At 37.1% G+C, this 288,358-nt stretch overlaps 1 protein-coding gene across 2 annotated transcripts; it reads left to right on the top strand.

Annotated features, from left to right (window-relative positions):
* The first annotated feature begins 89,375 nt into the window (after window positions 1-89,375).
* On the top strand, window positions 89,376-254,220 carry NLGN4X (neuroligin 4 X-linked). 2 transcript variants are annotated; one of them, XM_033086727.1, is made up of 8 exons: window positions 89,376-89,772; window positions 118,366-118,448; window positions 139,746-140,580; window positions 183,938-183,997; window positions 187,500-187,652; window positions 237,498-237,683; window positions 239,574-240,363; window positions 250,339-254,220. In XM_033086727.1, the coding sequence occupies exons 3-8, from the start codon at window positions 140,109-140,111 to the stop codon at window positions 251,186-251,188; spliced, it is 2,511 nt and encodes an 836-aa protein (XP_032942618.1). In that variant the 5' UTR covers window positions 89,376-89,772; window positions 118,366-118,448; window positions 139,746-140,108; the 3' UTR covers window positions 251,189-254,220. The 2 variants fall into 2 exon arrangements, with proteins under 2 accessions (XP_032942618.1, XP_032942623.1); XM_033086732.1 differs by lacking the exon at window positions 183,938-183,997.
* The last annotated feature ends 34,138 nt before the right edge of the window (window positions 254,221-288,358 follow it).

Raw genomic sequence — 288,358 nt, 5'->3', positions numbered from 1 at the left:
TAGTGTTATTAAGTGAAGTTTGTGCTTTATTTTGCTTTATTGATGTGTGAAAAACATTTTTATTTATGCTTGTAGCACAAGCAGCACATCTTAATGTTTCTACTGGCTTTTAAAAATAGTCATCTCCCTGTAAAATCTTCTGTGAAAATCAGGTCAGCTTTATTTTTGAAGTCCAAATTAGAACTGAGTTGCTGGGAATAATATCCTTCTTGTCCTTTATACTAGTTGCTCCTTACATGCATGTACTTCTTTGTATTTCTGTGCATTTTTCTTGTCCAGCAGGTTCTTAACAGGAACTAGCATGTTAAACAAGTGTATCATATGTACAGTAATTTCATGAATACAAGCCGCACCAATTTGACCAAAATTTTGGTGGAAACCCGGAAGTGCGGCTAATATTCCGGGGCGGCTAATCTATTAACAAAATTCTAAAAGCTGCCAACACGGAAGTGAGAGCCCGCGGCAGCCCCAAGCCAAGCTGGAGCCCGGCCGGCCCCGGCTGAGGTGGGAAAGCCTGGCAGAGGCGGGGCCAGCAGTGTGGGGGGCGGGCGGCAGAGCCTGAGCCAGCAGGGCGGGGCAGGGAGGCGGCAGAGCCTGAGCCAGCAGGGCGGGGCAGGGGGGCGGCAGAGCCGGGTCAGTAGGGCGGGGGAGCCTGGGAGAACTGGGGCTAGCAGTGCAGGGGAGCATGGCAGAAGCAGGAAGGCCGGCGGGTGGGGCTGCCTGGCAGCGGGGGAAGCCCAGCAGAATCGGGGCCAGCAGCATGGGGGAGCCCGGCGGTGCGGGGGCCTGCAGTGCCGGCCAGGGCGAGGAAACGCGGCGGCGGTGCAGACGGGAGGGGGCGGCCGGCGAGCCCGGCGGCGGCAGCCCGCCGGCAGGGCTAGGGAACGTGGCGCGGCCGGCGAGCCGGGCGGCGGCAGCCCGCCGGCAGGGCTAGGGAACGCGGCGCGGCGCGGCCGGCGGCGGCGGCAGCCCGCCAGCAGGGCTAGGGAAGGCGGCGCGGCGCGGCCGGCGGCGGCGGCAGCCCGCCGGCAGGGCTAGGGAACGCGGCGCGGCCGGCGAGCCGGGCGGCGGCAGCCCGCCGGCAGGGCTAGGGAATGCGGCGCGGCGCGGCCGGCGAGCCGGGCGGCGGCGGCGGCAGCCCGCCGGCAGGGCTAGGGAACGCGGCAGCGGGGCGGTGCTGACGGGAGAGGGGGGCCAGCGAGCCCGGCGGCGGCGGCAGTGGCTGGTCCGCCGGCAGGGCGACTACGTAAACAGCGCAGCGGCGAGGCGGCCGGTATGCCTGCCAGCGCCGGCAGTGGCTGGTCCGCCGGCAGGGCGACTACGTAAACAGCGCAGCGGCGAGGCGGCCGGTATGCCTGCCAGCGCCGGCAGAGGCTGGTCCGCCGGCAGGGCGACTACGTAAACAGCGCAGCGGCGAGGCGGCCGGTATGCCTGCCAGCGCCGGCAGCGGCTGGTCCGCCGGCAGGGCGACTATGTAAACAGCGCAGCGGCGAGGCGGCCGGTATGCCTGCCAGCGCCGGCAGTGGCTGGTCCGCCGGCAGGGCGACTACGTAAACAGCGCAGCGGCGAGGCGGCCGGTATGCCTGCCAGCGCCGGCAGTGGCTGGTCCGCCGGCAGGGCGACTACGTAAACAGCGCAGCGGCGACGCGGCCGGTGTGCCTGCCAGCGCCGGCAGTGGCTGGTCCGCCGGCAGGGCGACTACGTAAACAGCGCAGCGGCGAGGCGGCCGGTATGCCTGCCAGCGCCGGCAGTGGCTGGTCCGCCGGCAGGGCGACTACGTAAACGTAGCGGCGAGGCGGTGCTGACGGGAGAGGGCGGCCAGCGAGCCCGGCGGCGGCTGCAGCACCACCCGGCCAGCCCCGCCGAGCCGTGGCGCTGAGCTGGGCCACCCGGCCCTGTCGGCAACCATGAGCGGGCCGAGCCTTCCTGGCCCCGCCCCGAGCCAGTAAAGCCCGCTATGCCGCGATCCTGTTACTAATTGGCCAATTTGTGAAAGCTGCGCACGGATTCTCGCGACGAACGAAAGTGCGGCTAATATTCCGGGTGCGGCTTATCTATTGACAAAGACAGCAACATTGTCGAGGCACCGGGGGTGCGGCTTATAATCCGTGCGGCTTGTATTCGTGAAACTACTGTAATATGTACTGGAATAAAATATAATATCAAAGTAAAAAATAGTGATGTTGAAACTGATAAAATAATCAAATTATTAATGATATTATAAGTAGGTCCTTAGATATTCTTAGCATTTTATTATATGGAAGAATTTCAGTCCAGAGAGGTAATCTAATAGTCCTGGTCAGTAAATCAACAGACATCCTTATTCAGATGAGTTGCCCTGTACATCCTGAATAATTAGATTGTATAGGGTGGCTTGAACTTCAGCACTTGGTGCAAAGTACTGACTGACATCTCTTCAGGTCATGTGAAATTAATTTGGGATCCGTAATGTAATGGAGCTTAGGCTTTGTGCACAATTCACATGCCAGACTGACAACAGGGGATTCACAGGGGTGATAGGGTTGAATGGATGAAAGCACTACTGTATTACAGACTCACACTTTAAACCTAATTTGGAGACAGAATTTCACCTTTTCAACTCTTCCCTACATTCAGTCACAAAGCACAATTGCTCAGACTTCACAGAAGCCACGACTTTGGCCCTGCAGTCATAAGCAGAGATGTCACAGTTAATTGATCTAAAATGTATATCACACTAGGCACCACTTAGGAAAATGTTTAAAAACAAGCAAAACCAAGTGCTGAGTATTCAGAAATTGGATACCGTGTTAAATTGATGAGACAAAATGTGTTACAGAGGCTCGTGGGAGGCTAATGAAGGAAACAGCTGTAGATCTAATTTTGCAGACTGTTCCTCTACCTGGAACACTACAAAAAGAAATTTTTAAAAGGAATATTTCATTTTTCATTTTACAAGTGAAAATATTTATTCACATTTTTAATTGCTCATATTAATCAAAAAAGGAAACTGATATCATAGTTACATTCTGTTTCTTTTGCTTGCTTGGTTCTACAAAAACAGATGTTTTCAGTGTTTCTTATGTCTTTCTCAATTTTTGACAGGTAAAGAATCACATGGTTTTAAAAATTAGAACATGCCAGACAAGAAAAGGTGATGAAAGAAGGAAAATAAAGTTATAATGAGGAAAAATAAGATAGCCATTGACCCAGAAATATAGCCTGGTTTTATACATTAGAGAAAAACCAGGCATAATAGATTTCCCACGAAAAACACATTCTGAGAGGGAAAGTTTAAAAAGAAAATAAGAACCAGGCATTATACTACTGTCATTCCTGCATGTAATCAACCCATTTTCTATCTTTCTGATGAAATTGCAAATAAATGCTATAATAATAATGTCTTCTGTTAATGCAAATACTATTTATTTTGTTTTGCATTAGAAAAAGCAGCGGGTGAAGAAAAGTTTTGTAGTTGGGTTCCATTTCATATCTCATCTTTATAATCAAACTGACTTATCTTGCATTGTTAGATGGAACATAAATAGATGCTAGAGGACAGGGAAAGAGGAGCAAATTGTGACATAATTTGACAGGAAAGCCTTGTGATATTAAATTAAATAGTTTGAGTGCTTTGCCTGAAAAAAAATCCAATAAATCTTCTTTGGAATTTTTGATTTCTTCTTGTCCTAATTAGATATAAATTCAACAAAGTAAATTTTTGTAGATATTTTTTTAAAATTACAAAACCATTCAATATTATAATAAAAAAGGAAGCATCTTGACCTTGAAAATATGATGCTAATTACTTCACTTAGCCTATAGCAAAACATTCTGCACCAAAGAGCTATGCTAACTGAAGCAATAGACAGTATTTAAAAAGAAATAATGAATGTAGAATATGAAGCTTGAATTTTGATTCTCACTACTTTTGGAAACTTATTTTATCAGTGGAGTTATATTCTTGTCTTTAAATCCAGATCAAACTTTAGTCTTTGATAATGACATAGTACATAAACCTCCAGTCCACAATTCTGGCAGATATGGAAAAACGAAACAGAAAAAATAATAAATTGTCATTTTAATATGTTCCAATGGATGTAGTGGGCTTACATTTGAAAAGGCACATTTTTATAAAAATTAGAATATTTCCTAAAAGAATCACAAAATCATAGAATAGTTGAAGTTGGAAGGCATTTCCAGAGGTTGTCTGGTCCAATCCCTGAGCACAAGCAGGGCCACCTAGAGCTGTTTGTCCAGGGCTGTGTCCAGATGCCTTTTGCTTTCGAATATCTCCAAGGAGGGTGATTTCACAACCTCTCAGTGCAACCTGCATCAGGGTTAGGTCACCATCACAGTAAAAAAGCATTTTCTGATGTTCAGAGGGAGCTTCCAGTGTATGACCATTGCCTCCCATCCTGTCAGGGGCACCACTGGAAGGAGCCTGGTTCTGTCCTTGCACCCTTCCCTTCAGGGGTTTGTGTATACTGATGTGATCCTCCCTGAGCTTTCTTTTTTCTTGGCTGAACTGTCTCAACTCTCCCAGCCTTTCCTCATAGAAGAGACACCGCGGTCCCTGAGTCCTATTTGTGGCCTTTTCTGGAGTGTCTGCAGCATGTCCACGTCTCTCTTGTGCTGAGGAGCCCAGAACTGGACATAGCACTTCAGGGTGGCCCCCTCCAGGGCTGAGCAGAGATGTCTAATGTAGCCCAGGATACCATTCCCCTTCTTCATAGCAAGAACACATGACTGGGGCATGTTCATCTTGTGTCCATCAGGAGCCCCAGGGTCTTTTCTGCCAAACTGCTTCCCAGATGAGTGGGCCCCCATCACTGATGCCTGGGTTGTTCTTCTGCAGCTGCAGGACTTTGCAGTTTCCCTTGTTAACTTTCCTGAGGTCCATATCAGCCCATTTCTCTTCCTGAAGAATGCAGACTTCTGCAAAAATGGCTTCCTAATTGGCTGCCATGGACGCCTGTCCTATTACAGAGATACCTCAGAGATACCTCCTGCTACAGACACAGGGTAGCAGAATTGTTGCAGCACCTTGAAGTCTGATGAGTTGTGGTTAGAGATAGGCTCTTACCTTTGCTCCATGTTCTGTCTAATATGACCATCCTGCTTTAGAGTGCACTGTGCAGACATACATGATGTCCTGGTGCTGGGTTATACTCCTGCAGAGTAATTTTATCACCATGGAATGATAGTATATGCAGATTACCTAAAAGATTATCACCTGCTTCCTATGTTCATTCAGCATTCATTCAGCTCTGAAACAATCACTTAAAAGGACCAGTTACAAACTTCAAGCAGAAGTTCAATTGTCTCTTTTTATTTTTTTTAAGAAAAGGAACAAATAAGTATTGAACTTCTCATGTGTTTGTTTTGGGGTTTTCGTTTGTTTGTTTATTGAGGTTTTAGGTTGTTGTTTTGGGTTTGGGTTTTTTAAAATATTTTTGTGTATTTTAAAAAACCAGATAATATATGCAAGGTTATGAATATAAGTAGCTTTAAGTAGATTTAAGACTTACAAAATTTTTTTTGGGGTAAGCCAACCTGATTCTTACAGGTGTGAGAAAGGCTATTGAAGGATTTGGTTCCTCATTTATATACTTATTTTTATCTAGTAAACATAGTCATCTATTTACACAAATAAACTTGAGAACTTGAGGACTTTGGTCCTTTCTAAAATGTTTCCTTCTATTACTATTTGCACAGTAACAGGGAAAACTTTTGCTTATATACCACTCCATACCATTAGATCGACCAATATTATTTCATAGTTTTGTTTACAGGACATGGTCACTTGCTCTTGCTCAAACTTCCTATTTCCATCTTTCTGTAACTGTTATCTTTACTCATTTTGTTTTATGGTCTTTATTGCAAACTTAGATAACAGTAGTGATTTTAATGGAACTTAAAATTATGGACCAATTTACGCTAAACACAAACTCTTATAGAACTCTAAAGTTGATCTCTTTTTAAAAATACATTTATTTATTTATTTCAGCCAAAATAGGAGTTTTTGCCATTTGTTCTCAATTCCAAACTTATTGCTTTATTTTAATTTTTTTTTTTAATTGTAAGGTTTGATAGACGCAGTCTTTCATAGAAACTGGCCCCACTAAGAAGAACTCCTTAATGAATGTGCTCCTAGACACTGTCAATTGGTTTGAATGAGTTTTGGTTCAGTGTTCCTCCAAAAGCCTGCAAAGACAGCCAGGAAAATAATCTCTCTCCTTCAATCCACATGAGGTGTTTAGGAGAGAGCATTCAGGTAAAAATACCTCTTGGTTTTAGAATAGTCCTATCCAAGCCTGAATGGTTTTTACATTTTTAGTGTGTGAACTCACTGCGCTTCTCTTACAGCCTTTTTCACACACTGATCTTTTTTCCATCCACTTACTGTAAGAAAGTGAAAAAAGAGAAAGAGAAAAATTCTTTAATAAAAAAAATACAAAGAAAAAATAAATCTAACAAAATTGTGGAGACAGATGTTAATGGTCTCCTAATCGCTTTTTCATACAAGAACTGTAGCATGCTTTCCCTTACATAATAATCAATGCTCCCTCACAAGTAATTTATTCTGTGCTAAAATCTTAAAAAGTCTTTTGAATGTGATATGTTTTACCTTTTTTTTTTCACTTAGAAGAGTTCATACTCCTAAACAAGTACAGAAATTTCCCGACTATAAGGCGCACCCTTTTGATTAAAATTTTCCCCTGAACGCGGAAGTGCGCCTTATAGTCCGGTGCGCCTTATATGATTGACAAAGTTCGGAAATTTGCCTACCCGGAAGTGAGAGTTGCAAGCCGCGGGGTAAGCCAGCAGGGCTACGGCTGCCAGGTGGAGGCGGGGCAGAGTGGCAGCGGGCACGCCCTGGCCCCAGGGAGGGGACACAGAGGGGCAGCAGGCATAGCCCGGCCCCGGGGAGGGGGCACGGAGAGGCGGCGGCCACAGCCTGGCCCTGGTGAGGCGGCACGGAGCAACGTCGGGCATGCCCTGGCCCTGTCGGGTCTGGGTGGGCCCGGGGGCCAACGGCTACCGGGTTGGGGCGGGGTCTCAGCCAGCAACTGTGCGGGGGAGCTGGGGGTGGAGCCTCACTGCAAAAAAAAGTGCGCCTTATAGTCCGGTGCACCTTATATGATCTACAAAGTTGCGAATTTTGTCGATTCCCCAGGGGTGCGCCTTATAGTCCGGTGCACCTTATGGTCATGAAATTACTGTAAGCTCTGGCTGTACTTTTGATAGACCTGATAATTTTTCTTTGTTCTTTGTATTACTCTATGGTTCTGTGTGCTCATGGATAATTTCACCCTTTAAAAAGTACTCTCCCTTGGAGGAAGGTAATGAGATAAATACTGTCTTCAGATAGTGTCTACAAAAACAGGGGGAATAGTAGCCATTACCTGTGATGAACTTTTATTTCTATTATCACACACAGAGATGAATCTTATGACTGTGTAATTTTAGATGCTTTTAAAGATAACTTAGAAGTCATAGACATGAAACACACAGTTCTAAATTGTTTAACTACACAGCCAATAAAAAAACTTCCAGATAAAGTATGCTATTTTTTGCCTTTATAGCAAAGAAAAGACCCATACTTTCATTCAGGTACCAGCTTTCAAACTGAAATTTTGAAACCTTTGGAAATTTTGGAACAAAACATTTCACATCCTCCAAGGTATCAGCCTGAATTTAAGATCAGCAAATCAGTAACTTTATTTATTTATTTAATTTAATTAGCATTCCTTCAGAAAAAAAAAAGTGATTTTTAAAGTCAAAGTTAATCTTCTGTTGGACCAAAGTAAATAACTACCTCTATCTTTATGAAAGTTATAGCTATCTTTAATTGTATCGATCACAATCTGTAATGATCTTTAGGGAGGCTAAGGTTAAGGTTATAAGAAAAGCTATAAAACTGGGTCAAACAGCCTTTGAAGGAAAATTTGATAACACATTCCTGTGCTGGCTTATGTGTTTTATATTAATAGCCTTTCTAAAATGTAGTCCGAGTTTGCCTATAATCTCAGGCTGATATACACTGAATGCAAAGTAATTGCAAGCCTGCATAGAAAAAAAAGAAAAAAGAAAAAAAAAAAAAAAGAAAAAAAAAAAAAAAAAAAAAAAAGGAGGTCAGAGTGAGCATTTTGACACTTTTAGCCACAGGAAATAATCACCTACTTCAAGAGTGATTTCACCTAACCCAACAGATTTCATGCCAGTAATACATGCCTATTTACTGCTGCTGTGTGTCTTGTGCAAAGTGTTTCCTAGGAAAAGGGACAGCAGATTCTATCTGCTTTGCAGAGGTGAAAACAACTGCACAAGAGAATCAAGTCCTGCAAAGACAAGTGCAAATCAAAATGTCCAAAGCAGTGACCTGCAACACGTGCTAGAGGGATTGTTTTTACTTCTGTGAATTTGGACTCATTTTTAATAAAGAATCAACAAAACCAAATGAAATATATCAAAATATACTTTGAAAACTGTTCTATTAAACATTTTGGTTTACAAGTTTCATAAATTAGTCTTGTGCATATCAGATGACACTACTGTTTGTACTCAAGAATACATTTCTATTTGTATTCTCTCTTCATTGTTTTCTATGATGAAGGCTACTGACTGGTAAATATTCCAAAATCTAGGGAAAGAAAATAACTAAAGCTGCCAGAAAACCTTGATTCGATTACTGGGCTACTTGTCAGAAGATTTTTCTCAGACTTCTCCTAGTAGGAAAACATTTAAAAATTACTGTATGCAGAACTTCTATATACTTAATGTGTAAGTTTCATGTGGCATAAATTTTTTAATACCTTTTTTGCTCTGTTTCTTACTTTATATGTTTTATTAATAATATACTGCAAGTTTTACAAAACTAAATGCATCAAAGAGAAGGAACAGAGGAGTCTGGCACAACATCTCCAGGGAATCTGGAATTAAGCTCTGATGGGGCATTTCAAGACTCCCACATTCCCCTCTAGGAAGAAGATTTCTAAAGCAGTAGATTCAAATGCACTGTATTTTAAAATATGTTACTATAGTATTCATTTTAATAGAATTTCTTTTATTTCCAGCCCTGACAAGCCTATCAAGAGACAACTGCAAACAGCTGCATTATACCAACACTCTTAAAAGGAAATCCTGTTTCTTATCCAATAAGAACAACTTTATTAACATTATTTTTCTCTTATTTAGCTTCTGCAAAGCAATTCCACAGTGATTTGGAGACAATTGCATGTCATCATTAAGAGTATTATTCATGATTCCCTCAGAAATGCTTCAGATCATTGACAAACACAAATGAATGATGTTATGGAGAAGATGTATATTATTTTAGTTCTTTATTCCAAAACAATAAAATAACTGTGATACCCTGTAAGGAGCATAGACAGGTCTTTCAGAAGTAATGTATTAAAAAAATGTATATTTAAGTCAGTGTAGTTTACTAGTGTTGACACTTCAAGGTCAAACCTTCTTTTGAGTAGGAACAGATCTTGCAAAATATAAGCATATGAATAAACATAAAAATTTGAATCGAAAACCTAAGAATAAATTTCTAAATCAGGGTGCAGAAAATACATATACACTTACAATAAATAGTGAGAAGTTTTGTGTTGGTTCCCTGAGTATTTTGGCACTACATCTAATTTTCTTACTTAATGATCCAAAAAAATTTTATTCATTCTTTTTCAAGAATATCTGTCATGTTATCATATTGAAGGACATTTTTATGAGTTTCATGAAAATTGTTGAAGCCTTAGAAGTTCCCTCAAAATGTCACACAAAGACTAGGAATGCCTAAGTGGTGTATCTCTTACCAACTAAGTTAGATATGTTATCATCAGAGATAAGTACTACCTTTCACATTACATCTTGGCATTCATTTCTCTGACCTTTTCATCAAATGTAATATAAAAAAATTACTTCTCTGGTCAATGAAGATGAACGATTGAGGTGCAAATCTGAAAGTGATGAAGCCTTAGAGAGGAGCTTCTTTCTCTCCAGTGCCTATAGAGGGAGCCTAATTGCCACATTTTTAAAATTCTGTAATTACGTCAGAGGAAGTCTCATCCTTCATATGACAGTATGAAACATGAGCAGTGATACATTTCAAACAGGTAAGAAAATAGCTTCAAATCTCTGCATCAAAAATAGCATCTGGTATTCCACATAAAACTAAGGAACTTTTGCAAGAAACACTGCTTGTTATTAGGAAAACAGTAATAAAATGTGTGTCTAGGTTTGCTATATGGCATAGTTAAATGGTTCATGAGTGTGCATTTTAGAGATGCTTAACTTTGCATTTGTCATTTTGTGTTGATTAATATAACACAATAAGGCAAGGAGAAAACTGCAGACTAACATAGTTTGGGGACACCCACCATAGCCCATTATAGTAGAAATTTTAGATAAAAAAGACATTTATCCAGAAACAAGAAAAATAATTTTAGTATATGGGAATAACAAGGGGATAATATCAACATGGTTTTTCAAGAGTAAATCATATCCTTTCATAACAAGGCAACATATTTTTTTTAGGTAGAGAAGACACAGTAATCACATATTTTGAATTTTGGACCTATTCTCTATTAAGCCCAGTAAGCAAGTGGGTGAAATAGAGGAGTTGCTAATTTCTCTCTAGAAAGGATGTATTGACTGATGCTACTCGAGGTTCTGTCTTGGGTCTCATTTTGCTGGCTTTATCTCTGATTAGCTTTCTATTGTGCTGAATTTCTAGATGAAGGCAGGAAGGACTGTAGCAATGCTGGAGGACAGGATTGCAACCAAGGAAATCTTGACAGATGTAAGAAAAAGACTGAAATGAAGATTAATAGATGATTCAGTCAAAATATATGCAAAATTCCTCCCTTTTATTTACTGTAAATGCAGATGGACATCAGCTGTAGAACGTGTCAACAAATGAGAAACACTTGATGTCACTGGTAATCATTAGCCTAAAGAAGAAAACCTTAAAATGAAATGAAGCTGGTAAAGGGTCTAGAAAACGTGTCCCATAAGGCATGGCTGATGGAATTGTCATCATTTGGTCTGGAGGAGGCTCAGAGAGGACTTCATTGCTCTCTACAACTACCTGAAAGAAGGTTTATTGAAGTGGGGGTTGGTCTCTTCTGCCATATCTCAAGTGAAAGGACAAGAGAAAATGACCTTAAATTGTGCCAAGAGAAGTTCAAATTAGGTATTAAGAAAAAAAAAAAATCACTGGAAGAGTAGTTAGGCATTGGAATAAGTTGCCCAGGAAGGTGATGGAGTCACCTTCTCTCTAAGAGTTCAAAAGGCATCTCAGTGTTCCATTTGGGGATATCATTTAGAACTGATTATGTGTTACATTTGGAGCAGATGATCTTGAAGGTGTCTTCCAACTTTGATGATTCTGTGAGTCCATGAAACATGGTAAAACTTTCTGGATATTCACAAAGTAGGGGCTGGAGATTACACAGGTCTGTGGTTATCTGCTGCCAGTTATGGCTTTCACTCGCTGCCACGCTGGTCAATCTAACACTGCAAGGGGGGCCACATTCCTGGAACTTCCAAAGGGTTCTTTGGCACAAAGTTTCAAGGGAGAAGTCTGCTGATAAAAATTATCCCCTTAGTGATTTAGTGGAAAGTATACCTACCCATGGCAGAGGTATTTGAACTAGGTGAACTTTAAGGTCCCTTTCAACCCAAAATATTCTGTGATCTTGTGATTCTGTGATTCTGTAATTCTGATTGCTGCATATATTTACTGATAATATTGCAAAAGGTATAGATCAACTATATATATGTGCGCATTTTTAAAACAAAATTAAAGAAAAGTATCTGCAGTGCTATAGCTGAGCATGAAAACATCACTCTGTACCAAGGTCAAGTCTATTTTCTGTTCAGATATTAACATATTCATTCATACTCTCTTGAAATCCCTTGTCCCTCAGGGACTGCAGAATAGGCTTAGTGACCCATAATTATGGTCATGAAGTAAAAAGTCATTAATGAGATAGTGCCCTTTGGCTAGCATAGAGAGAAAAAGCAGAAGCAAAACATCCCCAAACCCACAACAAAATGACAAAAAAAGAAACAACAACCCCAAAAACAAAACAAAAAAAAATGCCTACAAGACTCTTCAAAATGAATTACAGTAGTTTCACGAATACAAGCCGCACGGATTATAAGCCGCACTTCCGGTGCCTCGACAATGTTGCTGTCTTTGTCAATAGATAAGCCGCACCCCGAATATTAGCCGCACTTTCGTTCGTCGCGAGAATCCGGGCGCAGCTTTCACAAATTGGCCAATTAGTAACAGGATCGCGGCATAGCGGGCTTTACTGGCTCGGGGCGGGGCCAGGAAGGCTCGGCCCGCTCATGGTTGCCGACGGGGCCGGGTAGCCCAGCTCAGCGCCACGGCTCGGCGGGGCTGGCCGGGTGGTGCTGCCGCCGCCGCCGGGCTCGCTGGCCCCCCTCTCCCGTCAGCACCGCCCCGCTGCCGCGTTCCCTAGCCCTGCCGGCGGCCTGCCGCCGCCCGGCTCGCTGGCCGCCGCCGCGTTCCCTAGCCCTGTCGGCGGCCTGCCGCCGCCCGGCTCGCTGGCCGCCGCCGCGTTCCCTAGCCCTGTCGGCGGCCGGCCGCCGCCGCGTTCCCTAGCCCTGTCGGCGGCCTGCCGCCGCCCGGCTCGCTGGCCGCCGCCGCGTTCCCTAGCCCTGTCGGCGGCCGGCCGCCGCCGCGTTCCCTAGCCCTGTCGGCGGCCGGCCGCCGCCGCGTTCCCTAGCCCTGTCGGCGGCCGGCCGCCGCCCGGCTCGCTGGCCGCCGCCGCGTTCCCTAGCCCTGTCGGCGGCCGGCCGCCGCCGCGTTCCCTAGCCCTGTCGGCGGCCTGCCGCCGCCCGGCTCGCTGGCCGCCGCCGCGTTCCCTAGCCCTGTCGGCGGCCGGCCGCCGCCGCGTTCCCTAGCCCTGTCGGCGGCCGGCCGCCGCCGCGTTCCCTAGCCCTGTCGGCGGCCTGCCGCCGCCCGGCTCGCTGGCCGCCGCCGCTTTCCCTAGCCCTGCCGGCGGCCTGCCGCCGCCCGGCTCGCTGGCCGCCGCCGCGTTCCCTAGCCCTGTCGGCGGCCGGCCGCCGCCGCGTTCCCTAGCCCTGTCGGCGGCCGGCCGCCGCCGCGTTCCCTAGCCCTGTCGGCGGCCTGCCGCCGCCCGGCTCGCTGGCCGCCGCCGCGTTCCCTAGCCCTGTCGGCGGCCGGCCGCCGCCGCGTTCCCTAGCCCTGTCGGCGGCCTGCCGCCGCCGCCGCCCGGCTCGCTGGCCGCGCCGCGTTCCCTAGCCCTGCCGGCGGGCTGCCGCCGCCGCCGCTGGCAGGCATGCCGGCCGCCTCGCTGCTGCGTTCACGTACTCGCCGTGCCGGCGGGCTAGCCGCTGCCGCCCCTGCCAGGCTCGCTGGCCGCCCCCTCCCGTCTGCACCGCCGCCGCGTTTCCTCGCCCTGGCCGGCACTGCAGGCCCCCGCACCGCCGGGCTCCCCCACGCTGCTGGCCCCGATTCTGCTGGGCTTCCCCCGCTGCCAGGCAGCCCCACCCGCCGGCCTTCCTGCTTCTGCCATGCTCCCCTGCACTGCTAGCCCCAGTTCTCCCGGGCTCCCCCGCCCTGCTGGCCCGGGCTCTGCCGCCCCCCCCTGCCCCGCCCTGCTGGCTCAGGCTCTGCCGCCCGCCCCCCACACTGCTGGCCCCGCCTCTGCCAGGCTTTCCCACCTCTGCCGGGGCCGGCCGGGCTCCAGCTTGGCTTGGGGCTGCCGCGGGCTGTCACTTCCGTGTTGGCAGCTTTTAGAATTTTGTTAATAGATTAGCCGCCCCGGAATATTAGCCGCACTTCCGGGTTTCCACCAAAATTTTGGTCAAATTGGTGCGGCTTGTATTCGTGAAATTACTGTAATTTTAACTCAACAATTAAAATATAAATGAATACATATATAAGTCTAATAAAGTAGTTGTCCCTCCCAAGCTCTGTTCTGTTCTGATTTTGGTTTTTTGAAGATCAAGAAATGATGTGATTTAAGACAGCAGGGAAAAATACACATTGTGGTGACCCCAAAAAATTGCTGGGAAGTAAGACAAGTGTACTGAGGTTATAAATTTCTGCTCCATTCTAGCAGAATTTGAGAGATGATTGGATAGACTGTGAACTAACAAGGAATAGAATAATTTATAGCATTAAATATTATCCTCAGTGTAAGGGAAAAGGGGATGCAGAGCAACACACGTGGTAGTGTTGCTATGAAAACTAATTTTTTGAGTTTCTGATTTGTAAAGATTGTTCTTGTTTAAAAGTATTCCCAAGGTTTGCATTACATCAAAAGATGTCATAGTCTGTCTATGAGTGGCCATTTGTCATATTTCCAGGGTATTTTGCATTGTCAGTTGATTGTAGAATCATAGAATGGTTTTGGTTGGAAAGGACTTTAAACATTATCTGCTTCCAATACGCTGTTGTGGACAGGGACATCTTCCAGAAAACCACTTGCTAAGACCCCCATCCAGCCTGGTCTTGAACTCCCAGGAATGGGACATGCATAACTTCTCTGGGCATCCCGTTCCAGTGCATAACCACCTTCACAGTAAAGCATTTTTTCCTAATATCTAATCTAAACCTATCCTCTTTCAGCTTAAAGATATTCTCCCGTGTCCTGTCACTACATACTCTTGTAAATAGTCTCTCTCTTTCTTTTTGGTAGGATCCCTTCAGGTACTGGAAGGATGCAACTAGATCACCACAAAGCCTTCTCTTTTCCACACTCAATAAATCCAATTATCCTACATTTCCTTGAGGGATGGATGTTCCACCTCTCTAATCATCTTGATTGGCCCCGTCTAGACTTGTTCTAAATTGTTGATGTCCTTTCTGTGCTGGGGACCCCAGAGCTGAATGCAGCTCTCCAGGTGGGATCTCACAAGAGAAGAACAGAACTTCCCTCACTCTGCTGCCCATGCTGCTTTGGATACAACCCAGGTACACCCTTCAGGTGCATTTCTGAGCCTCAAGTATACATTTCTGGGTCATGTCCAGCCTCTCACCCACCAGCACCCCCAAGTCCTTCAAAGGCTGCTCTTGATCTGTCCATCCCCCAGTCTGCATTTGTATCAGCAGTTGTCCTGGCTCTGGTGCTGCACCTTGCACTTGGTCTTTGCAAACCTCATGATGTTTCTATGGACCTACTTTTCAAGTTTGTCCAGCTCTCTCTGGGTGACATCCCATCCTTCAGTTGTGTCAACCACATGAGTTGGTGCTGTCTACAAATTTACTGAGGGTGCACTTCATCCCTTTGTCTATGTCATTAATTAAGATGAAAGGACAGAATTCAGTCTGGGCCAGACCATGTATATTAACTCTATTACTGTCTAATTGCAAAGGTAGGAGTGTTTTCAAATCTACTATGTAGAAGAGGTAATGAAGATGTTAATAGAGGTGTATTTTATACCTTTTAAAATATATTTTGATAAACATGCATACAAAGTATAAGGACACAAGAACACTTGTGCAGAACTCTGTTTTATTTTAGCAGAATATTTAAAATTTTATTCATTTACAACTTTATCAAATTTGGGGGTTAGTAAATTACTACAACTGACTATAAAAAGATATTTGTTGAGTAGAAATTCCATTGATTTTTTTCCTGCATTTTTTACACTGAATTTTAATGTCCATACAAGCACGGTTTGATACATATATTATGCCTGTTATCAAAATTTAGAGTATTCTAATATAACGAAACCTGAAGACAAAAGGCAGTTTAAACAGCCAGCTGCTGTTAACCAATGGGCACAGTATGGAGAGGATAAGATATTGCAGGCAACAATACTCTTGGTTCTTTCTGAAAGCTTCAGTTCCAACTGCTGTTAAAGCTTGAGCAAGCAGTTTTAAATTCTCTTGACTGTAAGCAGCTCCTTCTCATGGGACAAGATGTTGCCGGGGGCCTTTAAGGGAGGCCATTGATTGATCAAGGAAGGCCTTCCTATGATTAGCAAAAGGGAGAACTAAAATTATCAAAAAGAAAACAGACTTGTAAAAATTTGAGTCAATGTTTTAATGAATTCATAAGAAAAAAATGGAGTTTGAGGAATAAAGCAATTCAATAATTTATCAAGATTTTCCTCATTAGTGACAATTTTACTTTTGCCAGAATACATGTTCAAGCTGTTGTGATGGTTTCCGTCATCTTGGATGAGCAATTCTCAGTTATTCAGTCTCAAGAATGGGAATTAAAGTTCTTGATCCTGCAGGATGATTCAAGTGAATTATGGTGTAAGTACCCATTGGGGTACACTTTTTTTTATGTGTATACATTTGCTGATACAAACAGGCCATAATGAAGAACTTGGCTAAATAACTATGTAAGGAAAACAGAACTGAAAAACTCCTGAAAGAAATAGTTTCATACTAGATATATTGTTTTTTTAAATTTTAAAAACACATGACTCTACAGATCATTCAAGGACTATTTCTTTTCAGTTATTACAAAATATGAAGTAAATCAATAATAAAAAGAGATACAATCAACTAGATTAAATACATTCAAATTATTTTGCATTGGAGAAAATAGTACAGGGGTAGAATTCTTTTATATGTCATGGGCATTCTTAACTTGCTGAAATGTATATTTTTGTATAATGTACCTATGCACTGGATCTGATAGAAATTGTCTTGAAGGACCGAAGAAGCTCTGGGATCTAAACTCTTTCAGAAATCTAGCCTGTCAAAAATTAACTTGGATGTGTATCTGGCATTGAAGCAACACATACTTTTGAATTACTGCTTTGTTTTTCTCTTGCTCTTGTAAAGTTTTTTAAAACTTTAATAGGCACTATGCTTATCTAACCAGCACTAGGGTTTGCTTCTACACTTAATCTTTCTATCACTTCATAAATGTTTGTATAAATCATCTCCGAGAGGAGTAAGAAAAATAGACATGTATAGCAAATGGACTATACAACCACCTTCTACTATAACCGATATTTCCATGCTCATGTTCCAAGCTTTAACACTGATGAGCAACAAATCAAAATCTTCTTGCATAGTAAAACCTGAAAAGACATTTCATAAGAAAGTAGAGAAAAGTATCAAGTATTTTGAATGTTACAGAGCAGGCTCATGAGTCTTGAATATCAATAAACTGGATTCTATGAAGTAATCCTGACTGGTTTTCTAATTTTCAGAAGTTGATAGAATAATGCTTCAGTAGTTTTTCTGTTCTTCCTAATTAAACAAGCAAAGAAAAGCACTCCCAAGATTAAAATGCGTACAGAGTTCAAGAGAAATTTAATTTAAAATAACTTTACAACAGGGACATAAAAGTAGTTTATTGTCTTAGCTTAAATAAAATTGTATACAATGAAGAATATTTCCAAGAGTAGGAGAAAATAAAATTACATCTACAAGAAATGAGCATGTACCACTCTGTGTTTCTCTCAGAAGCTAAGGGAGTGAATACAGCTGGGGAATGTGAGAAGGATGACAACAAACTCTCTTCCTAATTTTGGCCATCCTCACAATGACATCCAGAAAGTCTCTGTACAAATAGATATTCATCCTTTCTTCTCTTATGTGCAAATGTAAAATTATCTTTCCCTAAGAAATTATCACAGAAAAGTTTTTCACTTCCTAAAGTGTATACTGGGAATGCATGACATGGGGGTGTGTCAGTGCTAGTTTGGAATAAACACTAGCAGATCTATCACGTGAGCGTCAGAAAATGTCATTACATTGACTGAGAGGTAGACAGACCATTAAGGGTTAAACAAATTAATGAGTTGGGCTACCATGCAAATGTTTCTTCAGATGGTCCTATTTCTTTTCCGAAAATAATGAACATGTAATACCAAATGATTTTCCAAATGGCATTTTCCTTTTTGTTGAATACCAATTTAAAAGGTAAAAGAGGAATTTTTCCAAGTGTTTTTTTCTGGCAACACAGTGCATCACATCAGAACCTTTAACTGCACAAAATATGCTCAAATTCCAACACAATTTTTCTTTCTCTGAAACATTTCCAGTTCAAAATGAATTTTTAAATAGAAAGAGGTAGGCAACAATAGTTAGCCTAATGTGTCACTAAGCCAGGGGTGTAAAAGTGACTCATTTGGAACACTGGAGACCTTAGTTTGTCTTTCTGCTCTGTATGATTTCAAACAGTAATTTTGAACCTTCATCTTTTATATTCAGGGCAGCTGCCATAATTGATAAAGTGGAAAGTTAGTCTCTCTGACCTAATGAATATTCATCTATATAATAAGAGTAGAGAAGCCTCAGTAAGAATGAATGAAAGAGGGAGCAGCTTTGGTTATTCATATGTATTATACTCATTACAGGGGCCAGAAATTCAAAATTAAATCTGACATTCACTTGTTCTGCCAAAAGGGTATCACAAAAAGCATACCAATTGCAAATACACAAACAAGAATAGTAAACGCTGGTAAAATTACATGTTTTAAAGATTGTGAATATGTGTAAGAATGGTTTGCTTAAGTAATATATTGAGTAGACAGAATTTGTATTTTCCATCAAATGGATTCTTCTGTAGTCCTTATGCCACCTCCCATGCCTTTTCTATTAATTTAAATGCTGCTTGTGCTGCTGCTGACACTTCATTCCAGCCTCAGGATCAGCCTTTAAGAAAACCAGCACACATTTCCATGATGCATGTTACAGCCAGTCATTAGCCAGTAATTAGAAAAATTACAATCTTTGTAAGTCACACAAACAAAACTTCATGTGCCTGTCAGGGAAAAAAACCTTGATGTTTTACAAGCTTCTCTTGCATGTCTCTGTTTCTGTTTTGTATGTCTGAATCTAAATTACTTTTATTACTATTCAGATTGATGTAACCTTTCTTGAAGAGTTATCAGATCCATTTTAAGAGGAAATACTGTGATCCATACACAGCAAGTTATGATAAAAAACTGCAAAAATGAAAAACTAGTGGCATAAGTGAAAAGTTTCAATGTCTCGTTGCTAAATGTCAATTTTTTTTTTTTTTAAAGTACACCATTTGGATGTGAGTTTCTTAGTGAAATGTCTGCTAATTTTTGGAGATAATTTGAAGTAATGAAGAGGGGGAACCACTTGATTGAAGAACTTTTAGTTTATGCTTTCAAAGCATACTTATATACTGATGTCATAACATGTAAGCAAAGAAAGATTCTTAATATTTATCCCTATAAAAGATATCAAAATGCAAAAATTTAGTGTTTGAAAATCAATACTTGATTATAAAATCTCCTGTATTCTACTAGGACTCAAATTAATTTTTGCTCCTATTGTATCTTGGTTTCCAGCATTTAGAAACACAATCTTGCTACTATTGTCTTGCTACTATTTATTTTACAATAAAATCAGTGGTTTTCCACTACCATGTCATATTGATATTCACTTAGCAATACTTGCTGCCCCTAAAATTGGAATGGTTCTTGTATGTTAAATTTGCGTTTTATTATTTAATATACACATTAATGCAGCTTTTCTTTGAAAGTCAACCAGAAAAACATGCACAAGATAAAAGGACAGGATACAATCCTTTTATCAGGACTATAAACTCTTCTGTTAGTTGTCAGTTTTTAAGTCAAAAAACTCAGAAGAAGATTTGTAGTCCTTTGAATCATGGAAAATGAGTTTTAAGTAGGTCAGATGTGTTCTCAGTATTAGGGGGCTTGTGTTATGTGGTTTAACTGATTATAGAGGGGGTGTGATTCATCATAAGTTCCACAAGGCTTCCAAATAGACCTGCATTTTTTTCTGTGAGAATCACTGTAAAAATAAGTTATTTGAAGAAGATTTTATAATAGTTATATGTTATATTTTTCTGTATTGTCTTATAGCAATTTGTCCATAATAATGATACTTCTGTTTATTAATTACGTTCTTTTCATTGATTGAATTCATAATCCATCATTATAAATGCATAAAATGAACTCTCTTATTTAAGATCATATAAAATACAACAAAGGGATTTTTTTTCTCAATATCTATACCAATATTTAGAATTCATGAGTATACATATGTGCCTGTGTGTATGAAACCCTCATAAACAAAGAGCAGGACATGTGGGGAAATCAGCAATTGTGTTTACACTTGCCTGAAGAGCAACATATTTTTTAACCTAATTGGCAATTTGTTGTGCATTTCAAGAACAGGAATGAACGTTAGGAATAAGCTGGGAAGAGACATAGATACATTAATGTAAGAAAATATGTTAAGAAGACATTTGATATGAAAATTATCCACAATATGAAGGTATTAGTAATGTAATATATAATCTGGGGTTTTTTTCTGTGTAATTTTTCTTATTTCAGTGGTACTAAATATTTAACTTGATAACACATTTTAAAAATATTTTTAAACCAGATTTTTACAAGGGAAATGAGACATCTTAAAGGAATATAAATGACTCCCTGCCCAGATGGAAAGGAGAGATGGGTATTACCTCTGTGGGCAATTTCACACAGAATTAGACAGCAGAAGAAGGAAAGCAATGCCTCTGAGGATAACAACCCATGGGGAAGGACTGCATAATTATTATATTTGGGTATTGATCAATTTTTGCCTAATAACTGGATGTGTCTCAAGTGGCTGTGGGCTTCATGTTGGAAACGTTAACTCAAGAACAGAAGCCAAAGTTCCCCTGGCATAAGGCTCTATGTACAACAGTCAAGAACCATTGCCTAGGCAGAGCAAGCTCACTGTGATTCTCCTCTTATACATTTCTCCCCCCAGCAGTCGATCAAATATCTCTGCTATTCCTAAGCATCCAGACAGTTGCAGTCTTGCAGGATTTCCTGTACTCTTCAAACAATTAACAGTGTTTTATCACAAGTTGCAGTGAGTTTATAGTTTATAAATGTGTTATAAGTTTTTTGCTTAAATTCAGCTTGACAGATTGGTTCTTCTGTCCTGGAGAGAATGTTTATAACTTACTCAACAAAATCAATGTTTTCTTAATTGTAGAATTACTACATAGACCCTCTCTTACTGTAAAGAGGAGCAACTTCTTTGTAATCAGTGCTAGGAATTTAAAGAGTTTCTATATTTTTATTTATTTATAATCTCACTACTGAAACCAGTATTCATGTGAAAGTTTGAAATGTGGAACTAAACTATAGTTCTCAACAATATTATTTTTTAATCATTCACAGAGAAGTTTTGGGATATTAAACCATGCAGTAAATCAAAATAAATGCTAGAGCTGTAGGTGAATAACAAGGTGATTTCTAGGCTCTGAGCTGAGTTAAACTGGGAGAGGAGAGAGGATGCAGGACCAGTGCTGACCAGCAGTGTCAGAGCTGCACAGTTACAGGTAGTGCCATGAGGAATTTCTGCATTGCACAACTAGTGAAGGAGGGGTCTTGCAAGGAGTTAATGAAACCTGTAACTGAAAGGGACATGGGTGCCCCTTTTTCGGTTGCAGGGCCTTGGAGAACCAGTGGGGACTAGTTTAACCCTGTCAATAAAACTACATAATGACAAGATTACATAGGTAATGATGTTAGACTTAACAACTCTGGGTATGGGTGGAGCAAAACTAATATCAAAGTGGGAGGAGAAAATTGGGGCAGAGAAAGGGAAGTAGAAGAGTGGCAAAATGAAGGGTTGAGAAAAGGAGATAAGTTATGCAAATCAAACGATAAGTAAAATCCTGGGGTACCCACTGGGCAAGTCCTGCTCTTGATCCATCCTACAGAAATCATTGCCACAAACTCAACTTGTTGCTGTGACCATAATACATATTTTTCCAGTCAGGAGGACAAAAGGGAAAAGAGTGCTTTCTCTAAACAGGAAAGGAGCACCTGGTGTATGTAGGAGAATACTTTGTAAGGATAGTGTAGAAGGCAATTTTCCTCAATGAATTACAGCTGCACTGATTGCTGAGAAGTGGAGACAGCTTTGCCTGCCCAATGAGGATGGAGGTTATAAAAGAGTGGGCCAGCTAATTGAGAGAAAGATGAAGTTAGAGTCTGCTGGCTGTGAGGGGGTAAGGGACATGAGTTGTGCAAGGAACAGACAAAGTAAGAAGATGATGTGCGAGGCATAGACAGGGTCGGGTGGCTGGGTAAGGGACAGCTTGGGGTTTGCTAGTCATGCTGAAGGAAGAAAGAAACTTGCAGAGAGGAGAGAAGGAGTCAGTGCTCTGTGGAGCTGCCTATGAGGAAAGGAGTCAGAGTTGCCTGAAAAAAGGCATGAAAAGCTTTTAATAAAGGACTGGTGACTCTACCATTTGTGTCTGTCTCGGCATAATTACTGAAGGTGTAACCAGTGTTGGTTTTTGTATCTAACCTAGTGGCAGTGCCTTTGCAATATCTTTCAAACAATGACTCAATTGAGCTTTCTGCAATGAACAAGCCAATATTTGCTGGTGGGTCTCAACTTTTTATCAGTGACATTTATATAAACCAATGAATCTCCAGAAAATAAAAAAAAAGGGTAGCCGAAGCATCTCAGCAGTAATCCATCTTTGTGTTATTTAAAGCTGCATTGAGATTCCCTTCAGTGTTTTTGAAACTCCCATACTTTTGAAATCTTTTTTTTTTTTTGGTCTTTCACATTGCAGAAAAGACAAATGAAATAAGAGGAGTCTCAGTATCTTAAGTTGAATTCCAATTGTTTGCATCATCATCTACAAATGGTCACTGGACCTGAGTTGCAACTTTACTAATTCACATTATTTAAGTACATTGCACACTTCAGAAAGACAATGGATAATTCATATCATTAGATATGAAACTGAAGACAAAGTGGATGTTTTCAGATGAAGTGAGATGGGATGGTGAGGAAGAAATTTGACTTAAGTTACAAAATACAAGTCAGTGAAGATAGGAAGATGTTTTCTAGAGCTTCATGGTAGATTATGTATATTAACACTTTTAGTTTGAGTAATTTTCATTAATAGAGTCTTTCGAACTTAATTCTTGTCCTAATGTACCCTTCACCATGTCAAGTACTTTATGTAAAAGATTTTTGGTGGTTTTATTATTTCTTAAAAATACCATAACCAGCTACAGTGATAAGGTTTTCAGAATGTTTACATATCTTGTCTCAAGAAGTGTGTTGCAGAGTATAACTCATCTGTATGTAAAAAGTCACTAGCAAACTGTATACTGTTTTGATATGTCTTTCTCTTTGCATTTTATTTGGGGCTCTGTGTTTTTTTTACTTTGCCTTTTCTTTGCAATACAGGGTGTACTTGAACTATAGTGTATGCTAGCTGAGAAATAATTTAACTGCTGGTTAATTTCTTACTTAATATTGCAATGACTTAAGGAATATTTCGTTTTGGGAATTAGTGAAAAAAATAAATTTAAAAGTTATACTGAAAAGGTATTTAAAGCTGAGGGAATACCTGTTTTCTTCCAGTCTTAAACTCTGAGACAAATTGGAGAAACATCCTGAGGTTTCTTACAGGTTTATACCCAACCTGTGATTTCCCATGATCTTACCTTAAAAGCTATTACAGGCTCTCAAAATAAAGTGAGAAGTGGCAGCGTTGTTATGGCAGGTTCTAAATAAAACTGGATAGGTATTTACTGTATTTAGGTAGGCTACCTAAGACATTGTTTTTCAAGAATTATACTTACCAATCTCTTATTTTGCTGTTATTTCTTGTGGTGTTAATCATAAGAATCACAAAGTGATACAGAAATAGTGACAATAATAATGAGTGGGGATTTTGTTGTTGACAATACTAATGTAATAATAAAGTATTTCTGAAACAAATCTCCAAACCTTATATACCTTCATTCATCTGGAAACTGCCACAGAATTACAGTATTGTTTGCCCTTGCCTATAGAGAGTAGAGAAAAGGTCTGGAACTAGATATCTCCTCCAGTAAGAAAAGGAAGGGATGTGTTGCATGAAAACCATCAGTGTGGAACTGGAGGAGGTGGCTGGAGGGAGACCAGCTCATCTGAAGGGAGTCCTGTTTTAGAGCAGTACTCTCCCAAAATACAGTCATAATTTGTAATTTTCATTTCAGCTTTCACTGGATAGGAAAATCTCTTCTAATATTAAATCACTTGAACAGTAGGAAATTAAAGAAATCTATGTCCTTCACCCACAGTTTTTAAGGCATTGCTGATTTCCAGTTTGAAAGTTTAGTGATAATGCTTACCAAGATTAGGACTTTTTTTTTTTTGTTTTAGGACTGTGAAAGGTTCACATTATCACCTACTGCAGAGTGTGTGTCTTAGAATGCAGTTGCAACCAAACTTTAGAGATGCTTTGTGATTACAATTAACTTCCTGGAGGAGAGCATATTTATCATAGAAAGATTTGTACCTCTAACCCAGTGTATTCAAAACAAAATTCAGACTGAAATCAATATGTTAACTACAGCAGAATTAGAACATTATAGAAGGAAGAAATTAATCAGGTAAACACCTCTCAAAGTGATCATGAAATTACATGTTATAGCTAATAGTGGTAATAGATCAAAAATGAAAATTGATGCCTGGGTCACTTTACCACAATATTTGTAAATAGATACCTGCACATTTTACAGAAATGACTAACCAAGCTTCAGATCTGAGTGTTATTTAGCATAAAATAGGCTAAAATAAAAGGAACAGAAGCTAAATTGCAATTTCCTATTTCTAAAAATGTCTTTAAAAAGAAGAAAAACTTATCTTGGATGGCAGTCCTCAGATACTAATTAAAATAGCATTAGTTATGAAATCTGAATAACAGTTTGCAGTCATGGAGATGCCCATCTGAAGACTGTGTAAGCTTGAGTCCACAGTGGTTTTATCACCCTTAAATTTGAATAAGTTCAAAACATGAACTGGATGCGTTTTGATGGCCATTTATGTGCTTCCACTCATTAGACATCAGTTTACTTTCTGCTTTTTTTAGGCAGAAGCACAAGATTATGGAGAAAATAAGTTGCTTTTATCCTATGTGTACAACTTCATCAACTTCTACTTGTAGGATTTTCTATATTTCAAGCTTAAAATTTCTTTCTTGTCCTGTCACATAACTCCTTCAGTGCTTTCATACTGGATGATTGTCGGGATCCCTTCTGGAAGGACTTACAGTAATTTCACGAATACAAGCCGCACCAATTTGACCAAAATTTTGGTGGAAACCCGGAAGTGCGGCTAATATTCCGGGGCGGCTAATCTATTAACAAAATTCTAAAAGCTGCCAACACGGAAGTGAGAGCCCGCGGCAGCCCCAAGCCAAGCTGGAGCCCGGCTGGCCCCGGCTGAGGTGGGAAAGCCTGGCAGAGGCGGGGCCAGCAGTGTGGGGGGCGGGCGGCTGAGCCTGAGCCAGCAGGGCGGGGCAGGGAGGGCGGCAGAGCCTGAGCCAGCAGGGCGGGGGAGCCCGGGAGAACTGGGGCTAGCAGTGCAGGGGAGCATGGCAGAAGCAGGAAGGCCGGCGGGTGGGGCTGCCTGGCAGCGGGGGAAGCCCAGCAGAATCGGGGCCAGCAGCGTGGGGGAGCCCGGCGGTGCGGGGGCCTGCAGTGCCGGCCAGGGCGAGGAAACGCTGCGGCGGTGCAGACGGGAGGGGGCGGCCGGCGAGCCCGGCGGCGGGGCTAGGGAACGCGGCGCGCCGCGGCCGGCGAGCCCGGCGGCGGGGCTGGGGAACGCGGCGCGCCGCGGCTGGCGAGCCCGCCGGCGGGGCTAGGGAACGCGGCGCGCCGCGGCCGGCGGGCTCGCCGGCGGGGCTAGGGAACGCGCCGCGGCCGGCGAGCCCGCCGGCGGGGCTGGGGAACGCGGCGCGGCCGGCGAGCCCGGCGAGCCCGCCGGCGGGGCTAGGGAACGCGCCGCGGCCGGCGAGCCCGCCGGCGGGGCTGGGGAACGCGGCGCGCCGCGGCCGGCGAGCCCGCCGGCGGGGCTAGGGAACGCGGCGCGGCCGGCGAGCCCGGTGGCGGGGCTAGGGAACGCGGCGCGGCCGGCGAGCCCGGCGGTGGGGCTAGGGAACGCGGCGTGCCGCGGCCGGCGAGCCCGCCAGCGGGGCTAGGGAACGCGCCGCTGCCGGCGAGCCCGCCGGCGGGGCTGGGGAACGCGGCGCGCCGCGGCCGGCGAGCCCGCCGGCGGGGCTAGGGAACGCGGCGCGGCCGGTGAGCCCGCCGGCGGGGCTAGGGAACGCGGCAGCGGGGCGGTGCTGACGGGAGAGGGGGGCCAGCGAGCCCGGCGGCGGCGGCAGTACCACCCGGCCAGCCCCGCCGAGCCGTGGCGCTGAGCTGGGCCACCCGGCCCCGTCGGCAACCATGAGCGGGCCGAGCCTTCCTGGCCCCGCCCCGAGCCAGTAAAGCCCGCTATACCGCGATCCTGTTACTAATTGGCCAATTTGTGAAAGCTGCGCATGAACGAAAGTGCGGCTAATATTTGGGGTGCGGCTTATCTATTGACAAAGACAGCAACATTGTCGAGGCACCGGGGGTGCGGCTTATAATCCGTGCGGCTTGTATTCGTGAAACTACTGTAACTCCAACTATGAGAAGACAGAGCAATTGTTCCTGCAGGCAATAAGAACCAGATGATGTCAGATTTCAGTCTTTCTACCTACCTCAGTCTTCAGGCTCTCTGCCAGCATTTTTGTGCCCTAACATATGTATTGTGTGCTAGGAACATAGTGTCCCAAAGACCTGTAGTTGTTAACCAGCTAGAAACTGTTCCAAGTGCTTTGCAGTGTGGGCAAAAGTCAATGCCCAGGAAATTTCACAGGCCACAGGTTTTTCTCAAGAGGAGATAGAACCCTAGCCCCCTGCACTGTGAGGAAAGAAAGCTTAGCCATGAGGATTGTTTATATATTTGTATTTATTATGCAGACATAGTATGTGACAATTTAGAAAGAATGATGATAATCAAATTTTTCTGGTCATTATTATCATTACTGACATTGATATCTGTCAACAAATAAAAAATGATAAAGGATACAGTGAAAGAGTAAAACCATTTCAACTGTTGTAGATAATGCAGGAACAAATTTTGTAGACTTGGAAATACAAATTCTATAGTAAAGGGGAGGATAAATATCCTGAAGAGGTGTCATTCTCCTCTGCTACTCATCTTCACCCACCACATTTACAGAGGTATCATGAGCAAAAAGATATCTAAAGTTTTTCCACAATGGTGTTGCTTGATTTGTTAGTCAGAGGAACACATGTGAGGATAGGAACAGGTCATGCACTGCTTTCAAGTTATGCTGTTTAATGCAAGATCAGGGGGCTAATTATTTTAATATTATCTTCCATTATTCAGGCATGGCTATGGCTCTGAACTTGGTATGTAGATATTGCTAAGGGATAATACAAGGCAATTATGGCTATAGCTTTCTCTCATAAACACAGCACAAAATCATATTCAAGAGGGTGTTAATTATACAGAATTAAAGCCCATAATCACAGCAACAGGACTATCAAGAGCATGTGCTTTCAGTCTCAAAGGACCTTGTATAACCTTACATAATTCACAGACAACTTGGAAGCACTTTAAGACAGGAATCTGCAAGTAATTCACCCTCCATGAAAACCTACCTAGGCCTTCAAAATTTACAGGAAGAAAGCTGAAGGTGATGCCTCTTTTAACAACATGCTATGGCAATGCCTCTACGAAGTTATCTTCTCACCCTGGATCTTAGCAAGAGCCATGACTTTCACCTGTATTTGAAGCTGTCTTCTTGTCCTTGGAGGGGGAAAAATAAAAAAAAAAAATAGAGGAAAAGTACTTAAATGTCTTTTACACTTGAATGTAAAATGTGGTTAAATATGCTTTTTGTACATATCAAAGGTACTCTGCAAAGTTTCTCAGCCAGTATTTTCCTCACGACCTACTGGTGCCAATATCTGTATGAGCATTCTTCTATGCCAGCTCCAGTGACTATTCTCACTCAGCATTGAATCATGGTATTGTTGCTGATACTCTTCTGTGTTTTTAACATATTTTATGGTAGAACCTGTGTCTCAGCACAGCCCGTGAACTGCTAGGCAAAATGAGAGCTTGTCCTTAAGCAATCCAAAGCACCTGAAAATCACAGACCTCTAAAGTGCTGGTATTCCTGCTAAGTTAGGAATTCACAGTCACAGTGGGATGCACAGTAACAGAGAATGTGTACGTTCATTACCATTATCATATGAGCACATAGAGATAACTCTTCATGTTTGCTGAGTGACCTTAAATGGATGCCACAGAGGTGCTGAGAAGCTGAACTTATCTGTGGAGGCCAGAATTATTTTCGAGCCTGCATTGCACTGCCCAATGCTTGAGAGTCCTGACAAAAGTCTTTTGGTTACAGCTCTGCCAAAATGTTAATGCACATATTATTTTTAATGGAAGTTTCCTACTGCAAATGATGGGGTTTAGATCAACACTAAAAAAAAATCCAAACCATACCAAACCAATTCAAACCTAAGTTAAGTTTAACTAAACTAAAGAGCAACAAAACCCACCCAGAAACAAAATAACCTAAGAAACCAGAGAAATGCCTTTAGATCACAGTGGAGATGCAACACTGTAACTCAAGTTGTTGTTTAAATAATCTATTTTTTTCCACTGAGAGAATGAGAAAAAATTAACCTGGAATTGCATAACTTTTAACAAAATATATTTCTTTATGCAGAGAAGGGTTTAATTCTTGATATTTTATGGCTTTGATAGTTTTCCTTAAGTCTAAGTTTCAGAAGTCTATTTATTGCATTACCTTTGAATGAAAATAGAATGTCTAATATTTTTTTTTACTGTCTCATATTTCCTTTCCCTCTGGGCCTTTTCATTAGATTCACATATAAGTCAGGAAGTTATAATTTGGTTAATGCAATGCTTATGCTACTTGATGAATAAACTTCAGACTGTAAATTTCATTTGTCTGTAGTCATAACCTAAGGAACAATAAAAACTTAGGGTGGCCAGGTTCTGATACAGCATACAGGGGAGTGTGGTATACAGACTCCCAAGATTCACAGAAAATAGATTATTTGTACCTGTAAACAAAATTTTGAAATTCTTACTGTACAGGGCTTAATAATATGTACTTTCTACAGCAACATGGTTGAATTTCCTGCTATCCACAAGGATACTTTTATCCGCTTTTATGAAACTACATCTGTGAGAATTTTGGATCTTTAAGCTGTAATTATGTTTTCATTCCCATCACCTCCATTTTTTGATGTTATCTATTGAATTCTAGCAGGTCAGTAACAGACTGATTTCTTTTCCTAAATCTCAAATAGCACAACAGAGCAGTGCTAAAGGAAATTCTTCATCTGTATGCTGCTGCCTTGCAACTTGGAACTCTCCATAAAAGAAAAAAGTAAAGAATAGATGTCAGCTCTAGGCAGTGGCTCTAGACACTCATTTTGCTGTGCTGTTCTCATTTAAAAAAAAAAAAAAAAAAAAACAAAAACTCATAGAAAGAAGAAGCAAAAATTTAATCATATCTGATTGGTAGATAGACCTGGAAGCTTGTAGATAAAACAAGAGAACTGGAGAGATGCTGATTCTCTGGTATTACTATGATAATTAACCTTAAATGGCTTTTATTCTGACTGCCCACCTAACATTTTGGTTTTTAAAATACAAAATTATAATTTCCTTTGGTAAATTGTCTGAATTGTGAACAAGTTATTTTGCTTATTCTACTGATAAACTAAACCTTTTGACATTTTTGATGATTCAGTTTTTTAATACTAAGTAGAGATGTGAAATGAAGTTCCCTAGGAGAAATGAAACTGGGAAGTTTGTATTTTATCATGCTTGGAATATTTACAGTCAGTCATGACTGTATTTAAAAATATCCCTTTTACTTATCATTTTATTTTCAGGATACAAGGATCAATTTTTATGCAAAGTTATTTGTTGTGTGTGATTGGTGAAAGCTGGTAAAGAATATATATGCTTTGCTTTTTTAGACCCAAAAAACCCACGAACAATAAATCCTAAGTATTTGATTACCATATAATTTAAGTGCTTCTGACACAGATGTTTGTATTTATAATTGAAAATTTAATTTAGCTTCAGATTTCCCAAGAGAATGCGCACAATATTCAGACACTTGGAAAAAGACAAGTTATGTTTTACAGTGATTATAAAAGAGAAGCATAGCCATTAAAATATCCAAAACTTTGTTAAATTGTTTATGATTCTTTTAGACCTCTAATTGATTGCTAGCTCTCATTTAATGGTGCAACTTAATTATTAAGCAGAGGATTCCTTCTTTCATGTTAAATAAAGATTCTAAAATGATATAGCAAATATCATTTATAATAGATTCACTTGCTCATATTGTACTTTTATTTAATTTAGCATCCTAATCCTGTTAGAGAGTTCTAATCAATGCTGTTTCCTTTTGTATGACATAAGCTTTTTTTCACGTTATGTTGAGGCCAGTAAAATCAACATTAGGCCCTTCTGAATCGGAAGTTCTCTCTCATTGATATTCTTTCCACAAGTATCTCATCTTTTGCTCTTAATTTGGACCACAATACAGAAGCAGTGTGGCCAGTAGGTCGAGGAAGGTGATTCTGCTTTCATGGGACCCTGGCTGGAATGTTGCATCCAAGTCTGGGCTCCTCAGCACAGGAAAGACGCGGGAACAAGTTCACAAGAGAGCCATGGAAAATATCCGAGAGCTGGAGATCCCCTCCTCTGAGAAAAGGCTGAACTGGGGCTGCTCAGCTGGAGAAGAGAAGGCTCTGTTTGGACCGTGCTGCAGGCTTGCGATGTATATAGGGGACTTTAAAAAGAATGGAAGGAGATTTTTTTTTTATGGGGCAAAGGTTTTAAATGGAAAGAGGGTAGGTTTTATGAGGTATAAGGAAGAGACTTTTATATGATGAGGATGATGAGAAACTGAACTAAGTTACATAGAGAAATAGTGCACACCCCATCTCTCAAAGTGTTCAAGGTCATGCTGGATGGGTCTTTGAGCAACATGGTTTGGATATCTCTGCTCTTAAAAGTGGGGATTGGACTATATTATCTTTGAAGTCCCTTTCCAACCCAAACTAATATATGATTCGATGATACAGTTCGTTATTTGCTTGAGATTGTGCATGAAAAGGCACAGAAACTCTCTATACCTTCACCTAATTAGCGAATTATAAACTAATATAAAGATCATGTCACCTTCCACTTCTGTCTTGGTGACTTGTAGCAATCCTCAAAATGACGTGTGTTGCAATTCTTACTAAATAACTGTCTTTGTGGCATACTGCATTGTATGCCAGTACTGAACAGCTGAGAAATACCAAAGGAAAATTGCATACTTAGAATATAAAATTCACAGAAGCTGCAAGTTATAAAGCCAAACTCTTATGGAAAATTCTGTCCTAACTTTTCAGTTAAAGGCAGAGGAAGAGTTTAGTTATTTCTATAATTTTTAATAATTTTCTCCAACTGCTGGATCAGAAATGTTAATACCGTTGCCTCTATTTGACCTCCATATAGACTATTAAGGTACCTATATAATTCATAGTTCTTTTTCTAATATTTTAATAATTGCTATGCTAGCATCACAGAGAGGAAAATTAAGTCTTCTTTTGTTGATTTGTTGCTTTTGATTTTCATAAATCATAATCATTTACAACTAAACTTAGAAACTCCAGTTCTTCTTAGATATTATTCACTCAACTTTCTTCAATTTTTTCCATTTCATGTATTTCTAAAACAGCTGTTAATAAAACATGGACATAGCCCTGATGAAATGTAATCAGCATTCACTACTTAGAACTGAAGAGCCACTTAACTTACTATACAGAAAAGCATATTTTTTTATAGTCTGAAGATATTCTGTTTCAATCTTGACTTTTGAAGGTAGGATTTCATACAAGACATTTTGAATATTTTTCTGCACTCAGATTCTCCTTGAATTTTGGTTTGAACCCCATTACCACAGTGTTTCTTGGCAATATGGCCCATGGGCTGAAGAGCTAAGAAATATTCTCATGTGTAATTAGTGCTGAAGCTAGTCAAGGATTTTGAATATTAATATCAAGATCATTAAACGTCACTACAATCAAATCATCAGGAACTGAACAAAGCATTATTTTGAAATGTTTCCTTAAGCTGTTTCTGTTTAATCACAGGTTATTATGTGCAGCAATCCAAAGACTTTGCACAGTTTATACAAGTGTTAAACTAAAGATATGTGTTTCAATGCAGAGTGGCATAAGTTGTAATCATTTTGGAGAGGACTGGCAAGTGATTAACCAGTGGATCACTTCTAATCAAAATGGTAAATTGTCTAGGATAATCCTAGAGAGCTAAGGAAATCTTTGTAATTTTATTACTATTCTGTTCTTAAGAACATTGCCATCCCAGGGACTTTTATTAAACTGACAATCAGAGGAAGCTGATATTTAAAGAAAATGCTCTTTGATTACTGATACTCAGTCAATGTGTAATTATGAAGATTCCTTCAATTCTTTCAAAGATGCTTTCTTTGAAAGATTTTTCAGTTCAAACTTTCAAAGATAAGGGTTTTGGAAGTTCATAGATCATACAGTGAATGAAATAAATTGCAGAGCAGAGATTCTATTTCAGTTACTTCCAAAACATTATAATGTACAAAGTGGAAAAAAAAAACCCAAAAAACAACTATATATACACACACACATATATGGATTGAGAAGATAGAGGTACTAAGATATAAGGAGGTTCTTGCAGGTCAAAACTTTAGCCTGTTTTTCCAGGTATGTCAGGGGGTCTATTAATTGCTGCCCCCAAGTTGTAAATTGTTAATTAATATTTTTAATTTCAGGCAATAAGAGTTAACTGCCTAGATAAACTCATTAAGACTGTATAAATTGGGGTCTTCCTGAGAAAATTCAGTGAAGACATAAAGACTTTCAGGAAGATATTGAAGAATTGTGAAGTGTTTTAGCAGACAAGAGTTGAGAAAAAAATGTGGTGACATTTTTCAGCATATAGAAAATAACTGTGTCACACACTTGCTGGAGACAAGCAGGTCTTTGACATTTAAACCAGAAAATCTTTACTGCCCTCCCTTTCTGTGATAAATTTAAGATACCGTGTTTTTTCATTCATAATGCTGACAATCTTCCTCATTTTCCTGTGATGACCCCATGACTGGTTGGTATATCTGTCAAAGCAAGAAATCTTAGGTGACATGAACATTTCAGTAAATTTTTATTTAACAAACTTTAGTATTCTATTGATGGTGCTGATGAGTCAAACAGCGTTTCATTTAGTTGCCTGTGTTGTCTGCATTACAGGTTTCTGAGAGGAAAAAAATGCGATTTTTTTGTTGGGTATCAATTCTAATAAGGTTGGACTGGAAAGGGAGAACAACCCTGACCTTCTGTTTTTCAGGGAAAGAATTTTAGCAATCTAAACAGCTGCTAACAGCATGCTGCTGATTGGGGAAAAAATGACAGTCTAATCACACACTTGACTGAATGCTGGACTTTTTTTCTCACAGAAACTTTGTCTCTGAACCAGGAACAAGGTGGCAAGTGTATTACTTATGCCAGTCTCCTAAATACATTTCTATCTAATTTGTATCAAGGATACATTTCTGATTATGTCTTTAGACCATCAGCTGCAGTTGTACATTTTGGTGCTCGTGCACCTTAATTAAATTAGGATTCTTTTAAATTTGATAAAACATCCTCCAATCTAACAATATACAGTTCCAACCTGGGAGTAGTACTAGGTGCAGTTCTTGAATTTGTACATAGCAATGCATAATAGTGCATTCCCTAAAATATCTCTGTATGTATACATGGTGTATTGATAATCAAACATTTTTTTTAGGGAAGAGAAATATTTTTAGTAGAAAATTTCTCTTTGCTAGAATCCAAAAGGACATATTTAATGGTAGTATTGAACATAATAACAAATTAATTAATATCAGCATTCACAATATTAGATGCTTTTGGAGCCATAAACCCTCTGCTAAAATTCATGACCCTTCTGAGAATCTCTCGCTATTTTTTTAACCTTCAGAGTGCCCAATAACAACTGTCAAGGGTTTGATATGCCCTAAGTGAAGCAGTTCGTTTCTTAAAAAAAAATTGAAACCTGCCTTGTAATTAATTTTTTCTACTTCATGTATTTTATAAGTAGCAAATGAGAATTTCCTGTAAAGTTTTTACACATATTGCTTTAGAAATTACAACAAGCCCCCATTCCTGACAGGTCAACACCTACTCATGTCTTTTGTCCCTTTGTGAGACTATCAGTTCCACCCTACATCTTCCTGGGACTCAGAAATCCTACCTCAAAGCATGCATACAGGGTGGATGCCAACTGGTCTATCTTTTGTTCTTGTTCTCTATTCCAATATTATAGGATTTTTTTTCATCTCCATCCCTCCCTCCTTGCCTTCACCAACAACCCCCTCCATTACTGAGGATGCAGCTTTTGTAGTCAGTACTCTGTATTGGCCTCTAAACATTTTTCCCAAGGAATCAAAGCTGATTTACAGTCTGTCATGGTGCACAAATAGTCAGAGTTGTATTATTTTGTACTTAGTTAACACTAAATTTTTCCTTTTATCATCTTTAGATATGGTTGTCCTAAACCAGTGTATGGATTTGGTCTGTTGTTTCATTTGCTCTGTTCCATTTTCATTCTTCTTTTCCATATAAGGTTGGGCTTATTATGCATTATCAACTAAGTTCCAGGTTGTCATGGTTTGACACTGGCCAAATACCAGGCACCCATGGAAGTTGCTCACCCTCCCCTGCCACAGCTGGGCAGAGGAGAGAAAAATGTAATGAAGGTTTCATGAGTTAAGGACTGGGAGAAAACACTCCAAGGGCAAAACAAGCTCAGCTTAGAGGTACAAAGGGAATTATTACTAACAGAATTAGAGGAAGATAATGAAAAGCAAAACAAGCCCTTAAAACACCTTTCCTCCCCAGCCCCTCCCTCCTTCCCACCGACAGCACAGGGGCACAGGGATTGGGCATTTTGGTCAGTTAATCACCAAGATTTTCTTCCACTGCTCCAGGAGAGGAGTCCTTCCTCTGTGAGACTGTGGGGTCCTGTGGGAAGATAGTTTGTAAGGATAGTGCAGAAGGCAATTTTCCTCAATGAATTACAGCTGTACTAATTGTGGAGAAGTGGAGACAACCTTGCCTGCCCAATGAACATGGATGTTATAAAAAAGTGGGTTAGCTGGGTGAGAGTAAGTTGTAGTTGGTGTTGGAGTTCCAGAGTCTGCTGGCTGTGCTATGAGGAGGAAGGGACAGACAGGGTTAGATGTCTGGGGTTGGGGTTAGCCAGTCAGGCAGAAGAAAGAAGGAAACTTGAAGAGAGGAGAGGAGTCAGAGTTGTGTGGAGCTGCCTGTGGGGAAAGGAGTCAGAGTTGTCTGAAAGAAGTCCACTGAGAGAGAAGGCAGGAAAAGCCTTTTATACAGGACTGGTGATGATGCCAGTTGTGTCCATCTTGACATAATTACTGCAACAGGGTCCCCCCCATGGGAGACAGTTCTCATCTGGGTCCACTCTCATGAGCAGCAGCCACACTGCACCTGCTGCAACATGAATTCCTCCCATGGGCACACAGCCCTCCCAAAACTGCTGTGATGTGGGTCACTCTTCCACGGGGCACAGTGCCCCAAGGACAGGCTGCTCCAGCCTGGGACCAGGGCCCCTCTCTCCACTGGGTCTCCCACTGGATCACAGCCTCCTCCAGGCATCCACCTACTCCAATGTGGGCACCTCATCCACGGGCTGTGGGTGGATCTCTGCATCCCCCTGGATCCCCATGGGCTGTGGGTGGATCTGGAAGAGAGAGATACTGAGGGCTAGGTGCCAGATGGACTGTGGCAAAGATCAGCTCATGGAGAAATATGTGTGTGTCTTAGAGTAGACTTCTTTCCTATCCATCTGGAGAGGAAAAGCAAGACTATAGCATCTATCTTCTTTCTGTAGATGACTGTAAAGGTTCTGTTCTCAGCCTCTGGCAGCTTTGTGGTTGGCGGGCTATTGCACTGTGTGTGTCTTAGGCTGGGCTCACCATTGCTGCTTGGTGGGCTTGGGCACACAGAAATGCAACATTTGGCCAAAGACCAGTGAACCTCCCTTTGCCCTCAGCCCCAAAGAAATTTGCAACCCCTAAGATTTTCAACAGTGTAGCATTAATAATTATCGCACACAATATAAGACCATTGCCATTGGTCAAATGGCAAAAAAAGAGGTAACAGGTTACAATAACAGCCTGGTTACCTGTGGAGATAGGAAGAGTATAGGAAGGAAGACAGTAAAGTGAGAGTTAGCCAGGGAAATGCAAAACAGTAAGAGAGACAACAAAAGGAGATATATGTAAAATGTAAGCGAGTCTACAAAATTAACAATAGTGAAAAACACCATAGCATACATATTCAAGAAGCTGCAACAGAGTACAACATCAGCTAAAAAAGCCCATGGATCTTTGAGTTGCAAATGAGGAGTAACACAACAGCTAAAGCACCACAAAGAAAAGAGGGTTCCTCTCTGAACTAAGCAAAACATCCAATGTACAAAATTGGGCAGCTCCATATACATAATACTCTCAAGAAGTTGAATTTAATTCAGAGCGTAGAAACAAGAAATCTACAATATTAGCCACATACAATCTTTCTATTATCACTTATTCAGAAAGTATTTTTTCTATAACTGTTTTCAAATATCTATTACCCATATACCTTGTTATTCCCAAGACAGTATTTTCATCACGTGTGAGGAAAGAAAGTGATTATTAAAGAGTCAAATAATTTTGACTGCAAAATATATAGTCTTTTTTATAGGTCACTCTAGGCATAAAAAGGTAGCTTTTTCTGTCTCATCATATTTCTAAACTATTCAGGTAGAAATATACCACATATATTTTCTGTTATTATGATTGCTATATTCTTCTGTATGGGCAAGGATTTTATAGTAATCATAAGGGATAAAAATGCTAGGAAGTATCCCAAGAATTCACTTAGATAATGTGTAGAGGATGTGGATGATTCATCCCCGGGAGTGTTCAAGGCTTGATCGGGTTGGGCTGTGGGTACTCTGGTCTAGTGGAAGATGTCCCTGTCCATGACAGAGGGTTTGAATTACACAATCTTTAAAGCCGAGCTATTCTACAATTCTACAAGAAAGAGGAAACAATAACGTGTATCTGTGATGTTTGAACCGTGTCAGTAGGACTATGCAAAACTTAGGAGGGAGCATTATGGGAAGGGGATGGGGAGGACAACTAGGGCTGTGTGTAAGAGGGCCTGGCTGTGTGCAGGCTCTGGCCAGCCAGCAGGCTTGTCTGACCCAGCCCTGAGCCTCACTGGTTCAGCCAGACTGGTCTGTCTTCTTCAGTCCTGTGGTGCCTCTCTGTGCTCCTCCTCATTCATGCCTTCGTTTTTCTGTAAGTTACTCATTATATGATTCATTAGGTTACATAGCAAATATTTTTGACACTAATTGATTTTAAAACCTCCAATGTATTATTAATCTTAGTTTTTCATTTCCTCAGGTAATTTTAGATATTTCAAAGTCAGTAACCACCTTAATTTATTCCTAAGGTCCCATCAGCTAGAATATTTTTCTAACATTATTTTACTCAAATACTAGCCTTTTACAGTGGAATTAATTTAAATTTCTAGCAAAAAAAAAAAAAAAAATTAAAGCAGGAATCCAAAGACCATTCAAGTTTATTGTGGAATAGCTAGTAGAAATTTGCCCAATTTCCCCAATGTTGGCAGCAAATACATCCTAATCTTGCATTGAGTAAATCCTTGAATTCTCTGACTGAGCCTTTGCTTACACAAATCTTTTCAATAGCTGAGGTACTGAGAATTATAGTTCAATAGATTTTTAGAAACATCCTCATTTCAAGTACAATAAATAAAACTTTGATCTGATGAATTATTTCTTCCTGAAGTTTTCACATTTCAGTAAAGAAACATGTCCAAAGGCATATCTGGTTTCCACTTTGGACAGATTCCAAAACCAGAACTCCACAGATGCAATCCCTTTGTATATTTCCTATTCTGACATTTGTTTCTGCAAAGAACCATAGCAGGCAACTAGAATATGCATGTATTCCTGCATCAACTATTTTTGTTACTGTATGAAATAGACTTGGGTGCTTTTTGTCCAGCTCTTATTTCTCCCCAGTCTATTCTTTCTGCAAAGTTTCACAGATGTCTTGATTCCCACAACATGCACACATGTAAATAACCGAAAGTATATTGGTATAAATAAAGATCCTGTGCTTATCTAAGGTTTTCTTTAGCAATGTACTTGCTGTTTAGGGGAAAAAATGGCTTAGAATGCAGTATTTTGATCCAGAGGTGCATGAGATCTGAGATACACGCAAGATTGCTATTGAATATTTTTGACAAAAGTAGGTTTCTATCTTGTAGTTGGATTAAAAATCCAATGATTTATCTGCGCTTTGTGAATTTATCTCATAAATGAATCAAGATGAATACATAGATATCTTGAGTATGGAACAGGATAGATGAACAAACTTATTTTAACAGGCTTATGTCTGTCAATAAAATTGTTAAATGTATCTAAAATAGTTTTGTAGTCAAAACTATGAGAACTAGGTTGTTTAATTGCTGACATTAGATTTCTAAAAAAAGTCGACAGTCACCTTAGACTTACTAAACATCAATGACACAAACTAAAAAGTATTAAGGGAAAAATTTCTAGGATTGTATGTATGTATTTTATGATGCAAATAATAGGTTCCTGAAAGTGGTCTCTTCTTTCTACTAATTATTAAGGCAGCCTAGAATGATTAACATATATACAGCAGTTTTAGCCTCCCAGGTTAGGATTACATTTTCAAAGGAAGTTTAGCCATCAGTATATTGTCTTAAACTATTCATTACAATTTCTGTATTCTCTGGTGTTCACATCCTTAATTGATATGAACTGTATTTTTTAATGGTTTTCTTATTCAAAACTCCTAAATTTAGTAGTCAAAGCACTTTTTTATTGTTTAAAAAAATATAGTATAAAATATATATGAAATGTTATAATTAGCAGACTTTCCTTCAGTAGATTTCTTTAAATAACATCTGTTCAACCATCTCACAGAATAAATTGCTCCTCTCCCTTTCATTGTCAAAAATAACTTCAGTAAAACTACTTAATTTCTTGCGAACCTAGAGGTATGTAAAACTCATAATATATTTACATTTAATTCCATTCGTGTAATTAAAATGTTAATAAAATCTCACTCAGAACAATCTGTCAGAGAAAGAAACGCTGATTTAGTTTTCATGGAGCACTCTGTAAGCTTTTAGTCTTCCATTTTAAAAATAAAATAAAGAATATGCATTAAAAGGCTGAAATGTTGGTAGATTTATCCACCCACAAAAAAACTAAAGCACCTCCTGATGTGCATTTTAATAGACTTTCCTATATGGCCTTTCGTTTTCCTTGCTTTATTATAATGTCACTTTTTTTGAGGTACAACAAAATATGCCACTTAGTAACAATGCTATTGATAGCAGAAATACATAAAGAAATAAATATTGAGCTTGATGCTTAATGATTTGATTTGTTTCCTTTAACAGAAAAATAGGGTGAAGAATTTACCTGACTGCTCTTGGTTTTTCCAGTTGGTTGGTTGGTTTTGGAATGGGGTTTTTTTGGATTGGTTTTAGTTCTGGGTTTTTTTTCCCCCTCCTGGATTCAAAATTGTTCAGCTGAAGTTGTTGGTTTTCAGATGTGGGATTTTCATCTCCCAAAGGCTTTAAAGCTGACCACATGGCTAATTAAAAAGAAAAAAAAAAAAAAAAAAGAAGAAGATAGGAAGTTAAAAAAGAAACAGGGTTTGCTTTTAATAAGAAGTGTACCAGGCTCAGCAGTGGACAATCATGTGGAAAAGAAGGAAATAAAAGAGACAAGAGTCATCAGACACAGAGAGTAACTTTACAACTCTCACAGCAGATTCCAGTCTTAAAGTGAGGAAAATGTGAAGTTAACACTTTAGCTTCATAAAAATAAGCAATTCACTAAAGAAAAAAAAAAGTAAAATTCTTAAACAAAGGAAGTCTATTTTTTTCCATGAAGTTTTATACTTCATGGATTTGGACTTTATGTAGTCATATCAAGAATAAAGAATATTTAGATTTGGTTCCTAGTCTCAGGATAGTTATCTTCCAGTTTGTTCTTTGAATAAACCCTCTTACAACTGCAGGAGGAATACGGCAATCAGAAATATTTCAATATGGAAAGTTATCCTCAAGTTTGAACTGAGGCCCTCAGGATAGTTTGTGTCTAGAAGTGGCACCAAATAAAGACTGTAGATTTAGTGGCTAGTTTCTGTTCAGAATCAATACTGGGATTTTTTTTGCTTAGCTTTTTCAGTCAGCATTTAGGATGAAGAAGTTTAAACCAAGAAAAGCAACTCAAAATCCATCCAACGAAAGACTGTGACAAATAGAGAATTCTTTGTTGTTTTCAAAAAAGGAAAATTCAAGTTGCAATCCAGCTACCTTGTCTTCCAAGGAAAAGCAATATCCTTATTTACGTGTGGCATATATGACATTTTTCTTTTCTGGATGAAAATTTGTGCGGAATTATTTTGGCTTTCTAGGTTCACAGATGTGAATATCATCAGTGTTAGGGACCATACTGCAAAAAATAAGATAATTCCTTATAAGCTAAAAAAAAACCAAAAAAATTCCAGAAATCCAACATATGTTGGAGAACACTTATGATAGAAATACCACTTTTAAAAAATGCATTTTTTTAATATAATTTCTGAAAACAAATCAGATTTCTGTCTGCTAGTACTGGTGCTTGAGTAGTTAATCTCTGTAGCAATAAATAATAATTTAGACTATTTGTAATAACATAGTGATTTGACCTTGTACTGTGCTTTTTAGTTGAACTTCATTATTCACTGCCCACTCATTTTCTATTGTAAAATTTGGGTACATAGAAGAAAAAAAATACTGTCCTTGTAAGCACATATAATTCTTTCTATGTAAATGTTATGCAGTGCTCCTGCTATTCTTAGCTTATTTTTCAGGGAATTGTGGTAAGAACAAACAAAGTGTGGACTGTTCTGAGAATGTGGACCTTCACATTTCTGACTCTCTAGATATAACTGAGATGGCACTTCAGAAAAAGAAAGTAGTCAATTTTTTTTTTCTGCATTGACATTGTTTACATGCCTATATTCTTGCCTTCAACAATTTTTTTCTTCACCTCAAGAGTGGTAAAATAAAAAAAAAGAGCTTTTCCACCAATCATTATCATAAAAAATTTCCAAACAAATTCTAAGGGAGAGTTTGTTTTGTAGGCATACAAAAGAAATTTGTAAGTTAGCCTTGTGCAAGGTTTGGCTTTTCCGTAAGTTTAGAAAACAAAACAACCTTGATGTATTTTAGAGCTTCTTGCAATTTGCATGCTGGGTCCAGCATTTTTATTTTTACTTTTTCTTAAATTCTGTAAGAGTTCTTGTCACACCCAAAACAAACTATCCCTTAAGGCATGACAAAGGGTTGCTTACTTCTTTTTCTACTTTTCCCTTTAAACCTTTTCAAAAGAATTTTCTACGACCTGCCGTCCCTCATTTAGTACCTCTTCCTGTACAATAAAGTATTTAGCCCCCATCCAGTGGAAAATGGAAATCCTCATTTTCCCATGGAAGAAAATGGGGTTGGCAAACCCCTTCACATTCTGTTTTCCTTACCAGTGACTGAAGACTGAAATTCCTTGACCAAGAATGACTGAACTCCATTTCACAGAATCATGTAGGTTGGAAGTGATTGGTTACCAACCACTGTCCTTGATTGCCATGATTGCCACCCTTTAAAGATGACAGATTTCCAGTGTCATTATCCAGACCACTCAGCACCCTGAGTGGTCCACTCCAGGATCCATGAACTTTTATATGGCTTGTGTCTTGTGATGTATGATTCGTAATTGCTTAAGTACTCCTTATCTGGCAATACATTAGGCCAATTTCCCCAGGTCAAATCTGTTTTGCCAGTAGCAGTAACTGCTGAGTGATTTCCCCCTGTCCTCATCTCAACCCACCAAGCACTTGTTATATTTTCTCTCCCCTGTCCAGCTGAGGAAGGGAGTGATAGAGTGGCCTTGGTGGACACCTGGTGTCCAGCCAGGGTCAATCCATCGTAGATTGCATACCCTTCAGCTTTAGGTTCTCTATATTTGTCCCCAGGAGGCCTTCTGGAGTTATGTGTTTCTTTCCTTCACCTTTTTATATCATCTAGCAGCTACCCTTAAATTTTGTTCATTTCAGAACAAAAGCATAGGATAGGATTCCTGTATAGAAAAGTGGTGAATTCTCTGAAGAACTAGCTACACAGCTATTTCTCCATAAACACGGTGTAAAAGGTGGGAGGTTTTATTTTTTGTACTGGGGGAGGGGAGAGTTGAGTGGGACTGTTTGTTAGATTGTTTTCCCTCAGAACTAAACCCATACTGGAATTTTGTTGTTTGTAAAATAATATTAATTCACCATGTCTTCAAAACTGGTAATATCTCAATTTATTTAAAGATTTTTTAAAAAATCTAGCCTAAAAAATGAACCTAAAATATGTTAATCTTAAATGATTTAAATTTCTTTTGAATCAATTTGTGTTTATGATATGTTTTTTCCTCTTATTCTTGATTATTACTCATAGATTTATTTAATTGGGCTTTGAAATAATTTGCCCAGAAAGATGTAATTTTGCTTTTTCTTTTTGTGGTTTATCACACACATGATTTATGCTTCACTTGCTCTGATGATAGAAAGAAAGCCTTCACATAACAGAAATGATTGTACAGTGTTGCATTATTTTTCCTGGAAAGAGGAGTGCCATGATTGTTTATCAGTACACACCCAGGAAACAGACTAACTTTTATGCCTCATAAGGTTAGCAATACTGTGGATCTGCAAGGATTATTAATAAATTTACAATTGGCTTTAAATCTGTTTTCAAAGCGTTTTATATATCATAGTTTGCCATCACTGTACCCATGGGAACAAGCTGATGATCTGGAGAAAACGGCTATCCACCTCAAAAAATATTAATTGGTGAAAAAAAGGAAAACCTTACAGTCAACATTCACGAAACTATGGTGTTCTGAATCTTATTTATTTTGTCTATTTTACATTTCCAAAACCTGTTCTTATTTAAAATCTAAAAAAAATAAACAAAAACTTTGGATGACAATGATTTGCAAATAGTATTAATGTGTTTTTCTGTCTTGCAACTATCATATTGTCTTGGGTAACTTGACTGAAGCTGGGTGATATACGATATAAACTGATTGCAGGCTGGGAAATCAGTGTCTGGAAATAACCTGAATTCAAGAGACATTTTTATTTAGTAAAACACTGGGACCCATGCTTGAGAATTTATGCTGTGCTAAAGTGAAATGGTCTAAGAATTTTCCCAGTGGTTACCCTAATCTATGTTCCAGAAAATTCCGCTCTCCAAGGGCTAAGAAACTGCAGCCTCCTGGTATTACTTATTAATTTAAAGTGTCCAGGTGTCTTGGTGTGAAGGACTCTATATCAAAAGATCATTAGTCTGCTTACATTCAGATAAAGAACTACTGGTGTGCAATTCTCTTGACTAATAACTCAATATGTCTTCTGTGAAAAAGCCTACATATTCTATGCAAGAAAAAATAAACAAAACAGGCAACCCTCAAAAGAAATTCAATTGGCAAATGTTGCTGCCAACTTCTTCTATTATAAGCAAATTTTGTGGGTTTTTTTTCCTGAAATATGTATGTAAAAACAATAAAATAAAAACTATAAAATAAAATTAAAAATAAAAACTATAATTAAATAAAAACTATAACCTTCAGTATACATATCCTGAAAGACTTATTTTGTGACGATCAATATGATGCTCTTCCTTTATGTTTTCAAAACAGGACAGTTTCAGACTTGAAATACAGTGAAGATTTTAAAAAATGACAACTATTAACTGTGGCAAATATACATTGTCACTGGGGCATTATCAGATTGGGTGCTGCAACCCCTATCAATGGTGAACTTAATATCATGACTAATTTTTTTTTTTTCCTGATATATTCTGACTGAAGGAAGATTTAATTCAGAAGTCTTTTTGTCTCATATAGATCAGATAATGCAAACACAGGTAAATCACATACCAGCAGATTAGAAAATTACAGTAATTTCATGATTATAAGCCACATCATTTTGACTAAAATTTTGGTCTAAACCCAAAGTGCAGCTTATAATCAGGTGTGGATTATATACGGACAAAGAATGAAAAGTTGCTGTTTTAGTTTGGAGGACAGGTGTCTGCTGAGAAAGGCAGAAACTTCTCTTTGAAATGGAGAATGTAAATCCCCTCCCTCCAAATCATTATAATTTTGAAATCTAGGGGCTTTCAGGCAAAAATATGGGAATTAGGAGTAACAGTTCTTTTCTAGGGAAATTGAAATAGAAATACAGTACTACAAAGAAACAAACTCCAAACCCTGACAAAGTCAGAGTACAACCTGACACCCTGTCAGGCAGGGTGTTGGCAGCAGTCCCATTCAATGGTGGCTGCATCCTCCTGCAGTGACAGATGCGATTCAGTTGAAGCAGTGCTCCTGCAGAAGGTGCAGTTTCCCTCTGGAGGTCCAGCGGTGATGTGGAGAAATCCGGTTTTCCTCTGCAGTCCAATGGAGAAAGGGGCTGCCTTAGCATCCCAAAACCTCTGTTTTTATCTTGGTAAGAAATGTTGGGCTCTTCCCCCTGGCTGGAGCAACTTCCAATGGGATGCAGTAATTTTATCAGTCCCACAGTGGGACTCAATGGCCATTAGCAGAAAATGACTCCCTGGAGGAAGGATGGGTTGTGAAAAGACAAAGAACAATGCCCCAGCTGGTTTCAATGGATGGCCCACTAGCAGAGTATCTCCCACAGAGATAAGGATCACTGCCCCCACCCTCAACAGATGGTGATAGAATAGATACCTTTTATCACACTCTGTATTGTAACATGCGGCTTATAATCAGGTGCGGCTTATGTATGGACAAAGAATGAAAATTTGCTGACACCTGTAAGTGCGGGTTATACTCAGTGCGGCTTATAATCGTGAAATTACTCTACTGTAGTTGTGTCAGAACACAGTGCATATTCCATTGCTAGAATCAATGAAGGGTTTGTTTCAAAATTTTTATAGTAAATACTTTTTTAAAAAATGCTTAGCTTTTAATTATCTCACTGATTTGTGAGACAAAATATATGTGAATAAAAAAGAAAAGAAAAATCTCATTATTTGTAAAAATAAATTCCCTATCTCCAAACTATTATAAAAACAACTGTGTGTTATGTATAGTGGAGATAGCTTTAAAGAAAAGAAGAGCAATGATAAAAACGAGGTCAGTGCACCCCATCAAAGCAGTAATCTTCACATAATGAATACAGCAACACATCATTATAATTTTGGGCATCGAGCATTCAGATTTCCCCATAGTCATTAGAAATTAAAGTGTAATTGACTATTCCATATCTTTAGAAAGATATTAGTCTGACTCTTTAATAAAATCTGCATAAATTATATTGCAAGACTATCCTAAGCCACATGTTGTGATTTTAAAAATTTAATCATAATTTATGTAATAAAACACATGACCATTAATTATTCTTGTAAGAAATTGTCAGTACAGAAAAATGGTGTATTGTTCAAACTAGAAAAGAAGTAAGTCTGCCTCTTGAAAGAATTACTCTCTGTGTTATTCGGGCACTTGCTTTTCTGTTTTAAACACATGCAATCGATGGGATTTGCCCTTTTTCAGTACCCCTTAAAGAACTCATTTTATAAATGGCATTTGATAGAGGACAACATAAAAACCTATTACTTGCTACAGTTCACTTGCACATATTTGTCTGCCAAGCCATAATTTAAGAGTACAAAAAGAAATTATATGAAAGGTTTGTGTAAGACACTAGTGGTAGTAGCCAGCTCCACTTGTGCATTTGAAAAGCTTCTTTCTATCCATTTTCCACTTAAGTCATTGATGCATTCATATTTTTACTGTTTCTGATACTAAGAATAGAATTTCATGTGAGATGGACACGTCCATTAATGTCCCTAATCCCACAGCCTCACATCAGTTGCACTGTGTCTGGGGCTGATACAGAATGAGAGGGAGGTTTCAGTTCTGACTGCAGCTCAGAGCAGTCACAGTGCAGTTGTTTTTCTGAGGATTTTTTACACGATGGGTTCAACAGTTTTATGACTACTGCTTATGAATTTTGGGCCTGTACAATTATCTACAAGATCTGGCTTATGAGATAGTATAACTAAAAGGGAAATGGGACTTCGCAAATTATGAACATATATCATAAAACCTGGGTTTGTTCCAAAACCTAATGTAACTGGTGGAAGATTTTCAGTTTATTGCAATCAGCTTCTCTTGTACTAATCGTTCAACTAAAGAAAGCAGTGGAATTCAGAAACTTCAAGATCTCTTCTGAACTAAAATACTTTTTGGAAATATGGTCTGACATCTGTTGTCACAGACTAATCTCAAATTTCTTCTTTTCTGTTCCCTGAAATTTGTACCTCATTTTCATCTAAAAAATATCAGTTTGGTTCCCTAAGAATTTGGTTGTATTTCCTGCGTTTCTGTTTTCTTGCCTCACACGGTAATTTGGTGCCTCTGTCCACTACACACAGTATTAGTTAGGATTCAAAATAAAGCAGTTACATCTGTCTTGGTGAGACCATGTGTGATGGATTGACCCTGGTTGGATGTCAGACGGTCACCAAAGCCACCATGCCACCCCCCTCCTCAGTTGGACAAGGGAGAGAAAATATAATGAAAGGTTCATGGATCAAGATAAGGACAGGAAGACATCACTGACCAGTTACTGTCATAGTCCAAACAGGCTCAACTTTGGGAAATTAGTTTAATTTAGTGCCACTCATTTCAGAGTAGAGGAATTAAAATTGAAGCTGAATCTTTAAAACACCTTCCCCTGGCCTATCCGTTCTTCTTGGGCTTAACTTTACTGATGAATTCTCTAATTCCTCCCACCAGTGCAGTGCAGCAGGGCAGGAAATGGGGGTTGCAGTCAGTTCGTCCCAAGTTGTCTTTGCTGCTCCTTCCTGTTCAGGGGAAGCACTCCTCACACTCTGTCCCTGCTCTGGTGTGGCGTCCCTCCCACATGAGGGAGTCCAATAGTTTCTCCAATGTCAGTCCTTCCCAGGGGCTGTATTTTTCCACAGACTGCCCCAGCCTGCATCCCTGCCACAAGGTGCACGAGTTCTTCCAGCAAATCAGCTCCAGCTTCTCTCTCCATAGGCCCACCAGTCCTGCCAAGAGTCTGTTTCAGGGCAGAGTTGTATATGCAAATAAAATCAAATAACTATAAAGTGTGGCATGGCATGGCATGGCATATTTGTACAAAAGCTGACTGGCACCACTATCCTGAACTACTAGGAGGTTTTGACAGCTCAGCTATCCAAATAGTTGCACACAGGTACAGATACTTGTCCACTGATCTAAAATATTTTCTTCAGATTATTAAAAGCTATCTGCCTGCTTCTTGGAGAAAACTTCTAAAATTCTGAGTTAATATTTTGGGAAAGCCATTGCCAGATATCCTTCCATGAGGAATAAGTTTAAAGCTTCCCAGACAAAAGGCCTTTAAAGTAACAAGAGCAGCAGAAACCATGTGATACTCAGAAACATATTCCTTGTGGTTAGGGGAATAAATCTGTGACATATCTGGCTTTTCCAAAAGAAACTATGAAGGTATATTTTATAATAGCATGTAGAAAATTATGGTTGGTTGAAAATAAGTTAACAGACTGTCTGGAGTGTCTGCAGCTAGTTTTCTTCCAGGAAAGAAATAATACCAAATAACTGTTAAGCTGTTTTTTTTCCTTTCATCTTGTGCTATATGATTCCCAAGGAACATTCTGTTTATGTCAGAGAAAGTAGAGAGTGCTGGGGACACTGGATAATAATTTCATTTAGATGACCAACATGCGGACATCAGTGTTTCTAAGTAGTCTATGGTAGTCCGGATCATGAAAAATGCGCTTCATAGAATTGGTAAGGGCAGATTTTAATCAATGTATTGAATGAATATTTCATCTGATTGCTTCTTTTGCAATGACAGTAGGGATGAGTTGCTTCCCCTTTGAGGTAATTTCTTCTCCTTACAGTGAAGACTCTTCAGCCTCTGCTGTAACATAGTCTCTTCACAAGCAGGCAACAGGCAGTAGGTAGTTCTGTAGCCAGGGCATCACTATCACCTAGTAATCTTCACTGGAGTCTGAAATCAACAAAGAGAAGGCAAATAATGAGAACATTTATTCCCAAGAAGGAGACAGAAATGATTGATTCTAGTAGTAGGATAAACCTTAAGATCTGTGGTTAATGACTACACTACAGTACTTTTTGAGGAATACTGTTAATCAAAGAGAGCTTGTGAAGTTCTTAGCTATCAAACAGTGCAGGATAAAAAAAAAACCAACTTCTTTCACTAGTGCTATTTTGCTTTTTACTGTTTAATGCTTTCTACTTCTTAGTAATTTCCATGTGCTGAGCTATTGAAAGTATTTGTACTTTATTTATGAATACAAAATTTTTAAAATTGCTATTGATTAATGATCCTGATTTCCTCACAGACTTGCATTTTATAAAACTGAAAAAAAATAACTGCAACATATTAGTAAAAACAGTGCAAGTCCCAGATGATAAGATCACTAGAACATAATCTAAACTATACTTGCTTATTCTGTGGCTAAAGAAGCTCAAAACAGAAATACAGACTGAAGTTAAAAAAAAATAAAAAGGAAAAATGGATCTCACTAAATTTTTAGAGAGTAGGGATAAATAGAGTTCACTTGTTCAGCCATGTCTTAATGTCCCTTTTTATAAGATACTCAAATACAATAGTTATGTTCACTCAAATAGAACTCACGTAGACAGATCTGAACTTTTCTTGAAGGGGAAATGATTGATGATGTCTGCCACTACATGAAGGATGGGTAAGTCACTGTGAATGTTGTTTTATTGACAGTGCTTGAACCTTGACTGATCTCAGAGGAAAAACAATGGATATATAATGTCACTTCATCACAAAAGGAGCTTTCAAGACACTTCATAAATGATTTGTAGCAATGTTTTATCACATGAATTTTGGATATTGCTTTACTATTATTTATTTCTTGTATTCAAATTCAGATTACTTTTATTAAGCATTAATTATTCATTCATGTTTATTGGTTAAGAAAACTAAACTCTTTTGAGAACAAACATGATTTATTATTTTTTTACACTGAACTTCTGATGTGTGCTTTGTAACAGTGACCACTACCAGGACTCAATTCCTTTTTGCATTAAGGCCAATTCTCACAATATGAAAAATGGATTAAAGTGAAAATTACTTCAGCTTATTTTTAGATGAATATATCGCTTCACCAATGGTACAAATATTGCCGCAATCAAAAAAAACCCAAAAAAACCCCACCAAAAACAAACCACAATTGCTTTTTAATGTTACCATGCTGATTTTTGCAGTATTAATTTAGCTTCTAGTCTGGACCAAAAAAGAACCGATTAGAAAGTTCCTTTTTAACTAAGATCTTGGCTGTACAAAATTAATCAGCCGATCTTGGGACTTCTGACAATTTCATACCTTCAGTTTATGCCTTCTACCCATGTTAAGCTCAATTTTAATCAAATCCTAAGCTGTTTCAATTTCTCTTATAACCTTTCCAAGTCTGTTTGAGTTTTCTTTGATCCATGTAGTGGACTCTAGCTGTCAGAAGTTTATCCATGGCCAAGCCAGCTGACCATGAACCAGAAGACGGTGTAGATGACAGACTGGTAAATAAAGCAACCTTCTCAATGTTCTTGAGCTATATCATCTCACTCATCATCCAGACTGTCAACTGTACAAACACCGGATGTACAATGCCAGATAAAACTCCATATGCTAAAACAATATCTTGCACATCTGAAGGAGAAAAATGCCATTCTTAACACAGTCACCACACTTAGAAGTTCATCCAAAGAGCAAATATTTGTTTAATCATATTATTTAAAAAAATTTTAATAGGATTTGTACTCTAACCACTCAGAGTTAATTTTGAGGAGGAAATGCTTAGCATTTTGTCAAAAAGTATTTTTTATTGCTTTACTTTGTAATTCTTTGCACCAATGGACATTGATCTCCATTAATTTCAGGTACCTAGTCGACTTTTTTATTGAATAAAATTTTTGGTTTCAATTTTAAATGATGTGTTCAGAAGATTTTAATCTTTTGATGCCTCTAAAATATAGTTTGCAGACAAAAATGCTTCAACTTATTTTAATTTGCATTTGTTAAAGCTGTAGATCTAGATGCCCACATCACTCCTCTCCATCTGATCTCTGGCATAGTTTTGGCTCATGACAATGAGTTCTGTCCCAGAGGATATCCAGAATAGGTATTATTATAGACCAAATACTATTCTTAATAGGTAGCATGGATGACAGGAATATTTTTCCTCATTAGGAAGAATGGTGAGAGGGAAAATGAAGTGTATTTTATGAAAACAGGTGACTGGTAATCCAGTAATGTAAATGTAACCTATAGGAGAAATTAGGACACTTAACATTGGTGAATTTAGATAAAATGTCCTTAAATTGATTTTGACCATGAAACAAGATAGTGACAGGTTTCATTGTGTGTGAGAATGGTTTTGGGTTTTTTGGTTTGTTTTATACTTGGTTTTTCTCAGTTTTTTTCCACCTTGTCAGAGCTATGAAGTCAAACTGAGGTTAGAAAATTGGTCTATTTTGTCTCCTTTTTCCTGGACTCTCATCTGCAATAAGGATTTTTTGAGACACAGTCAAATATAATATCAACAAAAATAACACCTACATGAAATGGAGTGAAATCCAATGTCTTCTATAGCTGAATTAGTACTTTAGTGTTAGCTGTTGTAAAAGCCTACTTTAGACATAAAAGTAGTCATGATTTACCCAAAGTATAGCTGATATGTTAAATAACAAGCTCCACAATGACAGCCACTTTTCTGATATAAAACCACAGTTTTAGCAGTCCGTTCCAACACTTCTGACATAAAATTCACCTAGCAGATTGACTTTAATAAGGCAAGAACATTCATTTCTTTCTGAAAATATCACTTGCTGTGCCACCTGCATTCATATTAAAATGGTAACAGAATTCTACCTGTGATAACTTTTCATTGTATTCCATAGCACATAAAATATCTCAGAGGCAGCAAAGTTTCTGTCAGATTCTCAGATATCAGTGTTGGTCAACAAAAAATCAACATATTTATTAATACCCTTATGAAAAAGAAAGTTTTTACCTTTATACTTTCCTATCACAGCTGAAATCCCTGGATAGTGCTCATACCTGACACTAAAGGAGGTGAGCAGCTACTCTGGGTGGCCCAGAAAGCATCATGAGTAAGACATGAGGTGGCTAACAAACTTATTGAACTTTTAGCTTATGGTGCCTTTCCTGTTTATTATGTGACAGGGGACAGCACCTGACACAGACCATTTTCCCTTATATAAATGATCCTACAGTGACACAATTTTGGCATCCTTAATATACTAACCCAGATTTAGAGCAAAGAGAATGGAAGTAGTGCAGCACCATATATAATTCGAGGCAGGGTGCATGGTGGTTGTGACAGTTGGATTGTGCAACAGAAAATTCCTGTACCTGAGCAACAGCCAGCAGCACAGTTTCTCCACAGTGCCCTACATTTAGTGCAACCTATTTCTTCAGCTTGAATATGCACTGAGGGTTAGAAGAGTGCTGTTTAAAATTCATCATATACTGAGAAGTTTCCTATGCTCTCAGCTTTCTAAAACACTGCAGGTTGCAAAGAAAATAATCCAGTCTCATAAGTGGTTTTCTGCTCGTTTTATGCATCCAGAGTGTTTTTAGAATGTTCACCTGAAAAACAGGTGCTTTTTTAAAGTGGCTTGCTCTGTGAGTACTGATACATAGCATTGAAGGGCTACGTTTTTGGAATGTGAACTAAATTTGATATAAGTTTATAATGCCAATCTTAACCAAACATCATTCAAGTCATGATTCATAAATTTGTCCTTTTTTATCCCAAGTGAAAGAAAAAATTTTAAATCCAACCTTTGCATTTTGTATTTATTAACGTGATTCAAAAATGTAGCCAAAAATGCGTTTTACTGAATTATAGAGCTGGATTTTAACTAGAGATTAAATTGGAAAAAAAAAAGTCTAAATCAAATTCTTCTGTGTATTTCTGTACAAAGTTTTTTTAAAATTCTATGGGAAATATATTATTCAGAGTTTTGGAAGTGTCCATTTTGGGAACACAAAAAAACTCAGCAGGAAGACATTGCAAAAATCAATTATATCTATTTCCCCTTTATCCGGCCAATTTCTGGGAATATTTGTCTTTATATTTTCTAATATTGTACATGAGAACAACTTAGCTCTGCAAACACTGGCAAGTTCTGAATCAGGGTGTTTAAGGGCAATCTTTTAAAACCTATATTTTAAAGGCATTCAAGTTGTAACCAGTTTTCCTGCTCAGTATCCTAAGAAAGTAAAATAACCCAAAAAGGATTAAAAATTCAAAGTCTGTTTTAATATGGCATGCCTTTCTATCCTAATTAAATAATCAAGTTAACAAAGTAGTAAGAAGCTGCTATCTTAATTACAGCTTTCATTTTATCTTAATTCAGGAATACAAGGATGTTACATTTCTGTTATTCTATCTGATACCTTGACAAAGCTCTGATGAAACTATGTTTCTCTAAGCAGATTATACAGCAACTCAAATAGCACATTAGGAATTCATATTTTCTAAATGCATGTAGACAAACTCCCACATATACAGAAAAGCAGCATAAAGCCATGTCCTACTTAAATCTCTCTCTACTTTAATATATTTGCATAGAACTATATAATTATGCAGTTGTTAAATTTCAGTAATATCAAAATGAATTTATGAATATATATTTTCTTATTGTTGTAGTCAATGACTTAACTATTCCCAGATAAATCCATTGTCCTTCTCCATCCTATCTGAATATCAGTATTTTAAGATCTTTTTTCCCTTACTGTAGGACTATATCTGATATACAGTAACAGCTGGAACATTAAAAAAAGGAGGCCATTAAATGCTTCAGGATTTATTTGTTCTTATGATTTCCCATGTATCTTGTCCTTTGATTTTCTCTCTCTCAAAGTTTTCTCAATTTGTATGAGTAGAAGGTTAACATCTACGTATTTCAAATACTAATTTATAATGTCACAGAATCATAGACTGGTTTACATAAGAAGAGACCTTCAAAAATAATCTAGTACAAACTCCATGCCATGGATAAGGAACATCTTTCAATAGATTACATTGCTTAAGGCCTTGTCCAACATAATTTTGGACACTTCCAGGGATAAGGCATCCAAATCTTCTCTGAGCAACCTGTTTCAGTGTCTCCCAACAGTCATTGTAAAAAAATTTTGTCCTTCCATCTAATATAAATATTTTTCCTATTTTAACCAATGACCCTTGTTCTGTAGCTACAGGCCCTGGTAAAAATGCTCTCTCTATATTACTTATATTCAAATATTAAAAGGCTGCAGTAAGGTCTCCCTTCTCTTTTCCTGGATGAACAACCCCAGGTCTCTGAGCCTATCCATAGGAGAGGTGTTCCAGCCCTCTGGTGATTTTTGTCTCCTGCCTCTGGATTTGCTCTAACACGCTCATCTCTTTCCTATGCTGAGGATCCCAGAGCTTGACACAGTACTGCAGTCAGGGACTCATAAGACCATCATAAAGAAGGAGAATCAACTCTCTTGACCTGGTGGCTACACTTTTTGTGGTGCAGCCCAGCATATGATTCCTAGGCTGCAAGCACACATTGCTGGATCACATCCAATTATTTTATCCACAAGGATGGTGGACATCAAGTCCTTCTCCTCTGGACTGGTCTCAATCCATTCCTCCTACAGTCTGTACCGATGATAGAGATTTACATGACCCAAGTGCAGGACCTTGCACTGGTCTTGTTGATATTAATGAGATTCATACAGTCCCACTCCTCAAGTCTATTAAGACCCATCTGGATGGTATCCCTTCCCTCTAATATATTAACTGTACCATTCATCTCAGTGTTATCCAAAAATTTGATGAGAGTGTACTCAATCTCATTGGTCTGTGTCATCAATGAAGATGTAAAATAGCTTTTGTAGCCACATGGACTCTTGAGGGACACCACTGGTTGCTGGTTTCCACTTGAGCATAGAGTCACTGACTGTAACTCTTTGAATGTGACCATCCAGCCAGTTCCTTATCCATCTAACAGTATATCCATCAAACTCATAATCTCTCCAGTTTAACATCAAGAATGTGATGGGAGAACCCTGTCAAAAGCCTTGAAAAGTGACTAGGTAAATAACATCAGTTGATCTTTCCTCCTGCACTGATGCAATCACATTATCATAAGAAGGCTACCAGGTTAGCCCAGCAGCACAGCTCCAGATTTGCCTTTGGTGAAACCATGTTACTGTCTCTACTCATTTCTCTGTCTTCCATATGCTTCAATGTGACTTCCATGAGCATCTGTATCAGAAGAGGAAGTTGTTATTTGTGAGATTCTAGAATTAGAGAAGTCTTGGTAGGGAAGGAGACAGACTAAGTGATGGTAATTTGTTCTTAAGTTATATGGGGATTATAGACAACTCTGGCCATCTAAGTAGTGTGTTGGTTTAAAATCCACTAGAAAATTAAACCCACTTAAGGTACTCTCTTTTTCCTTGCCCACTGTTTCCAACGACGGAGGAACGCTAGGACACATTATAAGCTGGAATGACAATTTACTGAAAAATCCCAATAACCTAACATTGATAAAAGCATGTACAAAAGAGAGAATTTTACCCACAAAAGGATATTCACTACCAAACAAGCAAACACACTTCCTAAAAACAGTATCCAGAGTGTTTTTCCAGACAAAGGCAAAATGGCCACTGGCCCTGTGCTATGGCCACATGGTATTCAGGAAAACTAAAACAATAATCAGGGGAGCTCTTGTATCTTAACTTCCCTCTTCCCCAGCCTGAAAACGACAAAAAGCCGGGACAAAACATAACCAGGAAAGCTAGTTCATCCAAGTGAGGCACTGTGCTGTTGAAATGGTGACTCTGTGTGGCTCGGGCCCCTCTGGGGGGCTCTCTCCCCAGGGATGGTGGCAGTGTGGCAACAGCAATGGTGGTCCCAATCCCACACCCTCTCCAGAGCAAAATTTGTGGTTTCTGGCCTTGGCTTTTTAACCACAACTACCACTGGTGTAGGCAGTATTGAATAGACAGTGCTAAAAGCTCCACCCCCTTGTTTCTGTACTCAGGGCAACTATCAAAGAATAATGAATTTAATTTACTCATGTAATAGTAGCCAGAGGGACAATTAAGACAGAATTCTATTCCAATATGCACATATAGCCTCCCTGAATATTGAGAACTGACAAAGTATGGCCAGGTTTATGTCACAGAGAAAGCATGGCTGCAATAGTGAGCCAAGAAAATTTCTTTACATTCCTTTAGTTCCAACAAGAATACCGGAATGGTTACCAATTCATTCGTGTGAATAGCACTACGTCCACTGAGAAACTGCATGGATTTGTTCTCTAACAAATCTTTTGAATAAATGAAAAACAGTAAATCTAAAATTCCTCTGGCAAAGTCCGGATGATTCTAGGCTGATTACCCAGTCAATAGAGAGAACTAAGAACTCGGAGGGCAAAGGGTCCAGTTCTGTATGTCAAACTTCACAAAAGATAAAGACAGCGCCAATTAGTTGTTCATAGTACAGCAGAGAGAATAATCACAGGTTTATAATATACAGCCTACGAAAAGAAAATTAAAGAATTATGTCTCTTTAGTTTACAGATGGCCACAGAAGGAAAGAAAAAAATGAGATGACTGCATAAACATGCAAAAGCTACTGTCATAAGCAAAGATAAAGAGAACAAAGATCAAGAGGTTTTATTTAAAGTCAGGGAGATTTATTTAATTTAAGAACCTCTTTCCAGTAAGGAGAGCAGTGGATTATTAAAGTGGATTGCCTGAGGAAAGATTCTCATCACTTATGAAGAGATTGCACAAACTTCTGTCATGCATCACACAGAGTAAGTCATGTCCAGAAGCCGAAGACCAAAGTAGGTGATCTACTTTGTGAGCCCTAGTACTCCATGTTTCTGTTTCTTTATTACCTAATGATGAAGCCAACTGTTCTGATAAAATGATATATTAAATTAGATATATTCCAATCCATATTGAATTAGGCATGTATATCTATAGAATGCTTTCAGTAGTGACACCGAGAGACATTTATATTAAGCAAAATAAGCTACAGCCTGTGTCAAACTGAACTGAATCTCCCCTATCCGGCACTAATCTGATTTAGAAGTCTATTGTCCGCATTTTTGTCTCTCCTATCTCTTTTTATTCAATGAACTAAACTTACAGTGTAGGAAAACATTCCTTATTAAATTTCTATGAATGAATTTTGATTTAGACTGACGTCTACTTCCTTTCTTAAAAAATTTACATTGGTATGTTCCTAGCCATTTCTGTCTACAAGTTGATATAATCAGCTTCCGGTGTTTGAGTTTTGTTAGAATATTTTTGTTGTGCACTTTTCTGAAGAAAAAATTTCATAGAAGAGGTAAAAAAATATCCTGCTTATACCAAAAGTCTATAAAATAGTATTCATCTTTAAAGATCTCTGAATTATTTAATAAATGTGTCTCTATTCTTGAAATTATTAATGCATTTCTTAAGCCATGTACTTTATGTTCAATAAGGCTAATCACACCTGTTATGTTAAAACTGTGTAAAGTTTCATAGAACTGAGATATACCTGAACAGTTTTATGTCTAGAGGTAAAACACTGAAAGTTACTTAATAGTCTTTACCTACATGCCACTATTTCAGTGGAGAGCTTGGATTTCTTACCACTGTGCCTCCCAAAATCTTTAAGTCTATTTGGACAACAAAAGGTACCCATTCTTGAAAATGGTTGAAGGAAAAAACATAATTAAATATTCTACATGAAATAAGACATTTCCATGATCAAGGGCAATAAGTGTTAGACTTCTGCCCTGAATTACCTGTAAAGAAGATGATTTTTTATATACCTTTCACATCTGTTAGTTAAAAAGAAAAAAAAAAGTATCAAAGTCTTTAAATCTGAAAAATCTGGTTTTGAGTGTTTGATAATAACAATAATTATTTCTAATTTGTGAAAATAAACAAAATTTAGCAGTAGTTTTGATCAAAACTTATTATAATTTTATAGGCAAATGCTAGAATTTGCAGTCACCACAAAACTGCAAATTAAATGACAGCTGCAATATTATGTTACTTTAAAAACTGCTTACTTTGTCTGCTCTGATTCTTTCACTTATATTCTACCACTTCCAAATTAGGATGATTAGCTCCTCTTTCCCTGAGGCTGTCTTTAGCATATATTCAAAGTTTCCATTTACAATACGTATTTACTTGGAAAGTGATACAAACCTATTATTTTCCTCCAAACCAAATGCTTCTGCTTCAGGAGAGAAATAAACACCTTACACCTACCACTGAGTTCTTGATATTGGAATGACAAAGTGTAGAATCATAAGGGCTTGGAAAATTTCAGGTTGCCTGGAGACCTTTACCTTTTCAGCAACAACCTATGAAAAGTTCTCTGACTTTTTTAAGGCAAAAGATACTATTAAACTTTCAGAAAATAAATAGCATTACCTTCATTTTCTGTGTACAAAAAAATTTAGCCATCAGTAAGACATTCCTGAAAAGATCTTCAGAATGGTGAAATCTTTAGATTTTAACTAATATGAGTATCCCTTGAAAGAAAAAAAAGTTTTAAACAAAAGGTATTTTATTTTTGTTCCTAAGAAGGACAGATATTACTTCCTTATCTTATTTTTAGATTCTCTGAATGCCTCAACTTTTCCACTGAAGATTTTTTTTTTGTTATCTTTATGCCTGTTTTCTTGTGTATTTCATTACCTTTTATCTCATTTTACATCTAGGAAGTACATCTTTAGGTCTGCCATGACTCTAAAGGCCATTTAGTCTTTAGGAGCCAGAGGTGGTACGGTCTCATCTCTTGCTGGTGAATATTTTAACTGTGGAGGAATTTAGTTTCTTCTGTTCCAGAAGAAAAGTAGCATATCCTTACCAAGCATCCTTGAAATAATGTGAACACATTATTCAAAGCTTTGTTTTTCTACAGATACTAAATGCATCATTTTGGAAATTACCTAACTGCATAATAAAAATGCTTAATTTTAATAACTACCTATTTGTAGGTATCATAAAGTCTGTGGTAAAACACACAGAGCCCATGACAGGTCTGAAATACCAGTAATTGCTACAAATGAATATGCTCTATTTTAGGGGTTAGGAATTTTATTAAATAGGGCTCAGATAAGCCTCTGCAAATTATTTATTGGGTAATAATCCTTAAAACGAATTTACTTTTGCTGCTGGTTGACCAGTTATAGCTGTTTAACAAACCATTCATAATAAAATAACTACAAGCATAAATGCTGTATAAACATCAACCAAGCCATTTTAAATTAACATAATCATCTGTTTAGAATACTTAGTTTGATTCAGTGATTATAGCAGTCCTTTAAAAGAAAAGGAAGGCAGCCAGTGTTATTTTGTATATGTACTTGTAGGTTTGTGGGGAAAATACTGAGATAATAATAAGGTCATACAATGAACTTTCAAGGAAGAGATTTTAATGGATGCATATTTTTACCCAAAACACATATATGTTAAACCTGTTATTACAGTAATTTCACGAATACAAGCCGCACCAATTTGACCAAAATTTTGGTGGAAACCCGGAAGTGCGGCTAATATTCCAGGGCGGCTAATCTATTAACAAAATTCTAAAAGCTGCCAACACGGAAGTCAGAGCCCGCGGCAGCCCCAAGCCAAGCTGGAGCCCGGCCGGCCCATGCAGAGGTGGGAAAGCCTGGCAGAGGCGGGGCCAGCAGTGTCGGGGGCGGGCGGCAGAGCATGAGCCAGCAGGGCGGGGGAGCCTGGGAGAACTGGGGCTAGCAGTGCAGGGGAGCATGGCAGAAGCAGGAAGGCCGGCGGGTGGGGCTGCCTGGCAGCGGGGGAAGCCCAGCATAATCGGGGCCAGCAGCGTGGGGGAGCCCGGCGGTGCGGGGGCCTGCAGTGCCGGCCAGGGCGAGGAAACGCGGCGGCGGTGCAGACGGGAGGGGGCGACCGGCGAGCCTGGTGGCGGCGGCGGCAGCCCTGCCGGCGGGGCGAGCGAAAGCGGCGCTCGCGAAAGCGCCGCCCGGCGAGCGAAAGCGCCGCCGCTCGCGAAAGCGCCGCCGCGAGCCGCGAAAGCGCCGCTCGCGAAAGCGCCGCCGCGAGCCGCGAAAGCGCCGCCGCTCGCCGTGAAAGCGCCGCTCGCGAAAGCGCCGCCGCTCGGCGCGAAAGCGCCACTCGCGAAAGCGCCGCTGCGAGCCACGAAAGCGCCGCTCGCGAAAGCGCCGCCGCGAGCCGCGAAAGCGCCGCGGGGCGGGCGCGGCGCGGGGCGGGCGCGGCGCTCGCGAGGCGCGGCGCGGGGCGAGCGAAAGCGGCAGCGGGGCGAGCGAAAGCGGCAGCGGGGCGGACGGCGAGCCCGGCGGCGGCAGCCCTGCCAGCCGGGTGAGCGAACGCGGCAGCGGGGCGGTGCTGACGGGAGAATGGGGCCAGCGAGCCCGGCGGCGGCGGCAGCACCACCCGGCCAGCCCCGCCGAGCCGTGGCGCTGAGCTGGGCCACCCGGCCCCGTCGGCCACCATGAGCGGGCCGAGCCTGCCTGGCCCCGCCCCGAGCCAGTAAAGCCCGCTATGCCGCGATACTCTTACTAATTGGCCAATTTGTGAAAGCTGCGCACGGATTCTCGCGACGAACGAAAGTGCGGCTAATATTCGGGGTGCGGCTTATCTATTGACAAAGACAGCAACATTGTCGAGGCACCGGGGGTGCGGCTTATAATCCGTGCGGCTTGTATTCGTGAAACTACTGTAGTTACTTTTCTGGACAATATCTTGAAAGGATAACCTTTCCTTGGCTTCTAAGAGTTAGCTTCTCTCAACTTTCACATCATCACTGCAGACACCAGGTTCATTTACCTGATACAAGCAGAGTACTACTATACTATTTTCAGTTCCAGTCAATTAGAAGACCCACTGAATATACATTACATGACAGAAAATGTCAGATGATGAAATAATGTTTCTTAATGCTTTTTGAAATCCTGATTTTTAATAATTTTGATGGATATTTTGTACAGATAAACTTGTTTCAAGTTTAAATTTTCTTTTGGAATGTTATGCTAAAAGAATTACTTTGTGGATCTGTTGCTGTTAACAATTTTCTTTAATTTGCCCTTGAATTGTGGAAAAGGGATTTGGATTCTTTTCAGTGGATTTTTCCCTTCAGATATGTTTTGTCTCTTAGTGTCTATCACCATAAAATTCTCTAAAACTTAGTGCTTGCTCACATAATTATCTTTTGTGATAAGAAAAATGAAGCAATTGACTTCCAAAAGAGAGCAAGGTAGAAGGAACGAACATATATAAGAAAGATTGATCTTGACTAAAAAGGGAATAAATTTCAGGGTTTAACTTCCTCATTGTTTCATAGTTCTTTGATTTTTTTTTCAGTCATCACTTTGAGAAGACTAATTGGAGAAAACAGGAAGCTAGCATTCACCAATTTTTACAAACAAGACAACTAAGAAATTGCAAAAGTGCATTTGATTTTAAAAACAAGCTGTAAACAACAAGAGCCCCCAAAACAAAACGAACAAATACACAGACTTCTAATCCAAAAAATTCTGAATGAAGTTACAGCTTGAAAGATTAGCTTATGCTTTTTCAGGGACAAGGTGCTCTAAAATAAAACAAAAAACTTTTAAGAACCACACCAACTACATTAGAGAGGATCATTTGGTCTTCTACAGCTCATAGGAGATTTTAATTTTATGTTTTTAAGATGCCAAAAATATGTAAGCAGATGTTTTCACTGCTGCTTTAGTTTTTCTTCAGACATTCCACTGTATATTTAATAAAGTTATCGGTCTATAGATACTGAATAGAATTTAGTGCATAAAATTGTAGTACAGAAAGGAGACAAAAGGACAGTTTAAAGACTTATATCTTTCAAACTCAATAAAAAGAAATAGTAACAAACTCTTCTTATATTTAGGCAAAAAGCAAAATGAGCATGGCAGTGTGAAATGAGAAAGACAATCTAGGTACAATTCCAAAATAAAATTGAATGGTGTTGTCACAGGATACAGACATAATATAAGTGACAGGAACATTTTCTTGCAGAAGCAATTATTTATGTAAATGCACATAGGCAAATATTTTACCTATCCAAGTGTTTTAAAAATGGTAAATTATAATGCTGCAACATGGCATATTTCTTTAAATTCACTTATTTTTGGGATGAAATTGACACAGAGGCATTAATCATGAACCTAGAGTTAAGGATAGCTTTGGAGGTACACAATATTTACTAGTGCATCTTGAAAAGAGTAGCTGATTAAAGGTAGAAACCTTTTATTGTTTAGAGGAGAAGATTCAAACAGGTTTTGTGACTGTTATAAAGAGGTTCCTCAAGAATCACTTTAGAGTTGATCATATTTAATTCTTTTGCCTAAAAAAAATAGCTAGGAGCATGTTGGTGGAATTTGCTAATGGCACACAATTGCAAGTGATCAAAAGGTAATGTAATGTGGATAACTGTGAAGAAAGAAGAACAATTACTATTGCTTTGTAAGAGTAAACAAATTCGTCTTCTGTAGCTTCATAAATGGAGGCTGAAAGGGAATACCTGATTTTCTGTGATGATAGTGAATGTGATCACTAGTGATCCCTTATTGTGTCATTTATATTTTAGTTTTCTAGCTTATATTTCTCTGCAAGGGGATTATATATTGTGAACAGGTGTTCTCTTCCCTGTCCCCATATCACATAGCAATTTTGGTATGCATATATATGTGCATTAAAAACCCAAATAAAATGCATATGCTATGGTTTCTATATGCATATAACAAGAGTTAAGGTAGAGGGTTATGGACTTGTATGTCACTGTTATCTATAATTGCTTATTTTGGTTCTCTGCCATGGTTTAACTGGTCTTATTGGTTTAACATCCCAAGGCAGAATATTCCCCTCTGGAGCTTGATACATAATTTATGTTTGGATAATGTTTTAATTAAAGTTATTGTTGAACTATATGATCTCTGTATTTTGTAATATTAAAAAATACAACGTGACTGTTTTGAATACTTTGTATGAAAAAAGAAGGTGTATGCTCTGAGTTAATTTCCACAAGGTATATGAAGTATTAAACATACTAATATGACCTTTTTGGTTAGTTTGAGAAAGCTATTGTTTCCTTGAAAGTGCATCAACCTCAAGTACATTTCTAAACCTTAAAACCTCTCTTCAAGAATATAGGCACCAAGAAATTGCTTTTATATTGCATGTTTAAAGCTGTGTGCTACAGAGGCAATTGCAAACAGTTGTTTTGCTTCTAGATTGTAAGGGTAATTTTAGTTCCTTTTATGTATTGAAGTAACTGAAGACAATAACAAAAATAGTAGTGGCTGACATTCACAGAATTACATAGGTACAGAATAATCTGTAGAGGTAAACTCAATAGCATGAATGAAGGAAGTGCCCACTTTTGATAATTGTTTATCTAGGGAAACAAGGTTCATGAGTATGGGTTTTTGGCATGAGGCAGTTTATCAGTTTCCCCTATTAGATCAACCCTGCTAGATGCCAAGTATTGCTGATCACTGTGAACAAAGAAGCAGTCATGTGCAGAGGGTAAATTAAAATGGACAATGACAGTGGATGCCTTCTCTGTACATTGTGCCATGCTTGCAGTGACATTAAACTGTTACCTCTTACAACAGCAGTTGTGAGATTGGGAGATTTCAACTGTAAACTGCCATTAGCCAGAGACTGGTTTCCTTATCCTTCTGTGTATCCACCCTGTAGAGGAATAACATCCTTAGGAGCCCTAGTAAGTACCTCTGTGGGAAAAAAAAAAAAAAAAAAAGCTGTCAATCTGTAGCTGACTTGCATGTCTGTTTGTGAGCCTGATCCAAAGCATGTGTGTTTGATAGAGACACCAGCTTCTCCTGCACCCATGTGATTAAGGAATCCAAAGTTCTTCTGTTTTCAGTCTTTGATACGACTGTTTGACCTTCTCAAATATTGTCTTTCTCTGTTTCATGTACTATTTCAGAGAGAAATGATAGTATTCAAAATGTTATATTTTAAAATAGGTTTGTTGGCAAGCAGATTTAAAGCCTCCTGCTTGGGGGTGTGCTTGGGGGCATAGTTGGAGTATTGTGGAGTATTGTAAAGTTGGGAGCCTTTAAAACTAGGATTGCTGACATAATATAAGACATTCATTCAAAGCAAATCATCTTTTTGTTCGGTTCATCTAGAATAAAATATATGGTATTGGTAAAGTTCTGTAAAAATGGTCTTCCTGGGCCCGTGAATCTGGTTATTGTCATCAAAAATTAGGGCAAAAAAGTTTTGACTTTGTTAAAGAACAGTTTTCATCTGAGAATTAGGTAAACCATCTGATTTTTATTGAAGAAAATCTAGTAGTTTACTCTTTCTTTGATAATTTTTTATGCTTGTAGGATAAAAAAACTCTGTGCATGTCATATCAAAAAGTGCAAACTCTTTGAGCAAAACTTGATAATTAACCAAATCCTTCATAATAAATAATAAACTTCATCCCAAAATAGTTACAGAGAAAGAATTATTCACTATGTGCTTATCTCACCTTTCAGTGAAAAAGAAGAAAAAAAATTATGGGTCAATGCAGAAGGCTGAATGCATGTGGCAATATCATGTACTCTACTAGCTCCATATAATAGAAACATAAAAAGCTGTAAAATTTTCTTCTTTTGGGGAGGGGGCAGGGAGGAAATTGAAGCTGGAGAGCAAATACCTGCAAAAACCACCAAGACTGGGAATGAGATTTCAGAATAGGAATGAACTTTCAGAAGATGACTTGTGTGAAGATTTCCCTTTGGTAGGATTTACAGATGAGCACTGAATAGGAAGGCAAAATCAATCTGATTCCCAAAGAAAGCCCTACATAAAAATTATCATTTGTTCCAGAAAGAAAAGGGAGAGGTAGCAGGGGAGGGGTGAGGGGGGAAGCACTGTTCCTATCAATATCTCCAAAATAGGCTTTTATTCTTGATTGTACCTCATGTTGATGTGAATAAAGAAAGCAAAAATCATCAAGGGAAAAATTTCAAGAAACAATCTACATCATTCAGCCTTCCTGTGACTAGGAACATGGGCAGAATATTAAGAAGAAAAAAGCTGTCATTAATAAGCTACAAGCAAGTACATGCATACAGAGTACTTCTACATTCACTGTCCAAGGAGGTGGGTGTAGAGGCTTAAGTTGCAATAATAACAACCAAAGGATCTGTCCATAGATGGAAGCATGGTACTGAATGGATGAGAAAGGAGAAGGGCAAGGGAGGAGTGGTGGGGGTGACAGTGTCAGTTTTCAAAGCTGTTATAGATAAATCAGCGCTTTGAAAACATACCTGCTAATAACAGAGTGAATTCCCCGACTGGATCTGCAGTGTCCCTAAGCTAATTGTTATGAAAAATCATATGCATTTTGAGCCTGGAAGAATGCATATGATGAAAAAGCATAAATCACACCACAGCAAGCCACCAAAATCATCTGCTGTGAGCACTCTTGGAGCTATTAACTTGAACACGAGCTTCATTTGGTTCCCGTGTCCGACTCTAGGCACTAAGGAAAAATAGTCTGAAGAAGGAAAAACAAAAGAGTTTTTGGGCATAATTTGTTTGGAAGTACTTGGTTTGATAGCTGTTGGACCAGGAGCTATTTTGTAGCCACATAAATACCTCAGCAAAGCCTACAGCAGCATGCCCTGAGAGGAAGATGGAGTTGCCTTCTTTTTCTTCATGGTTATTCACATACCAAGGCAAATCATCACATTTTTAATGACATCTGGAGAAATATTTTGAAGATGTTTTTGAGATGAGTTCTCAGAAATCTGTTCTCTTTTTGCTTTCTGAAGAAGTAAAACTATTGTTAAGCAACATGGGCACTTCTGATTTTGAAATAAAAATTATGCAACCTTAAGTGTTCCCTCTCCATATTAGAAAAGGGATAGCCTTTTCCCCAGGGGAAACTCTTTTCATTTGCATGCAATTACTCTTATACTTGTTTATGTTGCATATTTTAAATGTTCACTGTGAAATCTGTATCAGCAAGAAATCATCCTGGATTCACTGAACAGACACTAGTAAACCCACACTGCTTGGAATATTGCCATTTCTGTCAAAAAATATTACAATTGGCAAGATATATATATATATATCTTAAGACTTTTTAAAGTAATAACTTGCTATTGTATCTTCTGGCAGAGAGATCAGCCCTGTTGTTAAGGGAAAATCTGGTGTATTTCTTAGGTTTCTTCAATAGAGGCATTGATCTAGATTTAAGAGTTTGTAAGACTATAGTTTGCACTGTTGTGGTATGTCACTTAATTTTCTCTGTACTCTTTTTCTTCAGTTCTCATAAGAGAAAATTCTCCTAAGAAGAGCTGCCTTGGTATGGCTCTCTGCTGCTATTGATACTTTCAATAGCCTGAAAGATGCTTTGCCTGCCTTATCACAGCTAATGACAGCTCAGGAACTTGGTTTGTTTTTTGCTGCTCTCAACAGAACCAAACTGTCTCTTCTTTTTTGCTATATTTCTTACAAGAATGTAATTTAATTAATGAGTTTATTTAAATATTTAAATATCTACTAAAACATTTAAATATCTACTATCTACATTCAGGACAAGCCTAGTATTTTGTATTTTGTACTACTGAGTGCAGAGGGAGGCAAAAGAAGCATTTGTTGAGGAAAGAAAAAAGTTTGGCCATTGAAGATCTGTCTGTTTCATACTTCTTTCATGAGCCCCGCTCAAATGAAAAGAAATAGATCCAAAAAGCCATTAATAATTATTCTGTGGGCTCTACTGCATCCCAGCAAAGATGGCAAGGAAAGACATGCAGTGTAAGTAACTCAGAGTTGCTTAGATGTATTTGTTGAGCATTCATATGTAAGAAAAATGAAAAGAAATACTGTGTTAGGGGCTTAATGTTATTTTATGTAGTTGTTGGTGAATAAAACTCTCATGGAAAATATTTTATGTCTCTTCCTAATGGAGAAAAAAAATCAGATTTTGTGCTGCTAAAAAGAAAGTTTAGACGGACATTATGTTCTGAAAGGAGGCAGAAAGCATATACATAAAACAAAGTTTTGTATAGATGTATTTTTAAGCTTCAATTTTTCAGCTTAAGGAAGAATAGGAAGGAAAACTAGTGTGATCAGTAATATTCATGTCATTTATTCAACACATTTAGGGGATAACCTTTAGTTGAGACCAAGGAATAGGCAACATATAGTAAAAATATATTGATTTCTTCTGGTCCTACTGTACCAATATCCGATATGCCTGCTTAAATGACCTCTAACATATGTACCTCTTGCACCTATTACATATGTTCTACAGAAATTCAACAATGAATTTTTTGTGATCAATATTTAGCACACCTTATGATGAAATAAAGTATGCTTTAATGCATATTAACCGTCACTTAATGTGTTTCAAACATATAAAGATATTAATATGGTAGGAGGACTTCAATGAGATTTACCAGTCAGTTAAGAGTTTTCTGAATTTTCTTTATCATGGCATGGACTGGTTCTACAAACAATATAGAAAATCCCGCCTAGATATCATTGGGTTGTTTCTGGATTTTGTTTTCTACTAACAGTCTGCAAATAGGAAACACGACTCTATAGTAAAACAAAATATTTTAAGAATGTCAGAGTGCCCACTACCACTACAGACTCTTAATTCTAGGGTCTATCAGTGGGTTGTAAGGAAACTTTGGACTTAAGCAGTATTTTAGTAAAAAAAAAATACTTCTTCTGGTCTTTTTTATCATCTCAGGACTGCGACATGAACTAGCAGAGGCTCTTTAAAGTCTCACTTCATATCCATTTAGTTGAGGAGCCTTATGGTCTCAATTGGGAGATTCAGATAGTTCATTTTACTAACTATAGGCTATGTGGAAAGACAAAGTGCTGCAAAACTAGAAGGCATTAGGAAAAAAATGCTTATCAGAGATAGTTTCTGCTATTTACATTTGGAAAATATCTTTCTGTTCGTAACTGAAGTTTACACTACAATTTGTTTCTTTGATACTAATGATAACAGAGAAGTGATATTAAAAAGAAGGGAAGATCATTTTTTTTTCCCTTCATTTTTATTTCAAAGATTCATTATACAGTCCTTGATAAGGTACAACAGAAAGGACTACCTTGCTTCCAAATGCTGCCAATATCAAATAAAAATACTTCGCGATATTTGTCATGATCCTTTTCGAACGAAAACCAAATTAAACCATTGAGCATGTAAAAGTAACATCTGAAAACTAAATATAGTTTTATCACAAATTGTTTGAAAGTAGGAAGAATGAGTGGTGAATGGCTTCATTGAGAAAGCCTGTCACTTAAACTAAAACAAAAAAGAAACCCCTGCTTCCCAAAACAACCAAACACAAATGGACACATCTTTTATTTTGCTACGCCTGAAATTGCTGTTCAGAAGGCAGTGTGGTGACTTCTGCTCTTAGCCGTGATCATGGCATCAAAAAGTGTCATTGTGAGAAATTGGAAAAGCACACAAATTCCATCAATGACTGAGTGGACACACACAATACAGAATGTACTTGTTACAGAAAAAAAGTTTGACACATTATTTGTAAGATAAATGTAACCACAAGGCTGCCACCTGGTACCCTGCGTTTTAGTTTTATCTTTTTTTTTTCCCTCCTTTGTCATGTCTTCAGATGCTGTATAGCTTCTAGTCATCTAAACCTGAACAGCTCTAAACACTGAAAGGGGTATATGTATCTATAAATGTGTATATATATATAGACATACATAACCTAACACACATGAAGAAGCGAGCTGTAAGTGTGCTGCTAAGAAAATGGCATTCAGGCTGCACTAGGCTGCCTGGAACTCTTGTTTATTTATTATTGGAGAGTGTGCTGTAACAACAACATCGTTTACAAATAATAACATATCAGGGACAGATAGTGGTGGTACTGATAGTAGTTGCCAGATATTTAATTTACAACATTCAGCCACTGTAAATTCTTCATGAATTCCAGGAAAATGGGTTTAGAATTACCTAAGAAAACCCAAGGCTTTTAAAATGACATTTTTAAGTACACATTATGCTAATATTTGTCTTTTATTTGTGCTGCACCACCAGAGTATTTTTAGGTATTACCTGATATCTTGTTCCTTTTATCATTCATGTATTGAACATTCATTCCATGTGCTTGCAGTACTGGCCTTTTATGATAATTACCTAAGTCAGATGTTAATTTCTTTATACTGGATTGTAAAATACACCTTTCTGAAGATTGAGAGTGCAACAAAATGCTTGAAGCTATTAAATCCCTATTAGAAATAGTTTTCACTGCATCTCTACATCTTATGGTCTGACACTATTTTGTTCTGTAACCTTGACGGAAGCATAAATACCTTTTTTACTAGTAGTGTATCTGTGGCATATCAGCACATTAAAAACATGTACATCTCAGAAAAGTGCTAGATGAAGGCACTTGTCACACACTGGTGAAAGCTTTTCTGTAGATTAAAGCAACGCTTAAGTAGCATTGTTGGAACCCTCTAGTCACATACAATACAGGAGAAGGAAATACTGAGCTCTGCTTCCTCTTCTGCCATTGCTCTAGTTACTAGTAAAAACAAAGCTATTATAGCATGTTCAAAGTGTTCAAAACATTTTTCCACCTTATAAAAATGCATAAAAAATATGTTTTCCAGTGTATGGGAAGTCCTTAAAGAAAGAATTAGTGTATTGTTAGCATGAATAATCTTTATCTGCCTTATTGTACAGAACTGCATTTAATGGAAATTGTAGAGGAGAATAACACAGTACATATGTTAGACAGATTTGGGCTTTCAGTCATAATTGCAGGACATCACAAGTATGACTCATGTATGGTATGGAAAATTGATTAAAATACCACTGTACTATAGTCACTGTGCTCAGCTTCTAGATGGAAGATGAATTGGACAGAGTTTGATATTATCTGATATGTTTATCTGAATGAGATGAGTAGAAACACTTACCATGGGAAACACTATCCACTGAGTGTATTGTATCATACCCTTTGCATTTTGATTCTCGATATTCTGTCTGTAATAACTTCAAGTATCATCTTCATGGTCCTATTCAACTTATTCCTGCTTTCTATTTTTCTATGCACTTGGGAGGGTTGTGAAATTCCTTTACCGGACAAGATACAGTTTAACTTGTTAGATTTCTGACAGGGCAGAAGGCTGTCCTTGGAGGGGCTTCTCCAAGGAATTTTCCTATCTTGCTAACACTGATGTTGCAGAAATATTATTCTATCTAAAGAGAAGGAAATACTCTGACTGACATGGCTGACATTTTATTTCCAAATTGATCCATTCAAGAGAATATGATTACTAAAGATTTCTTTCAGAGTCAAATACCACTCATTGTAGATTACAGCTTGGGAATTTGGCCTATGTCCTTAATATTTCTCCCTTTTGATGGGAGGGAGGGAAAGGCCATAAAAATGGCAAACCTGATCACACCAATAGTATATTTCTCAGGGGAAATACTTTCCACAGATAATAATATCAAAATGGTGAAATTAAGAATTTCACTTTTTCCTACCCAAATGATGGACATTTGACTTGGATATGATGTTGTTTTTTATATTTTGATGCATATTGTGACTTACTATTCCTTAAATACATAAATCTACCAGGAAAAACAAAACAAAGCAAAACAGAACAAAAAAACCAACAGAAACCTGATCTGTTCCTCTGTTGTTTGGGAGTTTAATTTAATTTTTTTTTTTTTTAATAATCATGCACTATTTTTTTTCTGTAGTCAGATGTATGAGAGAGCTATTTCTTCCACAGAAAAGCGGTGGAAGCTGAAACACACTGTGGGAGAAGGGAGTGTTAGCCATCACTCTTATCACTCAGTTGCTCTGTGACCTGAGGAAGCCCCGTTCTGTACCTTTAATCTGCTGAATGAAAACCCTTTAACAGCAGATGACAGCTGTTGTGCGCTTCATGCTTGCACTTAAACAGTGAGAAATGCCACACTTCCACTGCAGCTGTATGATCTGGTTATAGGCTTATTAAACAAAACACAACAAAGTGAAACAAAACAAAAACTGTTCAAAAAGCCTCTGAATGAACTGGCAAAAACTGATTTTATTATAAAACAGAAATTTTCATGGAAACTAAATTTAACTGTACTGAGAATTTCCATCAGAAGATTAAGTGATCCCTGAAAAGATAAAACTGGAATTAATCTGGGGTGAGCTAGTCAGATGGTTAGGCAGTAGCTTTTTACAATTGTCAACTGACTAGAGATGTCACCCTGAGAAACAGAGCAGAACATGCAGTTTTGGAAGTAACTGTTTATTCCTAATTTGTTATTTGCCTTTAAATGACTGTTTTTGAAATGGCATAATAGTTTCAGGACAGATGTAACTTTTAATTCCCACCCTGTTTCATGTATATAAGTACAACCCTGTATGTCAGCTCAAATGGAAGTTAATTTTTCAGTAATACTGATTTATTCAAAACACAAATTTCGGGAGACACTTACATTGAAACTCAGCAAAATTTTGGATATTCCTATTAGTAAGCAAAGAGACTTGAGTCATGAAGTTTCTGGACCTTTTTCAGGCATTAACTTTTTTGACAGGTGTGTCAGATTTCTGTCTAACAGATCTTAGTAGATCTAAACAAGAAAGCACAGGCACCTGGGACAGAATAGGTCACCATCATCCTTTTAAGTGTGCAACTGCCATTCTCAACCTTTTAATCTATGATTAGTCATCTAATTGTGCGTCCAAATTTAGTTGGTGCACTTTGCATGCATAATTAATTGATTTCCTGAAGATCTCTCCTAATTTTTAATTACTGCTGAAGCTAGCGTTAAATATGGAATGAGCCAGTCTGCGCACCAATTTCCTTAGAAACTGGATGCAGACAGCTTGTGACAGGCATGAGTATTCATGGAATACAGAAACTGGCTGCTGTCTAGGCTGGGATATGTGGACTTGTCCACAGGTTCAGGTTAATTCACTTACTGTCTGACTGAAGCAAAGTCATTCAGTCTTAATTGGTAACAGAGGTATTGCTGAAATACTGCCATAGAGGAAAACTTATTACATTTAAAGGAACTCTTCTGAAGCTCTTGCCATTTACACCTGTAATTATAAGAAAATGTAAAAGCTTAATACCAAGTGATAGAAACCCTTATCCAACCTGATTTTTGGTGCTGAAATCAGAAACTGTATGACAGTCTATCTGACTTATTGTGGTGTATATTTCCATACTTAGTTAATCAGATTAAAATCTCTGCATGTAACATTATCACAGGAGAAATACGAGTGAGACAAACAGGAGCTTTGCCCAAGTAAGGACTTAGGGATTTGACCTACATCTTTTCTCTAATCCATGCCTCTTTGTGAATATGAAGAATTTTTCCTTTAGAAGTATATTCTAAACCTTCACAGTTCAGTTACCATACACTGAAAACAGCACCAACACTAAACTAATGCTCTTGGTGAAAGAGCATTTTATTTTGCTAACAAAATGTCACAAATTTGTTTAATATGTTTGTATTAGCACCATGTTTCTTAGCACCATGTTTCATTCCCATTTCTTCATCATCTAACAAAAAATGGCTTTAGTAATAGCTGTGCTGCTGTGTTCCAGTTTTCATCTAAAGTCTCTTTTGTTTCTATATGTGTCTTTCCAAACCAAAAATGGAGGTCCCAGATTTATTTTCCTTTTGTTCTTTCTTGCCTCGTTAAGTTAAACTCTTAGTCAGTAAATTACTTTGAATACACTCCACTAGGTTTTTCCAAAGCAAAAAGGTCACGTTGATCAAACAGGAAAACACAGCAAATATATTTTACTTATATTTACTTGTATATTTACTATTTCTGTAACATCCAAAAGAACTTCAAGAAGCTGAACAGCATTAAACCTCCTGCATTGTAAAGGCTGCATGGTCAAATTCCAAGGAAGAAAAGTATGGAAAAGGAACAACTAGTCCTATCATCTACAGGAGAGCTGTAAGTAAGGTTTAATACATATGATTACCAAGTGATTTATGCATATTCTATATTCCCAAAATGGTACTGGGACTTTTTTGTTAGGCATTTTCCCACTATAATAAAACATCAATTTTATTTTCTTGCCACTGTAGTGACAGATGTTATCGATAGGGTCATAAAGGGGCTAGAAAAATTTGTGTGCAGCAGATCAATAAACGGACATGGAAAGGACCAACCTCTAGTGACCTATGTAGATTGTTAAATACAACAGATAGAAATTTTGGGTAAGTACAAAGCCAGTGAAACACAGCAAGTGACCAAGATCGTATGTTTAAATGGGGTTTCCTCTTGCTATTGTCAGACATATATATTTGGCCACAGAGGCTATTGGGATGACCCAGTAAGGCATTTCCTTTTAATATGCCCAACATCAATTCTTCTGTCTTAAGGAAGAAAATCTGATCTAGATATTACATAAGGTATTAAAGATTTTTTCTTTAATTTTCCTTTCATGAATACTACATGTGCTTGTCATTTAAACTTCTCAAATATTCATACTTTGATTTATATATTTTTAAAGAAACTGTGAAAATTGTTCAAACAAGAATTTCAGTAAAGACTACAGATTTTATTTTGTAGTAGTTTTTGGGTTTTATACTATATCAGGTCTTTCACTGAAATAAAGCTTTAAACTGAAAAATGATGGCATTTTTTAGATGAATGCTCCATCTTGATGCAAAATTATTTTCTGGTCATAGAGATGTAGCCAGTAAATATTTCCTTCCACCCACCTCGTGCTGATATACACTCACTCAGCACCTCGTTTTACACTCTTCTGTCTTTAAAGGAAGTTATATCTGTTCATATTTACAGTAATTTCACGACCATAAGGTGCACCGGACTATAAGGCGCACTTCCGGGTTCTGGGGAAAATTTTAGTCAAAAGAGTGTGCCTTATAGTCGTGAAATTACTGTAATTATACTCTTGTAATATAAGCCAAACTTTAAAAGAAATTAAAAGTTCCTTTGAGGCACTTTTGACTTCTTCAAACAACAAAATTTTATTTGTCCTCCCATGGAGCTTCAAAACTGCACCAAAAAATATTAAGACACTCTTCAGTAATTCAACCTTTGCTGAGGTTCACATTATTACACCTTCATTTTTCGATCTGTGTTTTGCGGATCATTTACTGTATTCAGCTACCATATTTAATCATTCATTTATAATTTAGGAGAAAACATTTGCAGGGTATTATGTGTCCTCATAACTCTATTGATGAAATACATACCACACTAAAAAAAAAAAGCACTATCTTGTACTGACAGTCATCAGTCTTATATTACAACCAAGAATATTTACTATGTTATTAAGACCTGCAGTGCAATTCTAACTGACGTAAGACTGTTAATTTATCTAGAGGATGTAATAGTAGTAACTTCATCTTCAAGGTGTGAAAGTGTTTCAACACGTATTATAGATACAGCTATACCATTTCATCATTTGCTTTGGATATTTGACTTCAACTGTGTAAGAATGGGGACTCATCCAGATGTTTTATGCAACAGTGGGGTTTTGTGCTACAGACAATAAAGTTTATCTTGCTTTCTTGCGTAACTTGCTCTCTTAAATTACAGAGAAATTCTAGTATTTTTTTCTCACATGAAATACATTCTACACTCAGTAGCATCTGGAATTGAAGTTGATGGGTTTATTTAGATTTCCATTTAGTACAATTATGAGATTTGAGATGTCTCTATGAGGACCAAAAAAGAGAAACTTCACCATATTTGTGCATAGCTATCATTGCTCCAATTTTCATGTACTTAGTACTTGTTTGTGCTTGCAGAGAATCCTTCTGGACTGAGACCATGTCTGACCGATGTTTCACGATGAAGTGTAAAAGCATGGAAATGTGATCTCTTTTAAGAGGCTTTTGCAGATTTAGAAATATTTTTTATCAAAAGTTTTCATTTTGTAGTGTCTTCTAATTTCTGTTTCTAGCATATAAATTCATTAGTGTAACATCATTAATTTGTTACTGAAGGAAAGTTTCAGAAATTAATTGTAAGATTTTCTTAGCAGCTGCTGCTGCTGGTTACACAATTCTGACTGCTAAATTTGGAGAAGTTTATATGTCCTGCTAATAATAAAATAATAATAAATAATAATGAAAATCTCCAACCAGCTCTTTCCACATAGATTGGACCACCAGTCACACACTCTGGTTGTGACAGGGTAAGGCATGAGGAAAAATTTAGGTGGGTACATTCCATGTCTTACAGGGTTCTAAAATTTATTTCAAAGATTTCTGAAGTCATATTCAAGAAATCCTTCTATAAGTTTCTGAAACCAGTTTACTTCTCCCTCTTCCTTAAATATATCCATAAACAGAAGTTTCAAGTCCTTAAGAAGAAATTCTATATTTTACAACTGGGATGACAAGTTTTTGAATCCCTGAAATTTCATATTAGGTATAAAATATAATTTCAGATTGAAGAATAATAGACATCATGTGCCAAATTAGTATTCAAAATAAAATTAAAAGCTAAAAGAAAAATACTTAAATTGCAATAGTTACTCTTTGTGATCAATGGCAAACAAACAATGTTTGGGGTGAAATTATTATAACTCTTAGACTCTTGCTCTTTTCAGACGATAAACATTAATTGTTTTTTTGTCTGGTTGATTTTCTGCATTCATTTCTTACCTTACTGGGTAATCAAATTAATTGACACAGACACAACACTAAGATTCAGAATATTTAGATTATCTTACATTCAAAAATTGAAACAAAAGAGGTAAAATTCTCAGTTTGTTGATATGCCCACACACAAACTTTTGCATATCTATAATACGTATATAATTGTTTTTAAATAAATTACATTATCTCAAAAAAAACTATTCAAAATATTTTCTTTTGAATTTCCTACCTTAATATAACTAAAATATTATATCTTTTTTTCATATGAGAAAAATCAATAAGAACAGCAACCATGAGTGTCCATCATATTATTGATACATAAAATATATAAACAAGGCTATGTGTGTATGTGTATATGCATGCATATTTCTGCTTATCCAACTCACTCATAGATAGAACATCTTTATGGGTGGAATTTGCTTGTTCTTAAGATAGGATCCTAAGGACTTAATTTTTGATCTGGCAGCTCCTTATCATGATGTAATATAGCTAGGTTTAGTTTTCTTTCAAATAATGTTTGCCTTTCCTTTTCACACTATTCTATTCATTTTCTTGAGGGCTGGGCAATATTAAGCCAGCCTGTGCTGAACCAGTGTGACCAAGAGAGAATCATTTGCTCTAAAGAGCTAGCTTATAATGTAATGATTCACAAACTTAGTATTTATTTCAGGGGCATGACCTTAAAGAAGTAATTTGACTTCAAAAAGATGTTCCTGTGAATTTAAACGCGTGTCATGGTGGTGGATTCACATTGTCTCAAGGCTGCTGGCAAATTTAGGTTGATATTTCTGAACTGGGAATGAGAAACATGCTTTGAATTCTCTAGTCCATTTGGCTAATTGAAAAGTCAGCATTTTATCTTCTGATACAGCTCTAAAAGAGGGAGAATGGAAACTGTCTTGTGTTTGCTTTTAATTTCTGCACATTCTAAACATTAGCAATGTCCTGTATGCTCTGTGTAATTATTGCACATTGTATTGCAGTAAATGAGATTCCTTCATCAGTGAAAAACATCTATATTTGTCAAACAACTTTTGAACACTTCTAAGTGTTATGAATAGAAATGTAAATATTTCAGAGAATTTTATTTTGTAATATAGTGTAAATATTTCTTCACACAGTTGTATATGCTGAATGATCATGCACAAAGAGTACAACATTTTAACTTTGTAAAGAAATATAGTGCATCACTCTGATAATGAGGAAGCAACAAAAACAGAATTTTTTTTTCTCAGTGTTTTAGTGACATGTACTGTGTTTTCATCTGGAATGCTGGGGTATTACAAAATTTGAAATTCTCAATATCTACTCATCTAAAAAGGTCATTAATATTTTCTTCAAGATTGAGATTCGATGATGAAATATATTTATTGCTTAAATCTGGACTCCAGGAGCATTAAGAGAAGCACATCCCAAAATTTTCCATGGGTATATCTTGGCAATGAAAGTCTGCAGTATCGCAAATGTATGTTGAATATAGTAACAGCCATGAACCTTTCTCTATAACTTCCTTAATTTTAAGTATGATGGCCATTTAGCAGGTCCCCATCACCAAAATTAAAGAAAGGAAAAAAGAAAAGAACCACCATGGTATGTTGCTACAGAAGAAGTCTGTGAAAAACAGTATAAAACTTTATAATTTTAGTTGTTCAATTTGTAACAGTAATTAGCCACAGCAGGATCTACTGAGTGGATTTGACCAATATTCTTTTTGCTTTCCTCTGTCAATTCTCTGTCTCAGCTTTTGGAAACTTTTGAGAAAGGTAGAGAGTACAGCTAAAAATTAAAAGACTAAACTTGCTCTGCCTGAGCAATAATTATTCAATTACCTTAGATTGATCAGGTGAAATGAAAGGCCTATTGATCTGGGTACATATTTCGTTTCAATATCACCAAACCCCTATCATAAACATCAGTTGATCATCATTGCTTTTAATTTTTATAAAATGAGTGATTCCCATATTGAAAGTTTTTTCAAAGGGTTTGAAATATGCTGGTGGAAAATAATTTATTATATCCAGAATGAATGATAGTGTATCACAGATACTAATTTGCATATTCTTGTCCTATTTTTTTTTTGAGTGCACAGAACTATTACATTTTTGACATTCATAACAATAGAACAAGTGACAATATTTGAAGTGTTATAATTATTAATGACTTAGGAGGGAGAAAGCCTTTTTTCTCAGTCCACATTCACAGGCCCACCAAAGCATGCACTGTTATATGATCAAACATTCCAGCCATACTTAGGGAACAATTTAATGTATACTAAAGTCAAAGGGAATCGTCCTACTGCTCTTTGCATTAGCTTGTTGGATCATAGACTTTTTAGGATAGAAATTTTCTTTTCATTAGGTATACAAACCATGCAAAGCAAATATTACCTCAATCTTGACTAGTTAGTACATAGAAAATAGTAGCAGGTTTTCAATCCAATATGTGGCCTACGCAAAGAAAAATAAAATAAATAGCAGTCCCTTAAAATATTTCCACTTTCTCTTCCTCTTTTCAGTGCTAGGTAAAACACCAATCTGTTTTTCATTATCTTTCCCTCAATACTGACTTTAACAGTGCCAATATCAGTTTAACAGCTAATCCTACATGATTTTGTCTGATACTATAATATTCTTTCTTCTTTGCTAATATGATTTCCATTGGCTATTTTCTAACAAAGGTTCCAATGAAACACAGTAAAAAGGCTGTTCAAATAAAAGCATTTTGCAATACTTCAGACTTGTAATTAATCCATAGGATTCCTATAGATTGGAATTTATTTACTGGCTAGAATCAAATGTTTATTGTAAGGTGTATTAGTTTGTTGTTTTTTTTTTTCTTTTTTTCCCCATACTCTGAAGAAGTATAACCTAACAAAAGAAAATGCGCTTTTTCTGGAAGTCTGAATATTTTTAGGTCAATTGATTCACATATATTGCTTACTGTGTGTTATTAGGTTAGTCAGCTACTGACAAATGTAGTACAGATTCTAAATAAGATTATTTTTATATCACTATTTACAAATCTGAGTTCTCAGTGGGATTAGAGAGATTAGAAAGCACTAACCATTAACAAAATCATGAAGATGTGTTAGCTTGTGGCAAACCAGCAAATCTGTTATCATCTTCAGTTATTTTGTCTGTGTTTAGAACAGAAAAGTTGCCTATGGCTGAAATTACTCAGTAGAGGCAAACAGTAGACACACATGGCACGTCCATACCGTGCACAATGTTCAATGTGCAAATTAGATTTTGAGTGCTGGGTGGATCTGGCTGGCCTCTAGCACAGCCTTCAGGTTTATGTCATCTGCACTGACAGACATAAAATGCCCAAGGAGCTGCTCTGCCAGAAAGGAATACTCAGTGCCCACTGCTCAAGCCCCTTCCACCTCTGACCTATCCTCACAATGTCTGGCATTGGCAAAAAGTCAATGACTGCTTGCATTGAGATACTCCTGTCTGAAGATATCCTTCAATTCCCTCACATTGCCAGAGTGAAGCAAGCTGTATTTGTGAGGGGCAAAGCCTGGAATGATTCAAAATGTTTTTGTGATAAGAAAGTAATGTTCCTGCAGCAAATCGATTCAAGTTCAAGGGGATCCATAAATGGGAGTTTTTTGCCTTACTCATTCACAGCCCCGATGTATACAGGTAAACCACTGTAAACTTTTGGTTAAAAAAAATTGCGCCTTATAACAAAGAATGCTAGCCTTGGTTCACAGAAAAACAGTAAACTGAAAACTAAGATGGACATGTGACCATTCTGTTGACCTTGCTATGATATGGCAGCACCTCACAGAGTGGCAGGACCTGTAATAAACTCCTCAACAATCAGATCTTGTAAGACAGAACACTTAGAAATTACCTTAATATACCTTAAGAGTTGCTAGCATTGCTCAAATGTATCAGCTCCCATCTGAAAACCTGATTCCTCCAAATCAAACTTAAAAGTGAACACACTTTTGAAAAGAAATTTATGTGACCTTATCAAGTCACATCTCAATTCATGTAACTCAGGTCTTCAACTTGATTATTTTCAAAATTATTCCAATAGATGTCTTAAACCCCAGCTATGCTGACTTCACTGTGCACGTTAGGTAGGACTAACAAAGTAGTCCACTGAGGGCTAGGTCATGTCTCTCCTTTGTAGTTCCCTCAAATTATTTGATCATAATTCCAGTTTCTAATATAGGGTATCAATACAGAATTACTTACTGTGTTCTCCCAAACTGCGAAGGTCAATCCATGTGGAGGCAACAGCATGAACATTGTTAATGCTAAATATTTTACCTTTCAAAGAATCCAAGTTTAAGAAATTATTAATGTAAGTTATCATCTCTATATATATTGCTCTCCAAAAGAGCAGGAGCAAATTTTTTTTTAAGTATGTACATTCTGATAGGATTTGCTGTGGTGCAGCATTTATTTCCCACCTTGCTAGCTTAACTGATTTAGTTTAAATAAAGAGGAAAACTTTTCTTTTCACCTTTGGTCCTGGTGAATGAACCAGGATAAAGGTGCAAAATATTTTGTGAATTATGAAAAAATGTGATGGAAATCCACCACCTTCTTTGAGGTCTCCTAATTCCACTGAGTGATCAAGAGCTGTTAAGAGACAACTGGTTTTTCCCTCCAACAGATATTGGGGAGGTCGAGAACCAGAGCTTGTGGACATGAGGCTCTCATAGCTGTCCATAAAGGGCTGCACCTACTCAGTCTTCCTGGTCAGGCAGCCTGCAGCAGACTTCCCTATAGTGTCACCTGCTCTGCCCTTCCTTCAAACCTCACCCATGGGGTCTCAGTCATCTCCTCATCCACCCCCAGGTACAGCCCCATGAGCTCCAGGTGGTCACTGACACATCCTCGTTTCCCCTTCCATTCTCTCTAAAAAGTATTCTTCCACCCCAACACTTCAGTCTTGGGAGCTATCCCACAGCATTTCCATAATGCCAATAAGATTGAAGGTGTGGGCACATCTCTACCTCCCCTTTTTTATTCTCCACGGCTGCTTATGTTTGCATAGAGGCATTTAAGGTGGGCTCTCAGTGAACCTGACTTACTGGTTGGAGTGGCTGGAATTCCTTTGTGCTGCTGTGTGAGACAAAGAAACCAGTCAACCTCCACTTTTCATTACTTGGCATGAATTTAACACAGCTTTAAGTCAAAGTAAGCCACAGAGCCATAAAACTAATGTAACATATGGTTAAATAACTGTGCCTAGTTACATTTATTACACATAGGCATATTAGTTTTGAACATGTGTATTGTGATGGCGTCCAAAGATGCCAGTAAAAGCTAAGACCTGAGTGGAAATCAGGAAGAAATTATGTCTACCAGAGAGTTTATATTCTAAATATCACACAAGTAGACGAAGGCTGAGAAGGATATGGCCTATAATTAAATGAACATGATGATGACTGACACAGTTTTATTTCTTAATTATGTTTGTTGTAGCTGCTTTTCTCTAGATAACTAATCCTAATGAATTATCTTACATAATTGCTGAAAATAATTAGCAGAAAAAATATCTACAGCAGATGAGGTTTCAAAAGTTTTGCATAGATTCTGTCCAGGTCAGTGAAATATTTTGCCAATGAGTACTGTCATAGCACTAATGGAAGTCTACCTGAGCTCCTATGGATGACAATATTACCAACACACACACTGATAAATTATAATGGGCATACTAGCAGCAGCAACCACTCCAGAAAAATCCTTAAAGTGAATTTCCTTTAATGGCTGGGAAGATAAATGGCTCACATTTTATCATTGGATTCCTCCTCTTTCAAAAAATTGCCAATAAACTTCCTGTTCTTAGTTCAGGATTTGGCAGTGTCTTGAACATAACAAATTTAACCCATTCAATAACTGATATGGTTGTTTATTTATGTCAGTTATTTGTTCAAACTTGTCTTCTTCAATCAACCAATCCTATGTCTTTTCATATCTGAAATCGAGATAGTTTTTTTTCAATGGCTCACAAATTGAAGTAGTGTTTCTGAGGAAGTCAGATGCCTTTAAAACTGTTACTCAGAAGAGTTTGCCTGTACTGGAAGTACCTAAATTCACGAGGTATTTCCCATTTAGATCTTGGAGTTTCTCTCTAGTCTTTCCAGACTGATTCTGCATGAACAGCTTGTACCTGACTCTTCCTAAATTCAGCCATAACCCCAGAGAATTAGCTGTGGGCACACAAAACAAATGTTAGCAAATTTCTGTGGCTTAATGACCCCTATCACACTGGCTGAGATTGTATGTTCTGTTAGCACTCTGATTTTCTTTTACTTAGCAAACCAACAGACACAGTTTGAGACATTATTCCCCCATACCAACTTGTTTGCTCTTTTTCTGCTGCTGAAGATCTTCCTTTTTAGTCAGTGTGGTAGAATAAATATTCCTTTTCTCCTACAGGTTAGTCTAAACTCCTTTTCACTGGTCATTTAGTCTAGTCTGTTACCTTATGATAAGTGGATAATGCATATACAAAATTCTTTTCTGCTAATTTAATTTCAGGGAAATATGACCTCTATCAGAGGTAAGGCACTAAAGCTGCAGTTAGTTTCACTAGTGCTTGTCTGTAAACGCCTTTAGCTCTTTCAATTACCAAGTAAAACACTTACAATCTGTGTAGAGGAAACTGTCCCACATTTGGGATGGGCTAACAATATGCTGATAAATAGCTGGCTCAGATGACAGGCAGAACTTGACAGCATTCTCACAGTTTGGGGGCCTCACGCTCCGGTCTGGTAAGTGGCTTGCTACTTGAAGCATTTCAAAGTACATTTATGTGTAACCATATCTTATAAAAACACTGTCAGAGACATTAATACTTCCAGAATTGCCTGGTCACTATGTAGCAGCTCTTTTTGCTAAAGCATTCAGTGAGAGAAGTTGTGAGACTTGGATTCAATGCTTTCATCAGTCTGTGGACTTTCAAAAGTATAATCTCAATAGACTGCAGTACAATAGATGCTAGTTTGGGTAGAAAGCACTCTCCACATTCCAGGTGAAACTGTACTTTGGGTAGCAAAAAAACCCAGAATAATTTTGCCTAGGAAAAGCATGAAAAATAAAATCCAGTGAGAAAAGCATTTGGAAATAGATATCACTACCTACTACTGTGATTGCATTTCATGTAATTATCTTGCAAATAGGAAAATAGTTCCAACACTTCTGATCTTCTAATTGTCTCTTGTTGTAGTCCAGAAGTCGAGATTTTCTAACAGCTTCTAAGAATGATTTTTTCAGAAAACTTACTTGCTGTTTGAAGCTTGCAGCTCGAGTGTTCTTTTGAAGTCCACAGGTCTATGAGCAATGTCTTACAGACCACAAGTTGTCAAAGGAATTACCTGCAGAGCTATTATGTTTGGTTTTGAACATCCGGATCCTTAATATTGTGGTTGTAGATTAAAGGTTGTTGAAGAGAGCTGACTTGTGAATGAATGTGAGCTGTGACATATGCCTTAGGTACCTAGACACTGCATTTCATTTCTCTCTGCTTTAATTTAATGATATTTTTGCTCTTATTTCTGTGCTATTCAAGTGCAGTTAAAGATCCACATGTATACTGGTAAACTATAAGGTGTTAGGCATATGATTTTCTGTAATGCTTAAATTATGCTATAAATAATTATTTCTAATATTAATAACTCATCAGTCTGCAGTGCATTTTAAAACTGAAAAGGTTTGCAAGCTTGTAAGAACTTACTCCAAAGTACTTTGTGCCCATTTCTAATCTAAAAATAGAAGCAGGGATGGATATTAGCTCTGATTAGCATAATCTTTCATATCAATGAAAATCACCAACCACATTTGTCAAGACCAAATCAAGATTTCCATGGGTATATAGGGCAAACTTAACTTCCTATGTTAATGTAAGTGGTACATGATATCATCCCAAAAGTATTAATCTGAATCAAAATCTGACCATACAAACCCATAAAAATGGGATGATTATATATCACAAGGAATAATTAGACCTACTATTGAATGTTTTTGTCTGTTTGTCTGAGGTATAAGCTTTTTTAATGCCATTAATCATATTAATTACCGTATCATTCAAGGAGCCTGATTACACTATACCTGTACAATGCCTAATTCGGAAGATACATGGGTTCATCCTGCAGAGGTACAGACCTAAATGGCAATAGGGATGTAGACTGAGTGCGCAGAGGGATTTTCTTGACTCACTACAGCTATAAATAACACCTCAGGCCTTGTGCTGTGTTGATTAGATGCTGTGGTTTCTGCAAAAATTGCATGGGTACAGCAAGGTTTCAACTGCACAGAAATTCACTGAATATCCTTTTTGCATGTATCTGAACACGTAAAATGAAATGGTGCTTTGAAGAATAAAGACATTACACTATAAAAATACTGGTACTGCAGTACTGTTAGATATTGATCAGAAGTTTGACTTAATTAGGTTTCAGATGAAAGCAAGAACCTTGTTTTGGGTGATCATCAGTGGAAAGAGAGGGTATGCAAAAACAGGAGGCACTTTCCGGTTCAAAAAAGGACATTGTTAACCTAGGGAGGACCTTCACAAAATAAGTATTAGCTTTTTAAATTATTATTATTTTTTTCTTTCTCCTGGAAAAAATCAGCAATGGTTAAGCATGCAAGATCTTAGTAAGGATCTCAATGAAAACATTAAATAATTGCAGAAAAAGTTTGTAAATGTTACATCAAGTGAAAAATATCAGTGACAACCAGTTTTGTATAGATGTTAGGAAACATTCTAGTGAATCAATCTCTTTATAGAGTAACTACGTTAAAACTGAGAACACAGATCACACTCTAAGATGAGAGCTGCTTTTTTGTAACTCAAGAAAAAAATAATTGAATTTGTAATTAGTAACCAGGAACATGAGTTCTCAGCTTACAATAAGGCTAAGATCCAATGTATTCCTTTTAAAAATAAAGGTGAGAGTTTGGAGTAAAATACTGTGTTAATATGACTGCATTGAAAATTCCATACCCTATTCAGAATTTACACTTTTAAAAGGATATTGATAAACAGTAAAGATTGAGAAAATCCTAACAAGGATGAATCATAGTCTGGAAAGCCTGATTTGTAGTAAGAGACTAACAAAACAGAACCGAATTATCTCAACAATAAGAAGGTTAGAAGGCTGGCTAATCATGATTTGTAAAGTATGTTAAGCTGAAGGTATGGAGCCAAAGTGAAGTTCAGTTTTTTAAAACTACAAGCCAGGAATGACACTCTGAGAGTAAGGGTGATTAAGTACTGGTTAAATTTAGTCACATATTGTGGCATCTGCACAATGAGAAATATTTACCTTTAAAAAACAAACCCAAACCACCTTGTTCACTTTAGTTCAACAGTAAGTAAAAGGCTTCATAAAAAACAAAGCAATAACAAAAACCAAAAACAAACCCAACAAAAAAACAAAAATAAATCAAACCAAACAAAAAACCAAACTGATGAAGCACTTGGGCTAAATGATACAAAATATCTCAGTAGATAATTTTAATGGCATTTTTAAGCTTTGTCTTTACACAAAGTGGACCAGTGGCCATCAAGCGCTTCCACTTTTCCAGAATTGAAATACTGTGCCTGTTAAAGTCAATGTCTATACCTGCCTCATGCAGTTTAAGGTTGCATCTCAGAAGCTTTTTAGTACAAATTTTTCCTTAAAAAAACATTAGATATATGGAGTGATCTTTATGTGCTATTTTCTATGTCTGGAATATTTCGGGTTTGGAACTTTGTCAGAAGGAGAAAGTGACACTAAAATTTTTAGTGAAAAACTGCAAGGAGAATCCAACTAGAATGTAACTAAAAGGGCATGTATCCTGACAAATACCATATCTTTGGGAAACTCTAGTGAGTATTAGTTCTCACAGTACACTACTCTGAAATTATCTCATTGGCCATGAAGGTGGGACTCTACAGTGTATTTTTGATTTATCTGGCACGTAGCAGAGCCAGCAGTGCAGTAAGTATTTAATTTTACTATAAATGAAAGATTTTGAATTTGAAAACATAGATGTGATTTTTCTGTGTTGTAATTTTGTTACTCTGTGTAATTTTCTGTGAAAATATTTATCAATCATGTTTCTCCTTTGTGACCAAACCACAAGAGGATAAGGCACATTAGGAAACAAATTTCTTTCTTGAAATTTAATAAGCACAATTTTGGGCTACTCAACTAGAAGACATTTACCATTTTTCCAAAATCTTTATTTTCTGCATGTTCATTTCAAAATAATCTCTGGATTTTTCATGTTTCTTTGGTGAACATGGTGAACTCATTCTATTTTTTTTAAAATTTGTTTTATGTCCAGCAGTTTGGCATAAATTTTTTTGCAGTTCTCATTTGCTTGGGGTCTTTTACAAAGACCTATGTCTGCGGTGTGTTTTCACCCTTGTACCAGGAAGTAAACTCACCCAGTGACCTGAGTATGGGGTTCATTCTGGTCCACTGAAGATGAGCCTTTTGCACCACAAAGCTAGTGAAACATAACATTACAACTGCATAAAGTGTATTAGGATCATACTGGCTCATCCTTGCATAAAAAGAAATCTAATTCCATTGACACTATGCAAATTGAAGAAGACCAAGCAGGAAATAGAGAAAGGAAAGGAGTTAACTTCTATTCATGCAACTGTAGAAAGCCTCTCTTGCCCTGCATTAGGTTAGTATTTTCATACACAGAATCAGGAACACTGAAAGAGACCATCAGGATAATCTTCACAGAATCACAGAACATTCTGAGCTGCAAGGAGTCCCACAAGGATCATCAATTCACACTGTTAGGTGAATGGCCTGTGCATGGATTGAGACCCTAAACTAGGCACTATTATCATCCATCTCTAACCAGCTGAGCCAATCTCAAGGCTATCCAGTCCCATCAACCCAGCACCACCACAATACTCCCTAAACCATATCCCCAAATGCCATAGACACCTCTTGAATACTTCTAGAGATGGTGACTCCACCACCTCCCTGGGCAAATTATTCCAATGCCCAACTACTGTTTTAGTGATTTTTTTTTTTCTGATACCTAATCTGAACCTCCCCTGGTACAACTTAAGGCCATTCTTCTCGTCCTTTCACTTGAGATATGGCAGAAAAGACCAACCCGCACTTCACTACAGTCTTGTTTCAGGTAGCTGTAGAGAGCCATGAGGTTTCCCCTGATCTTCATCTTCTCCAAACTAAACACCCCTACTCCCTCATGGGACACGTTTTCCAGACTCTTTACCAGTTGCTTTGCCCTTCCATGGACACACTCCACCACCTCAATGACCTCTTTGAAGTGAGCAACCCAAAACTCAACAGAGGATTCAATGTGTGGACTGACCAGTGCTCAGTACAGGGGGACAATAAATTCCCGAGTACTGCTGGCCATACTCTGAGCAGTTCTCAATACACTCTTCCCCAGGGCAGTAGCTCTGCATGGAGTGTAACTCAAGGGTAGGACCAGGAACTTTGCCTTATTGAACCTCATATAGCTGATCTTGGCCCATCAATCCATCCTGCCCAGATGTCTCTGCAGAGCTTTCCTACTCTCAAGCAGATCAATACTCCCACCTAACTTGGTGTCACCTGCAAACTTACTGAGGATGCATATGATCCCACTGTCCAATCCATTGATAAAGATATTACACAGGTCTGGCCAAAATTATGAGTCCTGGGGAACACCACTAGTGACTAGCTGCTAGCTGTATTTTGTTACATTTAGTTAATTTTGAATATTAATTGTTTGGAATTGATAAAAAAAAAGCAGAGAAACAAAATGAATTGAGATGCATCTCCCTTCCCTCTGCTTCCCATTCAGCAACTAAGCCCCACACAGCTCCACAAAGCCATTCCCTCACTCCCCATTCAGGAAATCATAAAGATGGAAGTGAAAAACTCATGGCTTGAGGTAAAGACAATTTGATAGGTAAAGCAAAAGCTGCACATGCTAGCAAAGCAAAACAAGGAATTCACTCACCACTTCCCATGGGCAGGTAAGTGCTCAGTCAGGAAAGCCAGGGTTCATCACACATAGTGGTAACTTTGGAAGACAAACACCATCAGTCTAAATGTCCTCCCCTTTCCCTTTTCTTCTCCCAGATTTAGATGCTGAGCATGATGTGATACAGTGTGGGAAATCCCTTTGGTCAGTTGGGATCAGCACGTTGCTCTGTCCTCTCTAAACTCCTTGTGTACCCGCAGCCTGCTCCCTCGGTGGGGTGGGATAAGGAGCAGAAAAGACTGGTATGCTGTGCAAGTGCTGCTGAGCAATAACTAAAACATCCTGTGTTATTAACATTGTTTCCAGCACAAAACTAAATCATAGACCCATACTAGCTACTATAAACAAATTAAATCTGTCCCAGACAAAACCAGTAAAACAAGTAAAGTTGGGTTAGTACTAGAATACAATGCGACCTTGTAAGAAGTGATGGTGTTATATAGCAAGTGGAATTCTGCTCTCAATGATTGCTTCTGGACTCCTGCTTGGAGTAAATATGCAGTGGATTGCTGCAGATAAGCCACAGATTCCAATTGTACATTTAGCTTCTTGAAAGTTGTAAGAGGAGAAGAGTACATTCTGCTCTTCTGACCAAATGCCTTTTACTTACATTTACTTATTTTTATCACAAATTTGTGTACACTCTATGGAAAGTTTAGTTTTATTGCTGTGCTTCAGAATATTTAAGTCATAGTTGCAAACATTAATTGCAAACATTACAGATGATCCTTTGGTAACCTGCAACAAATTGCCTCCTCATAGTACAACACAGGTGGAAGATCATTATTCAGATTAACTAGTACGCACTTTAATATCCTCCAAATTAATCTTATAAAATGCATGACATATTCATCAAAATAAAGACTGTCCTGCAAAATTTGGGACAGATGGCAGAGCAAGATGACATATTTTCTAAATGTGTCAAAATATTCACTCATTCAAGCAATATGATTGGTTGCACATTGTGGGTGCATTATTAAAATAACAAAAGCAGTAAAATTCACTTGCATGAACACCTGCTGCTAGAGTGACTTAGTATAAGTAAGCCAAAATAAATAATTAGGTAATATAAATATAATTACTTCACTGACAAGTTAGCAGTGGCTATTGCAATTCTTAAAACATTTTAAGTCAATGAATTGCACCTGTATTTAGATTTACAACGTTTAAAACCAAAACACACCTTCCTAAGTGATACTTAAGAAAGTATCCTTCAAACCATATAGCAAAATATAAGAACAGACACACAACAGGTCTACTAGTTGTCTCCTAGACGATTAGTTCAGATAGTATATAACCCTTTACTAATTGAAGCAGGAAAGCATAGAAGTGATTGATAAGCCAAATATCACAGACAATTCAGATTTGAGAATTCAAAGCACTATCTGCTGTCTAGGGAAGATTTGACATGGGGGCAGAAACAATGTATCTAGAAAAGAAGAGCTGCAGATTTTTTTTTCCCCTCTTCAGAATTGAAAATCTCAAAAATTCAGCTTATGAAATCTAATACAACTCTTGGGGAAGGAAATATCATAAAGGTATGAATATGATTTTTGTTTCAAATTATGGCAAGACCTTCAAGACCCCCTTATTTTGTTCTCAGCTCTGTTCTCAGAGAAGCCAGGCAATGCTCACCTGTTCTTAACGCAGGGTCTTGCACCACCCCAAATGGTGATAAGTGCTGTTATTAAACTGCTCAAGTGAACATGCTTCAGAGTGAAACAAGGTGTATCTGTGGAGGCCTAAGCACATATTTGCTACACCACCCTCAGTTTAAAACTATACACAGGAATGAACCAGAGACCCTGTGTTGTAGCGCACGGCAATAACCACAGGGTCCCCCACTTGACCATCACTTAATTTAGTGGCTAGCTCACTAAAATATGAACATCAAATAACTAGTCTCCTTACGAAAAAAACAGGGATTCTATTTAAAAAGATTGGGCACAGAACAAATATCTGTCTGCTTTGCTGGTTATTTTTTGTTTGTTTGTTTGGGTTTTTTCTGGGAGGACAGGGAACAGGAACAAAACACTTTTATTGCTTGGTGCACAATTATACTGTCAGCTCCACAAAAACACAGATGGGTGAATATGGTAACAACAGGCTGGTACTGTAGAAACTGCTACTGTAAAGGGTTAACAAAGACTGCACTTGCTGTACATGACCACGGAGCAGAGAGATCGGCAGTGTGAAGTGTGTGATCCTCCCGAGCACACACACACACACACACAGAGATAAGGACACCTTCAGTGCTCCGTGTGCGCAGTGCCCACCTGTGCAGCCCCCGGTGCCGGCCCGGCGCCGCTCGGCGCGGGGATGCGCCGCTCCTTCGCGGGGGGCTGTGGATGGAGATGCGGTTTCTGTAGCGCTGGGCTGGCTGCGGGGAGCCATTGGCTGGCGGCTTTGTGAATTTCATTCAGTTTGGTCCAATAGCGGGAGGAGAGCGCCTGGTACAGCCTGGACCTCTCCCCCCCTCCTCTCTCTCCCCCCCCCACCCCCACCCCCCCCATCTCCCTCTCTCTCCCAGCTCGCCTTGCCTTGCAGTTCAGTCTCTCCGCGGCTCGGTCTTTCTGCATAGGCAATCACAGCTCCTACTTGCCGACTCAACTCTCCCTCTCGCACTGATTGCAATGAATTTTCTGCCTGAATGTAGGTCGCTTACAACCGAGAACACGAGTTTCCTTCAAATCCAGTGTTGTTGTCTTTCTTCTTGTTATTTTTAATTTTTCCCCCCTTTCGTGGTCGTTGCATTCCTTTGGAGAAGCCAATCGCATTGGATTCCAAAAAGGAGAGCAGGAACCGTATGTGAATAATCCTGGCTGCATGATAGCCCGAGAGGATTTCCTGAAAGATTCTGGCTGTGTAAAAAAGACCCCTATGCTTCTGCAGCTATCCCAGTGTTAAGGTAGGAGTACCGGATTTGCAGTTTGAGTGTTCATTTTCATTTTTTTTTCTATTGTTTTTTTTCTGTTCCCCCCATCTTTTTTTTTTTCTTTTTTTTTTTCCTCGGCGAGGGTGGGGGAAGAGAGGGAGAGGTGTTGCAGTTGGTACTCTGGCAAAGGGCGAGCAGTTTGCTGCAGTCGTCTGTGCTTTTACTTTTCCCATCATGATAAAGCGATACTTTCTTTCTGACATTTCCACCATCATACGCGATCTTCTTGTCACATATGCATATTTATGCAAATTTATTTCTTTTTTACCCACTTCGGTCTCGTCCCTTATATCCCCCTTGCACCATAATTTGTTTGGAGGCATTTTGCTGCAATCAGCTATTTGGAAAGGCTCTGAGGTTCTGTGTGAGATGTTTACAAAGTAGCTTTGCCTTACAGGGAAATAAACAGAAGAGTGTGGAGGAGAGGAGGGAAAAATATCTGCAGTACAGGCAGAGAAAGAAAGAGCGAAGCCACAGTTTCTTGCAAGCGCGAAGAGGGGCAGGAGCGGTACCTCATGCTCTGTGTGCGCCTGTGGTTTTCAGGGAAACACAAAACCAACACGTAGGGTTTTGGTTAACCACTTTCCTTGCCATCGCCAAACCCACGAAAAAGCCAAAAGGGACAGGGACGAGGACGGGCGGGGGTGACAAGGGAGGCGGCTGCTCAGAGGAAATCTTGGATCTTGTGGGATTAAGCAGTTCACCCGCTTTCGCTTAAGCTATTCCGTGGTGGGGTTTTCTTTCTCTCCCCACCCCCCCTTTTAAATTTTTTTTTCTTTCTTTTCTCCTTCTCCTTTCTTCTTTTTCTTTCTTTATTTCCTTTCCGGGCACGGATAAAATGCCCGCTTTTGTGATGGGCATGGGCTTCCGCACGTGATGGAGCGGGGACTGGCACTGGGGAGAGCCAGCGTGCGCGGACCGGTGGTGGGGGGCGGGGGGAAAAGAAAAGGAGAGGAAAAGGGACGAGCACCACCAGCACTCACCCCGCCACGCACTCGTCCCCAGCTCGGCAGTAAATCGGCTTCTCTGCAAAGCTGGGGCTGGGGCGGGGGCGGGCGAGGCGGGGGCTGGCGGCGTGAGGCGCCTCCGCGGCCGCCGCGCTTTGCCCCTTCCCCGCGGGGGAGCCGTCGGCAGCGCAGCCCCGCACCGCCCCGGGGAGCGGGGGCGGCCCCGCCGAGCCGCCCTGGCGCACGGGGCCCCAGCAGCCGCCGCTCCCCCGCCCGCCCCCGCACACAGGGTCGGGCCGGGCAGGGCGCGTCCCGCGCCGCCGCTGCGGAAGGGTGCGGAACACGGGCGGCTGGAGTGGGTCGGGGCGGGTGTCCCGCCGCCGTGCCTGGAGCGGGGCTAAGAATAGATGGCGTCGCGGCCGGGAAACTTGGCCGGTTTGGGCGCCCGGCGTGGGGGGAGAGAAGTTTGCGGGGGACGCGGCGGCAGAGGCGGGGCGCGGCCGCCAGGTGGCGGTGCGGGCCCTTCCAGCCGCGCGCCCGCCGCCGCAGCGCCGCGCGCCCCGCCGCGGGGCCGTCCCGCGCGCGCCGCGCCCCAGCGGCCTCACCATGGCCCCAGTGCGGCCTCACCACGGCCCCAGCGCGGCCCGAGTTCGGCCTCACCATGGCCCCAGCCCTGCCCGAGTTCGGCCCCAGCGCGGCCCGGGCGGGAAGTCGGGGCGTTTGCGCGATCGGGGTGGCGGCGGGAGCGCCCAGGGCGCGGTGGAGGCGGAGAAGTGCCCCGGTGGCCGGGGCAGGTGTGAAGGAGGCGCGGCAGCCGCGGGCGGGCGGTCAGCCAGCAGGGAGGCAGCGCCGGGGCCGTGGCTCGGGGTGCCTGTGCCCGGTGCTGTCCGTCCGCAGCCTCCGCGGAGCTGCTGCCTTTCCTGGGCATGGCTGAAACGCACGGCCAAGTTCGGATGTTTGGTGTTTGGAGAGAAATCACCACCACTGCAAAAACCCAAAATACAGCCCCTCACCACCCTTCGAAACACCCCTTTAGCCTGATGTTTCATCAGTGTTGAAAGCAAGCGCTGGTAGCATTCTAGTTTGGTTTTAAATTAATAAAATATAATACATGCGTATGTCTCGGAGATTAGAATACAAAGCTTAATTAGAGGAATTTACAGTTACACCAAAATGGAAATCCCTGCTATTCTTCTCTTTCTAAAATATGAGTACAACTGCTAATGCAGATCTCATGTATTAAAGGGTAATATTTCTTCCCATGTCATGTGGGACAAAAATTAAGTTTTTATTAGATGTTTAAATCCTCAGTACTAAAAAAATGAACTATTTGTCACCTTAAGCAATTATTTCCACTAGTTTTAATTCCTAGGTAAGAACACTGCTTTGCATTGTGAAAGCATCTGATTTCATATATCAAATAAACTCTGCATTTTATTTTCATTTTACTTACAAAATACTTACTTTGTAATCTATCTATTAATATCTATGTAGGCTTCTGTATACGCAGCCTTTATATAGACATGCATTAAGGCAGGAAATTCTAAGTATTTTTTGCTTATATTGCTGAATAGGGGGTTGCATGCATTGTCTTATGAATCATATTCCAATGAATCATTAGGGTTTGAGAACCATGAAAACATGCCGTGCACTTTCTGATTATTCAAAACAGCAATGTCTGCAGTGGCATGCAATTTTCTCAGAATAATAGAAAAAGAAATTTAATTTTGACATAATATTTATAATGGTGAAATTATTAATCTTTTGTATATAAACGCAGCTATTATTACCCTTTCTTCTCTATTAATATACCAGTGTATTGTATAGATTTTTTTTTTGGTGAGTTGTGTGCAAGTGCAACCCATTAAGTTATACCAAATACTAAAAAATTGAAATTCAGTTTGACATCCAAAATATCTTGGTCTTATATTTAATGAAAAATTAAAAAGAAAAAAAAAAGTCCCAATGTTTTTTTCTTGATCAGCAAAACACAGTGAGCAGTGTCATTTCTTTTAAAGTCATCACAATGTGAGCAAACAAAAGCAAGCCTCATAGCGTGAACGGAACAGACCAACTGGATTAAATTAGGACAAGTGATAAAACTGGTAGGTTTACTGGAAATGCTGTGCTAACCTATATATTTTGTAGTCTTCCAAATACTTTAGCTAATCCCATATTCTGGGGTAGATCATTCACCTGAAAATGTTTACATTTGATAAAAATGTCAATCCTAATAGCATCCTTCAGCTGGAGACCTGTCATGAAGAGATGAAGGCAAGAGGCAGAAAGAAAACCTATTTAACTGAAGCTTTGTATTAAAAATACTATATAGAAGCTAGGATCTGTTTGGCTTGCTTTTTTTTTATTTTTTTATTTTTTAACAAAAGATTGATTCAAGCAACACTTACTGATTGCTACATAGATGTTTGCACGTTTGTTTTTGACAGGTTCTCAATACAGCCTCCTCTTGGCCTTTCAAGCATGCACACTGCTATTTGATGGCTGAATCACATAGTGTAAAGAGCAGCTCCACCTGGGTAGGACAGGAATAAGCATCATGCTGTAACCAGCATATAATTTAGTCATTCTGTTGCTTGAAGACTTGTCATCAGAATTCAAGATCTCTTCTGCATGAGTAAATTGGTTAGTTTTGTGCACAGAATTACAAGGCTGTGAGTCCTTATAGAAACAAAAATCTAATAAAACATAAACACAAGCTGCATACAAATCAATATAAGTATCTTATGTCCAGCTGCAGCTATCCTCTGGTGCAGTCCAACTCAGGTGTTCTCAAGCAATGTTTGTAAAGCATTTATGTTGTGAGCCATTTTGATCCTCACATCTGACAGGGTTATGTACTCAACTATGTCACCTTTTAGTAGTTCTCCTCTTCTCATTGTGTTTGTTTTAGTAGTCTCCAGATTGGATTTGAAAGAAAAATAAAAGAGCACCAATAAAAAAGCCCCAAACACCAGTGAGAAAAACCATTTTGCTGTCTAGTGGAGGAAGAGCAAGTAAGAAGTTTTATTGGCAATACTCTTGGAAAATTTTTAGCAATGAGATAAGACACAATGGTAATAAACTTTTCACAACTTGGATATGAGGGGAGAGAACAGAAAACTGGAAGATACGATTTACAGACAGTTGGCAGTGGTTGAATTTAAAAAGTAGGAAATTATTCTGGAAACATTTCCAGCAAGTTCATCCCTCTTGAATCCACGTAAACAAATGGGGATACCTTTTAATATTAAAAATAAGCTGTGCATGAAACAGTGTTACTTTATGGCTTGCCTTCATAGCTGACGTGAGAGTCTGAATAGAAGTAGCCCCTGTAGAACACTGACTTATCTTGACTTATCCTGTGAGTTCTGCAGTGGGGGTTTACCAGTGTCATGGCTAATTCAAACTGAATGCATTACCACATGCTGGAACGATCCCTAGCTAGGAATGCTCAGATTTGTACTGTAATAATCTAAAAATAAATTGTAGTCACTGATGTTACAATGTATGATTCTTTCAGCTGTCTTCTGTGCTGAGCCCACACACCACTCAGTGTCATAGGACGTATTTCAGTAAGTGTATACCACTGGCGAGCTTCAGTTGATGGTTAGGATTTTCCATGCTTGTCTATCTTCTGTTATTTATGTGCTAACTGAGATTTGCAACTTGATGGGGAGGCTGAGCCTTTTAAGAGAAGTAAGTTTTGAAAATGAGTGGCACTCTTACTGACTCTGCAGTTACTGTTATGATTTCCTATATTGTATGAATATAAATATAAATTTGTATTTACTTTAGTATGAATTTATTTTGAAATAGATTAAAAATATTTTTTGAGAGGTAGTTACACATCATTTAAGACTAAGCTCCTTCAATGTTTCACCATAACAGTTGATATATGAAATAATACTGGATGATTTGATGGTAGCAAACTTCCATGTAGCAGTATTTTTCAGATTTTCATCTGTTGAATGCAACAGACAAAACGAGATAGACCACTGCTTCTCTGTTTAGACAGTTCACAGGGAAGACTTTTCCTTTGTCCTCCAGCTGGACAATTAGGAGAGGTCTAGGACAGCCAGAAATTAAAGAGGACAATTATGAATAGGATTTCTGACACAAAGTGTTAATTGAAGTGGTCTAATGCCTTAAGTATTTTGAAAATTGCTGCTGCTGTAGTGTCTATGTGGGCTGTAGGCCCAGTAGAGACCTAAAAGGAACAGATTTTCAACAGATTTGTAGCTGTGTTGCTGTCAGGTGAACGGTCTTTCCAGGACTGACCAGCAATCTTAGTCAGTGCCATCATGTGGTGATCTTGTGAAATTGTTGTCAGACATAGCTGGGTTAGTGATCAAGCTTCTTGATGTGCTAACATCACTTTGGACCCTTTGTGAGAAGATAGGCAGTTTAATGCCAACAAGCCTTTCAAAAGAAGACAAATGCTATTTAGAGAAATAGTATGGAGTGGGCTCAAATAAATTAACTATCTTTTCTGTAACTGGGTTTCTTTTACAGTTTAAAACTGTAAAAGTTTGACACTCTGGTGTCAAATGGACAGGCTTCAATAAATCTCCTGCTTGGTACATTTTTTTTTCTTCGAAACAGATTTTAAAGTAATTATCTCCAAATACCTATTTGTTATATTCCAATAAACAAATACTCCATTATACATCACATTTTGACTTCTGATATATAAAAGCCTTGCTTTGTATCCATCCAAATATAATAAAAACAGGACAAAGCTGATAGCCTCTTTCAAAATAAAATAATTTTGAATCGAGTTAGATTTCTATTGTTTATTTGTATATCTTTTTTTGGTACTAATTCTTGTGGTACTTAAGTTTTGCATAAATCTTATGCTTGGAAGTAGCTGTACCAGACAGTTTTTCCCCGCTTATATACATTTTTTTTGCAGACACTACACAGAACTCTGCAATTAAAGAGAGCACGGGTTTAGTCAACATTTTAGTCAATAGTTTAAATATACACTTAAGAATTCTTTCTCTGAAAATAAATAAGCTTTTCTCCCCGCCGCCCCCATCCTTATTTCTTTACTTACTTTACTCCAACATATATATAATTTATCTCTTATATACCACTTACCCATGAAATACCTCTTTTGAGTACTTGGTCATGTATGGAACAAGTTACCTTGAAATTACATAAAAAATATGTTTATTCTTTGAGAAATTATTCTACCTTTTCTGCTCTATTGTGAATGTTTTCCAGACATATATTTTCTAATAAACAAAATTAATTTATTGTTCATGTATAAGATAATTAAGATTATGTTCATGTATAAGAGGATATATTGTTCACTGTATAAGATATAAGCCATATGTTCCCTGATGTACAATTTGACATAGCATAAACCATTAACATTAAAAAAATCTGTGCAACAGGACCAAGATAAACAGACCATTAACAGATTAGTGTTCTACAATGAGATCTGTTGGATTCAGTCTAAAAGTACCTGTTAATTTCAAGAGGTTTTCTCTCAGGTTCTGGGAGAAGGTAGTGTTTGGACAAAATGGTATGGAGTATTTTCATAGAACTGAGAATATCATATATAATGATTAAAAGTTTTCTCTCATTAACTTCCCGTTAACTTCTGCTAATGAAATTGCCTTCAAACCTTTGTTTGAAAAATAAAGAACAAAGCATAGGCTCTGAAAAATAATGCATCTCCATCCCTTCTTTGAAGAGCTTGTCATAGCATGAATGATTATAGCATGCAAGAGCATGTTAGAAGATATAGGGCCATGTACTGTGTCAACTCATGTTTTATTGGTGACTGTGTTTATAAAGACAAATGGTTATACAGATTTGGTTCCATCTGTGATTTCTTTCTGAAATTTCTTGGATTTGCTTGTCAAAGAAACTGGGCATGTGTTAGGTGGAGTATTCACATCCAGTCTGTTCAACTTTTGATTCAGTTATCTCATTAATTGTGGTGGTGCTCAAGTTTTTGCCAACTCTCCAAACAAGCATTTTAACACTGGTAAATAATTTTTCCTGGATGTTCAGTTGCAATGTTTTTGGATCATAGATTTCAGCATTGTTTTATAGGTGATTTGTGACAAAAAAGGGGCAAAAATCCTCCCCTGGATTCCAGAAGAATTATGCAAGGAGAGGTGAAGTCCGTGTAAATCTTTGGTACATCTGCCATTACCAAAACATTCTGACATTTATTAATTAGTAGGAATGTATCTGGATTTCATGGGATTTCATGGGTCTGAGGTAAAGAATGAAAAAAGATAATAGCAACAACTAGAGGAAGCAGGCTAGTGAGTTGTTGCTGTATGAAATGTACCCTTCACCCATATGTTAGTGCAGAAGGTCCAGTGCAGCACTTCAGGAAAGCATTAATTAATCACAGTGTTTCTTCTTAGTCAGATACGTAGTCACTGATTTGTTTGCTATAGTTTCCCAATCCAAATTTATTTCTATCAATAATGTAATTATTATTACGTCCGCCTAATGCATTTTATGTCATCTACATGAAAGCAAAGATAAGTTCTCAGTACACAATGGTGTGAGGGGGAGTAGAACTTTCTGCAAATTATGCACAGCTGGACAGATGAGCTGTGGTGCCTGAGGCTGTGAATTTGTATTAACACAGCCAGCAGTAGGTCTGTTTTCTGAATTAGAAATGTTCGGTGTATGTAGGTTTCAAATGTGCAGGTGGTGAATTTGGGGACAGATGATGTAGATCCAGTGGTTTTGATAGATTAAATAATAGCAGTTGGCAAAACTGTAAATTAATCGTGGAGCTGGATGAGAGAACTAGTGTATTAATTTCATGCTCATTATGATAATATTTGATTTAATTCAGGTACACAAGTTAAAGTGCAGGTGGACTTACTGCTTAAATCTAAAGAGCTATAGCACCTTAGGAATATGGAATGCAGGCCACCTGGCATTCAAATTGAAAAAAAAAGAAAAAAAAAGAAGAAAAGGAAAAAAAAAAAAGAAAACTAGAAGAACCAGTGAGCTTTTTATACTGTTGTACTGTGAAAGGCATGCTGCATTGATTTATTTGCCCTGATCTAGTACAGAGGTGTGATGTTACTGAAATGCAGGGATTAAATGGTGCAGTTAAGCATGTGCCATTACTCTTACACCAAGTTGTTACGGTCATAGAGAAGCGTGGAAGCAGAAGCAAAAGTTCCTCCCTAGAAGAGCTGGCTGACGCTCTTTTATGCTGTTGAGTAGCAAGTGTATATTTATCCTTGTAATTTTCAATCTGTATTTTCTTTTTCCTATTGGCTTTGGACATAAGATGTTCTAGTGAGTTGTCCTCTTGTCCAAATCTGTCTTGTCTATAAAAGTTTTAGCTTGAGAAAACTGAAATTAGAACATGTAGTTAGAATATTCTATTTTTTCTTTCTTCCTTTCCTGCAAGTCTTGATTTTGTTTGTTTGTTTGTTAGTTTTTCTGTTTTCTGTAACTTTTTAATTTGCCTTAGCATCCCAGAGCCTGTGAAATGTTTTCCACTCATGGTATAATAAAACTGTCAATATGGTGACCAATAAAGTAGAAACACTTGGGTGATTTGCATTATCAGTTCTCTTGTGCTGAATTTGAGTGGTTTCTTGTGAAGGATTTCTTGTTCTGGCAAAGAAAATTTTAACAGCAATGTAGAAGTTACAATACTGTAGAAAGCACAGGAGATGGGAGCACTTGTAATAGGACCAGTGTGTTGAATTCTCTTAGCTATTAAACAGATAAGATTAGAAAGCTAAATAAGCCTTGCATTTAGTATATAAGTAAATGATCACTGGATAATAACACTTCACAGAAACATCCTTCTGTGGTAGATTTCATTTTCTCTTTGCCCCTGGAGAGTGGTCATTTGGTGAGGCTTGATACTTCACTGTGTCCTGAAACCAGTTAGAGCTGGTTTATTCAAGAGGAAACAAAACGTGTACATTGGAGAAGATTCTGTGTGGAGCCTGAGACATCAGTAAATGTGATGCAGAAATGGCAGCTCCATTTTGGGAGACAATGAATGGGTTTCTTAACAGCAGTGATAGCACTTGTAACACCACTTCTAGCTCTTAAGGCCTGAAAGCTAAGCACTAAGCATATCCATGTCTAAGATGGGATTGCATATTTTAGTTCTTACCTTCTCTGCTGTGAAAAATGAGGGTGCTTCCTAAATGACCCAACCCCTCCCTTTCTTACTCACTATCTCCAGCATGGTGGAATGTTTTCCTTCTCTTGCTTATTACTGCCTCAAGAGGCCCATCCTAGTCAGAGTCTGTAAACAGGCTGAGTTGCAGGCAGTTTCAAAGGAAGGTTAACATGATTAACTTCTGTAGAAAAAGAACATCATGACACACAGGGATAGCACACACAAGAGCACAGACAGTATAGTAGTAGGAGGAGTGGCAGTTCACATACTGTGTTCTGGAGAACTTAAACCAGCAGGATATAAATCAAGTTGGATTTACAACAGGAGCTGATGGTTCTGGACGTGAGGGTTTAGTTTAGTCTGAGGGGGAATAATCTAGAAGTTACTGGTCAATGTAAAAGTACAATTTTTAATAATATCATCCCTCTGTAGAAATCTTGATAGTATGCTTTGAAATGGAGTCTGTTTTCTTCTAAAGAATATTTTAATTTTTTTTTTGTCCTAATAAAGTATTTCTTGAAATAAAGCCATTGCTTTTGAAGGAAACCATACTGAGTGGTATCATCACTGAATATATTTTTAGTAGGAATGTTTACTTGTTTGGTTTTTTTTTATGCTGTTTGTCCCAAGAATCATAAAATGTCATCTTTTTTGTTTCATTTCAAATACTTGGCTTTTTAGAATGTTGGATATCTTTGTTTTGTTGAGGTTTTTTTGGGGTGGGGGTTTTTTGGTGGTTTTTTTTGTTGTTGTTGTTGCTTTTTGTTGTTTTGGGGGGCGGTTTGCTCTTGTATTCTTTTAATTTTTTTGTCTGTGTGCTTTTGTTTGGGTTTTTTCTCCCCACATGCCAAATTTTACTACGAACTTGCAGTTTCTCAGAGAAACTAGTTTTGCAGAGAAGTGCATGAAGAATGTGAAGAAATTTGCCTAGAATTATATAAAAGCAGTCTTAACAAGTTGTGGATTTTAATAGTTCGGTCACTAGCACATGGCGGTGAGGGAAAAAAAAATAGAGTAAAATGTGCCTTCATCCTACTCATATACATCACTTAAAGATATTAATGTAATAGTTGATAAAGACCTTGCGGTTGGTGCTCAACCATTATTTCACATCTAAGTTATATTCCACAGTTACAAAACTTTTTTCTAATCACATTTTAAAACAGAATTGACATACTTTGTTTAGCTCAAAATTTGCCAAGAAATAAAGCAGACAGAAGAAAGCAATTTTTTCTCAGAGGTTGCGGAGTGCTAGCCTTTCATGTTCTTAATAAGCAACTTCCCTTATTTATATAAATGACATATTGCATACAACAGCAATTTTGAGAGCAATTTTTCTTTGCTTGCTGTGAACTGTATATTTAAAAGATTACAAGCATGACTAAGATCTCATTAACACTGTGCTTGCATTGGTTTGTAGCATTGTCTTCAGTGACACTGTGCCTAATATCTGAGTGTCTAGAAGTATTTAGTGCTTGACAAAAGATACTCAGGTTGCAGGATTTCCCCCTCCTTCTGCAGCTAATATCTCATTATTTAATGTATTGATTTGGCAGAGGTCTCTTTTCAGCTAAGAACTTGTTCTCTGTGGAGTAAATTGCTTACCAGCCAGCTATATGTGTTTGCCTTAGCGAATCTGAGTGAAATGGTCCATCACAAATTCAGGTAACTGCATTAACCTTCTTGACATTGTGACTCTGAAAAGTTAAGGTGAGGATAGAAGTGAATGACAGGAGGTGGTGAAAATGAGATTCTTGCACATGATGCATATTTTACTGTGTGTAAATAGGCTTAGAAATTAAGTGATTTTTAGAGATAAATTTATATTTTAAATTTATTTGTCCCCTTTAGATGATTCTTGTTAAACAGGAAGAGTATGTTTTATCAGAATTTTAGTTCTTAATCCACGCTTATTTCTAGTATGTACTCAGATTTTGTGTTTAGACAGGCAAAAGTTTCAGGTACAGAAGGAAGAAAATGGATTAAAAAACTTAATCACAACACTTCTTATTACTTTACACCAATTTCTTTTTCTGCTCTGACATGTATGAGAATTGATTATTTATAGTACATGGTTTCTATGAATAAGTAAGCACTGAATTTTCCATGTAAGATATCTAGACTTTGCTAGATTGTTACACGCTGTCCAGTATATATTTCATATATCTTGGGAATTGTTTGTTTTGGGAGGGAAGAAAGAAGCAAAGGAAATAATTTATGATTTGGTTATTTTTATTTTTTCTTTATTTGTTTAGTTTTTATTTGGCTAATGTACTGTATAAGACAGAATGGATTTCAGATATGTAGACTGATATATACCCCAACCCGCAACATTGCTCAATCTTACTTCAGAAATGCACAAAATGGCCACTTTAGGGAAGAAGAGGAGAAGGTGAAGATTGAAGTCTAGCCCAAATACAGAATCAGAATATAGCACCAACACTTAGACTGGGAAATGTTTGTGGGTTCTCTGATCTGGATGTAATTGAAGTCATGCCAGGAATCACTCTTGCTTATCCACTGTGATTTTGAAAGTACTATGTTCATGGACTGCCATGACATGGCATGTACAGAACAACCAGGGGATCAGGCACAGCCAGTATGGGTTTAGGAAATGTAGGTCCTGCTTGACCAATGTGATCTCCTTTGATGACCAGGTTATCTGCCTAGTGGATGGGGGAAAGGCTGTCTCCCCCAGCATTCTCCTGGAGTAACTGGCAGCCCATGTCTTGGACAGGTGTACTCTGGCTGGATGGCTGGGTCCAGAGAGTGGAGTTACACTGAGCTGTCATCTGTCCACAAGTGGTATTCCCGAGGGCACAGTATTGGGTCCAGTCCTATTTCATATCTTTATGGGTGATTCTCAGAAGTTTGCAGAGGACAACAGGTTGTGTGCGGTTTTGATCTGCTGGAGGGTAGGAAGGCTCTGCAGAGGGATCTGGACAGCATGGATCAATGGGCCAAGGCCAAGTCTGTGAGGTTCAGTAAGATGAAATGCTGGGTCCTATACTTCAATCACTACAATTCCATGTACGGTTTCAACCTAGAAACATAGGAGAGAATTTTCATTCTAGATTTACACAAAGGGTGTTGATGTCGATGGAAATATGGTAATTTTTAGGTTCAAGTCTTGCATACCTATGTACTACATAAGAGGCTCTGTACTGTAAAGTCTACAAAACAAAATATAAGGAAAGCTGAAGCAGGAAGGTGGACAAAAGAGGGACAATTCTCACTCTAGTGATGGTTTTTCCCACTAGTAGCTACCATACAACACTATTGGGATTTGCAGTTGCAAGACTGTGATAATAACAACACGAGACCTAGAGTGTGAGAACATTAAGAGAAAAAGAAAAATGACGGTTTGGAGGGCTCTGGAAAACACTGCTTCAGTGGCTTAGATAATAGCTTACAGGGCTGTGAATTGCAGCCCCTTGACATTACTGAGGTTGGGACACTAATTTACTCAAGGCAAAACATGATTTAACAACATTCATGAATGAAAAAATTGTATTGGATCACTTAAACTTAACATTAGAAATATAAAAATTAGGATAATGTAAAAATAACTTAAGAGCTTTTGCCTGGATACTTTCTGTTTGTCAAAAAGGATGAGTGTAGAGAATCTAAGGGTATTTTTGTTTGTCTTTAACTTGCTCTAGGTAAAGACATAGTGTATCAGAAAGTACCTTTGTTTTTAAACTATATAGTGATCTTTTAAAACAAAACCCTACAATTTGCTTGTGTTTTACTATATTCATCAAAATGGAACCAGAACTTTTTTGTATGCTGTTTGTAAGTACTAGGTGACTTTGCATCCCTTTATAACTTCTATTATTTCATAATGGATCTTTTGGAAGGAAGGATGTCCTCTCTTCCTAAGACTACATCATTTATCAAACAGTAATTGCCATGGTACATTTAGATGTACTATGACTTTGTAAATCATCACAAGAATTGCCTGATATCCAAATTACCCAATGCCTTAAGGTATTCCAAAATACAAAATCTAGCCACAGGCATTAACAACACATACAGTGATTGCTGTCATACTTTGGTGCTGTTCCCAGAAATGCCACATTCAGAAGGCTGCACTTTGAGGAATGATGCTGCATAATCAGGTGGCTAAATTCATTAGAAGCTGAGGTACCACAACAGGGAGTACAATGTTATCCTTGATGATCTTGGCTTTTGTGGTGGCAAACAGCAATACCCTCAGAATTTCTTGATCTGGTTACCAACTGATTCAGTCTTTCAAACTATTCCCAACACTGGCAAATTTTTTCTCATCACATCTTTTAGCTAAGCTTCAGTTTTTCCCAAGAAAAGTTCCTCAGAAGTTCCTCAGTAGTCCAGGTAACTAGTTTGGACAACGAGCTCGGTTGTTCAGTGGCTGGATGTCAGACTTATTCATCAGGTTTGGCTGATACAAACTGAAGAAGCTGAAAAATTGTGACTGTTCTGTTCTGATATAAGAAACAGGGAAAAACCCACAGCCACCACATCCCTCATCCCCCTGCCACCCCCAAAGAAAAAATCAACAAAACTTCTTCTTTTACCATATGCCTAACTCATTGGTGGCTGATGAAAGATCTTTACAGGGTTGCTACTCTGTTTCCACTGTGAACTGTATATGTTCAGTAAGGCCATGTTTAAATGTTTTTGTCAAATGTCTACTGAATATATTGCACAAACTAGGAGAATCAGAGAGGAATGGATTTCAGTTTTAGTCCCCGTATTCTAGGTAATCAATTCATGCTCACATGTGTTGAGCTTTATGACAAAATTTTCCCGCTTTTTTTTCTACAGCTAGTTCAATGAAGGCAATTTTGGTGAGGCACCAACCACCTCTGGATTTCAGTGATTTTCTTACTCTAGATGAGCATCTTTCTCTCAAAGATGTCTCTATCAGATCAGTGAGGACTCTATCTGTAGTGCTTTTTACTCCCTCCTAGTATATACTGCTAGTTTATCTCAGATGTCACTGAGTATCATAGTTCTGAATCTCTTGGAAATGCTGTGGGTTTTGGTTTTCACTATGAAAAAGTGTAGCTAAACTTATTTGCTACTCATCCTTCTATCTAGATACTTTCAGATTCTGACCAGATTAAGTGTCTAGTAGGACTATCAAAATTGATGTTTTTTAAGGTTTGCTTCAGAATGAGATTAAGAATTGGGATTAATGAATAAATGAATTTAGTCAGGTGACACTGTATCTTGATCAGTTTGCATTGTTCCAGAGACTGTAAGCTGTTGGGTTTCCTGCTCTAAGGCCTGTCTGAGACACGCATATTATTGGTGAAGCAAATGTCCCTTAAAATTTATTGCTTTATTGTTATTTCTGTTTATATAAAGTTACAGGTCTTGTTTTAAGATAAAGGACTCCTCTTTCCATGACTTAGAGTTCTTGACGTTTGAATATTGTGTCATTCTCAAATACATTCTCCTTATGAAGCTGTGGGATTGTTGCATGTCTGATATATTTGAATGCTATTGATAGTCTAGGATCTAGCCTTAATTTTACGTTATTACTGTACCTGTCAGAGGCCTGAATCATTAGACTATTCCTTTCTGAACTTCTGCATGCTCACACGTTTGTCAGGTTTTTTGTGGGTTATTGGTGTCAAGAAATTTCATTCTTCTATCCAGCATTGTCATTCAGTGGTGTTAGTAGTATGTAAAAAGTATCAACTCCTCAGTTTTGATGTATGCAAATTGTTATGTATGAAAGAAATAGAGTCTTTTATATGCTGATTACCTCCAAGTATATTCTGTGTGAGACATCCTTTTGAAGAAATGTGTGGAGGAGTTTTACAGGATTTTCAATAATTCTGAATGTAAATGGCGTGAGAAAAATACAAGGGGTATAGCATCTATTTGAAATAATTATTATCGGTATGTTTTACTGTGGCTGAGTTTAAGGACTCAGACTATCAGCTCATTATTTTCTAAGCGGAAAACAGTGGAGATGTGGCTGATTTTTTTGAGAGTGGTGAAATGCAGTGTGGAAGACATATTTAGAGGACTAAGTTCACAATATAATCACTGGAAATTTCATATGTGTTTCAGAAGGAAAATCTCTATATGTGTTGCCTACTTAAATGTATTTAACACATGATATAAAATTTAAACTTCCAAAAGCAGTGATAAAACCAGCAGCTTTCCTTTCTAGCTAATACAGAATATTTTAAACCCCCGACTCTTTTTGGAATTATGAATTGCAGTATGAAAATTTGGAAACAGAAGACTAGCTTTATCATTTATAACAATAGCTGACACATTATATAACTCTAACAACAAATAATTCTGTTTCAATTTTTTACTGAAGGGTACCAGTGAAGGGAACAGCTAATATAGTGGTTGTTGCAGCACAAGTCTCTCCATTCAGCAGAAGCTGTTAATATTTCTCACATGAAAAAGGCTAAAGTACTAGACATATATGGATTTTTTTTTTAATTGTAACTCATGTTAAAAAAAACATTTTTCAAATGAAAAATTTTCAGGTTCTAATAAAAATAAGATTTGTGCATGTATATGTACATGTATTCAATTCATTTCAATGCTTTTTATTGTCTAACAAAAGACTGCTTGTGTCCTCTTGATAATCTTGATGGCCTTAATGTAGACCTTTTTTTTAATGAGTGATTTTAAAAAAATTAAACAAATGTAAAGTCACATTCTTTTAAGAAATTAAAAAATATCATCTATAACAGTTCTTTTACAGTGAAAAACTTTCACTTGAATGCCATATAGGGGAAGGGGTTTTTTGAGGGCATACATTACAGGTGATTCTTGAGTGAAATACTAGCATTTTTTTGTGCACCACTATGAAAGTGATGGTGATAATCTCAGTTCAAGGTTGGAAGTGCTTACATGGCAAGAATCTAATTTCAAAAGTTTATGAGCTGTGTTTCCTATAAAGATATTTTTTCTTGATGTTTTAAGTTCATTTTCAACTCCTGAGAATATTATTTTAAAAAAATTAAATCATGCAAAGTGAAAACCTCTACTTAAGAACGCCTGTAAGTGTTAAGAGCTGCATTTAAAAACAACAAACATTTTCTCTGATATCTTGTTGTTTACTGAGGAAATATAATATTTTAATTATTAACTAAAACCAGATAACAACTACAACACATCAGGTTTTTGTCACTTAGCCGTCTGTGAGTCTCAATTTCATCTTAGACATGTGAATAGATAAAAGAAAAAAATGAGAAAGAACTGCAAACTGCAATTCTTTTAAATGTTTGTAGTACAAATAATATATCATTGGAAGATTTAGCTTATTTGGAGAAACTTTGAATTGTTACTTGCATGCAGTTACTTGCATACTTGTTAGCATATTTACCTGTGCTTGGTTAGGGTATATCTTTTTGAAAAATAACACACACAACATTTAGAGCATACAGTACCTGAGAAAAACAAGAATTTTATTAGGTGTCTGGTGTGAGCTTACACTTTGTCATTATCCTTCCAACGCACAACTTCTGTACACGTGTGTTTCAGGAGTCTGTGTGTACTCAGAGGAGTATTTCTATAAATATTTTAAAGCACTGTGCAACAACTCCAAGTTGGATGTGTGGATGATCGGTCCACATCCTCACAGTGATACGACAGTGCTGTTCAGCCCTCCAGAGACTAATGCTTTGCTCAGGCAGAAAGTCCTCTGGGACCTGAACTGTGGTCCTTGCATATCACTACAATGCAGTATGTGACATACCAGTTTGGTCAGAGTCAGCTTTGTTTCACTATGCCTCTCAGGGTTTATGATCTTCCTAGAGCTTTTTGAGGTAAAATTTGTTTTCTGGTTTGTGAAGTGACAGCAGTTTTGTGTTTGTACGAGAGACTTCTAAAATATGTTTTATCTTTAATGCTCTACTTGAGACCTTGTGATAGTTATTGCTGTCACAACCACACTCTTGTTGTATAACTGTGTAATTGTATAATGTATTGTATAATTTTCCAGTAGCAGCTACCAGCTATTGCCAGAATTTCCTCCCAAAATTACGTGTCCAATAGACTGCAATCAAGTGTGAGACGGCAAGTAGAGACTTGGATATGTGGACTGACTTCTGCAGTTTTTGTTGACTTCAGAGGGCTCTGGATCAATCTCTTAGCTTCTGGTCAAAGAAACTGTAGCCTTTCTTCAATTTTTAACACTGAAATAGTAAAAGGCTAACATATTTATAGATCATTCACTCATGAATATCTTTATTCTTCCAAGTAACAGCAGGGTAGAGAAAAGCAATTGACTTCTCAACCAGATAAATGGAAAGAGATAACTGTACTCATGACAATCATAAATTTGGGTTTGTTATGATGTGTAATCAACAGCATATGATATAACCTATTGCTATTGCAGGCAGGAGATCTAAAGATGACTGACAGCCTAGAGCAAGTAAGATCTAGCTGAAAACGGAATGTTCTAAATACAGAACAATGACTCTATATATAGCCCTACAGTGAGAGAAATCTTTTCATTTCTTCTTCTGATGGGAGACAAGAGAGGATTTATTTGACTTTTGGGAAGCTTTAGAATCTTCAGCAAATAATCCAAGACACTGAAAACATTTTAGGCAACTTACTCAGTTCATGTAATGGAGTTTAAATAAATTTACCAACATATTGATTTCTTGTACTGAGGAAATGTGAGGGTTCCACTTATTATTGTGTTTGTTATTTGCTTGTTCCAGTAATTATTTTGCACTTTCCATTGCTAATTTTAGACGATTCTAAATACAGTAGATTCAGTTAGTACATGGAGTGCTTGATTAGCTGAGGATTGAGATAATCCATTGTCATGCGTTAATGCTTCTCTTGTGGGTATTCCAATGACCTCTCATAACTCTTAACCTTTATCTAACATTTGGTACATGGTTCATTCAGCACAATAAAACTATATTGAGTCATTAAGTTGTAATTAATGAATTTAACTTGCATTGGACTCAGTTCTTAATAGAAGCATTAAGCAAAGTGTGTTTGTTTCATTTGTCAAAAGACAAATGTCTTTTGAATGCCTTCAACTTAATCAAAAGGATTTAGGGCCACATTGTCACCTTTTATGTATGTTTTGACTTTGGTTTTCTGTTTATTTTTTCTGTGGTCTTCACAGACTATTTGAAGTTATAGGAAAAGAAAAAAAAAAACAAAACTATTACAATGCCAAATACATTTACCATATCTTCTGCAGAACACCTCAGGTCAAAATTTCAAGACTCAGTATGACCTACTGCTGCTTCAGCTACAGGACTTTCAGCTGTCAGTAATCTGGTAGTGAAGAGGGAGGTTGTACTGCAGGTGCCACACCCTAGTTGTAGAGAGTTCAGTTTTCTGTACAGAAAAATCCATTTCAATCCATGACACTGCCTCTTTTGCTCTAGAGATGAGGAATTGGGTTGTACCTGAGGTTCCACATGACAGGATCCCTTCTCTTGTAGTCTTCTCATGCACTCCCAACACAATAGTCATGCTGGTAGTGGGTACCATCATTGCTATTCTGTCACATTTTATCCCTAAAAAAGAAAACACATTTTAAAATACTTGTTTTTTTATATACTTTGATTTTCCCTGAGAAGGGAAAACTAATAATTTTAAGTGCAGCCTGGATAAGCCAGAATGGAATTTAATTAGAGGCAGAAAGGTTTCCAGTGGAAGACTTTTCTCCTCACTGAATTTGAGGGAAGAAGAATTGGAACCTTAAAAGTAAGTTCTCTGCAATTTTCTCTTATTGCTTTTTGCTAACAGAGTTCATAAATTCTACCTGTATTTAGACTGTGAAGCTGGGGCAGGATTTGAAAAAATTGGGGCACACTCAGCTAAAGACCCAGACTGAGCCATAATCTGGAACAGCTCGGTAGATATTTTCATGCCGCTATTTATGTTTAGTCCTATTTAGAGTAGGGAAAGGGAAAGGGAAAGGGAAAGGGAAAGGGAAAGGGAAAGGGACTGGGAAAGGGAAAGGGAAAGGGAACCCCACATACACAAAAAGAAAGAGAATTGTGTTTTTACTAGGGAGCCTTGTGATGTAGAAAACTGTGGGAATCAAGATGATAGAGCAATTAAGCTGCAAGCTCAGAGGGGCTCTCATAAACATCATGCAAAAGTCTTGTGGTTCTCAGATGTGTTTATGTTTGCTCACAAGGTTATGGTTGCCAGATAGAGACTTAAGTGTTTTTTCTCTTCTTGTCAGGGAGACTAAAAGAAGTGTAAGAGTACCTATATCCCATTTCATATTACTAAGTTTTTTGTGGTGCTGGAAGAAGATGGAGTTGTTTCCGTTCTGACTCTGTGACTTTCTGTTGGAAGGCAGGTGATCCTGTATGATGATTTAAACCAAATAGGAAAGACTTAAAATTTCTTCCCTTTTCTCTTGAGGGTAGAACAACACCTGGGGATGTAGGACTGTAGCAATCCTTGTTCTACTTGACTTGAAACAGACTTTTGCTTAGTTTTCACAAAAGATATTCACCTGAGATGCCAGAGATTATAGTTCAAGCTGTTCTTTAGTTGCTAATATTAAATGACGCTGCTCCATAAGGAGAAATAATTATCTGAGTAATTGATGAAGTGATTCACTGGCATGACTTAGATATAACCAAACACTGAACATCTGCTATAACCTTTGCAACTGGAGTCTAGCTTGAGTCAGTCATGTTGATGGCATATTCCATCTTTCTTGAAAAACATAAATGTATTTACAGAACTGAATAACTAAATGAGGTTTGAAGGGATCTGTGGAGATTGTTTTCTCAAATTCTATGCTCAAACAGAGACACCTACAGCTGATTGTCCAGGACTGTGTACAGGCAATGTTTGAATATTTCCAAGGAAGGGGATCCTACAACCTCTCAGAGTAACCTGTGCCACTGTTTGATCACCCTCACAACTGAAAAGCATTTCCTGATATTCAAAGGAAAATTCCTGTGTTTGTTTCTGCCCATTGCTTTTGGTCCTTTTACTGACCATTCAACACCTGAAATTTTGAACTGAGAAAAGATGAGATTTATAGAAAAATCTATTTAATCAATATTTGAATACTTCTAATCACACTGATTGCTTTTAAAAATAATCAGACTGCTGTTGTACTTTGGGTTTGTTTCTCTCTGCTCCCCAGCTTCATCACAAGTTCCTTCTTGTGAAAATATTGTAAATTTTTTTTCACCAAACATTTTGAGACTAGTAAAGAGGCTGGAAAAACACATTTCTTGCAACTTAAATCGTGTGGGTTTTAGTCCATAGGTCAGTGTAGAACGTGGCTGTGTCTGCCCTTAGCTTCTGATGATAATCTCTACAAAGGTAAATGCTGCTTAGAATAAACAAATTCCTTCTGGAAGGAGAAGGGACAGTGGCAGGGAAGAAGATATAATATTAAGGTAAACAAAAGCATGAATGTCTAAATGATCTGAGTCTGTAATCCAGTGTTGACACTTCTATACAAGCATTTTGGTTTGGACATTTATTTTTACCCGATGATTAAATGCAAAATGCAGAATGATTGAAATCGTAACCTCATTGTTCTTTCTTTATATAATGCTTTCTACTATGAAGATAGCCATTCTTACTTTCATGGTGATTGCTAAATTGTAAGACATGTTCTTGTGTTAAAATTTCAGTTAGGTAATCTCAAAGTTTAGCAAAGTTTATAAAGTTACCATCACTCATTTTAATTAAAAATACTTAGATAAAATGTTGAACTTCTTGATGCAGAAGACCATTTCCTAAGGGGCTGAAACCAAAGTAGCGAACTTTACACTGACAGCTTGCTAGCAGCAAATGTTCTGAACATTATCTCCTAAGGAAATATAGATAGATCCCCTTTCTATCTCTAAAAACAGATTTATCTACCAATTAGATAGTTTGAGAACCAGTACCTCTATGGCAGGCATAAGTGCTGAGAAGGTGGCTCAATCATGTAAAAAAGAGTGAAGATAGATTATAATAGAAAAATGAAAACTTCTCTAGAGAAGAGGAATAGAGACTTGGGTCTCAGTGGAGTCTGTAACTTTGAGTACTCGGAGTTTAGGAATTTAGTGCTTATATATATTTAAAAGGTGGTAGTCTGGGTGGAGAAACAGAAAATAGAGGAATGTTATTAAAAAATCAGTGGTAATAGTTTCCTTTCTTGAGAGATTATGTGAGTTTATTCTGCTGCAGTGTTTGGTGTGGGTTTATCTTCATATGTTTGCTTAAATCCACATGCTGGTGACTGGGGAAAAATGTATTATGGGCTTAGAAGATGCAGATTTTGGTGATTATATTATGGATGGAATGATGACTGCTGAAAGAAGGTACATGCCTCATTTGTCTGTCATCCTGGGTCCTGTCACAGTTGGGTTTTTTTTTGCCATGTGAACATTTTGTTCACGCTGTGTCGTGGCATCACAGGGTGCAGAAATATAGGAGGCTCCGCATGGAGAGCAGCAGGGCAAGGCTGTCATCCAGGTCAGGAGCAGGACAGCCAAGGGCACCGGGGCAGCTTCAGCTGCGGGCATCAGGAACCTCTCTGGCGAGTGGAGGCCAGGCTGGGCCATCGGCCAACTATCTGCTGGCTTACTGCAGCCAAGTCCGGGCAGGGCCGTGGGGAGCTGTGCCCAGCATGGCTGGGCAGGGCTGTGGGAAGCTGTGCCCAGCATGGCTGGGCAGGGCTGTGGGGAGCTGTGCCCAGCATGGCTGGGCAGGGCCGTGGGGAGCTGTGCCCAGCATGGAAGGGCAGGACTGTGGAGAGCTGTGCCCAGCATGGCTGGGCAGGGCTGTGGGGAGCTGTGCCCAGCATGGCTGGGCAGGGCCGTGGGGAGCTGTGCCCAGCAGGGCTCGGCAGGGCCGTGGGGAGCTGTGCCCAGCATGGCTGGGCAGGGCCGTGGGGAGCTGTGCCCAGCATGGCTGGGCAGGGCTGTGGGAAGCTGTGCCCAGCATGGCTGGGCAGGGCTGTGGGGAGCTGTGCCCAGCATGGCTGGGCAGGGCCGTGGGGAGCTGTGCCCAGCTTAGCGGGGCCATGGCCATGCAGGGCTGTGGGGAGCTGTGCCCGGCTTAGCGGGACCATGACTGGGTAGGGCTGTGGGGAGCCATGCCTGGCTCAGAGGGGCCATGGTCTATCCGGGCAGGACTGTGATTTGTGGTGTCCTCAGGGACATGCTGCATTGAAAGGCTGAAATGTTCACACTGAAAATGTTCATTCTGAGCAGGCAGTATAGAGGGGTCATGCTCTGTGAAATGTTTTGCTGACATTTTATGTTCTTTCAGGAGACCTGGTAAACACTATAGAAGTGAAAATTAGTAAGAGCTCAGTTTTCAAGAGAAGAAAGTCTCAGAACCTCTCTTGCTGTCAGTTGGGCTCTCGTGCTTTGTATCCTTGGCAACTTCCAGTTACATCCACACTGAACTGGAATAGCCTCCCTGGTGCATGTTCTGTCCATTGGAAAGGTGAGTATAGAAATGGAAATTTATCCAGCTAGATAGGCAATACCCTAAGTGCAGACAAATTTTGATTCACTTATTTCACCTTGATACCTGGGATTGCAATTTCTGTTACTTTACACCGCATTTTTATGGGATGTGTGAAAACTAGCTCAGTGGGTTAACCAGCAATGATAGTATCTGGCACAACATCTGTGAAAAAATAAACACGTTTCCACTTATGAGAGAGTTGTCTCGTATGAGTTTTTATTGAAGGAATTTTTAGTTATTCCAGTCTTTCTGGCTGTGAAAATTTTAGGAGAATTTTTTTTCCTGAATCACTAGGGTCTTAAAAAAAATCATAAGGGAGAAAGGTATATTTATCAGAGTTTGCTCATATAGAGAGGCACATATAATTTCATCAAAGGTAATTGCTTTACTAGTAATAACTGCAAAGTGACAGAGATAATTAACATTACCTCGAGCATAGCAAGAGCCTTGCTGTAACAGCCATTTAAGTGCCTTTTTGTACATTTCTTTGTGTTAGTTCCAGAAACAGAAATAATATTAAAAGGCCCAAGGAGACTTAACTAGATACTTGAAGTGAGGACAAAAAGATGATCTGAACTCCACTGGGTGGATTATTCTGTCTCCTGTTCATCTTATTCCCTATGTGAAATGTCTGAATGCTGTACCTTGACAAGTTTGAAGGCTATTATGTGGAACTCTTGCTGTTCCATCTGATCTTTAATGTCTCAGCATGGTCTTGAAGCTCTCTTTGGATTTTGTTTCTTTGACTTCAGTTTTGTCCTTAGTCTTTTTTTTTTTGTTATTCAGATTGATCTTTCCCCCTCTGATTTCTGCTGTCTTTCTCCTTTAGCTGTATCTCGTCCTCCTTTTCCTCCTCCTCCTTAATCTCAGGCTTGGCCTTTCTCTTATCCATGGCTTGAGATTCAACCTTTTCTTTTGACACAGGGCTGGCATTCTCCCCTTCTGTTTGACCTTAGACTTAACATTTCTTATGTCCTCCGGTTTTTCTGCGTCTTGTTCTACATGCTTTTTTTGGCACTGTTACTTTCTGGCCTGGAGTTTCCCTAAGGGGATTTATCCTTCCATTTGCCATTCAGAATTTCTTAACATGGCAAATTACTCTCTCTTGCATCTTCAGCATTTCTCTGGTCTGTGCTGTTGTTTTGGACCTAGGCTACATGAGTTTAATTCTTTCTGACTTCTCATAGCAGTTTGCAAATTCTTCAGAAGCTTTGTTTTGATTCAAAGTGAGTCTAGCATCTTTGTTTCCAGCTTACTGTACTTTGGGTTTGTTTTGGTTTTGGTTTTTTTTGAAGTTTTTTTTTAGGTTTGGTTTGGGTTTTATTTTCTCCTAAGCATGGTTTATTTTTTTCTTGCAACTTTTCAGGTTTTGACCTATAGTATTAATTATTAGGTTTTTTTGGAACCTCATAGCACCAATATTTTCATACTTTTTTTAAATGAAAAGTGTATTATATTCTATCCAAATATTTATCCTAATTTATTCTCCTGATGAGGAAGAATTTTTAACATTTTTTAACTGCTATATCACACGATATCTTTTTTTTTGATAGGTGGTTCAGGATCTTTCTGATGTAGCCCACATGAGAAATTAATCCGTGTTTTGCCAGTTGTATTAACAAAAATTAATATACCAATAATTTTGAAGGCAAGATGATTTCTCAAGAAATGTTAGTACATTATGGAAAAAAATAAGCACTGCAAATTCACATCACTTGTTCCTAGCTGCCATCATGCCTTACACACAGCTTCGTTTCTTTCCTTCTGCATCCTGTGGAGATGTTCTCAGCCTTTCCATTTCTGTGTTACTGCTCCTTTGCTGCTGCCATTGTATCTTTGGTAGCAGCCCATTTTCTTTAAAGAGCAGTGTGTTTATTGTTTGTGTTAGGCTGTTCTGCCTGCTTCCTCTGTTCATCTTTGGTCTCTGCTAGACTTTTTCCTGCCTTTAGACCTTGCCAAGATTCATACAAACCTAATCTTTCTTTTTCTTGCAGTTTCTCTCTGAAGCCACCCACCTGATTAGTGAGATATTTTAGTTATTTGTGGCTGAGGATGCAGTCCCTCACCTCTGGCTTCAGAGGAGTACCAGTCTATTTTTCCTGCTTTCTCTGAGTATTGCTACCACAAGAGTATCCTTATGGGACAGGCAGAAATCAAGACTAGAGGTACAGAAACGTTCAGAGGTTCAATTATTAGAACAGAAATAGCAGAGAATCATGAGGAATGTATGTCAGGTTTCACATCTCGTTCTGATCTGCTTGAAGACAAGGACTGTAACTCAGAATATGTACATTGAGAGGGACTGCGTGGATGAGAGGCTTCCTGTCTTCTGGTGTGCTGCTTTTCATTAAAGTTTCAAAAGGGTCTGCAAAATGGGAAGATTTTTTTTCTGGATAAATTCCCTCCCTTTAGGCAGAGAGTTACTGCTTATTCAGCAAAGGAAAAGTTATATTTCACTGCCTTTGCATTACTTGATATTTAATTATATTTGGTTCAAGTAAAGAAATTAAGATACCACCACTCATTCCTTAGATATCTCAAAATCAACATTACCTCAGCTGGTATATGTGAAGAGTGGGTTGTTCGTTTTCTAACTTGAAGCCCACACTGTGACTCATGAAGATTAATAAGTCTTCTACGATTCAGGATGCCTTTTTTCTCCCCACTAAGATGATGCTGAGGGAATATCACAGAACTGCCTGTGTGCATTTACTCATATTCTCAGGCACATAGTGTGACTCTTGGGGTGTCCAGAAGTTGGACTTGATGGTCCTGATGCATCCCTTCCAACTCAGCAAATTCTATCACCCATTGTTTAATCACTGATTTTCTTTTTATAGTTAAAAAAATTCAAAAATGTAATTACTGTGAAATATATCACTATAGATTATTTTTTTCAATTTGACAGTGGGGAGAGCTTAGAGTAAAAATGTTCAAAAGAAAGAACTTAGTATGAAACTGAATTGAAAGGGAAAATGCATAAACACTGTAAAAGTTACATGTTTAAATATGTATTTAAGGGTTCTAAGATTGAATTCAATGAGGTACATTTTCTTAGAGAGACTTCATGAACCTATCTGCTCAAATAGAAGTTGATTACAATAGTCCAGTAATTGTGATGAATAAATTAGAGAATCAAAAAATAAATAAATGTTTCTAGCTTGCATTTAGGTATTTCCAGGAGCTGTCAGGGGTTTTGGGGATAGCTGGAAAGAGTGGGTCATTATGTTCAAAACTTAACAGATTTTTTTATAAGACATTTTGTTTCTCAAGTAGACTAAGATAACTGTATATAATGACAGAATGTCAGTATTACTAGGTTCTTGTTGCATCACCTCTAAAATCAGAGACCATTGTAATTTTGAGAAATTACTCAAATAAGCAAGCTTAAACTGGGTAACATTAAAACCAGGGCCATTATAGCCCAATCAGATTTAATTTACAAAAGCATCTGTGGAATGGTATAGATTTCACAAAAATATGCTTAGAGGGACTTCCATGTTCCCATAATATTTGGAATAAAATTTTGTAATTATGAGGAAATCAGTTATCACAGATATGAAGACAAAATAGCTCTTTAAAAAAGAAAAAAAGTGTGTAGACAATGCCTGTATTTTGCCTTAGAATTGAAGTGTTAGTCTTTTAATGTGTGCCTATGCTGATGGAAAGGAAGTGCAGTATTAGCTGTTGCTTTTTTTGAAAGCAATTGACTTTTGCAGAGATAAATTCTAAAATGATCTGTAAATGGACACTGTGGTTTACTAAGATACCTAAAGTTATAATTTAGTCATCTACAATCAAATTCAGTCTGCCAAAGACTGTAAAATAATATGAAGGTGAAAAGGATAAACACATGGGCACAGAGCTAAACTTAGAAAATCGAGTTCAAAAATATTTCCTTAATTCACTTTTATGCTTTAAAGCTGGGGTCTATTTTGGTACCATGGAGTGACAGTAAATACAATCCCTGTGTTTACCAGTAAAGTTGAGTTCTCTTTTCTTCTTGTAGCAGTAATTAAACTATAAAGGATGCTGAAATAAAGAAATGCAGGTTTAAAATAACTGAGAAGGGAAACTGTGTTAGCCTTAGTGGATTTTCTGTGCCATTGACAGCCATTCCTTAAATCCTTCCTTATTTCTTATATCCTAAGTTTAATCACATACTACTGTTGAACAATTGGAATGACTGTCAGTCTACATGAGCAGTGTAATCTCCAGTAAAAGTGTCATTGTTATATGGATAGATTCAAGACATTACTATAACTTGGAATTAAGATTATCCTAAACTTCAACATCTGATTCCTCAATGGATGTGTATAAAGTGCTGCAGTGTTGCCAGCCTTCCCCGCAGCAAGTGTCCAGATGGACACTTTGACAGTTTTCTAGGGTGTTTCACACATTCCTTATTCATAAGGAATACTGTAGTAATTATGTCAAGACAGACTGGACTGGCATCATCATCAGACCTTTATTAAAAACTTTCCATGCCTTTTTTTTAGTGGACTTCTCTCAAGCAACTCTGACTTCTTTGCTCACAGGCAGCTCCACACAGCACCGACTCATTTTCTCCTCTCTGCAAGTTCCTTCTTCCTTCTGCATGAATGGCTGACACCAAGCTGCCCTTAACCCAGCCACCTAACCCTGACTGTTCCTTACACATGTTTTTACCTTATCTATTGCTTACACAACCTCATGTCCCTTACCCCCTCACAGCACAGTCAGCAGACTCCATCCCAAACTAACACAAATGCTGGTTCTCAAGCTCCAACTGTAACTGCACCTTGTAGCTAGCTAACCCATTCTATTATAACACCCATGCTCATTGGGCAGGCAAGGCTGTTTCCACTCCTCAGTAATCAGTACAGCTGTAATTCATTGGGAAAGATTCCCTCCTGCTCTATTCTTTGAACTTATCTTCCCACAGAATACTGCTTTTCTTCATATTTCTGAATTTCTTCTTTTCAGACATGTGTTCATACAGCTATCCATTGGTACTTATTTCCAATTTACAAAGATATTCACTGTGTTTACACAGAATTGAGGCTATGTGTTTACAGCTGTTACAAAGAATTGCACTTACGGGGAGTGGTTTGGCTGTAGAGTTAGACCATTCATGAGGAAATATTCACTGTGATTAAAATTTCAGAATCTACAATCTGTGTGCTGATCAACTTAATGAAAATAAGAGTAAATGATGAGAAGTGCCTTTAAGAGTGATACAGAGAAAATAGAGTGCATGTTTCCCCTGAATAATGTGTGCAGGGGATAAGTAAATGCCGTAAAATCTTCTGGCATTGGAGGGAAGAGAAGTATTTAAGTTATTGAAGTCTTGAAAACTATTAAAATTACCTGAAATACCTTTCTTAACACTATTAAGGTTTGAGTTTTAAATCATAGTGCCTCAAGATACTCTTGACATAACAGACTGTTGGTAAACACCAGAATTGAATCAATATAAATAATAAATCTAAAATGGATAAATTATTCAGAAATATTCTATCCATTGAAATGTCATTTGAAGTATTAACTAAAAATTTCAATTTTGCATAGAAAAGAAAAAAATATTAAAATAGCTCTAAAAATTGATTATTTATATTTAAATTAAATTTAATGTATTTTAATATATTTGTCTATTGAATTTTTATATTTGGCTATGCATAATACGTGTTTAGAGAAATATTTAAACCAAAATATTTTGTCCTGATTTCTTCTGTTTCTTGGATTTCAAAGTATTAACTTGCCTTTTTTATACATAAAATGTAAACTTATGTGGTATTCAGGTTTAAAGACAATTCTGTCTTTGTAGCAGTGATCAATCTGCAAAGAAAAAATATTCCTAATATTTTTTATGACAGAAATCAATACACTATCCTTAATGTATTTATCATGTGGTTATTAATATTGCAATTTCTCTTTTTGTAATCTTGATAAACAGCATTACAGGTGATTTACTAAGTAACCTCTCTTTTTACTATTTGTGACTCATATGTGTGCATTTCTTTTCTTCATTTACTGAAGAGCAATGTGTATTCTTCCTAACAGGAAAAAATTCTACTGGAACAAAATGACATCATGCTGCCTCCTGTGGGGGAATGCTGAAGTGTTTTCAAAAATACAACATAGTGGTAAGTACTAAAAGTGTGTTCATAACACTTTCTTTTTTTGCAAAAATATGTAAAAGGAAGAAAGCAGGTCTCTGTTGCTGGTGTTCTTAAATGTGTTTGAAATATCTTTGCAATATATACATCCAGTTTAAATGTTTACCATGTGTTCATCCAATGAAACATGGAATACAGTGCATTCTAAGCATTAGTGCTTTTTATGTGCTTACTCATGATAAGCATGAATTTTTATTATTTTTCAGCTCTATTAGTATTGAATGTTACTAATTGATGTGTAGTTAAAAGACATTAAAAGAGACATAAAAGAGATTAAACTTGGCTATTGTGACACTGCTACTCAGTAAGGTTTGGGGGTTCCAGGCCATACTGTACCAGACAGAGCTGATTGTCTTCGGTTTGCAAGACAAGGTTGGGTTCCAGAGTTCTTATGGGGCTGTAATAAAACAGAGGATTGGTTGCTGTTTCCTATTGTTGCCGTAAAGATCTCTTTTTTCCTATCAGTTGTTAGCAAAATGTGAGAGAATATATTTTAATGTATAGCGTAGACACAGATAACGCATAGAGTTGTATGTATGTGTATATATATGCACACAGATATACAAACGTTCTTATATCAGTATGAAATATGTGACAAGGGTTTAATTTAGAAATCAGAGAATATATTCTATTTATAAAACACCTTAATCTAATTACCATTCTTTCATACTGTGCCTGACACATTGATTAATGAGAAGGGAATGAGATGTACAAGCGACCAGAAAAGTTTCTCTGGTGCACATTCTTCCTTTTCACTTTATACTGTCCATGAACTTCGAAGCAGATGTGACTTTTCCTGTAATCATTGTGCTAGCTGTAGTACACTGACGTTTCCATTTTGCATTGACACTGGGACCTAAATTCAAGAAGGAGTAATAATATATCTGATGTGATAATGAACTTGTGAATAAGCAATAATTCAAAGTGTGACAGGTTAGTTATGAGAATCGAGGGTGCCATTATGTGAAGTGTAAAATTCAGACAAAGAAAATAACAGCTTTGAAAATTCCTGTGATTTTTGCATCACTGAATCATGTTTATTACAATTTGTAACAATTTACATGTAATTGAATAAAAAATACTTTATGAACAGGAGCCTGTTTAATAGTTTAGCATCCACGCCTGTTGTGATAATAGCTGAACTCTTAGGAGTTACATAGTGAATAGTACAATATACATGAATGCTGTACATAGAATTCAATTACTCGAGAGAATTCATGACATTTTTTTCAGGAACAAGGCAAGCAACTGATATAAAGAATACAAGGGTCATATAAAGCTGAAGTCGAAGCTGAAATAATAATTTAATTTCTTTGGAACTAACAATTTGTGGTACATTTACCTTGTCTGGCACTAGAATAAGCCACAGCCATGTTTCAAGAAGGGAAGTTCTCATCTCTAGATCTATCACAATACACTGAGATAGACCACAAAATCTGGGGAGAGGATTTTGAAGGGGAAACTGAGGCATGAAGGGATTTTAGTTTTCTCTGTTTTCTCAACATTTTATTTGTTCTTCATAACACTCAACAGGAAAGTCAGAGAGGAGGACAAGGAAAGGAAGCAAACAACATTAGAACAGACAAGTGAGATGGAACCTATTGATATCTGGCTTTTAACTCACACTGCAAGTTAGTGAACATCAGAAACCAGCTGTGTCTTTTGAAAAATTCCTTGTTTATATGAGGTGATAATTGGAGTACACATTAAAAAAAAAAAAAAGATATTCGGAAATGAAGTTATAAATCAGTATAAAATTTATCTCTGCTTCTCTGCTTGCTAATTTCCTGAAGTAACCACAAATATTTGTGTTCAATTGACAACCCTAATTGACAAAATATACAACAGAAATATTTGTTAATTTCTTATTTTGTCTAGAAATGGTTTGTATTGAGAATGTTTTCAGGAGACAAATAGAAATGGATCTGAAGGCCTTCAGGATTATGCATAATCCAAGCCAAACTAACCCTGAATTTGTATTTTCAGCAGACAGTAGGGATCCATTTAGATGAACAAAAGAACAAAAAAATTTCAAAAAGTTAATTAGGGATGGTAACTTGGACAGATTGTAACTATGACTTTGACTATATTTTACTCTTACGTTTAAGAGAAATACAGAAAGAAACCCCTACATATTAAACACTTTAACTGCTTACAGTAATTTCACGAATACAAGCCGCACCAATTTGACCAAAATTTTGGTGGAAACCCGGAAGTGCGGCTAATATTCCGGGGCGGCTAATCTATTAACAAAATTCTAAAAGCTGCCAACACGGAAGTGAGAGCCCGCGGCAGCCCCAAGCCAAGCTGGAGACCGGCCGGCCCCGGCAGAGGTGGGAAAGCCTGGCAGAGGCGGGGCCAGCAGTGTGGGGGCGGGCGGCAGAGCCTGAGCCAGCAGGGCGGGGCAGGGAGGGCGGCAGAGCCTGAGCCAACATGGCGGGGGAGCCCGGGAGAACTGGGGCTAGCAGTGCAGGGGAGCATGGCAGAAGCAGGAAGGCCGGCGGGTGGGGCTGCCTGGCAGCGGGGGAAGCCCAGCAGAATCGGGGCCAGCAGCGTGGGGGAGCCCAGCGGTGCGGGGGCCTGCAGTGCCGGCCAGGGCGAGGAAACGCGGCGGCGGTGCAGACGGGAGGGGGCGGCCGGCGAGCCCGGCGGCGGCGGCGGCAGCCCACCGGCGGGGCGAGCGAAAGCGGCGCTCGCGAAAGCGCCGCTCGCGAAAGCGCCGCCGCGAGCCGCCGCTCGCGAAAGCGCCGCCACGAGCCGCCGCCGTGAGCCGCCGCCGCGAGCCGCCGCCGCGAGCCGCCGCCGCTCGCGAAAGCGCCGCCGCGAGCCACCGCCGCTCGCGAAAGCGCCGCCGCTCGCGAGGCGCGGCGCAGGGCGAGCGAAAGCGGCAGCGGGGCGAGCGAAAGCGGCAGCGGGGCGGGCGGCGAGCCCGGCGGCGGCAGCCCTGCCAGCCGGGCGAGCGAACGCGGCAGCGGGGCGAGCGAAAGCGGCAGCGGGGCGGGCGGCGAGCCCGGCGGCGGCAGCCCTGCCAGCCGGGCGAGCGAACGCGGCAGCGGGGCGGTGCTGACGGGAGAGGGGGGCCAGCGAGCCCGGCGGCGGCGGCGGCAGCACCACCCGGCCAGCCCCGCCGAGCCGTGGCGCTGAGCTGGGCCACCCGGCCCCGTCGGCAACCATGAGTGGGCCGAGCCTTCCTGGCCCCGCCCCGAGCCAGTAAAGCCCGCTATGCCGCGATCCTGTTACTAATTGGCCAATTTGTGAAAGCTGCGCACGGATTCTCGCGACGAACGAAAGTGCGGCTAATATTCGGGCTTATCTATTGACAAAGACAGCAACATTGTCGAGGCACCGGGGGTGCGGCTTATAATCCGTGCGGCTTGTATTCGTGAAACTACTGTACTTGTTATCTTTCTCATCCGTAATTCCAAATAAAATTCTTCAACATGATAAACCCATGATCTTTTTCAAGAACAGAGTACATAAATTTATGTTTGGAGTATGTGATATGTGTTTCCTGGCAATACACAATATCGTATAAAAAATTGAAGCAAACAAATTGTCCATGCTTTGTCCTCAGATTTTAATCTTGCATCAGAAGTGTGAGTTTAAATGGTGGGATTTCATTCTAGAATCCCAGCCTGACAGCTGAATGTGCAGATGGAGCCCTGTGGTAGTCTGTGAAGTGCTGTGTCGTTCCTTTGATGTAGCCGCGTACTGTCAGATTCTTGATCATGTTCTCAGACTCTGATCAAACCTTCTGCCTTGTATCATTTATGGTAACAAATGTGAAGGAAAAATAAAGCCTTTATATTAGAAGGCAGGAATAAATTGTTCCAGTTTTAGTCTTGGGAGTTTGAGGAAGGAAACAGATCAACTCTTTATTCTCTGAGGAAAATCAGGGCACAATGCAATTCTCAGTCTTAGAGCTGTCAGCTCTCCTCAGCTTACTTTTCAGCTCTTGGGATTCAGATAAGAATCTTGGCCTTCCTCTTGTCAGGGCTTATGGCTGTACATGAAAGTACTCTTAGCTGAGCAATCCCACCTCTGGTTAAGCAGTGTCTTCAACTCCTCCAGTTTTCTCTTTAGGCTCTCACTGATTTTATACTCTTAGGTGGAACAAAAATGCTCCCCACATTTTTTCTGTCCTGGTGAAATATCTGCACAATTTTAGCATGGAAATCCATCCATGTAGGCTCCTAAGACCTGTACTCTGATACATAGGCTCTGCTCACATTATGGTGTGCATTCTACCTACCAATTCTCTTAGTTTTGAAACACAAGAAAGGAAGGACAGAACTCAGTTTAAAATTCTTCGCTCTTATAAAGATAGAAGGTGTGTTTTCCATACTGAAACATAAGTGATAAGCAGAAACAATTAATGAAGTTACCACCTAAACCCAGACTGATGGTCTGGTCATGTCAATTAATTGAGGCTGATGCTCAACATTTCAGTAGGTTTCCAAACTGGAAGCTATATCTCTTCTTCAGGAAATTTCCGTAATTTAAATTGAATTTTACACCTACTGTTTGGAAATTTAACCAGACGTTAATGAGACTTTGTCTAGATTTTGTTGTAGGATGTTCGACAGCTCTCTATGCATCTATTAATTTTTTCCAGGGAGAGTATTCTGAAATCATAAATCCAGTGTAGTGTTTCTCAGTTGATCTAGTATGACTGACCTAAGGTATCTAAAAGTAGGTAAACTCTAATTATCTGCGCCAATATGTGAATTTCTTAAGAGCCTGAGTGAGAAATGGAAATATGAAGTATTTTTCAAGTATTACTCAAAGAAATAGCAAACACCAAAACTTGCCAGGTCATTAAATTTACTTTCAGTTGGCAATGTAATTGAGTAATTTTAAAACTTCTACCTAAATTCAATAGCTTTATTAAAAGCTTTGGGAAGATAGTTAAACAATTTTATAAAAATATGAGTGATGATTGTCTTAAATCTTTAAGAGTCATACACTGTTCTTATCTAAGTAATGCTTCTGGAAATATAATTGATTTAATAGAAAATGAATTTGAACATAACATTTACACAAAGTATTATACAACAATAACAGAGAATGGTTAAAAAAGCATAATTTCAACATTATACAGACTTCATGGATAATGGGAGCTCACTGAATCATAGCATCATGAGCAATAAGTAAATGTAAAATAAAAAATAATCCCACTGTTTTGAACAACTCCAGCTTCTATAAGAGGGGGCAATAATACCATAAAATGCTTTTTACACAGGTTGTAATCTAGGTTTTGAAACCAAAGGTTACATTGGTCACTGGTATAAACCAGTAATGAATGATGTCTCTCAAAGGCCCATACTGGGACAGTGCTATTTAGTGTCTTCATCAGTAACATAGATGATGGGATAAAATGCACCCTCAACAAGTCTGTGGATGAGTGGCGCAACTGATTCACTTGAGGGAAGAAATGCCGTCTAGGGGTACCTCAACAGGCTGGAGGGGATGGTCCAGGAAAACTTAATGAAATTCAGTGAAAAAAGTATAAGGTCCTGCACCTGTGTCATGGCAATATAGGTACTGGTAGATGAGAAATCGTTTATGAGTGAGCAATGTGTGACTGCAGCCCAGAAATCCGACTGTGTCCTGGGCTGCATCAAAAGAAGTGACCAAAATGTTGATGGAAGTGATTCTGCCTCTTTATTCTGCTCTGGTGAAACTCCACCTTGAAATGCTGCATCCAGCTCTGAAGTTCTCAACACAAGAAAGACCTGGACATGTTAGAGTGGGTGCAAAGGATGACCACAAAGATGATCAGAGGACTGGAGCACCTTGCCTGTGAAGATAGACTGAAACAGTTGGAGTTGTTCAGCCTGGAGAAGGCTCTTATGAGACCTTACTGCGGCTCGTCAATATATAATAAAGAAGAGATAAGAAATGTGGAAACTTTTTATCAGGGCCTGTTGTGACTGGGAGCAAAGGGGGAATGGCTTTAAACTAAAAGAGCATAGGTTTAGAGGGGCTATGAGGAAGAACTTCATTGTGAGGGTGGAATAGGTTGTCCAGAGAAGTTGTGGATGCCCCACCCCAGAAGTCCTCAAGGCTAGGTTGGGTGTTTTTGAGCGACCTGATCTAGTGTGTGGCGTCCTTGGTCATGGCAGGGAGGTTGGAACTAGATAGTCTTAAAAGCCCCTTGCAACCAAAACCATTTTATAATTTTATTACATTTCTGTATAATGTCATACAGTGATTGTCTATGCATGTTTAAAAAAACATGCAAGAGAATTAAGATAAATGACTGAGTGTATATATATAATGGATTGATTTTAACACTCATATAGTACTAAAGGTAGCACTGAATGCACCTAAGCATCAGAACTGGAATTTGGAGATAAAGCAGAAAACCAGTACTGATGGAATTGCATTCTGGTTTGGGTTTTTCTTTTTGGTTTTTTGTTTGTCAGGGTTTTTTTGGGGTTTTTTTTGTTTGTTTTTAAGAAATTATATGACACTGAAACCCTTCTGAGTAAGGGCCTCAACGTAGCTATTTTCAGCTGATTTCATGGTTGTGTGGCATTGTTTATCAAACAGCACATCAGAAGAATTAAGGTTTTCGGTTCTTTCAGACAGATTTGGGTTTTTAAAAATAGGCTTTTAGTACAGCTTTAGGAAAAAAAACTTTCAGCACCACTCCAGAGGGCCTGGATATCCCATACATTCTATGTTGTATCTACTAAAATACTGAATTATTTCCATTCTGTGCTAAATGCAAGTAATCCACCACAATTATGCTAATCACTGCCCTGAAAACAAATTGATACAGCTGTTGAGTGACTAGGGAAGATGATGGCATATTTCTTTCTTTTTTGAAAGAAAAAAAATAAAATGATTTTGCCAGCAGGAAACCGAACTGCTTGTAGAAATTACTTCAAATTGAAAATCACTATTTGACTCCAAAAGTAAATATGTTTGTTTGTATATATGAATATAAAATATATTTAACTTTAATTGCATGCCAATTTAGACCCAGATACACACACACATAGTGTTTTCTATTGGATCTTAAGTATGGAAACTGAAAGTGTCTAACCCACTCTTTCTATCAGGTTTATTATCAACACCCTCCATACATTTCATATATACTGCTTTGCATTCAGTTTTTCTTTTCTAAGAAAAAAGCAAGAAAATGGGAACACAACACAAGTATGGTAATATTGTTATCCACAACTTAAAAAACCCCTTCAGAATAACTGAGTGTAGGTGAAATTACTCAGGTTAAGTAAAATCATTATAGGCTTTATTTCTTATAAAGATGTATGAAGTAGTACTATTCTCTTTTTCACCTGGTTGCAGCTGTATTAATAGCAAGGGAGATTTGCCTTTCTGCGTCACAGCATGAACACGGATTTTAAACTTACACAACCATTCACAGAATGTTAGAAAAAACAGCCTGAATTTTTATGTTTCCATATGACTTCAGGAAGTAACTCACAAAATTTGGTGCCTAATTAAAATGTTAAAAAGCTGCCTTTTGTTTTTCGTTTTTTGTTTTTTTTTTTCTTTTGTGTGTGTGTATGTCTAAGAAATCAATAACCTGCAACCAAATATCTGTTCAAATTGTGGTTTGTCTCTCCATGGTAGAAACAAAGCTCTGGAACTAAATCACGCATTTAATTCTAATGTAGTTTACAGTCAATGGAATTAATTACACTGAAAATTTGTGTTGCTTCTATCATTTGAGACATTTTACTTGGCTTTAAAGGTATGTTGGTGATATTTCCCATGCTGTATCATACCATTGTGACTGCTATTACTGGTAGACATGTCATGAATTTGATTCATAAAGATGAGATGCAAATCCTTGAAAACTAGCTGTGAATAATGAGGTGCAGTCTATTCTTACTTAAACAGTGTCATCAAAACAGGCTGCAGGTATCTCTCCTCGAGCAGAGAGGTTGGACCATATGAAGTCCAGAGGTCCCTTTCAGCTTCAACCAATCTAAAAACTGCGATCTTTATTTAAAACCAAATATATTTTTCTTTCCATAGATTTAAAATAAGAGTATGCCCTTTTCACTTTCATTATATGAAATATCAAAAAGGATGGAAAAAACCCAAAACAATTATGTTAAGAGTTTAAATAATGATGCTGAATCACTTGAAAAGTTAGGCAATGAATAGAGACTTAGCATTTCTGTTTTTAATACAGTTCTGTTTAAAGGAAGAAAGTTAAAAGAAATACACTTTATTTGACCAAATGAAACAAAAGTAAATACTTTAAAGACTACTGAAATAGTTATTATTTAATATTTTTTGTAAAGTATCTGTGAAATGCAACTCACTGAGTGACATGGTGTGAGGCTACAATATAAAGTTCAAACAATGGCAGAACTAATCTGTTTTTGTTAGAAGCCATCAAAACGGAAATTTATAAGCAGTGAGGTAATGAGCTACATAAGGGCACAAGAAATTCAGATCTGGTATATTCAAGATCATATTAATTTGAGATCAGAATTCATGAAAGCATATGTATCGGAAAAACAAAGTTTTTAGGATAGTGCAGTAATTAAGCAATCTGAGTTTATTAATTAAGAAAACAGAAGTTTCAATAGATGAGCTTGACAAAGAAAATGGATATATTAGAATTTCACCAGTGAAAATTGAAGCTGGGACAGAGCAATCATAGCAATTACACTGACAAGTTATTCTCTTGTCAGCTTCATTGTCTTTTGGAATATGGATTTTCAGTACTTTAAAATATTAGTATAATATTAGTGCAACTTTCTCTGAGATTTTTGAAATTTAAATATTACCACAGTCTGCTATGAAGATAAGTTTAAAGAAGGAGATAGAGAGTTATCAAAACTTGTATTGACTTATTTAAAAACAAATTGGAACTAATTTGGTACAGAGTGTTTTTTCTGTGAAAATAATATCTTATGGGGAACTAAATTAATTCCTTAGCAGAAGAATTTTTCCCTGTAACTGTTTATGGTCATGAAAAAATTGAACAGCTCAGTTTCTTTTTTATTTGAAATATGAAATATGTAATCATTATTGCCAGAATGCAGCAACAACACTCAACAGTTTGTATTATTTGCAGTTTAGCTCCCATGTCTAGATATACAACCCAGCTTGGTGCAAGACTTTAGGAAAGATAATACTGAAATTCAGGGCCAGAGAAATAATGAACCAGGACTCCTGGATGGATATCTTCAATACCTATAGTAGACTATATTAAATTAAAAGAAAAAAAGTGGTTAGCACCTTGTCAAGGTGATAGCTGCATAATCATTTTGAAGGGTGGACTTCAAGGAGCAGCATCTGTCTAAAGGCAGAAAGGAGATTTGATTTGCTTGTTCTGAGAATCAACAAGAATACTGCTAAAAAAACATTAAAAAAAAACTTTCCCACCATTTAAAAATAATTATATACAGCTGCAAGCAAGACCTTTAGATGATGGATCTTTGTCTCTCATGCCAAAGAAGGCATTATGGAAGGAATTATTTTGAAGAATAAAGTGTAAGTCAGATCACACAGGAATTACTGACATATCTCCAATATGAGGTAGAATAATCTTCTCCTCTATCAAAGGGATTTAATTGTCTGCCCTGACCTCCATCTGTTCTATTAATTGACTGCATTAGTTTTTGGTAGATATTTTTGGTTAGCATTATGTTTTATTAGTGAGATTTCTTAAGATAATATAATAGAAGTACACAGGAAGCTGTAACTCCTGCCATGTGACAAGGTATATTTTTTCTCAATCCTGACCTAAATCAGTTGACCGAGGGCAGGAAAAAATAGATCAGTCTTTCCTAGTCAACCTGGCAACTGCACATTCTGTTTTGTTTTGTTTTGTTGTGGTTTTTTTCTGCAATACCATCCCATAAAGATCTGATGAAATGAAAAAAAAAAAAAAAGGAAAAAAACCCAACCCAAAACCAAATAAGTAAAGAAAATCAGAAATCCTTTAAAAACAAATGAAATAAGTTCCTTCTACATATTAAAAACAATTTTACATTGATTGATTTGATGGGCATATTGCTTTTCCTATACATGAAAGGAAGCTAAAAATAATTGACCAGGGAGAAAAAAAGTCACAGGAAATAATTATGATTTAGAGAAAAGAATGTGCTAACAGTGTGCACTCTGAGAAAGATTTGAGAATTAGAAAAGAACTGAGAAGGCTATGTGCAAAAGAGGAAAAGTATAGAAGGTACTTTTATAAGAGCATAGAAAGTACTTTTATAAGAGAATATTTTCAAGTAGGGAAGAACAAGAGTAAGATGGGTCTTGAAAAGCGAACAAGGCATAATGTTTTGACGTGGAATCATGTTGTTAAAAAATATTTCTCCTCATATTTTAAAATGCCCATATAGTTTTGCAGTCTTGTGAAAGCAGGTAGAGTGTGCTGAATTATATGATCACCAGTAAGATTCATTGCAATATATTTTAAAATAACTTGAAAATGGCTATGGGAATAACAATATTAATAGCAAAAATAATTAAAACAGCCCCAGAAAATGAAATTAATTGAACGGTAGGTGAGAAAATATCTGAATTTCTGTCTTAACTCTGTATATTGAATTACAGTAAATTCACGAATACAAGCCGCACTGAGTATAAGCCGCATCTCTGGGTGTTGGCAAATATTTTGGTTTTTGTCCATAGATAAGCCGCACACGAATATAAGCCGCTCTGTCGTTCGCAGCGAGGACCCGTGTGCAATTAGTAACAGAACCGCGGCAGGGCGGGGTTTACTGGCTGAGCTAAGGCTGTGCAGGCTCGGCCCGCTAGGGGCCGCTGATGGGGCCAGGTGGCCCAGCCCGGTGCTGCCGCTCGGGGCCACCCGCCACTGCCACTGGGCTTGGTCACCCCGGGTCGGGGCTGCCCCGCGGTGGCAGGCAGGGACGGAGCTTCCCCCGCTCCTACGGCAGCGGCGGCGGGCGGGGACGGAGCTTTCCCGCCCCCGTGGCGCCGGCGGCGGGCGCGGACAAAGCACCCCGCCTCCTCCCCGAGCCGCGGTAATGGCGGCGCGTGCTTCCCGCCCCCCCCCGAGCCGCGGCAATGGCCGCGCCCCTACCCCGTCAGCTCCTGGAGCCGCGGCAATGGCGGCACCCCCCCCCCACGTCGGCTCCCCGGGCTGCGGCAATGGCGGCGCCCCCCCCCCGTCGGCTCCCCGGGCCGCGGAAATGGTGGCGCGGCCCCCCCTGCGTCCTCCCGGAGCCGCGGCAATGGCGGCGCCCCCCCCCGTCGGCTCCCCGAGCCGCGGCAATGGCGGCGCCCCCCCCCCCCTCCTCCCCTGGGCTGCGGCAGAGGAGGGAAGAAGAGAGCTCTCCCGCCTCTCTCCCCACCCCCCGTGCTGCCTGCAGGGAGCCAGGGCGACACGGTAACACTGTAACAATTGCGAAATGCCGGCTTTTACTGGCCGGTGCTTGACTCGGCACTCTGGCTGGCACGTCTGGGGTTGTAAATGTCAGAAAATTATTAATATATTAGCCGCACCCGACTATTAGCCGCACTTCCGGGTTTCCACCAAAATTTTTGTCAAATTGCTGCGGCTTGTATTCGTGAAATTACTGTACCTACTTATGCATCTACATTATCCTTGATAAACTATCAGCACAATTAATGATAGATCAGACAAAAAAAAAAAAAATCTTGTCGAGAAACTCATAGTAGAATTATTTTAGTCATGAGGACTTTGTTAATGTATGGAACAAACAGGAAAGTTACAAGGTTCTTAACTGTGTCTATAAAGATAGTTCTGTATATATTGGTAAGAGGTGAAGGAAAAAATCATCTTGCTACAGCTCAGGACAGTTAACTGTCTAATCTAGGCTAATCACTTGGGCTTTTTCAACGTAATCTTCAGGATGTTTTCATAGTGGTTGACTTCAACTGATATTTAATGTCAAATACCTATATTACAGTAGGAAGAACTACTGCCTGAAGTGTATGCTTCTGGTATAGACAGAATATCTGAATTTTTCTTATACAGTTTGAGGAAAAAACATGAGCTTTAGTATTTGTTTCCAAGGTAGAGAAGGTACCTATTCATAGTGCTAGGCAAAGATGGAAGCATTCCAATAATTGGAGTGAAAGGATGAACAGGAGAAGAAATGGTAACTTCCATGGTTTTTCTTGATTTCCATTTCCTACTCGTATACAACTCTACACATTACAAAGCAAATATATTACATTAGATTTCTGAAAACGCTTTTATGCAGTGAAATATAATTAACTACATGCGTCTTTGAAGTTTTCCATGTAGTAGAATGGTAGGGATTGTCATGCAGATAATTTTGAGATTTTTTTTTCCTAAGAGAAAAGCATCACATATTATTCTGAGATTTCTCCTGGAATTGTTGAAAGACTATGAAAGATGGTTTTATTTTTATCATTTGGGAATGTGAGATTTGAAATGGAGGACCTTTTTAACTGCACAGAAATCTACCTGCAAAAGATTTGATATCTTTTCCAAGCTTAGGTAAGCTGTTTTTTTTTAGCATGTTCATCAGTGGTAAGGAAACATGTCTCTGGTTCTGTCCATGAGGTTGTATCTTAGTCATTAAAATGGTCCTGTTCTCTGTCCCTAAGGCCATATAACATAGCAGCAGAATTTGCATCTCTACAGGGAAAATCTTACTTGAAAAAACAAAAAAAAAGAGCTGTCTGTTGAGGAACACCTCTAGCCTATCCCCCTCCCCGTTTATTCCTGTGCATGGTCTGGGAGGTATGAATACTGGGGCAGGAGAGTCCTGGACACAGAGTCCATGTTCTAGTCCTATCTAGTTTGCTGCTAAGACCCTGAATTCCAGGGCTTACTGCATTGACCTGAAAACAGCTTAAGATATGGGTCCATAGTGAGACTTTTGCATAGTGATACTATGCTTAGCTTTTAGGGGTCCACAGTGCATAACATAATTCACAGCTCCCAGTACTTATGTCAGGTAGAAAGTTAAGAATTTCATCCTTCATTATTGAAATGAATAATGTTCAATTATGTCATTGACAAGACAGTAAGCAGAGTGTATGCTACGGACTCTCTTTTAGGCAAACTTTTAAACTGTATTTGCTGGGAGGAGGAGAAGGCAACACGCAGTTCAAGAATGGTTTCATTAACGTTGTTTAAAAATCATAGAATAATATACTATTTTTGGTTGGAAAAGCCTTGTAAGATTCAACTGCCACACCCACCACTAAACCGTGTCCCTAAGTGCCACATCCACACGCCTTTCAAATGTCTCTAGGGATGTTGATTCCATCACTTCTGTGGGCAGCCTGTTCCAGTGTTTAGCAACCCTCTCAGTGAAAAAAAAAAAAAAAATCCTAATATTTAATCTAAACCTCCCCCGCTCCAACTTGAGGCCATTTCCACTTGTCTTATTGCTTGTCATTGGAAAAAAAGACAGGAAGAGAAGATGGAGGACACTCTTCCTTATGCTGGTGAAGTTGTCCACTTTCAAACAAATAAAGAAAACCTAAACGGAAGATTTACTTGATGAAATTTGATGATGTAAAAGCATAGTAAAGATAATCTCCAGTCACAATTTTTATTTATGAAAAACTCTCCTGCAAACTGCATAGCGCTTTCTTGAAAGTGAGAATATCTGTTAGAAAATTTGTGCTTTATGGGAATACAATGTTAGAGTTTTCTCATAGTCCAAGGGTAAGAATCTCAGAGTGAAGTCAGAAGTCAGTCTTAGAAGTTCGGGGAAAATGCTTCACAGAGTCCTCATAGCTATCCCAGCCTTATTTGAAAGCTAATGTTTGGAACTTGAAAGAGGGAGCAGTGGGTTTAGATTTCTTCAGGTTAATAAGGGTAGCCACTCAACTTCCCCATTTCCAGAATGAATGTATAATTGTGGCATTATCATATGAATGAAGGCAGTATCACCACCTGGTAACTGAACCAGGTAATGCAATGAAAATGCCCTGCCTGCGTCTCCTGTGTAATTAAGTTCTAAGAATTTGTATAATAAAGCAGCAACTTTTTGGCCATATAATATGTCAATGGTGTGTGTGTGTGTGTGTATGTGTGTTAGCATGTGTTCACATACCCAGCTGGTTTAAATTGCTTTTCCCACCCTGTTTCTGGTTATTGTAACATTTTTAACGTCTCCTCTTCTGAGACTAGAATGCCTAGAGGGAGATATCAAATTCTAATCATTAAATAGCCTCAAGAGATCAAATTGCATATCAATCAGTCCCTTAGACAGTTTCTCAGTTGGCTCAGACAAGACTTGTAGTTTCTTTCATCTTTGACAAGGGCACACACTTCAGTTCAATGGTGAAGACAAGAAAGAGAGGACTGAGACCTGTGAGTTTCTTTTGTATAATATTTAGACAAAACCTGCTAGACCACCTTAAGAATTTTTCTTTTCAATCATTTGACCTTTCTTACTGGAGAGGAGTTAAGACTCATTCTTACAATGCTTTTTTTTTTTTTTTTTAAAGTCTTGCAGTGGTAGTGGGTAATGAACTTTGATTTTTTGAGGGTTTATTCAACTTATGAGGGCCTACTCAGTGAGACTAATGTATAAAATACTGATTTTTATGTGCATGTATTTTTTTTTTTCAAATCCATAAATTAGAGGTTGGCTTCAAGGGTAAGAGATTTTACTCTGCAGGAGCTTTTGCCTTTAAGAAACTCGGAGCTGAGCACTCAGTTTCAAATCATAATCTTTTTATTTTTGTAGTAACACATCTGAATTTAAGCAAAGAGAAGTGCATAAAAGAAATGAAGAGAGACCCAGAGTGTGTTGCATTTCTTTTGGTTGTACAAAGTTGCATCGGAAGTAAAAGCTGGAAATGATGCCATCAGTTGTGTTAGACTGTACTGATGCTATTTTTTGTACATTTCCCTAGCATATGTACTAGAAATGTAGCATTTTCTTAAGACTTCACAGCTGCAATTAAACCACAATTGAATAGCTGCAGTGTTCATTCAGTCATGAGAAACTTAAATTCGGATCACAATTTGAGCTGAATGGAACACACCTGTAATTTTGGGATTATTCCTTGTTTTAGGCTTATGTTAGTAAGGAGTTTATGCCATGTTTTCCTTCCCTAATATTGAAATCTTATGTTTATTTGCAATCTTCATCAATTTATCCTCAAAAGCAGCAAGTATCCTGAAAATGGTCTAACCAGAAATTCTTCGATGCTTGCATGTAATAGCAGTTGAAATTACTGTTCAAAAAGTCAGTGAGATGAGTGCAAATATCTTAACTGAGCATTCCCAGTTAGTATTGGGTCCTTCTGTCCATAGAGTTTTTTAATAATTTTAAATAGAGAAAAAATAAGGGAAACCATATCTGTGATTGTTCAACAACAACCTCTTATAATTAAATTGAAACAGCTGATTTTTTGAAAATACTGAGGTGAATTTCTTTGGTTTTTTCCCTGAAAGGAGTAATGATCATGTTTTCTTTCCCTCCACTTGCTTTTCAAATTGTTTTCATTTTTGAGAGAATTGCAATTTTCAAAAACATTGTAGGACCACACATCTTTTTCTTATAATCACATTGTTCTTTTTGATAGTGTATGAGATTCAGAAATTCAGAATAAGACTGGTAGCTCCAGGCAAGAAGCAATGATATGAAAGAAATGTGTGCCCATTTTCTGAAAAGTAGATGGTGATTGTAGTTTCTAACCTGAGGGAGCTACTGACACTGTCCAAGCCTATCTCAGCCTATTTCTCTCACTTGGAGAAATTCATAGAAGCATAAATGCAGCATGTTCCTTAAAAAAAACCACAGTCCGTTTAATTTAATGTTTGTATGTAATTTGTATTACTTTTCAGGTTTTATTTCCATATGATTTTTTTTTAATCTATCTTTGTCTTCAGTGACTTCTAATCATGCTACTAAGACCAAATTCAAGAATAGAGATGTTTGTATAGCTGGCTTTGCTTTTTACTTTAAGCAAGGGTACATCATGATTCTTAAATTTGTATCACTTTCTTCCTCGGTTAAACCATAATCTTGAAATTGTTGGCTGTGAATTAACAAGTTATAGTTCCCGCTTAAATAATTCTATGATTCTGTGAGACATTATTCAGATTCTCATCCCTAGTGAAGTTTATAATTCTAAGTTCATATCAGGACCCACAGTACAGGGCATGATGTTTGTTGTAAGTTCTCATCAGGCTGAACAAAGTCCCTGTGTCAGGGGACTCTTCTGCTTTATTGGACAGTTGTGTTCTTAACTGTGGCAACCAGTTAAAGAGGAAGAAAGAGAGGAGGAAGTGAGAGAGGGCGCAATCTGTATGCCTCTTATGTAAATTAGGCTCCTTGCATGTTTTTTCACTCCTGCACAGCCAGCCCTTCCCCAGAAAATGAGCTGGGTGAAGGGGACTGAGCACAAGTCTCAAGGCAGAGCAGGGAGTTGGCTCTGGACAGCACTGCCCCACCCCTCCTCTGATCACCTTTCCTGCAAATAAAAAAAAATAAAAAGCAATTAAACAAATTGCTTTTGTTTAAAAAATTATCAATCAAACACACACAGAGACACAAGCCAAAACAACAAAGAAATCCCAAAAAACAAACCATATATATCCACTTTACTTAATAACTTTCAAAATTACTTATTTCAAGGCAACAAAGTGAATGGAAAGAAGAAAAAAACACAGTTCATGTTCTTGGTAAATTAAGTATTTTGTGAAATCCCCATATTCTATGAAATGCATTAAATACTTAGCAAAATGTCAGTATGAGGAGAATCTGACATTTTATTGATTACATCATTTGTCAGTTTTTTTCTAATGACTAGCTGGTTGAGCTTACATTTCATCTATTCGAGCTGACTGTATGCTTTCAGAGTGAATGTCTAATGAAAGGGATGTGAGTCTCTAACCCTGACTCTCTATGGCCTATGTACGTGCCCAAAAAACCCCTTGGGAATATGAGCAGAAGGGAGGGCCAGAGAAAAAAGTGGTCAGTGACTGAAAGCTGAGGTGTACTGTTCTGCACTAGTTGTTTTAGATAAAGCCTGAGAAACCATAGGATATCTGCTAAGTCTTCAGTTTCCCATGTTCATATAATTTATATTTCTGTTTCATTTTCTTGTAACTGTTCATGACATGGACAAGAGGATCAAAAAAAAAACCCAAAAAACAAAACCAACCTTTAAATCACTAGTTTTCTATTCTACACTGGAGCAAAGAGAACTTCTAAGCCATGCCTTCTATTTCCCTAGCAGCTATAGAATAAGTGTAAAGCTACTGACAATCTTCTCAGGTTGAAAAAGTGGTAACTGAAGATCCTGGAAACCATCAGTTTAGCCCTGAAGGCCTGATTCATAGACTGTTTAAGCATCTCTAAGAGTGTCCTGGGGCACAGATTTATAAATAAGAACAAGTGGTATTTCCAGACACAAATCCATATTAACTTCAATCTGCATTTTGTTCAAAGGCCATAAATGTCTCATTAGCCTCAAATTACACTCCTCTGCCAATAATGAAATCATGTATGAATGTATGTGATTTCAGATCTCCCCTGACTTCTCTTTGTGTGGTGTGCTGCCAGAAGTTGTCATTTTAAACTGAAAATTCTGACTTTGATTGATTGGTTTTGATTGTTTGAATGAGTGATACCTCCAGCTAGGACTTTTTTGCAAGCAACTTTGTATGCATTTTTCTAATATTTCAATTGGTAAAAAAAAAAAAAAAATGGAAAAAGTAAAACACTATTAGTGATAATAAACAAAGGCATGACAAGTACGTCTTCCTGAGTCCTGTAGACTCAGTATGTAAAGGAATATTAAATAGCTGACTGTATACATATAATTGAACATCAAACTTGTTTTGATGTATCTAATGGTCTTTCTAGAATGTTTACAGTTTTCTGTTTAAGATTAATCCCTAATTGAAATATCTCTATTTACTTCTTCCAACATTTTCAATGATGCATTTAACATCATAGCATAGTCGTCAAAGTTCATGAATTCATAGGTAACATGCCTTCTTCCTTACTTCTCAATGTATTGAAAATTACTTTGTGTGTCTTTGTTTATGTATGAGCATGTATACATTCCACATGTGAAACTAAACTTAGGAAAATGGTAATTTATAATGTCAATGAACTGTGTGATAATTTGTGCCTAATTGGGCAGGAATCCCACCCTAAACAAGATATTTTTGCTTTTCTTGCCTGTCTGGGTTCTTTGCTCCAGTGTAATACCAAAACCAGTTGTCCTCAGGATGCACAGCTCACAGAGTATGCAGAAGTATGAAGAGCTGAGTGAAGCCCCCTTTATCCAGGAGGAAATGGTTAGTGACCTGCTACTTATTGACCTGTAGCAAATTAGACACACACAAGTTTATGGGCTCAGATGGGATGCGCCTGAGGAAGGTGATCAAAGAGTTTGTCAAGGCACTTTAAACCTCTTACCAGCAGTCCTGGTTAGCTGGAGAAGGTCAGGTTGATGAAAAATTAGCAAATGTAGTGCCCATCCACAAGAGGGGTCAGAAGGATGACCCAGGGAGCTACAGGCCTGTCAGCCTGACCTCAATACTGGGGAAGGTCATGGAGCAGATCATTCTGAGTGCCATCACATGCTATGTGGAGAACAGCCAGCAAATCAGGCCCAGATGATACTCACAAATGGGTTTACAAAAGGCAGATCCTGTTTGACTAACCTGATCTCTTTCTGTTATAAAGCAATCTGGCTGGTGGATGAGGTGAAGGCTGTGGATTTTGTTTATATTTCAGTTGAGCATTAGATAGTGTCTCCCACATCATTCTCTTGGCGAAACTGGCTGTTCATGGCTTGGATGGGTGCAGTCTTCACCGGTGAAAAACTGGCAGGGTAGTCAGGCCCAGAGAGTGATGTTGAATGGACTTAAATCCAGTCAGCAGCTGGTCACCAGTGGTGTTCCCTAGGGCTCAGTACTGGGGCCAGTCTACTATTATTTAATGTCTCATTGGTGATTTACATGAGGGCATTGCGTGCACCCTGGAATGCAGGAAGGTTCTGCAAAAGGAACTTGGCAGGCTGGATTGACTGAGGCCAGTTCTATGAGGATCGATAAGGTCAAGGGTCAGGTCCTGCAGCTGGGTTGCAAAAATCCCATGCAATGCTCCAGGCCTGGGGAACAGTGTCTGGAGAGCTACTCAGCTGAAGGGGACTTGGGGGTGCTGTTTGAAAGCTGGCTGGATATGAGCCAGCGTGTGCCCAGGTGGCCAAGAAAGCCATACCATTTAGTATGTCACATTTTTTTACAATTTCATATTATCTCTGCTGTATCAGCTGAGGATTTCCTTCATGTTGTCGTTTTTGATTCTCTCCCTGCTGTTAATGTATTCTCTCTTATTTTATTTGTCATTTCCATTTTTTTTTCTTGTTTTCTTTCCTCTTTTTTTTCACTTGCTGTTTCCCCAGAAAATTTCTTTTCTCTATCCATCTTTCATCATTTGTATCACTGTGTTTCATTCCACATTGTAAATTTTCTTAGTGCTGTATTCCTTCTTTCCTAGAATGTCATTACAAACTTCTGCAGTGTGGGTGTCAAGGGAATAAGATCTGTTGCTCCTCCCTTAAGCATGGATTAAATCCTCACTTGGATATAACTGGAAAATCTGATTTGTGCTGCATGATCAGCAAAGTGTGTCAAAGTCAAGATGGGACAGAGCAAGAGGAATACTACTAAAAGTCAGTCACCTGGTGTTGATTTCCATTGTTAAAGATGGTAGCAAAAATCAGAAGAGAAAGTGACACTTGAGAAATTTTGAGTGACCCATAGCTGGCTGACCACTCTGAGTGCCAGGGACAGCTGAAGTGGGGCTGACCAAGGGGGAGGATGGCCCAGGAGCTGTGAGCACTGCAGAGCGGCCTGGAACAGGGGCAGGACTCTGCCACCACCCAATAATCATCAGGCCAGGAAGGGTGGGGAGTCAGGTCTAAAGTCTGGGGACCCAGTGAGTCCGAGATCCAGGCTGGGCATGGGGTTGGACAGAGGGCTTCCTGCAGCATAACTCAGGGACTGATGGCCCTGGTGGTGCCCTTGGGGACATGAAAATTACAGCTGGTAATGATTTGTCCTTCAGAAATTGTGCTCAAATTGCACATCTTAGAGAAAATGTCAGTAGAAATTTTGGTCCATCACAAGTAATATATCTGGTATTTTTCTGGCCTCTGGTATTCTGGTGTTTCAACAGTTTTGTGGCAAGAGTGCTAAAATGAAGTAATTGAAGAATTCCAGGAGTTTTGAGAGAATAAAATATCTTTCAAATTATTTTCTGTGTCTGAGCCCTGACTGAAAAAAGGACCTACTGGTCCACTTATATATAATTTTGATATAGAGATTTGTGTTCATCATACTAAATACAAGGTATCAGTGTCAAGGAATTTTTTACCTGTGAAATTTTTTACCTATGGAATTGTTACCTGTGCTTGTGAGTTGAGTAATGGGTAAAAAGGAAGCCCTTAATTTCTTTTGGCAGGTAGAAGAATATTGATGTGTGGTTTTTTGTACAATTGTAATGGTCAGCATATACATGTGAGTGACTTGTATTCCATTAAAATTTTATAGAATTATTGTATGAATTGCCTTCTATTTAAAAATAAAATGGGAGAATGCAAGCAGGTAATGTTACATAATTGTAACACAATGTAGGCCAAAGCTGACTTAAAAGATTGTATATTTTTTTTTCTTTTAGTTTTCCATTGTTCTATTTGTCAGACATAGAAAAAATATATGAAAACCAAAAATTTGTATCTCATTTTGACTCCTCTCACACTTGATTTAAACTAATTATTTATTGCATTCGTTGGAATTTCTGCATTAGATGGAGGTGAATTGGGTTGTTATACAGAAAAGAAGTCATGCCTATGAAAAATACTCTATAGTCATCATCTCATAGCAAAAAAAGATTACCCAATACAGGAAACAAAAGTAATGAATGGTTCCTGTGGGAGTGCAAATAGGCTTAAAAAGAAAATTCTGTTTATTTAGGGCAGAAAATGTCCTCAAGCTGGCACTTAAATGTGATACTCTTCCTGAAATCAGAAGTATTTGTGGTTTGGTTTGGAAGCATACAGAGAAGCAGAAACGTTTGTTTTGTGGTATAACCTCTGAGAAGCTTACGGCTTCAGGTTTAGATCTCTAAACTTACATATCTTTGGAAACACATAGCTAACTATGATGTCTAAAGTTCATAAAACATTTGTGGGCCTTGGCATAGAAGTCGTGTGTGAATATAATTTTTGGTTTATTGACTTATTTTTTATTTTAGTTTATCTCAACATAAATATGTCTGTTGATTTGAATTGCTTGTTTTCTCTTGGCCGCAGGCTGACTGAGTGGGCTGGACTTCACTGGAAGGAGCCATTTCACTGGGGCAGTGGAATAACTGTGGATCTCTCACCACTCGTTGGAAAGTGCTGTGCATTGCCAGGATTAATTCAACACTAAAGTCTGGGATGGGCCTTAGGGGCAAACACTCCCTTGTTTCTTCTGACATTGGGATTTGTCTACAGCCAGTCAGCTGAGGCACCTACCACACATCAGCTTTTGTTTTTTTGTTGCCTGAACGAAGATACATTTTCCCTCAGTTCATCTCCTTTTGACTACTTTTCTGTTAGTTTTCATTTTCCTTGACTGATTAATTTCTCTTGGCTTTGGAAAAAAGAGCCCTGCTGATGTTGATTTAAATAATGTCGACACCAATGGGACTCCTATGGCTGCCTTTGATCTTCACACCAGTGTGTGTCATGTTGAATTCTAACTTCCTCCTGTGGATAACTGCTCTGGCTATAAGATTTACCCTCATCGATGGCCAAGCACAATATCCAGTTGTTACTACGAATTATGGCAAAATACGTGGTTTAAGAACACCTTTGCCTAATGAGATCCTTGGTCCAGTAGAGCAGTACTTGGGTGTTCCTTATGCTTCTCCTCCGACTGGAGAAAGGCGATTTCAGCCCCCGGAGCCACCATCGTCTTGGACGGGTGTCCGCAACGCCACACAGTTTGCTGCTGTCTGCCCACAATACCTGGATGAGAGGTCACTGCTCAACGACATGCTGCCAGTCTGGTTTACAGCCAATCTGGATACTGTGGTGACATATGTTCAAGATCAAAATGAAGACTGTCTGTATTTGAATATCTATGTGCCCACAGAGGATGGTAAGTACCCTGAGACCCGCACTGCACTGTGCTCTCCAGTTCTACATATGAGGAGTATCCAGGTCTTCAAAGCATCTTACTGAGTATCATCCATGTTTTATCTGTGGAAATGGATAATGCCTCTGAACATGCATTGTTAGCAAAATGTTGTAGATTGAATATGCTTGCATGGATTCTCTCTTACATTTCAGTGCAACACCAACCTGCAATCCAATTGCCAGTGGTGGCCAGGGTATGTCAACCAGTCTTAAATTTATGTCTTAAATACAGCTGAGAATCATTCAAAGAGAGGAAAGGGGAAATAATTATTAGCCTGAAATAATATAGTTATTTTTCCATGCATAAATGGTACAAATATACTGTTATATACTATTTTTAAAGGAGAATTTACCTTTTTTTTTCTTTATTTGATAATAAAATTTCTGAGCCTACTGTTAACTTTTCTTGATTTTAATAGATAATTGAAAATTTTTATAGTAATTCAGTCAGCCAGGGCCTTTTTTTTGGATTTTGGTCTGTGAAACTTTTCAGTCCAGCTTATTTTTTTTCATTCACAAAATTTAAAATGAAGTCAAGATGGTTTATTATGCAGATTTGAACAGGTGGCTTTGAACTTTCATTTGTTTTGTGCAATATTTTCTCAACAGGGCTACTTTAAACCTACTTTTTATAGACAAAAAGGATTAACACAATTGGTAATACAGAACTCTTTGAACATTTACATTATCTCAATCTTAAAAATTGTAGCTGTATGCCATGGTGAATGTATCTTTGGTTGTTATGAATAGCATTGCTTCCTACAGGTAAGAAAACCTGTTTTTTTAATCAGGCCCGAAACGAGCTAAGTCTATTATATCACAAGGAAATAAAAATGCTACTAGCACTTATATTTAATATTCCACTAAAAACTGGTACCTTCTGCTAATTAGAATGCAGTTACGGATGCATAGCATGACAGATTTATCCCAGATATGCAAATCCCTTCACTTTTTGCTGAGGGTTTGATTTACACAACCAAGGCATTGTTATTTCTCAGTAACTATTCTCTAAATATGCAAATTTTCTACTTTGATTATAATCCTTTTGCCTTGATTGGCTTCTTTACTCAGAATTTCCAAGCTGTCAGCCAGCAATAAACATACCACCTTCTTTTCCTGTTCTCATCAGCTGAAGCAAAAAACTTGAAAGCTAAAAATAAAGGGGTAAGGTTGGGAATACTGGGAGCTTTGCAAACGTCTATACTAGCAAGCTGCTTAAAGGAAAAGTGCCATGAAAGGAAAGCTGTGTTTATGGGGGCTCTGTGTGCATGGGGGTGTGTGCATGTGTGTGTGTGTGTGCCCCTATGTATAGACAAAGGAGCAGGTCTTTGCAATTCAGTTCTTTCCCTCTTCCAGTCTCATTGGACTCCCTACTCCTTGGATAATGACATAGATAATTTTTTTCCTGAGTTTTTTTAATGTTCTGGATTTTATCCTTCATCTTTTAATTAGTCACTGGGGTAAGCTTGCCCTGAGAAAGCATTCTGGGTTAGATTTTATTTGTTCTCACTGAAGAAACATCAGCTCTGCTAACTCAGTCTTATTTTAAAATCCAGTTTTAATAAATAATACATTCCTCCAATCTAATAATAAGAAGTTTCTTTTATTAATTAGGGAATAGAGGAAATCAGGCATGGAAAAATATATGTTAATGTCTAGGAAAAGAATATTTGATATCAAATGAAAAGTAATAAAATATTGTGGGCCGAATGACTAGCAACCTATAACACATCTTGCTATAATAACTTATGGCATTTGCTGTTAGATTTAAAGTAGGAAGGACTGATAAATTTAATTTTACATTCTGTAGACCTTTTTGTCCACTTTTGCAAAAAGTGTGGTATGCTTTTCCTGGTTTTAGATTTTCTTTACTCTAAATAGCATGTAAATGATATCTATTTGCTTTTATATCTCCTGTTGAAAATATAAACACATTGCATAAAAATATGATGAGTTAGTGATGAGCTGAAGGTAAGGTTGCTCCTATACAATATGACAAGCATTTTTAAAAGATTCCATTGGGAAACAAGAAGCTTAAGAATGAATAAATTAAATGCTCAATGTTTTAATTATATGCTGTATATCTTATAACTAATAAATAAATCTCAGTGGCTTTTTTGGTAAGAAATATATGTGATCTTCTGACCATAAAGATGGTAAAGGGGAGCTGACCTATAAATCACTTGTTCTTAGGTAGTGTGTCTCCAAATCACTCTAAACAGTCTTAAATAGTAGTCCATACAATCTGATTAAAGATTTTATGCTTCATTATATGAGTCCTAGTTGGCAAAAATAATCTACGTTGTTATGGAAACAGACCATGAAATTAGTTTTTGAAGCAACATTTCAAAGTGAGTGATTTTGAGTTAAATTCCCATTTTCAATTCTTTCTTCAGTACAGATGGATTTAAAAGAGCTTTGAAATTGCTTTCTAGAAGAAAATGTGGCTGAAATCATCCAAACCTAATAAATGCCATGATTATGAAACTTACTCCAAATCATTATTTGCACTTTTTTTTTTTTTAATTTTGGTGAAAAGAATAGGACAACAACTAATGAATTAACTGCAGTCATTTGCAGTGCTTATTTCAAATCAATTCTAGTAAACAAATAATCAAAATAAAACTCAGGTTTGGGTATTTTTTTCATTGTTTTGTTTTGTTGCAGTTTTTTTTCAATATATAGCATGACCTGTTTCTTATTATTTTTGTGGTTTGGCCAAAGGGAAGCAAATTTTAATCAAGTACTTTCAATAAAGGGCTGTCGAATAAATGCTCATATCCCTCCATCTCATTTCAGAATTACTTCACTGGAATCCTTCCGTGATAAACTAATGGAAATAAGAGTAGAACACAGTCATTTTAACTAGGTAGATTAGTTATAATGAAATTACTTGAAATGTTACTACTTTTGTCTGAAGAAGTACCATGAAATTAAATAGTATATAAATCTATAGTTCCTTAAAATAGTTTGAGCTTCTAGGTTAAGAAGTTAAAATAACCTGTTAGACAGTCTGTGTCTGTATTAATCCTAGCCTTTCTTTAGACACACAAGATTCTGAATTTCGAATGTCAGATAGCAGGAGAATCCTGTAGTATTTCCCATGTTAAAATGTCCTTTCAAAGAAAAAAAAACTATCTTCCCTTTTAGAGGCTGTCTTTTTTCATTGTAGGTGAAAATATTATTTATCATAGAAGTCATTACACATACCTATCAGAATATTACTGCAATTCTGTCTATGTAGATCTTTATTCTTTCACTGTTTTTTACTGGACAAGTGTTTTTTTGGTGTCCCTTTTCCTTACAGTAATGCTTCTATTTCAGAGTATCTAAGGTAGCTTTAGAATTTCACAGTTTGTTTTCTTTTGCCTTTGGAAAGGAAAAAAATTGCAACCACTGTGATCCATTACAATTTTTTATTTTTTGGTGATAAATATAAATAATAATGCAGTTATTTTAAAGACACACAATAAAAGCAATAAAGATAAAATCTAAGAAAATTATTTTATATGTCTATCCTGTAATAATAAATTGCTCATAACTGAAGCAAATAAAATATTTTATAATGAAACTATCATTTTATCCAGTTGCTTTCTAAGCATTTGGTTTGATCTTCAGTGTTATTTGTGTGGGTGTATATTGTCTAGGCTGCTTTTTCAGTTACTATGAACTGTAATTTTCCACAAGAATACTTGAATGTCAGTTTTGAGGAGGTCATCTAGGGAAATGATATTGAGGACAGTGTGTTTATTATAACTTCAGTCTGAATATGGGTTTATCTACAGTGAAAATGCTAGATTGAAGAGGACACAGACTGTTAATCGGCTGTGCTTAATCCCTGGCCTTTATCATTTGAATCTGTGGATTCTGAAGGAGATTGCTAGCTCCTATCATAACTGGGGAAAAAAGTATAACAAGAAAAAATCAGAAAAGACCCTTCATTTTTATTTCTTTCATTATAAACTTCAACATTTTATTAATAGCAAAACAAGATTTTAAAAAGCAAATAAACAGAGCAAAACAAAAAAGAGCAAAACCCAACAAGAACAAGTCTTTTTATGCTTATCTAAAACCTGCTATGTTCAGAACAAAAGAGAAAATTATAAAGATTACTTTTTGTTGTCTTTGCTTGATCAGTAGTAAGCATATATACTTTTTACTTATTTTGGCATATGGAAAGAGTGCACATTTAACACGAGGATGGAGCTCCTTATCCACTATGGATCGGTTACAGATTAACTAATGAAGTATTTCCCATCTTCAGAGGTTTGCTCTTGTTTATTGTTTGCTTTTGTTTCATTTACTTCAGAATAAATACAGCTGAAGTGACAATAAAAGGTGAGAGACCATGACACTTATTAAGGCTGGATGGATAGGTGATTATTTTTAGATCATGGAAACTGAGACTTGCTCAGGATTAGTGGTATATTTAACTGTGGACTACCAGGAAGAAAAATGTCTTGTGCAAAAGCAAAGAGATAAGTAGTGTTCCTTCTCTGGGAGGTGATTGATGAAATATACCTGCAGCTCTTGGTTCTGTGTCTATTTGACTAAAAAATAACAAATGAAAAATTTAAGTGATGCTGATGAAGAAGGCAAACCTTCTTGTCCCTTTTGCATATTATGACGTCAGATGTCTGCTTAATATATATTTACAGCTTTCTTCTTGCCATTGCTGTTGAATTGTAACGTCTTTAACTCAGAAAAAGTGTTTTTATTAAAATTATCCTAATAAAACATAATTGATAAAAATTGGCGGTTTTTTTAGTAGTGTAAAGATTAGTCTCTTCATTTTGATGGCATAGAATGAAAAAGTAAGCTAATCAATGCTCTCTTTGTTACTATGAGAAACAAGGAGTCATACACAAAAACAGTGCCATAGTGAGCAAGATAGGTGCAATATGTACATCATTATTTTTGTTGAATTATTAGGAGGTGATGCTAATAATAGTAGTAACTTTTCATTTCAAATAAACTTAATTTTCTTTACAATAGATTCTTCTAAACTGTATGTAGTTTTAGGTTTCAGTAAATGTATATCAGACATTTTTCAGGTAATCTTAAAGTTTTAATTGTCCTATTATCTCTTCACTACTTTTTAAAATGCAAGTAGCTATTTAAGAAATAAAAGATTTATGTATATAGACATAGGGAATTAGGAATCCGGTATCTCTTGTCTACATCTTGTTTAAAGTTTTTATAAAGTCAATTGTAACTTCTGTAACTGGCATAGGAACATAGAGTTTTACTTATGTTTTCTGAAATATTTTTAAAAGCAAATAAAATATATTTATTTACTTCTAAAAATATTTTAAATCTGTTTTAAATGACACTCTGGACTTCTGTAGATAATAATGTTTAAACAGTTTCATATTGAAAATAATGTTTTTCTGTAAAAAACCCCTAGAACATAAAAAAACCTTTGTTTTCAGTTTCAGTATTGTCATAGGTTTTGTCAGTGACTGGTTTATTTTTAACTCCACCCATTCAGTCAATTGTTCGTTTATTTTGGAAAACTAAAAATTAATTATTAAAATGTTACTATGTAAATGTAATTCAGCTATAAAAACACACATAAAAATTACACAAAATCAGACATCATTTTGTAAAACAATTGTATTGCTTTTCAGAGTGAGAAGGATTGATAATAGATAATAATTGCAATACAAAACAACAATGTTGGAATTATAGTACCATATAGTACCAGTTAAACATATACTTTTTAGCATCAGAGAGAAAATTGCTCTCCATTGTGAAAGATAAACTCCCTATTGTGTCAGACTGCCTCAAGCCAATTCTTTCACTGTTAGGGTCCAGTATAACCCCTCCTCCTAATCCAGAAATGTTGTGGCATCTGTGAGAAAGAAGGAGGCATATGTCTAGCTGTTCTCTGCCTACCAGGATAAAGCTGTGGGTAATCCAGGCCCTTATTTTACATTCTTGCTTTTAACAGTCGCAAATACCTTCTGACACCAAAGAACAGGACTCTAATCTAGATGAAATAAAGTTCTTAAATCCTTAGAGATAAATTCAGATTTAGTTGCTAATTTCAAAATGCTGTCCTTTCCCCCAGGAGCTGCCCATTCCACAGGCACTTTACAGGATTGCACCCAAATGGCCTTCTCAGGAACTGATATGCAGTGAAGCCTAGCAAGAAGACTCAGCATTCAATATGACTTTAGTTAATCCCAACAGGATTTTTGGCACCATTTCCTAAAGTCTCATAATTACCTCATATTGAAAAACCTGCTAGAATGGGGGGGAGGTTCTTTAAAACACAATGAATTAACCTTTCTTGTGCAAAGGCAAATTAATGTTAATTTGTAAATTAATGTTATCCTTTTAGTTAAAGAACAGTGCCTTTGGAATTGTAGAGGCTGTGCCATTTGGCTCAGTGACACAGAAGAAAAAGTCTTTTGTCATGTGGATGATAAGATGGATCATATTTTACTTAATTTTTTGCACTGATTCCTGCTTGTCTATTCAGGGCACTTCTTGTTTTGGTTTGGATTTTTTCCTGCATATTTCCTTGGGGTTTCTTTTCTGTTTTATTTGGAGGTTTTGTTACTCTTTTTTTGTTTTCAGATGCAGCTTTCCTCTTCATTCCTGCATAACACGTCTTTGTATGCCGCTGATATTCTCTGTGTCTTCTTGCTTTCTGTCAAAACACAAATCAATGTGATACCTGCTAGCACTGAGGCAGTGCCTTTGTCCTAGAGCAGTGCAGTGGTTCTTGGCAGGCTTCTGAGTGGTGAAGAGTGCAGAATACATGCAGTCGGATCTCATCAGTGTCTTGGCCACCCCATTTGTGTTAGCTTTGATTTCCTGTTAAGGCTTTGTGATGTCATTGCTCTACCTTCAGGTATTTTTTGCATTGGTCTGAAAGTTTTGAAAACTCTTTGTAGCTCTTCGTTCAAATTTGGTTCAGTTTACTTTAATTTGAACATTAATTGCAGGTTCAAAGAAAACTGTCACATGTTGAATAGCTCAGCTAAATCACAAGGCTCATAAATCAGTCACATCTGTGAAAATATTTCAAGGGATTGTACCACATCAGTGTGTGGTACAATGCAGTGTAAGTAGTTTGTCAGCTGGGAAAATTTATGATTCTCTGCTACAAATGTTTAGGTATCTGCAAAATAAATTAACAAAAGTTTTAAATAAAGCAAATGCTCATTATTTCCTCCTCGGAATTCCTGAAAAAAAAATCTGGAAAAATGAAACAAAGACAAAAATTTCTCCTGAACATGACAGCCTTTTGCACTTTGGTTTGCCATCATTTTTAGAGAGAAAGAATATTTCTGGCTTTAATTCAGAGCTTCTTGCTTACAATTCCAGATAAAATTCTCAGAATGGCATATAATCAATTACATATGCTTGCATTTTAGGATAGTATTAGCTGAATATATTAGTTGTAATCCAAATAGAACAAAGGAAAAAAAGGGAAAAAAGAAAGTTAATGATAGCCAATTTCATTTTTGCTTGTGATATTATCATCTGAATGCATATGGATGAAGTTATGTTCTTGGGGTTTAAGGCTTTTTTAAATTTGGACCTTGCTCTTGGTATCCAAAGAGACAAACAATAAGAAATAATAATTATGAAACCATGAAAATGAACTAATGCTTATAGCTATCTGGTACTGATGTGTTAAAAATCCATTATAATAGAAGGAAAATTTTTCTTTTACTGTTCTTGCTGTAGGCAAACTTTTAGTGAAGAATAAATTTACTTGCGTAGCTAAGCCAAATTCCTACACTATATATATAGGAAATTTTAATTACAAGTAGATTTCTGATGCCTCATTCAAAAATGCTTATAATTGCTGGGTTGATGTTAAATAGATTTTTCATTGACAGGGTGTGACATGTTTAATCTAATGGAGGGAAATTGCTTTGTGCAGATTCAAATGACTATTCAATTACTCACTGGTAATGTTTACAAGACATCATAGCTGGAAATTATGGATACATTGTCTGTTTTATTTAATATGCAGAAGGGCAAATGAAAACCCAATCCAAATATATACACTTTGTCCTCTTTCAAATAAATTGGTATTAAATTATCTTTTATGTAGTATTTTAGGGTGGCCAGGAAATTCAAAAAATCATTCTGCATTTGTAATACTGCCCCCACGGCAATGCTTTTGCTGGTTTTTCATGCTTTATTCAGACACCAGAGGGAGCACAAGTTTCCAGCAAAGTCATTTTTTTCTGTCCCTGGGAATCACTGAAAGAAACACAAATCATGCTGGTGAATGCAGTAGTAAAACGTGCAAACAGGTGCTGGTTTTTACTGTTTAAACAGATAGGAATTCCACCTTTCCCAAGCTGAAAATTAATAAAGTTGACAGTGTTGATTCTGGTGTTATGGACTGGTGAATTTATACAAGGGATAGAATTTTTCCATGCAAAACATGCACTCGCACTAACATTTGCACAAAACAGGTTTTTTTTGATTGCAAAATAATAAATGTTTGGGTGATAAACATACTGGAAATGCACTAGTTTTTAATTGAATAGTAGTTGCAAGGCATTCAATGGCTGAGTGGGTTCCAAAGTAGAGAACTTGATCTATTTGGTTGTGGTGAGTTAGTACAAACATTCCTGCTTAAAAATGTATTGATTTGGTCCTTCCATTTCAAAACCAAAATATAAAGAAATAATTTTTTTTTCCAAAGAATGCCATTGTCTTTCCATCTTCCATCTTTTATAGTTATACAGCTCAATCATGTAAAGTGCCAAATGTGTTTTGCCTCCTTCTACTTCACTGAGACAAAAATGTTAAGCATGTTGAAGTTTCATTATACTTTCACGCATCTTTCAAGATTTTGCTATCACTCGTTGGAATTAACAATATAACTAAGCTATATTATGTCATACAAAGTGCCAAATTTCACAAGTGCTGGAGGGCTTCCCCTCCAAAATGCCTTGCTTTCAGATTCATAAGGTATCTGATTCAAGAAGACTGTTACTTTTATGGTGTTAAGGATTTGAGGTGCTTTTCTCATTTGCCTAAACCATAGACCTTGTTCTGCCTTCAGGGATTAGATGAAATAGACTGATTTGCAATTGATGTCTAGAGTGGGTCCTTTTGGATCAAACCAGATTTTTACTGTGGTGATGCTTAAAACCATCTCTATGGCTTAACTGCTATGCCTTCTCTCTAACAATTGCCTAAAATTATACCTAAGTCAAAGAAAATGATGCTGACATTGCACAAATGGAACACCTCCATATGACAATCTCTCAGTGGGAATACTTTAGTGAAAACAAATCAAAGAAATAACTGAATACAAATAAATACAGTAATGTAAACTTAAAGAGTAGGATAAGTTTCTAAAAGTCATACTGTACAGTGTATTCTTTATGTTCGTTCTCACAGGGTTATCCATAATGCCTTCAGTGTTATTCCCAGGAGTAAACTGTCATAGATGGATTAAATGGGTAAATTTGTTATTCTTAACTGTGTCCATTTTCACAATATACTGTTGAAAGATGTTCAAGCTTTATTTCTTTTCTATCCAATTTCACTATCCCTTGTAACCACTTCTTCTTACCTACTTTGGCCACTATCATTTTATAAATGAATACCTTTGCTCACTCTACAAAGTAATACTATAAAGTCAGTGTAAACTCGGTTTCTATTTCCAAAAATGGTCTTATCTGGTTATTCTTCCTTATCTATTTCTTTATCAAAGTCACACAGAAGAAGCAGTAGTAAGTGAGCAAATAGCAACTATGATTCTTAAATAATTTTAGGAAGGGTAGCTGTGTATATATTAGATATGCAGTGGAACTAAAAGGATCAGGCAAAGAGAGAAAGCCTGATTCTCTTTCATGCATTAGTCCTTCTGTACTGGTCTCCTGCAGTGGGCTGCTCAGCTCTGCTTGCCAAACTGCATTTGGCCTATTGGCTACTACATGGGGACCCTAATGCACCCTGCTATAGTAAGTTGGTATTTCCTTTAATTTACTTGTTGTTTGCTGTTGTTCTCATTTTTCATTTTTAGCTAAAAAGTTCTTGCTTGAATTTTAGTTGTCATCATGAAGTGCTCACCCCACATCCCATGTATAAATATACCCAAAATGTAATTCAGGTATTGCAAGAATCAAGAGGAAGGAGGATGTTCAGATACTGACTTTTGAGGGTTTTCTTAAGTGTCTGTTCTTTAAATGCATGCAGTTTTTTATAAAAGTGCCTGAGCATCTAGGAAGGCTGTGAAAGATTTCTATCATGTACCATTTATCCTGCTTTAATTCAAGCAGTATTTTTCAGTTTTTAGCACCTTTGAAAGTGTGGCCTGTAATGCTTAAGTTAATTTTCTATTATTCTTAAATAAACAAAGAAATTAGTAAGTAATTATAAGTTTAGAAAGTATCAACATGTATAACTTTAAAAAATGTTATGAAATTAATAGTTTATTCCATTTTTGAGTGTTACATCTGGATTTGTTGCTTCATAATACTTCATCAAACTTCTAAATGCAGGATATTTTACCATGCTTGTTTTGCATATCTAATACAGTAAATCAAAATGACTTAGTTTTGAAATTATTAACTTGATTCTTTCAAGTTCTAATATATAGTTTTTGAACTTGATTGTCTATATTAATGTTCTTGTGAGTTTTCCTATTTTGTCTCAACAAAAATGATAAGATAGATATAATTAATTCCTAAAACCAATTATAAAACAGTTATTTCTGCACTATAAGTGGACGTAGTTTAAGCATTTTTTCCTTCATTATGGACTAAGTGAAAATATTATTTTACCACAAGTAACTTTAATATTTTTTTCTGTTTTATGACTTTTTTTTTGTTTCTTTTGTAAGCCTAAATTGGAACTACAAACACCTACCACTTTACCTACTAATTTCTCCATTTCTTGTACAAATTTATTACAAGGCTTTTTGTTTAATACAGATATTAAGTAAAATTGCCTGGAGTTTGTTCTTTTTATTTTTTTTATTTTTTAATAAATTACCAAAACCACTGTATAGCTTAAATACACTGGCACTGAGGCATTTTCAGGTCTAATAAAGAGAGGCGTGAGATCAATCATCTGTTGCCTTTATGCCTTGTTTTTCCATTTAGAAAATGAGTATCACAGGTTTTTTTCTCTGATTAGGATTGGAAAAAACTGCAAGAAGGCAGTGCCTCTGGGACACAAAAGGCTCCAGTTACTTCTCATATAATTATAACCTGAAAGACTGTATTCCTTTTTTCTGTGTGTTGATAGCTTATTTTAGGATTTGTCTTACTCCCCTTGGTGATCCATTTACTGGCAGTACTTTGCATATCATTGCACTGTATTTTAATCTCCTAGCAAAACTCTGAAAGGTCTAAAGGGCACTAGATTTGGGAACCATTGTACCCTGATGACTTTATAAGCCGCACCATTTTGACTAAAATTTTGGTCCGAACCAAAGTGCGGTTTATAATCAGGTGCGGCTTAAATATGAACAAAGAATAAAAAGTTACTGTTTTAGTTTGGAGGACAGGTGTCTGCTGAGAAAGGCAGGAACTTCTCTTTGAAATGGAGAATGTAAACCTCCTCCCTCCAAATTATTATAATTTTGAAATCAAGGGGCTTTCAGGCAAAGATATGGGAATTAGGAATAACAGTTCTTTTCTAGGGAAATTAAAATAGAAATACAGTACTGCAAAGAAACAAACTCCAAACCCTGACAAAGTTAGAGTACAACCTGACACCCCGTCAGGCAGGGTGTTGGTAGCAGTCCCATTAAATGGTGGCTGCCTCCTCCTGCAGTGACAGATGTGATTCAGTTGGAGCAGTGCTCCTGCAGAAGGTGCAGTTTCCCTCCGGAGGTCCAGTGGTGATGTGGAGAAATCCGGTTTTCCTCTGGAGTCCAGTGGAGAAAGGGGCTCCCTTAGTGTCCCAAAACCTCTGTTTTTATCTTGGTAAGAAAAGTTGGGCTCTTCCCCCTGACTGGAGCAACTTCCAATGGGATGAAGTAATTTTATCAGTCCCACAGTGGGACTCAATGGGCCATTAGCAGAAAATGACTGGCTGGAGGAAGGATGGGTTGCGAAAAGATAAAGAACAATGCCCCGTCTGGTTTCAATGGATGGCCCATTAGCAGAATATCTGCCGTTGAGATAAGGATCACTGCTCCCATCCTCAACAGATGGTGATAGAATAGATTCCTTTGATCACACTCTGTATTGTAACGTGCGGCTTATAATCAGGTGCGGCTTATGTATGGACAAAGAACGAAAAGTTACTGGCACCCGGAAGTGCGGCTTATACTCAGTGCGGCTTGTAATCGTGAAATTACTGTAATTGGGTAAAGACATTTAAAACTAAAACATCTAGAAATTTATGTGGGTCATGTACTGATAGAAGATTGAAACCTTGCTATCAAGTGTGTGTTTAATTAGATTATCTCAATATTTACAGAGTAGTCAGAAACAAGACAGCAGCTAGAGTTTTTTCCAAGAGTTAAAATGAAATAAGGAAATAAGACTTATGCCAGAAGATCCCAAGGCATTTTAATACTGAAAGATGGAGAGAACTTTGTCACTAGGTAAGGCATATAAGCTCTCAGTATAATCTGTTTAAACTCAGAAGGGATCAAATCAATTTCTGAGGAATGAAAAAAAGGCTGTTACTAATACATGATGCAGATTTAATAGGTTTCTCATAAAGTTTACTGAAAGCGAGAAGTCAGAAGTGGATTTTGAAAGAAAGTATGCTCTTTGCAGATGCAAAAAATGGCTTGGAATGTTTCTGTGAGTCCTTTAATTTTCTTCTTTATCTCTCAACTAATAAAAAATTACTCTTCAGTGCAATATTGTTTGCTCTAGCAAATTTGCCAGATGGCTATGATCTAGCTGGCATAACCCTCATAGACCATTCTGAAATGAAAACTTTGCATGATATATAAGCCCCCTCCAGAGAACAGACCTAATGGGATATGTACTTCTGCACTGGGTCCAGAACACTGGGAACACCAGATGCATCCTTTATGCACAGAACTTGTTTAGTGCCATTTTCAATCAGCTAAGATTGTGTAGATCAAAGAACCTAAACCATACTGACTTTTTTTACTTTCTGGTGGCTGCTAAACTATCCTTGAGGGAGCAACCAACTATCTTTGTTTTCAGAGTTTAATTCTTCAAAGACATTGTATTTTGCATGCAGCACACTTACTTCATGTTGAACATGTTGGGTTTGTACATAGGTGGTTATTAAAAATGCCCCACCTTTCCCCAGTTCCCATTACCTTAATAAAGCATTTTATTGTGCATTCCCTAGCTTTATTCTTCTCATCAGTTAGCTGTAACCTTGTCTGTAACCTTGACATGATTCCACAGTCTAAATGGTTCAATGGAGGACGTCTCCCTGCTACTGGCAAGTGCATTTCTCCATCTTCCCCACAACTTAGAAGGATTGAAAAAATTTCGAACACAATTGGGCTATTGCAGTATAAGAGATAGCTGCATGAGTTGACTATGAACTTTCTTTGTCTATTATAAATGTCCTGGCTTTTAACCTAGGTGTAAAAAACCATTAATGGTGGATACTTAAGCTAATGGATTTTATCAAAGTTTGTTGTGAGTCTAAGGCACACACACTGTGAACAGCCAATTTGTCTAATGTGTAATGATAATGATTCACACCCTGAGAATTTAAGCCTGTGTCAGCTTTAGTAATCAAGATGACATATGAATATGTAATTGGTAATTTTATGTTAGCCATATCTGAAGGCGATGTGAACTACAGAAACAGAACAAAACAGTGAGGGCTAATTCCGTAGTATGTTCACGACCATAAAACAATGTATTGGTCATGTTGAGCATCACCCTCATTTGACATATTGATAGGCAAATGAAAAGATTTTCTGGGATTATTTTTAATCAATAATACAGTTTTAGTAATTTGGAAATCATGGGATTTTACCTGTGCTTTGCTATGTTCTTTGTGGAAATTTTAGACCTGCATTTATTAACACTTCTTTTTTAGCAACCTAAAGCATGACATACTCCTGCAGGCTTAATGCCACTCAAATATAGCCTATGATAATTCCTGAAGTTTATGAACTGATAGTTTTAAGAGCCTTACCTATTGTTTTCCAAAAATATATTGGCTTGCCTGTAGCCTAGAAATTATATACACCCTTGGGAATTTTTCATGAACAGTTAAAATGCACTAACATCTTTGCATGATAATTGCTTTGAAAATTACGTTCATATTTGATTTACATTTCCTGCAAAGTTACCTGTATACACAGATAATTTGCATTACACTTCAGTAAACACTACTGCACAATAGGGTAGCATAGATAAGCTCTCAGGTAAGAGATAAGGATAAACTCTACATTTTTGCTGAAAAGTTACATTCTTAGATAAAGTCACTGATTAAAGAAATGAGTAGAGAAAAATAAAATTTTCCTTTACTCTCTTACAAGGGGTGTCAGTGCTTTGGCTTGGAGGAAAGTATTTAAAGGAAACTGGTAGACTTCACAAATCTCCACCTAAAGGAAAGCTTCTGTTGCACACAGCAGCCCTCATGGGAGGAGCTGTATGCTCTGTTAGCTATATAAGCACTGTATTTGTTTTCTTAAGGCCAGCAGACAGTAAGTGGTATCTTGTGTAGTCTGCTGTCAGAACATCCAATAAAGGAATATCTGATAGCAGCCAAGTCATGCAGTGTGCCCAAGTGAAATACTTGGGCTTAATGATGGAGAAAGCTGCTTTGGGGAGCAATCCAAAGCTCTAGCAAAGTGGGGAAATGCTAACAGTTAGCAAATGGTCATGACAATCCATTTCTCTAGTTTGGACCTCACTGAGCAGGACTGATTTGCTAGACAAGGTTGCTAAAGGAGGAAGCAGCAGTGACAGCAAAAAAAGCAATTTTCACCATCACAGGGACACCTGGCCTGAATTCCTACCAGTACAAAGAGTACACAGAGAGTATCATTAATCCTCTCTGGTGAGACTGGACCATGGCAAAGTAGATCTAAGCTGCTAAAGAATGCCTACATTTTCCCAGAAATAGCAGTACAGATACTAGAGGACAAGTGGATAAAAAATTTGTGATAGGATACAGACATTTCTTTATGACCTTTCCCATTTTATTTTTCCTAAGTAGCACATAATCTTCACTATTTCTTAGCTATGCTCCCTTTACTATATCAATCTCCTTTTTTGCTCTGCAAATAAGGTACTTTTCTGAATCAACCTTAGCTTTTCATTTTCCCCTTTTTAGACATATTCACAGGTTTGAGTAGGCATATTTGGTAGCTTTTATTTAATATTTTAGTGTAGGCCAAAAGAATCCTTTGTTTAGCCATAAATATATTCATTTTATCTAGAAAAGTCATAATATATGATGAGATTGAGATATTTTCTTAGGGTTTTTTGTGCACCATGGTTAATTTTGAAGCAAGCTGTATGATAGGACAGCATTGACTTCTAAAAAAATTTGTCATACTTAGAAAGTTTAAATAGACTGGAATCAGTAGGAATATGTTTTTGGTTTAGGTCAAATGTATTTGTTTCATGAACAGTTGAAATGGGCATAAGAAAACACTCAATATCTACTATATCCTGAGTGTATAAACACATCCCACTCCCCCACGCACATGAACTCACACATGTGTATGTATGTACATACAAATAAATAATATCTGTTTGACAAATTTCTTCTTGTCTAGTGCATTCTTTAGCAATCTGAGATTAAAAGTTTTAAATGAAGTTTCTACCTGATTGTTAGAGCAGAATTTCCATCTGAGAGAAGGTCATAACACCTTTGATTCATGATGTCTAAGTAGTACACAGAGTCAGAGAATGTTTGAGATTGGAAAGGACCTCTGAAAATCTTCTACACTAACTCTGCTGCTAAAGCAGGCTCACCTAGAGCAGGTGTGTCCTAAGTGTCACCTAGACAGGACTGTATCCAGGTGGGTTTTGAGTATATCCAGAAAAGGAGATGCCAGAGCCTCTGGGAGTCCTGTTCCAGTGCTCTGTCACAGTAAGGAATAGCTTCAAGGGAGTCTATTTGCATTTGCATTCAAATGCATGAGTTTTGCAGTTACTGATGAACATTTATTGCCAAGGTGGTTAGAAACTTCTCGTGTTCTGCAGTTTAAAGTATCTTGCATATTCTCTCACGAATTTTTCATTCTCATTCTTCTCCTATTGTGGTTTTATGCAGGATGTACCAGAGTAATTTCTTTTTTTAAATTGTCTGACTTTGTTGATGTCTCATATGAATAGAAACATTAGTAGCTCCTGGAGTTTTGAGAAGCTTTGTCTTGCATATTTGTTATTGGATATTTTATTTTCCACAATTCATTGGCCTCTTTTCCAGAATTTCTGATTTTACAATTTGAAAATACTACTGCTGGACTTTCTTGAACACAGTGGCTGCCTCTCTATTTGTTGCCCATCAGTAGCCCCCTATTAATCCTTTTCTTTGCTAAAAATCCAAAATGAATATTCCTGTTTAAAAAAAAAAAGAAAAAAAAAAGGGAACAAACCCCACTTATCAAGGTTTTTCATTATCCCTTTTGATTGACAACTTACCTGTTGCACAATTACAGCACAGCATTTACTGCAGGTTTCAGTATCTGCCTGTGCCCTTGAGATTCCACTAAAGAACACTTATGCCTTTGCACAATAGGTATCTTAGTTAACACTAATCAACTTAGTAGTTATTTGTTTATTTCTTTATTTTACCTCCATTTCTTCAAACACAGGCATGTAAGTACAGTAGTTTCACGAATACAAGCCGCACGGATTATAAGCCACACTTCCGGTGCCTCGACAATGTTGCTGTCTTTGTCAGTAGATAAGCCGCACCCCGAATATTAGCCGCACTTTCGTTCGTCGCGAGAATCCGTGCGCGAATTTCACAAATTTGCCAATTAGTAACAGGATCGCGGCATAGCGGGCTTTACTGGCTCGGGGCGGGGCCAGGAAGGCTCGGCCCGCTCATGGTTGCCGACGGGGCCGGGTGGCCCAGCTCAGCGCCACGGCTCAGCGGGGCTGGCCGGGTGGTGCTGCCGCTGCCGCCGGGCTCGCTGGCCCCCCTCTCCCATCAGCACCGCCCCGCTGCCGCGTTCGCTCGCCCGGCCAGCAGGCTGCCGCCGCCGCCGCCGGGCTCGCCGGCCACCCCACGCCACGTTCGCTAGCCCTGCCGGCGGGCTGCCGCCGCCGCCGCCGGGCTCGCCGGCCACCCCGCACCGCGTTCGCTCGCCCGGCCGGTGGGCTGCCGCCGCCGGGCTCGCCGGCTGCCCCCTCCCGTCTGCACCGCCACCGCGTTTCCTCGCCCTGGCCGGCACTGCAGGCCCCCGCACCGCCGGGCTCCCCCACGCTGCTGGCCCCGATTCTGCTGGGCTTCCCCCGCTGCCAGGCAGCCCCCCCCGCCGGCCTTCCTGCTTCTGCCATGCTCCCCTGCACTGCTAGCCCCAGTTCTCCCGGGCTCCCCCGCCCTACTGGCCCGGGCTCTGCCGCCCCCCTGCCCCGCCCTGCTGGCTCAGGCTCTGCCGCCCGCCCCCAACACTGCTGGCCCCGCCTCTGCCAGGCTTTCCCACCTCTACCGGGGCCGGCCGGGCTCCAGCTTGGCTTGGGGCTGCCGCGGGCTCTCACTTCCGTGTTGGCAGCTTTTAGAATTTTGTTAATGTATTAGCCGCCCCGGAATATTGGCCGCACTTCCGGGTTTCCACCAAAATTTTGGTCAAATTCATGCGGCTTGTATTCGTGAAATTACTGTAACTGGAAATAACTAGTGAGAAATAAACTGCAAGTGTCATTTCACTGCTGTGAATTTCTTCACTAAAAGAAAGAAACTCCGCTCCTTGATCTGACTCAGTAAAATCAAACTTATGTTCTTTTGTTCTACCCCTCCTGTAGATAAATAGATTACTTCTGTCTTTAGAGTTGTCAGCTCAGCATATTAATGAACAATAAATACTTTTAAAGCTTTTAAGTTACTGGATGAACGTACCCAAAGCTGCAGAGCAGTATTCAAGTTTTATGACAGTTTTAGCCATTTTTTATGAAGACCTTTCTGTAATTCTATTTTATTCTTGTCTTTCTTTAACAAACACTTCAATATCTATTTTCTCCTTCTCCCAAATTATTTCTATTTAAACTATACAGCATATCATATTGATAATGATCTTTTTTGTTGACAACTGTATGTCAAAATTTAGCTTCAGAACTAGCAGGATAAACTTCAGTAGAAAGCCCTTGTATCAAGGATGTACAGTAATTTCATGAATACAAACTGCACTGATTATAAGCCGCGTTGCCGGGTGTTGGCAAACGTTTTGATTTTTGTCCATAAATAAGCCGCACCTGAGTATAAGCTGCTCTGTCGTTCGCAGCGAGGACCCGCGTGCAACAAAGTTGCCAAATAGTAACAGAACCGCAGCAGGGCGGGGTTTACTGGCTCGGTTCGGGCAATGAGGGCTCGGGGCTGCTGACAGGGCTGGGTGGCCCAGCTCGGCGCTGCCACTTGGCAGGACCCCTCGGGGTCGGCCGCCACCACCGCTGGGCTCCATCACCCCGGCCCGGTGCTCCTCCTGCGGCGGCGGCGCGCGGGGACGGGAGCCCCCCGAGCCACAGGGCCAAGCAGGAGAGAGCTGCCCCTGCTTCCCCTGAGCCGTGGGGCCAAGCAGGAGAGAGCTGCCTGCCTTCCCCTGAGCCGCGGGGCCAAGCGGAGAGAGCTGCCCGCCTTCCCCACCCCCTGTACTGCCTGCACAGAGCAGCTCCACCTGCCATGCAACAGAGTATCAATTTGTAACAACCGCGTAAATGCCGGGTTTTACTGGCAGGAGCTTGACTTTGCAGTTTGCACTGACTTGGTTTGCACTCCCGAGGTTGAAAATGTCAGAAAATTATTCACATATTGGCTGCGCCTGAATATTAGCCACATTTTCGGTATGGGAGCAAAATTTTGGTCAAAACAGTGCGGCTTGTATTTGTGAAATTACTGTATGTTGCCAATAACTAGCGTACTGCAATAATTAGTATATTTGTAGCCATGTGACTTGGCAGATTTATGTTCCAGTTTTATATACTTGGAATCTATTGAATTTTTAGCATTTTTTTTTCTTTTACAAGAACAAGAGCAGTGCATCCAAAAAAGAGGAAGTCAAGCTGTGTGGACAGTATAATCTCTTTACTGCCAACAGCTCTTGTGTGGATCACAAAGGCTAAATTCTGTGAGCAAAACACTACTGCCAGTGTGTATAAAGAGAAAAACATAAAAGGTTTTCATAATACAAGTTAGAACATGCTTTTAACTTGGTTCTGTGGAATCACCATATCTTAATTTGTATATATTAACAGATGAAACTAGTGAGAACAGGTAAATGTGTCTTCTCTGTGCCCCTGTATTGGCTTTCTCAGATATTTAATAATATGAGAGCTCTTGCATAAATAATAATCATTTGAGTACCAAAAAAACAAAACACCTTGTTTCTTAGACATCTGTATATTTGGTCTCCTACTCAATCTGTCTGACTCTCTGCCTTTCACAATGTTCCCAGATCTTTCCATGTCCTGCATGACAATTCATGGCAGCAAGAGCTGGTTTAATTTTGGGGTAGTCCTGACTTAAACACTGACTGGACTAGTCTGGTTAATATGGTCATGCTGGTAGGACTGCCAAGTGTTGCAATACAGAAGGTAGAGTTCCTGAGTTGATCCTTGCTTTCCTCAGACTAAACATTAGCTGCTTGATGAAAGAGGTGTTATTTGTAAAGAATAACACATGTAATCTAGTATAAAAGAGCACCAGGAAGTTGTCAATTATGCATGTAACACAAGGCAGTATTGATTACCACTAATAACTGTGAGCAGCAGAACTCTTGTGAACTGAATTTACTTTCTGTCTGTGATGTAAGAGCAAAACAATCACATGAATAAAAACATTGGATACAGAATAGAGCTGAAAGGACTTTTGTTTTCTCATTTATGACTTTAATTAAAGCAGCGGAGTAAATGTTTCTGCATAGGAAAGAATTTTAATGGAGAAATTAGAGTGAGAAAATACTTCTTGACTTCCTATATGAAACATTTAATGTGAGCTAAGGATAAATTCTTGTTAAACATCAAACATTGCTTACTATTACCTATTTTGGTAAAAGATATGGTGCAACTAGTGTTTTATTATTATTATGTTGGTTTTGACCAAACTGTAAACAACAGTATTTCCAATGATGCAATTAACTGTCAGGATTTTTTTTGAAAAGAGAGATAGCTGTCTTTGTAGTGAGTAGCCAGTATGAAAAAAAAAAACCCAAACCTAACAAACAATTGTGGGTATACCAGCTTCCTTCAAGGCTTAGTATGGTAACCTTTTATAAATATTCCATGCTGATGTTAAAGGTATTTCCAAAGAATTGTATGTTAGTCAAAACTGGATGAAGCAGGGCACTGTGGAACGTATACTGAGTGTGTGTCCTTCATGCATGTGTGGCAGCTTCCCTACTGTATCTAACCGGCTATACAATTTGACTGTTTGTTGTTACCCAAGAATATCTACCAGAAAGTCTCAAGATTAGTAATGACAGCTCATGTGAAGCCTGCACATGACATCCTAGATATGCTATACAGAGTTGGCTGTGGTGGAAAGCCTCAGGGCAGCAGACGTGGGTGTAGCTGAGAGCAGGAGCCAGGACATGTGCCCCAGGTGTGAGCCTTTCCCCACTGAGCTCCCTGCAGGTGCATTCCACAGGAACTGCTCCATGCCAGTGGGCTGGGAGGGTGTGATTACAGCCAGAGGCTGTCACTGAGGAATAGCAAAAGAGCATGGCATGTGGAACTTCACTGATCTCAACCTGTCTGAAAGTAGTACAGAAAGATAAATAGCAAATATTACAGACAGATAAATAATGAGTATGTTTACTCTGAGCAATAGGAATGGAGCGGTACAGATGAGGAGGATTAAAATGGTGCATTTTCAGTGATTTTCATCTAGTTTGGCTGAGTTTTCTAAAACAAACTGTTTAGGCATATTTTGCATTTTTGTGTGTATTTTACCTTTTTTCATATATTTTATAGTCCATATATATTTGCGTGTGTGTGTATATGTATTTATCGACTTATCTTTGAAGAGATTTTGAGTAAGAGGCTGTGTAAAATAAAGGTTATCAATTTTTATTTGGAATTCTAACTTGTAGTGACAATTTAGGTCTATGAATTACACTTCTGTAGGAATCAATTTTTTAACAATGCAGCTTGCTTTTGCAAAGGAAAGAGAACAATAATTTTTAACTTTTTTATTGTTCATAATGATTAGAAAAAATAATAAAAAATATTTAATTCAATAATTAAATCAGTCCAATAATAGCTTATTTTTTTAAAAATGATAACTGTTAATAATAACTGGCAGTGTTAGTAGGAGAGTCACTGGAAACAGATTATTTCTGTACAGATATTCATTTAAGCTAATGCTACATTTACCTCAATTGTACCTGACAAAGAAAACCTGCGCTGATTCATTAAATTGTGAAAAAAATTACATTTATCATAAAAATGTAATAATAATGAAATATTTAATACTACTACTATTTATACTACTAATTATGTAGGAGTCATAAGAGTTTTTCCTACTTCAGGGATTTTTTTACTCTGAGTAACCATTGCTATTTGATAGTACCAAATTACTAGTAAATGCTCAAAACAGACACCATTAAAACAAAAAGGATCTATTTGTTAAATAGGGAATTTAACTTCCTTCATTTCTCAGACCTTATTAGATTAAGTATGAAGAATGTGATAGAGTTTTCCTTCTTCTTGTTACCAATAAGTCTGTTTGGTTCTAGCCCAGCAATATCTGTATGCTGCTACTTCATATATGGCAGACAACCTCTTAGGGACTCATGGAACCTGTTTTTTTTCCCCCAAATTTGAAACATCTCTGTTCTTCTAAAAGCTAATTTGTGTTTTAGTATTATAGGGTTTTTTTTCCTATTTCCTGTCTAGTCATTGCTTTACCACTTGTTAATGTAATTTGTAGGGTTAGTTGTTTTTCTTTTAAGTAATAAACTGGACAGCAGAAATGGCAGAAACTGTTTACAAGGGAATTGTAGATACACATATTAGAACTAAACTACTTAGTGAGGGCTCATAAGTCCTTCCTGCTACTTATGGCACTTATGGCAGAAATTGCTTCCTGAGGTGGGCTTCTTCTCTCCAGTGCACATTGAGACTTCCTTTTTTTGTTTGCTTGTATGTTTTTTGGTTTTTTTTAAGGTTTAGAAAGTCAGGATTTTTGTGCATATTACGCAGGCTGACTTCTCTGCTCCCTAATTCTCTGTTATATTTCTAGCACAATAAATATACCTCTGAGTAAGTACATTGATTTCAGGCCATTCCTAGTAATTTAACATGTATGTAGGAAAAGAGCAGAAATCTCACTTTGAATTCAAAAAGGGTTTAAACCAACTTCACAAAGAATGAGACATTGATGTGTGCGTAAAAAACCCTATGAAATGATTAAGGATTGTGATTCCTAGAGTTGGAGCTACCTCTAGTAGTCACTTTTCATAAAATAATTTTTTTACAGGTTTCCAGTTCATTTGAATGCACTCATGCATGGATTTATGCACTCATGCATGGATTTCTGACTCTTGTTGCTTTTGAACATAGTGTAAACTATGGAAATATTCCACTATGCCACTTACCTGAAGCTTGCCCAAATGATTACCCTTCTTTTTCCTCTAGTGTCATGTTATTGGTTTCCTGCCCAACTCCTGCCCTGCAGGCACTACAACTACAGTAATTTCACGAATACAAGCCGCACCAATTTGACTAAGATTTTGCTCCTAAACCGGAAATGTGGCTAATACTCAGGAGCGGCTAATATGTGAATAATTTTCTGACATTTACAACCTCAGAAGTGCCAGCCAGAGTGCCGAGCCGAGCAGCTGCAAAGTCGCCATTTTGCGATTGTTACAAATTGCTACTCTGTTGCACCGCGGGTGGAGCCTGGCTGCCTGCGGGCAGCACGGGGAGCGGGGAGAGAGGAGGGAGAGCTCTTTCCTTCCCTCCTCTACCGCAGCCCAGGGGAGAGAAGGGGGGGGCCCGCGCCACCATTGCCGTGGCTCTGGGAGGCGGCGGGGGACCCGGGCCGCCACTGCCACAGCTCGGGGAGGCAGCGGGGGGCTCCGTCCCCGCCCGCCACTGCGGGAGCGGGAGGGCTCCATCCCTGCCTGCCACCACAGGGCAGCGCCGGGCCGTGGTGACCGACCCCAGTGGCCCCGCCGAGCAGCAGCTCCGGGCTGGGCTACCTGGCCCCGTTGGCAGCCCCGAGCGGGCTGAGCCTGCACAGCCCGAGTCGAGTCAGTAAACCCCGCCCTGCTGCGGTTCCGTTACTATTTGGCAACTTTGTTGCACGCGAGTCCTCGCTGCGAACGACAGAGCGGCTTATACTCGGGTGCAGCTTATTTATGGACAAAAAATGAAATATTTGCCAAAACCCAGAGATGCGGCTTATACTCAGTGCGGCTTGTATTCGTGAATTTACTGTACTTTATATGATATCAGACCAACCAGGTTATTCAATCATGTGTGCTATGTATAGAATTTGATTAAGTTGCCCACTATTTTCAAAAGCAAATTTGACAGCAACTTTTGGCCCCGTAGCTGTCTGACTGTTTCCAGAATGAATTCCCAAAGGAACAGGATGGAAACTAGGGAATTTTAGTGTGGTCTAAGGCAACTAGGGAAAAAAGAGATGTAGTGAAAAAGAATATGCATCTTCTTCTTTGTACATCACTAATAACAGGCCTTACTGGAGCTTTCATGGAAACATAGCTAATGTTTTTTGGGGTTTTTTTATTACCTGGAGTGCTAATTAGGCTGCTCTTAGTCTGACATGCTGTCTATTTTCTGCATATTCACTTCCAGTCATGTAGGGTGACTTTGGAAAAAGATTTTAATGCTGGAACTTCTAAAAGCTTCTAATATCAGATTACCATTGATTTTTTGGGACCAAATTCTGCTGTTAAAGAAGCTTTTTCAGAATTCAGTCCCTAGCATATAACTTCTGTTTATTTATAGGTATCCCACTTATTTGAATGCACTATCAGAAGAAATGAGTTAGCACAAGTTAGTTTCTTCATGTACAAATTCAATATTTTTCTTTTAAATTTCAGGTGACCTTGAGATAATAGGTCCCCATTAAAATCATGCTTTCCTTTGTATCCTTTCCAGGTTTACATTTGCAGCATGTGTATAACCAATGGAACAAGCAGAACCTGTATACGTGCTTGCTCTTGGTCTGTCATTCTAGCAATGTTTTTAGAATACATACAACAGTCACCTTAACAAGTCTTAAAGTAAAGCTCACATTGTATTTCATCATACTGTGAACAAAGCAAGGATTAAATAACATGTTTACCACTCTGCTACCTGTTGGCCCTTTTAAAATTTTTAGAATCCACAAGCACACATTTATGTGCACATACAATAGAATCCATTCCAGAAAAGAGAAGATACTAAATTTAATGAGGGTTGAGAAAGCAAGTTGTTAATTTTGTGCTAATTTTTTTGCTTTTCTAGTTCATTTTTTCTAAGCTGCTAGAGATCTACTTTTTCCCCAATATTGCTTTGTTTCAGCAAATGGATCAACGAAACAGTCATTATCTCACTCCATCTACACAAAATAATAATGGTATTTTGTGTGGAAACAGGACCTATTGTTTCATAAGGCTATTGAATATAATCTCTGCCTATGATAAGTCAGTGGTTGCTTTTGCTGCTTGTATGAAGATGCATTTCTACAAATAGAATAAAAATAAGATTGTCACGTTTTAAATAGGGATTAGGACTTCAGTATCACAGCAGTGAAAATAATGACAATGTAATACTTAAGGATAAATAATGAAAGCATATATATACAGAATTCAAGATAGTAAATCATGTTACACAAAAAATATGTAGTGGGTTGCGAACTATGTGACACCGGAACTTTTAAAGCAATTATTAGATTCCACACAGGCTTGCTCAGCTATTTAGCTACTTCAATTTCAATTAAAATGGACTTTGAGGTTTGTTTGCAAATATATGCTTGTGGCTATAACCAAATATCTGTAATGATGTATATCAGAAAAAAACCAAGCATACTTATCTACTCATAAATATTTTTATGTCATTTTTATGCAAAATGCATCATTTTGCTAAAGACTTTTCCTGTGTGTGACAAAACTGCTGAAGTTTTCATTCTGCTGAAACACTCCACTTATTCCTTAATAGCAGAAGCCTGATGTTTTTTAAGTTAGCTTTTCCTTTTGTGAATCCTTGCTCTTTGGGTGCAGGAAGAGCATAGTGCTTTTCACTAAGGTGGTAGAAAATAACAGAATAAATTTTCTTAGGGATTATAAGGAAATGTAGATGTTTTAGCATAAGCCTTGGAGTGAGTTCATCCATAAACCTAAACTTTTCCCTTAAAGGCTTTACATAATCTACAAAGGAAGGTTTTTCAGTTTGTTTAATGTTTATGGGATTCTGACCTCATTCAGAGTTGCTTAGAAACATTCTTTCTTTAGAAAAAAATGAGCCTTTGCTAGATTCAATTATATGAATATTTATTTGTGGTTAGATTGTGCCTTTAGGCAAAACCTGGAGTGAGAGCTGATTCATAAATAGCATTGTCCCAGAAGGAGCCCTGGAAGGTATAGTGCCTTAGGAACAACCTTCAAGCTCAGTCTCCTTTTTCTTCACTTCCTGCTTCAGGGATTCAGTTATTTTGACACAGCAGCGTTAAAATTGATTGCTATTCAAACACTGCATCTAAAGATTATAGTCTCCATATAAACCTACCCATATTAATACAATCACTCTGCCTACTGTATTTGTTTTCCTTCAGAATAAGTCATTTAAGATTGTAATGCTTTACTCTTATTCCACTTGCAGCAAAACTGCCTCTAGTTTGACCTGGTTTCAGAGAGGCCATATGTCTGATACACTTTTCTGGAGTACCAGGATCAAGATTCTATTCCAGAAATGTCTTTCTTGTTCTTCTGTCATTTATAGTTAATCTCTTTGACTGTGTTGTGATCTGATTTCAAGCACTTCATTAGTATTATTTTACTATAGGGGAATTTGATTTGTCTTGTCATTAAAGGTGAAAGACAAGGAAGATATAAAGATGAGATTAAAGCTTCTTTTGCAATTTGGAGTCACATATTTTTGAGAAACAGTTGTATTGAGTGCCTTCATTTACATGTGCTGTTTTATCACTTGTGGTTCCTGTTTCCTGATGGCATAATACCACTCCGCTTTCTAACTTCACTCTTAGAGATTGAAATAGTGTTTATCTTTCTCCAGTAAATTCTTAATCGCTCCTTCTCTGCCAGTGACTTCTCACCTGCTTAAGTATTTCAGAGAAGAGGATGTATGCTCTTCATACTGCAACTGTGCCAGCAAAGAAAGTCACTGCTTGCCACCCTCCAATATAGCAACTTCTGCCTCTGCTTGTGAAGCTAGTCAAATGATTGTCTCCTAACCTATTTCAGTCAAAGTGTTTTAGTTTTATCAGTTTAAAGAGTCATTCTTTGCTAACTTGACACATTTTTGTCTGAGATGAGCTGTGAAGAAATCACATGTGCAGTTGAATTAGCTTCTAGCAAGAAGATAGTTACAAGTAGATGACAGAAAGGGTGGGATTTAGTCAATAAATGGTAATGCTTTCATGACTATAATTGCCAATGGAAGCGAATGCATTTTAACATCTAAATTGAAGACCAGCCTTAAAAATTATTCCATTTGCATTCAGTTATTTGACAGAAATTGATATTATCTGATTTTGTTTACACGTGTGTTTGAGCAAGCTCTGTGTACAAGGTGGGAGCAGAGTGGAAAATCACCAGGACTCTCCATCCTCTGTACATCCTCTGCAACCTATTGCACAGATAAACAGAAAGGAAGAAACATTAAAACATGGACATGAAAACAACAGTGAAAATGCAAAGTTTACCATAGACATAATTTGATATCATTTATTCTCAAATCTTACAGGAGAAAAAGCAAGAGTATACTATCATATGACACCATACTATCCTTGCCACTTTTTTTTGCATCCTATGGTCATGGCTATTTCTCCATCTAAACATAAATATTAAGAGGTATGGGGTTCATAAAAAAGTAGTGGTTTTCTGAGTAAGCTTTGAGTATGCTGTTTATCTTTTCTATGTATAAGCATTTTTAAAAAAGGATACTTCCCAGGGGATAGTGTAAAAAATCAAGCAGGATATAAGAAACTTTCTGGGGCCTATGAGAAGGACAAGTTTTAACCATGCATTTAAATATCTGTCATATTTTCAAAATGACAGTACTTGTAAAAATTGCCTGTACCTATATTCTGATGCTTCTGCTCAAGCTTTAGGGACTAGCATTAAGGCTAGACTAAGAAAATAATGGAAGGAATAAGGTAAGACAAAGATGAGACTTTTTTGACTTCAGTCTTAAATAGTTAGGCAAATGATGACTGTGTGCAATATTTGGCTCTAATCACAGTTGCTACTGCTGTTCCAGCTGCTTGAATACTCTTCTGGGCACCAGCTCCACCACCAGCCACAGTTTAGCTGTCACAGACTCCAGCATGGGCCCTGGAGACACTGGGAAATGACACTGTTCCGATACCTTCAGCAGCCTGGTTCTGTATAGAAATTGTTCCTTCACCTAAGCTGAGGACTGGTCTGAGAGCACAAGAGCACAACATCCATACCATGTAGGAAAAGCTTACCCTTAAGTCTCATCTTAAAATTCTACTTACCACATTCCATAAGAAAACAAACAAACAAATAAACAGCCACCAAAAAAAAAAAAAAAGCCCCCTTTCCCCTCCAGCAAAAGCAGAACTTTCTGACTGAACACATGGATATATTTTATCTCTAATTATGCTTATAGTGAGAGTGATCCATCTGGTATTTCTCCCCTGATTCACTTGCTTCTCAGTTTACTATATAATGTATTCATGTGGGTGGCTTTTCATATCATCATCAGACCAAGCCTTCCTGCATGTTCTACACATTTGTCTTTCTTATATTTAGGATGCTTTGAAGTTCTGCTTCCCTTCCCGCATTTTCTTAAGCCAAAAAAGTTTCTATTCATGACCACCCATAAATACCACAGAAATACAATAATTTTAATTAACTCAAGCAAGCCTCTCTTGGCGATCATGTGGACAAGCTGAAAAAGTGCAGACTGAATGCGATGTGTGCATTGCATTGCGACGGGTTACATCACTAGTCCTAACATGATGTAACCCCACGCAGCATGATGTAAGCGTCGTGATACATTGGAGATTCAAAGAAACATCAGCATTCTCTTCTCTCCCTCTACCCATTTCCAGGAGTGTACTTTCATTCATGATCCAGCAGTTAATAACCAATCCCTCTTGTGAGTCATGAATGCTCATCTATTCTTATTCTTATTCTTATTCTTATTCTTATTCTTATTCTTATTCTTATTCTTATTCTTATTCTTATTCTTATTCTTATTCTTATTCTTATTCTTATTCTTATTCTTATTCTTATTCTTATTCTTATTCTTATTCTTATTTTTCTCCTCAGACGGAATAATATTTTCCCTTCTAATTTTGGGCAGTGCAGCCTCAATCCTTAAAAGAGATGCTATTTTAATTCTATGTACATATATAGGTACAGTTGCTCTCTGTCAGTTATCATAGGTTTCTGGTGAAAATTTGAAAGAAAATTAGTCATGCTGTGTTCAAAAATGTTTCACAGGTCTGGAGAGTAAAAATTATTTATTCCAATTTTAAAATTGTGTTGCCAAACACCTTGGATTTGTATTGCCAGTTGTGTGTAAGAAGCTGTGCTAGGCTCATGGATTTTTAAAAAACTTGGTGCATTTTTTTGCAACATCACTGCAGCTCTGAATCAGTTCAGCCTGTCATCTGTGTGGATGTTAGGGTGATTTGTCTTGTGACAATGGTTTCCTATTGCTGTTGCTGCTTTCAGGACAGACATTTGTATGTTCCTTTTACTACTGTGTCCATTCTGAAACTAAGTTAGCAGGCACATATACTGCAAATTTTAATTAACCTTAGAAACGGAGATGCAATTCTTTTGTGTACTTGTGTACAGGTAATTGTGTGATTGTCTTTGATGTTTTGAGAAAGTTTATTTTAAGAAAAATATGAAGCATGTGTAATTTTCTAAGGGTGAACAGGGGACCACATTTTATCCCTTAACAAAATGATATTCCTTTTATGATCACAAAGGTGGAAATGAGTATGGTCAAAAAAATAGCAAACTTTAAAGGTTGAATAAAATCAATGAAGACAAAACCAACCCTTTTGGAAACTTAATTCTAGGATTCTCTGATCCAATGTGAGAACTAGGGACAGTAACTACTCCATCTTTGATCCTAATATCAATTTAGCATGTGCTTTTAAATTCACTGCTACCATATCTTAAATAATTATGCTATTATAAATATATATTTTCTCCAAAACACAATTAAAAACTGAGAAAAAAATTGAAAGTGTTTTAGGACCACGCAAAATACTTCTATCCTGTCCCTTTATTTCAAACTGTCAGTCCTCTCATGCATCAGAGTTAGGAATCCTGATGGTGCAAGGGACTTCTGTATGAACTAAACTTCACTGGGATTTCTTCACAGAGAGTTTGGTGATCAATCTATGCCATGAAAGACGCAGTTCACCATCTCTGTTCCATAACTTTTATTTTGAATATAAATCACTCCCACTTATCTCAGTTAAATTAAACATAAGTCTGTGGTTTGCCTTTTTTGAGTTATTGGTGCCAGCTATATGGCATAATATGCTTAAATGCTAATAATGGTACCAAACGCTAATAAATATTTGGTATTTTATTGCATTGTGTCATTGTCGTTTTTAAAAAGCATTTATTGGTTTTGAGTTGTTAAAGATTAATAGCTTTTAAATATATTCAATTCTTTAGAGGAATTCAACACTGTTTTCACAGAAAAGTTGGCTTACTTCATACATGAGATCTGTAAAGGAACAATTCAACAGTGTTATAATTCCTGTTATTTTTTCTGTTCTCTTGATGTAATTGAGAGCTCTAACTGAATTTCTTCACATACAAAATAATTTTTGTCTTCCAGAAATATAAAGTACTGATGGAAGGCTTTCTGATATAAGCTGTGTAAAAAAGAATCTGGATGCAAATGTAGCATTGCTGATAAAACCTGCCATACCTGGCTATTATATGTCAATGTACAAGATTTCTGTGTTTTCAGAATAATTGTATGCTGTCCTTTGGTATTGAGTGCTGTATTTGGCAATATTTTTTTAAGCTTACCATCACTATGACTAGAGTAATGCCCAAGCCTTTTTCTTCGGAAGTTATGGATTATTTGGAATCTAAAAATCTTGTATCTGGCTCCAGTGATTGCTACTACTGAACATGACTATTAGTTTTTAGACATACTACTTTAGGAATATGTCCAGCACTGTGCTGTTTACTTTTTACTCAGAAAGAAAAAAAAGAGAAAGTAGTACACCTTGTTTGAAATTTTCTCAAAAGTGGGGCAGGCATTGTTTATCTCCATGGGCTGCAGAGTGAATAGCTCATATTTCACAGGCATTTACATGTTTTTGTGACTTAAAAAAAGAAGCACAACTCCTTAAGTTTAAAAAGCATAACTCCCTCATTTCCCAAATTTATGAACTGCCTTTGAAGATATTCATATCCTTTCTAGCCTTGGCTCATGTAGTTTCTGTGCCTGGCAAATTGTACAATATTATAATTCATCCTCTTTTCCAGGTCATTAACAGAATATTAAACAACATCAGCTTAATATACAGAATATTTCACTAGACCATTAATCTTTTGCTAGATTGAAAATTGACCTCTGGTTAGAATATAACATACCCTCTGTTGCTTTTAAAATCCATGGCGTTACTTCACCTCTTTCTCTATGAATAATTATGTTCTCAATATTTAATGGAAAAAGGTTTACGAAAGGTTTTTTGAAAACCCAAATAAATTTTATCAACATTTTTAAAATCAAGATTTCTAACAGATCAAAGAGTGATGCTTTTTTTTTTTTTCTTAAAGAGAGCTATATCTTATTTTCTGTGTATGTATGTAAATTCTCTTTGATGCTTCTAATGACTGTCTTCCTTAGGCTACAGTAACTTTTTCCCTTGATTTTAATATATGTATATATGTTATATGTTCTTACTGATCTCGTAATTTATTTTAATTAGGCACTGAAGCATTTCATTGGCAAATCAACAATTTTATTCTCAACCCTTTTTTGGGAATAACATACTGGCTTATAATTAATGTATCTAAGGATATAGGTGTTAGTAATTATTCTTCTGATTCAGTTTATCAAAATATATCTTGTTTAACTCTTTTTATACACCTTTAATTCCTGACTACACTAAGAGAAGTGCATATTGTCTGTTGCTTCTTGTAAAACTAAATACCTAGAAAAGAAAAAGAGAGTAGAACAAGGTGATATGAACAAGAATTGTCAGAGAAACTGAAATAGCATTCAGTTATTACTGAATGCTGAAAGATGGAGAATAACTGAAGAGAGGATGAGATTGGATTAATTTTAATATTCTAGAGTGTTGACCTGGTAAACCCCAGCCAGCTCACTCATGCTCACTCATTCCTGCCCCAGAGTGATGGAGGATCGTATTGAAAGGGTAAAAGTGAGAAAATTCATGGATTGAGATGAAGACAGGTTAATAGATAAAGCAAAAGCTGTGCACACAGACCAAGCAAAACAAGGGATTAATTCACTGCTTCCCATGTGCAGGCAGTTATTCAGCCATCTCCAGGAAAGCTGAGATCTGTCACGTGTAACAGTGACTTTGGAAGACAAATGCCACCACTGAACATCCCCCTGCCTTCCTCCTTCATGCCCTGCTTTATATGCTGAGCATGAAGCCACATGGTGTGAGACATCCCTTGGGTCAGCTGGGGTCTTCTGTCCCTGGCTGTGTCCCCTCCCAGCTCCTTGTGCATCCCCACCCCTCACGCTGGTGGAGTAGGGTGGGGCGAGAGGCAAAAGAGATCATGACTCTGTGCAAGCTCTGCTCAGCAACAGCTCAAACATCCCTGTGTTACCAACACTGTTTCCAGCACAAATCCAAAACATAACCCATACAAGCTACTGGAAAGAAAATTATCTCTACCCCAACCAAAACAAGCAGAGGTAAGAAAGTATGTATTGTGAGTAGTTAGGCATGATCCTAGAGTAAAGTTAATGGACAAATTAAAACCTAATAACACAAAAAAATGAGGAAAAAAAAAGAATAAATTTCTTGTAAGGAAAATATAAGAACATCACTTTAAAAAGCTTAACTACTGTGAAGAAAAAGAATGGTGTCACAGGATGCAAAAACATTCTAAGGAAAGAAGGAAGAGTTGGAAGAAAATAACTTGTCAGATGATGTGAGTTTCTTGGTGCGAAAATCTGAGAGCTACTCTTGAGAGAGGGAACGTTATCAATTACTTTAATGATCTTGTTTGTACCATACTGCTGATATTAATGAATTTGAAATCTATTTTCAAAGGCAAGAGTCTGAATCACAAATTAAGGGTTGTTACTGGAATTGCTGCTTTTTACAAAAATCTGTAATAAGCTTCCAAGGGAAATTTCTGTAGAGACCTGTGAAATGAGATACTAAAATGAAATGTAGTAAAGTCAATATGGGACAGAAAAGGGCAGTGCACTTTGATCATGAGGAAAATTATATCACCAGAGTTAAAATATGGATGACAGCAGGGGTTTATTTTGAAATGCTAAAATGTAGAATGTTGTTTGTTGAACTCAATATAATATTTTGCAGAATGTCCCACTCTAGATTTTTTGCAAGAATTATTAAACTTGTTTCAAACCTAATGTGTCAGAGATTTTAGAAAATATGCAAAATAAAACCAAAGCCCTCAGAAATAGTGAACATGCATGGTTTTATGCAGCCAAGATTTTGATTGGCTTTCTGGGCTGCAAGCCCACACTGACATCTTATGTCCGATTTTTTAATCCACCAGTATTCCAAAACCCTTCTCTGCAGGGCTGCTCTTAATCCATTCATTGCCAGTGTCTACTGATATTGGAATGTTCAGACTAAGATGCAGGACCTTGCACTTGGCCTTGTTGAATCTCATGAGGATCACACTGGCTACCTGTTCAAGCCTGCCCAGGTCCCTCAGACTGGCAGCCCTTGTCTTCAACGTGTCAAATGCACCACACAGCTTGGTGCTGATGGTGCGCTCAATCCCACTGTGTCATTGATAGAGATATTAAATAGTATTGGACCTAATACAGACCCTTGAGAAACACCACTGGTTACTGGTTTCCACTTGGACATTGAGCTGTTGACCATTTTTGTTAGCAGTCATGGAGTCAATTCCTAATCCATCCAAACAGACCTTCCATGAAATGTTTATCTCCCCAATGTATCAGCAAGATTGTTGTAGGGAAAATACCTTTCAGAAGCAGAGATAGATAATATCTGTAGCTTTTCCCTTATCCCATAATAATCATGGAAGGTCATCGGATTTAGTCAGGTATAATGGACTGATGATTGTCTTTTCACTTTCTGTGGCCGATTTCCCAAGGGTTTACTGGTAAGAAATATGAAAGTACCCACAGTGGTGCCTGAAAAGTAAAACACAGTACAAAGAACATTCTCAGATTTTTCCTCTGATGCTAAAGGATCCAGGCATGAAAGCCTAAAAAGTGTGAGAACTTGGCAAATGTCACACAGACGCACACGTACAACCACATACACATACAGTGGAACTAATGGAATTTGCCTTTTGGCAGCCATCCAGCTGAGGAACAACTACTACAAAAATCACCTTTCACCTGGTGCTTTTGTTCCTTTCGAATTATGCCTCAGGAGAAAAACGGTTGGCAGAAGCTGTGTGCTCTTCAGAGGGGAGGGGAGGGGAGAGTTTAAAGGCACAGGGTGAGTTCATCTGCTACACCACATAGTTTTTGCCAGAAGGTTTTGAGCTTGGACAGGAGGTTTGGTTGGTGCCAAGAGGAAACCCTGACAGATTTGATCACAGCAATTCGTTTTTTGCTGTGTTATTGCATCTGATACCTTCTTGTTGCCATTAGTAGTAGGAAAGCTGGCTGTGGTGCCAGCATTTCTGTTTTGTTCACGTAAGTGTATTTCAGTCCTGGTATGACTGACAGAGTAACAACAGCATACAGGCAGGTATAATTTGGACTGATGTTGTGCCAATTTTACCTTCATACAACCTCACTAAATCCCTTTGTCAGTGACCTTCAACAGACTCATGTTCTGTGGCTTATTTTCCTGAGCACAACCGCCAATTATAGTTAATTTCCTCAAATAGATGGTAGGTGTTTTAAATTGTAAATTGCACTGATTGAGAAAAGGAAACATTCAGCTCTCTTCTACAGCTGAATACAAATGCAGTATTAATGTGGGTTTTTTTCTTTAGGACTTAAAGTTGCATATGACAACAAATAACATCAGCACATCTACAATAATATTGCTTAAATAAGTCAAAAGAAGAAAAACTTGACATGTTCCTTTTCACAAGAACCACTTATATTTAGTCAAAGATGACTGGAATTCAATTTCTCAGAAGTAGTTGCATATATAAGCTGTATCATTTCACATCTAATTCCATGTAGTTCATATATAATTCCTACAAAATGCAAAATTTAACTTGCCTTTCTGCAGATGGAATAGTAAATCATATAATGCAATATTGATATTATATCATTCTATTATTTTTTATTGTATCAAATGGCACATGTCACGTAGTATTTACACCAAAAAGGGCTTTTTATTACTTGCTTCTAATTTCCGACTTCTGTCAGATAGTTTTAATTTACAAGTCACTGTTATTAATTTCTAAATTTTGTGTAAAGCATGAGCCCCAACACTGAAAGTACAAAATGTGAATTATGCTTGGAACATTGCAAAATGGAAAGTCAAAATGAGATACGAGTTCTCATCCAGTTTGTTCAATAGACAAAAGATATTTTTTCATCATATATAATTCACAAAAATTATTCAAAACCAACTGATATTTTCAAATAATGGAGTTTAGACAGGTCAGATACTATTGAACTCAGTGCTGTGTTGCTGAATTTTGAGTTTAAATCATGATTCTGATCACCAGTTCTAAGGCTAGCTTAATATAATTAATAATTATATAGCATGTTTGAAAAAAAATGGTCTGTGTTCCACTTTAATATAGTAGATGAAATATCACAGCTTCAAAATATGCCCAAAACGAATCCTTGGAAGCAGTTAAACTGTAGATAGAATGCTGCAGGTTTTGTCTGTACTTTCCCTTCCTCATTCCTCTTCCCTAACATTTTTCTGTGAAAACAAAAAAATCTTACCAAGTTGATGACAAAAACATATTGCCAATTGTTTGGGATAAGGACACTAATTTCTGTTTTGAAAAGTCAATACATTTTCAGTAATGAGTAATCATGAATAAAATATTTACATGAACTTTATATTCAAGGTTTTATCTTATTTTATACACATCTGTTTTTCTATTCTAGGGAAAATCTTTTATGTGCCCATATTATTTTGGGAATTATTAGAATAATTAAATATTCATATTCCACATAGTAAAGCTTTTCATCATATACAACTTAGCTCTGGTTTTCCCCCAGATAGCTGTGGTGTATTCTATTCCATCTTTTAAATTTATACTCTTTTTATTAGCAACTTAATTATTTGATAGTCTAATGGTTTAGTTGGTTTGGTATAATTAATTCTAGTAAGATCTAATACATTGTTGTGTGTAGATGAAGACATCATTAAAATGTAGTAGATTAAAAAAAAAAAAACAAACTGAAAACATGGCTATAGGCTAAAACCAAACCAAACCAACCAGCAAAACAAAATAACCTCAAAACCCACAAAAGTTTTTATCTCCATTGGATGTCTCACATGGACCTTTTATTTGCCTGTAATTAATACTCCCAAGATTTCAAAATAAAAACTACGGGGTCAAAGATCCAGTAAACATCAAAATATGGTGCCAAGAATTATCTATCACAATGGAATAAAATTATTGTTACACGGGATTCACTGACATAACAAACACAATTACTTCCTGAATTCTCCAAAGGCAACCAGAAATTGAACTAGTCTTCAAAATGAAGAATTAAATAGCTGCATCAAATAATTAGATGTATTCTTAAGAGTTGATTATTCAGTTCACAGCTTCCAATGGTGCCTACAAATGTCCAAAGGGAGAATTTGCACAAGCAATTTCACCAGCACTTAAACGCAGAGCACATGCTTGCAGTGTTCAGTTGTCTGTCCAGAGGGTTCATTCACAGTCATTTTAAATGGCACATAGGAACTTCTCTTAAACATGTTTGAAAGATTCACCCTTTAGTGATAGGTAGTAATAAGCTGACATTGCTGAACTCTTTCTGCAAATTCTACTTGTCTACATTAAATAGAACGTAGTTGCATCTAGGCTTGGGAATTTTGACTATTAACAAATGTTGGATTATCTTCTAATTTAGAAGTCGTATACATTATTGCAACTCAATTGTAGTATACTCATCATGCCAGCTACCTTTTTCCACTCTGCAGCTAATTGCACCTAACTCGTCTTACACTCACTGACTTGACAGTGCAGTATTAATATACTCTGAACAAACTTTGCAGTGGGACTTATAGATCCTACCAGTATATGACCATACTCCTCTGGCTTCTTGTGCACCACCAGAGCATGGGAAACTGAGAAGTCCTTGACTTAGGGCAAACATTACTCACTAATACCTAAAACATCAGTGTGTTATCAACATAATTCTCTACTAAATACAAAATACCACACTGTACAAGTTACTATGAAGAAAATTAATTCTATACCAGCTGAAACTAGGACACAGCTTTACTACATTCACACTTTCACAAGTGCATCACTTCAGCAGAGAAATGACAGTTATTTGAGGTCACTGCTATGCTTTCAAAGTGACTGTTTCAGCTGATGCTTGCACAGAAAAATATGTGCTTCTTTCTGAATTAATTAAGCTATACGATAGTTTTATGGTTTTAATTAGTCTTTCATTATTGAATCAGTAACCACTGCAGACTTAGACCAGTTTTCCATCAAATAAAGCAGATTCAGTTACACTGGAAGTGCAAGAAACACTCCTCTTATCTGTTGGAGGTCACTGAAAGGATAGGCTTTACAATGCCCTCTTTCTTTTGAGCCATTATGGATTGTTTTGTCAAAGAAATGTACTCTATTTAGAAGACAGTAAGTTCTAGTTATGGTGCAACTTGCATTACAAAAAACCTTATAAAAACTATTAGTGAATTTATGTGGCTACCTCATTTCTATTTTACTTACGACTCCTCTAAAATAATGATAATTTTGCTAATATTAAGATTAATTAAAACAATATGTAAAATATTAATTCAATAACTTTAAAAATTCTTATTATTGGTAATTTTTATTCAAAGCAAATGTAGGAGATAAAAAGTGTGCCAAAACGAATTAACAGGGGTTGAAATACAAAATTTATGCTTTTTTATAAATTCTTTTCCAGGATGAATAAATATGATCTAAGTAAATGCAAATATTTTAAGAAAAAGAAATAACATTTAAGAGCAGTATTCAGGATACTGCCATTTGTACAATATCTTCCCACACTCATTGTGTATGGGACAGTTAATGCCCAGGAAGATGCAAGCAATTTTTTTTTCTGAAAAAAAAAAGGTTTGTGTAATCATGTAACTGAAACCTTTAGGCAAGATAGAGTACATAACTGAAGTAATATAACAATCCCATATATTTTATGCAACCTCTTTTTCAACCTCAGAATTTTTCTTTTTCAATAGATTTTTTTATTTGTTCTCTGAAACTATTTGAAAAGGCTTGTGAAACAGCATTTTCTTTTTGATTTAATCCCCACTAATGCATGGAAAACAAAACTGTGGGGATTTCAGCTGATCTTCTTTACAGTCCATCCAATTAGGGATATCACACAAAATTGTCCTTTAATTTTCTTTTCTTGAAAAGGAACATTTCCTGGCTATACAACAGCATCTATGTGTTTTCTCGGGAATCCCAATAATTTTTGTGCGTGCTGCAGCTCGAGTGATTAGGACCATGAATTAAGTTATGTTGCATGCTCCTTAGTTGAGTGTTGATGCTTTTACCCAAATGGTTTTGTTTTGTTGTTATTAATGGCATTAGAATAATGGCTACTTTAGTCGTGTGTCTTCTGCTATTCAGTGATAATATAGGAATTAAAACAAGACTGAACACATTTCATTCAGGCAAATTTAAGCAAATTTCTGAGCTTTCATTGAGTTTCACATTGAAAACTACCTAGAACAGTAGGAATCTAAGTGTTCATATTACTAAGGAAAGAATTAGAAGGTGACTAATTTATGGCTAAGGACATCATTTGAAGTCATTAAATGTGGCTGTTTGCTGGAGTTATGCACATTGTTGATGTATTATAACTTAATTGTAACATGATTTTGGGGAGGAAGTGCCAGAAAATCAAACTGATTTCTTTCTGGAAGCTGATTAGCTGTATAGAGCTTTTTCATGTGCATTTATGTGTTCATATTTACTTATATGTGTACACCTGTACACAGTTACACACACATGCTGCCATTACTCAGTTAAGAAAAATAGTTACAGTAATTTCACGAATACAAGCCGCAGCAATTTGACAAAAATTTTCGTGGAAACCCGGAAGTGCGGCTAATAGTCGGGTGCGGCTAATATATTAATAATTTTCTGACATTTACAACCCCAGACGTGCCAGCCAGAGTGCCGAGCCAAGCACCGGCCAGTAAAAGCCGGCATTTCGCAATTGTTACAGTGTTACCGTGTTGCCCTGGCTCCCTGCAGGCAGCACGGGGGGCGGGGAGAGAGGCGGGAGAGCTCTCTTTCCTCCTCTGCTGCAGCCCAGGGGAGGAGGGGGGGGGGGGGCGCCGCCATTGCCGCGGCCCGGGGAGCCGACGGGGGGGGGGGCGCCACCATTGCCGCGGCTCGGGGAGCCGACGGGGGGGGGGGGCGCCGCCATTGCCGCGGCTCGGGGTGGGGCGGGAAGCGCGCGCCGCCATTGCCGCGGCTCGGGGAGGAGGCGGGGTGCTTTGTCCGCGCCCGCCGCCGGCGCCACGGGCGCGGGAAAGCTCCCTCCCCACCCGCCGCCGCTGCCGTAGGAGCGGGGGAAGCTCCGTCCCTGCCTGCCACCGCGGGGCAGCGCCGACCCGGGGTGACCGAGCCCAGTGGCAGCGGCGACCGGCCCCGAGCGGCAGCACCGGGCTGGGCCACCTGGCCCCGTCAGCGGCCCCTAGCGGGCCGAGCCTGCACAGCCTTAGCTCAGCCAGTAAACCCCGCCCTCCCGCGGTTCTGTTACTAATTGCACACGGGTCCTCGCTGCGAACGACAGAGCGGCTTATATTCGTGTGCGGCTTATCTATGGACAAAAACCGAAATATTTGCCAACACCCAGATATGCGGCTTATACTCAGTGTGGCTTGTATTCGTGAATTTACTGTATTTGAATCTAGGCAATATGAATATATTTTTCTTGCTTTGATTAAATGAACAGACTTCCAAACAAGAGATGTGTAGATCTATGGCCTGCCTTTGTGATCTTTCCTAGCACAGAGGATCCAGTCGACTTCTACATCTCTTTAACAAGCTGCAATTCTAAAAAATCATTTTCCTCCACTCTATTTGAAGTGTCAAATGCCTCATTTAATCTGTCTTCAGCTACCAAATTAGAACTTCTTCTTACAACTCTATAGCTGGAGAGCCTTGGCCATAGGGATGAGCAAAGTACAGTGTTGTGATAGCCAAACTACCCCACTGATGGACCCCTTTTTTTGGGCATGAAATGACTCAAGTCTTGCACACTAGATGAGACTTAAAAGACTTAGGAGAAATGCTGAAATTCTGCTTTTCTAATGTGCTCTTGAGACAGTAATGAACTGTTGACTTGATCTGATTGTAAAATTATAATAGTTTTCATAGGAGGGGAAAACAAGAGCTTTGGAGTCCTAATAAAATGTCTGTATAAATAAGACATATCACTGAGAGAGTGACTGTTAAATCCTGTATTAATCTGGTTTGAGCTGGAAATTTCCAGAAGGTTAAGCATGTGCTATGTGAAACTGAGAGGTCATACAACTAATAATGTGCTGTGTGATTTCTGAAAACTGAGCCCTTTTCCAAATTTAAATGGGGTCAAAAGGTATACTCTGTGACAGATGGAGCAATTGCATATAAAATGCAAAGAAATAGCATCAGCTTAAGCAGTTGTGGATGATTTTTTGCTGCCATTAGAGGCTTCAGAGTGAATACCTAATATGCAAGCCTGGTAAACTGCATGCATGGGACCTGGCTATATTACATACCTGTGATTCATATTATCTGAATGGAGGAAGATGTAGCATAAATTGTCAGTACAACTGGGACAACTTACAAAAACAGAAAATCTGTTTCTGAATGAGGTTTTTATCCATTATGCAAAGGAAATGTGAGCCAGAGGACATGCTTACAGCAGGGTGACTTCATTTGTGATAGTTTTGTGCATGGCTATGAGAAAAAATCTGGGAGTACAAGGTGACTGTACATCCATAGATAAATGAAATAAACTACATTTTAATAGTTTATTAACACATTGATCAATGTTTCAAAATCGAAACCTTTTAGAGATATTTACTGTCTTAATGTTTACAACTGTATTACTTGCAATGCTTCTAAGAGATAAAAAATATAGCCCACATGAAACCCTTCTACTCACATTGTAAATAAATGCATAATAAGTTACAGGTCTTTTTTCTGAATAATTATTACAACATGATATTTTGCATCTTTGAAGGAACAAAAAAGGAGTAATGGATGTTTCAAATATCACAGATCACCTTATGTCACATACCTTTTTAGGTGATACATCTAATAGCATGATAAGAGCACATTTTCTAAATTTTATTACACTGTTGTTTTTTTTCAGAAGTACACTGAGCCAGAGTCCCATTGGGAAGCACATTAAAGAGAAAATCCTTGCAATATGTTATTCATATGTGTATTGAAGTTTTTGAGGTGAGATAGTATACACAAATTAAAATGTTTTGGGACAAAACTACTTCTTTCACTCAAAAATACTTGAAAGAGGAATTACAGTCCTAATAACTGTACACACAGTTTTTGTCTACAGCTACTGCATATATGGGGTCACACTGATTTTGATATTTTTTAGTTCATAGGAATAAAAATATGTGGTAGTTTATTTTATATTTTCCATATGATGATCAGATATTTTATTAAACAATTAAAAGACTACCTCCCTGGGGAAACTAGTATTGAAATTTGTTATGTGCATTCCAGCTTGTATTTATATGTATTCATTATCTATAAATAATATTTATCATAAATATTTTACATGAATCAAAAATAGTTTAAAGGCAAGGCTGTGTACTTTGTTTACATACAAAATTAACTTTATTTGTGTATCACCTGAGAAAGTATCTAACCTTCATTGGGCTGTAAGTAATTTGGAACAATATTGAATAAAAGGACAAAATGCGGACAAAATGCGGATGGTGACTGAGATTATGAGCCTGTATCTATTACTTCTGAAAGAAATTAGAGATTAGAAAACATCTATATTTCATTCCCAGAGATGTTTTAGTTAATTATGTACTGGATCTATATAATGAATCCACTGGTGTGCTGCATAAACAATATCTTTTGTACAACAGCATTGAAGATGGAGACTTTATGTGGAGATAGAGTATCAGTCACTGTTTTTTCACATTTTTGCTCACTAATTATCATCACTGCATACATAGTGGTAGAGCTTCCAGAAAATGCCTGTAGAAAATGTGTATCCAGAAGACAAATCAACTAGTACACTGATTCCAAAACCATATATATTAAGAAAATCTTAAATACTTTACTACTAATAAAGATATTCTGTTTTACAATCATGGACTAAGATTTAATTGAAACCTTGGATTTTGAGGGATATAAATATAGTTAAAAAGTAGAATTTTAATAGGAAGATAAAAGGAGCAAATGATATTTATTTAAATATGATGCATCTGTGACAAATTTAGATTTCATACATAAAAAATTTAAAGTATACTGTTCTTTTTCAACATGTCTTTAAAAGGCACTTCAGAATAAAGGAAATTCAAGAAAACAATGCTTAGAGCTTAGACCATTTTATTTCTTTAGTAGCTATGTTAATTTCTAAGCTAAATTATAAACTGAGTTTCCTGTTGGTGTTTCCCTCCTTATCAAGTAACTTTATGTTACAGAGTGCTACTTGCTACAGGAGAAAGCACAGTATAATAGAACGCTGGCTGCAAGAATAACTTGGTGTATTTTTATTTTTTTAGTCAGCAAACAGAAGTATTGCCCAAGGATGGGCATGGTGAAAATTATGTTTATTTCCTCTTACTGCCGTGAGCACAGGCTATAACCTGTATGAGAATAAATGTTTACGTGTGTGTGTGTGCCTTTGTGCCTGTGTGCATGTGTGCACCTCAAAAGTATTTTAAGAAAGCATATTGAATATAAATTAAAATATATTATTTACTAAATCTTCTAATAAAGAAATGCAAGTTCTTTATCATGGTAAGTAAATGTTTTCAGTCAATTTCTAGGTTTTTCTAAAGAACATGAAATGCGATATATTTTGAACCAAGGCTGGTTTTTGACCAATTTCATGTCTAAGATTGACTCAACACTGTTTCGCTTTTGTTTACAGTCTTGTTTTAAATACCTTTTTGGTCATATGGGAAGCAAGATTAAATTCTAAGAAGGTCTTTATGGTTTGTCTTGGTCGAGTCAAGTTGTGTAAAACTCAAATGATCATTTTATTTGCATCAGTTTTATCCAAAATTCAGGTTGTAGCTATTTCCTAATGAATTCTACTGAGGATGAATAAAACGTTAAGTCACTGAAGAAAGTAACTGAAAGCATTATTTCTACAAGGTTACAGAACAGAATTTTAAAAAGTGCATTTCTTATGTAAAAAACATAATTTGGTGATTTTTACTTTTTTTGGTTTATATTATTCTTTTTTAATAGCACATTAATTTCTTTTTTTTTTTGCAGAAATCACTTTTAACTAAAGTACTGCATTGTCACAGAATATGATACTTTTTTTCAAATATTTTCAATTTGTTCTTCTTGACATTTTATGTTTATGTGCAGTTTGCATCTTTTTTGTTTTTCAATTTCAAATGTAACAGATTTTGACATTTTTGTTACATTTTTTGTACTAGTGGTTTTTTATTTTTGAGAACCTGCTGGTTTTGAATTCTCTTTTTTCCCTTTATTCTCCTCCTCAATATGATCCCAGGAGCCAACACAAAGAAAAGCGCAGATGATATAACCAGTAATGATCGTGGGGAAGATGAAGGTATTTTTTGTTTTTTCAAAGCCTGACCCTGATGCATGAACATAAACTTTTCAATTTTTGTTATCATAAGAATGATTATTGTTATTATTATTGCTGTTATTTCAACATGATTTTTAGTCCTTTGTTTGCAGAAGCTCACATCAGTGTGCTTCTTTATTTTCTTCTTTAGAATTTACTTTGATTGTTTTTCTTTTTAAAATCTAAATTAGCATATAGATGACTGCAGCGCCTCCGTGACATAGGTGTAAAGTTTATTCCTAAATATGTGTGAAGTGAGTAACATAAATATTATTTGGAACCACATATTTTTTCCCCGCTATTATTTCTTAGGTTGAGAAAATGGAATTTAAAGACATGCATGTGATCTTTTCCCTCCTACACATTTTGTATAATTCACCTGTTTGAAATTCATGAAAAAACTCACATATATCCTTCCTTTCACTTCCACTGTTTTCCCAGTGCACATGCTGTACATTGATGCAGTTGAATTGTGCTTTGTCTTTGCTATTTTTATTTACTTTTTTCTTTTTCTCACAGGATGTGGTTTATTTCAGGACACAAAAATAAAGGAAGCTGTTGATGTTGCTTTATTGTTTTTTCCTGTAATCAGCTAGCCTCTGAGGCTCATTCATTCTGACTCTGACCACATTCCCACTGAAATCACTAACAATAATTTTCATTGACTTCTTTCAAAGTTAGATTGGGTTTCCTGAAAAGAAATGCTAAAAGTTCACAATTAAGTACCCCAAAAAAGTTTTAGATGGAAACACTTTTTTTTCTTGCCTTGACACAACAAATCTATTTAGAATGCACCAAAATAGAAAGAAGTCATGAAATCTTCCTCTATTCTCACCCTTCCTTTTCATTAAAGTTACATTGTCAGTTTACATGTATTTACCAAATTAAAGAAAAAAAAATCAAATTAGATGTGAAGATAAAAAGCCTGGATAATTTATTGGTCTGGCTTGAAATCAACGTGTTTATTAATCCTCTCATGCTTGGCCAATCCAAGTGTTATTCCATGTCTTTTTTCCTGTTTTCTACCATCTGACAAAATTTCAAATGACTTTGAAGCACGTGCTCTCTATTTCCCTTAGAATCATAGACAATGCAGTGAGGATACTATCACTTCTTTTCCTGGCAGTTCAAGTCTATTGTAGTTACCCTGTCTATATATAAAATACCTTAATAAAAACCTGAGGTCTTTGATTCACACTGGTTGCCCTCTACTCCACCACCTTCACTGCTGAATTACACTTTTTCTCACAACACAGAAATACTATGCAGAGTACTCTAAAATTACATTTTTATGTTATGATTATCACCTTCCTGTTTCTGTGCAACATATCTTTTTTCAAATGATATTATTATCATTTCTATACCAAATTCTGAAGTTAAAGGACAAATAACAAGCAAAAAAAATTACTTTAAGAATAAATACTAGATTATGAACACATTGTTATTTGGCCTGTTTTAAAAGATATAAAATGTTAGGATTTCATTATTAACAAAGGTATCCACTTTAGACCTAAACATATAAAGCATCGAGCTAATTTTCTTTATGTTGAAGATACTCATGTTCCCATTGAAGGGGAAGTGGAAACCTTCTATTGACTTTGTCAGTGAAAGATTCAACCCTGAGGTAGAAATAGGTAATAAGAAAATATTAAATACAGAAATTGTACTAAGAGACTTTGGGGAGAGAAAGAAAAAGTGATTCAGCAACACAAATAATTCTGTTAAATAATTGCTGCTTTCAGGTTTTGTGAGGGCTTAGCTGTGCCTGCAGAAAAGAAATACTTTTATGCACTTTACTGAAAATGCTGACAATAAAAAAAATAGATCCACTAGAATGCACCTCATTTCTTTAAAGTATCTGTTTAACTGCTGTACTACTCTTGTAGTAACAACAATTAAAAAGATCTTATCACAAAAACTTTTGTTGTGCTGCTCAAGTACAACATTTAAAATACAACATGTAAGGATATATCTTTCAGTGGAAAGGAAGCAGAATCAATGACAAGCCTTAAACTCTGGCAAGTAGACAGGTGTACATTGCAGCCTGGACGTTCCTGAACTCAGCTGGAAATTTGTGATATTTAAGGTAGTGTATACATGAGTAAAGAAAAAAAGACACAGGAATATGACAATCAAAATTTACCTTTGAGTATGCTCTAATTAGTTCCATGTCTATAAAACACTGACTATCTGGTCACATATTTTTGTCTTAGTATTTCTTAATAAACCTGAAGGAAGATGTTTGGAAGGCTTTCAAACCTAGATCCCTCACCTATAGGTATTTAACTCGGCTTTTTCTTGTCTGCCTCTCTACTCCACTCTTCAATATAGATTTCTTTTCTAAAATTGGTTGAATATTCAGAGACTCTGTCCTTGTATGTTGTGCTACATACTTAAAAGAAGTGCTCTGATTCCATGCAGGTACACTGAATTTTTTTTAAGATTTGTATATCTAATGGCAGCTTGCTGAGTTACCCTCTACTTAAGAAAGGAACTTAGCCTCTCTTAGCGTTGTTTTTGTGGAGAGCATAAGTTCCAGATTTAGGTATTCCGAATCATCACTGGCATCAAGACCCAAGCTTTTTAGATTAATCTGGTCCCAAATATACCCCAATCATTGATTAGCACATCTTTATAACTCACTGTTAAATATGTAATATCAATTGAATCTAACATTCTTTTAGATTTTTTTAAAATTTTGTCAATTTCATTTAACTTTCTTTTAGAGATAATGACCAAGCTGTTTACCTTTCAAAAAGTAGATAGGAATTTTCTACATATACAAAAGTTCAGCAATACCATTTACTCAAGGCTATTCTTTGAGGCTTAGCTGCTACCAGACCAGGAAAAGTGCAACACAAAAGACATAATTTGATTTAAATACAAAAAAAATCTGGGCCATGAATACACATAAATCCTTTCTATTTATTAAGTCCTAGGCTGTTTAAAAGAAGGAACACTCTACAACGTTTTCTTCTATCAAAACAGTCAGATTTTGCAATATTGTCTCTTACTGAACTATTGGTAATATAATTTCAATTTTTATGTCCCATGAGAAATGGGAAGGTATGAATGGTTGCTATAATTTTATTATTAGATGCACAGATATTTCTAAATTAGTATGTATTTGAATCTGAGTATTCTAAGGAAACCAAGATTATTTCATAATTTGGTTTGTAGGCTTTAAGAAATTTCTATTAAAATTAAATTTCTTATAAAACTGAATGCATTTGAAGTGTTCTGAGACCATTTTAGAGGAAATAGTATTTGAAATTTTGAATTATAAATATTAGGCTTGTATGATGGTCCTGAACTGTGTAAGCTAGTGGGTATAATGGTGGTGACGTTGAAAACATAGGAAGCAATTAAGACTATTTTTAGCACTGTAATTCAAAGTAATTTAAAGCAATTTTAAAATAACTAATGCCATTTTTCTTATGTTTTTTATTACTTTATTGTGTTTTCCTTACTTGAATTTTTTCAGACATTCATGATCAGAACAGCAAGAAACCCGTTATGGTCTACATCCATGGTGGATCTTACATGGAGGGTACCGGAAATATGATTGATGGCAGCATTCTTGCAAGTTATGGAAATGTCATTGTTGTCACTATCAATTACAGGCTGGGGGTTTTAGGTAAGTGTCTCTTTTCTTCATAGACTTATTTGAACAAAATATTTGACTGCTGATTTTTTCCACTGATCAGTCATAGATATTTGGCTTAGTTTCGATTTTAAAACAGAACAATCTCAATTGTGGATTTTGAATTCTGTCCATTTTTTAAGGAAACTGTATAAACTACATTATTTTTGACAACTTCCCAACTACCTTCACCTTTGAAAGTAATGACTGGAAATGTTTAATGTTTTGAGAACTGGTGTCCTTTTCTTAAATAATTTATATTCCATGATTTAAAAAAAAAAAACAAGAGGAAAGATGATAAAGAATGAGTCCTCACAGTTTTAAAATTTTTGGTAATGTTAAGAAGAAGGAAAGTGTTACTATTGATCTGTATTTATTATTTTTGTCTGCAAACTGGTTTTTAGAGATATATACAAAAATAAAAGACCACATGCACTTGATGGAGTTTGTGTTGAAGGTAATAGCCAATCAAGGGGTTTTAAGGGGTTTTAAGGAGTACATTGACATTATCTTCAAAAATACAAGAAACTTCTTAATCATGTTACATAGCATGTACCAAGCTATTGTCCAAAATAAGGTTTATTTATTTATTTTTTGAGGCTCTGCTTTTCCATAGAAAAATGAAATCTAAAAAATGGCAGATAAAGATAGACATTAGAAATATTTGTTATCTTAATGAAAAAGCTTAGAGTTTGTATAGAATGCTCAAATGCTCATGTTTCTGGAGTTTTAGATACACACGGTAAGGTACAGCAATCTTTTTTGTGTGTCTTTTTACAAGGATTTTTTGATCTTGCTTTTCTTAATAGCAAAGCTGATCTATATTCATGGCATGTACTGTTTTGGAGCACAGAAGACTTCTTTTGCTGAGTTATCTGTTCATGTTGTTGTGGGTTTCAATGGCGTTTGATTTTTAAGTGCCCACCCCAAGTCACATACAAACCTGTTGTTAATGACAGAGATGTGTAATTCTATCACTATTATCTCACCTTGTAATGAAGGAGTATACATCAAATTGATCTCAGGGCTGAATTGCTGGAAATGCTGAACTCTGGAAAATTCAGTTAAATGAACATGCATACTGGATCTTATACTCTTCATAAATGTTATTATTGTTCTTGAGGTACATAAAATTATTTTTCTTTCAGTCTATAGTGTGTCATTAATAGCAGTATATAGAAAAAGTATTAGGATCACATAGATAACCACTGCATGATATTAGACAGACAATTATAGAACCAAGAAATGGTTTGGGTTGAAAAGGATCTTCCAGGATCATCCAGTCCAACCATGATGGGAAGGGATATCTGTTACACCAGGTTGCTCAAAACTCCATCCAACCTGACCGTGAACACTTCCAATGATGAGACATCCACAACTTCTCTAGGCAACCTGTTCCAGTGTCTCCCCACCCTCATAATAAAAAATTTCTTTTGTCCCCTGTCCTGTCACTGGAGGCCTGGTTAAAGGCCATCTTTCTTGGAAGCACCCATTGTATATTGCAAAGACCCAATAAGATCTCCTAGGAGCATTTTCTTCCCCAGGTCCCAGTTCAGATTTTCTGAGCATTTTTGTGGCTCTCCTATGGACCTACCTTAGTTGGTCCGTGGCTTTCTTATGCTGGGGACCCCAGAGCTGGATGCAGCATTCCAGGTGGGGTCTTACAAGACCAGAGTAGAGACACAGGATCACCTGCATCAACCTGCTTGTCACACTGCTTTTGATGCAGCCCAGGATGTGGTTAGCTTTCTGGGCTGCAAGTGCATGTTTCTGTCCCTTGTCCAATATTTTCATCCACCATTATCCCCAAACCCATTCTTTCATCACCAATATGGGGGTTTCTTCAAATGCTGGTACAGGACCTTGCACTTGGCTCTCTTAATCTTCTTGAGGTTTCCACTGGTCCACTTTTCAAGCCTTTCAAAGTTCTTCTGCATGGCATCCCTTCCCTCTGGTATATGAAGTACAATACTCACTTTTGTGACAACCACACGCTTCCTGATGGTGCACTTAATCCCCCTGTCTGTGTCCTTAATGAAGGGAATCAATAGCACTGGACCCAGTATGAACCTTTAAGAGACACCACTGGTAATTCCGCCTTCCATTTGTACATTTAGCTGTTGACTGCAACTTTTGAGTACATGGCCATTCAGCCAGTTCCTTATCCATCCAACAGTCCATACATCAAACTCATATTTCTTCAATTCATTGTCAAGGATGTTATGGGGAATCTTATCAAATTTCTTAAAAACCTCCAGGAAGATAACATCCAGGCAGATAACACTGATTGTTCTTTGTTTGCTGCTGATGGTGTCGCATTATTGTACATGGCCTCTTATATTTGAGTTTAGCCAGACAAGAATTGCCCTTGGTGAAGCCAGGATACTGTCTCTAGTCACGTTTCTGTCTTGCATATGCTTCAGTATAACTTCCATAAGGATCTGTTCTATGATCTTTTCGGGCATGGAGGGGAAGCTGACTGGTCAGGACTTCCCAGGGTCCTCCTAAGTATCCTTCTTAAAACAGATGTGATATTCCCTCAGACACTGGGGCCTTCTCTGATTCCCTGGCTTTTCAAATAAGGTGGAAATTGGCTTAATGGCTATAACTGGCATTTCCCTCATGACCTTTTTATTGGGTCCCATGGACTTCTGTATGTTATAGTTCCTCAGATGATCCAAAAACTGATTTACTACAATGGTAGAGACTTAATTCCGCCAATCTCTGCCTGAAAATTTGGGGATGTGATAAATGTAGGAAGAGAGATTACCAGTGAAAACTGAGGAGCAAAAAAAAAAGGTTTTAGTACCTCAAACTTCTTCATGGCATTTTTCAATAGTTCTCTTGTCTTATTTATTGTGGGAAATACATCTTCCTTTTCTGAGCAACATATCTGTAAGAGCCCTTCTAGTCAGTCTTCATATTCCTTGCAAATTCAGCTCCAGCTGTGCCTTAGCTTCTCTGATCCCATCCCTACACATCTGGACAGCATCTTCATCTTCTCCCTAGAGTATATGTCCCTGGTTCTACTTCCCCAAAGTATGGCTACAACAGAGAAATGGAAAATACTGGTCCAAAGTAAAGGAAAAGAAAGATGTATGTGTCAGAAAAATACCTTTTTAAAATGTAGCTGTAGCATCATGACATTTAGGGATATAAAGTATTTTAACTGAATCATAGAGACTAATATTATCATCTCTATCTTTTCTCCTCGCATATAAGTCTTAAAATATAAAATATAAGTCTTTAGATTGTGCACTGAACAATATTTATCTGTAACTCCAAGATACTCTCTGTCTTAGAGGACTGCAGAGATGCTCTGGGAATAATTTCCTCATCTCTTTCTTTCTCTCTAAGTAGCACTATGACAAATTAGCAGAGAAATAGGCCCAAGGTTTTCCAACTTTTTAATTATTTATCTCTTTCCTTTGAGTTCTAGAATTTCCTCTAATTTCTAGATCCCCAAGAATGCATGCAGCAATAATACGGGTTGTTGTTATTTAGAAGGCCATATTTTCCCTTTAAGTATAAATACGCATTTATCAAAATGCATTCCAAGGATAGGATACTTTTGGGATAATAAAATAAATATTTTTCCATTTTCCTTCCACTTGTTGTAGTGGGCACTGTTTGAGGAGTGTTATGGTGCTGAGTTTAATTTCTTATGTACTTCAAGGCTTGTGAGGATCCTGCCTCTGCCCAGCTAGGCAGTTTCTGTTTTTACTCATACCTCACCACAGTGATGACTGAAGATGCTACTGGAACTACAGGAAGCTGCTAAATTGTCCCAGTGTGAGGCAGTGCAGCTCTATATTGAAAAGTTCAACACTTTAAAACACAGAAGTACTAAATCACATGGTAGTTCCCACCCCTCATTACATGCTTTAAACACAGTGTAATTTTTATATTATACATATTTTTTTCAAAAACAGAGTTGAATTTTCAAAATTTCAAAGCTATTTAGAGAATTATTTAACAAAAATAATAGAAATTTATGAGAGTAGGAGGGAGAATAGATATCCTAGTTAAAAGTATGTTCTAGTGTCACAAGAAATTGAATGGTTTGAATGACCTGACTCACCCAATCTAGATACTGCTCAATTCCTCTTTATTATCTAAATTCTTAGTCTTTGAGGATATGCCTTTAGAAGTAGCAACATCTCTCCAACACAACTATAAGCACTCTTTTAGTGCCTTTTTCAGGATTATGTTGGCAGGAAAAATACAAAAGAGGGATTTGTGTTTAGTATCATTTTACAGAGACAAGTCCTGAATTGTCTGTGTCATGGTGAGATTTCAATATGCTGAATCTCTGCTTAGATTGTATAACAGCAGAAAGTAAACCAGACAACTCAGCCTCCCTAAAAAAAATAATTTAAAAAAATTGCTATATTGAAAGAGGAATGTTCTTGTGTGACCTATTAAAGACAAAACCAGAGATGATTTCTAGAAATATGAATCAGACATTTCGAAGCCAGAATCTTATTCAGAAAAACAAGAAATGGAAAACCTGAGATGAATTCTAGAAATGTGAATGAAGTATTCAGAAGGCAGAGCTAAATGAAACATCTACTACAGTAAAATGAGACATGCTAAGAGTTCAGAATTGTGAAATTGACTTAGCATTTCCAAGACCCCTTGAAATTTAACATTTTCTTCCCCTTAGAATTCTAAATCATGCAGATAAGAATAGACTCGCTCTCATCTATCTGCCTTTTTGGCCATAAGCATCCATTTTAAGTACTCTGTCTGAAAAGTCTGGAGTTCCTTTTAGCTGAAATTATAACCACATGCAATTATAATCTAAGTAATCATATTAGACAGTGCAATATAAATCAAGTTTACATGGAAGCTCCATACATCTTCAAGTTAGTGAGAACCTTAGCTTGTTCTATTTCACTGAGTACTTGTGCAAGTTACAACATGGACAAAGTGTATGTTGTAAATTAATTGCTTAGGATTTGACTATTTTAGGTCCCTTCCAACACAGCTACATGGGGTGGGCTCTATTCTATTCTATTCTATTCTATTCTATTCTATTCTATTCTATTCTATTCTATTCTATTCTATTCTATTCTATTCTGCAGTAATCAAATAAAGCAAGCAGTGTATGACCCCATGGGACAGATTCTTGTGTATGCTGCAAAACGTTGAAATTTATCTTCGATATATAATGGCTGTACAGAATTACTCTGCATTTTAAATTTTATGATACAGGTATCTGTTCCGTTTGTGGCTCTGGACAACCCTTCTCTACCTCCAGAGTGTGTGATTCCACTAGTACAGGAAACCTAAAGGCGGTCTCCTGGTAGAAAAGGCCAGAGGTAATAAAACATGGGAATGACCCAGGAGCTGGGTGTGCTAAGTAAATCGATCTCATGCTTACTCAGAAAGGAGGTTTATTTAGACTCACTAAGCTTATTGTGACTCCTTCTATTGTTGAAGCCAATACAAACTTCTCTTCATTACCTCACTTATATCTCTAAGCTTCATGCAGCTTTCCTGGCCAGTTTGGTCCCTCATGTTTCGTCTCAGTTGACTAACAATTTGTTAGCTAATTTCAGTTTTCATAGGTGATTTTCTAGTCCAGTGTAATTCCTAAATTCCCAGAATGGCACCTGTGAATCCCACTGCTATAGACATATTTTTGTAGACATTGCAAATGTGATCTTTAATTGGTTTTTCTGCTTTTGGTAAAACTTGTCTCATATTTTAATTATATTATTACAGTCACAGAAATTGTATTTGTGCAAATGCAGCTTGTAAGCTCTATCCATATACCCTTTGATTTAGACTGTTCCATTTCAAATATCAGAAGCAACAAATACTTAAGTTACAGTGTCATCAGAAGCTATATGTACACTTGTAGAGCTTCGAAAATAATATTGATTGTTGAAATGTAATCATCAAAAGTGGAATTTAGCAAGAAACTTTTGAGGGAGTTAATTTTATCTAAATGCAACAAAATCCACTTTCCTCAGGCTTGGTGGATTGACCCAGTTGACTAAGATAGTAGATTATGGTTTTATAAAATAATTTCTATCATAGTCTGTGTAGTGAAACAGAACAAAAAGCTACAAGTCAGTGGAAAAGGACCCTTTTGGCCTGATCTGTGAGCCAGTTACTAACCTAGTGATGATGTGTTTACCCAGCTGAGTGTTGCATATTATCCAGAAAGATACCATGAGAGACATGTTTTTGGATCTGTTTGTTTTTTATTTTTCTATTAAGAAGGTTCTGGCTGGCTAAAAGAAATGCATATTAAATCCACCATTTTGTAGGAGATAATATTTTATACAGAAATTAGAAGGAAAAGAGAAAAATAACCACCCCTTGGAAATGAGACTTTTAACACAATCAGATAGTGTGTGTGTGTGTGAGGTAAATATCATTATGTTGCTCACAAGGAGACAGGGGACCATCTTGGTGTAGTTAAAAGAGTTAAAAATTGCATGATAGCACCAGCACTTGGAAGGATAGCACAAAAAAATGCATTTTTTCCTGAATTATTTTATAACTCCCATGTAATTCCTTGTAATTAGACCCTATATTATTTATTCACACAGTATATGAATATACAGTGTTGGGAGCTAAAAACATGGTTCCAGTGTGGTTTTGGAGTTTCCATTTGAGAACAGATGGATTTTATTTTTTTTTTGCTTTAATATCTCCAAAAGCCTCTGTAAAATATCTGAGAATATTGAATGAGTAAAGCTTTTTTGGTGATGGATGTTAAGTGCATTCCTCAATAGATATCTGCAGGTAAAGGTTAGCAGCTGAGAAAGGCCATCCATTTCCATCTTTTCATTTCTGCTTTCTAATTGAAAATTATGGTTTCCATTTAGAAAACCAAAATAATGTGTCCTTTTGGCTTTCATTAGTGCCAAGTTTCCTGTGATAGCACTTGTTCATTTAAAGCTCACATTGATTAGGAGAGAGCATAACAATACTGGATGTAATAAAATTACTGTTAAAAAAGTGAGAAGGATAAAATGATTTAAGAATTTTCCATTCTTCTGCTCCCCATTTTCATACCAACTGTGGATTGTATTATGTATGTTTCCTAAAAATAAGTACCCTCCCTTTGGGATCTGGGAAAAAGTAAAATTAATAAATACTTCAGAAGAATTTAAGAGAATTATAAAATCAGAAGGTTCCCAAGTTTCATCACTCATACAATCTTAATTTTCATAAAGTCAGATCTTAGACATGCAAAGAAACAAAACCAATTTCTGTAAGTATAATGAATAAGTTTTTGTTTTCATTTCTGCTAGAAATGTTAAATCAATGTTTAACATTTACTCAGGTGTGTGAATTTTTGAAACAACTTAATATGATTTCTCACATTTCACTTGTGTTCCATGTAAAACAAGTTGTCTGATTGTGAATATTTGTGCTCCTTAAAAATATTTCCACATTTTAATAGCTAGCAGGAACCTAACTGCATTATGTCTGTTTTATAATCTCATCTGTAATGTCTAGTTTAGTTCCTATCAGAAGATATTCCATTAAAAAAAGAAGGTAACAAATAATACTTTGATTTCCAGAGATTGTCTAGCCCACAACCAAGTACCACACTGAGACTAATTAACATGAAAAAAATGTTATGCCTTTTTACTTTCAGTGGGATTGCATTAGCCCCCAACAAGACATAATAAGTGAAAATTTTCTTCTGTTGAGAGTCTTACAGGGAGAAATACTTCCATTAAAACTTTTATGTTTTTGACACTGATGATCTATTTACTGTAAACTTCCAGGAGATTTGACTATAAAGTTCCTTAACTTCTGTATAATTTTCCTTTTACCAGGAAATACAGAGAGAATTCCTGTTTCTTGGACAGAGGGTAAACAAATCAAACCAGCAACCAAAAAAATCCCATACTTTCTGTATATAACTTTGATTTTACTGTGGGAAGTAGAAGGAATCAAACACACATTCTGCCCTAGATTGTTAATTGTTTTTAATCAAGGACTTGGATTAATCCTTGATAAAAATACAAGGAATTAAATTCTGGATATCCTTGAATAAAGGGTAGCTTACAGATGTTGTCCTCCCAAAATAGACGAGAGAAAAAGTTATGACTCATAAGGTCCTAATTTCATCTTTACTTTTCCCTTGCTCTTGGCAGAAATTACATTGCTTAAATTGGTGACTTCTCAAAGAAGCAAAAGGTTTCTCTTCTCTGCTAATGTGGATTACAGACTGACAAAAAAAAAATCTGTTTTTTTCATAGCAGTAGTGTGACAGGAGAGTAATTGCTTTTTTCTATACAACCACAACCAGGAGCTCATGGCACTTTTTATCTGCTTATATATATGCACATGGTGTCTACAATGTTAGACTCAAGATTATTTCTTTCTGAAATGGTCTTATCTTCATTTTCAAATTCTGTAAATCCATTTTTAAAGAAAGAATATTTCCACCACTTATCTTGGCACATGGAAGTTTCTGCTGTTTTTCAGAATGGCAGAATTTAAATTATTTGGTTATTTTATGAGGAAAGAAAAAGGGGACCTTTGTGAAAAATCTTTCCAGTCATGCATTTGAGTCCTAACACCATCTTTGATGCATTCCTCTGGATGGATTCAAGGACCTTCTCATTCTTCTTCAATCACAGGGCCCAGAACTATACTGGAGATGAAGCTGAATAAGGGGTCTGGTTTGAGCATCTGGTGATGCACCCCAGGATGGGGTTTGTCCTCTTGGCTACCTGGACACCCTGCTGAGCCTGCTGCTGACCAGCATCCCTAGATCCCTTTCTTCAGGGCTGCTTCCAGCTGCTCCTGTCCCAATATATACCTGTGTTTTTACCTCTGATTCTAGTCAAGTCTCAATTGAAATGTAAGTTAATTTTACTGAGACCTTTATATGCCTACTGAAGCCAGCTAGTCTTGCCTGTGGCTGATAGAAGAGAATAAAATCCAGCTAGACTTCTAATTTTCAGTATCAGCAAGTTTTCAATAAGTTTTATCTCTTAGGCACCTTTAAAAATAATAAAAAGTTATTTAATAATAATTTATCTTCATAAGCAATGTGTTTTATTAAAAATACTCTGCCCCCCTCATGACCTTCATGGAGGAAATATACATGGACAACACTTATGAGAAAATATTCCAGAGATTTACTTCAAATACATTCTTCTGAAAGAGAAACTTTATGGGGAAGATAAAAGTCCATTGTGCATATCTGCTAAAATAACACAGATCTTGAACTACTATTTCTTCTTCATAACTGCATGCAATGTATTCAATAACCTGTGGGACAAATTTTTCTAATATTCATGATGAAATCCTCCTGCTGTTTAAATCAGTAAGACTTTTGCCTTTCAATTTAAGGTATCCAGTTTTCACCTTCAAATGGTTTTCCTTAAAACGATGTATCTTACTGCAGAGAAGCTCTTCCTTTTATTTTAATAACTTGAATCTGCAATAATTTGAAAAGATCATAAGAGGAAGCAAATCACTCCAACAAAGAAGTATCTCAGTCTGGTAATTAGTTAGCTATATAGCTGAATCATCAAGGACAAATTGCCTGCATCTTGGTATCTGTCAAAAGGTGGTACCTAAAAGAAGAACATATTAAAATTCAAATTCTCATATCTGGAAACACCTTCTATGTCATCTCAATGAAGTGAAATTTCATTTAGAAACATAAAAAGACCAGTCACCACAGAAGTTCTAAATTGGTGACATTTTACCCTTTCCACATTTAAATTTTTTTTCTGAAGGCAGTGCTCAGACTATGTGACTTTGATTTACCCTGCCTAAGCAAAATTAAATTGATGTCTTAGGGAAATAATATATATAGAGATAGTGCTTTAGAAATTCTAATGAATCTCCTATGCAATTTCCTATTTATATGAAGAAGTAAATAGAAGACAAGGTCAGAAAAATCATACAGCCATAGATTCATAGAATGGCCTGGGTTGGAAGGCACCTTAAAAGTCATTTAATTCCAACCCCCATGTCATAGGCAGGGACACCTTCCACTAGACCAGGTTCCTCAGATCCCCATCCTCCTGGCCTTGAACACTGCTGGGGAGGGGGCATTCACAGCTTCTCTGGGAAGCATGTTCCAGTCCTTCACCACCAGTAAAGGATTTTTTAAAATATCTATTCTGAACCTTCTCTCAGTTTTAAACCATTCCTGCCTGTGCTGTCACTTCATGCTCTTGTAATAGTCCCTCCACACCTTTCTTGTGGGTCACTCCAAAGCCTTCCCTTTCCCAGGATGAATAATCCCATTTATCCTGATAGGAGAGGTGCTCAGTACCTCTAATCAACTTAGCAGTCACCTGGATTCACTCCAAAAGGTCGATGTCCTTCCTGTGCTGGGGATTCCAGGGGGAGTCTCAGCAGAGCCCAGAGTATAGGGACAAAACCACCTCCCTCAGCTTGCTGGTCATACTTCTTTTGATGCAGCCCTGGATAGTACTGGTTCTCTGAAAGGCAAGCACACATTTTAGGGTGATGTCCACCCATCTCTCACCCATCAGTATCCCTCAATTCCTTCTTGGTAAGGCCTAAGAAAATAAGAACTAGCGATATTGACAAATATAGTTTGGCATATTTACAATTTAATATATTTTACTTAGGAAAAAAACTAGCATCTTCCCTTCTCAGGTAAAATGAAACATTTTTTCTTACTGTACTCAAGCTTACTGTTGCTTATGGGAAAAGCAAAACTGCTTTCAAAAATTCTGAGCAGGGTCTTTGGTTATTCTCACTGATCACTAACACATAGCATTGGTAAAAATGTAATTTAAGCAGACAGGTTTAGAGAAAGTTCCTGCACTGAAGAGTATAACAACAAAAGTTAGAGTCAGCATGTGTCTGAGCAAGCTGTGATTTTCTAACTTTCCTTGTTTTTAATTTGTAAGGACATCTGCAGGATGATCTTGAACTATATCAGTATTCAAAAAATTTACATCCAATTCAATGTGCTGTAAGTTTATATTCTAAATAATTGTTTTCCATTTTTCCTGGTTTATTTTTCTTGATGCTTATCTGAAATAGATCAAAATCACTTATTACATCCTACATGTAGCAAATCTGACTGGCAGATGTTAAATAATTTTTTTTACGTTGCCTGTAAGCTACTACCTGCACTTTAGCAAATGAGACATTTTACAGAATTTACAAAATATCCCAAAACATTGGTTAAGCACTATGGGCAGTTTGTCAATGCAATTTGAATCCTGAATACAGTTTCTTGTAAAGTGTGGGAAGTTGCACAGTTGTCTTATGCCTAGGTATGCAAGACAATAGCCTGGATTATTTGTAAAATACATGGGAGATGTACTGGAAGTGCTGTCAGAACTTCATCTTTAAAAAAAAACAACAAAATCAAGGACATTGTGCTTATATATACAAATTACTTTTTTAGTCTTGTTGAATACATTGTGAGCTATAGTTTAGGGGGAAATGCAGAATTTTGAACATTAGACACCCCAAAAGTTATCACATATTTGCTTCTATTGTTTTATAGTGGTTGTGAGATGGAGTATTATTAAATGTTTTCAAGTAGAATTTACTCTTCAAGACAAAAACATGTTTAAAGAGCTTTATTTAAGCAGAACTGTGAACTTTGTGTATCACTCAGGGTTAGGAATCAGACTACATCATCTTAGATAAATCTGTTCATTTACTGAGCTGCTCATAGAGAAACTCATGTTGAAAATGAGCAGAAGTAGTGAAGTAGCAAGAAGCAATAACTTCATAGACATTCAGAAGATCAATGGCGAATTCAAGAATACAAGTAACATTCTTTGAACGAATGCTGGGCTACTACATTCTGTAATGACTATTTGAAAACAGCTGCTATAGAAACCTTCTACATGATAAACCCAAAAGGTATGGACACAATCAATTCCCTTTAGAAAAAGGGATTCTAGTATGTTGTCATGGTTTCATCAAGCCCCACTCAGCCACTTGCTCACTCCTGTACCTGTAAGATCAGGGAGAAAACAGGAGGGATAAAAGCCAGAAAACTCATGGGTTGAGATAAAGACAGTTTAATAGCAAAAGCAGAAGACACACACACAAGCAAAGCAAAACAAATAATTAATTTGTTGCTTCCTATGGGCGGGCAGATGTTCAGCCATCTCCAGGAGAGCAGGGAGCCATCACATGTTGCAGTTATTTGGGAAGACAAACACCATCAGCCCAAATGTCCCTCTCCTTCTTCTCCCCACTTTATATGCTGAGCACAATGTCAGATAGTCTGGAATATTCCTTTGGTCAGCTGAGGTCATCTGTGCCAGCTGTGTCTCCTCCCAGTCTCCTTGCACCTCCAGCTTCCTCCCCAGTGTGGCAGTAGAAAAAGCAGAAAAGGCCTTGGCTCGGTTTAACAAGTTTCTGATTTTGGCCAAGCAAAGAAAACATACTGTTAATATAAATGGAAATATTTTAATCTTTCTCTGCCTTTCTCCCATCCTGTTCAGTTAATAAATAGAAAACTAAGCATTTTCTTGTACTTATACAGTTTATTTTTCAAACTGTTATGTATAAAATGTGTGCTTATCTGAAACTGAAATTTCTTTTTGTAAAATTAGTAAGAAGTAGATAATTATTTCCCCTTTTAAATAATGAGCCTTTATTACTTTAAACAGTCATAATTTTTTTAAAGTGAGAAATTGCAAGTTTTGGAGAAATTGCAGGTGTGAGTTATGCCATTTCTCAATGAACATCCTCTGATATACATAAAAAGCAAATCACTTCAGGAAAATATGGACTAGTTGAAAAAAGAAACTCAACTTTTTAATATCTCTTGTGATCCTAAATTGTAGCATCTTTTAAATTTTTATCTTTCAGAATAAGATAATATTGCTAAGCAGAATGTATGGTTTTGCAGATACAGGGATTATTAAAATACTGGCCTTTAAAATAATAATGAAAGAAGAAGGGAAGAACTGTTGAGTAGAATGTTAATTTCTTCCTATGCTACTTTTAGACTTTTTTTTTTTAATATACTTTACACAGTTCCCTAATTTTTTCTACAGTCGAAATAAGGTCAAACATTTCCAAGAGCAGCTGTTACAAGAAATTTCTTCTTGCATGGACGTTTCCCTTGGGCACTGATTCTTTTCTGTACTGTAAAATAGGAGAATTCCTTATTAAAATAACACTTTAAATATTGAAACATTTAAGACTAGTGCAAAGATAAAAATTTGTTGTCCTGTAAGACCAAGAAATTACTGAATGCAAGCAAGTATTCTCTATTTAGAATCATTCGAACTTATGGGTGCTTATGGGGCATATTTAACACTATTCATTGTTTAGCTCAGGGGAAAAAAACTTCACAAAATGGTTTCTCTGTGTAAGAGTGAGATCTTATGTAAAGCTGTAACTCCTGATTATAAATTCTTTCAACAAGTGTAATTTCAGATAGTAATTGCTCTGGTTTTCCATATTCTTTTTTATTGTTGTTATATTCAGCTTTAATTAGAAGTTATAGTTTGGTTATGACTTTATCTGGAAATTTCAGATCATACAAAGTGTTTACTGACTTTGAAACCCCTGCAAAATCTTTGACCCCTGAATTTTTACTGACTTTGAAACCCCTGCAAAATATTTGACCCCTGAATTTTTCCTTCTCTCATTTCCCTTTTAATGATAGATTAGGACACAGGATAGGGAACTGAGAGAACTTGCCTTGAACTGTGCAATGAGTTAATCAGAGGTAAAATTCTTTCTTTTAGTCTATTCCAGCAAACATGAAACTCTCGACTGAGGGAAATTATTTCATACATCTGACTGAAAGAAGTTTCTGCAGATCATAGTTATAGACTCCAACAAACTCATCCATTTTTTTAATGGCTGCATTAGAATTGGCATATGCAAGAGAACAGTAATGGTGTTTTGCAGCCTGAAGTTTAGAAATAACATGAAAGGGATAGATCAGAGTCACATTCTTTGATGCTTCCAATATAATAAATATAAATTTCTAAAAATAAACAGGACAGCATCAGAAACTGTGAAAAAACATGTTTCGTGGTCATCAGATTCTTTGATCATCTGCTTCTTATATAACTTTTTCTGAAAGATACTGCTGTAACTTTGTCATATTTCTTATAATGTCTTCTGGTGGTGCCAGATAGGTTGTGCATATCCCTACATCCCTGAAAAGATGCTTACTCAGATGCAATCAAAATTATCATGAATGTAAAGCTTGTAAAAAATGAAAAGACATCCTTGCAACAGTTTATTTTTTTTCTATAGACCTGACTATACTTTAATTTATTTCTCTGCATATATTTATTATGTCTAGTGTTTTTGAAGTAATACTCAGACCATGTAAAACAGTGGATTTACCAGTTGCGTTGCAAAACAGAAAATAAAATTTTAAAAGTCACCAGTATTTTCATCCATTAACTCATCTTGGCATATTCTGTCTCCTGTGCCACATAATAATCTTTGACTCATTGATGCAGGGACATGAAATGTTGTATTTCCTTAAGTTGGCTGCTTTCATGTATTCCTCCTATTTATGCCATGTATCTTTGTTCCTCCTGGTAACCCAGGAACCACATTCAAGTCCTCTTAGTCAGAGTTGACTGTTTTGTGTGTAGGAGCATCAGATGTTTCTTGCATACTGCCTAGAGATGAAAGGACTGAAGGTTACCTTTAACACAGTTTCAAGGTCTCATTGTACATTGTGCCATAATTATATTCTGAAGTTCACTCTGTATTTTGCACATGGACTGGCTAGACAGTTATGTTCAAAGGGTTGATTGGCTTCTAAAAATAGGAGAATTAAAAATAACATGGGAAAGAGCAAAATTGAATGCCAGGAGCAGATAAAATACTCAGATGCCAGGTAAAGAAAAAGCAGACACAACCAAATCCGAACTAGATAATCACCATGTTGAATTGAGGCTGAATTTGGTGATAAGGGTTAAGATGAAAGGACCTTCAATTGCTAGAGCTTTATTAAGTTATAAAATATTTAATTAAGTTATTTTTAATTTATTTTTTAATATCAAGCCCTCTAAGTTACTCTGCAGATTACCTTCTATTGTTTTGGTGGGGGGGGAGGTTGGTAATTGATTAATTATTTAAAACTTCAGTACCTTTATATGACAGAGGCTGGCAACTGGAATATCTGAATGAAAGCTGTAAGTGTAAGAAGGAAAAGCTTACAATCTGTGACAGAGGTATTGTGCATGTGGCTATCACTAAACAGACATCCAATTAGTCCAGTAAAAGAAAAGCTCATGTATTTAGAGAATAGTCTGATACGGAAAACATGGTTTGTGCCAAGAACAAAGAATCCCTTAAAAATAATAAATAATATTTACTTTCAAAAAAGCTTTCTAAAAGGAAGGAATAAATAAATAAATAACAACACATTATACATACATATATTTTCTTCTTTATTGACTTAACTAAAACCATGCCTGTACTAGTGTTTAATTATGTTTGAGAGATTTCCTTCTTTTTCATAGTCTAATTACATAAGTATTATAAATAATACTTATCTTTTTCTTTAAATCATCTGTTTTGAAATCTTGTGAACATTTTTCAGATAAGAATATTCAAACTTAATTCATGAGAGTATAAATCTAGGTTTTGAGTATGCAAGTTCTAGGCTTTGTAATAGTGTGGAAAATGGAATTTCTACATATACTTCTCAGTAGTAATATTTTTTCTTAAGTTATTCTGATCCTTATCTACCAAATTTTTGGGCTCAAATTTCACATCTTTATTTCTCAACCTACTTTCAGTACACAGATAGATATGTAAATTTTAACAAATATCGTGACCATTGTTGTGGAATAGACTGAAATAACATACATTTATTTACTCATAGAAAAGACAGTCTTGTCAAAGACCTTGAAAAGTAATAGAAGAACAGCAATTGCCTGTTCCTAAAGAGCAGTGTCTGTTGCAGGGAGAATCACTACCTTCCTCAGTGGTGTTAACAAGTAGACTTACTGATGAAAACCAGTTCTATGTATTACATGGTGCATGAAAGATCAGTGCATTAACATATTTTAATCATTTTTAAATTCATTATAAGCACATTCTGAATAGTTCTGCATTTTTTGTCATAAGTTACCTTTTCTTCTGATTTTTTCTTTTTTTTTCTTTTTTTTTCAAATGTAAAGGTTAACACAAAGTTGAAGGATCAAACTCTGCACATTAAGTTTTCCATGAAGAAGTAGGGATTTCAGTGGTGCCTTTAGAAGACAGAAATTTTGTTATAGCCATGAAAGAGACAAACAAAAACTATTGCAGCTGTGTTTATACCAAGCCCTGACTATTCAAAGCAGTGGTTTGTTAAACTTAAAAAAGAACTTGATACATGCTTGTTTGTTCATTAATGTCTTTGTGATCAAATTGAAGAGAATTGCATTTAAATACGTTTAAAAATGCCCTTTTCAAAATCTATATATATTTAATTTATGTTGAATTGATACATTAGATTCTCGTCTAATGTTTATTGATTCTTACTTACTGAGTGCAGATTCTATCCTAAAATCTAATCTGAGCCTTTAAACACAAAAATCTACACTAAATAGTTACCAGTGAGAACACTGCTATATAGAAAAAAGAAGTAAAGTTACTTAACTGTGTCTTCTCCAGTTCTATGAATACTAACTGTGGCCGATAGAATATTATAGCTTAAAAAGAAAGAAGTAATATGACGTGTTTCTTATAATTTTTCTTTGTATAGAAGAAACTATAATTTATCACTTTACCTTGCCCTGAAGAATGTACTCTGTATGTATCCAAGATGCTTTATTCACACGGGTAACTACATAATCTCCATACTAGCCAGGAAGAGTGGAGTCATATCCCACTGAGAGGAACTAACTGCAGAAGAGTAATCTAACAGAATCCAAGGAGAAGTGCATGTTAAAGATACTTAATGGCACCTCGTTCTTTAAAATAAAGGCGACAGGGGGTGTGAATGAACCATGGCTGAGGTCTTGGATTTTACAATTGGAGTCAGGAACAAGACTACATTGAAGAGGTTGCTGACATGTGAATTATAGGGGGTTTCTGAGCTCTTAAATGGCTCCTGAGTAAATAGAAAAACTCTGAAACACAATTTTTTTTTATTTTTACTTTCTTTGTGGATATATCTAAGGTTCCTCTAGAAAGTGTTTCTATTCTTTATGTCTCCCAAAGGGTTGAAGTATGAATAGTGGTGCCATAAAATCAGAGTTGTTGGTCTTTCCATGAACATGAATCATGATTAATTTTGAAATCTTCTTTATAGCCAGGGGCTGACTAGAAGACAGGAAGGGTGTGAAGTAACCAGAATCCTTTTCTCAGTAGGCTCTGTAAGCAGTAAGCATTTAGAAAGGAAAAGACTCCTTCGAGGAGTGCTCCAGAACAGGTGCCCAGCTCAGGTGAAGTTCCCTCTAGGAGAACCTTCAAATCTCACTGGCTGTACCAGCAAAACTATGTTCCTTATGGGAATACTTAAATTTAGTTGATTCATTTAAAAAGAAATCAAGCACCATTCTTTTACAAATGTCTTTAAAAGAAAACTTTATATTTTATTTATTTGGGGTTGTTTTGGTTCTTTTGTTCAGGTATTTTAGTGGGTTTGTTTTGTTTTGGGGTTTTTTTTGGTTTGGTTTTTTTTTTTTGTTTTTCTTCTTGGTAAAAGCTGAGATTTGTTAAAGTGGGGGAGAAGGATTTTGGGATATAAAAATGCAGTGAAAGATAGTGGCAACATTTGTATAGGCTTGTATATTTCTCTTCAAGCTATGATGAGCACAAGCCCCAAAAGAATGGAGACAACAGAGAACATAGTGATATAATTGCAAAAGAATATTTTAAATTAGTAACTGGAAGCAAAAGTCCTGTCCAAACAATAAGGACTTGGTCTAAAATACACTAAACTTCTGAGATGGTATTGTATTTTTGTGTTTCTTTCAAATACTAAAAAAAGTCAACAAGTTAATCAACAGGAAAATAACAGTGCCACACGGAAGCTGGAACTGACTGCTGGGCTTGGCAGGGCTCTAGAAATGTTTGGTATTGTAGATAAAAATATACATAAGGAAAACTGTTCTCTTTTTCTCTGCAAGACTGTTTCATAGTCAGCTGTGTCAGAGAAAATGACTAGATAATCTACACATAAAAATTTTCTTTTCAAAATGATAGGCCCAATCGCCAAACAAATTAATTTGACTCTTGATTCTGTAAGGTCCTGAGCAGTTGGCTCTGATTCAGCAAAATATCTTCCGTCTACTACTTCAGTCTCATTAAGACTTCTGTTCATTAAAAATGTACTGGGAATTCATTGTTAGAAAAGTAACCTGAAACCTAAGCAACCTCTAAACCCATGGATTCAGTTAGAGAAGATTAATTTATCCAGTAAACCATTTTAGTGTTTTGTAAAGATTTACTTTTAAACCTGCAAGGGGTTGCTGCAAATTTGAGTTGAAACAACTTTTCAGTTAGCTTCTTTTTTTGTAATTTAGGTAGGAAGATTTTTTTTTGTTCTTGCAGACTCCCTTTTTTTTAGTTGTTATCAGAAATGGGCCTGCTCTTACCAAATATTTTTGAAAGATCACTCTATTAAAAAGTTATGCAGCATCTATGTATTATCATGCTTTTATTTAAATATGTAAACACGAAACACAAAATATTTAATGAACTATGTATTCTTTGATTCTCTGATTTAGAATATTTGTCTGGTTTAAGTCTGTCTAGACTTATGACAGGAAAGGGTCGTAAAGGAAGGGCTAAGTCTCTAAAGGCCACGTAGCACTAAATAAGATAATATTTTTATATTTTCAATGCTTGGGAACATAAGAGATTATAGGAAAAACAAACTGAAAACTGAAAAATATACTGAGTAAACAAAACACTGAATAATAACGAACTACCTTCACCCTGAGCAAGCTTAAAGTCACAGCAGGTGGTTTTTTTAGTGCAAACAAGATAGGTTGTGAGAAAGAACGGAAGGAAAGAAGCACTACAAAACCTAAAACTAACTGGAGATTGAGGGGATGGGTGGAATGTCACCTCCTTACCTAGCTGCTGCTGGGATACAATACAGGCAAGTTTTGGATAAAGATCTGAGAACCTAAATGTCCTGGGAAGCCAGACAATGTCAGGCCTTTACCTAGCTTTTGACCTGCTCATTGTGGTGGATAACAGTATGATGGTTACAGTACTTACCTCAAAAGACTGAAACTGGGGTCATCACCTGTGCTGAACGTTGTGGAAAAGAGAACCAACAATTCTCTGGTGAGATGTGTTTCTTACCTTTTCTGTCCTATAATGAAAGAAAACGCTGGAGAGTCCTGTGCAAGAGTTTGGTGGATAGGACACACCTGGAAACATGGCGTCATATTTGCATTGCCTGAAACCACTGCTTTCTTTTACTTCATTTATTTCTACCATAGAATGAAGAAAATAAAACTCCTTGGTATTTTCTGTGCTTAGTGGTTAAGGCTCATGTCTGACATGGGTAGACTGGATCACCTTTCAGAATCTAGAAAATGGCCTAAGATATTAAATTAAAGAAAGATTATGCTTCCTGTCTTTTAAAGTGATTTTTCAACCAGAATGAATAGAAATTAGTAGTTTAATAATTTGTTAAATATTTGTTAAATAATAGGAGTATCAGACTACCTGACCGAAGTTTAAATAAGAAATCATGAGAATGAAATAGAAAAAAATTCTTATAGCCTTTCAATTCTGACAGAGAATCTGGCCATTTATACTACAAGTGATTCTCAAAATGATTAATTTTCAAATGTTTTTTTAAATGTTCCTGTTTAATTTTTTTTTTTTACTCAAATATATAATTATGCTAACTGTATATATAATCTTGAATTGGTGACACTGGAATACTTTCTACATGAGGACTTGGGAGGTGTAGTTGGGAGTTCATCTCATTAATTAGCCTGGAAACTTACACTACTTGGACATCTATCTATACCTGGTGTATCCTCTCCTCATAGTGGAGGTAGGTAAAATTAATCTGATTAATTTAAGTAGTGAATTAAGAAGTGGGCAAATTCTTAGAACTGCCTTTTCCTCTGAACGTACTGCAAATAAAGTCTTGGCAGCTCAGATAGCTGAGGGAGAGCAGTATATGTTGTCTGCCTTGACTTCTGAAGGGTTTTTGACACTGTCTCCCATAACATCCTCCTAGGTAAGGTCAAGAAGTGTGAGTTAGATGAGTGGACAGTGAGGTGGGTTGAGGGCTGCTCCAGGTGAACCTGCTTAAGCAAGGGGTTTGGCCTAGATGATCTCCAGATCTTCATAACCTCACCATTCTGTGATGTAAAGGATATTTTTTCAGCAAATCCTTTCTTGTATTCAAAAATATCATTCCACTTAAATATGGTGACAGTCTTTAAAATCACATTTTTTCTTTACTGTTTTTACCATTAAAAAAAGATTTGAAGTTATTGTAGTATCATGGACAGTTACATTCACAAAATGTTGTCCTGAGTGTAATCTAGTGTCTAGTTACAAAATTTGGTATGTTTTGAGGTTACTTTTAGGGACTTTTGTGCATACTTTTAAAATAATTGAAACTTTGGTAGTAATAGTGACCTACAAGTTTGTTTATTCTTTTTCAGTCCTGTCATTTCAATGTGAGTTAACATTAGCAATGTACAGTAATTTCATGATTATAAGCTGCACCATTTTGACTAAAATTTTGGTCTGAACCCAAAGTGCAGCTTATAATCAGGTGCAGCTTATATACGGACAAAGAACAAAAAGTTGCTGTTTTAGTTTGGAGGACAGGTGTCTGCTGAGAAAGGCAGGAACTTCTCTTTGAAATGGAGAATGTAAATCCCCTCCCTCCAAATTATTATAATTTTGAAATCAAGGGGCTTTCAGGCAAAAATATGGGAATTAGAAATAGCAGTTCTTTCTAGGGAAATTAAAATAGAAATACAGTACTACAAAGAAACAAACTCCAAACCCTGACAAAGTCAGAGTACAACGTGACACCCCATCAGGTAGGGTGTTGGTAGCAGTTTGATTAAATGGTGGCTGCATCCTCTTGCAGTGACAGATGTGATTCAGTTGAAGCAGTGCTCCTGCAGAAGGTGCAGTTTCCCTCCGGAGGTCCAGTGGTGATGTGGAGAAATCCGGTTTTCCACTGGAGTCCAGTGGAGAAAGGGGCTCCCTTAGTGTCCCAAAACCTCTGTTTTTATCTTGGTAAGAAATGTTGGGCTCTTCCCCCTGGCTGGAGCAACTTCCAATGGGATGAAGTAATTTTATCAGTCCCACAGTGGGACTCAGTGGGCCATTAGCAGAAAATGACTGGCTGGAGGAAGGATGGGTTGTGAAAAGATAAAGAAAAATGCCCAGCCTGGTTTCAATGGATGGTCCATTAGCAGAATATCTGCCGTTGAGATGAGGATCACTGCCCCCACCCTCAACAGATAGTGATAGAATAGATACCTTTTATCACACTCTGTATTGTAATGTGTGGCTTGTAATCAGGTGTGGCTTATATATGGACAAAGAACGAAAAGTTGCTGGCACCCGGAAGTGCGGCTTATACTCAGTGCGGCTTATAATCATGAAATTACTGTAATTGTTTTGCTTTAGTACAGTCAAATACACTCTAAAACTTTGTTTTTTCATTTTTTAAAATTTTATTTTAATCAGACATTTAAGAATATGTAGCTTGTATGAAATCAGCAATAGAAAGTGAGGTGTGCATAGCCTCATAAAATTTCTAGTGAAAAAGACTTTACTGTCAGTTGTGAAAAAATATTTAACAGGTTTAAGAACCAATTACTTTTCTAAAACAATGTCTTGTATACTGCTGCCACTAGTACAAATGCCTTTTTAGGATAACTACCGTCTTCAGGAAGCAAGAGGAAACACAAAGGAAAAATGAAGCAAACAAAAAATCCAAAAAATAATAACACAAAACCAGTCTTCAAAGCTTTTAGGAGCTGGTGATCTAAAAGTGATCTTTCACAGTCAGATAATAGCTTAAGAAGAAAAACATGTTTGAAGCTTGTCTGTCATGAATTCAAAACATGACCTCAGTTCTAGTGAATTTTTGTTTCCTGAAGGGTTTTAAAAGTTAATAGAAGTGAAAATAGTAACACTTTAAAAATTGATTAAAAGAAATTAAAAAAACATACCCTGACCTTTTTAATTGGAAGGAATTTAAAGCTTATATCAACTTCTTTTAAGAATTCTTACAGAAACTTATTAAGAAATTAATAACTACAAAGTGATAAATAAAACTGATTATATTAAAAGGGTGATCAGAATGTTTATTAAAAAAGAGAGTATTTTTATCATGCTGAATTGAATTAACAGACAAAAAAAAAGCTTGTTGAAAGCTGTTAAAAAAGAGGCAAAAAGCCCTTTCTAGCATTGTGACTTTCAAGTAATGGCAACCAACAATTTGACTCAGCATTCAAGTAATGGTAGAATTATTTGAACTAGGGAAAACCTTACTCCAGGCAACTCCGAAAGACCTGAAATGTTTAGGGCATTTCAAAGCACAGTCTTGTCACTGGACGTGATAGCTCTTCTCAGCTTCTTTGTAGGTGTAACAGCCAAGATAAGGGTAAGTAAGGACTCAGGTGAGTTTGTTGGGATACAAGAAGGAGGTGCTATTACTTGCTACTGTTAAAAGAGTGTTTCAGGCTAGTTTCTCTTATTTTGGGGGTTTAGACTTTTTTTTTTATTATTATGTTGGGGGTTTTTTTGCCCTGTAACAATCATGTTTCAATGGATTATCAAACATGAAAATTTGGAGAAAATGTTTACTTTTCCTCATGGAATATTTGTTTTGTTTGTGATGTGAACTGAGCCATTTCACTACTTGGCAATATAATATAGGTACAGATATGATTTTTTTTTGGTTCTTTGTTATGAGGTGATCTTATAACTCAGATAATGCCTTTTGCATTCTTTATACTGTGCATTTAGTTTCAAAGTTAGACTGTTGACTTGCTTGCATAAAACACAAACTAGAAATACATGCCCTCTTTTGGAGCTCTGAAGAGATGGGTATGTGTTGACAAATGTAGAATTGAAACACATTTACTTCTGATACAGTCTCTGGAATTAGATTTTTTTTTTAATTATCAGAGTAAGTGGTTTCTATTTCTGGGAAATAATTTATCATTTTCAAATAGAAAACAAACCAAATAAGCAAAATATGCAAACATATTAAAAAAAACTTTTAAAGTTGTCCTTTTGATACTTGCTAATCTAGTAAGCATTAGTTAAATGGGGTTCTTAAGAACGTGGAATCTTGTTTTACAACAGTCATCCAACATCCTTAACCACCCTACTCAACTTAGTATTCATCCCAGAATTTATTGAAGGAATAGTTTTAACAAGAGATGTAGATATATTGGAGATAAAAGTGACATTACCTCATGAAACACCAAATAGAAGTGTTCATAGAGACACACACAGTGATGTCACTTACAAGACAAGACATGCTGAACAAAAGGAATCACAATTCCCAGAGAAGGCAATGTACACAATATTTAATGGGCACACTGCACACCAATTCTGAAACATGGAGAAGACCTGACAGTAATAACAGCTTTGACAGCAGAAGATGAGGCTCCAATGTATAACATCTGACCTTAAAAAAAAAAAAAGTATATCTCCCTAGTTATTAAATGCAAAGAATAAAAAGGACTTGTCAGAATAGGGTTACTGAGTCACTGTTTCCTTCAGCATGACCAAATCTAGGCCAGAAGAGGACACAAATATGTACTAGGTTTTCATTTTTTTGTCCTTCAAAAGGTGGCAATTTATATTACTACATGTCAAACAAACATTATACCAGAGAAACATGATATTTAAAAAAATATGATAAAATTTCATACACTTTGGAAACAACAAACTGAGTTTATTTTTTGCATGACCACACTAGCAGATCTGTCTTATTGTCATAGTGATCTTTTAGGAAGTTCAATTTATAGCAATAAAACCAATGAACAAGAGAACTCTGTATAGCAGAAGAGAGTATCTGAATTGTTATTGAAAGGTCCTGAAAAGATATCTAAAGGCAATAAGAAAAAATTATAAAATTATGTATCTAAGACATAATTTTCCTATTTTGTCTTGGATATGTAGCAATTTTCAGTTTCTCATTCAGATGTTGCATACATGACTTTCAGATGACATTAGGTATTTTAATGTAAGTCACCTCAAAAATGCTTTTGTGTACAAAGTAGTTTAGCTATTACATTCAATTGATGCATAAGATGTTGGAGCAGCTCATGGAAAGGGAAGGGAATGAAGAATCAGAATGAAGAATTAAAAGTGGACTCAAAAAGGGTAGGGAACACATTTCTTTACCTCATGGCTAGTTTAACAACTTGCATTCTCTGTAGAGCGGGTTGTACTTGTTTTTCATTCCTATAATAAATATCTTCCCTAGACAAACAAAATCTTTTAGCTTGTGACTTATTTTGTAAGTAAGTTTGGCCACCTAATTCCAGTTTTTAATTAATGAAGTTGTTAAAATTATTTATCTTCTAATGTCTTGGTGGGCAAGAAAACAGAGTTACTGGTGATGACACCAACTTAGGGTCATGAAAAGGACACATAACTTTGTAATTTCTTTTGTTTTCAAGTGCCAGGCAGAATTTTAAATAAATAGAAGTGGAATCTATGAGATATAGCAGTCTCTAAAAAGTCTGAATTTTGTCTAACAAACTTAATTTTAGTTTTCACACAACTTAGTGATCATTTCACTTATAAAATGACTACACATATAAATCGGTTTCTTCCAGAAAAGCTACTGTGATAGATTTAATATGCATTTGATTCTTTCTCCTGACTTATTCTAATAGACTTCATCTACTATATACTGCACTCAAACTCTGTCTCCTTTCTCCAGTTTGGGGAGATACTTGGAATTCTAATGAATATGCTGACCAAGAAATGCAAGGAAGCTAAGGATGTCAATCACTACAATTTGCTGTTAAAAAACTGATATAGTTTTGACTGAAATTGAATTTTGATTGATAAATCTATATGTATTTTTCTGTATAGTTACCTAGATTTATTGAATGAGACAGTTATTTTTTTACCCAAAGGATTTCTGCAGGAAAGTTATGTAAATGCATTATACTCTTGGAGAAAATGGGTTACATTCTGCATTTCCAAATAGTGACATTTACAACTTCACTGCTACTTACTTTGCTCTAATTAGAAACAGCATTGCTATGCAAAGTATTAAATGTGCTAAAATAGTCTCAAGATGGTCAACAAATGGGAAAGAAGTGAGCAAAAGGCATCAATGTCTCCATTAAATACTAATGTTAGGGGCATATTAATGAGATTTTGAATTTTTCTGATTTTAGAAATATCCTCACCTTTGTTTGCAAGTACAGAACATGGGAATACCAAACATCTACACTATTAATTCCTAGTCTACAGGAATAACTTGACAGCAATGTAGCAAACAACGTAGCAGCCAACATAATTTACAGGAGCTCAACAGCTGCTTATAAATTGAATGTTGAAAGTGATGTCTTCATGAACAAGATTCTCTTTGCATCATTATTATGTTTCTTCACATCTTAAGCCTGATTATGCATGTGGTCTGCCCAGCTTGGAGCAATACTCTGACAGTGCATCTCACTTGCATCCTTTTTTCACAGCAGAAACCAGCAGAACATCATACTGTCCTTTGTAAAGGCTGGGCATGAAGAGAACTGAATTTAGAATTTTTTATATTAAATTAATAACGTGCATGCAGATATTCTGTGGTATTAGTGAAGTGAACCCATTCATGTGGTTATTTTCTGTATCCAGGGATAGGATACAGATAATTCCTAAGATAATATCAACTTAAGTAATGAATTCAAGTAAAATAAAAGGAAATGTGATCACTGTGTGGTAAAGAAATTAGGTTCTGAGTCTGTTTCTTATTTCTGGCTAAATAATAATTTTCCCACAAAAATGCAAAAATACACTTCAGACTTCAGATATATTAAAGGTTCAGATATCCTTTATGAACATCATAGATTGGCAAGAAACTAAATAGTATTTGTTTTCAAAATTTTATTGCAATAAATTTTAAAAATTCTCATAATTGGCCTCTACTGATAGTATTGGGGTGATGGTTTTGCTTTATTTTTGATTTTACATAGGATTATATATAAGGAATAATTTTGAGACTTGTGTTGATTGGCCTACTTAGGCTTCAAATGTTATTTATGGGAGAAGGCTTCAGCCACAGTGATGTGCTCAAACCTGTCTGTTTCACAGCTGAAAATGTGCATCAGTGGATTTTAGGTAATTTGATTCCTAGATAGAAATATAATCAATTTGACACCTGAGCTATTTAGAACATCTGTTTATTCCATTCTCTTGCTCTAGTGAGCCTCCTTTACTGTTTCCTGCCTTGCATTCCTGTTTATTCAGCTTAGTGTCAGTAGGAAAACAAATTCTATAAGAAGGATTTTTTTCTAGAATGCTCCTTGGCCTAATGTTTGGGACACTCTTCAGTAGCATAGGAAATGAGATTTCAGTTCCTATGTGGTTGAGCAGAACTGAGAAATAGAGAAAGTATTTTATTTTGTCACATCTCAGCTTCCATTGATGACTATAGAGATTCATCCAGAGGATTACAGACAATGGAAAGAGAAGAATGGGATTCAGTCTATCTGGCAGAGGTACTGGGTCCATTATATATTCCATGGTTGACCCAGAAAGACAATTTAGTTAAATGACTGGTATTTTCTTGGAAATATCAGGAAAATACAGAAATCCAATAGTTATAATACATTCACTTGATGTACTAGAGATGTCCCTATTTGCCTGGGTTTTGATGCTTTGTGGTTTGTGGGTTTTTTTGTAAGATTGCTTTGAACTCTATGTGCATATAGAAGTCCCATTATGTTGTTCCACAATCCACATATTATTTATGTTGCTTTGAAAAGATCCTTGACTCAATTATTGCAACCAGCTCTACCCCAGATGACCCCTTTTCTTTCTGAATTAATACTTCATTACTTCAGCACTGGAATACTGGGCTTGTCTTTGGATTTTGCCTTATGATGTTGCAAAAGGAACAACATTCTCTGCCAAAGTTAAATAAAACAGCTATATTGATGTAGCTGAAATACTACCTATTTACATCAGCAGAAAATTTGGCCTAATTTTTAGCTATTTTTGTTACAGTCTTTATTAAGGAATGCAAGGTTATTGACACCTTTACTTTATTAGATGATGAACTAAAGCCCCAGTACAACTTGTAATTATATTGATCACTAATTTACCTTACACAGGGTATTGGTCTGAGGCCTTGAATCCATGAAGAATACCTGCTGGCAATATTCAGTGAAATGGTGCTTCCTAGTAAAAGGACTTTCCCACCAGAGCAGTTTGTCAGTGCAGCTGTTCATCATTATGTACAGTCAGCTACTCTGCAGCCTTTTTTTACATAAAAGCCATCTTTTACATAAAAGGAAATGTTGCATGATTCTCCCCCTGAGAAACAGCACCAAATATCAACAAAGTCTTTGTGCCATCTATAAGTTTTTATGAATATGTGAACATGAATCATGAGGAATTTCTATTTTATTTTTTAAAAATATGGAATTTTCTTCTACAAATTCAAAGGAAATATACTCATTGAAATAAGTCAGCACTTAAACATTAAATTGCCCTTAAGCTTAAAGTGGATGTGCATTCATTTTTAACAAAATATTGCTTCTTCTTCATTAAGATAAAATATTAAGCACTATGAGGAAGAAATCTTCAGTTTACACACTCATTTTTACGCCTATTTTCCTGCACAGAGCTGTTGAAGTTTTAAGTGTGGCTTTTGAATTTAACTCATGAGTACGTGTATTTATTATTCATCTCAGCTTTTTGACAATATATCTAGTCAAAACAGTTTTAAGTAACTTACTGTTGTGATAATTGAGAAAAAATGACACAATATAGTAAAATGATCAAATAAAATACTTGTAAACTGAAAATGATTCTTTGGGCTGTGACATGAAAAGATTGCAGGATTAGAGTACCATCTAAAAATGGATATATAGATATTACTTCCCCCACAAATATTTTACATCTTCCACTGATTGTTCTAATACAAAAAATGCCTTCATAACCATACCATAATATTCTGAGTGTCCAAGTCAAATAAATTCCATTATTTTGTTTAAACATTGTGGATAAAATCCTGACCTGACATAAAACAGCAATGAGATGTTTCTGTGTACTAAATAAAACATACTTAAAATCTACTAAAATTAGATTTACTTATTATCTACTGAAATAATGCTATTGCTACTATTACTTATGCTATTATAGTATTGCTTAAACTGTGGTATTTTTGTGCTAGATGCACAGATTTCTGTTATCACAGAAAATTGAATTTGATATCTTAAAGATATAAGATTCATGCACAACACAATTCCAGCTATTAGCAGGAAAGCATATTGCTGTTTCTCACAAACACTGATCATCATTAAATTTGAGTGATCTTCAGAGATGTAAGTGCTGTAAACGCTATTTTTTGTGAGATTTGAAAGTGCAATTATTTTTTGTGTATAAACTTTATAAACTTTGCCATATACATTCCTCTAATAATTGTCAGAGATTCATCCTTTAGATGATCTATTTTCCAAGACCAAAATTTTACTTTCTTTTTGTGCTTTGTGTCCTTCTATGTAAGACTTTGAATCACAATGTTCTTAGGGATGACAGACAATAGCATGTTTCATAGTTACTACAGAACTGATTGGCAATCTTTTTCAAAAGTGGAGGGACTAGTTTTTTCTTCTTCAGTTTCTCTAAGGAGGAATTTTTTTGTTGGTTTTAGCTTTGATTTTGATGGGGGTTTTGTTTGTGGGGGGTTTTTTGCTTGCGGTTCAGGGTATTTTTTGGTCTGTTTTAGTTAGTTGGTTTGGGGGTTTTTTTGGGTTTTGTGTATGTGGGTTTTTTTTTTTTTTCCTTTGTGATTTGGGTGAGATTTTTTAGGGGTTGGTGTTGTATGGGGTTTTTTGGGGGGGAGTGTGATGTTGGTTTTTTTTCTGTAATCCTAGTATGTAGACTGTATGTATGTATGAATGTGGCTACTTTTGGTGGTGTCAGATATTTGTGGTCCCTTTAGGTATCACTTGCCTTTAGGATTAATAACATTCCTGTGGGACTTACAGAAATGATACCTGACCCTGGCCCTGTTAGGAAATGCACAGCCACAGAGCATTAGGCTTTCTCTCTCCTAAAATCTTATTTTAGACAGACAGTCACAAGCTAATGAAAGAATGATGGCAGAGGCACATGGTGAAAGAAGTAATGGATGATAATTTATTTTAAGAGAAGTCATTCTTAGGAGGATATTCTAGTGGAAAGAAGTAACAAATCAACAAAGGATGAGAGCTAAAATGAATGTGCCAAAGAAAGGACAGCTAAGAAAAATGGAAATGGGGCAAAATGGTTTTAGAAAGACAATGTGAGAATACAACAATATTTCTTGCTCCATATGTTTTTAAAAAGTCCTGACAATTTTACATTCATTTAATCTTTGATATGATCTAGATTTGTGTAACTATGTCACTCTGAGAGCACAATACTGCAGTGAATCAGAGGGCATTGTTAGTGATTTGTTTTCTGTGGAAGTCAGTCAAATATAGAACTAATTTGACCATGAGTATTTTTGAGGGATTAAGCAGTAAATAAAGTGGGAATTGAAAAAAACATTTTTACCAGAGTCAGTAAGTACAACAAGAGCAAAATGACTTCTAAGCTTAAAGACCTCTAATAGGATATGGAATAGACATCCAAATGCCATTATTGTTAAGTGTGTATATTACTATTCTCTAATGTCATTTAAGACTCAAACGAGAAATGTTGCTGATAATGACCTGCCTAAATAGTATAAGTAATTTTCTAGCATTGAGCACAGTAGATTTACCAACAATCTCAGAAAATCATACATTTCTCGCTGCAAAATTTACTTCCAGGTTTGAAATGCATTAATGATTTTTTTGGACAAAGTTGTATTATTTGAAAATGAGACAACTTTTGTTGATGTAAGAGTAAATCTAAAGTGAAGGTAAAAAACCAAAAACTCTAAAGGAATAGCCCCACTCCCATTTCAGGGTAATGAGTCTTCAGAGGGAGCTATCTTGAAAGAGATACTGAATAATTCTTAATAACCAACATCCAGTCAATCTTTGTGCAGGCATATTTAGCTTCTTGATTCTTAGCTATTTAGATGATACAGAGAATTTCAATTTTCCTCAAGATTTTTTTTTTTTGCTTGCATTTGTTCTTTTCTTCTTTTTCCATACATCATATAGAAACTCAGCAGTTCCTGCAAATATAGTCATGATGACAAGAAAACAATATATTTTTATAGCACTGGTTATACAGCATACTAATCTATTATAACTTGTTTTCTTGTGTAGCAGATAGGAATGTGAAAGGATATATCGTTCAAAATGTATATATATACATATATATATATATATATGTGTGTATATATATATATGTATATTACAACTGCCAATCCTTCAGTTGTACTGTCCAGTGTAGGAGACTGTGAGAACTCTGAAGATCCTGTACAAAACTCATTGAATAAATTCTACATTTGTAACTGCAGATGCTCATATAGCACTCACGCAATTTCACTCTACAATCTGCGTCTGAAATTTTAAGCATCTAGTAGTAATCCCTTGCTGTTAGCTGCAGCATAGAAAAACTAAAACAAAGGATAATAACTCTTATCCCATCTAAAAAAAAAACTAGGCAGAGCTGTCATTAGGCAGTCTTCATTGACTGACTACAAGAAAAAGCTAGAATATAAGATTCAGCAGGTTCTTAACCTTAGGAAAGTTAGATGGAGAGAAATCCTGTTCTTAAAATCTCCCCTGAAGTCTCTCAGTTTTGTTAAGCTCTTATAATACCTTAATACCTTTGTTTGAGCTTAGGTAGACACATAGTTTTCATCACTCTGAGCATTTTGAAGCCCACTGTAGAGAAGAGAATACAGCTCTGTGTCCTCGTTGCTTGCTGTTCTGTTTGTGTTCAGACAGTATGCATAAGAACAGTCACAAGCAGAAAAGGATCATAAAAATATTTGAAGACATAACATTTCCAATCTTTTAACTTTCCATGCTAAAAATTCTGGGAATAAAACAAAAAGTACTTCCCAAAATGACTGGGAACACATCAAAATGATATTCAAAGTTTGAAGTGGATCCTATTTTTCAATCTTCAAGGCAAGAAATTACTTTTCAAGTCTTTATGGGGCTGAACTGACATTGACATTTTGGCGCATAATGTTTAGCTTTTTTGACACCTGTGTCTTCTGTTGATGGCTGAAGAGACATTTAAAATATTTAGTGCTCCAGTCTGTTGAAGGTCCAATGTCATCTTCTAATGGAATACTCTTGTGATAATAATATAACTCTTTATTGATAGATAATTCCATGTAGTTTCCTTGCATAGTTCATATTACTAGTACTTATGGTCTTTAATTTTTTTATTCACATTTTTAAATTAAACTCTTTTGTTTTAAGGAAGTTTATCCTGAATGAAAACTACTGCATCTGTTATTTTGTTTATTTTATCCAAGTTTTCTTGAGTCAAAGGGCATCTTTGTAGGGACTTGCATGGATGTGCAATTTATGACATTGAAGAACACCCTTTCAGCAAAGTTTGAGAGAATGGGGCTCACTTCCAAAGATTTGTAGACTTAGGCTTGATCTTGGATTTATTTGTAAATCAATATAAGGATCCAAAGTTCGGTTTTGTTGTGTTGCACAGTTATGCCTCATTGCTTTTTTTTATAATGTAGGCATGATTACAGTTTCTCTCACAAATTGCTTAACTTATTTGTCTGAAGTCTAGGGACTCAATTTAAAGCAGGTAAGTATTAATATTAATGGCTAACTGCTATTTTTGAAATCCCTGTTCAGGTACTGCCTAATCCTTTAAGAAGCAAGATCTCTTTCAGTTCTCAATAAAAAACTGTTCACAGGGAGGGTTTCCTAGATCATTTTAGTAATACTCAAACTAGCCTTTCATGGGAATAACTAGGAGGGAGAGAGATAAGAAAAAACACATGAAAAGCCCCTGAAAGGTGTCCAATGACAGTGCCTATTGCCTCAAAGACCAATTTATAGTATCACATCTATTCTTTACTTCTGCATCCTTTTGAGACCAAAAGTAAATGAAATCATGATGGTCAAAATGATACATTTTGTAATTGAAGTGGTATTTTAATACTGCCGTGGATGAGAGGAAATTCTTCCATGCTCCCCCCTTTACCCATAACTCAGATCTGAAATACAAATAATGTACCGCTGTTCATGAGGAGCAGTTTTGAAAGAATTTTTCCTTGGAATTTTGAGGCATATAGTTCTTATGTATAATGGGATCTGTACAGACCCCCTCAATGTGTTGCTAATAATACTTTTGCATGATTTATTTATAGTTATTTCTCGTCTCAGAGTTGTCTTCCAAATTGTTGATTTTATACTGATCTTCCCATTGGGTCCCTTCTGTTTAGGGCTGATCGTTGCAACTTAGTAATATCACAAATGCCTTTATGTCAAATGTAAAATACATCTTATGTAAGAGATAATATATGTATATATATAACATATATTACTGTATTCTCCATTGGTATATTGTGATTTCAGTATTTCTTTGGAATTTTCATTTAATACTAACATTACTTTTTATGAACTTTCAAGTTTGGGTCATTTTCTCAAGAATAATTCTCATTCTTTAATTTCTGTGATCTCATTTACTTACCTGTGAAATTTTAGACTTTAGGCAAAGTTTACTCTGAAAGGAATGTTGTGCTGTGGTGCTTCTCCTGAGGTCAGAAGGATTTGGTTGCTTCCAGAAGACATGTTTGTTAACCCTCCTTTGGTTTGATAAACAGGCTGTGAGAGGGGGAGATGTCCTTCCTGTAACATAGCTGTGATTGCAACTGGCAAAGACAGTTTCACTTCATTTAGCTTTAGACTAATCAGGGAAATAAGTATTAGAAAAAAATCTTGTCAAGTGAAAAGTGCATCACACTCTGGTATTTTCAGATAAAACCTGTTTTCCATACAGATGGTAAACATTAAATTTGCAGCTACTGGATTTTTCATTTGGGAAATGGCTCCTGCAGGATATGCAGTCTAATTTTGCAAACATTTAAGAATCTGAGGAGTCACTGATTTCAGAAGACCTAATCATATGTGCACAGCTCTCCTTTTTCATATGTAAGAGTGGAATTAAAGCAGGTTTCCTGACTTAAAACAAACAAACAAACAAGTTAGTGTAGTTCTTTTATACCAAAAATGTGAAGGTAATCCTTCATTTCATCATTTTACTTTGTTTCATACACAAGGCCTTTTAAGTCAACAATGAATCTGTTGTTTTGTGCTCTGTTTTAATTTAATTTCTTTGCATTCTTTTGACAATGTCCTTTTCACATACATTGTGGGGCATTAATAAGTAGAAAAAATCAAGTAAGCTCCACTATGAACTGATCAGTTTAAAAGTCGTGATAGATTGATCTGTACTTTTGTTTCAGAATTAATTAATCTGACACTAAAAATGCTGGTTAAATTTTTTTTTTTTTCCTCTGTTCTTCATTCCATGACATGTCTTTTCTTTGAAAGACCTGAAATGTAGTTTACCATACAGATTTGAAACATTTTTTTTTTCAGTTATTTACATTTGTGGTCTAACTGTCTTTATAATTGTGCCTTGTTTAAATTAAATTATTATTTTTGTGGTTTAAGTTCTGTTTCTCAAAAAATCTAGTAGCAAAGTGTAAATTTCTGTGTAAACTATTTTTGTTGGCCTCAGTGGGAGGAGGAACATACAAATATGAATATGCATAGTATATCAAATATATATATATATTAATTCTGGTATATTCATGGCTCAGTAGTAACATAAAATATGTTACAGTGTTTCTATTAATAAAAATTACTGTTTTGAAAGGAATATGGGCTTCTATCTCCCTCCCCTAATCACCCTGAAATGTGTTAAAAACCTAGTCTATGAATTTTTCTCTTTATTTGTCATGTTTTATAAAAATTGAGTCATCATTACAAGAAATCCTCAGCTACACTTGTGGTAACCCAGAATCCCTGTAAAAGACACCAGGAATACTGGGTAAGCTGCAGTATGCATTCAGAGGAAATCATAGGCAAAGCAAATATCCACTTTGTTATGAAACCTTGAATTTTTCTTCTAGATGGAATTACTGGGTTTTTGTTGCTGTTAATGAAAAGGCAACATCTCTCAGAGATTTTGAGAGTGGCAGAATTTCTTCCAGAACTGTTGATTTAATGGGATAATGTAAGGTGGTTGAACTGTCGTCCTAAACAAGATGAATGCATAAATTATTTTATTTTATTGTGTAGGTGATTGGAAGTTAACATACGAAAATCACTTTTTTATTATAGAGCAACAGCAGTACCCATTCAGAACATTGTGATCATCTGCCTTTGTTTCTGGAAGTGAAACTGAATACATTCCAGTGACTGGCCTCTGGTATAATCAACAGTAGAAGGGAAGGAAAATTTAGTCAGGAAAATACCACTTAAAAATGAAATAGTTTCATACTAATAGAAAAAGGGAATGGAAAAAAAATAATTATTTCTTGTAAAAAAATAAACCTCCATCTATGTACAAAATTGAAATACTTAATGAAAGGGTCAAATTTGGTGCTATAACTACGCTTAATGCTGCCAATCTAATTCTCACTCTAAGGATATTCCCCAGTAACTGATGCTTGTGAGTTCATAGTTAACTATACCATCCAGCAGTTGTACATAAGGGTTTATATGTAGTTTTTAATGTGTCTGCAGTAATTTAAAATGAATCATCCCTGGGTCCTAGATTAGAATATAAACTTCACTTCCCTTTTTTGTTGGTGGATTGAAAGATAAACTGTGTGTGTTGAGAATGTGATAGTATAGTCATATCATCTTCAAAGCTGCCTTTCAGTAGGCAGAGGCATGTTTTTTGAAATAAAATAATTCCTCACTTAAACTTTATACTACTAGATCTGTTCTTAGAAGAGTTGTATCAACATCATGTACTCACCTTTAAAGTATCAACAGTACTTGCTCTTTTGAAAAAAAATCCATGTTTATATTTCATTTGGATTTGTCTCAGTTTACCTTATTGTTGTTGTTTTTGAGACTTTTCCTTACCAAGTAAGTGAGTTTTTGTGATCATGAAGGTGTTTTTACATTGCAATTAAGTTCTATCTCTGTCTTTTTTCAAAATCTCATCAGACTGGCATTCCAAAATCTAAAGAATGGAATTTCATTATAGTGCATGCCTTAAATGTAGTGGATTCTCATTACCCTTAAGATTAAAGAGACACCTAGAGATCTAACTCAGCTCTCTACACTGACAATATTTGAAACGAAAAGAGATGAATCCTCGTTTTTTTTCTATCCTCCACAGGTCCTGTATTTTTTAGCTTATCCTTCATTCACACTATTAACATCTTAAAATAAAAAACCTCAGAATGGATTACAGTGTTCTTCATAGGGATGAAGTAATTTCTCTTTTCTTGCAAACTGCTTCCTCCTTAAATATCCAAAGATAGCATCAGTTTACCACACTGGAATTTTCTTTTCAGTTGCTCTGAAAAAAAACCCCAGCCCTTTGGAGCTTTTCTTGTCATTGATTTGTGGGTTACTGCCCATTGCTCTTCTCATATTCACATACATTCCATGCCTTCCCTTCCATGCTGCTATATAAATCTGTGCTTTGCTCTGGATAAAGAATTGTTGTATGAAGGAAAAAGAGCAGGATACTAAGTTTATTTGTAGCTTTCTGCCTGGGAGTTTTATCCCCTTTAGATCATTGATCTGTTAGATTTATAATTTATGATTTTCTATTTACTTTCATTGATTAAAACATTTGCTTTGCAACATGCTGAATTAGAACTGGAAGCTATATTCTTCTTTATTTTATTATTAATTCTGCAAGTTGTTTTCTCTGTGTCTTGGGTTTTCAGTTTCTCTACTCCAGTTTCTTCAGTTGCAAAATAAGTATAACTGCATTTTCTTACTTTCGGAGGCAGGGCACCAATAAAGTACCATGATATGAAACAAAACGAAAACCAAACAAAATAAAAAAGAAATCAAAAAAACCTAAAACAAAATAAAAAACATTGGGAAGCGATAAGAGGTGAAGAGAATGCAGGGGAGAGTGAGAAAAAAGTAATCCTGCCACAGAAATTGCTCGGTAGATTACAGTCAGTAGAGGCTAGTTTGGCTAGAGAGCATTTATATACTAGTGTATTATATGTGTATATCTGCCACACCTTTTCCATCAGTTCCTTTTCCAAAAGAGCAAAGCATTAGGAATTCATGCACTTGTACTTATTGCAACCTTAATTATCTGAGCAATAAGAGAAGAAACACTGACATAGACTTCTGATAATTTAAGATAAAATCTCTTGATATTAATCTGTCAAAAAAAAAAAACCTGTAGGGTTTTTTTTGTTTGTTTGTTTTTGTTTTTGTTTTTTTTTCCCAATTTCACACAATCTATTTCACTTGGTATGAAATTAGTCTTAGGTTCTAAAATTTGGTGTAAACAGGATTTCTTTTTTACATCCAATTTATGAAGTTAGAAAGTTAAGAGCCTGGAAGTACAAGGCAACTTTACACTTTCAGCTTTCTATCCCTTTGTGTAGATCAAAAATCTTGATAAATGGAATGGATATGACCTGAAGTTTAAGACCCTAGGAGCAATAATCATGGTGCACTAACAAGGAAGTAAAAAATTCTGAAATTATCCTATGAAAATGAAGAACTTTTTACCCATCTAATTCCTCATTGTAATGAAGATTGTGTATATTGAGATTTATGCTTTTTAGAGGGCATTTTGAATATATGTGCGAGTTTGTGTATGTGTACGTTAAATATTTCAGAACAAACAAACATTAAAAAGATGCTGAATTTCTGTCCAGGAGGTATTTTCCCAGTTTCTAATCTTCATTCTCAGACACTATGCTTGGTATCAAACTACACAGAAAATATATCTGTACTGATGTTATGTCCCTAAAGCTCTTCCTCAGGAGGATATTGATGCGATTAAAAATCTTGGATAAAAATAGAAGAAAAAAAATTAAAGCTGTGAATGTGCTGAATGACCCACTTAGAAACATATTTGGTGACCTGCCATGAAATAGTTAGGGAATGAGAAAGGCACCATAAAAAATTCTGCATCCTGTTGGGAGCCCTGGTATCTTCAATAAGAATATTGGTACAAAGACTTGTTGTCACAAACAGACAAATAGTGCTTGTGAGTCATTGCTTTGATTCCAAAGTAGCACGCAAGCAAAATTGTCTTTGTTCGTAATGCAACAAATTCAGCAAATGGTGACAAACAACTCACCAGCTTACATAAAATAACTCGCTATCCAGGCTACGTTAAAAATTTCATTAATTGTTAGGTAAAACACCAATTGCCACTACATGTTTTTCTTCTATTCATGTATTCTGTATATATTTGCATTGCAAAAGCAAAGCCCTCTGTATATTACAAACTTTGTGGATCTAAAATGAGCTTTTTCTAAATGATCTATTTCTAAAAATAGTTTGATTTTTTCTTTTTTTTTTTTTTTAATATTCTATAGTAAACAGTGCTGCAAATCCTTTCTGGAGAGTTTAATTTAGATGTTTGTAGATATGTTGGGATGTCTATTTAGTAGCACTGTCTATTAGTTGTGTTTGATTAGATTAGTTTGTTCAACTTATGATCTCTATGGTCCTTGCAGATGTCTGACTTCATATCTAGGGGAAATTCTATAAAAATAAAGTATTTATTAGTAAGGAAGTTAATGGAGAAAGGCAGCTCTGGAGACCATAGGAAAGACTGACTTTTTCTTAGTCAAGTTTTTCCTAATTAAGACAAAGCAGCCGTCCTACTGGAAGCAGACACTGCTGGGAGCCTTCCCCTTAGGAACTTAGGTAAGGCTTGCATTCAGGAGCAGGCAGTGTGAAGAAACAGCTATTTCTCATCTTACCTTGATAGTATTCATACAAGATGTAGAAACCTATTTCACAAACTTACTCATCCCCAAAAGAGATATTGCAACTGGGGAGAGAATTTACCTTTTTAGTGAACTGGGGTGTTTTCAGACAGGCTAGAAAAATCATGGGGCCATAAGACAAAGAGGCAAAAGGAAGCTGTGTGCATGAATAATTGAAAACTTTCAGGCAAGAGAAAATAATTGGTACTGAGCAAATTATTGTACTTTTTATTTTATTTTATTTTATTTATGTTTCATTTGCATTATTCTTTAAATTCCCATGGGAAAAAAAGACAACAAACCAAAACTGTGCAACAGCCCCGAAAGTAGATTCTGCAACCTTCTGCCATTTAGCAATTTATTTTTCTTACATTTCCTTTTCTAGAAATAAATATCACTTAGAGGGCTAAAATGTTTGACAAAAGAGAGATTTGTGTTTTTCAGTTTGTGCTTAGTGAACATTAAATACATACGCACATACTCACAGACATACACACATGCACACGTGTGTTTGTGTGTTTATATGTGTATAAAAATTCCACTGGGTACCAATATGTAGATGAAAATAGGGCAAAAAAGGTTCAAACGAAAAAGAAGAAAGGGAATTACAATTTCTGCATAATAACCATAAGTTAGGAAGTTCTGCAAACATATGTGAAATAATGTGTTAATCTAATAATTTAAATTTTATGATACCATTTTAAATAAGAACAGATTTTGAGAAACAGTATTTCTTTAAAATTATAAATTTTAAATTGGAAAATACAATTTTAGATAATCATATCAGTAGAAGATTCTTTGCATCATATTTCTATCCAAATAAAACTAGACCAGTAAGTAAAGCTAGAAATGTTGATTGCCATAGCTCACTGTCTTCTTTGTGCCAACATTCTAGTGAATGGGCACAATAATACATTTAAAAAACAGCTGGTGAAATGCATTGAATGTAAAAGAAAGACCATAAAATCCTGCTGGAATTGTAGGTATCTTCAGTAAAAATGTTTTTATTGTCACAAGCAATGGTAACAAGAAAGGGCAAAGAAGATTAAAGAAAATACTAGAATAAAGAATTATTTTCATCTGTGATTGCTTTGTTTGTTCATGTGTATTAGTTATATAAAGTAGCCTTCTGATCTGTATCTAGGCAACACAAAATTGCTCCATTTTAATAGTAAGGTATGAATGTAAATAATCATTTTAATAGGCACATACTGCAGAAGAAATAAATTGCTGGTTGACCCTTCCGTAAAAGGTAAAGAGAAGGAAAATTGCATTTTTTTAATAAAGGGTCAACAATAACTAGATTTACTAAAAACTTACAACAAAGTGCAATATGGATCCAAATATGAAAATTAATTCCTAGTGCTTTTTTTTGCCCCCCCTCAGCTCATTTCATACTTCACAGCATTGTATGGTATTTCTTGTCAGTATTCCTTAGAAGCAGCAAAGAATGAAATGAAACAAAAAATGTTGTGTCTGGTCATTCCTAGATATTCTTCTTTCTGCTGAACAATAATCTAGGAACAGACAACATGCAGTAGAAGTACTTTTAATGTGGTTGTGTTTTTTTCATTAACTCTCAGAGAACTGAGAGTCCTAATTTTAGGATTATGTTATTGAATACATGATAATAGAGAGACCTGTGGTATGAAGATGTGGAAACCAAAAGAGACTAGAAATAAAGAACTTAGCCAAAACTGCAGAATGTAAATTCCTTGTCCTCAGAATTTATTTCTAAAGAAACTATTATTTCCATTACATTCGCTTGTTGAAAATAACAAATAGAAAATTATTTGGTTTATAATACTATTTTGAAACATTCATAGCATGACTATTTAGCAGTGTCTAACTTTTTTTTTTCCATAATAACATCTGTTTCAGAACCAGAAGAATTCAGGATGGAAACAACAAAGTCCATATACTCAGCATTTACATTTCATAAAATGTGATACATGTGTGCAAATCCAGAAGCAATTTGGGCCTTTCTGTATATTTAATACATCTTTTAGAACTGTATCTCTTAATCTTTTGCTATGTTAAGGAATTTGAAAACATCTGAATTGTTCTAGGAAATAAATATTTTTTTGATTTATAAACAAATTAAATCAAAGCTATTCAGACTTCTTAGCTACATCTGCTGTGAAGAATAATTTCAAAAGATCTGTCTTTTTCTCACTGGAGTAACCAAAGCAAAGTCTGGATAGAGTCATATTACTAGTTTATAAAATTCATCCATATATTCTTTTGCTGCATATTTCTTTCTTCAACATTTATGCCTTCTGCTGTTGGATGATAATTATTGTATCCTTACAACTACTTTGTTAGAATTTGAGCAGTGAAACCTCTTAGTTTTGCTTGTTTTGGAGAGGATCTCAGTTGCCTTCAAAGAGACTGATGATCATTTGTAGTAAAAATTAGCAAATACACAATTTTTAGTAGTGATATATTGAGTGCAGGTGAATCAAGAGTGCTGTTCTAATGCATTTCAGCTAATGCTGGGGGAGCTGCACTGATTTCACAGGAATCAGATTCATGTGGGAGATTCTGATAGCATGTTTCATTTTCTTAAAAGAAGGGGTAGTACAAATTAATAAAGCATGTGAACTGCTGTCACAAACTTGCTCAGCCCTGACAGACAGCAGCAGTTTGTCCAGACATCCCTCTGACCTGCACTGGTTTCCAAGTGCAATCTCTTTAATTTCCATCTCTCTTGTACTTTAGAGACTAGTAACTGCTCACTTTCTTCCCTGCTTTTTCAACACCACTTTTCTGGATTGGAAGATGGGTCCTGTCCCTTCTGTGGGTGCCTCCCTTGCATCCCTGGTGGCACATATCAGGAGGGGCTGAAGGCATGCTTTTCATCCATGCCCTTAAAGATTATTACTATTAAACTTTTCTTGTCTTGTGGAGAGTTAGTACTTAGTGGCCAATCAGAGCAAGACTATGACTCAATGTTCTAATTTAGTTTCTAGATAAGGTGGTGGGTTGGTTTTTTTGTTTGTTTGTTTGGTTTTTGTTGTTTTTTTGTGTTTTGTTTTTTAATTTTCTCTCCTGCCACTATCTATAATAGAAGATTTTCTGAAGACTAATCTTCCTTTACAAGTTTGCCCCTGTGAGTACAGTCTTTTTCCCTAGAATTCATATCTGTGTCTGAGTGGCCGAATTATTGATAATGTTGTGAATATTTTGTAGCAACTGATTAAGGTCTGAGTTACTTTGCTTTTGAAATGTGTTGTTTTGAGTACGACAGCCATGAGCATTGGGGACACGAGGTGGAGAGTATCCCCAAAAATCATATCTGACACTTGGGAATTGTCACTTCATCATTTCCAGTGGTGTCTCAAAAATCACCAAAACTGAACCCATCCTGGAGAAAAAGTTAAGAGCTAGAGCATAATTTGGAGATACTTAGGAAACCCAAAAACTGTTCTAAAGACAAATCTAGCTTAGTCTCTCTGTTCAAGTACTCTTTATTCAAGTTTTCTCTCATGGTCTGCAAATCACTACATGGATATGTAAACATAAACAGTGTAATAATTGGAACTATCACTATTAGCTGAACAAAGTAAGTGTACCAAGTTTCATAAAAAAACCCCATACATATAAAATGGAGAATAATAATTAATTGCTGTAAACCTTTATAATGATTTAGTGCTATAAAACATATATTATTAATCAGAGAATCAAAGAAGAAAGCACCAAAACCCAAACCCAAGAATAAATATATTAGTGAGGAAAATCCCGCATTACCTGGAACATTAAATTAAACAAATCTAATAAACATTTCCTTTTCTAAATTATGAATGTCATAATTGAAAATCCAATTCCTCCCTAAGGCCCATGAGTAATTCTATTAGGAAGCTGTTATATACCACTTAAGGAAGTTTGCGTGATGCCTATGAAATGGTACCTATTGTACCACAAACTCAGCCACCAACAAGTCACTTGTTAAAATGTCCAAAATTTAAATGTTGGTTCATTCATGTTATTTTGAAGGATAAGTTTTAACTCCCTTGTTATTAAAATTGTATATTATATCCCCAATGACATGAATAATAGCGTACAAAGAGAAAAATACTGCCAGACAATAAAAAGTGAACAATGAGTAAGGCCATCTCCCATCAGGACCATATTTCATAGAACAGTGGTCTTTTTCACCTGCTAATTTATTGTAATGGCTATGTCATTATTTATGTATCATATTTTTATGTTTGTGATTTATGCATGTATATAGTATTATTGAGAATAAACCTAACTGAATGCCTTGCAAAATCTTCAGTTGACAAAGAGTGCAAAGTCAAATCTTTTAAATCATCTGATTTTGGCCAAAACTGGTACAAAATAGAAATAATATTTGACCTGTTATGGTAATGTTGTAGGACAAGACTGATCATGACCTTCCCAATTTATTCACAGCTATATAGAAAACATATGATATAACGTGCTAAAACAATCAAGCAACTATATGTTTTCATTGATTGGAGCATAACATATTATCTTCTTCAATATCTTTTTCCAAGTTGAAGAAAAGTCTCAGATTACAAAAAAACCCTGTATAATTTATGACTTCACTTTATCAAAGTCTTCTGGCAAATATTGTAGTTATAGACATTTTTCTTGTTTTTTCTCTAGAGTTGTTTTAACCTAGAATAGTCAAAATACAGTAATTTCACGAATACAAGCCGCACGGAGTATAAGCCGCATATCCGGTGTGTTGGCAACATTGATGTCTTTGTCAATAAATAAGCCGCACCCGGAATATTAGCCACACTTTAGTTCGCGGCGAACTTTCACAAAGTTGTCATTTAGTAACACAATCGCGGGATCGCCGGGGCTTACTGGCTTATTGCCGACCTCGGAAACATTGTTTCCAAGTGAAAAAAGACACAGACAATAGCTGCGGCAGCACCCTTTATTTACAAGCCGAAAAAGACACGAACAATAGTGTGGTCATTTTACGAGCATTCCCAACGGATCCGCGTTGCCTTTAAACAGCCACTCAGCCACGCAGGCGGGCAGCTGAGCTCTGAGCAGATCCACATCTCGTGCTGGCACAGCCACCCCGCTCAGCCCCACGGGCGAGCGGCCCCCCCCACCCCTCTCCCTGCGGGGCAAGCGGCCGCTCTACCCCTCTCCCTGCGAGCCCAGCCAGCCCCGCAGCTGCACAAGACTTAAAACACTTTGAAAAGTACAGAGAAATATCACACACTTTTATCGAACTGCCGAGGTAACTCACCGAGGTAACTCACCCCGATAACAACCCCCGTCCCTCAGTAAAGCCGTCATCCACAGGCAGGCAATAAGCTGTTCTCTGATTGGTTCATCATCGGAACAACGGGAAACCATGGATTTCAAACTGTTTCGCCTAGGGACTGGACTGGTATGATACTAGGTAAGGGCAGATATCACATTTTTGTTCATTAATTAGCCGCCTCCGAGTATTAGTCGCACTTCCGGGTTTCCACCAAAATTTTTGTCTAATTGCTGCGGCTTGTATTCGTGAAATTACTGTATACTTTAAACATTCTGATCTCTGTTTAAATGATTGGATTACTGAGGCAATGAAATCAATAAAAAGGGGTTATATATATCTGAGAAGAGGAAGCAACACAACCCAGTGAGGTAACTCATTAGGTCTTGCAGTGGAAAATAGTGCATAAAAGGGTGAGAATTGTCCATGGAACAGAAGCGAGACCCCTGCTAATGATCATTTGTTAAGCACCCCTCTTTTGTCTCTGGTCAGTCCTTGTAGAAGTCTGCTGTCTGAAATCACATTTCCTTTTCTAACTGATTCATGATCTCTGGCAACCTAGTAGACATATAGTTTTTGCTAAATGCTGCATTTTTTCATTTTCCTTTATTTTTCACCCCATCTGGAGTACTCTCTCTGTCTCTGGGGCTGCCAGCGTAAGGAGAACATGGATCTGTCTGAGCAAGTCCAGAGAATTGCCATGAAGATGATTGGAGAGCTGGAGTACCTTTCCTATAAAGACAGACTGAGAGATTTAAAGTTACTCAGCCTGGACAGTTGAAGGCTCTCAGTAGACCCTGTAGCAGACTTTCAGTACCTGAAGGGGCTACAAGAAAGCTGGACAGGAGGTTCACAAGGTGTAGTGATAGAGCAGAGGGTAATTAATGGCTTTAAATTGGAAGAGGAGATATTAGGAAGAAATTCTCTGCTGTGAGTGTGCTGAAGCACTGGAGCAGAATAAGCCCAGTGGTTTCCAGAGAAGCTGTGGATCCCCATCTCTGAAAGTGCTCAAGGCCAGGTTGAGCAGCCTGTTCTTATGGGTGTTGGTGGTAGGGGATTAACAATTTTATTTCTCTTAAAAGTAACATTGCATAAAAGCAACAAAATATGTTGGGCAACTTATTTTCTTAAATAGAGAAGAAAAAAAATTTCTTCATGAAGTTCTTAACATTAACATTGTGAGCCCTTTCTTTCTCATTTTCACAGTGGCTGGTAAGCACTTGGGTTTTGACACCACTATAGTAATGCAACAATATTTTCAACTTGGTCAATTGGTGTTTTTCCTACCAAGAAAAAATTACACCTAATATCCCATAACCTTTTATTTGAAAGATTCTAATGTTTTGAAGCTGATAGTTAAAGATAAAAATCCTGTTGCTGTTTTAAAAGCTAATGCTTGCCATTTATGTCATTCAGGTTAACTTTTCTGTCATTTTTAGGGGTAAAATTAATGTTTTTTTATGTCTTTAAATATGTAAATTTTTTGCCTCTTATTTCTCTTTTAGAGATATACAGCTACATGTGTTGTCTCTTTATCATAATATTGATTGTTTAATAAAAAAATCAAAAGTATGTTAATTTAATATTATTTTCATGTAGGTTTCATCTATATTTTATAATGAAAATTATAAAATCATTTCTAGCTTTCATAGACCTACAACACATCTCTTCTGGATAAGACAGGCACTTTTACAAAGTGACCAGATGCTTTTTTGTCTTTTTCCCAACCTGCATCACCCTGTAGGGATGAGTACACATTTAAAGGGTTTAGGAAATTAAGTTAATTGATAAAAAGCAATTAGGAGGACAAGTGGTGATGCAATTGCCCCCAAGGTGAAGCCCCTTCTCTGGAGCCCCCCTTCAGCACTAGCTGTGCTTTGTCCATGAGGATGTATCTCCAAGAGTTGTTCTCTGCCTTGGTTCCCAGGAAGGGAACCAGGACCTTGTACCTCTCAGGGCTTGGAACTCTGGAATTTGTTTTGTCTTTCTGGGCAGGGAAAGCCCATGGAAAAGTACTGGGAAAACTAGCTACTAATGCAATAAGTGACAGAGTTTAAAATAGATGTGTGAAGAATACAAAGGACGTATAAAAGCAAAAAGGCAAAGCCCAAATGGCATTACTTTAGCAGTGGAGATTGTGCCTAACTATGGAACAATATATTGGAACTGGCTGGGATGGAATTAACTTTCTTCAGAGCAGTCCATATGATGCTGTGGTTTATCTGTAGCTAACATAGTGTTGATAACAGACTGATGTTGTGGCTGTTGCTGGACTGTGCTTACAACAGGTCCAAGGCTTTTTTATTTTTCCCATGCTACACCAGAGACAGTAAGTTGGAGGTTGACAAAAGAGTTTGGGAGGGTGAGCAAGAACCAGGACAGCTGACCCACAATGACCAGGGAGATGTCCCGTGCTGTATCATCACATTCAGAGGACACAATGTGAGAGGAAGAAGTGGGGTGGGTTTGATCTCCAAGTAGCTGTTGTTAAGAGATTGTCAAGGCTTTACTCTGCTTTTGGGAAGCGTCAAATGTTGTCCTTTCCTTTAGTTACTTTTATTCTGTTTCTTTCACTTATTGTGCTTTGTCCCAATCTATAATTTTTCTTGTGTTTGTTTTTTGTATTTCCTCATCTGAGAAGAACAAGTATGTAACTGCATGACTGCTTCATAGGTACTCATGTCACTTTTTTCTTGTCTTTGGATTTGACCATCTAGGTTAGTGATTGTGAAATATTTTCAGATCATAGGTTGATGGCGCTAGCTATTTATTAGTCTCTCCTCCAACATGCACTTTTTCTTTGTGACAATAACATTCCCAGAGAAATTAATTGATTTTTGCTTGGTGTATTTTACTGTTAACCAGGCTGTTAATAATGTATTCAACAGTAATCTTTTTTATTGAGCCTGCTGTTTTATTGACTGTATATTATGTAATGAGAGGTTTAACTTGTGAATATTTGGTTAAATGGTAGGTAAGAAGACAGTAGATCAGTGAATGTGTTCTGAAATGTTTGATGCTGTCATTGTTATTTACAAGTCTTTTCTGTATACTTGCCATTTACTTTTTGCTTTGAAAAGGCCCTACTCTGGTATTTCACAAATGTAAACAGAAAGACACAGCAAAGAAGCAGAGTCTCCAGTATCTTATTTTTGTTGCTTATGTCACAGAGAGAAGAAAAGGCACAAAGCAGTGGAAGAACAGTTGCAGTTGAAATTTAGGCTTTCAGCCAGCTATCAAATTGATTTGATATGCATTAGGCCCATGGGGGCAAAATATGAAGATAAAGAATGGACTTTTCCTGTAGTGATGTAATATTGGGAATTACTGTGTGCAAAATGTCAAAGGAAAGTTGGGTAATTTATTTTTTTCAAATAATTTAAAAAGAATGAGAAAGTAGGTTATATAAATTTAAAACATGAAAATTACTACAAGATTGCAGTTATCTTGATTTTATTTATCTCGAAGGGTGAAATCATAGTTCTCAGATCATAATTTGTAATCTTTAACATAATGGTGTTTAGCGTGTTTTCTCCATTGGCTTTATTTCTTCCTAAATCTGTGTATGTTAAATTGAAGTCCCATGTTTGGGAGAATATGATTTTGATCTTGACAATGTTCACACTAGTGTTTTAATTCAGATCAAGAGTGTACTTCCACAGAAAACCTCAGTACTGTCACCACTCCTTGCACATTGTTTACCATTGCAGAGAGTTTCTTACAGCTTGGGTCCTTTCAGGTGAGGCTCAGCTGGAAGATGTCCTGCCCCTTATGCTCTATGTCCATGAGACATCGTTTATGCAGCCCATGGATAAGACAATATATTGGTCATGGTAAAATAAAGAGCATGAAATGTGTACAGTGGACAGGCAGTCCACCTGTTCTCTTTAGACTGACTCTTGAAGGTCTGCCAGCCACGCCACTGTAGGAATGGCCTCCAACCCTAGACAAGGCTGGAATTGAACAAAAGGAAACTCTTTGGGTGGATTTTATAGATATTTTTCTCTTCTACTTGTCCCTATGGGTCTCTGCATAATGTTTTAGTAGTAAAGGGGAAATATCACTGCTGGTATGTTGGGGTTTAGTAAGTTGATAAGATTTCTGCAGCATATGGGAAAATCAACCATAAAGATGGAACAAGGGATTTCTTTTTGTGTAAGTGGGATCTACAGGAGCGTTGTATGTAGCTTTGTGTCTTCACTGAATTATCAAAACCGTGCAAACGGCAGCATGTATCTTTTGAGTATAAGCATTTTTAAAGGTTGTAGAAAAGGAAAATTCCCACTAATTTCCACTTGCAATCTTTTTTTCTCCTTTGACTATTACTATCTAGTAGTTTAAAACTAAAGATTTTTTCTTTAATGCTTTCCTTCATAGACTCAGAGAGAAAAAAACAGTTATTTCAGGAGATTCAGTTTGAAGAAGCATTTTTTTCTTCTCTTCCCCTAAGTAATATAAAATAGAGCCAAAAGAACTCTCAGTGTTGTGTATTTCTGGATAAATAGTTACTATTTGCCTGAAGAAATAGCTTTGAAGAAATATTTTGAGCATGAAAGAAAATATATCCTCATAAAGAAAAGACAGATTTATGAATTCAGTTTGTGTAATGTGAGGCTGACTCTTTGCCATAGTGATTAGCTTTTAAATTAAGAAAATTTGTTCTTGCAGTTAATGAGAATCAGCAGACAACTGTGGAAACAAAAAAACCAAATCTTCATCTGTTGAACATTAGAAATTCATTGATTGCAGTTTTATCCAGTTCACCTTTTAGTACATTTGGTAAGAATTCAAAATTACAAAGTTCAAACAGCTTTAGTTTGATGCTGCTCGTAGAACTAAAACAGGTTTAGGCTCTGAATATTAATTACCATCCTGCTTTAAAGGTTACAACACTCTCTTTATCCAATGGATGTCATAGTTCTGATTGAATAAAGCCTTAATTATAGAATATTGCAGTGAGCTGCAGCAACAAAGCCAGCAAGTGGGTTATTCTTTCTTTGACAGGCTTAAAAAGATAATAAAGGCATGTGGAAAAAGAGAAAAACACATCTGTTAAAAAAATAAATTGAGGCAATTATGGATTAATAGTTTGTTTCTTTTTTTCTCCATTTGTATATCCAAGAAAATAAAGTACTGCCATTCTTATGACTGTGCTTGCCATTAGTAGGGACTTTTTGAATGAAAAATCTTAATGAAATGTTATTTAGCAATATGGATATGATTTGTATTCTACTTCCTCCGTATTGTGTGCACCTTCCACTGTGTATTTTAATTCTTCCTATCAACAAAAAAGATTATTACAGCCAGTGCAAGGAGATCTGTTTCCCTTTGGCAAAGCCTGGGAAATATACTGCAAGGTCTTTTTTCCCCTAGGGACCTAAGACTCACCTTCCAGTCAGGAGAAGGAGGTCTTGTTACAGCAGCCTCAGGTGGTTTATGATAACATTTCAAACTGCACCAAACCATAGATCTCCTGACTCCTGGGTCCCCCTTCTAGCAATTTTTTCTGAACTGATAATTCGATGGAAAAAACCTGCCAAGAGATGTCCTTGTTTTGTCTTTGACAGCTGTCACTAGTGCCTAAATCAGTAATGTCCATCTGAAATCTTCTATATGCTGTAAGGTATTTCTAACAGATTTCTGACTTTGCAGTAGTCTAACAGGAAAAGGTCTGTGGGAGTTAAAGAGAGGACTGTGAGCACATGGCTCAATGTGGTAATTTGGACATAGCAAAAGGTCTTAACTGTGAATGATAGGCAGCAGGGATAACTGCAATGTTTCTCTTTAGCTGGTTTCAAAAAAATAAAAATTAATCTCAGTCCTAATCTTATGGTCATTTTGTTCTCAGTTGCAAGACAAGAAGCAAACATGTCATGCTTTTTTTCTAGAATCTGATAACCACAATACAGGAACAAAAAACAGCAGCACAGGTTTTCCTGCAATTTCCAAAGCGAAAGACAAGACCTGATTTGTTCAGATAAAATCTCCCCACCAAAGGCTATATTACCATGGATTTACCTGCTATCTTCCTAATAAATATCCTCTGTGAAATTGAAGTGTAATTTTTTTTTCCTAGGCTTTTTCGTGTTCCTTTTACCATTTACCTGTCTTCTTTTTTTCTGATCCTGAGTACATTTATCCATATCACAAGTACAGAAATCTGAACAGCTATGTAGTTCAGGACAATTTTGGTAAGAAGTATTTAAATTAATGTGTTAGGGAATGTTGTTCTCGGTCATAGTCTGGATATCTCACATCTTTGCCCAAAAATGATTTCCTAGGATTTTGTACCCTGCTTACATCCAGTAATAAACTGTATACAATTTTCTTTCTGCATTGTTGCATTGTTACAGAAATATTTCAAAAAGGAACTAGTGATTCTTCATAAATGGGACCTTTGATGTAAGGAAAAACAAACTCAAGCTAAACAGCACACAGAATGAGTTTGTCTGCTTGTGCTGGAGACATTTAACTAGGACTGTGACCTTTAAAAATAAGGAAAAAAAAAAAACCACAGAAGATGAAAAGATGGGAAGATGTGTTTTAAATATGTAGATACCCTGTAGCTAACTCTAACTCTGTATATAGTGAACTAAAATTATGGGGTTTTGCCTTATAGGTTTTTTAAGTACTGGGGACCAAGCTGCAAAAGGCAATTATGGATTGCTTGACCAAATCCAAGCTTTACGTTGGATTGAAGAGAATATTGGATCTTTTGGTGGAGACCCGAAGAGAGTCACTATTTTTGGATCTGGGGCAGGAGCTTCCTGTGTCAGTCTGCTAACACTCTCCCACTATTCCGAAGGTAACAATCCTCCAGGCGAAGTACTTTTATTTTTTTTTAATGTTAAAATGTAGAGAAAGTGCCAAACAAGGTAGGCTGAATTAGAATTACATGAGATCTGTAATTTTTGTAAAATACCTACAAGATAGAATTCTGGATTTGTATTAGTAATTTGTATTATTAATAAATATATTTATAAGGAAAACTAAATTCTATTGCAGCATAAATCTCATGTAACATATGCCATGGGCAATATGTTTTTTCTAGCTTTATCAACAGATTCCACTGGATTCTCTATCAAAGAATTTGCCCTAATTAAAATGGAAAAGAGCAATGACCTTCTTGAATTTTTTGTACACTCTTGGCTGCAATTCCAACTCATATATGGATGCTTTCCTTACTTAGTAAAAACATACCTAAGCCTTATTAAAACTCTATTTAACTCCCCACAAATACTGTGTGATCCCACACAGTGTTCTTAAGATTTTGGTAAGTGAACTGTGGGGTTTCTATCCTCAACACCTCACCCTCCAAAAAAACCCAAACCCAATCTCCAAGAATGTACAGCACCAGTACTGAACGATAAATGTTCCTGGTGATAAGACCAAATCTACAAAGACCTGATAAAAGACAATACCAAAATATCTATTGTATTTTTTAATCAATGCCATTTCTATTGCATTAAGACAGACAGAAATTTGTAATAGATAATTTGTACCAGAAGTTATAGCAGGGAGGCTGGAAAACACACCTAATTTTGAAATACATAGAATTATGCCTGACAATTAAGTCTATTGGTACAAATAAAATTTCAGTGAATAACTGTTGAGCAAGCCATGCCAAAATAAGCAGATGGAACTGTGAAAAACTTAACTGATCACATAATTGAAATTTTGTAGTGTGTGAATTCAATAATCATCTTCAAAGGGGTATCAACAAAAACCCTACATGCTTTTGTAGCTCTTACTGTCTTTCACATTTTGAGAACTTGACGGTAGAAACCATGTGCAGAAGACACCCAAGTATTTCAGTTTAAATATAAAATAGGCCCTTTTAGTGGTCTTGCCAGAAAAAAACCAAACAGATGGGGCAGATTCACCAGTAAGCTCCCCTTGTTTTTCAGTGCTTTAAAAATAGAAGCTCTTCAGACTGAATTTTAATTTCTCTTTATATTAGCCTACATAAAACAACCAGAAAGAACCATTGGATATCATCTTACTGTCTTGCAAAACAATTAAAATATATTTTATTTAAATATATAGGCAAGCTCACACACAAAATTCAACATATAGGCTGTGCTAACATATACACGCAATAATAATTTTAAATATTAAATGGTAAATAGAAAATATCAGAGTAGAAGATTCAAACGTATGAAATTACTTTTAATAGAGCAGATTTTTTCAAGTTAGTATGATGCATGGCTTTTGTGAAGGAAATGAGAACATGTAATTTTCATTTGACCTTTAAACTACTGAAAGGCACATTTATGAGTGTCATTTACATGGCAAAGAGCATACGATTGCTTTTAGCTGCCAGTCCTTCAAAGAAATTTTCACAGGACTACAAATGTGGTAAAGCCAGAGGACTTCCATCAAAGACACAAGAAAACTGCAGTACAGGAATGATCTTTGTTCTTGAAACAGTAACTTGGAATCTTCATGCTTTATATGTATGAGCATCAAGAACATGAGAAATTTTAATTAGTAGCCTATTCTACATAGCATAAAAAGAGAGCAGTGAGTAGGATCTATGGAAATTGATTCAAAATTTCATTTTATGCATCCTTTAGGGATTCTATAATCAAAGCTTTATTTCCTTAGTAAGAAATACTTTTCATTTTTTAAAATAGATATAGATATATTTTTTAATATCTAATTGGATCTGTATTTAAACAATTTGCACCTGCAGGTTTATTCCAAAAGGCAATCATACAGAGTGGAACAGCCCTGTCCAGCTGGGCAGTGAACTATCAGCCTGCCAAGTACACTCGGATATTGGCAGATAAAGTGGGCTGCGACATGCTGGATACCACTGATTTGGTTGAATGTCTGCGGAATAAGAATTACAAAGAACTCATTCAACAGACCATCACTCCAGCCACGTACCACATTGCCTTTGGGCCTGTGATAGATGGAGACGTGATTCCAGATGACCCTCAGATTCTAATGGAACAAGGGGAATTCCTTAACTATGATATAATGCTGGGTGTGAATCAAGGGGAAGGTTTAAAATTTGTGGATGGCATTGTAGACAATGAAGATGGTGTTTCTCCCAATGATTTTGACTTTTCTGTCTCCAATTTTGTGGACAATCTATATGGTTATCCAGAAGGGAAGGACACACTGCGAGAAACCATTAAATTCATGTACACTGACTGGGCAGACAAAGAAAACCCCGAAACAAGACGGAAGACCCTGGTTGCCCTTTTCACAGATCACCAGTGGGTTGCTCCAGCTGTTGCCACGGCTGACCTGCATGCCCAGTATGGATCTCCAACATATTTCTATGCATTTTATCATCATTGCCAAAGTGAAATGAAACCCAGCTGGGCTGATTCAGCTCACGGTGATGAAGTCCCTTATGTGTTTGGGATTCCTATGATCGGTCCCACAGAACTGTTCAACTGCAACTTTTCCAAGAATGATGTCATGCTCAGTGCAGTGGTTATGACATACTGGACTAACTTTGCCAAAACTGGGTAAGTGTGACCCCTAGCAATCATTTTGTTGATAGCATACTTCTAAAATAGTCAGTATCCCATTCCAGTGGCCTCAAAATCTGATTTTGAAGTAGTAATACAGAAATATTTGTGTTAACATAGGAGGGAAATTAGGCTTATTCATATTTAATAGATTTTTAATTAGTGTATTCCCTCAAACTATTTTCTTTCAGTAGCTCAATGAGAATAATAACCCACTGTATTTTTGGTTTAAAAAATAGTACAATTGCAAAGACAAAAAGCATGTCTCAGGGAAAAGGTGGTTCACTAAGATACTGAAAAATCAGAGGCAACATGTCTGCTACTTGAAGAAGGAACTGTCAGGCAGATAGCATTTATCTGCTAGAAAAGAAAGGAAGTTCTTGTTTTTCAGCGACCTTCACAGGGATGAGGACTCAGGGAGGAATTAGAACAGAAAGGCAGACACTGGAAAATTTTTTCCCTCTGAGGGCTATAATGGCAATAATAAGTACTTGACTGGAATAAAGAAGAGATTCAGATATAAATTTTGCCTTGAGAAGGTTAAAAAATTAAACAAATTCTGCTTGCAAAACAAAATAAAGACATCAATATTGTGCTGAAATAGAGCTGTAAACATCAAGGAAACAACCCTCAAAGCAGCTTAATCTGTGAGCAATATTAATAAATTCTGTTCTCTTCTTTTAACATTCCTTTAAAGAGTATTGCAGTGTTTTACTTCAGTGGCAAGGGCTTTTTTTTGTTAACCTTGAGTCTCCAGTACTGAATTAAAACAAAGATACTTGTGGCACAAAGGGGCTGTAAATCTTTTCCACTGAATGTTTAATGGCAGGATTGGGCTCTGGAAACTGCAGCTTTACTGCACTGCAGTGAACGGTGTGCAGCTATATGAGAAAAACTCAGATGCCTATTGTGAAACACTCAGAGGCTTTAGCAACCCTTGTAGCTTTCCATGAATCTAAATGATGTTCAAGGGAGAGAGATTTTTTGCAGTCTTAACAAGAACCTCAAGCATAAAGTGAGTAAAAACCAATCAAATGCTTCAGGTCAATTTACAAGGGAAAAAAAAAAATCTGCATATCAGACAAACAGGTTCCAAAAGCATGCAGAAACCCTGGAGTTCAGCAACAAAAGTGAATGAACCATGTAATATTTAGATGTATTTGGCAACAAGAAGTCATCAGTACTGGGATGGGCAAACTTTGTGATGAAATCTTGGTATATGAACAGACAATGCTGCATGACGGCTGTACCACATGCTCAGAGGTGACGATACCATCAGCTTGTCTTTATTCTGGTAAATGAAAAGCCACATATGCATAGAGGATTTCAGATCCTTACAAATATACCTCATTAGAATTATTATGGAGATGCAAGATCTCCATAGTCTCACTATTGTTTACAATACCTTTATGACTATTCCTTGGAGATTAAGAAGTTGTATTTAAGTAGTTTTTGAGTCTGACAGGACTTTTTCACAGTCTCAGCTGCCACCATCACTCATAATTTCAAGCACTTTTCAGCTGCTGCTACTTGAAAACTAATTTCAGCAGGCTATAGCCAGTTCTCTGATTATAAAGCCATTGTCATACTATACCTAAAGGCAAAAATAGGTGTTTTGGGAGAACTATTAGTCATTTTCGAAACTTTCCCATTGCTGATGAGACAGGAATGAGGTATATATTCTTATACAGACTCACTCCTTTACAGGCAGTCTGAAAGATGTGTCATTAGAAATGACCTCTAGCAGTAAAATTCCAGTTTTCAAAGGAAAGGAAAAAAGTAACATAATACATATTACCTTGATGGGGTCTTTTCTTGGGTGAACAATGATTAATTGTTCTGAATAGTACAAGAGAATACTTGGAGGCAAATAATATTTTAAGATTACATTTGTTCTGCACTCTGGTTCCTCAAACAGAATGGCAAAGTTTGCAGTACCTCAAGCCCAGAGCAATGGGATCTCTGGGGTAACTGTTCTCCACTCTGCTCACTCACTCACAATCTGGAATCTCTTTACCCACTCAGGTCCTTCAGCTCTCAAGATGAGTGATACAGTTCAAGATTGCATTGCTGGAGGTTCTGCTTTGTTTTTTTCCCCCTCCCTATTTTTTATTGATCATTTCCCATTGTTATTATGATAGAACTTGTCTTGCTTTGTGTTTGTACCCATGGCAGCACATAAAAAATATTTTAACCGAAAGATTTTATTTTTTCACATTTCCCTGTAGGGAAGCTTTGAACATTAAAACTGCAGATACATTTATTTATTTTTAATGTGTTTGAGACTTTTCCAGTCTCTATGACTCTCCCACAGAGGCTGTATCCAAGTACTTATTGTATAATTATGGTTCAGGTGGTGCATCATTCAGATGGACTTTGCTAGGCTTTTAATGAAAGGCCATCCATTGCTTAAAAGGACACATTTTTTAATGGGCCTACTGCCATGGCTAGGTTTGGAGAGCAGGTCAATCTTGTAAAAGCAGTAGGTGAAAGAGACAGCACAGGGCACAGTGCTTTTATTGTGTTTAACTTGGAAGTTGGTTACTGAAGCTAGCAAATAGGAGGTGACAATTAAAGTGTTTAATGGCAAATAGTTTGTGCTTGAGATGAATGCTTGGAAGCTGCATTTTGCTAATCCTCCATTCTCTACCTAGCTATGACTCTTTTTTTTATTATGATGATGAATATTATTATGAGTTTTTCATTTTGCCTTTTGAAAACTATGTTTTCAACATACCTCAGGAAAACAATTTATTACAGAGTAAGTTTGAGATACTACATTTGGGATACAAAAAATATATGAAAATACAGTTATGAATTCCTCAATGCACAAAATTACATGTGAGACCTTCATTAAGAAGTGCACTTGGAGCTTCAGTCTGCTGCCAGTGGTGCTATTCTAACTGTAATGGTAATTTTATATGCCAAGTGTTCTGTTTGTTAGGACCATGTTTGCTCCTTTGCAGACACATCAGCAGAAGAGTGAACAACATGAGGTGTTGTGTGCCACTCCTTCATAGATACTCTGACAGTGATGCTCTCGTGAAGAAGGATTTGAAGTTTCACACAGTAGATGCAAAGCCATGCTCTCATTAGAGGCATCTATTAGGTTTCTAAAAATTTCCCTGTTTTTGAGGAATTATAGTACTCTACTTTTGCTCCCATTCTTCCCGCTCTGGGTTGGTATTGGGAAATAAAAAGGTCTAGCGGATATACCTTTCTTTTCTTCGTATTTCAGATAAATACTCCAGAATTATTTTCCTACCATTGATTCTGAAGCACAAACATAGGTTATAAAGCATGTCTGTGTTTTGTTTGAAGTTTGGTTCTCCAATAGAAGACAAGATTAAACTTGAAATTATTAAAGTGTGGTTTCAGATCAAATCTCAGTGAACTCTTTTATGAGGCTGTTGCATTTCTTTTTTGATGTTTTCATCTGAAGAAATAACTGGCTCCAGTGACAAATCTGTGTTAATCAAAGAAAACAGTGTACAGTAGTTTCACGAATACAAACCGCACCATTTTGACTAAAATTTTGCTCCCACACCGGAAATGCGGCTTATACTCAGGAGTGGCTAATATGTGAATAATTTTCTGACATTTACAACCTCAGAAGTGCCAGCCAGAGTGCCGAGTCGAGTAGCTGCCAGTAAAAGCCGGCATTTCACGATTGTTGCAAATTGTTACTCTGTTGCACCGCGGGTGGAGCCTGGCTCCCTGCAGGTAGCACGGGGGGCGGGGAGAGAGGAGGGAGAGCTCTCTCCTTCCCTCCTCTGCCACAGCCCAGGGGAGAGATGGGGGGGCCGCCACGGGAGTTGGTTGGGGCTCCGTCCCTGCCTGCCACCACGGGGCAGCGCCAGGCCAGGGTGAGCGAGCCCAGAGGCGGTGGCCGGCCACGAGCGGCCACACCGAGCGGCAGCGCCGGGCTGGGCCACCTGGCCCCGTCAGCAGCCCCGAGCGGGCCGAGCCTGCACAGCCCGAGCCGAGCCAGTAAACCCCGCCCTGTCGCGGTTCTGTTACTAATTGGCAACTTTGTTACACGCGGGTCCTCGCTGCGAACGACAGAGCGGCTTATACTCAGGTGTGGCTTATTTATGGACAAAAACCAAAATGTTTGCCAACACCCGGTGATGCGGCTTATACTCAATGAGGCTTGTATTTGTGAATTTACTGTAGTTATGGTTTGTGTTCCTTAACTCTTATAAGGAGTCCTTAGCTGTTAGTCCTTAGCTGTCAGGGAGCATGGCGACACTGGGACATGGTGATAACTGAGGAAATGAGGAAGGGAAAATATACCTGTGTACCAGTCCTACCAGTCCTTCAAGTAGGAATGGTTGTGCCATTATTAGTATTGTGACAACATGAAAAGAATAAATGGAAGAATGAGGAAGGGTCAGTTTTTCTCTCTCTTCCTTTTTTTTTTTTTTTTTTTTTTTATCATAGAGGGAAAAGACTATTACTGAAAGAAAATAAGGTATTTAGAGGCCTTTCAGAGTGTTGGAGACAAATATTATGTGACTGGGAAGACATTTTGCTCTCCAGTGAAGATAGAGAAGGAGAAAAAATTTAAAAACATTTCAAATACAATAATGTAACAGTTCCATTGTCCTGATTGATAGTCAATGCTGTGGCAAAAGAAGCTAAAATACAAATGGTGTTTCATCATTTTATAAGGCATTTGGGATATGAAAAAACTTCTTAATTCTCCATTCTTCCCAGGAAAATATCATCAGATTCAAAATACGCAGTTCCTTCATTTACCCGGCAGGTCAGGTACTAATCTACCTTGTGAACAGGAGTGTGTGTTGCTCTTCAGTCAACACCCATTGCAGGCATATTAATTTTATATCACCTTAGGAAAAAAATTATGCTTTGACTTTATATCTCTAGCTCATGAGGTGTGAATTGAATGACAACATAAAAAAAATCTTAAGTTGTGCAAAATTAGTGCAGACTGAAAGTGGGAGAAAAAAGTGACAGGTGAAATGGGATTATTCTGCACGTTTACAAAAATATACCTTAGAGAAGATATGGTCTTCTGTCATACGGAAAAAAAGTTCAGACATTTCATGATGGGGTCATTTCTGATGGATAAGCTGTTTGAATTCTAAAAGTGGTAAAAATAAGTAATGAGAGAGCAAAATAATAATCATCAATCTTTTTTAGCAGTCAGATGAAGAAAAAAAGTCTGCCTACCAACTGAAAAATTGGGAAATAAAAAATCTCCTTCCTATGAGAGCCAATACTGTAAGAAGTATAGAACTGGAAATATATTGTTCAGATTATACTGTTATCATCATGATTGCAGTGGATTTTTAAAGGAAGGTTTCCTAGCAGCCTTTGTTATGAAATTACACACTTGAGACTTGAGCTGTGAGAACATCTAGAAACACAAAGGAATTATTAGAGTCTTAAAAAGCAAGGCAAAAATGGAAATTGAAGTGACACTTGAAGAATTTCTTTGAACAGATGATTTGATAGGAGAAATTATTTTCTGTACATCTACGTTTTATGCCTACCAATAAAACTGGAAAATAGTTCATAATAGGATAAGCTATCCAACTACCCCAGAGAAAAACTTAACAAGTCATAAGTTGTAACTTGATTAATTTTCTGCAGTGGACATAGCAGGATGGCCAAGGAAAGTAAAAATTCGCTTATTTATATCTACTGAATGTTATTGGCAAATGATCGTTAGTCTATAAAACCAAGATCTAAGGTCATTTTAGATTCTTTAGGACTGGACTTAGTTATTCCTATTTCTTGTAAAAAAAAAAATCTATCTTCCAAATTCATAGAGAATATCCAGACCACTTTATTTATTTTTTAAGTGATCAACCATAGACTTGATGTCAATAGCTGAGCTCTGATATTCTCAGCAACTAAATTACTTGGCTGTAGGGATGGCTGATTTTTTTCTGTTTCTTGTTTCAATGGACAACATCATGCCCACACAGAGCCATGTAAACAAATATTCAAACACCAGCCCAGACTCATGTAATGTTATTTTCTCTCTTGTATTTGGAGGAGGCGGCAGCATAATTGGCTGCTCCCAATAAATATAGTTGAAAATGACAGATGGAAGTAGAGGGTGGAAGATAAAGAAAAGGAGGCTGGTATTTACTTGTTTTGTAGGCTTTTTGTAGGGGAAGGGAGTCACAGGATACAAAATGGGTAAGGTTGGAAGGGACCACAGTGAGAATGCTAATTTTTTTAAAAAATGCTATTTGCTAAAATAACCATCTATTATGATAATAATAATTTTTATAGGACCACTAAAAATTTTAGAAGTGCATGTTGAATTTCGTTGTTTTTTAAAATGAGTGCTCATCTTCTTCATCTCCTATACTGTGTATCAAACACAACTCATTTACAAGAACTAACTTAAGGAATCAATTCTCTCTAGGACCATTACTAGAGTCTTTTGGGATATGAATCAGAACAGCAAGGGAGGATGACACAACATTTTGTGCCAGAACTCTTGCAGTATTTTGAGTTTCTGAGAAGAAAAATATTTTTCATTTTGATAAACTTGTTTATTTTTAATTTGCTTTAAAATTTATATATCGAACTCCCTAAGTTTTTCCAAGTAGATATATTGAATTGGACCAGTATCTTTGTGTTTAGATTTTTCAGATCTTTCAAGTCTGTTCTCTAATAGCAAATGAAATACCTTTAATTCCTCCTTCAGTGCATGTTAGAATCCCTAAAAGTAGCACCATATATCTGTTTCTGTACTGTTTGGAAGGGAATATTGCTTCTCTAATTTGAATTGGGATGAACAATTACCAATAAATTATCTTTTTTTCCAAACTAACACAATTTGGCTAACTGTTGAAAGAGAGACAAAGAAATAGAGAGGGAGAGAGGGAGTGGAGAGAAAAGAAAGAAAGAAAGAAAGAAAGAAAGAAAGAAAGAAAGAAAGAAAGAAAGAAAGAAAGAAAGAAAGAAAGAAAGAAAGAAAGAAAGAAAGAAAGAAAGAAAGAAAGAAAGAAAGAAAGAAAGAAAGAAAGAAAGAAAGAAAGAAAGAAAAGAAAGAAAGGGTAACAGTTTCAGAACCCCTAGTTTGGATCTTATTGAAATGGGAAGGATTAGCTATATTTCAATATTAAAAAAAAAAATCAGCACAATAAACCACCCCAAAAAACTCCAAATGTTAAAACCACAAGCATAAGTAAGCCAAAATATCTAAATTACAGTAAATTCACGAATACAAGCCGCACTGACTATAAGCCGCATCTCTGGGTGTTGGCAAATATTTTGGTTTTTGTCCATAGATAAGCCGCACACGAATATAAGCCGCTCTGTCGTTCGCAGCGAGGACCCGCGTGCAATTAGTAACAGAACCGCGGGAGGGCGGGGTTTACTGGCTGAGCTAAGGCTGTGCAGGCTCGGCCCGCTAGGGGCCGCTGACGGGGCCAGGTGGTCCAGCACGGTGCTGCAGCTCGGGGCCGGCCGCCGCTGCCACTGGGCTCGGTCACCCCGGGTCGGCGCTGCCCTGCGGTGGCAGGCAGGGACGGAGCTTCCCCTGCTCCTATGGCAGCGGCGGCGGGCGGGGACGGAGCTTTCCCGCGCCCGTGGCGCCGGCAGCGGGCAGGGACGGAGTTTCCCCGCTCCTGCCGCGGCGGCGGCGGGCGGGGACAAAGCACCCCGTCGGCTCCCCGAGCCGCGGCAATGGCTGCGCGGGGCTCCCGTCGGCTCCCCGAGCCACGACAATGGCTGCGCGGGGCTCCCGTCGGCTCCCCGAGCCGCGGCAATGGCTGCGCGGGGCTCCCGTCGGCTCCCCGAGCCGCGGTAATGGCGGCGCGCGCTTCCCCCCCCCTCCCTGGGCCGCAGCAATGGCGGCGCCGGCTTCCCCCCCCCTCCCCGGGCCGCAGCAATGGCGGCGCCGGCTTCCCCCCCCCCCTCCCCGGGCCGCAGCAATGGCGGCGCCGGCTTCCCCCCCCTCCCCGGGCCGCGGTAGGGGCGGCCCGGGTCCCCCCTCTCCTCCCCGGGCCGCGGTAGGGGCGGCCCGGGTCCCCCCTCTCCTCCCCGGGCCGCGGTAGGGGCGGCCCGGGTCCCCCCTCTCCTCCCCGGGCCGCGGTAGGGGCGGCCCGGGTCCCCCCCCCCCCTCCCCCGGCCGCGGTAGGGCCGGCCCGGGTCCCCCCTCTCCTCCCCGAGCTGCAGCAATGGCGGCGCCGGGCCCCCCCCCCCGTCTCTCCCCTGGGCTGTGGCAGAGGAGGAAAGAGAGCTCTCCCGCCTCTGTCCCCGCCCTCCGAGCTGCCTACACGGAGCCAGGCTCCACCCGCGGTGCAACAAAGTAGCGATTTGTAACAATCGCAAAATGCCGACTTTGCAGCTGCTCGGCTCAGCACTCTGGCAGGCACTTCTGAGGTTGTATTAGCCGCTCCTGATTATTAGCCGCATTTCCGGTTTAGGAGCAAAATCTTAGTCAAATTGGTGCGGCTTGTATTCGTGAAATTACTGTATATGGAAAAACAATGCTTCTTTTCTCTCAAAAAAAGTAAGATACATTCTTTCAGGTAAAAAAGAATACAGGAATAATACGATTATTAAAATCAAATTACTTGTCTCATTTAAGAACTAAGAAATAGCTGTTTATGTACAGCAAAGGAATGCTAAAGTAGGTTATTAGATTCACGGGCTTTTGAAAATGGAAAAAGAAAAAAAAAGCTTTAAAATCTGTAGTGATGGGCTTTGGTATTCACAGAATATGCATAACTATATATTGGAAGAAAAGGAAAATATTAGAATCGTTTTCACAGGAAATAAATCAATGCATATGAATGAATAAAAAGGAGAATGGAAAATTCTGTATAATGCACAGGAAATAAATAATGTACACTCATTATAATATATCAGAAAGTCACAGAAAATACTCATTGCTAGAAAAGACAATTCAAATAAATATGCAACATACCATCAAACTTAGTATTAGCAATTTTAACTTTCTGTATGTTTTCATGCTATTTATTTAAATTTTACTAAAAATTATAAGGATATGCATACATTAACCATATCTAAATGTTGTTTGTGGCATTGGTTTGTCCTTATTCTAAACCTGTAAGAAAAAAAAATTGGGCTTACCAATTTTGAAATTATCTCTGACTTGTGTACCGCTCTTATCTCTACTACCACTGAAGTGCTATAAAACTGGTTGATCTCAGTTAAAATGTCTTATCTCAGTTAAGGCTCATTGTCCCATGGCCACCAAACACAGTACTTCATAGCAATGATCACATAGAACATTCAAATAGTCATCTGATAGTGGAAATGATGGAAAGATTTATGACACAAAGGTAGTTCAAAGGGTTTTTTTTCCCCAAGTAGATGATTAAATGCATGAGGGCTAAGAGCTCAATAAAGGAAAATAAGCAGAAATGGTTCCCAGGTACATGTATTAGCCCTGCTACTTTAAGTTTTGAAGTGGTTTTTGTTTCCTTGTGATATACACAGAAAGTATAATTTTGTATGTTCACAAGAACTTCCAATATTACCATTGGGCTTAGATGTCCATAATTACTACTTACAGCAGTGGAAGTAGTGGTATCTTAAATGAGAAAGTTAGTGCCAACCTGGAGAAGGGTTGAACCTACACATTTACTATGGGAAGAGGTAGTTAGTACTGCTGTAAGATGGTATGTCTCTAAGACCCATTCCTTGGAGAATGATGCTGAATCACAGAACTTCAGATGACCTTTATGATTTCTGCATTTTCATGTTAAAAAAATATTGTAGTATCTGATATGCTCTGTACAGTGAATAATTTTCTTTTGTTTATTTATTAACAGCGGTTCTTCAGTTAGGGAGGGTTTTTTAGCTTCTGCTTTTAGGTTACAAATACTGTAAGTATTGGATAAATATTAACCGTATGATTGAGAGGGTTTGGTGCTTGTTTGCTTTTGTCTTGTTTTGGGTTTTTTGTGGCAAGGTTAATGACTGTAATATTGTCTGTTTTCTTTTTTTTTTTAGAGATCCAAACCAGCCTGTTCCACAGGACACAAAGTTCATCCATACAAAACCCAACCGCTTTGAAGAAGTGGCCTGGTCCAAATACAATCCTAAAGACCAACTTTATTTGCATATTGGCCTGAAACCCCGAGTTCGTGATCACTATCGAGCAACAAAAGTTGCTTTCTGGTTGGAGCTCGTACCACACCTTCACAACCTGAATGAAATATTCCAGTATGTTTCCACAACAACTAAAGTCCCCCCTCCTGACATGACCTCCTTTCCGTATGTGACCCGACGTTCTCCTGGTAAATTATGGCCAGCCACCAAACGCCCAGCAATGACACCTGCCAACAATCCCAAACATTCAAAAGACACCCATAAAACAGCTCCAGAGGATACGACAGTTCTGATAGAAAACAAGAGAGATTATTCCACGGAGCTGAGTGTCACCATTGCTGTCGGGGCCTCCTTGCTGTTCCTCAATATTTTAGCTTTTGCTGCATTATATTACAAGAAGGACAAGCGGCGTCATGAGACTCACAGGCGCCCCAGCCCCCAGAGGAACACCACCAATGACATAGCACACATACAAAATGAAGAGATCATGTCCTTGCAGATGAAGCAGCTAGAACATGACCACGAGTGCGAATCACTGCAGGCCCATGACACACTGAGACTCACCTGTCCACCTGACTACACGCTCACTTTGAGAAGGTCCCCAGATGACATCCCGCTAATGACACCCAACACCATAACCATGATTCCAAATACACTAACAGGAATGCAGCCTTTGCATACTTTCAACACCTTCAGTGGAGGACAAAACAGTACAAATTTGCCCCATGGACATTCTACCACTAGGGTATAGCTCAGCCCTTCCCCATCTACCCTCATAAGCCACTTGGAAGAAAGAAAAAAAGAAAAAAAAAGAAAAAAAAAAAAAAGGAAAAAGTTATATACCATCCATTGAACACCTTGTCAAAATCTAAAGTAAAAATAAGTAAAAGAGAAGGACAGTCATTATTTTCTTATTGATCCTTCCCACAGAAACTCACTGATGTTAAAGATCAACTACAAGCCCTGTGAAATGTGAAAAGTGTACATTGCTATTACAATACTGCTTTAAGATCTCAGCCACTTTGATTGAAAGTTGAGGCTAGAAGAAGTAATTTAAAATGATGTTTTAAGTATTACAAGCAAAGCAGAGTCTTCTGGAACACAGAGCCAGTGACTGTACAGGTGTTTTGGGTTTTTTTTGTTTTTTTTTAATAAATAAAATTATAAAAAAGATTCTTTATGTGCCATACCATGAATGGCCATTGATAAAACAAAGACATCACCATGGGCTTTTACCCAGCATATGAAGCTGTAATTCAGATGGGGAAAATAGAATTTTATTATTAAAAACAAAAACGAAAAAAAAAAAAGAGGAGGACTGACTATGCAGTAAAATACGTATAGTTCTGTGCAAAGAGATGACTTGCCAGCCTGAACTATATTTAAAGAAACTTTGTAAAAATGTACATAGCTGTGAGTTTAAAAACAAATGAAAAAAGAAGCAGCTTTTATTGATGTTTTCAGTTTGAAAAGAGCTTTTAGAAAGATTGTGCATTCGGTTGTGACCTATGTGTATATACATTAGTCATATGACCTCTGTTTCCTCCGAGACCAGAGGAGGAATTTCTTCTTAATTACTAGTGGTTAACAAAAACCATGAGTTTTTTCTAACATGTTTCATTTATATGAGGCCATGGTGTCATGCAGAGGATACAGTTGTCTGTGTGACCTGCGTATTTTCTCTTACAGGTTACACTAGTGCATGTTAAAGTATTCATAGGAGATTGTCGTTCTTTTCTGAAACATTTTTTCTATAATTTAATTTTGTGTTAGCCTTTGTTAAAATCCAACACAGCAATGGATCGGAAAACAAAGAGAAAAAAAAATGCAAAAGAAAATAATTACTATTTTAAGCTTGTTGAACTGAACCAAGAAACATTCAATAATATATATTTGAAGTCCAGTTTGTAGTTCTTGGTTATTGTGATACATTAGGAAGTTTTGTGCCCTGAAAAAAGCAATGAAAGCCTGTGTTTTGGTCAGCCTTCTTCAAGGAAAACTAGCTCTATATTCACCAGCAGTTGCAGTGGAATCTCAGCTGAGAAAACACCTCCTCAGCATTGCTAAACAAAATAAAACTACAATTTGAAACTTGGGAAATGCAGGGTTGGTTGGCTGGCTGTTCTTCAAACTGTTCAGAGTGATGAGTGTGTAAAAAAATTCTCAGCCCAGTATCTTGTTTTGCGCTTGAGAGTGTACTTGTCAGAAAATTCCCATTTGCTGATTCATTGCACAGCAGTCCCACAGTCAGTGAGCATTATGAAGAGAGAAGCAGAGAAATCCTCAACTGTTCTGCATTTGAACAACACTGAAAATCCCAGAGAGCATCACTCTCAGGAAAGGCAAAATTATTAGCTATTTGCTTCTGCCTTTTCTTCGCTAGAAAAACAGGGGCCAAGCAGAGCTATCAAAGTAACTTTGCAGTTTGAGTCAAACAACTGATTAGAATGTGAAAAGCTAGAAAATAGTTTTTGCAGATGAATATTGCTTTATATTTTGTCTTTGAAAGTTACTCCATCATTGAGAGACAGCAACCAAAGATCTTTGAACAAATTGGTCTGCACTTGAACGTGACTATCCGAGATGTATTTTCTATTATTAATTCACAACTAAACTGCATTGATATCATATGTCCCATAACGATTAACACAAGATGCCTTGTACCTCTTCTTGTTTCCTATACATTCTGTTTTCTAATAAAATACTTTGAAATAGTCACCCCTATAAATAAAATCAAAGACAAGGTGATTTACTGAGGTCGATTCATCTGCACAACTCTTTGTTGTAGCAGGCAGTAAAGCAAAATCTGAAGGAAAGAAATAAAAAGTTGATGACATGATAAAAATGCAACATGTGGCTGATATAATCCTTTATCTGCAGTAAATGTGCTATAAATCTGACCTGGGAGCTCAGGTTGGAATGTGATGAAGCAGCAACCCCAAAGTACAAATAATAGGAAATGGAAAATTATTTTTGTTTTTTTCACTGATCCATCAAGTAATATATTAATGCTGACTCTATACCAGGCCATTTCCACCAGCTATGTAATGCCTCAGCTGAGATGCAGCAGTTCATAACTCTTAAAAAAAGGTTGAAAAAAAAGGAAAAAAATAAAAAAAGTGAAAAAAAAAAGGTACTGATGCTTGGCATCATAATCAGTTGGGTATGTTTGTAATGTGAATTACAGTATTTGTTTAGTACTTCCAATTGTCTTCTGCTAGCAATATGTACAGTACTGTGTCAGGCTTGTGACATTTGGGTAAAAAAAGTTCCTGTAAGTGAATGATTTTAGCTTTTAAAAGTAATTACAATCAAGATGATTTAATAATTTGATACATCTGGACTGATGTATGATTTATAGAGGGAGCAGATTTATAGGGTCTTCATAGAATTCTATAATAATGATATCAAAATATACTTTGAAACTGTAAAAGAAAAACAAAAGTACTTTCCCAGGCTTATATTCTTGTCCTTAAGAGGCACACAGGGTTCAATGGTTTCTTCTGTTATTGTTTTGCAATTTTTTGGGTTTTTTTTGCCTTAAGTAATGATAGAAGATATATATGGCTGGACACATATGTATAAACTTTTCAGCAGCATTTTTAATAATAAAATATCACGGTATTTTCTAATGCTTTGTGCAAATAACTACGTGTTCATGCTTTTGTGTAGAAAGTCTTTCAGAAGCGTGTTTTCTGCCCCATCTTCGTTTCATTATCTACTGTAAACAATGCCTTGATACTCAGTATAAAAATATTAAAATAACAGAGGTTGCACTTTTAAGTTAGCATTGAGTTTTCATGGCTTTTGTAGTTCTATAAGCCTGCCAGTAAAAGGAAAGCAACTCAGATAATGAAGATATAAGAAAATGAGCTCTGTATATTTAATTCCTGTATATGCTACCATTCCCATTGAAGTAATGGTTTAACTGTTTTGTTAGTATTTTCTGAGGCACTGGATAAAAAGCTTGGGTATGCAGTTTCCCATATAAGTTTATAGCTTAGCAGCTGAAAAATGCAAAAAATGTATCTTCCAAATTAGGGATCAAAATAATGCACATAAATCTGTCAATCTCCACAAGTAGATATACTTCATTTTTCTATTTTAAATTCAGATAAACAATGAGTTTTATTAGAAAAAAAAATATGTAAAAGTAGCAACATGTGTTACTCATATGCATTTAAGGTATGTACATATATTGCAGGGACATTAACATCATTCTTCCATCAAAGACTGAGTAAGTAAAAAATTTGTCATTTTATTATGTCAGATTCTGTTTATCAGCCAGTTTTCCTTTCACTGGAAAGGTATGTAGACGCTTTAGTAATTTGAACTGGGTGTTGTTTTCTTTCTGTAACTTCTGCTGAATAGAGACACTAACAATATTTGATGAATTTTGAGCATATTAGTGAAGAGGACTTGCAAAAATCAGTCTGAATGATTCATATCAAAATTTTGATATGAAGAATCAAGCTTCTGAGATAGAAACATGCACCTATCAACCTAATCAAACAGCTTGAATTTTGAATATTGAACTTGTACATAAAGCTTTTGCAATTAAAGGGCAGATTTAGAGTTTTTCAGCAAATATGTTTAATCACAGGTACACTTCAAAATCCCAGATCTTGCTCTGAGATAATTCATACACACAAAAAGAGGTTAAAATTGTGTAATTTCTGTGAATTGTTCCCCTTACATTTCTGGGTGAACTCAATAGATTGTTTTCAGCTAATCAGTCTCACATTTAAAAAAGAGAACATCTTCAGAACTTTGTTCATGCTAACTTAATACTTTGTTATTTTATTCCTTTACCATCTGAAATATAAATATGCAGATTAGTATGTTCCTATTTTGGCTTTGCTATGATGATTACAATTTAATGTTATTTAATATCGCATAAAAATCATATGAAATAGTACCATTACAATTATGTGCTTGTCTCAGATTTGTGTTTTTACATTTGAATTATTTAATTATTGTCAACTGTTTCACATATTTTCATCTACAGCTGTTTGGCATCACAAACCTCATCAGCCTGAATCTCTCCAGAGGCCATTAGCAGCTGGTAAAAACTGGGATTTTAATCCCACTAGAAATTACGATCCTATAAATTTTGTATCATAATATTTTAAAAGCTTCTCAACACATTAAATTAGCTTTAAAAGTAAGATAGTAATTTTTTATTAAATTAAAAGAAAAATAAAGAAGTGATTTGGAAATGTCTCAACATCTTGTTTGAGCTGTAGCATAATAAATAGTATTTTACCTTCAGATGAAGGTTTGATTCAAGACATTTTTTTGGTGTTCCACAGTGGGGACTAAGGTCCTCACTGTGTCTTCTAAAAGTTATGATTTAATATACTTATGCTTTCTTAGTATTTTGTAGCATACCCAAATTATTTAATTAAATTTTTGTGCATGTAAAGAAGTCAGATCACTCACGTATGACTTAGACACAATTCAGTCACAAAGTCCCAACCAGAGAAGGAGTTTTGCCATAAACCAAGTGAACTGCAGCTTCCCTAAGACACAGTAGTAATTAAAGAGATTGTACAGTAATATCCCAACAATTCAAATGTAAAACAAAGCATCTAATAAATAAGGCACATTCCATTGTTATCAGTGGAAAGTTTACAAATTTTTGCAATACCTACATTTTCGTAACTCCGTTTTCCACCCCTTTTCTACATGAAATAAAACCTTTTCAGACAGTATTTTCTGGAATATCCACATACCTAAATGAGGAATGAAATAGATGACCTTTTTTTGTTTTCTCTTTTACATAAAAATCCTCAAGTGCTGAAAGCATAAAATGTTCTTCCTCTAGTGCCTTTTTTCAGGGCTTCTAGTTATCTGAGTGATTCAGAGTAGTCCCATTCTAAGGGCTCCAAGTCAAATAAAGGGAAAAGCTAGACAAAAGACTGATATATATTGGGTTTGACTTAGGCTACACAGCACAGCTGTATTTTTCTCCAAGAACCAAAGATGCGGCACAAAAACAGAAGAGAGCTTTATCTATGTTTTATTTTTAAAACACTACATTTCAAGAGACCTCTTTTTTTTCAAGATTTTGTTGTCTGATATCTTGCTTTTTGCTGTACCTAACTCAAAGCCCTCACTCATTTCATGTCCTGTCATATCTTTCATCTCTTTTTACATCAGATAATTTCCAAGAGATAAGATATGTTTTTGTGTGTGGCTTTTTTCTGTCACAACATTTAAGTTTGGCTTCAGACTTGTTCCATTCTGTGCTGTATGACGGTGAGAGAGCATTTTCATCTGACATTTTCCTTGCCGCTTTTAGTGTTTAAGAAGTTCTGCTGAGGGGGTATTTACATTACATTATTCCTCATCCTTGAAATGCATCGATCTCCGTGACTGCATTTGGTGCCAGCCTAACAGCTTTGCTTTGACACGGTGTATGTCTTAGTGGGAAGTGCCAGCTTGCTGCCAGCTCTCCTGTTACTCTGCAGCTTTTATTATTGCTATTATTCACTGTTGGCATTTGTTTCTTTTCTACATTGATCTTTAATCAAAGGTAAATTAAGTTAGTATGTCATTCTATTCCACAGCAAGATTTCTCAAACTCTATGTTGTTCGTAAACCTTGTTTAGATACACCTAATTACATTGTTCCACCAAAACATAAAAACCTTTCTTAGCTATTATGTTTCCTGATTTCTACGATCAGCGTAAACTAAAAGGGGGCTGGCACAGTCAGCCTTGTATGACAAGAATTCATGGTATGCTGCCTTGCACTTGGTGGGGATTTGTTTCACATACATAGGAAAATCAACACAATTAGCATTTTTGTGCATCAAAACTTCATTACATCATGTCAAAGGTGAGCAAGACCCAAAGCAAAATTCAGAGAACATGCACTAGTATCCTGCACTGGTGGTTATTTTGCATAGAAGACAATTTGCAGGTTGAGTTGCATGAGTGCTTGTACATTTTAGTCAATGGATATCTCACTTTAGAAACTAGACTGGAATTTGACGATTTCAGGAAATGAAGATGATATTGCAAAAGTATTTTTAATGGGATTTCAGCTTTCAAAAGGCCTACCACGAGCAGCAAAGAATCTACAGGAAGAGTGTTTTAAAATAAATAGGACTCAAACGCAAATTGTTTCTAAATGAATTTGACAGGAAGAAATATGATACTATATTATATGAAATGACCTTAAAATAATGTGATGGATTTCTTCTGTGTGAGGGCCAACAGAAAAAATGAAAATTATCTCAAAGGATACATTTTTACAGGGACTAGTCAAATTAAATCATTGCAGAAAATGAGACTATAATGGAATTTTGAACAGAGATGTTGTGTCATAATGGAATACCATATGGATTTAGATATGCAGAACATAATCTACAGAGCTCATCTGGGTATTGAGAAGTATAAAATTAGATCCCAAGATGCCCTACTTTAACCAGAAGATAGTGCTTCTATTGTAGATAATACAGAAAAGTGAAATGTGAACATTTCTCAGGGAATGACATAAGATAAAGTGCCAGACAAAAAACAGGGAAGAATGACAGTACAAGCCAGGTGCAGGTGCTGCCTGGATAACCACCCTGCATGTAGGCCAAATAGAAGGGTTATGCTTCAAATCTGCTTTTTTCTTCATTTTCCTGCTTAGAGGTCCATGGAGAAAATTTCCCAGGAATATATGTTTTTCTACTAACTACTGGCCTTCGAGCCCTCAAAGATCACCAACAACTGATATGTTACAGGTCCCTCTAAGTTGAAACTGGGACTGAGAAAGAAGAAATATGAACTGTTTACTTATTATTACCCATTTTTTTCTCTCCTTGGTGAAGGAAAATCAGAAAGAGTTAAGAGATGAAGAGTAATATGCAGCTAACTTTCCCCAGTACTTGGGGAAGGGCCAGCCAAACACCTCATGCAGTTTTCAACTGCCTGGAAAAAAGCAATAGAAGCACTCAAGGAACAGTGGTCCATGAGGGAGTTGCTGGAGATGGGCAAGAATCAACTGCTAAGTTGATTCGTGAGGCTTGAAAATCTCTTTTTCACCCATTATAATGGATTCATTAAAAAATATCTGTGCTGCTCCCCAGACTGTAAATTCTGCACCATTCATATAGCAGAAAATCAGTAAGGATGTAATTAAAAATTAATAAAATAAAAAATTTAATTATCAAAACTAGAGTTTCGGTATGTGTGAGAGAAGTAATACCCAGCATCGCATTAGTCCTCTCATCTGACTGCAGATGTTTTACTATACCTCAGACACAATAGAGATTTCTCGTGGAGGCATGAGAATAAATCACCATGTCTATATGCACAAAGGTAGAAAGTGGAATTCCATTTGCAGCAGCTTCATGAATTGCTGCTTCAATACATAGTAAGTTTGAAGTCACTTTTTCTTGCTGAGTTTTTAGAATGGCAGGTGATTATACCAAGGACAGGTGTAACAACTGCTAGGAGCTCTCTGCAACACACAGCTAGAGAAAAATGAAGACATAAGCTGTTGGAATTTTGGACAGTTGAGACCAGGTTTCTGTTAGGAAACTGGTCCTCCAGAGCCTGCTGCCAAACCTTCATCCAGATCTTACCTGTATTGTAAGGTTTTCTTGTGAATAACTGTTTCTTCTTCTAGAAGGCTGCTGTGTAATTAGGGACTACCATGGATTATAAACCTGCTCTACAGAGATCACTGCAGTCACTGACATTTTACCATGACCCTGAGGAGATATGTTTGTTTTCAAACTTCCTTGGCACTTAGTAGTTTATTAATAGGTGACCGGTCAGAAACAGAGAAGTCTATTCATCAAGTACTGCATGAGAAATAACACCAACCACAAAACAGAAATGAAGATAATTCCTGTTACTAAGATCACTGTAATATAGAAGCACTTCAGCAATTTCCAAAAATCCTTGTGAATCTGGCACGTAACAAATAATTTGAAGAGTGCAGGTAATGCTGGAGGAATAGGTACACACATTTAACTGTTGCAAGGATGTGTACATTTGTGAACTAAACTGACTATATTTCTCCATTTTGAATTCAAGATCTGATCCCTATTTGTCACCTGGAATTACTGGTTTGATGGTTTTTTTGATCGTTGTGGAGTTTATGTACTCTGATCTTGCAGAATTCTGCTATCATTTTGCTTTCCTTAGAATAATTAACAATGGGAAAATTAATACTATTCAGTTATCTCAATGATTGTCTGAAAGAGACAGTAAAGTTATTCGAGAGACTCTATGTTTGAGCATGTCCAAATCTGCAATACTGGTTGTAAGTGATTAGAAATTTAGCAGTTGTTTTCAGAGAAGTTTCTGCATTGCAAGCCTTGAAATGTCAAGAAAGTATGATAGCAATATAATTTTGTAGGGTACATAATTTGGGGAAAGAAGGTTTTTGATAGATAACCAGCTCAATTGTTTTAATAGGCAACATGATGATTGATGTGAAAATGTATAACCTTTATAGGAACTTCTGCTAACATTTGAGTCTGAAAGTCTACATATTTAGATATTTGGGATGTATTTATACATCCATCTATACACGAAGATCTATTTATGATGTATATGTATGCTTATTATATGCTTCTTGTCTGTTTTCAATTTTCAGTGTCAGATTATAAAAGCTATTTTCAATTATTTACAATTCATTGAATGCCAAAAAACATTAATGCATTTTGCAGATATTTTGCATCTGGTCCTTTTAAAACCTTTTTTTTTTTTTAAATATATTTGCACAAGCTTTTGATTTGAAGATCCACACGCAAATGCAACTAAGGGAAAGAAGAGAAGATAGTTTGTCTAATTAAACTCACTTGGTGAAAATAACTTCCCACCTGCAAAACTTCTGTTGCAGAATGTAGACCCCAATTGTTCCTCCAAAAAACAAAAAAATCCCAAATCTGTAAAAAATGAGGTTGCAGAAATGTGAGTAAAAGCAAGTTATCCAGAATGGACAAAGGCAAGTCAAGAGGATGGTAGCAGCTGCAGAAGAATTGTGGCTGTTAACCAAGGACACGTGAGGAGGAGCTGGGGAGTGATTTGAGGCTGGATCAACTGAACTCAGGAAAAAGTATAAAACAGAAATCAGGAAAATAACCAGAAAATCCATAATAATGAGAATAAAAGTTCAGAAAATAGTGCACAGGACAAAGACACAACGCTAGACTGCGAAGTTGTGTTTACAGTAGAATTTTTGTTTGGTTCAGGAATGTACTGTTAAAGGAAATATGCCAATCCCCATTTATTAAACTTTCCCCACAAACTAAACTTTGTTGAGCCTTGCAAGCAACCTAGGAGCAGGTGAGATGGATTCCTTTTGCAGGCATATACTGAAAGGTATGATCTAGTAATGCACCCTATGCCTCCAAACAAACCACTGACTCTCATGGATGCAAACAATTGTGAGACACTTCCCCATAGCTCAGGCATCAGCCCTGGTCCCTCTTCTATTTAACAAACTAGCAATTTATCAAAATGGTCTCTGGCATAAAAATGACAGTCTTTTCCCACCACATCAAGGTTAATTGATCCTATTGTCTAAGTTCAGTTTATGGTGCAGTGCCTTTGATTTCAGTCCCAGAATGCATATTAAACTGCCAAGTTCTAAAACCATTTACAAAACACTTGCTCATTTTTTAATTCTGCTCACAACTATGAAAAAGAGAAAGGGCAGATCCCACAATTAGCTTTGTAGATTATATTGATGAAAGGATATTTCTTTTCTCTTTTAAATAGAACAAGCATGCACTTGACACTGAAAGCAATTCTGTCACTGGTGGTTTAAGGATTCAGTAATGCAATGAAATTTACTTTTCTCCACTAAAAATCTGAAATAATTTAAAAAGTGTTTTAGTGGGAGGGTATGCACCCCTGGTATTGTGGTATATGTTCCTAACACTGATCTAAAATGCCAAACACTTGAAGATGTTCAGAGTGAACATATCCAATAATATTTGAAAAAATTAAATAAACAAATAAAGAATCCAAAACAAAAAGAACTTCACAGTTTTAAAAGAGGTTTATCTTTTGAATGCTCCATTTGATTTTAATCATTTTGCACTGTGAAATCTGAGCACTGACTAACATAATTTATTTGGAAGTGTTATACTCACTTTGGCAACTAATTTCATTACAAAATATGGAGGGAATTTCAGTGTGATTTCATGGTTCTTCCCTGTTTATACCATATAAATAAATATTTCAGCCATAGGCAGTAGGTTTGTCACTCCTCTCTGCAAGAAAACCAGACAGGTATGTCTCTAGTTTTTATTTTGTACCAGACATAGCAACAATTTTAATCTCAAAGCCAGGCTTTATTATTTTAATCTTGGCTATTACAGTTGAAAGACCCTGTGTAACCAGGAAAGGGACAAAACATCCTTTCCATGCTTCCATGATAGTTCTGTTATCACATCAGTTGAGAGAACTCATACCTCACCATGTGATGCAATGCCTAAATTTTGAGGTTTTCTCAATTTAAAGGCATATAGGAACACGTCTTTATAAGTTAAATAGGAAAAGATTCTTTGGAAAAAAAAAAACAAAACAAAACAAAACAAAACAAAAAAAAAACCAAAAAAACCCCACCCAAGCTAAAATGTTTACACATTTATAGGGGACAAATCTATTGAAGGCACCCGAATCTCAGAGAAAATGAAATTTGCACCTAATACTGAGTCTGATCCACATCACATGTGGTGGCCAGCAGTCTAAAGACAGGTTTTCTATGGACTTCAGGTACATAAATTAACTGAATATTTTTTAAATTAGATTCTCCTTTCTGATTAAGATAGAAATTAATATTGATTAAAATACAAGTTATTGAATATAGACATTTTTAAGGTATTGAAAAATAATTTTTAAGCTAATGAATAATCTACTGAATAATTAAACTTTTAAAGACTCTCAGAACTTCCTATACATTTGAAAATTTAGAAGAAAATATTTGCAGAAAATCACTCATCAGTCTAAAGAATTAAAGTAAAACAGAATAGAGTTACCATGTCTTACACTCTTGGCAAAATTGCATGAATTTAAAACCAAATTCCACTGATATTTGGGAGGAAAAATGTTCAATATTAACCTGTAGCAATATAAGTGCATTGAGTTTTTAATTCAGTTGTGAATGAGGAAGGAAAAACATCAAATTATCTTGATTAAGAGAAATTTACTATATTTCATTTTTAGCAAATGGACCTCTCCATGCAAGATTTAAGGAATACAAAGGCTGACAATGTGATTTATATAAAGTAAGTTTAAATCAAGCAACAAAATTAAACAGATGTTCCCTACTAGCACCAAGCATAAATTAGAGAGTAATGGGATAGACAATGCAAAGTGTCAGGGGAGTTTTGCCACTCTGGAGTTGTTCAGCTGTTTAGCAGAAAAGGAAGAGCAGAAAAATGTGAAAGAATAGTAAGTCTTAGGGAGAAGAGACACCTACGGATGAGGTAGAAACAAAATAGATATGGCACTGGGCTCAGAGGAAGAGATGCAGAAAATGTGAAGGACTGTGGTCTGGAGTTGGTAAATTCAGAGACAGAGTCGATGTAGAAACTCAGAGGACAATATTGGCTTGATGTTTAGGTAATGAATTCTTTTTCAGTAACGAAAATTGTGACTAACGAAGATGTCCAATGTTCTTTTTCAGATAACTGTAAACAATCAAAATCATGTACTTGCAGAAGGTGAATAAAAATCACATTCATGGTCATCTCTGATTGAAAAATGGAGTTGAATCTTTAAAGTTAGAGGCTATAAGATATAAGTGCATGCAGAATGGGCCAAGAACTGCACTGTCTAGATATTTTTAAGAAAATTTATATCCATGGTGGTTTTCCGTGCCACCAAGCAGAAAGTGTGATCAGTTAATTCACAGACTTCATGTAGAAGACCAATCTGAGTGTGCCTGGTCTTCATGACTTGCATACCCATTGAATCCATTTTCTACTAGTCCATTACACAAGAGTAATTGAAATGGCTAAAACAACTTATGTGAGGGAAATCAAAAATAGAGGATAAGGTCATGGACTGCCTGTTTAAGAAACAGCATTCTGTGAGCTCAGTATTTGTGCTGAGACTTCACAATGGAAAAGAAGCTTCTGCTGGGGCAGGGGGTAAAGATAGAAAAGAACCATGACATAAAAACTCAAAATAGTTGAAAGCAGGGTTTATATTCACAGGGGTACAATAATAGTCATGCATCAGAAATCAGAATAATGAAATAGTGTATGAGACATCATGATGGAGATAGCTGTTAGAAAATATTATCTACAAAAAGAACAGAGAACTAGAAATAAATAGAATAGCTGCAGATAAATAGTGGGCTGAAAAAAAATTCCTGTATTCTTTCTCTTACATTTAGGTAAATTTGTTGTACAAATGTTACATGGAGGTGTGCAACCTCTGTCTAGTAAATCTATATGATATGCATGCAATAGCTATAATATTAATGGGCAGCAGAGGCTGGTGAAGCACAAATATTGTGAGATGGTAAGAATGTAATAATGTTGTGCAAAATGCATGCACGTACACACTGTTTTGATTCTTTCTTCCGGTAACATGTGGCCTTTAGTGGCATATGGGTGAGGTTGGTAAATCCACAAGTGCACAGTTTTCTAGTGGAAAGGTAAGTGACTGTAACCACAAGATTAAAAAGTATTTTTTTTTCTCTAGAAAATAAAGCACTGTGTTCTGCTCAGAGTTTTTCTTCCAAACATACAGAATACTTTAATGTATTATCATTAGTTTCATTCTTTTTCTAAGTTGTAGAATATTAAAATACCTTCTTTATTAACTGCTACTAAAAGTCAGCTATTTCAGAATATACTTTGTGAATAATAAAATCAGCATTTATTTTAATTTTTTTTCACTAATTTTACTATGCTATGTATCTAGCATTTATTTGCTCTTTCCCCTTCTTCCTTTTCCTCTGTGTATACACACAAAAGTATACATTTTAGTCTAGCCTTGGGTTAGCCAGGTTGATCATGGATGCAAACCCAAGGACATATCCAGAGGCAGTCTGGTCATAATATACAAGACTTAGAGTGTTCTGACTTGTTCGTTTTCTTGCCACCACTACCGTCAGGTGCCTATAAAATGGGCCCCACTTTGCTCCTTGGCCCAGTGCCCCATGTCACAGGCCTGTGTTGGTCTGTCAAGGGTTGTCTTAGACACAGTGAGACACAGTTGAGAGATTTCTTCCATTTGCTCCCTAAGAGGATAAAAGCCATAATTCTTTAAACTGGATTACTTTTAAAATACCTGACCTTAATTATGACCCCCTTCTTTTTATATTACATTTAAATACGTGATCATAATTAGGTATAATTCACTTGGAAATACTGCAAGCATTCACATCAAAATTAACTCTTGAAGGCAATTAAGTGTTGTGGAAAATATTTCCCTTTGTTTACTCAGTTACTACACCGCTTCCTCATACGAGGTCAATTGAGCAAATAACTTTTAGACATAAAGCTTGGAAGAGCTATGTGCTGATTTGTAACTTTGAAAAACACGTTTTGTTATTCTTCAAAGCTCTAATTTCCCTAGTTCTTTAATCACAGATGTGCATACTGGTCTAAATAACTTCCCTGTAAAACCAATAGAGATATTTCCATTGAATTCCACAATGTGAATTAAAAACTATATTCCTGCTTTCTTAAAAACAAGACAAATGTGTAGCAACCGCTTTTGCATTAGTTAATGGAGGGGTTTTTTGTGTTTTTTCCTCTCTGTTAAAAGTGAAAAAAAAATTGCTGGTGCCATACTCATAATACATTCCAACTTTATATTATTCTAGCAAGAAATTTGTGGTTAAGCAATCTTTATCATTAATTTGGAGGATTTAGTTGTGCCTGTTTAAAATACACTTGTGCTGTCATTTAAATTTTCAATAAAACTACTATGAAAATTTGTTAAGAATATTAAGAATTCACTAGAAGTAGTATTCATATATGAAATCTCTAAATTTAAGTAATGCAATAGCTGGAGTCATAATTTGTCGCTGAAAATTGGAAACAATGCTGATTATTACAAAATAACACCCAGTTTGGAGTGCATTTTACCAGATAAAGTTCTGTAGAAATACCATATTCAAAAAAGGAAATTAAGCCTCAGGTAAAATCTTATTGTTCAAAGACATTTTTAGACTTCTTTAGACTTCTTCCCTGACACAAAAAGTAATATATTCCAGTGTTAACAAAACTTCTGTTTGAGTTTTTTGTTTTGTTTTTTTTTTTTTTTAATGTAATTTGTTTTGGTTTTGGGGTTTGTTTTTTGTTTTCTGGGGTTTTTCTGGGTTTTTTTTTTTGTTGATTTTTTTTTGTAATTTGTCAAAGATTTCATATTTCTGTAAGAAAGGTTTCCTGTTTATAAAAGAAATATCTTTGTTGGGTACATTTTCATAATTCTCACTTTTTCTAATTTGTAGTAAAATAGGGTGACTAACATGTCAGGGAAGTTATAAAAACCACAAGGTTAGACAAAATGCAAACTGAATGTAACTTTAAATTTTAATATAAGTCTGCTTCTGTCAGTGTGCATATTTTGCCACTTAGGTTCTTTTCACATATAAATAACAAGTAGTTTGTAAGAATTTCCTATGAGGGAAGGGGGAATGATAAAATGATTGAACTTTTATTACACTAGAAATTTTCCACTGAATTGTATTCATATTGAAATTTTCAGCATTTCTTTTCCAGAAATAAACCAATAAAACTTGGTTATCTTTGAAAAACATAAAATCAGTGTGACCTTGATTTTTTATACTTTTTAAAATCAGAGTTCTATTTTTTTAAACAACATGAGACAACATAAAGACATAAGACCAAAATAAGTGAACTAAAATTTGCCCTATTTACCCTGGATCATATGTAAATCGTGCTCATTTGGCCTAAAGAATTAAGCAACATAAATAAAGCAGTAAAATGATGCACCAAGGAAACAGAACCACACTCATTACATGATATTAACAATCCCACATTATGCCATGACTTATAGACAAGCGCATTCTTAACAGTTTCAATACAATACAAAAAAAAAGAATAAAGAAAATAAATACATAAAGCAGTTATGTATCTCATCAAGCTGTAGTTAAAAATTAATTTATAAATGTACAAAAGAAGAAAAATTACATATGACATGGTATTAATCTGAATGTTAAATGTTTGTTGTCTTCAAAGTGAGTAAGATGATTTTTTAAAAAATATTTAAAACTGTAATAAATGACAGTCAACAAAACAAGAACTTAATTTCTACATACTAGTGACATATCTAAAAAAAAAATAATTTCCCTCATTACCTAGAGAATATTTTCCTAAAGAATATTTTCATTTTTGCCTATAATGTGCCAGAAGAGTTGAAAGGTGGGGTTGATTTGATATGGACATTTATGCCAGAATAACAGTTTATATAGAAGTAGAGCAGAAGGAGCATTCAGTTTGTGCAAGGGCGTGGGGACTTTTCTAGTTGTAATACTGAAATAGAATGAATCACTCCATTGAATTAAGTGGAACTTTGCCTATTTATGAGAGATAAGGATTTGTCAGTGATTCTACCTTGCATGTATCTACTAGATTTAATTTTCCTTTTTATTTTAATTTTAATTTTCTTTTTAAATTTTCCTTTTTAATTTTCCTGTTTTATTTTTATCTATTTACTTTTAATGAATAATAAAATTGCTTATATTTTGTGCTTTGAAACGATAGAAGCAAACACAGTAATTTCACGAATACAAGCCACACTGAGTATAAGCCGCATCTCTGGGTGTTGGCAAATACTTCGTTCTTTGTCCATAAATAAGCTGCACCTGAGTATAAGCTGCTCTGTCGTTCGCAGCGAGGACCCGCATGCAACAAAGTTGCCAATTAGTAACAGAACCGTGGCATGGCGGGGGGTTTACTGGCTCAGCTAAGGCTGTGCAGGCTCGGCCCGCTCGGGGCTGCCGACGGGGCCAGGTGGCCCAGCACGGTGGGGCCACTCGGCGGGGCCACTCAGGGCCAGCCGCTGCCACTGGGCTCGGTCACCACGGCCTGGCGCTGCCCTGTGGTGGTAGGCAGGGACAGAGTCCCCCCCCGGCTCCCACGGCAGCGAAGGCGGACAGGGATGGAGCCCCCCGCCTCCTCCCCGAGTCACGGCAATGGCGGCACAGGGCCCCCGCCTTCCCCCCGGGCCGCGGCAATGGTGGCACGGGACCCCCACCGCCTCCCCAGGCCGCGGGGATGGCAACACAGGGTCCCCCCATCTCTTCCCCGGGCTGCGGCAGAGGAGGGAAGGAGAGAGCTCTCCCTCCTCTCTCCCCGCCCCCCGTGCTGCCTGCAGGGAGCCAGGCTCCACTCGGGGTGCAACAGAATAACAATTTGTAACAATCGCAAAATGCCGGCTTTTACTAGCAGGTGCTCGGTTCGGCACCCTGGCTGGCACTTCTGAGGTTGTAAATGTCACAAAATTATTCACATATTAGCCGCTCCTGAGTATAAGCTGCATTTCCAGTTTGGGAGCAAAATCTTAGTCAAAATGGTTCGACTTGTATTCGTGAAATTACTGTAAAAGAAAATTCCCAACTTCCCATAGTACAGCAATTCTCAGAGCAGTTTTTCCTTCTATTTCACCTGTGAGAGTGAATTTTAGCAAGATATTTTTTAAAGAATGTGTAGCTCATCGATGTATGCTAATCCATACAACAATATGGAGCTCAATTGACAACAGTCATAGTTTTTAACAAGGAGCTTTTTTTGTCCTTCCACTTCTTTCATGGTGCAAAATCAGTCTAACCAGACATATAAGAACTTTGCCACATATTTCTTCTCTTCATTTAGCAGCAGGTTTGGGGTATTTTTTTTACTCTTACAAGGCTATTATGCTATATTTTAACTGACACCATGCATGATATAGTAATCGCGGCTTTTTATCTGATTAGTTTCTGTTTTGTTGGTTTTTGGTTTGTTTTTTTTTTAAGGGGGCAGCTTCACAAGTTGTTATTTTAGTTCTATTTCAGCAACTTTTCAGTGAATTTTCACTCTTTAAAATCAGTTTGTTTCAGGAGTAAAACACATCATTGTTTCTCCAAGCCCTTCAGTTGCCTTGGTATTTGGCTTCAAATTAGGTTTCCAGAAAAATATAGGATCACATCAGGAAACAAAAAAAAATCATGGTTTTTATCATATCACGATATAGATATCTGCTAAATCACCATCCATTCTCCGAGCAACCTGCTTTGAGGGTAGAAGGAGATAAATATTTGTATCTGAATGGAACTAATTGCTCTGCTTTATCTCCAGTCCTTCTCTGCATCTAACTTTCAGGTCTTACAGTCCTCAGGACTTACAGTCCTGCCTCAAAGCAGTGTCTTTCCTGATAAAATGCTCCTACTCTTCTTTTCAGGGACAAGTATATTCTACCTGACTCTGTTCAAACTGCTCCTGCAGGCTTCCTGTGGCAGGATCACAGGATCATAGAAAGGAGAAACATGGCTTGATTAATCTGGCACCTTCACTCTTTAAAGAAAAAAACAAAGCTTCATGTCAATGTTTCTCCTTTTCCATCCTACTGAGAAGTATTTCTTTGGAAACAAATCAGAATTAATTACCATTTGGGACCTACAAGATGCTTGGAAAATATCAGCTCTTCTGGATTTCTTAAACTTAAGTCTTTCTTAAAAGAAAGATTGCCTGGCTTGCCTTCAGGGTCATATGCTTTATAGTAGAATGCAGAGAAGCATAGACATGAAAATCCGGTAGAAAAATTTGTTTGTTTCTGTAGAAATCTCTTTCCATTTTCTTCACATAGACTTTTACTTCATCTTCCCAGAAGGAGAGAGGTCAAGCTACTTTAATTATAGGTGCTAAATAATGGCACTCCTACACTGCACTTTGAGACAGGCACCACCTGATTGCTCTAAAAAAATAAAACCCAAAAAAAAAAACAAAAAACAAAGCAAAAAATCCCCAGCAAAGCAAAACAACAACAAAACCCCCCACAACAACAACAAAAAGCAACAAGAGTGAAAAAACCCATTAATTTCAGTGTATTTCCCTTGCTTTGTATCCATCACCTTTCTCTGCCACATACTACAAGATATTTCAGGATTTGACTCACTACTTATAAAGGATCTCTCTCTTTCCTCTCCAAAGCTTGTTTTAGAGTCTCTGAAGCACACTGATGACCATTTTTCTCTCAAAGAATTTTTCAATTACCTGAACAAATAAATTCTACACTATGTTACCCTGCTGCTAATTTTTACTGAGGCCAGGTTCATTGGCAGATAGAATTTGGGAAAGCAGTGCCTTGACCTATAATTCTCAAATTATCTCCTGTGCTTTTTTCTTACGAATTTACAGAATTTATTTCTTATGTTGCTACTAGAGTTTCCTACAAGTTTGGGATATATCAGCTGTAATTTCTAGCAAGGAATTGAGTTTTCTTAGACCATTAAATCTTGTATTTTAAGGTAAGTCCAGTAATGAAGCGAAGCTATGCAATCTAATCTTGTCATTCAACTATAATTTTTTAATCTCCACATAGCCCATTGTCCTTATCAAAGGATTTAGATAAAGTTATGATAATTGTGAAAGAAACAAATAAAAGGGTTTCTGTATCTACTGAATTCTATTTCTTTTCTTCCCCTCAAATAATTCATATTAGCCATACCATCAACTACAATTTTCGGTCTCACAGGCTGTTTAGCAATTTGCTAAATTGCTGCAATGGCCTGACAATAACATCTGGGCAGATCAGTTGTGATGGTAAAATAAGAACAGCAACAAGAGCCTCATTCTTTCAATTGATGAATGCTATTCATCCTGTGACCCATCATTCCTCATATTTGAAGAAGAAAAAAAAGTCTTCACAACCTAATGTCATCATTTACCCACAGATGAGAAGTAGTCATTTTATATAATGTGAAACTTATTTCCTTTTTCATCTCCATGCCTCTCAGCTCCTTAACTTTCTCAAGACGATCTTAATCCATGCTTTTTATGTCAGCCTTACATATTTGCAAGTGATGTTGATTTACTTTGCTGAAAATAATGCTTGACTAGACTCAAGTAGATCTCTAATCTTCAATTTGTCAATATTGAAGAAAACTTAAAATATGTGAAAAAGTAAGAAGCACTTTTGGAGTATACAGATTTTACAGGTCTGTAACTGAAATATTTGGTGAATTTTAGAAATAGTATGGACTCATCTATGCATTTATGTCAGAAATATTTTCTTTTTATGATATTGTTGTTCTCTGATATATTGTCCAACATTTAAAAAATTATTCCATGATTTGAAAATGCAATTTTTATCTTTGTTTTACAAACAGAGAGACACTGCTTATACAGCAATTTCATGAATACAAGCCGCACCATTTTGACCAAAATTTTGCTCCTACACTGGAAATGCGGGTAATACTCAGGAGTGACCAATATGTGAATAATTTTCTGACATTTTCAACCTCGGGAGTGCAAACCGAGTCAGCGCAAACTGCAAAGTCGAACATCTGCCAGTAAAACCCTGCATTTACGCAGTTGTTACAAATTGGTTACTCTGTTGCGTGGTGGGTGGAGCTGCTCCGTGCAGGCAGCGCAGGGGGTGGGGAAGGCGGGGCAGCTCTCTCCTGCTGGTCCCGCGGCTCAAGGGGAGGCAGGGGCTCTCTCCTGCTGGCCCCGTGGCTCGGGGGGCTCCTGTCCCCACGTGCCGCTGCCGCAGGAGCGGGGAGGCTCCATCCCCACCTCCCACTGCCGCCGCGGGTGTTGGCAGGCTCTGTACCCCTCCTGCCACCGCGGGGCAGTGCTGGGCCGGGGCGAGCGATCCCAGAGGCAGTGGTGGCCGGCCCCGAGTGGCCCTGCCGAGTGGCAGCTCCAAGCTGGGCCACCCAGCCCTGTCAGCAGCCCCAAGCCCTCATGGCCCGAGCCAAGCCAGTAAACCCCCCGCCATGCCACGATTCCGTTACTAATTGGCAACTTTGTTGCACGTGGGTCCTCACTGCGAACGACAGAACGGTTTATACTCAGGTGCGGCTTATTTATGGACAAAAAACAAAATGTTTGCCAACACCCGGCAATGCGGCTTATACTCAGTGCGGCTTGTATTCGTGAAATTACTGTAATCTGAATTAAAGGTTTGAATTTAAAGAGACTGGACATGGATCTGACTTCTGTGGAACTACTTAGCAATAGCGCCCGACTTTTAATATACTTTCAGAGATTATCCCTCAGCTATCCTACCAAGCAAGATTCTATTAAAAATCATTAACAAATTAAAAAATTAGAAGCGTTTTCCTTTTTTGTTTCCAATTGCATTCTTCAAATCAAAAGAAAGGAATTGCAATGTTTCAGCGATTGAAGAAAGTAAAAATATTCTGCTTATTTCTCTGTTTTTATATTTGTTTTTATAAATTTGTTAGGCTAAGGAAACACAAAGATAAGAAACATTCCCAGTGAAACTGTCAAACTTGTAATTTCTGTTCCTTTCTTTTGCATGAAGAAGAACAATTTTTTTTAAAAAAGGAAGCCTCATAGATCTTAAGCAGGAAAGTTCTATTATTCTGCTAAATAAATACTTTGTAAAGACTGTTCCATTTGTGAAACACTGAAGTATAAAGTAAAAAATAATCTTATTAAATCCCCTGGGGAATCTATCCTGCAATATTTCTCATACTTTATTTACTAATATGTTGCTAAATTGAATATCACGTGGTTTGATCAATGAGATTTTAGTCTCATTCCCTTGGGAATTCGAAGAGTAACAATGGATCTTATCAGTAGGATGTCTTACTTTGTCATTTCCTTTGCACATACTTACATTTGCCATTTTACTTGTCCCTGCAGTTCCTCATAATTTGTCCTTACATGGAGATGAATTCCCACCTCTCTGGAGATATCTGTGTTAAAGTGTTAACGTGCTCCTGGAAAAGTAATCCAGACTTGTGTTGGGTTTCTGCTGCAAAATTGTGCTAGTTTACATTGCAAGATACTAGCATTATGCAATACAAACTCCACTATTGCTGCTCAGGGTAAAGAAAACAAAAAGTACTTTCTGCTGAATAAAAATACAAATCACACAAGTTATTGCTTTCTAAAAAAAATAGTATCTTTGGGACTGAAAAATATTGAATTTTTTTTAAGTATTCTGAATTAAATGGATAAACACCTGACCCCTCATCTTATCCCTCATCTCATTCCAGACTGAATGATTTTTTCCTAAGTGTTGATCCAACTGTTTCCAGTCAAAGTACAGGATTTTATAATTTTAGTTTTTGGTTTGCTGTCTTAAAATCAATATGTAGCAATTGTGAAGATGAACTATTTCTGATTGAAAAAGAAAGGTCTAATAAATATCAAAAATATGTTATCTTGTAATTTATACTATTTCTCCTTTAGAATGAACATTCAATAGGGCTTTACTACTATTCCTAGGTAAATAAAAAATATTTTAATATATTTTTTCAGCAGAATAACCAAAAAATATTAAAATCTCATACAGCACTGATTTAGTGACATGTACCATACGTACACAACATCACAATACTGTATTTTTAGTTGCTTTTTTTCCCCTTTAAATATATATTTTTATAGTAAATTTTGTAACACAGTAGCTTGTTTTTAATTTAATAATAAATCATGTTATGAGTCGTTCTTGTTTCTAATCTTCATGTGAAAACATATTTCTGGAAAATAAGCAGTTGAAAACATGCAACTTCTTCTAATGTATTAATAATTTTAAATCTATATAGCAGACATTAATTTTTCATACTGTCATTTATTTTAGAGATCAGTCTGTTGTGTCTCTCCAAAATATGTCCAAAACCAGGTGACCCACTTTGTCCTTATTCATACATGCACTTTTTTTCATGATGATCAGGGACTTAATGAGCTTTTTATGGAAAGGACTGCCAATCATTCCAATCTGTTTCCACTCCAGCAGGCCCTTCCCACTCCATTTGGTTAGTCATACTTGTAGAAACATTAATTTCTCTGCAATATTGTTTAACCCCAGCAGACAGGTGGTAGAATGAGTTCATCATCTGAGGGTCAATGTTCCATGTTTTCAATAAAACTTCCAACCAACATGGATAGACATGCTGTATGGCTGAGATGAAAATTCAGATATACTGTAGGCAAGGATGATAGCAAACTTTTAAAGCACTTCTTTTTATAAATTCAGGGAATGGAGTCTTGGAATGGATGAACTGTGATTTTTTGAATGTATTTTTGCCAAATTGAAAGTATTTGAAAACATACTTTTCTGGCAAAATCTTTTTGTGCTTGTCTTACACTGATTTCTTCTCCTTCATGTCCCCATCTCCACAAATATGTTAATTTATATTTTTACACACAGAAACCAGACTAAGATTCTCAATTGTTTTGTGACTATTGTGGATCATAAGCCACTGGTTGGAATACGGAGACGTGAAAAAAAAAAAGAAAATAAAGCCTTCATGAGGGAAGGAAAGTGAATTTTAGAGGAGAAAATGGAATCAGCATCAGCTGGATATTTAAACATGACAGGGATGTCTTGGATTTAAACATGGTGAAAATCATCACTAGAGCACAATGTGCTTCCTCCATATTCCAATTAAGAGCCCTTGAAAGTTGAATTATATACATCTCTGGAGCAGACAAACAGTTGTACCTCATTTTCTCTTACTAAAACAAATTTCAGGAAAAAGACTGTTTTCCAACCACATGGCATGTTCATTCTGGAAGTGTGAAGGTTTCCAATATATCTTGTCCTACATATTCCAGCCTCCTGGGCACAGAGATATATTAATTATCAAGAGGCATTAAGCCGAAATATTCAGGAAATAGAATCCAATTATATATTTCTGTGATCTGCTATACAAGGCTTGTTTTGATGCTGTTGTATGTTCTGCAAACATCCTTTGAGAACAAGTGGCAAAAGGGAGGGAAATTCTCCTTGAGATTCAGGTACTTAAATGTAGATGCTTGTAATTTTGGGCTCCACAGTACAATGTAGAATGCATGTCTAGGCTACTGTCTAGGACATAGCTGAATTTATAGAACCAACATATTCACCCTAAGTAAACTCACTGAGCACCTGAGAAGCTTTTTTAGCCTTCACTGATAGTATTGCATATGCCTTTGAATATAACCTTTACAGAGTCATTTTACCTGTAAATTTATGCTCCGAAATCCTGGCTCTAAATCTCATCCCTGATGTCTATGATGATACAGAGCCACCTAGCAGATCAGAACACCCCCAATATTTCCAACATCTTATAGTAAATTGTAAGTCATAGTGCTATCTTAGTAACATGCCTTAAAATTGGTGAGATCTTATATTTTAAAGTACGTAACTTCGGGACAATAACTTCATATAGTGTTAGTTTGCTGCTATTTGATTTCTCTTTTTTATCATCTATTATTTTTAATTCTCAACTGAAATATTTATTTATTCTTGTTTAATCCCTGTGTCCCATTTCTTCTCCTTTAATTCTGTGCCTTCATCTAACTAACATCTCAACTTTATTAATTTATTTCCTGGGTTTGAGCAATTTAGTTTTATAAGCACTTCAAAAATCAGAGTGAGAACTTTGAGCAGATTGCTTTATTATGTTAGTAGTTAATTTGTAATTATGTAGAAATTCATACAAAGTCTTTAACTTTTTAGAATTTCATATCAAGATTACAGTATGAAAGATTTTTTTCTTTTTGGTAATTGTTCTTACACTGTTATGAAATTATTTATAAGAAGGACTTAAATAATGTATGAAATGCTTGTTTTTATTAAAGATTTGCTAAAACCAGTAATATGCCATAGGTCCCTTAACACTTTATCTCTTCATCTGGTACATTCTGAAATCAGAGCTATTTATCAGAGTCTTAACTTGAAAAGAGACAGTCTCTATAAGGATGTTCCAAGTCAGTTCATAAACTTGGCAGTATCTTTTTTATATCCCTTGGGAAATGCCTTGTCAAATGTCTAACCTAAATCTGAATAATAAATGACAGTGTTTTGTCTTCTTTTTGAGTTTTTACTTTGTAGTTGACTGATTTTAATTTTAGAAGAAGATTGTGATGTGGTCCTAGGCATCCAGATACCAACTCTCTGTTCTTACATTAGTATGAGTGCAGTTACCAAGCAAAAAGTGGCAGAGGTGACTTTAAATCGTGAAAAGCTTTACTGCTGTAAGTTAACCCATTCAGTCCAGTGAACAGTTACACCTCTGATGTTTTTCTAGACAAGAATAGAGGGAGTGAGAGAACTCTAAGCTAGGAAAAAATACTTAGTTCAACTAGAGACCGATGTTAAAGCTATGTAAATTACAAAGCTATGCAAACTTCTGCACCAGACTGTGGATATCTGTAGGTACATCCACTGTAATTCATGAGAATATTGAACTAAGCATCTTTGAAATGTCTGTTCAATGGCTCTGACTCACAAAAAATGTGCTGTTGAAAATCCAGCTAGAGTACAAGTCACTGTGTCTCCAATTATCCTCTCTTCTCCTGGGTTCTTCCACCTTGTTTGTTGCATAAACTGATCCGTTTTATCTGAGAGAGATCCTGAATGAACACAGTTAACAGCCTGAGATATTTGCTAAGACAAAAGTCTGTGCTTCTTTTTAAAAAGATAGGACAATTCAGTAACATCTTTGGAAGTAAGCTGGAGATAAGAATAGGAATCTCTAAGGGAAGAGACTACAGTGAAAGGAAGACAAACTCTCACCTCAAATTATCTCCACTAAGGAAACAAATCTGTTTCCTTAGAAACAGATCAAAATCTACCCCAATTTGATAATGTAATAAATATGAAGAGTTCATAATACATTTTTATGTAAACTATTTATTTTCAAAATATGAAATCTGGAGAGACTGAAACAATTCATCAACAGATTCAGTTAAAAAAAATAATTGAGGGCTTCATATTGACTTGTTCAAAGTGAAATGTTTATCTTTTTAAACATACTTTTCTGTTTAAAACTTCTTAAATTACTAAAAAATAATTGGTTTTTTCTCCTTATACAATGAGAATTGCATTTAGGGAAAATGAAATGCTTTGTTTAATCTTTGGTATTTCTGTGAAAATTAGCACTGATATGTTTCTGATCATCCTACTTTTTCCTCTTTTACTCCTAATTAAAAAATTCAGTGGCACAACCAAAGAATCAGTTTCTTGTACAGCCCTACTGAGGATTCTAAGTCCCATTGAGTTTCAATGGGTCTTTGTGTTTGATACTGTCCCAATGAAGTCAATGGGTGCAGGATGAATCCCTTTATCCCTCATACACTTTGCAAATGCATGAGTCACAGTCCATGCAGCCAGGGAAGTGAGGCCATCAGCCAGAATCCTCAGGACTGGAGCCAACACTGCTTTGTTGATCTGCTCGTAGGAAGCACCATAGAAGAATGCAAATTAGTCCTTGCCCTTTGCCTAAATGAAAAGCACTACTTAATATTTCTAGATGCCTCAATTCCAGACAAACAAACCCAAAATGCTGCTATGTTCTAATTTTACAGACTATTTTTTATAATAACTGCAAAACCACTTTAGTAAATTAGCATTTTTGGTAGCTTAAAAAAACTCCAACCACCTAATTATTTATATATGGCAGCTTTGATAAACAAATTTATATAAAGCTTTCATTGGTTCCCCCAGTTTAAACATAATATTTAATAATTATTCACAAATGAAACACATATACAAAAACCCCCCAAACACTCAAACAAACTAAAACAAAACCAAAAAAATCTATTAATGCATTAGACTTAAAATTTATGATAGTACTTGACAAAACCTAGTTATATTGACAAGTGTTATTACTGTGCTTATGAAAGTATTACTAAAAACAAGTGGAATCATATTACAGCTGCTCATCTCTTTCAAGATAATTTCATCCTCTCTGTGTACCATCAAAACATGTAGAGGACATTTGAAAACCAAAAACCTTACCTTTAAAAATTATATTGCTTCAGATAGTGCTACTGTAGATGCATTTACCAATTAAAAAATCCCTGCAGTAGAAATTATAAGATCAAACTTGTGCAATGAAAATTTATAATTCAAGAAGTACATGGCCTGATTGTACAAGGTTTGATTTCCTAATCAACAAGGCAGGAACATTTCCCCATAATGGGCACCTCCATTGCCATGGAGCATTTTCCTTGACTCTGTTGGATCAAAAATGAGCCTTTCACTTACAGAGGAGCATTGTGTTCAATGTTTAGAATTAATCCAGCTCTGAACTGGATTAGCTAGATTCTTTGGGCAGACCACCAGAGTGCAGAGGACAATGTGTATAATGGAACTTTCTGAAATTATTTCCACTCCAGATATGTTCTCTTGTTCCTTCACAGTTATGAACAACAAAAGGGAGGGCTTCAAGACTGCTGGCAAGTTCGTAAGTTCCTTGCAATAGTTATGAGCGCCAAATAATGATGAGGTTACTGGACATCTTGCTTCTGCATTTAGAATTACCTGATCCTCAAAGCTAATTATTTATTTCTTCCAACTTTATAAAGCTGCTGAATCATAAACTCCTGTAATCAAATGCTTCATTTATCCCTTTAATCCAATTAAAGATATAAAATTAAGTGACAAACAAATAAAGAGGTTCAGGAAGTTATTTTTTTCTGGTGTTTTCAATTCAATTTAATAATTTGTATAGCTGCACATACTAGAACACATGCTTGGCATTTTACAGGAAGACAAGAATTTGATGCCATTAGGACTTTACCTTCTTAGTACCAGTCTTCCACTCTTTCGTCAGAGAATAAGGAAAGTAGGATTAAATTAATTCTGACTTGCAAATTGGCAAAGACAACCCTTCATTCTTTACCATGTCTCATCTTCTCTTAGACCACTGACTCCACAGGGGGCTGAGAGAAGGTTCACCATGCCTGACACTAGGGAGGGCAGCTAAAGACACTGAATGACAACCCTCCCTTGAGGTAGGTTTATTAATATTGTCAGTGCTTCTTTAAATTAATTTCCCCTTCTTATTTGAAAACTTCTTTTTAGTAAGATACATGTAGCAAAAGAGTTTTCAAGATGCTTCTGACAGCATGGTTACCACTTGAGAGATTGTGAGTGAAAAATTCATACGCAGGCTCTGAAATAACCAACTCCATTTCATCATGAGCCCTTGTGGCAGAGTAGGTGATTCTTTGTTGTATGGGGACATTTTGACATGTGGAGTAGCGCCAAAATTACAGATTATGTATGTTGGTATAAAAACCAGCTGGGAAAATTATAGAGGAACATTAATCATTTAACAAAAATCCACCCCAGTGTTAAATGGTAGATTTTACACAGAGTTCTCTCTTGCTAGTAATTTGGCCTCAGTGAAAGATAGGAATAAAGAAAAAAATTCAATTTCTCTTATTCGCCCTTCTAGGATTCATGCAAATGTGATTAAGATCTTTAAAATAATGTATAAAGAAGGTTACAAAATGAATTAACTGGGGAAGAGCAACGTTTACTAAACGGTAACACAATTTTCTGGTTGGTAAATTGCTCTTGGAGAAGATTCTATTAAATCTAATAGAAGATGTCTGATAGAAAGAATAAATAATGGAAAGTATCCTCAGCCAGTGTGATTTCTCTAGCCCTCCTTGGCACCAGCGTAATAAATTACTTGTTTCAGATAGAGGAGAGTTCTGTGCATTGTCTTGTCTGCACTACAAATTCCTAGGCAAAGATTTTTTTCTACTACTCCTTCATTAGGATTTCCTGACAACAGAGAAAAACAAGTCTTGAACTAGAAGGTGAGTTATGTTAGCACTTAAATTGTTTGCTTGCCACAACATACATTGTAAAGTGTGCAGTATTTATTCTAACCACTTAAATTCCTTGTCCACTTTAGGCCAATGTAATTTTGGAACTATAAGTAAAACTACATAAGTCAGGCTTATTCAAGCAGATACTAAAAAGACCTCATCCAAGAAAAGAAACCACAACAAAAAAAGAAAGAAATAGGAACTTAAATGATTGGCATTAATTTTTTTATTTCCAGCTACATCAAAGACTGCAAGAAATACACTATTAAATACTGACATCTGTGTCAGAAGTACAATTAATTGTACAAAAATATTAATTGATAGACCAATGCAGTAGAAAATTATTTTCTACATCTTCCACTGAAATGTGGATTTGGAGTTTTGTTGTTGGTTGGGGGTATTTTTGGTTTTTCTGTTTGTTTGGTTTTATGATTTCTGTTTTGTGTACAATGTACTTATATATATAGAAAATCATACCTCTCTTTCTAATGAAATACCTATCGTAAAACTTAAATAAAAGTATTATAACCCAACTATGGCTTATGAATAAAAAGTGTGCGCATATGAGGAAGGAGAAATGTCAGAGAATTCTAGCACTTTCATCACCAAAATTCTAATACGAGTTTCTGAGATAAAAGTTGAGCTTGTGAATTCCATATATGACTGATCAGTAAATACTGTACACAAGGAAGTTTTTTCCTAATAACAACTTGATGAACCTTCCTCCTTTATAGAAATAGAACAATAGAGGATGGTCTCCATTTCTTTTCAGTAAGCATAAACTGAGCTAAATTGAAAACATGCTTTGTTATGTCCTATACTGTACTGGTTCCCTAGATTGGGATCTTGGTTGTTGCCTTTGCAGTATTCCTAGCTGCATTACAGAAATTCCAAGTAAACCCAGAAACCAGATGATAAAACCATATGTAGAGACCAGGAGTCTGAAAGTGGTGGTGATATTCACCTGCACTAACAGACCTTGGCCATAGTATTTCTGTAAAACGTTGAAAGAAACTCAACAACACAGTATATGCCAAGTGACCCTATTCAAAGAGGATGTAGTAAAGATACTAGAAAGGAAAGAAAGGAAAGAATATACATTAAAAATATCAGAAGAAGATTTGAGAATTGTAATCAAACTTGACACATTTTGAAAATTAGTTTTTGAGAAAATTAGATTAACTTTAGGCTATTATACAATGCATTTTGCAAGAAACATTTAAAAAAACCAAAAACTGCTTAACAGATTTGTAACATGCCTAGATATAAACAGAAGAAATAGAAAAGAAAAAACTCACAACAACAAAATAACTTTGGTAAGAAATTTTAATGGATAAAAAAACTTGTTGTATGTAAATTAGAAAACTTCTATCATATAAAGGCAAAGTATTATGTACCTAAAACCGTAAACAGTGGCAATAAATAGATTAGAGAAAAATTAAACTCTAAGATAAACATTGTAGCAAGAGTGTGGGCCTTCCTCTGAGCTGAAAACAATATAGTATGTTTTCTTCATCTGATCTCAATGTGTGCTTAGAAACATGGAAAAAAATCCTGAAAAAGCCTTCATATAAAGCTGCTTTTCCAGGCAGCCCATAGGTGTTTATAATGCCCCCCATTTGAAGTATTTGCAGTGGAGCAATAATGGCTGATAGGTAGTCAACTGGCTTAAAGAAACACCACTGTCAGTTTATTGGAAGCTGGTGGACAAGCAAAGTTTCATGTACTGTTTGCACATCTACACAATACTTTTTCTACTATTATTCACTACTATTGATTAAAAGCTTTAGTTCCTTTCTCTGCCTGGAGGATCACAGATTAAAAACAACTACAAAAATCTTTTCCTTCCTTCCTTCCTTCCTTCCTTCCTTCCTTCCTTCCTTCCTTCCTTCCTTCCTTCCTTCCTTCCTTCCTTCCTTCCTTCCTTCCTTCCTTCCTTCCTTCCTTCCTTCCTTCCTTCCTTCCTTCCCCACTGTAACACAAATATATCCACAAACCCTAATATTCATATGCATTTTGCTAAATAAAAGGTATAAAAGATGCCCAGCTCTGACACCAAGTGGCACTAACAAATTCATACTGACACTGTATGAGCTTATACTTCCATACCAGACTGGTTTTGGAGAAACTGAGTTTCATAGCAACACCTGAACAGCTTGTGGTCAGCTTGGCACTCACTATTTGTTTGATTCTCTGAGATTTCGCATCACACATGTCCCTACTGTGCAGGTACTTAAAGGACTGGGCATCTCTTGAGGGGCACCTGAGCACAGCTGTGAGGTTGTAAGCACAATCCTTCATACAGGGGAATGAATTGATCCCTGTTGATAAAATTATACTGATATCAAGGAAAGTGATTCATGTTAGTCAAAAGTGAAAGTTTATGAGTAAAAGGCACTCTTCTAACTATAAAGCTGTTATTTAACAAACACAACCAGCATAAGGCTGTTTAATTATGAGACCAGTATGTTGCTTCAGGTTACTTTGCACAGGTTTGAACCAAAAACTGAATAGCAGCAAAAGAAGATACTGTATCTGATTATTATCCACATGCAAGTAAACCAGAGTATCTCCTAATGAACCATTACTTATATTTTATTAACAGAAGAAAAAAAAAAGCTGTCATAAATATTTGAGAAAGTCTGAGACAGTAATAGGTCCATGCTATTTTAAACAAATTCTTTGAGGAAAGAAATTGAGGTTTTTAGGTTATTTCTGGTGTCTCAGAAATCATCAGGTAGGTAGGTGGGAAATTTCAGAAGTGAAAGTTAAAAGGTATGTTTAAGGTTTTACAGTTAAGTTGAATGTTTGTTTCTAGCTCAGCTTAACAATGAGAGAGATACTATTTATCCCTATAACATCTTGGAATAAAACTTCAGAATAGCTATGGATAACAGCTTAATTCTATCAATTTATATAGCTTATCTTAAAATGGATTTGAAAGATGATTAGCTCAATTTAAGATGAATTTGAGAGACAATGTCTTCATTAAATTCTTTAGGATTCAAGACCACAAAAAAAATCAAATTAATTAAATTACGGAAAACAGTTTGAATATAGTAAAAGAAAAATGTTAAGTAGTACAAAACAACAACAAAGTAGTACAAAACAACTCACAAAGTTGATCATCTTTGTGTAGACACAGGGAAAATAATTGGATGTCATGGATCAAGAATGCAATGATATTAAAAAAAAAAAAAAAAATAAAAAGAGTAATCGTAAGGAACTTGTCTTAAACTTGGATGAGGAAAAGTTCTCCAGAACTGATGCAGAAGCTATCCAGTCAAGTTACCTCTCAGATTTCACCACATTATCTTCATGACCTAACTCTCCCATTATTTCCTGTGGCTTTTCTGTCTTATTACCTTTGCCAAATCTTTGCCTTTTTCGAACTCTGTTTTTCTAACTAGGTACATTAGTGACCCTTTTTTGTCCCTCACTCCTAGTCTTAATTTCTATATTAGTGTCCTGGCTCCTGCAGAGACCTTCATCTCTTAATGACTGATACAAAAAAGAGTTCCTGTAATCCTAAAATACATTATGTTCAATTAGACAGAGCCTCAGGGGGTTTTTTGTTGCAGTTCAGTGAGTCTCTGCTGAGACATTTTTGGAAGCATATAATCTAGCCAGAATTTTCTGTTTTCATTTGCAGCAGACCTTCCATGCATTCTTGCTGAATTTCAGGCAATTACATTGAGAGAATGAAAAAACTTCATAACATAATCTTATCTGTGCTGCTGTTGGTCCTGGAAATCAAGATCTGGAGTCAGATAGCACCATGTATTCAAAATATGATAGATTGTGAGAGAAAATAGACAATTAATGACTTCTTTTTCAGAAGGAAAACCTTGCCCCAACATGCCAACGGTGAGCTTCCAGTGGGTTATCTTCTAGAATGCATTTTTGCTCTGTCAAATAGTTCATACCCATCGAGTTCAAGGACTTTATAGAAGTGCAACAGGTTTAACTAAATTCTGCTGGAACTACGGAAGATAAAATGTTGTCACAAGAAAATATATTGCTTTCTCTTAAATCAAGAGATCCTAATTCATCTCTGAGGTAAGCATGGAGAGGGAGAGAGGGAGCAAACGAGAAGGCTCAGACCAGGCAAAAAAAGGATATTCTAAAGATTAAACTGAACAAGGAATAGAGGGAGGAGGCACAGAGGTCTGCTACAAGCAAGGAAAAAAGAGAGCTAGTTCCTCCAATACTTTAAAGATGCCAGCCCCAGTTCTTCAATCCTGTTTAGATATGGAGCCATATTACACAAACACTACCCGTTTCACCCTGAGGATGTGTTCCCTTGGATTTTAGGACAAGAATGTGCATTCACATTGGTATGCATTTTCAGTACATCATGCTCCATGCTCAAGAGCTGTCCTTGAACTAATGTATATATAAACCTTAAAAAGAGTTGACTGTAAAAATTCCAAAGTTCCTCTTCCTCAGGATGAAAATCAGATACGTTCAATATGGTATCAATGTGGATGATGTCTTCTAGAACAACAGAGGAATAGTATGAGAAAAACAGGTGATCACTATACCTATTTGTCTTGGCTATTTATGACTGTATGTCAAGATGTGCAGAAGTCTGATATTTATAGATTGCTTAGAAGAAAACCTACTGCTGCTGAGAATATATAATGGGAAATGATCAACAGGCTTGATGGACCTGTTAGTGATGATGTTTCCACAAATGACTGAGCACACTAAGAGGTTAAAGCAGAAAGTGAAATAGCCTTAATTACAATCCCGAGTGAGAACTGGAATCTGGAAAGAGCGGATGGAGGAAGAATTGACTTTAGACTTGACTTGAGACCCAATTAAGACTCATTTAGACTCAAAAGCCCCTCACATGCCCTGCATTGTAGTGGGTGGTGTCAAGGCATGGTATCTCCAACTTCAGAAAGTTGCCCTTTATTTAATTCTGCTATTTTTGCTGTATTGCACTTAGGTGGTACTAAATGTTAGTGCTTTCATATTCAGTGAAATGCACAGGATAGTATGCGATTTTCTTAGGAATAATTTTGTGTCCTTGAATTTCATGTAGCTGTCTATTCCTCATTAGCCTTTTTATCCTCTCACTACTATTTTGGAATTTTAGTGACTTATTTTCATGGTACAGCCTTATTATTTTTTGAGTGGGAGCTTAGAAAATAAATGTTCCATGTGACTTCTTCCATCTGTACGTGTTTTTTCTGAAAAAAACAAAACAACAGATTGTTTTGATGGTGATATTCAGGGGAAAAATCATCTGCTAATAACATTAATTTTTGCTGAATGTTCTCCAAAGCATTTTCTTCTATCTGTTCATGACAAACAACTCTTTCATTCCTAGTCCTTCATATTTTTAAATGAAATGTGCTTCAAAAATTATATAGAATCTCATTTGGTTAAAACAAACAAAAAAAATCCTTATGTCAATCTTTTTGAGTTTCACCCTTCAAGTAATACCACATGCCCATTTCTTGATGAAAGTTGTTTACAACTTTTTAGTAAGTGAAGTATTAGGGAAAAAAAGTATGAAGTATTCTAAAATAATCTGAATAATCAACTTAATTGGTTTTCAACAGTCCATGAAATAAATGAATTATTCAATCTTCACAGCAAGTCTAACCTCTTCAGATTCAGATAAGATAAATGCTCTCCAGAAGTATAGGATCAAATCTTGAATAAGTATGTTCTATTTCAAAAGCATGGGGATTGTGGAATTATTCTTCAATTTCCATTCTATGGTAAGATGTGCCAAGAATGTAAACATTGAAAAATACTGAAAAAACCCCAATATTTTTCCTCTCTTATGCCAGATTCAGAAGCTGACAACCAAATTTTTTATTTTGAGGATTTTGAAAATCAGCTGTGTAAAATTGGGAAGAGTACTTGCATATTTGTGTTATCTAAAACAGCTCAATTTCACAGAACCTTAGGGAAGAAAGTGAAAAATACTTTCCTTTAGCTGTTTAGTTATTTAGGGTGCAGGGGCTTGTGAATAAAAGGACAATACATGGGCACATTTATACCACTGCTTTTTGACATTACATTATAGAGTTCTAAACTCCAGTTCCAGCAAGGCAATGATCTTAGAGGCTTCCTATCTAAAAAAACCGACCACATTTCTGGAAAGAGATCCAGGTAGCTCAAAAACAGACCTTTGTTTTGTATAGAGAAAATGTCTATTTTATGGGATTGTTTTCGAGTTTTGTGAGATTTGCAAGGCTTTTACACATCGAGTGAAACCACATCAATAAATAACAGATATAACCTTATAGGAGACCAGTGACAGCAGTATTTCTGAAGAAATGCCTCTCTTCCTTGTGGAGTTTGTTTCTGAAATTCATGCTTAGCAGAGGAGGAAAAGCACACCTTTGGATAAAAATCTCTCAACTGCAGAATTCATGAAAGAAATACCGGCCTTGCCCATAATTCTCAGTGAGTGAGAATTTCAGAAAAATCTTTATACTTCTCAGTCTCTAACCACCAGACAGAATAAAAGATGTGACTCTTCACCACGTGTACTTTTGAATTCTAATACAATTGGGAACCTGAATTGGTAGGTTTCAACCTTGTGATGGCAAGGGCAACTCCAGTCCAATCTGTTCTTTCACACCTGTGTGAATCAGACTAAATTCAGTGACATTTAAAGCAGAAACACAAGAATTGTACTTGTAAAAAGAGTAATGGTAGTGACAACATTTATCACTTATTATAAACTGGCTTATATCTGTCTTCATATATAAATGTCTCAAAAAAACTTTTATATTCCTTGTTGGAAAGCTTCATCTCCCATCTTATTTCAGACTTATACAGTGAAACTGCATCAAAGTTTTTAGACTCTCTGAAGAAAGACTTTTTAAAAGCAATTTCTCTTATCTTAGATGTTCACATTAAGTAGACTAATATTTGGGTTTTGTTACAAAAGGGATTTTAATACATCCAAAAATCCATCTCAAGAAAAACAGCAACACCAGGTATGTTTATGTTTGGTTCTACTGTTTCAAAGTATTACCTCTGCTGCTAAATGGTCAGAATTGTACAATGTTGTTTTAAGCCAGTGAAGTATTGATGGAGCTGGTCAAGGAAAACGTGAACTGGGTCCCTTGCTTATCTTGCACTTGGCTCAAGCAAGGCCTAACAGCAGAATAATGTCTGAAGACAAGCAATCTCACAGCCTAATGTTCCAATGAGGCCCAGAAGAACACTGGGCCTCTGTACCAGACAAGAGTCCCACTCCCTTCACCCTGACAAACAATTATAAACCTGCTCCATTAAGGAGGTAAGGATGTCTACAAAGACCCACTGATGAAGGACAGAGAACCTTTACTGCCTTCTCAGTCCTAGGAGAAGGATCTAAGTGTTTATTTTACATCTTTTGTTGACTATAAATTCTGACTGAGACTCTCATTAAGCCCCATTAACATATTGAATTAAACACCCACTGGCATACAAATAAAGGAGAACATGGAACCTCTAATACATGTATGACCAAAGTTACCAAGGCCCACCAACTTGTGATTGTTCCCTCTCCTTGGACCAGCCAATATGTATAGCATAAAAGAGGGGCTTCAGAAAAAGTTGGAGGAGAACACCTCTGCCCTCTGTGAACAGAGGTTCCTGAAGGGCTGCCTTTAGGTGAGATTTGCACCTCCAATTGTGTTGGAACATACTCGGGAATATTAATTTTTATATATATGTATGTATATATATATACAGATTATCTATCTATCTATCTATCTATCTATCTATCTATCTATCTATCTATCTATCTATCTATCTATCTTGTTACTAGATTGCTCTCATCATACTTTCTGTAACAGCACATACAAATACATACCGATTCTCTGCAGTCAGAGCATTTACCATGGGCAATCCTGAATCTGCTTTTCTGTTGCTGCAATGAAGTCTATTGTTTGTGAATCATGTAAGACCTCACTGAATACAGTACTGAGTTGGTTTGAACTCAACCAGACTTGTAGTGCTTAATTGGCTATACAATCAGAAATTAACCTTAGCCACACCTAGCCTCTCTTATCTTAAGAGGATCAGCTGGAATTCAAGGGGGTTATTTTCTGCTAAATACCTATACACTTACAACACTGCTGAAATTAGTGCTTTGCTTTCCTCAAGGGTTTTTTCAGGTTTTTAAATGTCTTTTTGAATGTTGTATATTTGTCTGTGTCTTGAAAAATACTCATATCCAATCTTAAAACTAAAAAATAAAATTGATCTGTTAGCACTTTTATCTTGTCTCTCTAACAAATGCCAAGTTATTTCCTATCTGACATGAGACTATCCTCAGCTTGTGTACATTTAAATATCTCAAACAATTAATTACCTTTTTGCTACCTTCGGAGACAAGTTCAATATCTAATGTATTTGTTCTGTCCATTTTGCCATCTCCCATATGGTCTTTTACTCATCCATAGTTCCATTATTCTATTAAAATATGAACATTTTCCAATATTGTATTCAGAGAAGGTAATTTTGAAGGAAAATAACTTACTTTAATATGCATGACGATGCCATTCCTAGCTGCATTAAAGAAATAGCAGTACTGTTCCAGAGTTGCCATAATGGTAAATACATAAATTCTGACAATATAGCACTGAAACCTGGATACTTCTGCTACTTTGCCACAGCCCAGTCTCTGACCAAGAATCTCACAGAGACAGCAACTGTTAATGAAAATTCTGTGTAATTATCAGCATTTCTGCAAAGAAAATACTTCTATATTGAAAGTTAAATGTGCAAGCATAGTCTTCACTAGCTTTCCAGGCTTTGATACGCAGCAAGTGAATTATGTCTAAGGTCTTAGACTGTTCTATATGCTCTACCACTCCTCTCCTCTTAGACTGACAGGCTAAAAGCACAAACCAGACTGGTAAGTCACAGCACAGATGGCACTGAAGACTGAAGGCTGTACTGGAACCACAACCAACTACAAATATAATTTGGGGACTATATAAAAACTGGGACAATTTGTCTTAAAAGTTGCAGCAAAAGATGTGTTCTCTTGGGTTAATTTTGTGAGAATTGCCAGTATCATTTACATCTTGGAGTGACATAAGATGGCCAGACATGATTAATCAGATGGAACAAGTATGAATTTGTCTGTAGGTGTTTTGGTCCTTTTAGGTCCTAAATAGACAATTGCCAGAAACTGATCAAATTCAGGAAACATAGGCCATGAATATTTTA

The sequence above is a fragment of the Catharus ustulatus genome, chromosome 2 (assembly GCF_009819885.2).
Source record: "Catharus ustulatus isolate bCatUst1 chromosome 2, bCatUst1.pri.v2, whole genome shotgun sequence".
Taxonomy (NCBI): Eukaryota; Metazoa; Chordata; class Aves; order Passeriformes; family Turdidae; genus Catharus; species Catharus ustulatus.
Note: the sequence above shows the minus strand (reverse complement) of the source record. Positions and strands in the feature narration are given on the sequence as shown.

Bases quoted from the DNA above. Each gene is read 5' to 3' on its own strand.
- NLGN4X (XM_033086727.1), top strand. From the start codon at position 140,109: ATGTCGACACCAATGGGACTCCTATGGCTGCCTTTGATCTTCACACCA. The intron at 183,998-187,499 runs GTATTTTTTGTT...GAATTTTTTCAG, and splicing joins TGATCGTGGGGAAGATGAAG to ACATTCATGATCAGAACAGC. The intron at 240,364-250,338 runs GTAAGTGTGACC...TTTTTTTTTTAG, and splicing joins ACTAACTTTGCCAAAACTGG to AGATCCAAACCAGCCTGTTC.